General features: G+C 42.8%; 1 protein-coding gene and 1 non-coding gene across 7 annotated transcripts; both read right to left on the bottom strand.

Moving 5' to 3' along the window:
- Nucleotides 1–24,025: 24,025 nt before the first annotated feature.
- On the bottom strand, nucleotides 24,026–204,141 carry POU2F1 (POU class 2 homeobox 1). 6 transcript variants are annotated; one of them, XM_047704232.1, is made up of 17 exons: nucleotides 204,007–204,141; nucleotides 203,607–203,648; nucleotides 97,706–97,771; nucleotides 69,850–69,950; nucleotides 64,810–64,863; nucleotides 62,850–62,969; nucleotides 60,115–60,303; nucleotides 58,530–58,656; nucleotides 57,371–57,465; nucleotides 51,188–51,361; nucleotides 46,189–46,330; nucleotides 45,298–45,443; nucleotides 43,870–44,049; nucleotides 41,943–42,060; nucleotides 28,625–28,967; nucleotides 27,666–27,754; nucleotides 24,026–24,474 (listed from the first exon to the last, which is right to left on the bottom strand). In XM_047704232.1, the coding sequence occupies exons 3-17, from the start codon at nucleotides 97,761–97,763 to the stop codon at nucleotides 24,164–24,166; spliced, it is 2,247 nt and encodes a 748-aa protein (XP_047560188.1). In that variant the 5' UTR covers nucleotides 97,764–97,771; nucleotides 203,607–203,648; nucleotides 204,007–204,141; the 3' UTR covers nucleotides 24,026–24,163. The 6 variants fall into 6 exon arrangements, with proteins under 6 accessions (XP_047560188.1, XP_047560183.1, XP_047560185.1 ...); XM_047704227.1 differs by lacking the exon at nucleotides 204,007–204,141 and adding an exon at nucleotides 118,893–118,901 and having other exon boundaries at nucleotides 203,607–203,682; XM_047704229.1 differs by lacking the exon at nucleotides 204,007–204,141 and having other exon boundaries at nucleotides 203,607–203,726.
- On the bottom strand, nucleotides 73,362–73,468 carry LOC125086506 (U6 spliceosomal RNA). The gene has a single exon (XR_007123230.1). It is a non-coding gene; the product is annotated as a U6 spliceosomal RNA (small nuclear RNA).
- Nucleotides 204,142–288,358: the final 84,217 nt, after the last annotated feature.

Genomic DNA, 288,358 nt, shown 5'->3' on the forward strand with positions numbered 1-288,358 from the left:
CACTTTGAGGTCTTTCATCCATTTTGAGTCTTATTTTTGTGTGCGGAGTAAGGAAATGGTCGTTTCATTCTTCTGCATGTGGCTGTCCAATTTTCCCAGCACCATTTATTGACGAGACTGTCTTTTTTCCATTGGAAAAAAGACATTTCCTGCTTTGTCAAAGATTAGTTGACCATAGAGTTGAGGGACTATTTCTGGGCTCTCTGCTCTGTTCCATTGATCTATGTGTCTGTTTTTGTGCCAGTACCATGCTGTCTTGATGATTACACCTTTGTAAGAGAGCTTGAAGTCTGAAATTCTGATGCCTACTTTTGTTCCTCTGGCTATTTGGGGTCTTTTCTGTTTCCATATAAATTTTAGGATTATTTGTTCCATTTCTTTGAAAAAAAGTGATGGTCTTTTGATAGGGATTGCATTAAATGTGTAGACTGTGTTAGGTAGCATAGACATTTTGACGATATTTGTTCTTCATAAGAATGGAACAATTTTACATTTCTTTGTGTCTTCCTCAGTTTCTTTCATGAGTTCTTTATAGTTTTTTGAGTACAGATTCTTTGCCTCTTTGCTTAGGTTTATTCCTAGGTATCTTATGCTTTTGGATGCAGTTGAAAATGGGGTCAACTCTGTAATTTCTTTCTTCTGTCTTGTTGGCGTATAGAAATGCAACTGATGTCTGTGCATTGAATTTATATCCTGACACTTTACTGAATTCCTGTGTGAGTTCTAGCAGTTTAGGAGTGGAGTCTTGGATTTTCCACATGAAGAATCATATCCTCTGCAAATAGTGATAGTTTGACTTCTTCTTTGCTGATTCAGATGCCTTTTATTTCTTTTTGTTGACTGATTGTTGAGGCTAGGACTTATAGTACTATGTTGAATAGCAGTGGTGATGGTGGACAGCCCTGCTGTGTTCCTGACCTTAGGGGAAAGCTCTCAGTTTTTCCCCATTGAGAATGATATTCGCTGTGTGGGTTTTTCACAGATGGCTTTGATGATATTGAGGTATATATCCTCTATGCCTACATTGTGAAGAGTTTTGATCAAGAAAGGATGCTGTGCTTTGTCAAAAGCTTTTTCACATCTATTGAGAGTATCATATGGTTCTTGTTCTTTCTGTTATTAATGTATTATATCACATTGATTGATTTGCAGATGTTGAACCAACCTTGAAGCCCAGGAATAAATCCCACTTGGTCGTGGTAAATCATCCTTTTAATGGACTATTGGATCCTACTGGCTAGTATTTTGGCGAGTATTTTTGCATCCATGTTCATCAAGGATCTTGGTCTGTAATTCTTCTTCTTTTTGATGGGGTCTTTGTCTGGTTTGGGGATCAAGGTAATGCTGGCCTCATTAAATGAGTTTGGAAGTTTTCCTTCCACTTCTATTTTTTGGAACAGTTTCAGGAGACTAGGTATTACTTCTTTAAATGTTTGGTAGAATTCTCCTGGGAAGCCATCTGGCCCTGGCCTCTTGTTTGTTGGGAGATTTTTGATGATCTCCTTAATGGTTATGCATCTGTTCAGGTTTTCTGTTTCTTCCTGGTTCAGTTTTGGTAGTTTATACGTCTCTAGGAATGCATCCATTTCTTCCAGATTGTCAGATTTGCTGGCGTATAGTTGCTCATAATATGTTCTTATAATTGTATTTCTTTGGTGTTGGTTTTGATATCTCTTCTTTCATTCATAATTTTATTAATTTGGGTTCTCTCTCTCTCTTTTTGATAAGTCTGGCCAGGGGTTTATAAATCTTAGTAATTCTTTCAAAGAACCAGCTCCTAGTTTTGTTGATTTGTTCTACTGTTCTTTTGGTTTCTGTTTCATTGATTTCTGCTCTCATCTTTATGCTTTCTTTTCTGCTGCGTTTAGGCTTTCTTTGCTGTTCTCTCTCAAGCTCCTTCAGGTGTAGGGTTAGGTTGTGTACTTGAGACCTTTCTTATTTCATGTATTGCCATATACTTTTCTCTCAGGACCGCCTTTGCTGTGTTCCAAAGAATTTGAACACCTGTGTTTTCATTTTCATTTGTTTCCATGAATTTTCTTAATTCTTCTTTAATTTCCTGGTTGACCCATTCATTCTTTAGTAGGATGCTCTTTAGCCTCCATGTATTTGATTTCCTCTTTCCTCTTGTGGTTGAGTTCTAGTTTCAAAGCATTGTGGTCTGAAAATATGCAGGGAATGATCCCAGCCTTTGAGGTACTGATTTGTGACCCAGGATGTGAACTCTAGAGAAGAATGTGTGTTCTGTTGCTTTGGGATGGAATGTTCTAAATATATTTGTGATGTCCATCTGGTCCAGTGTGTGTGTCATGTACAGCCTTTTTTTTTTCTTGTTTATCTTTTGCTTATGATTTGTCCATTTCACTGAGGGGAGTGTTAAATCCCCTACTGTTATTGTGTTATTGTCGATGTGTTTCTTGGATTTTTTTAAAATTTAATTTTATTTTTTCAGTGTTCCCAGATTCATGGTTTATGCATCACACCCACTGCACCATGCAAAACCTGCCCCCCTTAATACCTACCACCAGGCTAGCTAATCCCCCCATCCCCTTCCCCTCCAAAACCCCCAGATTTTTTTTGTCAGAGTCACAGGCACTCATGGTTCATCTCCCCCTCTGATTTCCCCCAATTCACTTTTCCTTTCCTTCTCCTAAGGTCCTCCATGTTATTCCTTATGCTCCACAAGTAAGTGAAACCATATGATAATTGACTCTCTCTGCTTGACTTATTTCATTCAGCATAATCTCCTCCAGTCCAGTCCATGTTGCTACAAAAGTTGGGTATTCATCCTTTCTGATGGAGGCATAATATTCCATTGTATATATGGACCATATCTTCTTTACCCATTTGTGTGTTGAAGGGCATCTTGGCTTTTTCCACAGTTTGGCAATTGTGGACATTGCTGCTATGAACGTTGGGGTACAGATAGTACATCTTTTCAATACCTCTGTATCTTTGGGGTAAATACCCAGTAGTGAAATTACAGGGTCATAGGGTAGCTCTATTTTTAATTTTTTGAGGAATCTCCACACTGTTTTCCAAAGTGGCTGCACCAACTTGCATTCCCACCAGCAGTGTAAGAGGATTCCCCTTTCTCCACATCCTCGCCAACACTTGTTTTCTGTCTTGTTAATTTTAGTCATTCTAACTGCTGGAAGGTGTTATCACATTGTTGTTTTGAATTCCCTGATGATAAGTGATGTGCAACATTTTTTCATGGTCTGTTGGCTATTTGAATGTCTTCTTTGGAGAAGTGTCTGTTCATGTCTTCTGCCCATTTTTTGATGTGATTATCTATTTTTAGAGGTTTGAGTTTGAGGTGTTCTTTATAGATCTTGGCTATTAGCCCTTTGTCTATAGTGTCATTTGAGAATATCTTCTTGCATTCCATATGTTGCCTCTGTTTTGTTGACTTTTTACTTTGCTGTGCAGAAGCTTTTTTTTTTTTTATTTTTATTTTTAAAAGATTTTATTTATTTATTTGACAGAGAGATCACAAGCAGGCAGAGAGGCAGGCAGAGAGAGGAGGAAGCAGGCTCCCTGCTGAGCAGAGAGCCCGATGCAGGGCTCGATCCCAGGACTCTGAGATCATGACCTGAGCCAAAGGCAGCGGCTTAACCCACTGAGCCACCCAGGCGCCCCAGAAGCTTTTGATCTTGATGAAGTCCTAAAAGTTCATTTTCACTTTTGTTTCCTTTGCTTTTGGAGACATGTCTTGAAAGAATTGGCCGTGGCCAATGTTGAAGAGGTTACTGCCTATGTTCTCCTCTAGGATTTTGACAGATTCCTACCTCATGTTGAGGTCTTTTATCCATTTCGAGTTTATCTTTGTGTATGGTGTAAGAGAATGGTTCTTCCATACATAGCTGTCCAATTTTCCCAGCACCATTTATTGAAGAGGCTGTCTTTTTTCCACTGGATAATTTTTCCTGCTTTGGCGAAGATTATTTGACCTGCAGGTCCATATCTGGGCTCTCTAACCTGTTCCATTGATCCCTGTGTCTGTTTGTGTGCCAGTACCATGCTGTCTTGGTGATCAGAGCTTTGTAGTAAATCCCTTGAAATCAGGCAATGTGATATTCCAGTTTTGTTTTTCTTTTTCCACATTTTTTAGCAATTCAGGGTCCTTTCTGGTTCCATACAAATTTTAGGATAGTTTGTTCCAGCTCTTTGAAAAATGCTGGTGGAATTTTGGTTGGTATGGCATTGAAAGTATAGATTGCTCTGGGCAGTATAGACATTTTAACAATGTTTATTCTTCCGGTCCATGAGCATGGAATGCTTTTCCATCTTTTTGTGTCTTCTTCAATTTCTTTAATGAGTGTTCTATAGTTCCTTGAGTACAGATCGTTTACCTCTTTGGTTAGGTTTATTGCAAGGGATCTTATGGTTCTTGGTGCCATAGTAAATGGAATTGATTCTCTAATTTCCCTTTTTATATTTTCATTATTAGTGTATAAGGAAGCAGCAGATTTCTGTGCATCGATTTTGTATCCTGCCACATTACTGAATTGCTATATGAGTTGTAGTAGTTTGGGGGTGGAGTCTTTTGGGTTTTCCATATAAAGTATCATGTCATCTGCGAAGAGAGAGTTTGACTTCTTCTTTACCAATTTGAAAACTTTTAATTTCTTTTTGTTGTCTGATTCCTGTTGCTAGGACTTCTAGTGCTATGTTGAACAACAGTGGTGAGAGTGGGCATCCTTGTCATGTTCCTGATCTCAAAGGGAATGCTGTCAGCTTTTCCCCACTGAGAATGATACTCGCTGTGGGTTTTCGTAGATAGACTTTATGAAGTTGAGGAATGTTCCCTCTATCCCTATACTTTGAAGCATTTTAATCAGGAATGGATGCTGTATTTTGTCAAATGCTTCTTCTGAATCAATTGAGAGGACCATGTGGTTCTTCTCTCTCTCCTTATTGATTTGTTCTATCACATTGATTGATTTGCGAATGTTGAACCACCCTTGCATCCCAGGGATAAATCCCACATGGTCATGGTAGATAATCTTTTTAATGTACTGTTGTATCCTTTTAGCTAGGATCTTGTTGAGAATCTTGGCATCCATATTCATCAAGGATATTGGTCTGAAATCCTCCTTTTTGATGGAGTCTTTGCCATGTTTGGAGATCAGGGTAATGCTGGCTTCATAGAAAGAGTCTGGAAGTTTTCCTATTTTTTGAAACAGCTTCAGGAGAATAGGAATTATTTCTTCTTGGTATGTTTGGTAGAATTCCCCAGGGAATCCATCAGGTCCTGGGCTGCTGTTTTTTGGGAGGTTTTTGATCACTGCTTCAATCTTGTTACTAGATATTGGTCCATTCAGGTTGTCAATTTCTTCCTGTTTCAGTCTTGGAAGTTTATAGGATTTCCAGGAATGCATCCATTTCTTCTAGGTTGCTTACCTTATTGGCATATAGCTGTTGATAATAATTTCTGATGATTGTTTCTCTTTCCTTGGTGTTAGTTGTGATCTCTCCCCTTTCGTTCACCATTTTATTAATTTGGGTCCTTCCTCTCTCTCTCTCTTTCTTTTTTCTTTTTTTTTTGATTAGTCTGGCCAGTGGTTTATCCATCTTACTGATTCTTTCAAAGAACCAGCTTCTAGTTTCATTGATGTGTTCTACTCTGTCTCTAGTTTCTAAATAATTGGTCTCTGCTCTAATCTTGATTATTTCCCTTCTTATGTGTGGGGTTGGCTTAATTTGTTGTTGATTTTCCAGTTCTTTTTTTTTTTTTAATTTATTTATTTGACAGAGATCACAAGTAGACAGAGAGGCAGAGAGAGAGAGAGGGAAGCAGGCTCCCTGCTGAGCAGAGAGCCCAATGTGGGACTCCATCCCAGGACGCTGGGATCGTGACCTGAGCTGAAGGCAGAGGCTTTAACCCACTGAGCCACCCAGGCGCCCCTGGTTTTCCAGTTCTTTAAGGTGTAAAGAGAGTTGGTGTATTGGTGATTTTTAGATACACAGAAACATTGATAGAAGAATAAGATAGGAGGGTGGTTATAAATCCTGAATGTGAGCGAAGGTTATTTCCGTTCTTCCTGGGTGTATCTTGTTATTTTTGTTACAGGACTCAACTTTCCAGAGATACAGGGAAATTAAGACTGGTTTATATGTAGGAGTAGTATTGCATAGGAAAAATGGATTACCTTGAAGCTTATATCTATATGTGTATTAAAAAAAAGAAAATAGGTAAAACACAGGTATATCTATGAAACAAGTTCAGGTTAAAAAATTATGGAATATGTTCTATTAAACCTCTAGTCGTAATGATAAGTAGGTTAAAAAACTTAAAAGAACAAGAATTGTGAAAACGAATTTTTTAAAAAGTATGTATGAAATATACAGGTAATAGGGGAATACTGGGAACTTAATATATTGTTTACCCCTCACAATTAGGGTTTTACAGTTTTATAGGGACCCTGTGGTGGCTGTCCCCTAGTTCTTTTAGCTTGTCTTCTGGGGAAGGGGCCTGCTGGCTTGTTCTCCTGTCAGTCTTGCTTGGGTTGAGTGTCCTGCAAGCTGTCAAGGGGCTGGACTCCGTGTAACCGATTTTTCGGGCTTTTGTCCTCTGGAGATTTTTGTTCTTTGGCCGCTTTTTGCGGCTTTTCAGAGGGTCAGAGCAAAGAATCCATCTGCATCCCGATCTCCGCCTCAGAGAGAAGCCTTAGATTGCTCCCCTCTGGATGGTCCAGAGCACACAGACTCCTCCTCTGCAAACTCCTCTGAACAGCACAGCCTCCTGCAAGGGGTGCGCACCCCCAGCCTCCGTCCCATCGCTCACCCGAGGCCCTGGCTTGTCTCCGCGGCCCCGCGCCACTAAAACCACAGGCGATGTGGGTCCGGGGAGCCGCTGCCGGTGGCTGCCTTTGCCAGGTCTGCTGTCTGGAGTCCAGGCCCGCACCAGGTGCGCTCACACCCAGTGGTCGCCCAGGTGGCGGAAGGCTGTTCCTAGAGACTGCCAGCCCGCGCCCGCACCAGCCTCTCTCAGACGGGGGCGGAGTGCACCCAGTCGAGCAGGGGCGCAAGCGGCTTCAGGGACTGGAGGCCCTGCTGGACTCTCCCTGGCATGGGTGGTGCCAGTGGTGACGGTCCTGGGAATGTGGGCTTAGGCCCGTACTCATGACCGCCCATTTCCACCAGTTGCCCCTTAAGATCTTTTGCTCTTTTTTGAGCGCTTTTCACCAGACTCCAAGTTAATGCTGGTCCCCAACCGCAGGGCACTTTCATTTGGGGTATTACATTCCAACGGGTCGCTTCTGGTGGCTCCCTCCCCTTCTGTTTATCTTCCAGTATCAGTCTGAGCATTCCCATTCTACATTACCTCTCCACTGATGTCTTCTGCCCCCGTAGAGATTCAGAAGTGTGTACTTCTACATCTCAGGCTGATTTCCTGGGTGTTCAGTGTTCTGGTAGATATTTAGCTCACTTCAGAGGACCCGTTCACACGGGGTCTCCTGCTTCTCTACCATCTCGCCCCTCCCTCCTGTTTCTTGGATTTTGTTATTGGTTTATATAATTGGCTGTCCCCATGTTAGGGGCATAGATATTTAAAATTGTTAGATCTTCTCGTTGGACAGACCCTTTAACTCATATTTAAGTATGATATAGTGTCCTTCCTCATCTTTTAGTATAGTCTTTGGCTTAAAATCTAATTTATCTGATAAAAGGACTGCCACCCCAGCCTTCTTTTGTTCATTAGCATGGTGAATTGTTTTCATCCCCCTCACTTTAAATCTGGAGGTGTCTTTGGGTCTAAGATGAGTTTCTTGCAGATAGCATATTGATGGGTCTTTTTTTTTTTTTTTTTAAGTCCATTCTGATATCCTGTGTCATTTGATTGGGGCATTTAGCCCATTTACATGCAGGGTAACTATTGAAAGATACAAATTTAGTGCCATTGTATTGTCTGTAAGGTCAGTGTTACTGTATATTGTCTCTGTTTCTTTCTGATCTCTCTTTGCTTACAGGACCCCTTTCAATATGTCCTATAGGGCTGGTTTGATGTTTGCAAATTCTTTTAGTCCTGGAAGCTTTTTCTCTCTCCTTCTATTTTCAATGACAGCCTAGCTGGATATAGTATTCTTGGCTGCATGTTTTTCTCATTAAGTGCTCTGACCGTATCATGCCAGTCCTTTCTGGCCTGCCAGGTCTCTGTGGATTGGTCTGCCACCAATATAATATTTCTACCATTGTATGCTACAGCCCTCTTGTCCCGAGGATTTTCTCTTTGTCACTGAGAGTTGTAAGTTTCACTATTAGATGATGGGGTGTGGACCCATTTTTGTTGATTTTGAGGGTGGGTTCTGTGTCTCCTGGATTTTGATGCTTTTTCCCTTCACCAAATCAGGGCAATTCTCTGCTACAACTTGCTCCAATATACCTTCTGCCCCCTTCTCTCTCTTCTGGGAGCCCAATTATTCGAATATTGTTTTGTCTTTCTCGGGAATTCTCTCCTCATGGTCCATAGTTGTCTCTGTTTTGCTCAGCTTCTTTATTCTCCATCATTTGGTCTTCATCACTCATTCTCTCTTCTGCCTCATTTATCCCAGCAGTAAGAGCCTCCGTGTTTGATTGCACCTCATTAATAGCTTTTTTGATTTCAACTTGGTTTAGATTTTAGTTCTTTTATTTCTCCAGAAAGGGATTCTCTAGTATCTTCCATGCTTCTTTCGAGCCCAGCTAGCACCTTGATAGTGGTCATTCTGAACTCTTATTTCATTTCTGACATCTTATTAATGTCCATATTGATTAGGTCCCTAGTTGTTGGTACTGCCTCTTATTCTTTTTTTTTTTTTTTTTTTTTGAGGTGAATTTTTATACCTTGTCATTTTTATCCAGATAAGACTAGCTGGAAAAGAGAATAAAATACTATAAGGGTAGCAACAACCACAGAAAAGTATGCAGTAACCAAATCAAAAATCAAAAGAGACCAGAAACCCAGGGGAGAAGAAAGGAGGAAGATTAGAAAGGAAAAAAAAGTGTGTGTGTGTGTGTGTGTGTTAGACTGGTGAATAGAAGAGAGCCACACACATTTGATTTTGGTCTCTTAGAAGAAACTACCTCCCAAAATTTTAAAGAAAAAAACATATATATATATATACACACACACACACACACACACACACACACATACATACATACATATGGGTAAACACAATGAAGGGATGGAATATGACTGTAAAGATGAAAGTTAAAAAGTCTAAAAAAGGAATTGTTAAGTTGGCTGAAAAAAGAGGAAAGAATGTGATCAGGCTGGAGACTAGACAAAGCCATGTGCTAGATTTAGAGTATATTTTGATCTATTAGAAAAAACTGCATCCCCCAATTTTTTTTTTTTTTTTTTACAGAGAGAGAGAGAGATCACAAGCAGGCAGAGAGGCAGGCAGAGAGAGGAGGAAGCAGGCTCACCGCTGAGCAGAGAGCCTGATGCAGGGCTCGATCCCAGAACCCTGAGATCATGACCTGAGCCAAAGGCAGAGGCTTAACCCACTGAGCCACTCAGGTGCCCCGCATCCCAAAATTTTAAGGGAAGAAAAAACTATGTGTACACAAAAAGTAAGTTTAAATACAATGAAGGGATAGAATATAACAGTGAAAATTAAAAATGATTTTTTAACCGTTAAAAGATTGTTTTCAGTTATATTCTTTTATTTTTTATACTTATATCTATTTTTTATACTTACATCTACTTTATTTACTTTATATCTATATTTACTTTATTTGCTATTTATTTATATCTCTTTATAGCTATTATATCTTTTTATAGCTTTTATTTTTTATATTTTATTTTTTCAGTGTCCCAGATTCATTGTTTATGCACCACACGCGGTGCTCCATGCAAAAGGTGCCCTCCTTAATACCTACCACCAGGCTCACATAACCCCCTATTCCACTACCCTCCAAACCTTCAGTTTCTCAGAGCCCACAGTCTCTCATGGCACATCTCCCCCTCTGATTTCCCACCATTCACTTTTCCTTTCCTTCTCCTAATGTCTTCCGTGTTATTCCTTATGCTCCACAAGTAAGTGAAACCATAGGGTAATTGACTCTCTGCTTGACTTTTTTCACTCAGCATCATCTCCTCTAGTCCCACCCATGTTGTTACAAAAGTTGGGTATTCATCTTTTCTGATGGAGGCATCATACTCCATTGTATATATGGACCACATCTTCTTTATCCATTCATCCGTTGAAGGGCATCTTGGTTCTTTCCACAGTTTGGCAATTGTGGACATTGCCGCTATGAATGTTGGGGTACAGATGGCACATCTTTTCAATACCTCTGTATCTTTGGGGTAAATACCCAGTAGTGAAATTATAGAGTCATAGGGTAGCTCTATTTTTAATTTTTTGAGGAATCTTCACACTGTTTTCCAAAGTGGCTGCACCAACTTGCATTCCCACCAGTAGTGTAAGAGGGTTCCCCTTTCTCCACATCCACTTGTTGTTTTCTGTCTTCTTAATTTTGTCCATTCTAACTGGTGAAAGATGGTATTTCAGTGTGGTTTTGATTTGAATCTCCCTGATGGCTAATGATGATGAACACTTTTTCATGTGTCTGTTAGCCATTCATATGTCTTCTTTGGAGATGTGTGCATTCATTTGCCCATTTTTTGATGTGATTATCTGTTTTGGGGATGTTGAATTTGAGGAGTTCTTTATAGAGTTTGAATATCAGCCCTTTGTCTGTAGTGTCATTTGCGAATATCTTCTCCCATTCCGTGGTTTGCCTCTTTCTTTTGTTGACTGTTTCCTTTGCTGTGCAGAAGCTTTTGATCTTGATGAAATCCCAAAAGTTCATTTTTGCTTTTGTTTCCTTTGCCTTTGGAGACATGTCTTGAAAGAATTTGCTGTAAGGTATTGATAAGATAAAATAGTTAAAAAGCGTTAAAATAGGAAAGTGGAAAAAATTTTTTAAATAGAATAATAAAGTAAAATTAAATTTTTAATTTTGAAAGACTAAAGAATCAAGGAAAAAAGCCATAAATTGCATGTGTTGCTTCCCTCTAGCTGTGGAGTTCCATAGTTCTCAGTGATCAGTGAACTTGGTCTTGGCCGGATGTTCTTCTGATCTTCTGGGGGAGGGGCCGTGGCCGTGATTCTCAAATGTCTTTGCGGGAGGCGGAACCGCACCGCCCTTGCCAGGGGCGGGGCTAAGCAATCCGCTCGGTTCGCGCTCGGAGCTTTTGTTCCCTGAGCGCTTTCCGTACCGCTTGGGAGGACGGGAATGAAGATGGCGGCCGCCCAGTCTCCGGCCGGAGGAGCCCCGAGCTCAGGGCCCCACTTCTCAGTGCGACCTTGGAGAAAAGCCCTCAGTCCCTCCCGTCTCCCTGGTCTCCAGCCACGCTCCGAGCTCCCCCGGCCTGTGACCAGGCGATTCTGTCTCTGGTGCGTGGCCCGTGTGGAGTCTCCAAACCCAGCGGATTCCTGCCACACACTCCTGTGCCGCTCTTCCCAGAGGAGGAAGGCAGGAGTCTCCCCGTATCCACTGCTTGTGGGGCCCCTGTGGCGGAGCAGTGCCCCGACTGCCTCCGATCGTGGTTTTAGGCAGCCCTGAGCTGAGAGCCCCTCCTCGGCTCTGTCTTGCAGGTGGCGTCCCTGTTCCAATACCTGGGAGCTCTTGCCACTCTCAGACACCCCTGGTCTTTTTGTGTCTCTGCGGGTCCTGAGACCACACTGTGCCCACGAGGGCTTCCCCCCCCCCCCCCCCCCCCCCCCCCACTTAGCCTCTGGAGTGACGTCCCTCCGCGGAGCAGACTTGTGCAAGTTCCGATTTTGTGCCCCGCTGCTCTGCTGCTTGCCAGGAGCCGGCCCTTACCCCACGGTCTCTCGGGTATACGGCATCAGCTTCACTTCTCAGCACGTCCTACCTTCCAGAAAGTGGTTGATTTTCTCTTCATGGAATTGCTGCTGTTCTTCTCTTCCATCTCCTGTTGAGTTTGTAGGTGCTCAGGACAGTTCGCTAACTCGCTGAACTCCTGGGACCTGAAGCTATTTAGTTCTCCTACTCGGCCATCTTGCTCCTCCCTATAACCACATGTTTATGAAAGGACTACAGGGTAATGGTCTAATCAGTACTTACCCCTGTAATTTAGGTTTGACAAATGGCTTTTGCTTCCTGAAGTCTTTCCCAGGCTAGTGAGCACGCCACTGTCTCTACCAAACATAGGATTCTTATTTTAAAAAAAAAGAAAAAAAGCCTCCAAACTTACATGCAAGGTATAAACACAAGAAGGGGTGGATAGTCATGAGGCAGGAGCAGGGGAGAGGAAGAGCCGGGATTCCCTTCCCACCCTGGGCCCTGGGGAGGATGGCCAGGCACGTCTGAGACAATAGCTGTCTCCTTCGAGGAGCACACAGGGCAGGTTCAGTCCAGCATAACCCCCAGTGAGACAGGAATGCCTCCGAAAGTTCTTCAAGGAGCTCAAGTTCGCTCTCCGTGGGAAATTCACTTATTTAAGATTCAAATTTCCAAACAGCAGACTGCATCGAGCCACTAAATGTGAACTAACTAGTCCACACAGGAGGGAGGGAGCTACACTGTGTGCCCTCTGACAGGAGAAGCAGATGCCAAGTCCGGGCCCAGCCTCTTTCAGAGAACCCCAGGGTGGGTGTTCAGAATGTGCCAGGGAAGGTTGGAGGGGGCCCAAGAGCACAAACAGTAAATGTGGAAAAGTCAAGTTCAATACCAGGTCTGCTGTCAAAGACACAAGTGAAACGGGAGCTCGGGAAAGTTCTCTTGCAGGGCCAGTCAGGGGCCCCTGTGTTTGGTCAAACCAAGTCCTGGCGACTACTTCTTCTCGAATGAGTGCTCCCCCCTCACCCCCGGAAAACCCAGACAGTCTGAGGAGGGAGAGGTGTGGTCACAGCACACCCCTGAGGTACAGGAGGAAGCACACAGTAGGACCCAGGGTGGGGGTGGGGCTCCTGTTGGAAAAGACAAACCAGAAGACTTCCGTGACCCTCTGTGCGGGAAGCATCCAGAACAGCAAACAGCAATTTCAAGGAAACTCCAACAATGTGAAAACACTTGGAAAATGGTTTAATGATGTTTTACAACAGAAACGAACTGTACAGTTACAGTAAGTTTTATATATATATAAAAATTACAGCAGACAAATGCATCTACACAAAATCTACCATTTCATTCTGATTCACTGTCACCTACGCAATCTCGCCCAAGCCTACAGCCCCTGCAGGAGGCCCCAGGAGGGGGAATCATATAAAGGGCACTTTTAAAGAGACAGCACCACTCATATTCCCCACCGCCTCCTCAGGCCTCTGGGAGGCACATCAGCTAATTCCCCAAAATGTAAAGTTGCTTGTGTTTTGGGTTTCTGAAATCAAGAAAATGTGTGTTTTCCAGGGGCCCAGATAACAAGGTCCCCCAAACTCCCAAGGTTATCAGCAGATTCTTATAAAACATCCCTAGCAGAGGGAACGTGGCTTAGCAGGCACTCTGGGCCAGTGAGGCTATAGGACAGCCACCCAGACTGCAAAGTCATCTAAGGAGAAATGTAAAAGGACTCTCCCACCCAACTACTCGGAAACTGTCACTGCCTCGTTAAAGCTGCTGGACAATTTTGGAAAGAATCATTTACACCACATCTTAAGTTTCCACAAAAGAGAACTCAAACTCACATTTTAAATTTAAGTACGTAAAACAAAAAGTTTCGGGAGACCAAGGGGCCCGTATGCCTCATGACTCTCCCTTGACAACAGTGGAAAAACACCCCTGAATCAATATTAAAAAAAAAAAAAAAAGAAAAAAGAAGAAAAGAAAAAGGTGAGGAGGGGAGTAAAGATGTAAAGACAGAGAAAACATCTTTAGGTAAAACACGATCAGTTTCTTTAAAACAAAACAAAATCCCAGTTGGGAACAGTAATCAGCAAATATGCAATCCAAATTGAACCTGGTGGAAGTTTATTATGAATATTATGTACACTCAGAACTTTTTCATTTTCTTTTTTATTATGAACACCTAGGCAGTGAAAACTGTTAATACATACATAGACACACCCAAAACATACAAAAATACTATTATTTCAAACTACTAAGAATAGGACAGTTCAGTTATTTTCATGCTATGACTTTAAGAGCATTACACTGAAACAAACAAGTTAAACGACATTTTTTTTTTTAATATCCCAGAAATATACCAAAATATACATCTAAGCTTTGGAATTACTGAGGTTAGACTAATGCAAGTGCTGGGTAATCGTACTTAATACACAAGTCTAAGGTTCTGCAGGAAATAAATCATCTTTGGTATCTGCATCAGGCTAATATTATTAACATTTGGATTTTGCTTTGGGATAGAGCTTGTATGACCCTAGAACCAAATACCCCCCTCCCCCAATCAACTGAGATTAAAAAGATCCATGTAAAAAGTTCCTTCATTTGCAAGCCCCCCACCCCCCAAGTTAAAAAGTCACAGGCGTCTACCTAGCACAAAGGTCGTGAGCTACGATGCATAGTTGCACAGCGGCGCTGCCAAAGGAAACCAACTACGGCAAGGAGAGGTGAAGAGCTTGGGACTCGTTCTGCGCGTCTTCTCGCAAACAGGGCAGCCCCTCCAAGCGGCCCCAGTAAAGGAAGAGAGCGAAGGCTCAGAAGGGCACTCGGCCTGTACTCACTGTCGTGACCCCGGAGGTCCGAGCACCCGGCAGAGCAGCCAGTCCTGCACCGGGGTCTTCAGCTTCCCTCCACCCTGGGTGTCCAGCGGCCGCTGGGCTCAGCCCCCGCGTGACTGTGGTTTGCTGTCCTCAGCTGTCACCTCAGTACAGTGATGGCATTTTGTCTACTGTTTTGGTAAATCTGAAATGCCCGTTGGTTCCACGGCACATTCACAAGTTGGTCAGAGCCGAAGCTACTGAGGGTGCCACCTCCGCGAACCCCAAAACATGGAAGAGCCCCCTGCTTTCCTAGGGGTCAAAGGCCCCCGCCCCCACCCCCACTCCTCTGGACGCCAGGACACCACAGACTGGATTGATGCTGAAGACTTCCCTTTTCTTTGGTTTTTTTGTTTGTTTTGAGTTTATACAATCATTAAGGAATCTTTGGTTTTGGCTGGAAATTTAAAAAACAAAACAAAACAAAGAAACCACCCTCCCCTGGCTTATAGCAGCAGTATTCAGACCTGGCAAAGCTTTCTTTCCACGTTGGGGGGTGGGAATCGAAGGTTGGGAACTACATTCAAAGAAAAGGTGAAAGGGCTGGGGATGCAGCTTCTAGAGAGCCCACTGGATACAAGATTGTCAAATAATAATATTAATAACAATAAAAACTTAAATATTTGGATTTCTTTTTTGGTCATGTCAAAGGAAAAAAAGTGAAATGTGTATGCAGCGGTCAGCTTAAAGGAGCCTTTGGTGTCTTTTCCCTTCCACCCAAAGTCCTGAAAATAAGCAGAACCCTGAAGCCTCAGGGAGGAAGGGGATGGCCTCCACCCGACCAGGGACATCTGACACAGGTGGGGCGGGGCGTGGAGAGCGGGCCAGGCCCCGCAGGCAGGGTGGCCGGGAAAGGAGGTGTTCAGAGACCTGTGAAGACCCCCTGCAACAAAAGGAAAGAGAAGATTGCAATTTGCCCTCGGTTTGCAGTAGCTTTTCAGCAGCGACATTCAGAGGCTCAAGGAGGTCCCACCCTGGGCTGCAGGTCCCGTGATGCTATAGGCCAGAGTTCAACGTTACTTAGAGGAGGGAGGGCGGACTTGGCAACTCTGTAGGGTTTAGCGAAAGTTAAAGCAAGTTACTCAACCATGAGTTAGAAATGAGGTATACGACAGCTCGCGGACTGAGGTGGGCAGAAGCCCCCCACTCGCTCACTAGCCTTTGCTACTACCGCAGGGGAAGGATCCAGGACTCGAGTCTAGTGTGGGAGGGGACGTCTGTTCCTTGCAGAGGGCGCCCTCCCTGCCAGCGTCTGAGTGATGCACATCTGCTCCCTGAGGCAGAGGTGAGAAGCTGAAGGAAGCCTGGCCTCTCCCTTTGTCTCAGGGGCACGCGCCACGGATGCTGCCGAGAACCCATGTCCTGTGACTGCCAAGTCTTGTGCTCCTTCCTCCCCGCGGCCCCTGCCTGCCCCCAGCCCCCCGCCCCCAGGATTCGTGGTTTTCAACGCGCGCAGGCGGGCGTCAGTCCGCTCAACTCTTAGGAAGGTCCGCGCCTGCCGCAGCCCCGGGCACCACTGGAACCAGAGACGTGGCACCCCCACGCGCCTACGACCACAGCCTTTCCTGACCGAACCGCCTACACGTCAGCCTCTGAAAGTGCATTTCCTTTCCTGCTGTATCGTCACACCTGGAGACACCGGGAGGGCTCGGCAGGAGCATCGTCTTTGCTCTCCTGGGCTCTGTCCTTTCTCACTGTCTCATCCCAAGGAGATTCCAACTTGCAAGAAGCATCTGGATGTCTCCTGCTCGCACACGGCGCGCCCTCCGCCGCCTGCCTGCAGACTTCGGGGTCGAACACGAGAGTTCAGTGCTGCTGCGGGTTAGGAAAGAGCCTTAAAAGCTGCTTTTGTAAGCTCGTGGCCGACTTAAAACAAGGATGAACAAGTCAACAAAGAAAACACGGGAACTTTGCAGCAGACCTCAGCTTTTTTTTACGGTAAACTACTTTTGGGGTCTGAACTTTTTGACAGTGTCCTGGGTTTGAACCAGAAGGTGGTGCCAGGTGACGGAGCCCTAGGCAGAGCGGGCAGATGCGGGGACACCTTCCCTCCCCCAGCCTGGGGAGGTTCACTTCAGGCTCAAAGTGGCACTCGGTCACGCACACCTTGTTTTCCTTAATGTCTGCGTGGCGTGCTCTTGCCTCAGTATCCCGATCACCCACTTACAAACCTATCTAGCGCTTTGAAAAGTCACACAAGATTAATACACTTTCATATAATGGCAGAACCACCAGAGTATTAGTAAAGCTTTCATGAAGTCCTGCAACCTGATCATTTCTGGACAGAATATTCAGAGAGGAAGAGATGTCCCATCAAGAGTACAGCGAACTTCGGAACTCTCTAGAACTCATGTATAAAACCATTTTGGAGGGATACAGCTCCCTGGGAGAGTAAAGGAAAGTCTTTTGATTTTCCATGTAATCCTGCTCTTGAAAATGCTTATCCCTTACAAGTGACAGAACAGAGATAGCACATCTAGGTATCAGCTGAACTCAAACCGGCTATACTGGTTCTATTTATAAGTATTAGATAAAGGGAAATAAAAAAATTTCTACCTCCATCTTTTGCCCTCCCCCCAGTTTGCCAGCAATCGTAAGACCATCACGGCTTCGCTGCGCAACTCTCCATCCTCACAGAGCGCACGGAGTGAAGTGAAAGCAGTTTTGTTTTCCAAAGCCAGGATAAGCAACAAGACTTCCTTCAGAAAGGGGTCAGGGAGGAGAGAACAGAGGGGAGAGGAAGAGGAAAGAGACACAGGTGCAACTTTTTCCAAACTTCAGCCTTTGATTCCTATTCTCTGCTGGTTTTGAAAACCTAAGAATAAACAGTGACATAGCAGTGTCTTTGGTGTCCAAACCAAATCCCACTCAAGTTCTGTGAGACGGATGGTTTATTTAAAAATAACCTTTTCGGAGCTGTAGTCTGTATCTGAACGTGGAGAGCCAAGACGGCCTGTCTGGACAGAAAGGGCTCTTCACTTTCTCCCAAACCAGCATCATTTCTCATTCACATTCGCACTGAGAACAACGCGCTCCTCAACCTCACTGACCTGCGGGTCCCCAAAGGTCACGCCTCAAGTCGCACGTGTGAGGCAAGCAAGCTGGCCTCCAACTGCCTGGTCTGGTTTTACTTCTGTTTGCATTTCTGGTCTAGACAGAATTAGCCTTGGTAGGAAAAGAGGAAATAGAGTTTTAAAATGTTGGGCTACCAGCACAACATTCAATAACATGACAGAGGGTGACAAAAAGAACCTGTTTTACTTTCATTGTCCTCGGTTAAGATGCCCCCGCCCTCATCTCTCCTCTCCCAGTCAAAAGGCGCCGTCCTTCTCTGCCTCCCCTTCTACCCCCACCCCCAGACGCCGCACATGCATCTTCCGCCTACGCTCTTGCTACATAGAGAGGTAATGAATCCGTAGGAGAGGATGGCAGGGTCTGGGGGGCAAGGGCAAAGGCGACCATAGGAAGGGATTTCAATGTGTTAGAGGACCCTGAACCTCCAGGACAACCCACGTGTGACCTGCCTGCCACCACCGCACACTGCAGTGCAGGGCTGACCAGAGCGAGGCCAGTGAATCCCAAACCCGTCACAGGGGTAATTAAGTTTCCTTTGGCAAGACAGGTATAAGGAAAAACAAACACACATGAGTAACATTTTCCTTCTAACATAACCAACTTCTCCTCTCCCCACCCAACCCTCCCTAACCCTATAAACCGTAACCTATAAACAGGACCCAAGTACATACAGCATCGATCGTGTCTATCGATCATAACAACATCAGTTCAACTAAATGCTACAGCTAGAATTATTTCCACTATTTATAAAGTTTTCTTCTTTTTTATTTATTTGGTTTTTAGATTAAAACCAGGTCTGCGACAATGCTAAGCTACACTGAGGTATTTTATGAAGGTGCCAGAAGCTAGCTGTTACCCACCAGCATTACCCTCGCAGATTAAGGTATCACCACTCAAAAAGAAAAGGAAGAGAAGGAAGAGGGAAAGGAGCTCCGGGTCACAGAATCAGAGTAAGATTCACTCAAGTTACTGCTTTGAGAGAAGGCTGCGAGTAGAGCGAAGAGCCAGAACAAGGAACTCCGCGCTGCATGGACACGGACGGTCGGAAGAAAGCAACCACTCACGAACCGTACGGAAATCTGGCTGTAAACGGGACAAATCTGAGGAGAAAACACATTCTCTGCCCTCCTCATGAAATCCTTCAAAGATCCTACTGGAAATCTCAGGGGTGTCCCATTTCATCTCTTTGGATTAAGAAAAGAATGAGGCAGAACAGGATTAGTATCCGCTCTCCATGGTCGAAACAGTCTAGTGACCCTAGTCCCGTCCAAGCTCACATCTGTGCTGTGTCCGCCACCACGCGAGCCTGCCTCATGGCGGCCCTTCCTGTCCTTAAATGACGGCAAAAGATTCCTTTTCCTTCTCAAAAATGAAGGTAAATGCTAAGAAAGATTTACCATTTTATAGTGTTGTCGTCAAGATGTTCTAAGCCAGAAAATGACTTCAGAATGGCCAGGGCTGTGACGACACGAACAATGTCACACACACACACACAAATGCACTCGCGACGGTTCTGAGCAGAGTAATCCACCAGTTCTTGCCCGTCTGAGTAACTAGCTCCAAATTTCAGGACTTCAGTCATTTTCTCCGTTAGCATTGATGGTCTCTCAACATTTTCAGCTCCAATAATCATGGTTTGAGGAATAAATAAAGCTTTAAAGTCATCAATTTAAATGCTGCTTTAATAAAAAAGTGGCCAGCGTCTCATACTAAACTGTTGAGGCTCTTCTTTAACGGAGGCTTCTCAAGCTGCAGACTGACCTGCGGGGCGCCCCTAAGGGGTCTGAGCCCCAAGGGTGCGGCCGGCAGGAGGCCAGGCGGGCGCGCCTCCCCGTCACCGCCTGCCACCAGCTGTGGTGCCTGTAGACTTCTCCGCACCAGCACTTCTCCCTTTTCTTCCTCTCAAGGGGTTCTGTTCCCCACCCCCGCCCCCCAGAAGAAAGTTTTGTGACAATGACAAGGGATGGGAACAACTTTAGACTATGAACTACAAAGAGTTTCTTCTGTGAGCCAGGTGTTTGTGACACACTAATTCTATGTTTACTATCAGGATTTATAACTTTAAACATCTGCAGTATTCCTGTATTTGCAAATGTATCCAGCTTTCCCAGCAATTTAAATAGGAAATTTAATGTTAAAGATTGGGCTGACCTTAAGTATCACATCAAGCAATGTCTGTGCTTCTCGGTAATATAGACTAGGGTTCCCCCACCTTCCCATTTACATGAGGGAGAATAGGACAAAATAATATAAAAAAGAGGTATAATTGTGCTTTTTTCCCCCAAGAATGAACGAACTATGTAGAACAAAACAGCATGATAATCTCACTAAAAATCTTTTAATTCTGACCTTATTTTCCCTTAAAAAAACTTAATTTCTAACACCATGAAGTACAGATAGGTATGGTCCTACACAAAATGAAAGTCGGATTACTTTGGTTCCATTTCTTGAGTAATAAGTTGAGTAAATTGGGATGGTACTGGTCGTTCTTATCAAATAAATGGAAGTGTGTACTGCATCAGGTCATGGAGATGAACATTTTTTTAATTCTAAAAAGCTGCCTATGTAATTTCAGAAACAGTTAAACTAATATAGCACTCCACTTATTTCTTAAATTGGGAACAATAATATTGTTCCTACAAAAAGCCCTTTTCTAGGTCTTTCTGCTCTGTCCTTCAGATTCACACAGGGTATATATAAAGTTCATGAGCAAACTGTCTGCTTGTGGTAAGCAGGCTTCAGTTACAGTCACCGCTCCCTAGGGAGCGCCCATTACCATGGGCAAATACAGTATCACTATAAATGCATTCAGAATTAGTCTTTGGTTTAATATGTATTCACCAAATTCAGGGATGAAATAAAATTTGCATAATCATTAGGGGGGATAAAATTAGACTGTACAATGAGTTAATGATGACCTATCTGGCCCATCCGCTGAGAAACATAGAAACTACCAAACACCTCTTTTTGATCAAATGGCCCCCTTAATTTCTAGACTGTCCCATATAAGGGGGTTAAAAGTCAAGTCTGAGTACCTTCGCTTAGGAGAGTCATTCAAAGCAAAAAGCATTTCTTGAGATGATAAAGAAATATAAACTAAAAAAGGACTAAAGGTTGGGTTGTGAAGCAGTATGATCAGGAGCCTGCCTAGGGGTGCTAATGGGGAGGCGATGTTAGCTAAACACCCGTCAACAAAGTGTTAGTGTTCCACGTGTACATGTGCAGATGTGCCTTTCATTTTACAACCTGTCTTTAAGGAAAAAAATGAGAAAATTTTTAAAAGTTACCTTTGTCTAAGGATTTATTTCTTTTAAACACAGATTTTTACGCTGGTTTAAGGTTTATCCTCAAGTGATCTGCACACACCGAAAGGCAGAATCCCCCTATCCCAGGATGACCAGGGAACACACACAGGGCAGGGAACAGAAGGCCATTGTACTGACACTTAAAGCTTAATATCTTTGAAAATATTGAAATCCATTGGCGAATCTTACCTGGGAGAGGGAGCATCTTTTGAACCATACAGGAAAACAAACAAGCAAGACAGCCTTTCCTTGCCCTTCCTTTTCACCCGCTGGGGGTGAGTCCCCGAGGACTCCACACTTCCTTTGGTAGCCGTTTTGGGAAATTAATGCTGGAGCCTCTAATCCAGGACGGTGGGCATCAGCATTTCCCTCCCTGAATCCGTCCTAACTTACCACCCCCAGGGGAGGGATCGCTCCAATGGGCAGCCACAGTCTCACTGAGAGCCCTAAACCATTTGCACAGACTAAAGTCAGAGATGTCAAGTCAGGATAAAAGAGTAAATGTAACTACATCAGAGAAATAGCAAGATGGAGAGGAGAAAAACTAGTAACTGACACTGCCCTTCTATTTACACACCGAACTAAATAAACTAGTTAAAATCAAGTTAATGTCTGCCCAGAGGATATTACGATTTACCAACATAAATGATTAAAACAAGCAGCAACTTTTATATAAAATTAATAAAGACAAATGAGAAAAGAAATTGTCAGTAGCATCTATCTCCTCAATGTGTCTGAAATGCACGTTATAAACTAGTCCATTAGTACAGCAGCTTGCTAAAAATTGACTTTGGTTCAAGCTTCGTTAAAAACAACAACAACATAAAAGACAAAACAACACACACCACACATTAAAAAGGTGGATGGACATTTGTTAGTTTCCCTGCTTGCAGTTCACGGATTTTGGAGGGATTTTAGGGAAGGTGAACGGTGAGAAGAGGAAATTTAAGTTGATAATTAAATACTCTGAAATAAAACAGGAAGACAGAAGCAACAAAAGAAAGACTAACAAAGGGACTACAAATGTTTCGGCCTTTTACTGTTAAGGTGCCTGTCTCCCACCTGGACAACCACGAAGAAACACACACACCGTGTCCCTGTCACCGCCTTTCCCGATGCCTCCCTGTCACCGCCTTTCCCGACACCACGAAGAGACAGATATACAGACCCCAAGCTCCCTCGGGGACGCAAGCAGAACACTCAGAACACAGATGACCTGCACACCCTCTCTGAGACCCCAGCTCGAAAGCAGGGGCGCAAGTGCAGTCTCGGGCCACCGGAGACATAAGCGAGCACCCACGGACAGCACACGGGAACCGTGACCTCCAACACGAAGGGGAGCTCAGACGAGCCCCAGTGCAGCCATCGGTCTTCCGGGAACTGTTCGGGTACAGATACTGTCCTCACAGCATGCGGACAGGAAGGGGAATTGAATGTCCAAGTTACCCTCATTCCTCTGCATCGACTTCCATCAACTCCTCCTTTCCACGGGCTCGTTTACATAGTCTAGAACTCCCTGCCAACAATGCAAGCTAATCACTTTCCCCGTCGCAGAGCCGGACGTGGACCGCCCTCTGACCCGCCTAGCTGGAGCACAGCTGGAGCATCACCAACAAACCAAGGAGACACTTGAGGTGTGTGCAAAGTTCCTGCTCAGAGTCCTTCAAAGGTTCTCAAGACCCCGTGCCCAGCCAGCGGTGCGCTCTCCAGCCGGGGAAGCAAGGAGAGACTCGGGTCAGAGGAATGTACGCGCCGTCCCGTGAAAGAGAGGTCTGTGGCCAGAGGGAAAGGGGGGAGCCTCAGACTCTTCTCATCACTCCTCTTTGGGGTACAGAACTGATGGCAGGCGTCTAGTGGCTTCCTTCGGAAAACAGAGGAAGGGCAGTTTCCCAATCTCAATCAGTCCGCTCTTTGCCAAGTCAGTGAAAGGAAGTTTGGATGAAAAACTTCCACAAAATGGAAACACACAAACCAACACACCAACAGTAGGAGCATTTTTCAGGAGATAAGAAATCAGGAGAACCACCCAGTCAGGGGTCTGCAGTAGTCTTTGCGCTTTGGGCCCAGATCCTGCCCTGCCGCCCACGGCCGTCCCCACGGGAAGTCGCGGAAGCAGCACCGGTGCGCGCAGGACCTGGGCCTCAGGGTCATTCAGTGATCTGGGGTGAGTGAGAGCTACAGTTCAGCAGGAATTCCTTCCTACACAAAAGTGCTCCGAAGGCACCACCTGACGGGGGGAGGGGCGTGTGTGGAGTGGGCGCGTTTGCACACACTGCCTTCAGCTTCTGCACCAAGCCTCTTGCATAAGTGGCAAAAGAAAATAATTTTCTAGCACCTCTGTAAGAGTCATCAAGGATAAGGAAACCAGCAAGAACATTCCCCGCAGTTAAGAACGTAAGTCTCCCCTTACCCCCAAACCCTCCCTCCCCACAGTGTGGGAGCTCACTGAAATAGGATCCAGGAGCAAGAGATAAACATGTCCAAACTATATATATATATAAAAAACAATAACAACAACAACAATAATAATAGAGATACAGTAATACAGGCCTGCCTAAATTGTACCAGTTAAGAAAGGAACCCCCAACACAATTGATACGATTATAAACACCTTGTTATGACTTAATGGCCTGTACAACAGACCCATAAAAATGATTTTTTTTTTTTAAGAAAAGAAATTTAGACAAACAAGAAATCCCCTTCCTATATTGGAATTGGTAACCCACCTTAACTTGTCATCATGACTGCTGGAAATGATAAGTAGTCCTTTCACTTCTTTGTTTGTTTTTGATTTTTTTGTTTCTGTGTTTTTTTTGTTTTGTTTTGTTTTGTTTTTGTTTGTTTTTACTTTTTGGTTAGAAAGTTCTCCAATCCATGAAGCAATCCTGAAAAGACAGTGTTTTATTACAAAATTAGGCAAATGTTGTCCTTTCTCCATCCTTTTTTTCTGGTATGCACTTTTCTCCTCCTCTCCCTTCTTTCCCTTGCTGCTGAAACATGGCAAGAGGAAGCCAATCACATTTTTCAGTCTCAGCCTGGCCCGGCAGCCCATCGTGCCGCGAGTGGACAAGGCTGGTGGCAGCCCCATGCCGCCCAGCCGGCTCACTGTGCCTTGGAGGCGGTGGTGGTGGTGGCAGCGGCCCCGCTGGCGGAGGCCACTGTGAAGAGAGAGTTCTGGATGGATTCGGCGGAGGTGGAGGTGGCGTGAAGGCTGGCTACAGGTCCAGAGTTCCCTGCAGAGGCTGCGGCGGCAGAGACCAAGCTCACGGGGTTGCTGGTGAGCAGAGAGAGGTTCTGAGGGTTCAGGAACAGGGGGGCAGTCACGATGTTGGGGGCTCCGCCTGCATTGGCGAAGACCAGGTTCCCAGTGGCATCCAGTGATGTTATTGGAAGGGAGCCACCAGAGGCAAGAGCTACAGACAAAACCCCCACCAACAGGCAGAAAAGAGAACGTTAACACCATCCGGAGAAGCCGAGTAACACATCAAATGTAGTCTTCCCACAGCCTAGGTGGAAAAGGGCAACCCTTAATTGACTTTTTATCTTAATCCCAGCGCTCTCCTGCCACCAACTGAAGCGCATCTGTAATTCTGGAAGAGCCTGAACGGCCGTAGTTGAACAAACGGGCGCAAGCAGCACAGGTTGGGGGGTGGGGTGGGCAGGAACGAGCAACGCCGAGCTACCCGGCCGTCTCGGGGCCTCAACTTCCTAGAGGACCTCACCCTCCGAGGAGTATTAATATTAAGTCTGATAATTTCATCTTTAATGAAGAGTGCTGATTTTACACTTTGATTCAAAAGACAAACTAGGTACAGTGACTGGGGCATTAAAATGTAATTCGCTTTTAGCCAACTGGCATTATTCATAAATCTGAGCGCTTCAAGAAAAAAAAAAAATGAAAACCATCTTTCCAAATGACTTTAGTGCTAAAATCATTATCTATAACCAAATAAAGTGTAAGGTACAAATAGTGCTTCCCTTGCTGAGGCATCACACCTGACTCCCAGGACTCGTACGGAGGAGGAGGAGGACGACGACGTAGAGAGGGAGGGACGAGGACAGCACAGACGGGGGTGGCCTAAGGGGCTCACTAAGGTTAGGACTTGCTCTCACGAGGGAGAGTCTCTCTGCGATGCTGTCACTTCTGTCCCCACAGAAGGTATCACGGGACTTCTAAATAATTGGGCACTCTCATTTAATACCTTCTTCTGCTATCTGACAACCCCTCCACGGTCCTCCCACCCGTATAACCACATTTTCACATGAAGATCTGAGGGGTTTTCTAACGGCACTAAAAATCCGGTTCATTTCTTACAGAATACATAAAGCAAGCTAGGGGGACTGAAGGGAAGGTCTCTGACTCTGGACATGGCATACAAAGAGCAAGATTAGGGGCACCTGGGTGGCTCCGTGGGTTAAAGCCTCTGCCTTCAGCTCAGGTCATGATCCCAGGGTCCTGGGATTGAGCCCCACATCGGGCTCTCTGCTCAGCAGGGAACCTGCCTCCCGCCCCCCCCCCCCCCCCCCGCCTCTCTGACTACTTGTGATCTCTGTCAAATAAATAAATAAAATCTTTAAAAAAAAACACACAAAAAAACCCCCCAAAAAAACAAAGAGCAAGATTAACAAGACTTGGCATAGCCTGACGTTTTCTGAGGTTCTAGGCTTCGGGTCATGGAACAGTTGCAGAGCTTCCCAGAAAGTACTTGTTCCGATCTCAGCTGGGCCCTGCAGAAGGCATTTGCCTTTGTGGCATCACTAGAGCCCAGAGGTACACCCTCACGCAAGAGGAAAAGTGATTTATCACAAATCTTATGCCAGAAAGAAATCCTCACATCAAAAAGTTTACAGCCCTAACCATCAATTTTACGTATGATTTAGTCAACGAGAAAGCCAATAAAACGTAAGGTAATTATCACGTAACGATTTAGAAGAAATACGGACTTGGTCATTCAGTCACCTGAGTGACCAAATTAATAATTCTCAGGTAGATCGGGTGGACATCCACAGCTCCGGAGAACGCTTCAGAGCCAGCCAGGTGGAATGGGCGTCTTAGTATCAGGGAAGGTGGCTTCTGGACCCCACCCAAAGGCAGGGACTGGCTGCCCCAAGACAGAGACGTGACCAGAGGGCTGGAACCTGCAGCCCACCCCCAGCCTCCGGGGACGGGAGAGGGGATGGAGCCTGACTCCGCCAAGGGCCAGGGACTTCGGTGATCGTGACGGTCGTGAAGCCTCTGTTAAAACCCAAGAGGACAGCTTTGGGTCTTTTTTGGAGAGCTTCCCCTCTGGGAGAACCAGGAAACTTCTACCCGCCACCGAGCCGGGCTCCAAGCTCCCCCGGGACAGAGACTCCTCCGGTTGGTACCCCACCCGCCCTGCCTTCCCCTCCGGCTGCGGACCTGCCCCTTCCTCGGGCCCTTTCACAAGCCGCAGAGCGTAAGCAAGGGCTTCCCCGAGCTCTCCGAGCCGAGCACGAGACGCAGCCTAAGGAGACTGCTGGGCCCTTGGATCTGAGACTGGTCAGAAGGCCGCGGGAAGCGCCTGGGCCTGCGACTGCTGTCTGAAGGGGAAACGGGAGCAGTGTCGTAGGACTGAAACCCGAACCGGGGGGGGGGGTCGGGCGCTGCCTCTAGGGAGACGGTATCGGAGTCCACCTGAACTCTCAGACACCCTGCTTGGTATGCGACAGCTGCCTGCTGCTGGGGGGGGGGGGCACGTTGGCTGGAACTGGGTCTAGGAACCCTAGAAAATAAACTAGGTCACGTCTTAGATGTGTCTGTCACTCCCACTCGCTACCGCAGACTGCAGACCCCATTCGTGAAACACTCGTCGGACTTGAGGTTGGCTAACAGCTTCTGTTTGGCCCCAGGAACTCTCATTTAAGTATAAAACAATTGAATTTTAAGAAAAAATTCTCTGATTAATACACTGATGTCTCAAATTGTCTTCCTGAAGCACATAACCGCATCTTCAGACACAAAGCTCCGAAGCCAAATAAGGGAAACCCTTCCCGTCTGGAAGGAGCGGCTTTCGCCTGGACAGCACGCTGAGGCCGAACGCCACCCGCTGGCCTTGGACCGGAGACCGTCCCAGGGCATGCATGTGCTGTGCCCACGGGGCGGACAAAGGGCAGAACCTAATGGAAAGTGCGCCCGAGTCCGCATAATGTGCTTCAAGGTTAATTCATTCCGGGACCTTCTCATACAGCTGCTCTTAGGAGTGGGGGGGGGGGGGGACTGGAGAATGTCTCTGGGTCAAGTTTGCCTGGGACGGGTCTTGGTTGTCTACTTAGGTAAATCTGTCAGGGGGAAATTCTGCCTCCACCTCTGCTCACCTAAGAAGATAAACAGCAACACGGAGTCCTCGTTTTTTATAACACTTCAAACTAAGCACATTTCCTGTTCTTACACACGAACCCCTATACCGCTTGCAGACAAAAAGTTCTTCCACAAGGACGTTTTCTTGGCCGCAGGGTTAATCGGCATCACCAACCCAACTCTCCCCACCCCCTTCGCCTGGAGCAAAGCAAACTTCCCTGGTTAACAAGCGCGGGAAAGAAGAGCGCAGCGAGGGGGAGGTTCCGAGGGGGAGGTTCCACTGACCTTGAATGGTCGCCAGTGTGCTGTTGCTCATGAGGGCTGGGCTGAGGGCGCCGCCCAGGGTCCCTGGGTTGAGGCTGAGTAAGGCACCTCTGCAAGGCCAAAAGAGGGGTCACTGGTTACAAGGCGCGGCTGTCGGGCTGAGCTCACACGCCCGAAAGGACAGGGAAGGGGAAATGGCTGGGGAGGTCAAGGACGTCTCTGTCACCCTCCTTGCAGGAACAGGGCTTGCCTCGTGCTTTCCCGGCTGCTCCCGGCACGCAGCAAAATAAGGACATGATCCCCCAGAACCTAAAACCCGCGGTTCTGGTGACTCTTCTTTCAATGACTGCTCTCTCCCCTTTTCCAGAACAAAACGCAAAAATGGGGCGCCTGGGTGGCTCAGTGGGTTAAGCCGCTGCCTTGGGCTCAGGTCATGATCTCAGGGTCCTGGGATCGAGTCCCGCATCGGGCTCTCTGCTCAGCAGGGAGCCTGCTTCCCTCTCTCTCTCTCTCTGCCTGCCTCTCCATCTACTTGTGATCTCTCTGTCAAATAAATAAATAAAATCTTAAAAAAAAAAAAACGCAAAAATGCCAGAGAAAGGAACACATGTACAAGTGGTCCTTCCATGCTTGATAATAAACCGGGATCTTGCTGCTCTCTCGTCTGGGTCTGAGCATCAGCCGGCGGACCGCGGAGAGCGCTCCACCCGCACCGAGAGTCCTGACCCCCCACCCCCACCCCGGCCGGGCCCCGGCCCCACGGCGCAGCGGGTCCGCGTCCTCGCGAGGAAGCCACGGCGTAGCCTCCCCCCCCCCCCCCCCCGCCCCGCACGCCGCGCCCCGCCCTCCGCACGAAGGCCCTTCCCAAGCGCCCACGGCTTTAAGGAGAGTCTGGGGGCCCTCAAGGGGGGCGGTGTCTCCCCAAGAGCAGGGAGGGCCCCCAGCGGCTACCAGACGCGACCCAGGCGGGCGCTGCTTACCCAGCTGCGAACTGCGAGGGCGCCATGAGGCCCGGGCTCAGGCCGGCGGCCGCGGCCATGGCGGCGAGGCTGGCGTTGGCCGGCAGCGGGGCGGCCCCCTGGAGGGCGGCGGCCGCCGCCGTCTGCAGCCCGGACGCGGTCACCATCACCTGGCTGGTCCCGAGGGGCGAGGACAACGTGGAGGTGGTCTGCGTCGTGCTGGTCTCGCTGGCGCTGGACGCCTCGGAGGTGGAGGCCGAGGCCGACGGGGAGGGACTCAGCGAGGGGGAGGTGACGGCGGCGGCGGCGGGCGGCGCCGTGGAGATGACGGTGGCGGTGCTGCTGGGCGCGCTGTCCGTGCTGCCTGCGGGCGGAGGCAGAGATCGTGACCCTCCGCGGCCTGCGTTCAGCCGCGCTCCCGACCCCACGGTGACTGGTCATCGGCCGCCCAGTGACCTCTCGCTGGGGTGTCTCTGTCACCCCGTTGGCGATTCTGTGGAAACTAACATTTGAGAACCCAAACCACGATCCCTGCTTTAGGAGGCAAGAGCGACACAGCCGCCACTCGAGCGGCACAGGACAGTCTTCTGGGTCGAAAAATCAAAGAATCCCAGCTGGCCAGTCGGGGGCGGAACCGGTCTGGGGAGGAAACACACGCAAGAGAGTCCTTGCTTCTGAGAGGCGGTTTCCATCAGAAACTGCAGTGGCCTCTCTAGAAAAATCAGAACAAAACAGTGAAGGCAAGAACTAAAACTTGGGTATTCTTCTGAAGTTCAGTGTCAACAATGACATCTGCGGAACAGTAGGGAACAGCTGCGGCGGCGTCTAGATGCCTTCTTCGCGCTGAAATATTTAAGGAGCTGTTCTGTAATGAAAATCAGTTCTCACAAAGCCTGTCGGAAACATGTTCTTATTCATGGAAACAGTAACATGCAAGGATATTATGAATCTCATAAAAGAATGAAAAATGAACATTTTGGGCACCTGGGTGGCTCAGTGGGTTAAGCCGCTGCCTTCGGCTCAGGTCATGATCTCAGGGTCCTAGGATCGAGTCCCGCATGGGGCTCTCTGCTCAGCAGAGAGCCTGCTTCCCTTCCTCTCTCTCTGCCTGCCTCTCTGCCTACTTGTAATCTCTCTGTCAAATAAATAAATAAAATCTTTAAAAAAAAAAACATTTTTTCATGTGTCTGATAGCCACTTGTATGTCTTCATTGGAGAAGTGTCTGTTCATGTCTTCTGCCCATTTTTTTATATGATTGTCTGTTTTGTGTGTGTTGAGTTTGAGGAGTTCATCATCACTAGCCATCAGGGAGATTCAAATTAAAACCACATTGAGATACCACCTTACACCAGTTAGAATGGCCAAAATTAGCAAGACAGGGAACAGCATGTGTTGGAGGGGATGTGGAGAAAGGGGAACCCTCTTACACTGTTGGTAGGAATGCAAGTTGGTGCAGCCACTTTGGAAAACAGTGTGGAGATTCCTCAAGAAATTAAAAATAGAGCTTCCCTATGACCCTGCAATTGCACTACTGGGTATTGACCCCAAAGATACAGATGTAGTGAAAAGAAGAGCCATCTGTACCCCAATGTTTATAGCAGCAATGGCCACAGTCGCCAAACTGTGGAAAGAACCAAGATGCCCTTCAACGGACGAACGGGTAAGGAAGATGTGGTCCACATACACTATGGAGTATTATGCCTCCATCAGAAAGGATGAATACCCAACTTTTGTAGCAACATGGACGGGACTGGAGGAGATTATGCTGAGTGAAATAAGTCAAGCAGAGAGAGTCAGTTATCATATGGTTTCGCTTATTTGTGGAGCATAACAAATAGCATGGAGGACAAGGGGAGATGGAGAGGAGAAGGGAGTTGAGGGAAATTGGAAGGGGAGGTGAACCATGAGAGACTATGGACTCTGAAAAACAATCTGAGGTTTTTGAGGGGCGGGGGGTGGGAGGTTGGGGGAGCCAGGTGGTGGGTATTAGAGAGGGCACATTGCATGGAGCACTGGGTGCGGTGCAAAAACAATGAATACTGTTACGCTGAAAAGAAATAAAGAAATTTTAAAAAATAATAAAAAAATAATTTAAACTTGGGGGAAAAAAAAGAATGAAAAATGAAGCTCGAGGAAACTGTTATTTGAGAGACCATTACAAAAAGAATCAAGATGCCCAAACTTCTTTTTGTTGTAAGGAGAACAACAAACATTTGTATACAAACAACTAACACATTATAAATATCAGTGCTGAAAACTAAAACACATTCACTGGAATTACTTAGTGTTCAAGATCAATGTTGTCCAACAGAAACTTAAATAATAATTACGTAATTTAAAATTTTCTAGTGGTCCTACTGACAATATTAAAAAGGAACAGGTTAAACTATTTCCTCAATATTATCATTTTAACATTAAATCAGTCTCAAAAAAGTATTTTTTTATACTAAGTCTTTGAAAATAGTGTGTGATTTACACTTAATAGCACATCTCAATTAGAACTAGCCCCATTACATGTGCTTAAAAACCACAGGTGGCTAGTGCCTGCCACGCTGGCCAGCAGAGGTCTAAAATATGTCTAGAAGTTAAGCCTGTGGAGCCACAGAGGCAAGTGTTATGAAAAGAATATAGTCTCTCTGCCCAAAGCAGAAATGACTCATAAGGCAGTCATAGGATAGAAAACCTTCCATAAAGCAGATGCCAGCCGTCCCCAGTGAGCTGTAATTCTGATGCTATTTACAGAAGGCACTATAGAAGAGGCCCTCTCTGTCAGTTCTCAGTAAATGCCACATACTCACAAACGCGGGCTGCCTACACCAGCTGGAACCCAATTCACTGAAGCTCACTACGTTCTAGGGTCTCCCCAACCATATATATGTATAAAGCAGAACCCCAGTGGTATTTTCTCAGGACAGAGAGCTCAAGAAGACAAAAAGCACCTATAAATTTTCAGTGTAGTATTTCTGTGAGGTATAAAAGACTTGATACAGGGGCGCCTGGGTGGCTCAGTGGGTTAAGCCGCTGCCTTTGGCTCAGGTCATGATCCCGGGTCCTGGGTTCAAGCCCCACATCGGGCTTTCTGCTCAGCAGGGAGCCTGCTTCCTCCTCTCTCTCTGCCTGCCTCTCTGCCTACTTGTGATTTCTCTCTGTCAAATAAATAAATAAAATCTTAAAAAAAAAAAAAAGACTTGATACAGTATAGAAGAACTAGACCAATCAAAATAAATATTTCAAACCCATAAATACATTGAAACAAAGACCTTATGTAAAAGATAACTTTTTTGGTGATAAAATCTATCACTAAGCTAAAGAAGACTCTCTCTTAAAAAATTCAGTTCTGTCCTCCTAAAATCTATTTTTGAGCCTTCTGGTCTATACTAAGAACATCCAGAATTCGACTCTCCTCATTTTAGCTCTAAGGAAGTGTTTCATTCACACGGCATGGAGCTGGGAGGAAATCAGACATCATCTGTTTCGGTACTGAGTCCGCTCTTCTGGCCCCCACACTGCTGCACAGAAGTGTTATGTGGTCTCAGTGAATCCCATAAACACCTCTTTCTTACTGTTCATCAAAAAGGGACCATGTATTCCTTTTTCCCCCTTCTCAAAAATAGATAAAATTGCCTCTTTATTGCTGTTTTCGCTAAATACAGCTACACCTATATCATTAATCAGGCTCCGTTACTGTTTCAGTTCTAAATCTACCTGATCACTCTCTCCCTCTGAGCCCCTGATGTTGTGCTGGGTCGTACGTTGGGCAGGTTCACACTCTTCCGCTTTTGACACCTGGAAGAACCGCCCCTGTTCTATCTAGAAAGGCAAATGTCTTTTCTCATTTATCTTTGTACTACGAGGAAATTTCAATGAACTTTCAATCTTTTCTTGCTTAATTTCTCACCTTATCTACCCTGATCTACGCTTAACTATGGGCACTACTTCCCTTTCCAAGTGCTGAAACCGTCAATTTCCATAAGACTCCTTATCTTGAGGTCAAAAACTTAAAAGAGGATTTTTTTTCCACTCTCCATTTCCACTGCTTTCAGACAGACCATTCAGCATCACTCTCTTTAAATCCCCTATGTATACAAAGAAGGGCCCAGTCATCCTCAGCAGTAAAGTTAACCTGGGCTAGAAGATGACTCCAGAAACCACTCCCTGGTGTTTTTTTCTGGTTGTCATCCTTGAACCACATTCCAGATGTTTTCAATAAGAGTATGTCATGTGAGGGGCACCTGGGTGGCTCAGTGGGTTAAAGCCTCTGCCTTCAGCTCAGGTCATGATCTCAGGGTCCTGGGATCAGGCCCCGAATCGGGCTCTCTGCTCAGCAGGGAGCCTGCTTCCCCCTCTCTCTCTGCCTGCCTCTCTGCCTACTTGTGATCTGTCAAATAAATAAATAAAATCTTAAAAAAAAAAAAAAGAATATGTCATGTGAGCACTTGTAATTTTCAAATAAATTCTCCTAACTAGTGAATCACATTTTATTTTTTTAATTGGATTTCATTTTATTTTGAAGATTGATTTATTTGAGAGAGAGAGTGTGTACAAGCAGGGGGAGTGGCAGGCAGAGAGGGAGAAGCAGACTCCCTGCTGAGTAGGAAGCCCAGCACGGATCTTGATCCCAGGATGTTGGGATCATGACCTGAGCTGAAGGCAGACACCCAACTGACTAAGTGCCCCAGGTGCCCTAGTGAATCACATTTTAGTCAACATTTTATGACCTTATATTCTTGGCAACACAGTTACTTGGGCTACGTTGACCAGAGAACTGATGTTTGCTCAGCTTCAATGTCCTCCACAACAAAATAAGATGCCATCACCCACCTAGAAGGTCAGTGGGAAGTTACGTGCAAGGATATATAGTGTTAGGCACATCCTCTCACTTCCTGCCTCATCTTTGCTTTTTAGAAAATACTTTTTTGAGATATAATTTAAATGTAAGATTCAATGGTTTCTAATATATTTACAAAGTTGTACAATCACCACCCACTGCACCCGGTTTATGACCAGATCGCCTGTGGCTCTCCGTAGTCACATCCCTCTCCCACAGCCCTCCTCCTCATCTGCTTTTCTCTCTACAGATTTACCTTTTCAGGACACTTGACGTAAATGGACTTGTATGATTTGTGATCATTTTCATCTGGCTTCTGTCAGCACACTGTTTTCAAGGTTCATCCATGTTGTAGTGCAAATCAGTACCTCCTTTTTCTGGCTGGAAAGTACTCCAGTGCATGGGCAGACCACATCATGTTGAGGGAGTCACCAACTGACGGGCACTGGCTTGTTCCCGGTATTTGGTTATTACGAAGAACGCTGCTAGGCTCATCTGTACCAAGGTTTTTGTGTGGCCATGCTTTCATTTCTCTTGCGGACTTACTGGGCCAACCGATAAGTTTACATTTAACTTTTAAAGACACCGCCCAAGTGTTTTCCAAAATGACTACATCACACCTCACACTACCCCAGCGATGCAGGACGGTTCCCGGCCAGCAATGATTATTTTTGGTCTTTTTGATGACAGCGATTATACAGTGAGTATGAAATCTTATCTATGGTTTTAATTTGCAATTCTCTCATGAGTTACAAGGCTGAGGATCTTTTTAAGGTGCTTATTAGTCATTTCCTTATGTTCTTTGGCATTATATATATATTAGAATCTTTTGCCCTTTAAAAAACGAGGTTGTTTATATTTTTACTACTTAACTGTAAGTTATTTACATGCTCTAGACACAGTTCCTTTATCAGATATATGATTTACAATGTTTTCTCCAAGGCTGAGGGTGTCTTTTCATTTTCTTAAAATGTTTCCTGAAGATTCTACTTTTGATAAATTCCAATTTATCATTTTTTTTCTTCTATAGATTGTGTTTGGTGGTGTATCTACAAACTCTTTGCCTAACCCGAGGTCATGAAGATTTTCTCCTGTTTTCTAAAAATTTTATTTCTTACATTTAGGCCTTTGATCCCTTCAGCTTCTTCATTTCTGTGCATGGTATCAGGAAAGGATCTGAATTCATCTTCCTGAATATGGACATCCGGTTTCTCAGAACCATATGGTGAAGAGTATCTTTTTGCTACTGAATTGCTTCAGTACCTCTGTCAAAAGTCAGCAGAGCCTAAATTTAAAGGTTTGTTTCTGGACTCTCAATTCTGTTCCATTAATCTATTGTCTGTCCTCACGCTGGCTGCATACTGTTTTTATGACATAGCTTTACACCATGCTCTGAAATCAGGATATTTAAGTCCTCCAACTTCATTCTTTTTCAAAATTGTTTTGGCTATTCTGGGTCCCTTCCATATATATTTAGAATGAGTTTATCATGATAATTACTGCAAGAAAATTGCTAGAATTTTTACTATAATTCTATTGAATCTATAGATCAATTCAGAGAATACTGTCATCTTAAAAATACTGAGTCTTCTAAACCATGAACATGGAATATCTCCATTATTTAGACGTTCTTTAATTTCTCTCAGCAAACTGTAGTTTTCACTGTATAAGTCTTGCACTTCTTTTGTTAGATTTATTCCCAAGTATTTTATTCTTTTGGAAGCTATTGTGAATAAAATTATTTTGTAAGTTCATTTTCGGACTGCTCACTGATAGCGTGTACAAATGCAACTGACTCTTACATGTTGATCTTGTACCCTGCAACAACATGAAATTCATTTATTCATCCTAATAGTTTTTTTGGTATGTGGACTCCTTTGGACTTTTATATATACAGAATAATGCAAACAGAGAGTTTAACTTTTCCTCTTTCAAACTGGATGTTTTTCATTTTCCCCCTTTGTTAAACTGGCTCTAACCTCTTAGTACAATGTTAATTTGTCGACAAGAGCTCACTTTGTTCCTAGTTTTATGGGGAAAGCATTCAGTCTTTCACCATGAAGTATGCTGTTAGCTGTAGGTTTTTAATAGACACTCTTTATTCTTTATCTGGTGAGGAAGTTCTCTTCTATTCCAGGTTTTTATTATGAATGGGTGTTGGATTTTGTCAAGTGCTTTTCCTGTATCTGCTGAGATGATGCTGTGGTTCTGGTCCTTTCTTCTCCTGCCGTGGTGTAGTACGTTATCTGATGTTCAGTTATTATTAAACCAACCTTACATTCCCGGGATTAGGCCCTCTTGGTGGTGATGAATAATCTTTTCTGCACATTACTGGATTTGGTTTGCTAAAATTTGCTGAGTGTTTTTTTGTATATTTTCATAAGGGATATGGGCCTATAATTTGTGTGTGTGTGTGTGTGTGTGTGTGTGTGTGTGTGTGTGTGTGTGTGGTATCTCTGTCTGGCTTTAGTAACAAGGTAATATTGGCTTCATACAATGAGCTTCCTCTATCTTCTGGAAAAGATAGATAGTGAGTCCAGAAGATTCACTTTATTTCTTCTTTAAATATCTGATAGAATTCATTGCTAAAGCCATCTGGGCCTAAACTTTTCTTTTTGGAAAGCCTTTACATTAATGATTCATTTACTTTGCTTGCTTTAAGTCTATTTAAGTTTTCCTCCTTTTTTTTTTTTTTTTTGAGTGAGTTTGGATAATCTGTGTCTTTCTCAAAATTTATATATTTCATCTAAATTGCCTTATTTTGGGGGGCATAAAGTTGTTCATAATACTCCAGTGTGCCACATAAGGCACTGACTCCATTCCTAAATATCTACCCAAGAGAACTGAAAACATGTCCACATAAAAACCTACATACACATGCTCACAGCAGCAATGTTCAAAATGGCCAAAAACGGAAAGCAACTCAAATGTCCATCAATTCATAAATGATAAATAAAATCTGTTATATCCACACAATTAAATATCACAAAACCATAAAAAAGGAATGAAGTACTGATATTCTGCAAGACAGATAAACCTTGGAAGATGTTATATACTAAACGGAAGAAGCCAGACACAGACCAAATAATACATTATTCTACTTGTATGAAATGTCCTTAACGAGCATATCCGTGGAGACAGAGCAGACCAGCCAGACTAGGGTGAGGAGTCAATGGGGAAGGTCTGCTAATGGGTATGGGGTTGCACAGGATTCATTATGGAACAACGTTTTGGGGAAAAAAATTGGGGCAGAGCATGTTTAGTTGAGATTATTGAAGGCTGTCGAATTTTTGTCCTTGAGACACATCCAAACATGTCTTTCTGGAGTAGTACAGTCATGATCATTCTTCTGTCTCCTCTAGGAAAGCTCATCAGAGAGCCATCATGTGCCAAGCACTATGCTAAATACTGGAAAATAAAAGCAACCATGTCAGTAAGACTAGATTTCTCTTAGAAGATGGTAAACTGAGGATATGGTTCTTTCCTCTTCATTTCTAAAATCCTATTCCAAATGATGGTGAAGAAAAAAGGAAGTAAGAGTTCTGGGGACAGATATCAGAGGACTTGAGATTTTGACAGACTTGCAAATGAGAAAGAGGTTGAAATTTGGTGGTAGGGAAACCAACTTGAGTCCAGAAGGGCACAGGAGATGGCTAGGACAGCAGTGAGAATTCCTCATGTCAGCAGAGCCCTGAGGAGACTTCAGGCTCAGAGTTGTCAGAGAAAGAGAATTTCGATAGAAGGGAATGACTTTATTCTGAAGAGAACTTTCTGTATAATCCTGACTTTTGAAACCCACGTTTCATGATATGCTATTAGCTCATACGCTTATAAAAACCCCGCAAGGATGAGAGGAGAACACAGATGCGGAGTATCAGCGAAACAAACGAAATTTCACATGAATAATGTAGCTACACTGAAGAGGACAGAGAAAGAACCAACCCAAACAGCTACTACACAGTTTCTGGATCACGTGCCTTTAGGCTAAAGGCAAGGACCCTAAACAAATAGGGAACTCGACTCAGGGGCCTCTCCATTTAAAGGCGGGGATTGGCCATTCTGAAACTCTGTTTTCACTACAGGACCCAGCAATCCGGTCATGATACTCCTCTTATCGTGGGAGCCAGGCTGCTCACTCACCGTGAAGGCAGTTAACCTGGAAAACGGACAGAAAGGAGTAAACTATAGGGTGCCGGGCTGGAATTGCAGCTCTCAGTATGAACTCATGGATCTGAATAAAAGGAGATAAAGTGCACACAGATATGTATGGATCTATGTATAAAAATGAATTTACATGTGTCGGTCTAAGCACACATACCAAGGTACGCATATGCACACGTGTACCTATTTCTATCGAGACGCCCTAGCAGCAATGACAACACAGTATCAATGATGCATCTAGATCTTGGCGTCTTTTCCTCACTAAAAAGAACTAGGTATCCTTGAAGAAATGGCTGATTCCAGGCCTGGCGCACAGAACCTTTAAGATGAGGCTGAACATCTTGTGCCAAAAAATTAAGAAAGCAAAGAATGTTAGAGACATGTCGAAAAAGCACAGGAGCTACCACCAAGGGGCTCCCACTGGCAAAATGAAAAGAGTTTGAACATTAAAATAAAAAGTAATAGTAGGATTCTAACCTACTGAATACGGAAAGAATGTCTGAGTCCATACTGATACAGACAGATAAATAGGGGAAAAGGAAAAGTGTATCTTTACAGTTGAAAGGCAACTAATGAATGTAGAAGAAATAACAGAATTACTTGAGAATCACAGTAAAAGATCCATGCAAAAATCATCAATGGACACTAGTGGGCAAAGGTTTGAAGAAATTCCCCACTTACTGCTGTAAAGAGTAAAACAGTAACTACATGATGGAAAACCCTGACAGAAACCACCTTCATCAGACCGTCAAAGTCAGTGCCACCAGGAGTGGGACTGATCAACAGCACGTGCGTCCACACCATGTACCAAGCAGGACTCAACATGACTGCTGCGGTCTTCTTGCCCAAACTGCATAATCTGCATCTAATCACGAGGAAACGTCAGACACAACATTTACAAAATAAATAGCTACATTCTTCAGAAAATCAATTTCCTACAATACAAAGAAAGACTCATACTGCCCCCAGTTTAGGAAGACTAAAGAGACACAGCAACTGAATCAATGCATGATTTAAGATTTTTTGCTCTAAGAGGCATCATTGGCACATCTGGCAAAACATGAACGTGAATTGTTTACTAGATAGAGGACTGAGTCCATGTTAAGTTCCTGATTTTTGATAACTGTATTCTCGCTATATGTGGTAATGTCTTGAAGTAGGGATAAAGTAGCATATCCATTAATTTGATCTTCAAACAGTTCAGAAAAACATCACATACATAGCAAGTGAAAGAGGAAAAGGAAAGAAAAAGCAAATACGGCAAGATTTTTCCCATACAGAGAATCTAAGGGAAGAGATGTGGGATTTCTCTTAACTATTCTTGTAACTTTTCTGTAAACCTGAAATTACATAAAAGTAAAGGTCCTAAATGTCTTTGCCCAGGTTTACGACACAGTATTATAAAACCAGTAAGATTAAAATGTTTTTAAGGGGAAAGTAAATCACCTACAGTTTAAATAACTCAGTTGGTTGGGCAACTGCCTTTAGCTCAGGTCATGAACCTAGAGTCCCGCATCAGGCTCCCTGCTCAGCAGGGAGTTTGCTTCTCCCTCTGACCCTCCCCCTTCTCATGCTCTCTCTCTCTTAAATAAATAAAATCTTTAAAAAAAAAAAAGGGTCCTCATTATAGCATTATTTATAATAGTGAAAACTTCATTCCCTTAATAATTAGTTTAGTTGCTGAGTATCTTACATTAGCATATAAGATACAGAGTATCTTACATTATCTTATATTCTAGGTGGTGCACTAGACACAAAGGATATAATATTGAACAAGCAAGACCAGTTATGTGGTTCGGAGACTGAGGGGTTTCTTGGGACTCAAACTGAAAAAGCTGGTCATTCTAGGTAGAACTCAGCCATGATGGCACTTATATGGAAATGTTTACAAAGTTCTAATACAAACATTTAATAAAATAAGGGCAAATCAAAAGTAGAAATGTAGAAACTATTAACAGGGGATAGCACTTATTGTAAGATCAGAAGTAAAACAAGAGCAGGACACACTGAACACTGTTAGAATTGTACGTATGTACATAAAAGATTTAACGGCAAATATAGATAGCTCATTGTGATGATTTTTCCTATTTGAGCTTCTGATAATGTTCAATTTTTTTAAGAACTGAAGGAAAAATTCATTCCAAAAAAGTTACCAACACTTCGATTTTTATTTTTTATTATTTTTTTTAAGTAGGCTTCACAGGAGGCTTGAACTCACGACTCTGAGATCAAGACCTGAGATCCAGAGTTAATCGCTTAACCGACTGAGCCACCCAGCACCCCAGTTACCAACATTTTAGAAAACAGTTATAATTAAATGCACATAAATGGGCCGAGCAAGTGAGTTCAGGAAAATGTCATTGGTTAACTGGAACCATCAAAAACCGATAGGAAAGTTTTAGCTGTTTTCGGGATGTGTATCTCCTAAAAATTACCTTCTGTTTCAGATTTTTGCCACATTTTTAGAAAATCTGCAAAGCTACCTGTTCTACCAAGTTCTATTGAACTACAAGGAATTGTTCTGCAAAAGATGGGTATCTTTAGTCCTAATAAAATATGACATGATTTGTTGGGAAGGAAAAGTTCAGTTTATAATTTAACAGAAGAAGGCAGGCAGGCGGATGGTGAGTTCCTTAAAGGCCAGAATTCCACATTCCTAGTGCCCCAAACAACAGCGACCAGTCGCCACCGGTTTGCTCACTAAGCCGAAATACTGAACACTGTATACTGTATACTTGCGAACACGGGGTTTCTTACAATCTCCACTCCTAAGGCATCCGAAGATGGCCCCGATGAGGTGGGAATTGATGGGAGTAGTCATTGATGAACCTCCCTGTATTTTACTAAAAATTGAGCTTATATCTATTTTGTGAGGGGAAACTTTAAAGCTTTCATCAAGTTTTCCAGGAGCTCTAAAACCCAAAAAGGTCAAAATGTACTATTCTAGGGTGCCAGGGTGGCTCAGTTTGTCAAGCACCCGACTCTTGATTTCAACTCAGGTCTTGATCTCAGCGTCGTGAGTACGAGCCCTGCACTGGGTTCCGCTTTAAGCCTACTTTTAAAAAAAAGTGCTACTCTAAATAAGTAAACAAAATTATGAGATCTCCTAATGACTTAGAAACTTAATAACTATATAAAAGCCATTCAGTGAGATCATAGAACCAAAGAAGTGTTATAACAAACTTAAAACATGCGTGAAGACAATCAAATTCCTCAACTCTAGGTTAAATTCACGCTTGACTGTGAAATAGCACAAATCCATTTGAGGCTTTACTACTAGCAGTAATCATCCCGGTGAATAACTACAGAATGCCTCATGAATCATATAGCACTAAAAAACTTGTGATGACAACATTGAGTTATATTTTTTTTATTTTTAAACATTTTATTTATTTATTTGACAGACAGAGATCATAAGTAGGCAGAGAGGCAGGCAGAGGGAGGAAAGGAAGCAGGCTCCCCGCTGAGCAGAGAGCCCGATGCAGGGCTCGATCCCAGGACCCTGAGATCATGACCTGAGTTGAAGGCAGAGGCTTTAACCCACTGAGCCACCCAGGTGCCCCAACACTGAGTTATCTTAAAAGTACTTGGGAAATGTACTATTTTAAGGGAGGCCAAAGGAAAAAAATTAATATTTTATAGTCAATGTGTCAGGCACTAAACTAGACACTGAGATTGCAAAAAGAGTATTTAGATCTTCTAGAAGCATAAAGTCTACTGGAAAAGACAAAAGTAGAAAAATATAATCATTTATAATATAAGCGGGTAGAAAAGAACAGTTTGCTGGAAAAGCAAGAGTATTTCTAGAAAGAATTGATACCTGTGCTGGGGTAGTTTCCCTACTATCAGAGAGAAGCACAGGCAGGGCTAACCTTTCGGGCAGTGGGGATGTTTACAAAGGCACAGATGGAATCTTCCTGTGCGCTGAGGTTGGAAGGGAGAAAAGACTAGTGGAAGATAAGATCCAGACTGGAAATAACCTGCCCTGAATTGATGATGAACTTGGATGCTTTCTGGAATACAAAAAGCTGCAGCCACTGAAGGTTTTTAAGGAGTTACTTAAAAAAAAGTTGGGAGTTTTGAAAGGTAAGTCTGGAACAATGTAGAAGATAAGAGTAATGTGGGAAAGAACAAAAGAGATTAAAAAAAAAAAAACCTTTACGAAAGTTATTTTTTCTGACAAAATTAATTATGCCTGTTTTTTGGAGTTCAGGTTTTTATATATGACTTTACAAAAAAAGTGATACATATTTGTAGTTTAGAGCCTTAATTCGCAGTATCATTCACAATTCTCAGACCTGTCACAGGCCTACAGCTGGCGCGCGAGCAGCACAGCCCGGCTGCCTTACCTGTCACGTTACCTGTAACAGAGAGGCTGGTCACCGCAGCGCTGGTCAGCGGGAGGACTGGATTGACCGTGAGCGTTGTCGCCGCGCTGCTCGTCACAAGGCTTGGTGTGGTTGCCACCTAGAGGTCAGAAATGGAAATATGCAAAAGCATTTTAAAAAAATCAAGAAAATGTATACCAATACTGAAGATATTTTGCCTGTAACAATTTTTAAATTCCAGATACCAAAGAATTAAAAGGGCCTAAGACGGAATAATTTTATAATCATCTTTTGATCTTGGAATTGAGAAAATAGACATGTTCAAAGGCTGCTATTAGAAGTTGGTTTTCTTTCTGATAGGAGAAATGGCTCTGCCCAGGTTTTAAAAAGAAATAATTAAAAAATTCCTAAATTTCAATGATGGCGAGTCAGAATTACTCCAAGTAAGTAAAAAAAATTATACTAATTATCAACTTAATCTACACAAGAAAACTATTCAACAGGATCAGAGAATCAGGGAATCTTGGATTGCTTTTACTTTTGGTCAGGTGGAGACAAGACTGTCTTGTTTTTGTTTTTAATGAAATGATATTATGGAAAGAATGTGAAGCAAATTTTTTAAAAGCTTACGGTTTCTTTTTGAAATAACATAAAATACTTCTACAGTTTTGTAAGAAACACTGTCTTCCTTTCAGTAACAAATAAATCCAAAACACAAAATAGCCACCTACATAAAACAGAACTGTATCTAAAGACTGTCTTTTTCATAACTACTATGTCAGGAACTTCATGATTAAAGCCCAACCATTCAACAACCACAGTGTTCCCTTAACAACCAGTACGCGCTCTTAATGATTGACTTTAGTTTAAAAAGCATCCCAGTTTTCGAGTGATATTCAAATATAATAAAAACAAATTAATAAGGGAAGATCAGAAATGCAAACCCAACAATCTACTTCTCATCTGTGGAATCCTAGTTGGAAATATGGAGTCACATTTGCCATCATCCTTAAGATCATGGGAGTACATGACCGCTGCATGTCCCCCCAGTCTAGAATACTCTTCCAAAGCAATGCGTTCAAGTTACTCAATGAAGTCAGCAATGAACAGTCCCACATATGTTTGAGAGTGAAGACGTGAGATGGTTGAATTCATACCAGTTCAGAGCTAAAGGTTATATGGGAATTTACTGTCGCCTCCTCATGTAAGTTTAATAAACTGGGTTTTAAAACCCAACATGAATATAGGGGCACCTGCGTGGCTTAGCCGGTTAAGCATCCCACTCTTGATTTCGGCTCAGGGCAGTGAGACTGAGCCCTGCGTTGGATCCGTGATGAGTGGGGAGTCTGCTTGAGAACCCCCCCCCACCTACCCCCCTCAAAACAAAACAAAGGAACAACAACAAAACCCCAAAATCCAACATGAAGAAAAAGCAACTGAAGAGCAAATCTGCTCCCACAGTTCCAGAGTAACCTAATAAACTACATCAGAGAAGAGAATAATGAAGCAAGCCACCATGAAACAGGAAAGAATTAAAATTGCTCTTTAAAAAAGAAAGATCACTAAGTTCTTGGCTTAATGACAACATGAGATTTAATTACTTTAGTACCATTTAATTTTTTTTAAACCTCAGTTTTGTTTTGTTTTTCCAGATTTTATTTAGTTATTTGTCAGAGAGAGAGAGAGAGAGAGAACACAAGAATGGGGAGAAGCAGGCTCCCCGCTGAGCAGGGAGTCTGATGTGGGACTTGATTATGACCTGAGCCGAAGGCAGAGCCACCCAGGTGTCCCACTTAGTAACATTTAAAATATAAATTTACATACACTTACTCAACATGAACATATATACTCAATAAATTACTGTTAGGAAGTAAGTCAATTTCACAGATCATTTGTAAAACTATAGACATCTGTCCTTGGGCTTGCGTCCTCTACTTTTTATCCTTACCAGTGAGGTCGGACTGGGGAAGATTGCTTTGATAGGTGAACTGCTGGTTCCGCCACTGCTTGGTGGGTTGATTCTTTTTTCTTTCTGGCGGCGGTTACAAAACCAAACACGGATCACTTCCTTTTCCATACTGAGCTGATCAGCAATCATGGTGATCTCTTCCGAGGTAGGCTTTTGATTCTAAAGGGGAAAAAAAAAAATCATCTTTTGGAATACCTTTTTATTATTTTAATTAAAAAATATTTTTTGTGGGGGGGATAGCTTTTTAAACTACTGACACAAATAAACTAAAGGGGAGGGGCAAATCAGAGAATGAAGCTGGGTGCCTATGACCATACTGGCCGGCTTTTAACAAAGAACTTCTACAGATAAACATTCTAATGAAGACATATTTATTAAACTTATTCATATTAACTAAGAGTAAGTTATTCTTTTTTTTTTTTTTTTTAAAGATTTTATTTATCAGAGAGAGAGAAAGAGAGAGAACACAAGCAGGGGAGCGACAGGCCGAGAGAAAAGCAGGCTCCCCACCGAGTAAGGAGTAAGGAGCCCAACACGGGGCTCGATCCTAGGACCGTGGGACCATGACCTGAGCCAAAGGCAGAGGCTTAACCAGTTGAGCCACCCAGGCGCCCCAAGTTATTCTTGAATATTTGGTTTTTTTTTTCTTAAGGGCTATTAATCTTGAATACAATTATCAACTTTCTTCAATTTATCATCAATACAACTTCGTTAACTCGGTAGGAACTGAAGAGCTTCTCAGTGCTCCGTGACGCGCCTTCATCGGGACAGCGAGGCCACAGTAAGCCTCCCGGGCGGGAAGGGCGGGCTTCACAGATGAAGGGACTTCAGCCTAAGAAACCCAGTAACTTGACCAGTCACACGGTTAATAGAAGTGGTCGAATCGATAAAGATTCCTGACTCAGTGTTCCCCCCGCCTTTTCTACATTAGGGAAGTCAAAATTTGCCGGGAAGCTCGGACTGCGATACTCCCCGGGGCAGTAACAAACAAACAAACAAACAGGCCAACCCACTGTTGGCGATCCAAGGCCCGTCGCCTGCCGGTACCAAACGACTATTCCAGGCGCCCAGACACTAGAATTTAGTCACACCAAACCATCCGTGTGTCGCCGGATCTACCTTGAGGTGTTCCCTCCCTGGATGCCTTTGCTCATGTATTTCCTCTGCTTCCAGTGCTTCCCCCTACTCTCCGGGGCAGCTGCTGCCTGTCCCACTGGGGCTCACATGGCTTGAGCCTGGGCTCTTCTGCACCCTGCACGCCGGTTCTGTTTCCCATGTTCAGTAACCAGCTTTGCCCACTGTTCTCCACTGGGTTACGGGACTGAGGCCGGCAAGTCCGTCTTTTGTCACCTACAGCACTGAACATTACACAGACAATCATATGTACGAGAGAAGTAACAACCTAACCTCCAAGAAACTCTTCTCTAAGGCCACACGGATGTTGGTCTCTATGCTGGTGCGTTTCTTCCTCCTGCGGTTCAAGCCTTCCATTCCCAGCCCTGGAGAATTCAGGGCACTTGGGCTGGAGAGACCTGAATCAGATGAGAGGTTCTCTGTAAGAAAGAAGAAAACACAGAAGTCAAGTTAGTGGAGCGTGATTCATGCACGTGATACATATATTAAGGACAACAAAACTGACCAAAATATGTTAAGTTAAAAGCAAGCACGGGAAGGTTTTCAAAACCTACATTAAAACATCATTCTCTACCATAGATCTTTCTAAGTAAAGTTTAAACAAGGTTCGGGCACTTAATAGTCTAATGGCCCTGGTATTGTCACAGACATCTCTGCGTTTCTTTGCACTGGATGGAAAATGAGATGTTCTCACCTGTGGAATTCAGTAAGATTGCTCATGCTGAGGCCTCCCCCAGAGCTATGGAAGCAGACCGTCGTCCCAGGGTGGCTATGACAGGTCTGTCTTTTCCAAAGACCTGACTTCTGTTCATATCTACAGTGAGAACCACAGTCTAGAAGATCTCTGTGGTTCCTTACGGCTCTCAGAGCCTATGATTCTGTGACTCAAAATCCAAATTTTCCAAGAGGAAATCTCAGTACAAAAGACCGAAGTTAAAACCAGCAGTGCAACTTTTTCTCTATGAAATATTACTAACAAAAGCAGAAATATGATCAATAGTAAGTTTACAATGATTCATCAAGGAAGAACCTATACATCTGTTTTTCAAGTGTATCTAAATACACAGGACTTCTTATTCTCTTCCTTCAATTATCCCTAACTCTGGTTCAAATATAAGAAATATTCCAACAATGAACAAATCATTGTCTTATACAGTCACTCACCTGCATCATTTAGCCACTTCTCCAAGAGTGGCTTTAGCTTGCACATGTTCTTAAAGCTGAGGTTCAAGGCTTCAAAGCGAGAAATGGTCGTTTGGCTGAAGTCATTTCCATACAGTTTACCCATAGCAAGCCCAACATCGCCCTGCACGGTAATACAGAGAAGGAGGGGGAGGAAGAGAAGAGATTTGTCTCACTAGTGCCCAACGTCCTCACTCGAGGGTGCTGCCCCAGAAACTGTTCTAAAGACTCAACAATCATTCCATTTACCGAGTCCCACAAACACAGCCAACCTTGAGCCGAGCACAGCATTCAACGAGGACTGTTACCAGGCCTTAATTATGACAAAATTCGTAAGTCCCATTTTCTCTCTGTTTTGAGTCTCTTCTTGCTACCTCATGTAACCATCAAGCCATCAAATATTTCTAAGTTTCAAATGACAGTGCTGATATCCTAACAAGCCCCTTAACTGATGCGACCACAATGATTTAAATAATCCTTAAAACCAGTTACCTGTATGTCCTATAGAGTTAATAGATGTAAATGCTTAACTTCAGGTACTTCTGAACTAGCCAAACTTCCTATAAATCACTTTAAAATTTAAGAAATAAGGCCTCACTCTCCCTGCACCTTCCTCCTGGCCCCCCGTAAAGTATTTCTGGAAGCAGTGAAAAAAAAAAATCTATTTTCCACCCTTAGTTTGGATTTCAAAGTTGGTTACAAAACAGGTATCCTAAAAGACTACTTTTGTAACCATTATAGAGACAGAAATTCACAGTAGAGAGGTTTGACCCACTTAGTTAAACCTTCATGGGCACTGGAAACTTGGTAACCTTATAGCAATAGAACAATGATCCCCTGAATATATTACAAAAGATGTCTTTCTTTATAAGCCTATAACCTTTGAAATGTATACAGTGCTTTTCTTCCAGCTGAATCTCTCTTGTTAGAGCTGAAAAAAGCCGTTATCTTAGTAGTTATTTTATATACAGGTAATAGAAACTCATGGAGTTTAAATGATTCATGCTCTCATTTCAATTAGTTTAGCGGCAGGACAGAAAGGCAACATTTCTAGTCCTGAGTACTACACAGCCATTCCACCGAGCAACAGTCAGCTCCCAACAACTGCAGCAACGCTTATTTTGAACTGAGACTATCCTAGTCCTTGGACACCACCCAGCCCTCCCAATCCAATACTACATCATTTATTAGCACCTGCACCTAGGTGGTAGTTAAGGAAAGGAAAAAAAACTTTTTTCCCCCCAAAGATTTTATTTATTTACTTGACACAGAGAAGGAACACAAGCAGGGGGAGTGGGAGAGGGCGAGCAGCAGACTTCCCACCAAGCAGGGAGCTCGATGCGGGACTCGATCCCAGGACCCTGAGATCATGACCTGAGCTGAAGGCAGACACTTCGCTGACTGCGCCATCCAGGGGACCCCCCAAAAAACAAACATTCTTAAGAAAACTCCATTTTCTTACTGGTACGCAACTTCTGATAAAAAGTTTAACAAAGGTATAGGTTTAAATGTTCAAACTAGGGGTGCCTGGGTGGCTCAGTGGGTTAAAGCCTCTGCCTTCAGCTCAGGTCATGATCCCAGGGTCCTGGGATGGAGCCCCGCATTGGGCTCTCTGCCCAGCAGGGAGCCTGCTCCCTCATCTCTCTCTCTCTGCCTGCTTGTGATCTCTGTCAAATAAATAAAATCTTTTTAAAAATGTTCAACCAAATGATAAAATGAGGTATAGAGAATATCAGAACTTCAACTGATGTGGCTACATACACTTCAATTAATTCAAATCAAATAAATTAAAAACTCAGTTCCTTATTAGCACCACTAGCTATCTTTCAAACGCTCAGTAGCCACATGTGGGTAGTGGCTATTGTACTGAACACACAAATACAGAACATTCCCACCATCACAGAAGGTTTCATTGACAGCTTTGAACATACAATCTCTAAGAGCAGAAATGGACTGCTTGTTGGTTTCCTTCCAATTATAGTAAAACCGAAAGAACCAGGATGGTGTGAGTGGGGTATAACTGGTGTCCATCATATTTATATACAAATGTATCTGTAGATACAGGTTTATCTCTATCGGTATCGTTATACATTTGTTAGATCTTACTTCAGTCAATTAATAAATATTCACTATAAACATGCTTTGTTTGTCACATATATGCATGTCTGGGCCACTTTATTTGTTTAGATTATAGCTTCCTAGAAAGTTGGGCCAACTAAACTTTGCAATTCTCTGAGGAGAAGAGCTGCTGTAGTAGTCAGATGAAAATAAATGTCTTCTGACATCATATCTGCATAATTTGCTAAGAATTTCTCAAAAACTTCTATAATATTTTTCTATGAAAAGTAACACTATTGGTAAGCACACAAAAATAACACGTCAAAAGTCACATCACTATAAAAATAAATGATGTCTTAAATGGTGGCTAGACATAAAGCCATGCCATCAACTCACTATCCATGTGAGATTTATAATACAATTTTAATTCATACTTTTAAAAAATTTTAAAAGATTTATTTATTTATTTGAGAGAGAGCATGTGAGGCGGCAGGGTTGGGGGGTGGTTGTGGAGCAGAGGGAGAGAGAGAGTCCTAAGCCGACTCCACACTGAGTGCAGAGCCTGACACGGGGCTCGGTCTCATGACCCTGAGATCATGACCTGAGCCAAAACCAAGAGCTGGGCATTTAACCGTCTGTGCCATCCAGGTGCCCCTAAATTACTTAAATGAATAAAAAGCAACAGGCCCCTCAGTTAATATACTAATTTTCATTAATTTTATATTTGCTCAGGTCAGTGCTATTACTACCATGTTGGGTTCTTCCTCACAAAAGTAAATGTGTGAAGTAGTGGCCTCATACATGATCTGAATTATATAATATCTCTGATATCTTTTTCTTTGACAAGATTTTATTCACTTATTTGAGAGAAAGAGAGAGAGAGAGGGAGAGAGAAGGGCAGAGGTACAGAGACAAGCAGACGCCCCACCAAGTAAGGGAGCCCGACACGCGGCTTGATGTGCAACACGCTGCCACTGGCATGTCAAGGTCATTCTGAAAAAGCAGGAAGAGTCACGCCAGATAATAGGATAAACCCAAAAAGCACCAAACCGTAAAGAAGCTCCTTTCCGTAAAAAGAAAGAGAAAGTAAGAGAAGGAGAAACAACACTAGCAATGTGTTAGGTCAAATGCCACAGAAAGGCTAAACACTATTTGGGTAAAAGTTAAAAATTTTTTAAAAGCCTTAACAGCTTTGGTGTATCACTGAGTCCACAATCTCCCAGGGAGGCTGAGAGCTCGCTGGGCTAATCGCCGCGCCGCACGGGCCCCAAACACCAACCTGATACTCCAGCTCAACCGACCCCCGTCCCTCAAGTTGCCGCTTCAGCTTTCTTTTTTAAAGATTTTATTTATTTATTTGACAAAGAGAGAGATCACAAGTAGGCAGAGAGGCAGGCAGAGAGAGAGGAGGAAGCAGGCTCCCTGCTGAGCAGAGAGCCCGATGTGGGGCTCGATCCCAGGACCCCAGGATCATGACCTGAGCAGAAGGCAGAGGCTTTAACCCACTGAGCCACCCAGGTGCCCCCAGCTTTCTTTTTTAAAAACAAGCCAGATCGTTGAGATATTTCAAAAGTACTGAACTCTATGAATTGTAATTTGTTTGCTCACAAAGATAACTACATTTTCTCTAAAATTATATCTACTTAAAAAAATCATTTCATGTTCCTAATATGTAATTAATTTCTTTAAGCAAAAATAACTTATGAGAGAAATATAAGGAACAAAAAGTCTGTTCTTAAAAACACAGAGGAAAGGGGCGCCTGGGTGGCTCAGTGGGTTAAGCCTCTGCCTTCAGCTCGGGTCATGATTCCAGGGTCCTGGGATCGAGCCCCAAGTCGGGCTCTCTGCTCAGCAGGGAGCCTGCTTCCTCCTCTCTCTTTCTGCCTTCTTCTCTGCCTACTTGTGATCTCTGTCTGTCAAATAAATAAATAAATAAATCTTTAAAAAAAAAAAAAAAAAACACAGAGGAAAGAGGGGTATCATCCCTGGTTTCTGATCTACCACAGCAGCGCATACTTTACTTTCAACTGAAAATAATTTGGACAGTGTTTAAGTAGTGGCTTAATCTTCACACGGTAATTATATTCTAAGAAAACAGCAGGTTTTTCCTGATTCCATAAAAACACCCAATCCTCTCTACTTCGGCAACTCTTTTCCATCTAATGATCTCATATCATCTTACATAACTGCTACTAGGCTTAATTCTTTCCCTGCTTTCAAAGTATCATTTGTGACCCATTCGTCGGAGGTATCCGTGGTAGCACTTGGAACAAGAATGCCATATACCCAGATGCCTGTTCAGACCATTAAACTTATTCCACATTAAAAGCCTTCTGCTAGGTGACATTAAAAAAAATTAATTTGGATTTTGATTAATTTGGACTTTTCAGATTTAACAGATTTCTATTTGTTTACTTTCAGTTTGGGCTTACTTATTGTGTGTGTGTGTGTGTGTGTGTGTGTGTGTCTGTCTCCACTGGCCCCCTACTCTCTCCCAAAAATCTGCTTTAAACAAGTCTCTCAGACTTTTCCCCTGCAACCTTTACTCAGAGCACTAAGGCCTAGAACCAGATGTCCCACAGATAAAACCCTCACTATAATTACAGTATTCCCAAACATAATCTTTTAAACTCTCACCTTTTATTGGTCTAATTATGACTTCAGAGGCCCGTGTTCTGAGAGACATCTTAAAGATTTTAACCTAACATTAAAGATTAAAGATTTTAACCTAACATTAAATCATGAATTTATACTGACTATATGATTAGCAGTCTAAATCTATAAATGCAGAAAATGGCTAAGAACAAGTTCCAACCTAAAACTAGGCGACAACAAGGCCGGGGAACCTTCTGTACCTCGGAAGCTTATCCGGACCCAGCTGGGGAGATCAGTCCAAGTTTGGGGCGGTGGGGGAGCGTCCTACCTGAGTGAATCCAAGTTTGATTCGTCTTTGTTTGAAGGTCTTGGCAAACTGCTCAAGCTCCTCAAGGTCACTGGGCTCCTCCAGGCTGGGAGTATCGATTCGCTTTGGTGTCGACTGGCTCTGCGGGAGTGTCTGGATCGGGGTGGCCGCTATCGTGCGCGTCGGGGTTGCTGGCTGTTCCGGGGACGGAAGGACACGAGAACAAGCACACACAATGATCCACTGGGATGTGTCACACGTGAACAACTTAAGGAGCAGCAACCTTTATAAGAACTACGTGGACCATGTGACCCGCGGAAGGCACAGCATACTGGCGCCCGGCGAGGAGGGCAGAGTGCCAGACCGTGTGCGCCACGGTTACGCTTACAGTTAGACACGTCCAGTCCAGGAGAAAAAATTAACTACTCAAAAATGAAACCCATTATACTCGGGTTTTCAAATATATGTGTGCATAAGACACTTGTGTTAAGAGCATACATAACAAATCAGACTATTTTAAAGAATCTCTTCGTCAATATGCCACTTAAGGTGTAAGTTTCAAAAGAGCAGGGACCACACCCGTTTTGTTCATCACTAGCACATCTCCAACTTATGACACAGTGTTATAAAAACAGTTTAAGGGGAGACTAAATCATCTACAGTTTCAATGACTTAGCTTCTTTTTTGTATATCTTTTTGTAGACCTACACTTCTTTCCTTTTTTATGCTGCTTTTCATTTGTTGCACTATGTTTATTTAGTCTCTACATGTATCTCACACAAGTTCTAAGTAATTTTCATATCTTCAATAACAAGTCCTGCATCTCACACATCAGGGTAACTTTTATATTATTAAGACACTGGAAGGGTCCACAGGGCACAAAGCCAAACAGTAAACTTTGTTTTTACTCAGGTATGACTGATGTAAAAAAAAAGCTGCATACATTTAATGTGTGCATCTTGAGGAGTCAGAAGATAAGGACACATTCGTGATTGGATACTGTCACCATACACAATGCCCTAAACCTACTCATTACCTCTACCAGGTTCTTCCCTGCCTTGGATCTACTTTCTTAACTTTAGAGATTTTAGAGAGAGAGAGAGAGGGAACACAAGCAGGGAGAGCAGCAGAGGAAGAAGCAGGCTTCCCACTGAGCAGGGAGCCCGATGCAGGACTCGATCCCAGGACCCTGGGATCATGAACTGAGCCGAAGTCAGATGCTTAATGACTGAGCCACCGAGGGGCCCCTACATTCTTAACTTTAACTGTAATTATAATATATATAATTTTATACTCTGCTTCATAATTATCATTTTCAAAGGCTGACTGAGGAGATATTATCTTAACAATTTCTTCATTGCTACTTTTTTCATTTATGTTTTCGTTAAGATAGTTAACACATAATGAAAAACCTTGTACATATGATTCTTTTTCCCACCTTTGTAACTAGTTGAGATAAATTCAGAAGTGATTTTCTATACCTGGATAAAGGGCACACCATAAATAATTCCATGGCTTTTGATACACATCATGTTGGTTCTCACTAAAAAATGCTAGTTTCTTCCACATGATTGTGGTAGCAGTTTTTAAAGATGTATTGCTAATTAAAGGAGTATGTGGTACTTCAATATTGCCTTAATTTGAATTTCTTATTACTCAGAAATTTTCCCATGTGTCAATTATTACCTGTATTTCTTTATCAATCAATTTAGATCCATAGCCAAGTGTCTATTAATGGTCTCTTTATTCTAATCCCTGTGGAGCTCACCAGATGTTAGAGATTAAATCCTTATTTGTTGTATTAGTACAAACAGATTTCACAATCTGTTTTTTTCCTTTTCTTTCTCAGTGTACATAGGTTTTAAACTGTCATTTGGGTGAACTTTTTTTTTGTCTTTCTAATATTTTATTGCTTCAAATCTGAGAAAGCTTTCACTTATTTCTAACTCAGATAAAATTCCTGTAACAGTCTGTTGGCTTCCTCTCTGTTTTTAAATATTTATTTAAATCTATCTAGAGTTTATCTGAAGACATGAAGGTATACTCTTTCTTCTTTTGAAGAAAATACTAGATTTCCTTATTACACAAACATAAGGCTACTCTGTTTGCTCCCAAGCCCTGACTGGCACCTGCCGGTGTGAGTATTCGATGGTGGAAGGAGCTGCCCGGCTGCAGCCAAGCTGCGGACTCGAGCCTTCCTGGGAAGTAGCCCAGCTGAGGGTGTCCAGGGCGGCGTGACAGACAGAGCCTGCGGCTCTGAGTTTTCTTGTAATTTAAATGCGTCCTACACCCCAAACTTCAACCTGGAGAGTGATTTGCTCTTTCCAACCGAACCAGCCAGCCCAGAAACCACGCGGTAGACACGACCCAGGCCTACAACTGGAGTAAGCTCGTCTCTATCGTCCTGTCTCGGTGAGGACAACCAAGCTCCTCTCCCTCAGACGCTGCTGACGCGGAGGGCCGTTCACCCTGACGGTGCAGGAGGAGCCCGACCCCGCACCAACCAAGCTAGAATCCTGCAGCTGCGCACGCCCCAGGGACCCTGGCTGCCGGGCAGAGGTGAGTCTCGGCTATCAAACTGTGACTTCATCTCCAGGCTTGAAGAAGCCCGGTTCTCCAACGAGAAAGGACTAAAAGTAGCGTGGGTACCTTTCGGTGGGGTGGTTACTGATAAGTTACCCCAACTCCAGAAACCTCAGGCTGGACCGGGCCGGAGCTAGCAACGGCAGAGGAGAAGTCAGCGCACAGGGGTCAGGATGAAGCCGCACCAGCCCTGCCCCGTGAGCTGAGCGTGGAGGCCGGGAAGGAACTGCTGGTACAGGCTTTTCTCCAAACTCCAACCTGATTTTTATATGCAGCACAGTCACATTGAAATGCAACTTTAAAAGTGTCAGTTTGATGCTCTGGCAACTGTATATAGACACAGAACTGCTGCGACATTAAGATATAGAACATTCTACCCCCACAAAAGTTCCTTTGTGCTCTTTGCCACCAACCTCCACCCTTAGCCCCCAGCCCCTGGCAAGCACGGACAGGATTTCTGTCCCTACAGTTTTGCCTTCTAAGACACCACGCGCACTGAATCGTACAGTCTGCTGCCCTTCGTGCTGGGCTTCCTCCACGTAACACGACGCTTCCAAAATGTACACACGTTGGTGAGTGTTTCACACGTCTATTTCCTTCTATCGCCGAGCAGCATTCCATCGTATGGTTATGCCAAAAATGATGTTACCTAGTCACCGGCTGCTGGACATTTAGGTTGTTTCCAGGTTGGGATGATGACGAATAAAACTGCTCTGGACATTTATATACAGGTCTTGGCACGGACTTATGCTTTCATTTCTCGGACCAGAATTGCTGGGCCATAAGGCACCCGCATATTTAACTCTGTAAGAAACTGCCACTGTTTCTCCAGAGTGTTTGCTCCAACTTGCAGCCTCACCAACGATACATGAAAGAACCTAGTTGCTTTGCACTTGGTGTTGTCACAGCCTTTCTAATTTTGCCCATTCTAGTGCGTGTGTAGTGATAGTTATCTGCATTTCCCTGATGACTAATGATTTTGAGCATCTCTTTATATGGTTACTGGGCATTCACATACCTTCCTCTTTGGTGAAGTATTTTCAAATATTTTGCACATACCCCCCTTTTTAAATACTACTGAGTTGTATGAATTTGTTTTAAATTCTGAGCACAAGTCTTATCAGATATAAATTTGAAGAATATTTTCTTCCAGTCTGTGCCTTTTTTTATTCATTTAACAAAGAATTTTCATTTTTATAAATTAATCATTTTCTTTTATGATTACTGCTTCTTGTGTCCTGTTATTAAAAAAAAAGATTTATTTATTTTAGAGAGAGAGCACACATGCAAGAGCCAGAGGAGGGGCAGAGAAAGAGGGAAAGGGTAAGAAGCAGACTCCCTACTGAGCATGAAGCCCAAAGTGGGGCTTGACCCACCACCCTGAGAGCATAACCTGAGCTGAAATCAAGAGTCAGATGCTCAACTGACTGAGCTACCCAGATACCCCTTTCTGTGTCCTATTTAAGAAATCATTACCTTGGGGTGCCTGGGGGGCCCAGTTGGTTAAGTATCTGCCTTCCACTCTGGTCAGGATCCCAGGGTCCTAGGACAGAGCCAGGCATCGGACTCTCTGCTCAGCAGAGTCTGTTTCTCCCTTTCCCTCTGCACCCCCCTCATCGTTCTCTCTCTTACTTTCTTTCTTAGGTAAATAAAATCTTAAAAAAGAAGAAGAAGAAGAAGGAGGAGGAGGAGGAGGAGAGGGAGAAGAGAGAAGTCATTTTCTTTCTAAGGACACAAAGATTTTTCCTTAATTTTTTTTTTAAAGATTTTATTTATTTATCAGAGAGAGAGAGGGAGAGCGAGCACAGGCAGACAGAATGACAGGCAGAGGCAGAGGGAGAAGCAGGTTCCCTGCAGAGCAAGGAGCCCGATGTGGGACTTGATTCCAGGACGCTGGGATCATGACCTGAGCCGAAGGCAGCTGCTTAACCAACTGAGCCACCCAGGTGTCCCTTCCTTAAGTTTTCTTCTGGAAGGTTAGGTCCACAACCCATTTCAAATAAATCATTGTAAATTGTGTAAAATAGAATCAAGATTCTTTCGGGGGGGGGGGGTCTATGGATAACCAAAGGCTTTCCTTTTCTCACTGAAATCCTTTGGCATCTTTGTGGAAATCAGTTGGCCACAGATGTGTAGGTCTCCCTACCCTTGTACTGTTTCATTTCTATCCGCGTGCTGTTATCATCCTATCTTTGTTACACAGCTTTATAACATTTCTTGACATCAGGTAGTCTTTCAACTTTTTTACTTTTCAAAATTGTTTGATTACTCTACGTCCTCCACAATTCCATATAAATGGTAGAAACACCATGCCAATTTCTATTTTAAAAAGCCTGTTGGGTACTGATTGGAATTGTGTTGAATCTATAGATCAATTTGGAAAAGAATTCACATTTTAGCAATGTAAGTCTTCTGATTCATGAACATACCATATCTGTCCATTTATTTAGGTCTTCTCTAATTTCACTCAGCAATATTTTGTAGTTTTCAATATGTAAGTCCTACAGATGACTTGTTAAATTTACCCACAAATACTGTAAGTACTTTTCCTCTTAATTTCAACTTCCAAACAATCCTTGCTAATACTGACTGATTACAAGAATCTAGTCCTACATTCTTGTAAACTCACTTATTAATTCCAATAGCCTTTTGTAGATTCCTTAGGATTTCCTATATTGACCATCATGTCATCTACCAATTAAGACGGGTCTACATCTTCCTTTCTAATCTGTATGTCCTTTATTCCTTTTTCGTGTGTTATTGCACTGCTAGGCTCTACAGTACCATGCTAAGTAAGTGCTGACAGTGGACATCCTTGCCTTATTCCTGATTTTAATGGGAAGTATGATGTGAGGTCTGTTTGTTTTCGGTAGATGCTTTTTACTGGGTTTGAAAACTATTCCTAGTTTGCAGGAGTTTTTTTTAAAACATAAACAGATGTTGAATTTTGTCAAATGTGGCAATGTGCTTTGAAGGCTATAGACAAAGAGAATCAGAGCCGGAAGAGAGACTCAAGATCAGTCAGTTCAACCTCAACTACAGAAGAAGAAATGATGGTCCACGGAGTTAATTGACATGCTCAGACGCACAGGTGGTTAAGAAGCAAATGATGTATTAAATCTCAAGATGCTTACACATTAACTCTAGTAAAAATGAGCCAAAGCAACATCTTAGAGCCAAAAGGAGAGAGAACAGAGATCAGAACTTCTTTGCAATTTTTGAGAAAGTGCAAAGGACAATGATGTGTTTTAACTGAGGCACTAGGTTTCTAATGCAAGTGGAAATCTCTACAGCCAACTGAGGGGAGGGGTCAAGGAAGACGAGATGATGCTCGAATAGCCAGAACTCACTGCTCATCTGCCACTAACAAAGTTATTCTTTATAAACATATGAGCAAACAGGAACTCCCTGAAGACGGTCAAAGACGACATCAGTTTGGTGGCATTGCTTTATCAAGCTGGTAAGTTCTGTTTTGAATCTTTGATCACTTTGTGAAAACTATCTGGATTATTTTTATCAGGGTATGACGGGGTTTTGCTGTGGTTTATGATTTAACCAAGTCCAAGCATCCGTCAAAACATCAGGGTAAGAGAAAACAACCATCCCTGGGAGAAAACTGACCTGGGAGGTGAGGGTGATGCTTGGCTGCGACTGTAGGAGGTTGGCTTGGCTTTGCTGAGGTAGTTGCGTTAAAAGATTTTGCGCTTGCAGGAGACCTATAAAACACAAACATGTCGTGTCAGAAACACTACAGATTGCTTTGAACATATGGCAAAACAGAGAGTAAGAAAGTGAAGTTAAAATTTCCAACTGACCTCTTGATAGTTTTATCAGTCTTAAAACTCTTAATGTCTTATTTGCCTAAAATTCAATCTTGTTAAATACAAGTTGGGCAGGAAGACAGGGACCATTAAAGTAAATGTGACGCATGTGTTTGATACTGGCTCTGAGGGGCTCTCTGGTCCGCGAATCCTTTATGTTAGTAAGGAATGGATGAAAATGAACAGTACTTACTCTAAATGGAAGCAGCCTGAAACTCTAAAAAGAGCTCACCTTCTTAACCCAGACTGCATTAGAAACTGCCAGTAGATGCTGGACCAGAGGACTGTCTGGTTCATGGAGGGAGCAGACTGTCTATTAAGTGGGACAGGTATTTACACAATGGAAGATTTTAGAATGAATCACCAAGATGAAGAAGGCTAAAGGACAGAAATAACGAGGCATTGGTAGAGACGCACTCATGTTTCTTGGGGTGAAGACATGATACCCTGAAATCTCTCTACACTGACTCCAGTAACCAATCTTACAAACATGACTGAACTTAACTGCTTGATACAGAAATGACAGAACAACATTTGGTATTAAAAGGCCTCAAACTTTTTTTTATAACTCAAAAACCTGCAACTTCTAATATAATAAATACCCTTGTCCTTCTCAAACTTTAAAACAAATGATTGTTAAAAGCATATGCTTTTAATGCTCAGCCCACATGTTGTGATACATTCTCAAGAAAAACTATCAAAATACTAGAAGTAATTTACGTGAAAGATTTCATTTAGATTTTTGGCCAAGCTCTCGGTACCCCCTCGTGACTAAACAGAGGAAAGGCCGTGAAGGACTTGACCGAAAGATGCGTTTTTCTTAACACGAGCACTGAGTTGGGAGTTAGAGTCAATGCGGTAAAGCGGTTGAGCTGACGGACAGTTCCCGGGCCGGCGACAGCGGCCGGTGTAGCAACCCCCCGCACGACGGCCCAGTGCGCCACTGGAACGCCGCTCACCCTGCTGGCCCTGGGGCGTCTGGGAGATGATGAATTGCGCGGGCTGCAGGTTGGCGGTCGGGTGCACCAGCACGAACTGCTGCAGGTTGAGGTTCTGCTGCTGCAGCTGCTGCAGCTGCTGCAGGTCCTGGAAAACACAGTTAAAGCACAGCTTGGAGATCCCGAAATCGAACTCCTTGAGTCATCAGGTTCCGCAGAGGATGAACCGGGTCATCCAAATAAAAAAGAGTCAATATGTATTTTACAGTCTTCCATCTTCGGAACAGGGTGTGCCTGGGACGTTCGCGAAGAGGAAACAAAGAAGAACCCGGAGCGGCCGGAGGACTCAGGAGCTCTGTGGCAAGCTACTGCATCCTGACTCGGGCCAAACCTAATTTCCAAGAGTTATTACAAATTTCCTCAGAACAAACGGTTACGGTTGAGTTTGTAACATGTAAAGACCAATATGGGTTTTACAAATCGAGTGAGAAAAGAATATGTTGAGTTTTTGAATATTCAATTGATCTTTCTCTTAAATAAAAAATGAGAGCACTATGTCTGAATTTGCATCAATAAATTAAAGTATCTATAACGATTCATTAAACTTGGTACCAGTCTAACTCAACTGCGAAATCAGTGTAAAAATAACTAAAAAGAGCTATCCACATAAAAACCCAATCCACAGCATACTGAACTGCTTATCTCGGCTTAGTGCTTCATAGTTTTCAACGTGCTTCCGTGCACGTGATCTTATTAGAATAATGTCAACACAGGTCTCAAATCTTACACACTTAGCATGTATTTGGTGATGAAGCAAGAGGCCAAAATTAAACATCGTCTGGGTAAAGCTTGTATAGAACAGCCATAAAAATTCGTCTGACATGTATTCTTTACTCAAGAGTTAACTGGCTCCTTTGCAACATCTAGTCCAACCCGAGCTACACTGCAAATCCACTGCTGCACTTCGGAGTCTCCTCTAGGGCCTACGACCATCGTCTCGCACTAGACTCCTAAGAATTCTTGGTAGGACTTACCGATACGACTACCTGTACTTTCTTCCTCTCCTCAAGATAAAGGGTTTCGTTGACCTTTCTGTGCATCGTAAATAACTTTTTATTATCTGTGGATACTCTGCCCTAAAACGTGAACGTGGAAACCAAACACCACTTTCCTCACTCCGGAAAGTGAGCGCCTCGCTCCGCAGCGGAGAGCTGGCGCCATCCCCCCACTCGAGCGGCACCGTCGCCGCCGCACGTTTGAAAGAGCCAGGCCTGCCACGATTAGCTGATTAAAATAAATGCCGTCACCCTCTGCTCCAGAAACATGCCAACTGATTATTCAAGAATTGTCACTTCATATAAACAGTTATTCACATAATCAGTTATGTGTTTATAATATCAACTCAAATTAGCAAACAAACGTGTTACTTCCAGCTCGGTGGCAGCAAGGAAGGCTGCCGTGTACTTTCCTGAGCCGGAGCCTCTCGGGTCTCGACGGGCCCACAGACAACCCGAGCGAGAATGCTGCACTACTGGAAACCGGCCGTTTTCTGCCCGCCCCCCCCCCCCCCCCCCCCCCCGGTGCCCCGGCTACCAGAGACACTCACCTGGGCGATCTGGATGGGCTGCGACAGGGGGATCTGCGTCATGGGCGTGGCGGCAGAGGCGGAGATGGTGGCCCCAGCAGCGCTGTGCTGTTGGCTGGCCGAGTGCTGCTGCACGGCGGCGGCCAGCAGCTGGGCCTGGGCCTGGGCCTGCTGGAGCAGTAACTGTTGCTGCGCCGGCGTCAACGTAAGCTGAGCACAAGCACAACCAACAGTCTGAAAGGTGTGAAGGACAAGGGCCCCCAGGGCAAGCCACCTGCTCTGCAGCAGGTAACACCAGCGGCCCAAGACCTCAGCAGGCCAACCGCACCGGCGAGCCCGAGCCTGCAACGTTCATCGGCAATCAAGCTACGGTTCCCAGCCGAACATTTCAATTAAAGTGGTGGCCCTCACTCTGGACTTAAACAATCATTCAAGCTTGTCCTGGGCCCCAGGGTTCAGGCAAAAAAGTAATTAACTAGTAAGCAAGGAAAAAAAAGAATCAATGCTGACAGGATATGAAAAGAAATTTACACCCAACAGAACAGCAAGTGATTAGTCAGATGAATGAGGAACAAGGATGCCGGGTCTGACCACAGAGAGAACTGATAAGGCCCAGCTGCTTCCCATTAGCATGAATCTCTGCCATATTCCATCATTCCCATTACGTCCTAAGATATGACTAAAGAATATGAGCTCCATTTGTTTCTTTTCCAAGTCTCCCTACAGCCCCTCCCTAACCCAGTCTTTTCTATTATTGAAAGCACTGGGTCTGGGCAACTTTACATCCCTTTTCCAATACATTATCTCAGTGAAACAGGTGGTGAGAGCCGCTCTCTTCACATGCAAATGAATGCTAAAGCCCAGGTTTAACAGAAGCACCAGCCACAGGAATCCTTAGGACTGTGGTGGACACTAGTCTCTCAAAACAAACCCATAGAGTAAAACAAGCAATGTATTTAGAGCAGATCTAAACTGGCTTTCATAATGCAACTTACTTCAAATACAAGGTAGTAAGTGTGTTTTGCCTTCCTTTTGGCGGCATGTTCCCATCAAACAAGAAGGAACCACAGAATCTTTTTCGTATGCTTTTTTTTTTTTTTTTTTTGGTAATCTTGACCCCCAACATGGGGCTTGGGCTCACGACCCTGAGATCAAGATTCGCATGCTCTTCCGACTAAGCCAGCCAGGCACCCCACCTTGGGATATACTCTTAGGTGCATTCACCTGGTGGCACAACCCTCCTTTATTCTAGAAGGGTCCAACAGAACTTCCGCACAAGAGGCGTAAGTATCAAAATCAAACCATCCAAAAACTTAATACCTATCAAGGTATATATTTGCTTATAAATATTTTCTCTAGTATATAAACATATTGATTTTTACTGAGAGGATTTTTATTTTAAATTTTATTGTTTTTTTTTTTAGTATATGTGCTGCCGAAGCGAGCACAAATTTTATTTTGTTTAAATTCAATTAACATATAGTATATTATTAGTTTCAGAGGGAGAGCTCAGTGATTCATCAGTCGCATTTAACACCCAGTGCTCATTCCATCACGTGCCCTCCTTAATACCCATCACCTAGTTACCCCATCTCTACCCCCATCCCCCCACCACCAGCAAGTTAAGTCTCTTATTGTTTGTTTCCATTAAGGGAATTTTGAGAATAGCTTCACAACAATTCTTTTTTTTTTTTTTTTAAAGATTTTATTTATTTATTTGAGAAAGAGACAATGAGAGAGAGCACAAGCAAGGAGAAGGTCAGAGGGAGAAGCAGACTCCCCGTGGAGCTGGGAGCCCGATGCGGGACTCGATCCGGGAACTCCGGGATCATGACCTGAGCCGAAGGCAGTCGTCCAACCAACTGAGCCACCCAGGCATCCCAGTTTCACAACAATTCTTAAAAGAGCCTTTCCACTACCAAGACATACTTAACTAAAATAAATAAAAAATTGTGTGGGCTGATGTGATGTGAATTTAACAATAACAAATAACTCTTCCTTATAATTCTCCTAGCTTTTCCAGCCACAAAAATAACAGACAAGTGTTACCCTGGAAAATATTTTGTGCCTTACAGAAAAGAGAGTTGAAAAGTTAAAAGCTTAATACATCCATAAAGGCCAATTTCTTATCAATAATAGTAAATGACATTTATTGGCTGTAATGTGCCCAGCACCATTCTTTAAGTTTTTCAAGTATTGTTACTCTTAATCTTTGTAATAGTACTGTGAGACAGCACCATGCATGGGTAATACCCCCATTTAACTGAAGGAAAACTGAGGCACAGAGAGATGAGATCATCAGCTCGAACAGCAAACTGCAGAGCCAAGACAGGAGACCAGGCGTTTCATCGGAGAACACTACACAGGATCTTAAAAAGAATGTTTTTCTTTTGTAGGTACTAGCCCTTTCTCTCACTTCTATTCTACAGCAGTAGCAGAACTCTAAACTTATCACTATAATTACACCAATGTCATGGTCTCAGGCACAGGATGACCCCACCACACGATGAAGCAGCAGCTAAAACATGAGTTTAAAGAAGTCTTTAGTTTATTTAGAGCATCTGCAAAAGTCAGAAAAGATACCCTGAAAACTTAGGCCAAATTCCTTTTTCAGAGCTGCCTACGGTCTAGAAAATTCCTGAAAGAAAATGGTGCCAGGCATAGCAAACAGTCCTAATCCGAGTATTGGCCAATGGCAGTTCTGACACAAAGAAAGTTTATGAGAGTTTATTATAATTCTCTCAGTGAAGACTTACCCCAGTTATCTGTCCTCCAGCCAGCATCAGCTGGGTCTGGGGGATGGCCGCCTGCACTGACGGCTGCTGGGAAGGCTGGCTCGGCTGCTGTGGGTCCCCCGACTCTTCGTTAGATTTAGACTGAGGTGGGCGGGGGATGGTGGGAAGGAATAAGAGATTTCAAATAATTGATTAAAAAACTCTGTATTTTAAGAATTATTTACATGGATTTATCTAGTCGTGAGTTTTCTGGTTTCATTCTTTTTCTTTCTTACCAATCTTTGTATTTTCCTAATTTTAACATAATAAGTTTTTAGACTTTTTTTCTTTAAAAGTCACATTTATTATCTGCTGTTTTCCAACTATAAAAGAAGTGATCAAATATGGACCCTAGAAAAGTAGAAAAATAAAATATAAAAATTATCCACATACAAGTTTTTGGTGTAGACTTTTATTCCAATGCTAGCAAAGCTGCAATTACAACTCTGAAGAAGCAAAAATAATTGGGTCCTCCACAAATCAACAGATTGTTTAGAAACCCAAATCCTCAATTTTTGGAAATACGGAGTAAGGGAAGAGCACATTCTCCATCCACCTCTACGCCAGACCGTCCATGCCAACATTCTGAGATGCATTTGGTGGTCAGCCTGAAACTTCCTTATATATCCCCTCAGAGACTGGTTGCTTGAACCACAAAACTTTTCATCTAATATTTAAAATAAACGTAAATTTAGCATCTCCCATCAAGTAATATACAAATTTAGAGGGAAAATGCTGCAGTCAAGAGGGAAAGAGAACACACTCCTAAAAGGGACACTAAGAGGAAATTTTATGGTAATTAAAACTGGTTATGCAGAACATTAAAATTCTGCGTAGATTTGCATATTTCCCACCACCTGTTTTGGGGACCGCAGCAAGGCTAATTAACATAAAGGCTCTGATTAATCCTGCCAGTCACTGAGAGAGAATTACAGTGCAGGACTGTAAACATGCTGCACTGGGACACAGCCTGTTTGCCAACATCTCTCCAAGGGATGGAAGTTCACCATGGCAACCAAGGCAATTTTCCGCCTCCTCTCCCTCAGAAAGGAAGGTCACATTATCTCCTTTTCTTTTCTCTTCTCGCTTCCATGTATTACTAGGTCCGTATTCCACTGGGTTTCATGGAATGCTCAACCCAAGGTCTTCAGTCATTAGCAACACTGGAATCAATCTTCTAGAAAACGGTTTTCCCCTCTTGACTGTCAGTGACCCAAACACTACAATGAAAGGAAGCAGCAGATCGACTGAATTATGGAGTAATGCATGATAACTGAACTTTGCATGTTTTACCATATGGTTTGTATCAGCAAAGTAGCCAGATTTAACTTTGGTTTTTAAAATTTTGACTGTATGAAGCCCATCAAGGACTATCAACAGGTTTAGTTATAAACCTTAGAATCACAGCATTTTAGAGCTGAGAGGAACCCTGCCAAGCTTCTACACTTCCCTACTTAAATAAATGTAAGAGAAAAGGAACCCCAGGAGGTGGAGTGACTTGCCAAAGGTCACACAGCTAGCCAGCGGCAGAGGGAGGCAAACCTAAGACCTCTGTCTCTCAGCCCAGTGTTCCTTCCTCCACACTAGAAAATGATGAGAAAGACATCTGGAAACAAAAGGGCATTAAGACACTATGTGGCTTCGTGTTCAGGTATGTGTTATCACTACATAACTGAGAAACTGTTATTAAACTTACATATCCAACTCTGAAAGTACGCTTTTCTTGCTCGCCTTTTGTCATTCATGGTAGCATAATACGAAGTGAATTTTCACCAATGTCAGTAATTATCATTATTTGGATCTTAATAACATTAGGCAATAAAGAAAGGTAATACTTCTAAATATTTCCTAATTATAATATTATTGCATGCTCATTATAAAAAATATAAAAAGTATGGTAAAAAAGTGTAAAACTGATCCCTAATCCCCTGGCCCAGCTTACCTGTACATTTAAAGACTGAGCAGCAGCCTGTAAACTTGTTCCGGCGAGCTGGACCTACAAGTACAATAATCAGGAAAAGTTCTAGTCTAGTCCTATGGATACTGACTGCATCACTCTAAGTTGACATCGACAAGTATTTCAAGAATCTCTACTAAGTGTATGTCACTGAGTTAGAACTGAGAACACAAAGAGGTCTATCTTACAGGGTTAAAACTTTATGGAAAAGCTCCCACCAGAAAATTATGTTAACATTTCTTTTCTTTCTTCCTTTTGCCAACAGCTTTAACCTTCGTTCTTTTTTTTTTTTTTTTTAAAGATTTTATTTATTTATTTGACAGAGAGAGATCACAAGCAGGCAGAGAGGCAGGTAGAGAGAGAGGAGGAAGCAGGCTCCCTGCTGAGCAGAGAGCCGGATGTGGGGCTTGATCCCAGGACCCTGAGATCATGACCTGAGCCGAAGGCAGCGGCTTAACCCACTGAGCCACCCAGGCGCCCCAACCTTCGTTCTTTTAAAATTTTTATTGTGTTATGATAGTCACCAAAAACACATCTAACATTTTTTTTCTAAAATCTAGAAAATGAGTTTTCTGAACTAGCACCAGCAGGCATGCTGTACTAGTATCAGGGATTCCTCATGTGCCATCCTGTTTATACCCACGGACACTGAGATCCTAAAAGCCCAACTCATCTTCTGTATTAAAGAACACGTGAGAACAAGCTACTCATGTACGTCACTGTCATCATTATAAACAATCAGAATTATCTACTTATTCTAATTTCAAAATTTTCATGTACACACCAGAGTAAAAACCTTACACATATATACACAGTCAAGTCCTTAAAACATTTATAGTCATAACTCAAGAGTGCGGGCTGAAATAAAGACTCTGTCCTATAAGCCACACATCAAAGTGTCATAGTATTTATTTAATACATTTCATGCATTCAGAAAGTTAAAACCATGATTTTCATTAGAATAAGGATCATTATTTGACAACCATGTTGGCAATAACTGATTCTGCAAGTGTCATCCATGGATGCTCTACTGGGTGAAACCGGAGGAGTAACGTGATAGTCATACATTCTCCGTATCTCTTCATAGCTCTCAACTAATTACAAAAGATAAAGTTCCCAGCGATGACACATGTGCCTTCTGGTATGATCCACTGAGAACACAGCATACTTACATCGGATGTAAGTAACATACGACTGAGCAACAGTCTTCAAAAATGTCAGTGGTCGGGGAGCCTGGGTGGCTCAGTGGGTTAAGCCTCTGCCTTTGGCTTAGGTCATGGTCTCAGGGTCCCCGCATTGGGCTCTCTGCTCAGTGGGGAGCCTGTCCCCCTCTCTCTCTGCCTGCCTCTCTGCCTATTTGTGATCTCTCTCTCTCTGTGTCAAATAAATAAATAAAATCCTTAAAAAAAAAAAAAAAAGTCAATGTCTTGAAAACAAAAGCACTATGTTAGGAGAACAAGAAGATAAACTAGGGTAGAATAAGTGGCAGCCTAAAGGACAACGGCAGCAGTCAGCAGGAAAAGCAGTTAATGCAAGAGGCACTGCAGCGTGCTACACAGGATCCTGGCAACCGAATGGATATAGATAAAAAAGTCATGAATTATTCCAGGGCTCAAATCTGAGAGACTGAAAAAAAGGTAACGTCATTGCCAGGGAAGCCAGTAAGTTCCATTTTGGATCATCACATGGCATCAAGGTTTCCTGAAGTTAAATACAAGTGTTAATATGAGCTCAAGACGGAGTTCAGAGTGAAAATGATCCGAGACGCCCTTTATTTACAACTAACAGTCCTGCTAGGAGCTGAGAGCTCTCAGAAGCAAACCCGGACACTTACAGAGAACGTATTCTAGATGCAGTGTAGTCAAAGGAGGATTATCTGAAACGATAATATGTTTAAGACCCAAAGGCTAAGAATTCAGCCAGAGAGCCAGAGGAAAGAGTTTTGGGTACACAGATTTAAAGGAAATAAAGTTTCTGTGGGACTTTATTTAAATCATGTTGTTTCTGGGCAGAAGTCTGTTGAGGAACAGGACAGTTACAGGTCTTCAAGTATCCCCTAACGGATTATTTGCTGAATGGACTACCTGAATCAAATGATCAAATTTAGTATCACAGTAATGGGACAATGTGATACCACAGACTTAATGTATTCCTGTCAAAAACTTGGATCCAATCACGAGGGAAAAATTAAACAAACCCAAATTGAGGGGGTCTTCTCTAAAACAGCTGGTATCTACTTTTTAAAAATGTCAATCTCATGAAAGATGAAGACAGAACTGAGGAATTCTTACAGAATGAAGAAGCCAAACACACAGGAAACCTGAATGCAAGGTGTGGACCGGACTGTAGATCAGAAACACTTACATATGGACTGAACATTAGATAACAAATTTCATCGATGTTAAATTTCTGGAATTTGAAATTTATAGTTGTATAAAAAAATACTGTTTTTAGGAAAAATGTGATGAAGTATTTAGAAGTAGAAGGTCACACTGCCTGCAACTTGATTCTAAAAAAAAAATGTATATACATTTTTTAATGTGTTTGTACACACACACACACACACACACACACACACAGAGCAAAGATTAGAACAGTAATTGTTGGTGATTCCAGGTGAAGGGCTTTTGGTTGAAAACTGTTCTATAGTTATAACTTTTCTACAGATTTGAAAATTTTCAAAATAGAAAGTTGAAAAAAGAGTGAGAGCATCCTTTTACCACTTAATTTAGCTACCTCCCAACATCCTTCAAATTTTAGCTCAAAGGTCATCCTCTCTGATTAATGTCTTAGATTGTACAGGTTGAGCTAATTATTTCTACCTCTCTCTTCCTATACAACCTTACCATTCACTTATTCAATAAATAATTACTGAACATCTATTATATTTTGGGCTCTTTGGAAAATGCTGGGATAAAGATAAATGAGAAAAAGTGCCCATCTCTATGGAACTTACGGGGTAACAGAACTAAAGTCATCTACTTTGTATATGTGTACACATATTTGTAATTATGGTAAGGAAAAGGTCAGAGTGTGAACCTGGTCAATAAGCGGGCTAGAAACAGAAGGTAAGTGTCACACTTATGCTAATTATGTCTCTAATCAGACGGTGAGCAATTCTGAAGGGACTGACATCTCACTGGAGAAGTCAGTGATGTCAAGATTTCATATCAAATTCCTTGGTTTAAAGTCCTTTGGTTTGGGGCATATTGAAGATTCAGTGCTTTTGGTAATCAGCAGCTGGAGGCCTTGGCGCTGATGTAAGAGTTGCACTCTTCTTAGAATTTGGGTCCAGTGAAGAAAAGACTGCATATCATCCATGTATCTTTGGGGACTTTTTAATACATTATGACCATCACAAATTTAAGCCAGATAGAGGCTTAATATGCACCATATCCATTGACTACCAAAAGTTTTATTCCTCTAAGAAACCAGAAAACTTGTTGGAAGCTACAAATGTTTTTACTTTTTACTTTTACTTTTATTTTTTGAAGACTATTTATTTGAGACAGGGAGAGAGCGAGTACACAGAGGGAGAGGAGAGGGGGAAGCAGGCTCCCACTAAGCAGAGAGCCTGATGCGGGGCTCGATCCCAGGACCCTGAGACCATGACCTGAGCCGAAGGCAGACAGTAAACCGAATGAACCACCCACGCGCCCCTACAAATGTTTTCAGAAGAAAGAACTGACACGGGGCGCCTGGGGGGCTCAGCGGGTTCAGCCGCTGCCTTCGGCTCGGGTCATGATCCCAGGTCCTGGGTTCGAGCCCCGCATCGGGCTTTCTGCTCAGCGGGGAGCCTGCTTCCTCCTCTCTCTCTGCCTGCCTCTCTGCCTGCTTGTGATCTCTCTGTCAAATAAATAAATAAAATCTTTAAAAAAAGAAAGAAAGAACTGACATGAAGATAGTATTTTTGGTTTTCTATAATATATTCTTAAATTATTTTAGATGCTAATATATCTTAATATTTTCTCTAGAAGTTCCATATAGAAGTTTCTCTACTTTGGGAAACACAAACAAAGCTATGCACCTGAGCAAAACTGTGTCGCTAGGGCCTCACTCCAACAGAAGATGCTAACTGCCTCCTGCACACTACACCTTTGAATCTGTGAATAAATGGGCTTTTGAGGACCTTTCTAAAATTGCACCTGTTTCAAGTGCAGGAGCTTCTTTTATATAAAATTCAGGTACGGGGCGCCTGAGTGGCTCAGTTGGTGGGGGGACTGCCTTCAGCTTCAGTAGTGTTCCTAGGTTCCTAGGAGCCAGCCCCTCATCTGGCTCCCTGCTCAGCAGGGAGTCTGCTTCTCCCTCTCCCCTCTCCCTGCTTGTGCTCTCTCTCTCTGTGTCAAATAAATAAAAATTCTTAAAAAAAAAATAAAGTTCAGGTAGTCTAAAGACATAATTTATGAGCTCAGAAGACATATGAAGACATAATTTATGAACACATATTCTGAGCGGAGAGCCTTACACAGGTCTTGGGCAATGGTAGCCACGTCCTTCTGGATGAGTCTGTAATTTACTACCTTCAGTGAGCCTCACAGACCCACAGTGACAAAAACAGTAACTCAGTTGTTATGAACATTCCATTCATAACAAAGAATTCTTTTTTTTTTTTCCACAAAGCTGTGAGGTCAATAACAATACAGTCAATTAAACTATGATTCCAGACTAACCATTCAAAAGGACACAATCAGATGTGACTAGCACCAGGCTTTAATCAATTTAAAAAGTCCCACACGCTGGGGCGCCTGGGTGGCTCAGCAGATTAAGCCGCTGCCTTCGGCTCAGGTCATGATCTCAGGGTCCTGGGATTGAGCCCCGCATTGGGCTCTCTGCTCAGCAGGGAGCCTGCTTCCTCCTCTCTCTGCCTGCTTCTCTGCCTGCTTGTGATCTCTCTCTGTCAAATAAATAAATAAAAAATCTTAAAAAAAAAAAAAAGTCCCACATGCTGAAATAACTACCCCAGGCCTTCACATTCCACGCCTCCGGTTTTTACTCTCCCTTATGGTTGAGCAGAGAGCATTCTACCTGATGGAGATGTCCAAGGAAAGCCTGGGCCTGGGCTGTTGAGATGGCTCCTCCAACGGGCACAGGCTGCTTCTGAAAGTCCAGACCATTGGTTTGTGTGCCTAGAAAGCAAGCAAAAGCATGTAACTGTTAAAAACAAACTCAACTGAAACAAGCACTAGACTTCAATCACGAGCATTGATCAGGCATACTATTTTGTAGAAGCACTTTCCTAAGTACCCCAGGGACGAGAAGGGATTTACAGCACAAGGTTTTCTCTTCTGAAGGGAGGACTGTGGGACAAGTAAATGAACACAAAGTTTAAGAAACAGAAACAAAAATATAAATACTGAATTCTAATCATAAGATGGTGTTACAGAATTCAGAAGCGATGCAGGGATTGGGGTCACAATAAGCATGGCACTTACAGGCCTTAAGGAAGAGATTATCATCACTACTACTGTTGTAAAGAATGGTACAGACATGGGGCGCCTAGGTGGCTCAGTGGGTTAAAGCCTCTGCCTTCGGCTCAGGTCGTGGTCCCAGGGTCCTGGGATCGAGCCCCGCATCGGGCTCTCTGCTTGGCAGGGAGCCTGCTTCCTCCTCTCTCTCTCTGCCTGCCTCTCTGCCTACTTGTGATCTCTGTCAAATAAATAAATAAAAAAAAAAACTAAAAAAAAAAAAAAGAAAAGAATGGTACAGACAGACTTCCAAGGAGCGACTGACGCTCTCTTCTGGTCTCCCCCTTCTCAATATTTGGCATGGGCAGAAGAAATTCACTGGTGACTCTGCAAGATGATTGGTTCTTTTTATTTATTTATTTATTTATTTGACAGAGATCACAAGTAGGCAGAGAGGCAGGCGGCGGGTGGGGGGGAGCAGGCTCCCTGCTGAGCAGAGAGCTCAATTTGGGGCTCGATCCCGGGATCCTGAGATCACGACCTGAGCCAAAGGCAGAGGCTTAACCCACTGAGCCACCCAGGCGCCCAAAGGTGATTTATTCTTAACTTACACTTTTAATACATGACAATCTGATGGCAAAAACAACAATTTACATGATAAACAAAATAGTTTTACTGATTTCTTCAATTCTAAAGTATAGATTGCTGCATACATGTAATTAGCAAGAGCCCTGCTATAATTATAATCTTCCAAATGTTATGCCTGTGCATTTTAACCACTTATGCTGCAGTCTGATGCTAGGATAGGACTAATTTATGGAAAGACATACCATCTGAATGTTCAGAAATATTTATTAAGGATATAATACATTGTTTTCGAACTATAATATCCAGATATAATTTAGAAATTACCTAAATTCCTTGTATGCAATAAAATGTAACAGACCACAGGAACCTACAAGAATCACTGAGGCTCACAAATGTGGCTCTGAACTTCTGCTTCCAACCACTCAGACAAACTGCCGCCCCGTCCTCACTCCAGTGTGTGCACATACGGAGAACGCTGGTCAGGACAGGATAAGCCAGAACCTTAAGCAGTATTTCTAAATGGCTACTCACTTCTGCCATTATATATCCTAACTAACATCTGGCAAATTTATCACTTTAATAAGAATAATGAGGTGGATCACATGACTCTAAAGAATTATTAAAGGTTTCCTTGAGATAATTATAAAAGGAGTGTCTATACATTTCACCTGCTTAAAACCTCATAATGGTTGTTCTTTTGTATTTTTTCCCTGGCTTCCCATAAGCAGAAAACGAAAGAATTATCTAGACATACAAAGGGTCACTTTCATTGGCCACATCCAGAAATTACATTATTTTACACATTTGGTCATTAGCTGCTGTCTATATTCCTATGCAGAAAATCATTACTGAGGTTGCTTTTAAGATTATTCACCCTTAGAGAATTATGCTCCATATATATTACACAAATCCACAAGGCTAAAAGAAGATGAGGTTTTGAAAAACGGAGACAAGCACCCGAAGATTAAAACATCACCAATACAGAACTCTTCCAGAACCAAGTATTTCACTCTCATAGAGACCATGAAAATTCTACACACTGCTTCCACTATCAAGTCGCCGCAAAAATGATATACCCCTTGTAAATCACAAAGCACTATATGACAAGACTGGCTAATTTCTACCCCTGGTACAGAGCCTATAGCAGTGGCCTACAGCTAATGCTATTTAAGTACCCTGGCTCTACCAGCTCAGAGGACACATAAAGGCAGGACACCCAAAGCTAGTGAAGTACAAGAACATTCCTAGACAACAGTTCAGATAAACAGAGAGTCAAGATGCAAAAGAAGGTTTGTGGGGGTTTTTTTTTTGTTTTTTTTTGGTTTTCTTTTCAGTAAAATTTGAGGCTCCACGAGGAGGTAAGGGATGGAAGAAAGTAGATATCACATAGAAATCATTCTTGTAAATCATAAAGACCTAAATTGGGCTAAAAGGAAAAGAAAGGGGAACAGACAGACAGACACCCATACATACACACATTTAACATAATTACAAAGACAGTACAGGGAGACAATGATGGTGGGAGCCAAAACCAAATGCATGTCAGAGAAAATAGAACATCCAAATAAAGAAAGGGTGGAATTAACAAGTTGGGAGAGAAGGTGAACAATGTAAGAAGATTAAAATAGCACATACAGAATTTGAGAAACCCCAAAACATGTAAGAAAAGTGATCCAGAAGGCATATAGAAATGACAAAGTCCAAAGCTAAAGATTCTATAAGATTGCCACAAGAAGAGTGTTACTGAGGTGGACCTCAGAGATCTTGAATCCAACCTCCTTATTTTATTGGTGACAGATTAAGGAATCTTAAGTGAACTGTTCAAAATGCCATAGCTACTTAGTGGAAGAGCCAAGACAAGGACAGGGTTCCCTGATTCTGTGTAATTACTCACAGAGAAGTGATAGTTGTAATCTGGAGTAAAAATGTCAATCAACTAAGAGTGGATACAGAGAGAAGAAGCCTGAAGATAAGAGGGCACCTACATTAGGAGATGTAGAGACAAAGAACCAGAGAGGAAGCAGTGAGGAAACAGGGAGAAAAAAAATAAAAAAATCCTTCAGGACTAGGGGTGCTTCAGGAGCCAGGCAAAAGAATCCTACAAGGATGGGGTAGTTTACTACTGTCAAATGGTACAGAACAGGATCAAATACTGAACAAGAAATTAATCCAGACAGACTAAATGAAAGGCAGTAATAAAAGTAAGGCCAAAACTTAATGAAATAGGAAAGAAACACATAACAGAAACACCAAGTTGGTTCTTTCAAAAGAATCATACAGCTTACAAACTTCTGGTAAGATTGAAGAAAAAAGTAAAAGGGAAGGAGCAAATAACTTAAGGATAACAGAAAGAAGGACATAATAAAAAAATGCTGCAAACACTAAAAATAGAATATCATGAACCAATAAAATAGACACCAATAAAATTAAAACTGAGAAATGGCTTACTCTCTAGAAAATATAACTTACCAAGACTGACTCAAGAAGAAATAGGAAATGCCAAGGGTCCTACAGCATTTTTTTTTTATTTTTTTATTTTTTTTTTAAAATATGGAACGCTTCACGAATTTGCGTGTCATCCTTGCACAGGGGCCATGCTAATCTTCTCTGTATCGTTCCAATTTTAGTATATGTGCTGCCGAAGCGAGCACGGGTCCTACAGCATTTGAAGAAATGTCATATGTAAGTAAAAATCTTCCCAAAAGGAAAAATGAAAACCTAAACAATTTTACTCTGCTTGCTTCCAGAAATCAAAGGGACAAGTAATTCTAATCTTAAGTAACTTTTCCAGAGTATGGGGAAAAAAGGGAAACAATTTCTAAGTCATTTTGTGAGGTCAGCATAACCTCACTACCGAAACCTGAAAAAGATGAGTAAAGAAAACAAAACAAACAAACAAAAATACATGCTAGTTTTACTCACAAACATACATAAAAATATCCCAAATAGTATTAGCAAAAATAAGCTAATAAGATAAAATATTTGGAGTTTAAGGGTTAAAAAAATCAATGTGATTCATCACATTAATTAAAGGGGAAAAAATCATTTAATTGACTCAAAAGATTAAAGAAAATCCTTAGATAAAATTCAATATCCACCTATGACAAAAATTCTATGTATAGGAACAGAAATAAACTTCCTTAACTTGATAAAAATTAACAATAAAGCATTCCCGTTAATATTAAGAACAAGATAAGTGTGCCAGCTACTGAAAGCCTCAAGCAACAAACAAGGTAAGAAAAGAAAATACACCAACTGGAAAAAGAAACAAAACTTTCTTTTCAGATGATTTTTATAATGCATATAGAGGCCTAAGAAATCTAATGATCTATTTCTAGAATAAGAGAGTTTAATAAGGGGACCTAATCAGTATGGACACAAAATGTTAGAGCTAGAATTCAGAATAACGATTATAAAGATACTAGCTGAGCTTGAAAAAAGCATAGAAGACACTAGAGAGTCCCTTTCTAGAGAAATAAAAGAACTAAAATCTAACTAATTTTTGAAACCAAAAAGGCTATTACTGAGATGCAATAAAAAATGGAGGCTCTAACTGTTAGGATAACCGAGGCAGAAGAGAGAATTGGTGAAATAGACAACAAAATGACAGAGACTAAAGAAGCTGAGAAAAAGAGAGATAAACAACTCACTGGACCACAAGGGGAGAATTTGAGAGATAAGTGATCCCATGCAGTTAAACAATATTAGAATAATTGGGATTCCAGAAGAAAAGGAAAGAGAAAGAGAGAGAAGCAGAAGGTATACTGGAGCAAATTATAGCAGAGAACATCCCTAATCTGGGTAAGGAAACAGGCATCAAAATCCAAGAAAAAGAAATCCCTCTCAAAATCAATAAAAATAGGTCAATATTCCTAACATAGAACAGTGAAACTTACAAATCTCAGAGACAAAGGGAAAATCCCAAAGGCAGTCAGGACAAGAGATCTGTAACCTATAAGGGTAGAAACATTAGGTTGGCAGCAGACCAATCCGCGGACACCTGGCAGCCAGAAAGGACTGGCATGATATATTCAGGGCTCTACCTGAGAAAAATATGCAGCCAAGAATACTTTACCCACCTAGGATGTCATTCAAAACAGAAGGAATGATAAGAAGTTTCCAGCAAAAACAGAAACTAAATGAATTTGTGAACACCAAACCAGTCCTACAAGAAATATTAAAAGGATCCTCTGAGCAAAGAGAGAGCCCACAAGTAACATACACCAGAAAGGAACAGAGACGATATAAGGTAACAGTCTCTTTACAAGTAATACAATAGAACTAAATTTGTATCTTTCATTAGTTACTCTGAATGTAAATGGGCTAAATGCCCCAATCAAAAGACAGAGGGTATCAGATTGGATAAAAAAGCAAGACCCATCCATATGTTGTCTGCAAGAGACTCATTTTAGACCCAAAGACACCTCCTGATTTAAAGTGAGGGCATGGAAAACCATTTATCAGGCTAATGGAGTGCTAATGGGCCTCAAAAGAAAGCTGGGGTAGCAATTCCTATATCAGACAACTTAGATTTTAAACCAAGTACTGTAATAAGAGATGAAGAAGGACACTGTATTATAATTAAAGGATCCATTCAACACAAAGTTCTAACAATTATTCATATTTATGCCCCTAACATGGGAGCAGCTAATTATATAAGTCAATTAATAACAAAATTAAAGAAACACATTGATAATGATACAATTAATAGTAGGGGACTTTAACAACCCCTCACTGCAATGGAGAGATCATCTAAGCCGAAGGTCAACAGGGAAATAAGGGCTTTGAATGACATACTGGAGAAGATGGACTTCACAGATATATTCAGAACCTTATATCCTAAAGCAACAGAATACATATTCTTCTCCGATGCACATGGAACATTCTCCAGAGTACATCACATCCTGGGTCACAAATCAGGTCTCAACCAATATCAAAAGATGGGGATAATTCCCCGCATACTTTCAGACCACAATACTTTCAAACTGGAACTCAATCACAAGAGGAAATTTGGAAAGAACTCAAATACATGGAGGCTAAAGAGCATCCTACTACAGAATGAACAGATCACCAGGAAATTAAAGAAGAATTTACAAAATTCATGGAAACAAATGAAAATGAAAACACAACTGCTCAAAATCTTTGCAATGTACTGAAGGTGGTCCTAAGACGGAAGTATATAGGAATACAAGCCTTTCTCAAGAAACAAGAAAAGGTCTTAAGCATACAACTTAACCCTATACCTAAAGGAGCTGGAGAAAGAACAGCAAAGAAAGACTAAACCCAGCAGGAGAAGAGAAATCCTTAAGATTAGAGCAGAAATCAATGACATAGAAACCAGAAGAATAGTAGAAACTAGGAGCTGGTTCTTTGAATTATTAATAAGACTGATAAACCCCGGCCAAATTTATCAGAAAGAAAAGAGAAAGGACCCAAATAAATAAAATCATGAATGAAAGAGGAGAGATCACAACCAACACTGAAGAAATACAAACAATTAAAAGAACATATTATAAGCAACTATACGCCAGCAATTCAGGCAATATGGAAGAAACGGATGCATTCCTAGAGATGTATAATCTACCAAAACAGAACCAGGAATAAACAGAAAACCTGAACAGAGCCATAACCAGCAAGGAAATGGAAGCAGTAATTAAAAAAATCTACCAACAAACAAAAGCCCAGGGCCAGATAGCTTCCAAGGGGAATTCTGCCAAACATTTAAAGAAAAATTACCGGGGCGCTTGGGTGGCTCAGTGGGTTAAAGCCTCTGCCTTCAGCTCAGGTCGTGATCCCAGGGTCCTGGGATTGAGCCCCGTGTCGGGCTCCCTGCTCAGCGGGAGCCTGCTTCCCTCTTTCTCTGCCTGCCACTCTGCCTACTTGTGATCTCTCTCTGTCAAATGAATAAATAAAATCTTAAAAAAAAAAAAAACCAATTTAAAGAAAAATTACCAACAATTCTTATGAACCTCTTTCAAAAAACGAAATGGAAGGAAAACTTCCAAATTTCTTCTGTGGCCAGCATTACTTGATCCCAAAATCCCAGCATTGCTTGATCCCAAATCCCAGCATTACTTTATCCCAAAAAGAATTACAGACCAATATCCCTGATGAACATGGATGCCAAAATTATCACTAAAATACTAGCCAATGGGACCCAACGGTACATTAAAAGTATTATTCACCACAACCAAGTGGGATTTATTCCTGGGCTGCAAAGTTGGTTCAACCTTCACAAATCAATCAATGTGATATAATACATAAATAAAAGAAAGGACAAGAACCATATGATTCTCTAAATAGAAAGGATTTTTTTTCTATTTTCAATAGAAAAAAATGCAGAAAAAGCATTTAAAGTATAGCATCTTTCTTGATTGAAACTCTTCAGTGTAGGTAGGGATAGATGGAACATACCTCAGTATGATAAAAGCCATCTACAAAAAGCCCACAGTGAATATCATTCTCAATGGGGGGAAATTAAGAGCTTTCCCCTAAAGTCAGGTACACAGCAGGGATGTCCACTATCACCACTGCTATTCAACACAGTACTAGAAGTTCTAGCCTCAGCAAACAGACAACAAAAAGAAACAAAAGGCATCAGAATTGTCAAAGAAGTCAAACTTTTGCTCTTTGCAGATGACACGACAGTCTGTGGAAAAGTCAAAAGACTCCACCCCAAGGATTTCTGGATGGCTTGGTCAGTTAAGTGTCTGCCTTAGGCTCAGGTCACGATCCCAGGGTCATGGGACTGAGTCCTGCAGACTCCATTGCTCTGCAGGGAGACTGCTTCTCCCTTTGCCTATCCCTCCACCTGTTTGTCCTCTCTCTCCCTCTCCTTGACAAATAAATAAATAAGTCTTAAAAAAAAAAAAGACTTCACCCCAAAATTGCTAGAACTCCTACAGGAATTCAGCAAAGTGGCAGGATATAAAATCAATGCATAGAAATCCATTGCATTTCTAGACAATGACAATGAGACAGAAGAAACAGAAATTAAGGAATCAATCCCATTTACAATTACACCAAAAAATGTAAGATACCTAGGAATAACCTAACCAAAGAGCTAAGGATCTATACTCTCAAAGGTATAGAACACTTACAAAAGAAATGAGGAAGACACAAAGAAATGGAAAAACATTCCATGCTCAAGGATTAGAAGAACAAATATTGTTAAAATGGCTATGCTACCTAGAGCAATCTACGCATTCAATACAATCTCTATCAAAATACCATCAACATTTTTCACAGAGCTGGAATGAATAATCCTAAAATTTGTATGGAACCAGAAAAGACCCTGGATAGCCAAAGGAACGTTGAAAAAGAAAACTGAAACTGGTGGCATCACAATTATGAACTTCAAGCTCTATTACAAAGCTGTCATCGACACTTCAGTATGGTACTGGCACAAAAACAGACACATAGATCAATGGAACAGAGGACAGAGAGCCCAGAAATAGACCCTCAACTCTATGGTCAACGAATCTTCAACAAAGCAGGAAAGAATGTCCAATGGAAAAAGGACGGTCTCTTCAACAAATGGTGTTGGGAAAACTGGACAGCCATATGCAGAAGGAAACTGGACCATTTCCTTACACCACACACAAAAATAGACTCAAAATGGATGAAAGACCTCAATGTAAAACAGGAATCCAACAAAATCCTAGAGGAGAACACAGGCAGCAACCTCTTCGACCCTGATGGCAGCAACTTCTTGCTAGACAAGTCTCCAAACGCAAGGGAAACAAAGGAAAAATGAACTAATGGGACTTTATCAAGATCAAAAGCTTTTGCACAGCAAAGGAAACAGTAGATAAACAAAAGAAGACAACTTACAGAATGGGAGAAGATATTTGCAAATGACATATCATATAAAGGGCAAGTATCCAAAATCTATAAAGAATTTATCAAACTCAACATGCAAAGAACAAATAATCCAATCAAGAAATGGGCAGAAGACATGAAGACATTTCTGTGAAGAAGACATCCAGATGGCCAGCAGACACATGAGAAAGTGCTCAACATCACTCGGCATCAGGGAAATACAAATCAAAATCACAGTGAGATACCACACCTCAAACCAGTCAGAATGGCTAAAATTAACAAGTCAGGAAAGGACAGATGCTGGCAAAGATGCAGAGAAAGGGTAACCCTCCTATATTGTTGGTGGGAATGGAAGGTGGTGCAGCCATTCTGGAAAACAGTGTGGAGATTCCTCAGAAAGTCAAAAATAGAGCTACTTTACGACCCAGAAACTGCACTTCTTGGTATTAATCCGAAAGATACAAATGTAGTGATCCAAAGGGGCACCTGCACCCCAATGTTTATAGCACAATGTCCACAATAGCCAAAGATTTTATGTCCAGATGTCCACCAACAGATCAATGGATAAAAACGATGTGGTATATAAATACGATGGAATATTATGCAGCCATCAAAAAATGAAATCTTACCATTTGCAATGATGTGGATGGAACTAGAGGATATTATGTTAAGGGAAATAAGTCAATCAGAGAAATACAATTGTCATATGAGCTCACTGATGTGTGGAATTTAAGAAACAGAACAGAGGATCACAGGGGAAGAGAGGAAAAATAAAATAAGATGAAACCAGAGAGGGAGATATAAGAGACTCTTCATCATAGGAAACAAGCTGAGAGTTGCTGGAGGGGAGGGATGGGGTAACTGTGTGATAGACACTAATGAGGGCATGTGATGTAATGAGCAGTGAGTATTATATGAGACTGATGAATCACAGACCTGGACCTCTGAAACCAATAATACATTATATGTTAATTATAAAAAGAATTTAATAAGGTTACAGCACACAAAATCCATTTTAAAATTGCTTTTATACACCAAATGAAAACATTTTTTTTTAAAAGATTTTATTTATTTGACAGAGAGAAATCACAAGTAGGCAGAGAAGCAGGCAGAGAGAGAGAGGAGGAAGCAGGCTCCCTGCTGAGCAGAAAGCCCGATGTGGGGCTTGAACCCAGGACCTGGGATCATGACCTGAGCCGAAGGCAGTGGCTTAACCCACTGAGCCACCCAGGCGCCCCGAAAATGAAAACATTTTTGAACAATATTATTTTTAACACTTCGAAAATATAAAATCCTGGGACTAAATCTATGAAACTATAGCAAGTCCTAATCAGTGGAAAACTATAAAACCTTATTTAAAATTGTAAGAAGACATAAATAAATGCTCATTTATTGGAAGACTCAACATTATAAAGATATCAATCAATTCTTTCCAAACTGATCTTTGGATTCAAAGCACTTTCATATCAAAATCTCAACAAGTTATTTTTTCCTTCCTTTCTTTTCAGGGTTGGGGTGTGTGTATAATTGACAGCTTGATTCTAAAATTATTTAAAGTTTTGTTTTTTTTTTCCCCTCCAATAATCTCTGTACCCAACATGGGGCTTGAACTCATGATCCCAAGATGAACAATCACATGCTCTTCCAACCGAGCCAGCCAGATGAACTAGGACTCTAAAATTTATCCAGAAGGGTAAAGAGTGAAAATGCTTTTTTTTTAAAAAGCAAGTTGGGATGCCTGGGTGGCTTAGTTGGTTAAGCCACTGCCTTCAGCTCAGGTCATGATCCCAGGGTCCTGGGATGGAGTCCCACATCGGGCTCCTTGCTCGGCAGGGGGCCGGCTTCTCCCTCCGCCTCTGCCTGCTTGTGCACGTGTATGCTCACTCGCTCTCTGACAAATAATAAATAAAATCTTTAAAAAATTTAAAAAGCAAGTTGAGGGACCCATACTATTAAGATATTATGAGTTATAATAAACCAACAATAATCAGAACAGTGTAGTATTTGTACAGTGACAAACAGATCAGATTAGAGTCTGGAAGCCACACGTATCTTTAGACACTTGCAATGCGATAGGTAGTACTGTGCTTCAGTGAGGAAAGGATGGAGTTTTCGATAAAAGGATAACTGGGTATCCATTTGGGAAAAAAATGAAATTAGATCAATCCATACCATATAAAAGAAAGAGAGGAAAAAAGGGAGGGATGGAGAGAGGGAGGAAGGGGAGGAGCAAGGAAGCAAAGTTTCAGAAGGATTAAATGCCTAAATGTAAAGTACACAATTATTACATTTTCAGAAGACAAACTAAGAATACATCATTACAACCTTGAGAAAAGGATTTCTTTACCAAGACCCAAAAAATGAAAAGATATAAGTTTACTTCAAAATTAAAAGCTTTGTTCATCAAAGTGTTATAAAAAGAGAATGTAAAAGAGAAAATATCTGTAATACATACAAAACAACAAAGGATTGGTATTCAGAACACACAGAGAATGCCTATGAATCAATAAAAAAACTCAAACCAACAGAAAAAAGCCCAAAAGAACAGGAATTTCACAGAAGAAACATAAATTATGCACAAACCCTAGAAAAGACTCAGCCTCCTTGGAAATTAGGGAAATGAAATTAAAATCCTAATACAATACCATTTTATAGCCACTAAATTGGCTAAAATTACAAAGTTGGTTAATATCAAGTTGTGGCCAAATGGTGAAATCCTATCTGCTGTTGGTAGCGATATGAACCAGTACAAATGCTCTGGAAAAGTGGCCGGCAGTCCTGGAATCACACTGGGAGAAGCTCAGGTAGTACCCTCTGGAGACTTTCATGCACATGCATAAGAGATAAGTACAAAACTACTTTATAGCAATAATGTCTGTAGTAACAAAAGCCTAAAAATAACCCAAATGTCTGTCAATAATAGAATGGATAGAAAACTTGTGATATCTTCATATAACGGAATTATTATATCCAGTGAAAGTGAATTATAAACATACGCACTAACTTGGATGAATCTCGAAAATACAAAGTTGAACAAAAGAAACCAGTCAGAATATAGTATGATTGGATTTATGTAACAGCAACAGATGAATCTAAGTATGATTTGAGTATGACAGTAAATATACGGATGAAAAAATTTGGAAAGAAAAGCAACGTGACCATTAACACTGAATTTAGGATGACTGTTACCTCTGTGGCGGAAGAAGAGACGATGACCAGGGTGGACCCTACAGTGGCCTCCTGGGACACGGTAACGTTCTGTTTCATAGAGTGGTAGACATAGGAGTACTTAAACAATACACACATGTTTACATACAGGTTTCTAAGATTATTACATTGACATTAAAACAGTAAAACATCCACAATGACAAAATAATTGCAGTAAAATTTCAAGGACACATCCAAATGGCAAGGAGCAAAGGAAAAAGCATGCAGTCATGAAGCCAAAGCATGAGGGCGCTCCTTCCTTTAGTAGGTCCGGCAGTGGCAGGAGTGAGAAGGGATGGTCACTGAAAGGTGTATAGACTGCGAGCAGGGTGAGGGTCTGTGGGTTGATAAAGCCATGCATACCTCAATATTTTGAGGAAAGATTCTATGGGAAGGCATACACTGAAGATGTTAGAACCAAATGGGGTGAAAAGATGGGACAAGAACTTGAAAGAAATGAGAAGACACATAATTAAGAGTGAAAAGTGGAGGATCATAATAATGAAAAAGGATATTTCTTAAAGGCAAATGAAAAGGAGAAGATGGGTGAAAGAAAAAAATATAAAGCAGAGGGAGGTGGCCGGCTCAAATCAGTACAATTTTCTTGGTAGTCAAAAGGTAGTCATTTTCAGAAAACAAAAACAGCAAGACAGAAAGAAAGTAGAAAAGTTCTGGACAAGGGGGAACAGTTCGCTCATTTTCGCTATTCCTACTGTTTTTCTCCACAACTGAGAATGGAAATCTATACCTTCCGAACACTCATGTTACAATGTATAAATGGGGCAGGAAACATAACATACTAGAGAGGGAAGGACAGAGATAGGAGGAGAAGAATGGGGGGGAAGGAAGGAGGAGACAGAAACCCAAGGTGATACCGTCACGGGAGGGTCTAACTGCAGATGGCCACCGCCATCTTCTCTGTGTCTCAAAGTCCCAGGTAGTGTTCAACATGCAGCCTGGAGTCTACCCTCTTTAAGGGCCAATTGAACTAGAAAAATCTTTCCCAAATCTTTTTTTTTTGGGGGGGGGGGGCAGAGGGAGCGGGAGAGAGAGAATCCTAAGAGGGTCCAAGCCCAGCTTGGAGCCCAACACAGGGCTCAATCTCGCGACCCTGAGATCATGACCTGAGCTGAAATCAAGAATGGAATGCTCAACCAACCGAGCCACCAGGCGTGCCAATCTTGCCAAAATCTTAACGCCTCTACAGCCTAGTTTTTCTTAAGTAAGGACACTTAATCCTTACTAAAGAGATAACATCAGTATTTTTCAACAGATCAACATGTTAAGGCCAGAATTTAAAACTTACCGTAATATATTTTCGTAGTCTCTTCAGGATACAGGTATGTCTGAAGGAAGCCGTATTTTAAAAAGGAAAAAAAAAAAAATCTCTTTTTTTCTAATGTCAGTAGCCTCAGATTCTTTTGCTAAATGCATGGAAATGGATTTGTTACAGTGGTGCTCAGACCAACATTGAGAATCTCTCACATCACCAAACAGAATTAAATCAGAGTAAAGACGTTGGTTATAGAGATGTGAGATTTCTGGAATCCCTGAAAATACTTGTAAATATTCCTGGATTTCAAAGGAGGATCAAAAATTATTAACTCTGAGTGGAGACCTAAACGCTGAATATATAAAAGGGCAACGTACCCTTTTTTCTTCTTGGATCCGGTAAGACCCTACTTGTAAGGAGAGTGTCACAGGCAGCTGCTTACCCCCACCCAATTAAGGATGCTGGGGACAAGGGAGAAGCCACGTTAAATACACTGCGCCTGTGCTGAGGCTTCTTTGCTTCCAGTAACAGTTGGTGTCACTGGCTAATTAAACTGGGAACTTACTCTCATCTGCAGCACACATGGTCTCCCCTTATAAATCTGATCCGCCCGGAACTCTACGCTCCCTTTACTGTTTTTAATCTATCCCGATAGTGACTACTTTGGAATACTGATACAGAGATTATCTGGCTATTTTCTAAATGATTAACTTCTTAACCAACAGCTTTGTCCATCTTTTTTTTTTTTTTTAAAGATTTTATTTATTTATTTGAGAGAGAGACAGTGAGAGAGAGCATGAGCGAGAAGGTCAGAGGGAGAAGCAGACTCCCCGTGGAGCTGGGAGCCTGATGTGGGACTCGATCCCGGGACTCCGGGATCATGAACTGAGCCGAAGGCAGTCGTCCAACCAACTGAGCCACCCAGGCGTCCCAGCTTTGTCCATCTTTACAACTGGAAAAAAATCTCTCCTTTCAAATGAACGGTTTTACCTTTATAGGGACTACCTTTTGAGAAACCTACTGTTATGGCTGTATACGTGAAACTTAGGACTGAATCATCTCCCACGTGCACAGAGACTATTCTTTCTGCTCAGGTGCATTTTCTGCTTTTATATAATTATTTAGGTATAAACAACAACAAAAGAGAACCAAGAATATATTGTGAGGAGGAGAGATCCTCCCGTAAGAATAAATGCTATATTCAACATTTACTGTGCGTTGGTGTGCCAAGTGCTGAGGTTATATAAAGAAGAAAACGACACAGTCCTGTTCTTAAGTAGCTCTCAGGCGTATTAACTCACTCATCAAAGAAAAACTCACCAAATATCTATGTGACAGACGCTGTTCTAGATGCAAGAGGCAGAACAAGAAAAAAGAGAGACAGAAACCATGTCTTCATAGAGCTTACATTTTAGTGTGGGGAAAGAGACAATACAAATGAAAAAATATTGAACATTAGATGAAAATAAGTGCTAAGAAAAAAGTAAAAGGAAAAGGAACAGGGAGTCTGGTGAGGTGCAGAGTAACAACTGTGGCTCTAGTTCCGTAAAAGGTACACACGGCATGGCAAGGGCAACAGCAGATACTCACACGCTGGGACTGGGACCCAGCAAGGGGCCCTTAAGGAAAAAGGGAAAAGGTGATTCCAGGGAAAACTTCTTGGAGGCAACATTTTGATTGAATCTTAAGAGGATGAGATGGAATTAACAGGAACTGTCTATTTGAAGAAGGAAAATGCCAAAATACCAAAAGTAGAGGACATTGTAGCACAAGTTTAACATCCAGGAATCCAAACGAACAATTTTAGACATTCTATTAGGTCCTCGGTTTACAAAGGTAAACAAGTCATACTCCCACACCAAAAGTTGCTCACAGTTAGCTATGGGTGACAGACAAGAACAAAAATAATTATAATGTAAAAGACAAGCACTTTAAAGAAGTTACCTACAAAAAGATGGCAGAAAGTAGAAACCAGAATCAAGTACATTCACCGTCCTCAAACAAAGCAAGGCAGAATATGGTATTTGCTCAAAGAAAGGTACAAAGTGCTTTGTGAGTTCTAGCATGGTTAAGAAAGGGAGATTAGGATATAAAGGTGGTTTAGGGTTACATAGTGAGGCCTGACCCGCCAAGGTATGAAAGGTGAAAATTACTGGTTCAGGTGTAAACACAAGTTGATTACTAGCCACTGCTCACCTCATTCTCCAAGACATCCTGACCATAATGCAGAGGGAGATACACAAAGACACTACTGGAAAAAAGAGCGCAGAGTTGCTACTTTAAAAGTACATTAAAAATAAATAAATAAAAGTAGTTTATTTAACCCATTAGGATACCTATTAACAGGAAAAAAAGGGAAATAACAAGTGTTGGCAGAAACTGGAATCCTTGTACACTGGCTGTGGAAATGCAATATGGTTCAGCTACTGTGGAAAAGAGTTTGATGGTTTTTTAAAAAGTTAAACATAGAATCAGTATATGACCCATCCATTCCACTGCTAGGAATACATCCCAAAGTGAAAACAGGTACTCAAAGAAATCCTTGGGCATGAATGTGCACACCAGCACTATCACAACAGCCAGAAAGCAGATACAATCCAAGTGTCTATCAACAGACGACTGGATAAACAAATCGTACATACAATGTATGCATACACAATGGAATATTACTCAGCCGTTAAAAGGAATGAAGATTTAGACATACGACAACATGGATGAACCTCGAAAACGTTCTGCTGGGTGTAGGAAGCTGGACACAAAAAGGTCACAGAGCCTATGATTCCATTTATATGAAACATCCAGAACGGGTAAATCTATAGGCACAGGAGCTGAGCAGGAGAGGAAAATGGAGGGCAACTGCTTAATGAGGAAAGGTTTCCTTTTGGGGTGATGGGAACATTTCAGAACCAGACAGAGGCAGTGGCTACACAAACTGTGCCTGTACTAAGTGGCACTGAATTGTTCACCTTGAATGGCTCATTTTATGCTATACACATTTCACCTCAATAAAACAAAAACAAAAAGAAACCTGCAGCTCAGGACAAATCTGACTCCCCTATGGGTTTTGCTTGCCTCACGGCCCAACCGGCTACTTACACTATGCCGTAGAGCAAGTGATGCCAGGCTACCCCTGGGGGAATCTGCCTGTCAGTAAATTTAAGGCAGTCAAAGTGAAATCTGCCAAGAGCTTAAACTTCAGATGCCCTGCAAGGAGCAACGACGCCTGTGCCCGTTACTGCACTGCCGTGACAAGCGAGCACAAATTCTAAGCCAAGTTTACGGAAAGTCATGTAACTGTGGGACATAACTAACATAATAACAGCTAAAAGATCTTCAAGGAAAACTTAGCTTATGTTCGTGTGTCTGTGTGTGCTGGTGTGTGTAGGCGGTTTCTTCCTTATGAGTCATCATAAAATGGGAAGAATTTGGGATAACGGAAATCCAGAAAGAAAACCACTTAAAGCTTAGAAAAGTTCTACATCACCACAAAAGCAAGAAGCATAATCAGAAATGATACTACAGATCATCTACAGGACGGGTGACTATTAGGTATCGACTAAAAATGTCCCCTGGTATCGTACTGTCTAGTCTTCATTTCCTAAATAATGTATTTTTTTTTTAAATTGCTTATATATATTACCTTGGAGATGACTGCACATTAGTGATGCAGGACAAGAGTTCCATGAATGGTTAGTCTGTCAAATTGTGTTTTTTTTTTTTTTTTTTTTTTTTTAAGATTTTCTTTATTTATTTGACAGATCACAAGTAGGCAGGCAGGCAGGCAGAGAGAGAGGAGGAAGCAGGCTCCCTGCTGAGCAGAGAGCCGGACGCCGGGCTCAATCCCAGGACCCCAGGATCATGACCTGGGCCAAAGGCAGAGGCTTTAACCCACTGAGCCACCCAGGCACCCCGTCTGTCAAATTATTAAACGTCTATCTGGATGAAAGGTATTACTGAAAAACACCTTTATGCCCAACTGAAGAGAAATGGCTTATGACCTACCAGTTATTCAGACCACGTCATGGTCACCTACAGGGAATGCTTCGAGGACCAAGAAAACCAGAAATAAAGTCCTTGCTCTAAAGTTGTAATACCCTGCCAACAGTCTGTTGACAGAAAAATTTACCAAACATTGACTCTGCTCCGTCTTTCTCCTGCCTCCTAACCTAGTCAAGTGTTCCTTACTCAACTTCAACCTTCGAGATGTGAGTTTGCTAAATGGTGGTAGTTTCCTGCCTTCTTTTCAAACACAAAGTGCCCAAGAAGCTGGAGTTTCCGGAGCCTCTGGTTTTATCTGATGGCAAGTTCCCAGCTTGAATTATGACCCTTTGCTATCAATTCTTCTTATATTGTTTATTTATCTGGATGAAGTATCTACTCCCAGACTTCAGGGCAATTTGTTCCCTGGTTTCATTTTCCCAATATCGAAAGGACATCCCTAATTGCCTTCTTTCCTAGCCCTATCTAGAGGGCTTTCTTACCTTCCCTTCTACCTACAAACTTATCCATAGTCGTTATCTGTATGTATCCCTAACTCCTTCACTCTCCCATTTCCTTACCTTAAATGGAGGGGAGGGGACCTTATTCTGTTCTAAGCTACTTCATCTACCAGCGCTCAGAAACCCAATGCTTCCCTCCTCCTTGGGAACTCTGATTCCTGAAGCATCCCTCCTTTTCGTACCACCTCCTCCTGGCTCCTCTCCTTCACATACAAACATACTCGACTCCCTCTCCTGCTCTTTCCTTCCCTTTATTTAATATAGAATCACTGCCATCATCGTCATATTCAGAATAAACACTGTCCATTACTGAGCACTTCCTGACTCATACGTCTACTGGCTTTCAACGTGTACATCACTTTTAAACAATGATTTGTTATTATTTATCTCCCATTTTACAGCTAAGAAAATTGTGGCACCGAAAGGAGGAATATGCCCAAAGTAACGACTGGTAAGGGAAGGAAGCAGGGACCTGACCCCAGGGGTTTGGCTCCAGGGCCCAAGCTCGAGGCCACCGCGGTGCACGGCCGCTCGCGGTTACAGGAGCTGCCTACGTTTATCATCCCCTTCCCCTCCCCCACCGCTCAATTCTCTTTTAAACCATTTAAAAGCCCCCTCGTAACCATGAACTGTCACAGATCGAGGTCGCAGTTAAGCTTCCAGGGTCCTGGCCTCGCCGCAGACCCCGGCTGCCCTGCACGCTAGCCCCGTGGACGCTGCCTGCTTCGCGGCTCGTGGTTGCTCCGGAGTCAACGAAGCAGCGTCCAGGGGCAGTTTCGGTAGCGCCGGAAAGGTCCGGGGCATGCGGGGTCCAGCACGGCGGCTGCCCGCACACGTGGCCACTGAGCGCCAGCGGCGCGGCGGCGGCGGCGACCTAACCTCGTTCCCGCGACCTAACCTCGTTCCGACGCTGACGACGCCGCGGCCCAGGTCCCCGGCGGGGCGGGCGGGGCGGGCTCGGTGCGGGCCCCGCTTCCTCCCGCGCTTCCTCCGCCAGCCCCTCGCAGCCGTGGGGGAGGTCTGTCTGCCGCTCTTGTCCTGGCTCATTCCACTCCATTCCCAGGGCCACCTCCCCGCTCCGCCCGTCCACTCCCGCACGGACAGCCGGTTTCTGTCCTCCGAACGCGGCTCTGTCTCACCCGCAGGGACCACGTGCCGCCTCCGCGCCGCGGGCCGTCCCAGCTCAGAGCCTGGAGCGCCATCCACTGGCCCGACCCAAATGCAGGCACGTCTGTTCGATCGCGCTCTCCCCTTGTCTGTCTACTCCCTTCGCAATCTTCTCTCTTCTTCCCACGAGTGCGCATTAAATCTGACCCCCGGTGTCCACTGCCACGCTCTAAGCCAGAGCACCACATCATGGGTCTCACTGAAAGAGTAATGAGTCTAGTTCTTTTGCTTCAAGTGAAATGTAAGGTATAACATGGCTAGAAAATTCTTTTACACACACACACACACACACACACACACACAATTAACATGACAGGAAACAAAACTGCCCTCTAAGGGAAAAAGGAAAAATTATAGAAAAGCTCACAATCTGTACTTAAAATGGCCTTTTAGCAATAAATCCTCTTTTAGTAATGTTCCAAATTCTTATTGGTAATGAGTAAAATGAAATAGATACTACTTTAAAAATTCTGTATTTGTTATTGGGTTACTCTGGGCAAACGGATCACTCACTCCTTCATTCATTAAAAATTTAATCTTAATTCCAATGCCACTTAGTGTTCTCACAGGTTCAGTAACGACAGCTCCCTGCCTCCACACCTAAAATCATCATCCTCCTCCCCACATGCACCAGTGGGGCAGGGCCAGGACAAGCTTCTCTGATATGCAGTGGTCAGAAGCTCTTAGAAGTGGTATCTTGTAAATGATATCTACCAAACCGAACACCAGAGGGAGATCCCCCTTTCCTACAGGCATGTGCTTTTTGCTTCTAGACCACCAAGAACACAGAACGCCCGCCACTGTGCTCCCGAGGCTCTCCAGAAGTGCTCCGGACAGTCTCACCCACCCAGGGAACTACTCACTATTTAAAACTCTAGTAACTCCAAGAAAAATCAGTATTGGTATTTCCACCCTCAGGCTTATGTAAGAGCACTCTGGCCAGTAGAGAACATAGTCTACACAGTGAAACATGTAATAAGTTTAAAATGATAATGATAGGGCGCCTGGGTGGCTCAGTGGGTTAAGCCGCTGCCTTCGGCTCGGGTCATGATCTCGGGGTCCTGGGATCGAGTCCCGCATCGGGCTCTCTGCTCGGCAGGGGGCCTGCTTCCCTCTCTCTCTCTCTCTCTGCCTGCCTCTCTGTCTACTTGTGATCTCTGTCAAATAAACAAAGAAAATCTTTCAAAAAAAAAAAAAAAAAGAACTGTAAAACTAAAACTTAAAAAAAAAAATAAATAAAATGATAATGATAACAGCAGTAAGAATATCAGAAATGGCCCTTGGATAAACATAAGTTCAAAGGGAAAACAGCTCTTCCGAGTCTGAAATTTGCAACTGCTCTACTGTTTTGATGAGAACTTTATGTGAGGCCTGTTCCTCAGTGAATTTCTGACTCTTCTCTGAAAACACTGTATTTTATCTGGAAATGTTTTCCAAAACTAGTGCTGGCTGGTTCAAGACTTCAAGATTCTTCAATTACTACGACGACTAGCAGATGTATTCACTGGTGCCCTGGCCCTTCAGGATCCTTTCTCTGTCTTGGAGATAATGAGGTCTGCTCAAGCTCTCTTACTAATATAATTTGTAAAATCAGCCACAGCACTAATAAATTTCACAGAACAAATATCCCTGGTTTCTAGAAACTTCTGATAAAATACTTTTGGAATGCAATCACAGACATATATTGGGTTGCATTAATACATTTATTTGGTCTTTTCAGCTGTGAAAAGATCTTGACATCCTCCCTAGGGAAAAAAAAATCATCTGAATGAAAAATCAAGTGAGTGAGAACAGAATGGGGAGGAGCTTTAGCACTATCATAATTCAGGTAAAAAGAAAAAAGACCTACAGTTAATTGACCCCAAACTCAATGAATCAGCAAGTGAGTCAGTTGCTTTGAAACAGGTTTCATTATTTCAAAACAAATATTACCAGAAAAAAAATAACACTTTATATTTTAAAAATTTAAATCTAACATCATTTTTACCTTAATTATAAAAAATAATTACAATAAGCCAATGGTAAGTTTTCAAAAATAACAATAAGCTGATGGTGACTGTCACGGTTGTAGTGAAGTCTGAAGAGCCGGGTCATCTAACCTGTGAGGACGACAGAACGACAAAGGATCTAGAAATCACAGGGTGCTAGGGAAGACTCAGAAGGGATCAGAGAACTTTAGGATGAGTCTCCTTCTCCCATCTTGGCTTAACTGCTTCTTCAGGCCGAGCATACACACCGCCCCCACCGGCACACGGAAATCCCGCCCGGCCCTCTAGGTCCGGCGGCAGCTCCACCTTCCACAAAGCCTTCCCTCACCCTCCCAGCCAGAAACAACCTGCCCCACGCTGAAATCTCACAGACCTCTGCATACTTCTTATGAATCTGCTACTACATTTTCATCATATTTTCTCTGTAAGATACGTTTACTGAGAACAAAATCAATATTTGACTGAACTTTAGAGATCATACTTAGTATAGTATCTTGCACATGGAAAACAAGACATACTGAACAACATAGCTCAAAGGACAAGAGAACAGCTCTGCTCACTTTTACAGGTATGTGGGACCTTTGAAAAGTGACCAAACATCTCTGAGCCTCAATTCCCTGATCCATAAAAAGAGAAAAACTGTGCCTCATATGGTTGTTACAAGGATTAACTAAGACAATCCACATAAAGTGGTTAGCACACCTAGTAAATACTTAATGACAGCCGCTATTACTATAGTATAAATTATTACTCTACAATAAATTATAACATAACAAATTAATATTTTAAAATAAATATCAAGTACATGTTGAAGACTTAAAATATGGCGACTTCCAAAAGAGCTTTCATTTTTTTAAAAGTTAGGGAAAATTGGGGCGCCTGGGTGGCTCAGTGGGTTAAGCCGCTGCCTTCGGCTCAGGTCATGATCTCAGGGTCCTGGGATCGAGCCCCGCATCGGGCTCTCTGCTCAGCGGGGAGCCTGCTTCCTCCTCTCTCTCTGCCTGCCTCTCTGCCTGCTTGTGATCTCTCTCTGTCAAATAAATAAATAAAATCTTTAAAAAATAAATAAATAAATAAAAGTTAGGGAAAATCATTTTAATGTGTGTTACTTCTAAGGACAGAGTTCAAAAAGAATATAGATAACAGAGCTGTACAACAACAGAAGAAGATGTACCAGAAACTATGATTCCCTGTCAGTGGATAAGCCCAAGCACAGGGGAGGTGACCATTTGTCAGAAGTACTGATGAAAGAAGTCTGCCCTTTGGCTAAAAGTGAGCAAGACTTTAAAATATATCCAATATTTCTAAGATCAAAAAAACCTGCTTTGGTTGTTCTTACTGATGTTTACAAAACTTTACACAACTTTTTTTTAATTCTTCCAAATGTTATCTCTAATACAGTGGATCAGATTTGATTCAGGAAGTGTAGCAGCCAGAACAATGGCCAAAGATGTCTAGGTCCCAACCCCCAGAAGCTGTGAATAGTTACTTTATACGGCAAAAGGAGTCTGCAGATCTGATTACGTTAAGAGTCTTGAGATAGGGAGACTGTATGCTCGGGTAGCTGAGTGGACCCAGGGTAATCACAATGGTGCCTGTAAGAGGAAGAGGGAGGCAAGGAGAGTCAAAGAAGATGGGATGATGGAAGCAGGAGTCAGACAGAATGACCACCCTGAAGACACCTCACTTCTGGCTTTGAAGGTAGAGGAAGAGGCCATAAACCAAAGAATGTAGGTGGCCTATGGAAGCTAGAAAAGGGAAGGAAATGGATTCTCCATCGAGGCTCCAGAAGGAATGAAGCCTTACAACACTCTCATTTTAGACGTTTTAATCTCCAAGCCATAAAGATAATAAATTTATGTTGATTTACCCAGCAACTTCACTACTAGTTATTTAGCCCAAAGAACTGAAAACAGTCACTCTAAGACTTGTGCACCAGTGTTCACAGTAGTTGTAGCTAAAAGGTGAAAACAACCCAGCTGTCCATCAACGGATGAATGGATAAACAAAATGTGGTATATATATAATATATACACATATAACGTGGATGAACCTTGAAAATATGCTAAGTGAAATAAGTCAGACACAAAAGAAAAAATATTGTGTGATTCCCCTTATATACAGTATCTAGAAGAGGCCAGTTCCTAGAGACAGAACATAGATCAGATGTTACCAAGGACTGGGAGGAAGAAGAAATGGAGTTACTGCTTCCCCTACAGGCAATATCCTTGGCAGCATCCTTGTCCAAAAAACTGTAAGAACTATCATTACTATTCTCTTATCTAGATGGTCTGCACCAGGCTCTGAGCTCGGTGTGAAGTCGGCTTCAGGTTTCTCCACCTCCCCCCGCCCCCCACTTGCTCACTCTCTTCCTTTAAAATAAACCAATCAATTTGTTCTTAAAGGATATAGCTGGAGTCATCATACTGCCTGTAATAAACTATATTACAAAGATATAATAATTTAAACAGTATGGTATTGGTATAAAAACAGACACACAGATCAATGGAACAGTACAGAGTCCAGAAATAAACCCATGCACATATAGTCAATTTATGACAAAATATAGAAAGAACTCACACAACGCAATAACGAAAAAACCAATCTGGTAAATAATGGGCAATTTTCCCAAAGAAGACGTACAGATGGCCAACAGGCACATGAAAAGATACTGACATCATTAATCATCAGGGAAATGTGAATGAAAACCACAATGAGATATCATCTCACATCCGTCAGAATGGTGACTATCAAAAAGACAAGAAGTAATAAGTACTGGTAGAAATGGGCAGAAAAGGGAACCTTAGTAACTGTCAGTGGAATGTAAAGTGGTACAGCCACAATGGAAAACAATATGGAGGATCCTGAAAAAAGTAAAAATAGAACTACCAGCAATTCTCCTTCTGCATATTGATCCAAAAAAAAAACAAAACAAAATAAAAACACAAATTAGAAAAGATACACACATGTCCGTGTTCACTGTAGCATCATTCGCAATAGCTAAGATATGGAAACAACCCTAGTGTCCATCCACGAGTGCTGGGATAAAGAAGATGCTGTATATGCACACAATGGAATACCACTCGGCCATAACCAAGAGGGGAGTCTTGCCATTGAGGATGACATGGATGGACCCTGAAGGTATTATGCTCAGTGAAGTAACTCAGAGAATGACAAATACCACAGATCTCAGGACATGTGGCATCTAAAAAGTAACACAAATAAAACAAAATTCATAAATGTAGAGAACAGACTGGTGGTTACCAGAAGGGAAGGGTGACTGGGGGTTGGGCAAAAGGGGAAAAGGAGGTCATGAGGTACAAATTTCCGGTCACAGAATAGTAAGTCAGGGATGTAATTAGAGCACGATGACTGTATTCAATAATACTGTATTGCATATTACGTAACTTCACACAGTGACAGGAAAAACCAGACTTAGTGGTCATTTTACAGTATATACAAATATTCAACCATTATGTTGTCTACCTGAAACTAATATAATTTGCATGTCAATTATATGTCAAGGAAAAAAAATACTCAAAGTTCCTCAAAGAAATACCACTATGATATTTTTCTATGCCTCCTCTTGAATTACAATAATCTACCTGGAATCTCTTCTCTGTGTATCTGTTTTCTTAACGGACTGCTAACTCTTGAAAGGGAATCTCATCTATTTGCACTAGCATCTTATAATAAACACCACACTCAATATTCTACATATAACAGGCACTTAATGAGTCAATACACTGATAAACCTAAACTACAGATTTTCTGGGAACACATCAGGGCTGTTTGACAAAAGCGCAGCATCAGATTTACCTGCTCAACTTACACAGATCGCTCTGGCAGGAGAAAGGCAAAGAAGAAACATCTCAAACATGATCTTAAATAATTCTACAGTATTACTCCCTATAAAATGTCACAAACCAAAGTTATTTTTTCTAGAAATATTTAAAATTTTAGTAATCTACACAAAAGTTCCAAATCCAAGAAAAGGTAAGACTTCCGTTTTCTTACAACAACACATAGCGTTCTTTCTACTGAGAACTTTACTTGTCATTCAAGTAGCAGAAACGAAGAATCCATACATCCTTTACAATTAAACAATCTGTAGGTCTCTTTTATTTTTAAATAAAAATCAATTCATAGGCATGTAATTGTCTGAGCAATCTATCTATATCTGATACACTGAGCATTGTAATTTAATAGGCAAACTGGAACTCCAAGTTATTTTTATATTCCTAAACTAACAAACTGATATCAGTGGGAGATGCTAAGAACAGAGTGAGAGGCTCTTAACGTTTCAGAAATTGACATTCAAGGTTCTAGTTACCTTCAAGTGCATGTAAAGGTCTGTAACATGGAAGTGATTTGTAATTTTACAATAGCAACAAATGCTGAGTTTTAGAGACATTAAAAAGTAAAAATCTATATTGATACTGTCCAGTTCTGAGTCTACCATGCACTGCATATTAAAACAAGTCAAGAAATTCCCAAGACTGCTTTAGCAAGTGCTCCATCTAGAATTTCTCTAATACATAGTTCTGAAAATGGTTTTACCTGAAATCAAGCACGGCTTAAATTTTCTGCTTTATTTTATTGCAATTCATGGGAGAAACCATATGCAGGGTGTAAATCTTCATTTTGCCTTTATTTCCTGGCTGGTTTTGTGCCTTGACTTCTTCTTACTCCTTGAAAGAATAATACCTAACTTACAGGGCTGTCATTAAGAACTCAACTTGAAATCAGGTAATGGGTACAGTGCTTAAGATTTTTTAAAACATGTCTTCGGGGGATTATTAAATAAATGTAGGTGCTCAACAAACGATAGCTATGAAACGTCTGTTACTCGTAGGGGTTTCTCAAGGACACTGGGGTAGACCCATTTTCAGTGCTGGCCCAACCATCGGTCTCTCTTCCCTGAGGAATGCACGCCTGTCCCCTGAAGTGGCTCCTTGGGCGCAAGTGCCCTGTACACTCCCCCAACGTCCTACGGGATCCACCGCCCTGCTCCTCTCTGCAAACAAGTCCCACACCTAAGCTAGCTGGCCAAAACACTGGCAGATGGATCCGTGCTACAAAATGAAGGAAGAGAGCGCCCAAACAGAGGACAGAGAAACAGCAAAAATGAGACTGCCGCCGACAGCCCAGACAGAAGACAACGCTGCCCTTCTCCCCGCCCGCAGGTCCCGCGCCGCCTCCCCGGCTGGCCTCGGCGCACTCCGGGCGCCCCGCTCCGCGCAGCCGGACGTTGCACGGCTCAACTCCCATCAAGAGGCAGGTTCACTTTCGGGACTAAAAGCTTAACAAGTGCCTCCACGTGGAGAACAATTCCGAATGGAAAGATATGTGGGCGGGAACTGCTATACTGGTTCGACTCATCTGCTTCAAATGACAAGATGTCGTGGCCGACAGAGGTGAAAACAAAGGCTGCTTCCAGGGCTGACTCCCAGGCGTACGACCTCCCACAGTCGGGCAGTTTTAAAATGATGGCTCAAAGAGGCAAGCCCCTCTGCCCCTAACTCCCTCTAACACAGCCGAGTACCGAAACTCGTGCCGCCTCCCGGGGCCTCCCCAGAAACCCGCCGGCCGGCGCCCGCTCTGGCGGATGATGAAGACACCGGGCGGGATGTCCTCGGGGCGATGCAGTGAATGAACGGTCCGGCTTGTGGAGACCTTCTACCCTTTACGGATTTGCCTTTCTCTCATGGGGACTCGGTTTTCTCATTCACATGATATTAATTTTCTCCTAATAAAGAGTTAAATCAAGTATAGATTTTTAAAAATTACCAGATGAAAGAACAGATTAGAAATAGGTGTGTGTTTTTAACTATCTACTGACACCATCATAACTTCAATTTATACTGAATGGGGGGGTGGATAATATTTACTATTTTGATTAACACCTGTAACAAGGGCAACGTTTTACTGAACGGTTACTGTGTAGCTACTAGCACTGTGCTTAACCATTTCCTTTAATACTCACAATGACCTATGAAATATATTATCTCCATTTTATAGGTGAATAAAGTCTCAAAAGATTGGGGAAATTGCCTGAAGTCCAAAGCTAGTAACAAATCCCTAATTCACACCCAGAACTACCTGACCCTAAAGGACTCTTCTCTCAACTGCTTCAGAGTTTCTCTGAAAAACAGCAGCGAAGAGATGAGGCAATCTGCAGGAGAAACTAAATAATCTCTTGTTTTTTTAATTAACATACAATGTATTATTTGCTTCAGGGGTATGGGTCTGTGAACCATCAGGCTTACACACTTCACAGCACTCACCATGGCACATACCCTCCCCTACGTCCATCACCCAGCCAACCCATTCCTATCCACCACCCCCCAGCAACCAGCAGTTTGTTTCCTGAGATTGAGTCTCTTGTGGTTTGTCTCCCTCCCTGGTTTCGTCTTGCTTCATTTCCCCTCCCCTCCCCTCTGATCCTCTGTCTTATTTCTCAAATTCCTTATATCAGGGAGATCATATGATAATTGTCTTTCTCTGATTGACTTACTTCGCTCAGCATAATACCCTCCAGTTCCATCCATGTTGCTGTAAATGGCAAGATTTCATTTCTTTTGATGGCTGCATAGTATTCCCCCCCCCCCACACACTCATCTTTATCCATTCATCTCTTGATGTTCATCTAGGCTTTTTCCATAGTTTGGCTATTGTGGACATTGCTGCTATAAACATTGGGGTGCATGTGCCCCTTTGGATCACTGCGTTTGTATTTTGGGGGGAAATAACCAAAACTAAATAATCTTAAGCAAATACAATACCAGTTCCTGCAAGCACTAAATTACATCTGACAACTCAACACTCCAACTGCTCTTCATTTGCCGAACAGAAGTCACAGTTAAATGGAAAGTTCTTCTGTTAACTCCATTAGATCTAGTTAAAAAGCTGGATCTGGGAATCATCTCTTACCTGTGTTGCCATCTCCACTCTCCATAGATGGTTTACTGGTTTCTGACGGATTGTTCATTCTTGAGTCTGCAATGAATGAGAGGTGAATGAGGTTTTTTAAAAATTGGGGATGTGGTTAGGAAGGCAAAATTGTGGCAAAGGAAAGGTCTAAGAATATTGACTAATGTTACATTAATGTTCAAAAACATCAAATGTAACTGTTACATTAATTAATGTTCAAAAACATCAAAGAATATTGTTACATTAATTAATGTTCAAAAACAGATAGTGTCAACACTAAAACATTGGAAATTGTAATAAAAGTTTTATCTGAAAGAAATTCAGGATTCCTTAACCCCGAAGCGATCCACAAATAAACTCTCTTTCCAAAGAATTTTAACTTTCTCCTAACAAAGATAACTGAAATCTAACCGGAAAAAAATTACAATAGAGTCTAACATGTAAATGTAATAAATAAATTATGAAGTATAAAATTCTTCAAAGAAACAAACTAGGGCCAAGCACCTTACAGAGTAAAACATGTTACTCTCAAAGAAAGGTTCTTTTTCTCATTAGCCTTCGCATTTGTTAGTTAAAACCAAAACAATTCACTGCTACTCTTCCTAAAAGACTGTACAGTAACTCAACCTAACAGAATAAAAAGAAAGCATGTCTAAGAAAAAAATCTCCTTATCTACTCCCTACCCAAACTATGCGTCAAAGTGAGAATATGTCAAATTCATACCCCAACCATAAACCAGTCCAAGAAGGTGCACCACAAGGCATGACAGATAGATCTAATAATTTCAAAATTGAACCACACCCACACCCACCTAAAAACACTATGTGATATCCCATATGAACCTCCTGACCTGGGTTTATCTCCTAAAGGGTTATCTCTTTAATGAAGGTTTTCATAGTAAAAAGTTTTCATCAAGCAATATAAAGTATCCCAGAAGATATACAAGAGACGAGAAAAAGTCTGTTTTTCTTCCACCTTTTTAACAGGGTAAAACCTAAATATACATTTAATACATACTTACTGTATTTCTACTATAAACCCAAACTTAGCATATTTGTAATCAAGTTTACTATCAACCAAGTTCCCCCTTTTCCCCTACTGAGTTAAGAACCATTTAACTATAGTTATTAGTTTAGAATAAATAAACTACATATATTTGATTTTTTTCACTCAAGGGTACATTTTGTCATCTGCTTTAATGTTTAACTAGGAAACCAAAACTATCATCAGAAGTCCCAACCACGCTGTCCATAGTTGCTTTATCCAAATGCACAAGTGATGAGAGAGAATCAAGAGTCCTCCTCATAAATTTCATTTCCAACCTGGATGCTGTGTGATAGGGTTCCTAACACAAGTTTTGAAACAGATGCTTGTCTTACAGTCTTAAGCAGTTTTATCATATCTTTAGTTCTTCAGATGTTCAAAGGATTCAAATTCGTTTTTTCTGTGGTCATAAAGGAGAGTAGTTCTACAACTTCCTTGCATCTACTGCACAGAAAAATTTAAATGTCACTGAAAGCATACTAAGGTTTGAAAGGAACAGGTGTACAACTTAGTGAAAACCAGCTTTCTGAATGACTTAACCAAAATCTTACGGAAGTCCACAAAGATCACAACAAATGTTAATATACCATTAAACATACGTTCTGCTCAATGCTTCCTTTAGAATGGTAAAAGAAAGTGGGAGAAGTATGAACCAGTTAATATTCATAAAAAGGGTAACATATCTTTTATACAAAGAAGTAGGAATAATTCTTAACAAGTCATGAGCCTGTGCTTGTGAAACTCATACCCTAATTTCCACACATCTAAATTAAAAATTATGTCACAGGTACTGTGTGACTCTTCTAAGCATTTTCTATTGAATTGTCGAGCTTTAGAGACATTGAACAAAATTACTTCACACATACATACACATGTAAACAAAACATAATTAACTGTACAACAATGTGAAAACAGTTCAAATGACAGTTACTGTTCATTACAAATAGTAGAGATACAATTTCCAATTCTAAAATATAATGCTAAAAATATTTCAAAGGTATTTTTCTTTTCTTTTTTGAGTTCCCAACATAGTAGATGTAAAAGAGTAAATACAAGTAAGTTCTCTTTTGATATTTGAAGTTTGTTTGTTTGTTTTTTTTTCCTCTCTGGGCACACTGAGCTGTGTATGAGTCTAACACACAGTCTACAAACTGTTCTCAGATGGAATTCTTGGTATCAGTTTGTTGTTTTGATTGTGGTTTTTATTGTGCTACACAAATATTACTACTGTCTTGAGTTTAGGTCATTCCTTCTGCCTAACAATGTAAACATTTTCAGAACTATCATTTAATTTTATCCTTAGCAACTGTGAAGGAGATGGGGGTGGTGGGGTTAAGCCTCAAATTTTCAAGCACAAAAAATGACGTACAGGAAAAAAAAAATCACTTGCAAAGGTTTTCAACCTAAAGTACCTCCGTCCTGGGAATTTATGGCATCTGACTCTCCAGGTGACCAGAGTAACCTAAGGAGGTTTCAAGAATTTTGCATACAAACAGACAAATCTCAACACAAAATAGAGCCACCAGGAGTCACAGTGCGTCTCAATCTATTTTAAATCTCAGTTACCAAAGACAGTTTATATAATCAAGCGTCACACCCCCCTCTCCTAACAGGTTTGTTGTTCTACAGACAGAACTCTAAATATAGGCTTTCCAGCACTTAAAATTGTTTTCTGAAGAACAGAAGTTGATTTTTTTTTAAATTAAAAAGGCTAATATCGGCCAAAATTTGAAAAGTTGATAGTTTCTCAAAGCTGGAAACTGATCAACGATCAGTCCTATGGCAGTAACCGCTGCCATGGCCCTCTGCGTCAGTATTCATGGGAGCCATTCTGCATTGGGGCTCCAATTGGGGCTCCGCCTTATTTTTCACTGTCCACTTTTGGTTTTTATATAAGACATTGACATTAGGTATGCAAAACATTTTTATTAATATGTATGCATTTTTTAGGTACACTTTATAATATTGTTTCAGATTTAGAGTGTTTTTAGAACGACATGAAATGCTCCCAATAGATATTTCGAAAAAGCAAAAATGTACTCTGTTTAAGGTGAATTCCAAATCTACACTATGTACTGAAAATGTCTTCTGAACCAGAAGAGCTGGTGGTAGGGAGGGACCTACTGCAAATTCAAGTATGCTCCTGCCTTGCAAATGCTTTCCTACTTCTCTGCTCAATCCACCTCTCCCCTCCCTCCCCGAGCTGGTTGCATATGCGATTAAGCATTTATGCATAGTCAACCCCACACACGCCATTTCCATACTAAAGCTTATAAGAAAGAACGGTGCTGGTACCCACCTAGAACATAGTCACTGCAGTCCAGCATTGCTGTGAGGTCTTCTAGAGGTTCAGACAGTCCAGAGCAAGGAAGAAACAGGTAGCAGTTTGGGGTGGGGGGAAGAAGGTACTACTATTTCTAACAAATCTACACTATGTTCTTAAGAGAACAAGGGTGGGAGGTGGAAAGTGGATTAGGGGGCGAGGCAAAATACAACTTCAGTTACACCATAGCAATCTTCAACTGAATAAGGAAACTTCAGTTGCTCAGAGGAGTTTTAGTCTCTCCTACCAGCTAGGACTGACATTGTCAAGGCAACTGAAGCATGAAAAGTTCCCCTTTTTGTAATAAAATAGAAACAAAGATTGCAGCTGGCAGTTTCCATAATGAAGCTTAATCAGTATGCGTGTGATTAGGGCCTTATGCAAATCTCTCCTCGTTAGCACAGCAGCCAGCACTTTGAAGTCCACGAACAATTCATTTACAGAACACACTGAAAGCACTCCCTGCATAATTTAAATCATTGCATAAATATTTATCAGCCCATTTGCATATTAATTGGCAGTGCATGAAGGGAAAAATTATCTCCTGAGTGCCAGCATAATAATTAGGAGGATAAAATGAGATTTCTTCCAATGGCCTGGCTCCTCGGACCTAACTTGAGATAGTACCGGGGGAGAAGGGAGAGACAGGAGACAGAGTTCTGTTAAAATGGCACTGAAATGACACGTACAAATTAGAAACAACTCTACAGACTTAAGCACCTTTAATCTTATTCCTGCTGGCAACAATGACTTCAGTAATAAGAGGATTTGCAAAAAGCTTTCTACACAATCCAAATAATCCCAAGGAAACAATTAGCAAGGTAGAAGCAGAACATAGGGCTGTCAAGATGGTGCTAGCCTACTGATAGGGAATTTTCCAAATATTAACGTGCACTGTCTGGGGAAAGTCCTACTTTAAAGCAAGGCAACAATATAAACCCAGAAGTAGTGCAAGAGCTGTAAAATTATTTTCAAGAGTATGGAAATTCATCATCTATAAATCTTTTCAGACTACTCAATTAGCAGACCAGATTAGCCGAATGCCAATATCATGCAGCACCCTTCCCCCATCGAAATCAATCTAAAGTAGAAGATGGTTCATTATTTACAATATCAATCACCAAAAAAATGGGTCATACAAATTATGGACTTAGCCTTTTCAAGTAAATTTCACCTCATGTATAGGAAAAATATATATTTATACTCTTTACTAGAGAATATATCTATTCAATTTAAAGTAAATTTACAAGGTAAAACATCAGTCCAAAACTTTTTAGGCATTGGGCGCCTGGGTGGCTCAGTGGGTTAAGCCGCTGCCTTCGGCTCAGGTCATGATCTCAGGGTCCTGGGATCGAGTCCCGCATCGGGCTCTCTGCTCAGCAAGAAGCCTGCTTCCCTCTCTCTCTCTCTCTGCCTGCCTCTCCGTCTACTTGTGATCTCTGTCAAATAAATAAATAAAATCTTTAAAAAAAAAAAAAACTTTTTAGGCATTATGACAGGACATTCCACTGTAATCACCATAAACAACTCAGGAAAAGACTTCTAAAAATCCCATGAAGTAGGTATTACTGACTTCTTTGTGTTTTTTTTTTTTTCTTAAAGAGGAAACTGAGGCAGAGTGAGCTAAAGTACTTTACCCAATGTGACACTAATAATTTGGAGTCAGATTTAAAATCGGATTTTGCTGGTATCAAAACCTGAGCTCTTGCCTATTATTACACATTGCGACCCAGTGGTACACTTATGGAAGTAGCAGGCATGGGGGGCTTAAAAAGGGCAGCAGATTAACACAGCTTGTTTTCAGTGCAGTGAGGACACTAATAACTAGTGACAAAGATTTTGTGTTTAAAAGTGTAGTATGGGGGCGCCTGTGTGGCTCAGTGGGTTAAGCCTCTGCCTTCGGCTCAGGTCATGATCTCAGGGTCCTGGGATCGAGTCCCACATTGGGCTCTCTGCTCAGCAGGGAGCCTGTTTCTTCCTCTCTCTCTGTCTGCCTCTCTGCCTACCTGTGATCTCTCTCTGTCAAATAAATAAATAAAATCTTAAAAAAAAAAAAAAAAGTCCAGTATGTACAGATACACAGAAGAGTGCACTAGAATTGAGGGAGTTCTCCAGGGTATTATCCCGTTAACAACTTTTTATTTAGAACTAGTCATCAAGCATGCCATGTGTCCGATTATTAAAAATATGCATTTTTTAAAAAAGGTTTTATTTATTTATTTGACAGAGAGAGATCACAAGTAGACAGAGAGGCAGAGAGAGGGAAGCAGGCTCCCTGCTGAGCAGAGAGCCTGACGTGGGGCTCAATCCCAGGACCCTGAGATCATGACCTGAGCCGAAGGCAGCGGCTTAACCCACTGAGCCACCCAGGCGCCCCTAAAAATATGCATTTTTAAAAAGATTTTTATTCATTTATTTGTCAGAGGGAGAGGGAGAGAGAGGGCACAAGCAGGGGGAGCAGCAGGCAGAGCGAGAAGCAGGCTCCCCTCTGATCAAGGAGCCTGCTTGTGGGACTGGATCCCAGGACCCCGGGATCACAACCTGAGCCAAAGGCAGATGCCCAATCAACTCAGACACCCAGGTGTCCCCAAAATATGTATGTTTTCCCAACATTGAGGTTGAAATTAAACTCAACGTGCATATGTGGACACAAAAGACAAGACTTCTATAACAGAACTTTATTTTTTTATTTTTTTAAAGATTTTATTTATTTGATAGACAGAGATCACAAGTAGGCAGAGAGGCAGGCAGAGAGAGAGGAAGAAGCAGGCTCCCTGCTGAGCAGAGAGCCCGATGCGGGGCTCGATCCCAGGACCCTGGGATCATGACCTGAGCCGAAAGCAGAGGCTTTAACCCACTGAGCCACCCAGGCGCCCCTATAACAGAACTTTAAAAAGATTTCTTTGCAAGTCTTATAAATTAGGTAGGAAGAGAACCAAAACCCTCTCTCAAGTTCTAGATAAGCACTCTATTTGTACTGCTAGTCCTTCCGTTGTGCAGAATCACAAAATCCCTATGAGGGGAGAGTTTACAGGGGAGAAAGGTAACACTGCCAGGGAGACTAAGTTCCTTCCCTTTTTGAACCCTAATTTTCTCATCTGTAAAATGAGAGATCTTTTCCACGAGGCTGCTGTGAGGATAAAGGGGCCTGTGCCTCTTAGACCCGATCGTGGGACGAGGCATGAGGCAGCTGTGCCAGCGGACAGAGACCAAGACACAGGAAAAGCAAGCTACCACCTTCAAGAGCACCAAGTTTACTCAATAATAATTCCCAACACTTCGTAGTAAAACAATAAAGACTGTATTACACAACAAAATAACAAAATTCAAATAAGTTTTGAACGCCATGGACTATACAAGCTGTACTTGGTGAGAAAATATCAGAAGCAGTGACTGTGACTGGTAAGGAGGGGACATCATGTATGTTTCTTTCCCTCCTCTTTTGCCTTCATAAAACTTTACATTTACTGCCTGTACTTATTATAGACGATCTCTGCAACTCACCATCTACTTTTTATGCTGTTTGCAGTGGCACTTCTAAGCTACCTTTCTTACACCAATTTGGTCTTTCACAAATCAGCTAAGTGGGACTGGAAGCCTCAGCCAGGCCATCACTGCCAACTACGAAGTGTTTGCTGGAAGGTGCCCTTTCAGGGGCAGGGCCTTGGCAGTGTACTAACCACCCACCTCAGGCCAAGAGAGTGGCACAGGGCCTCTGCATAGCAGGGGGTCTAGAGCTCACTGGCTGACAGAGGCTGCTATCCAGAGAGGGACCCCTGTCCCCTCTGCTGCAAGTCGTTCTTTGTCCTCACTCCAGGAACAGGAAGAGGGGCAAGCGGAGGCAGTGCTGACATGCAGCTGTCCAGAGTGACGGGGAGCCTCACCCATGCAGCGGATTCGTTACAATGGGAAGGACAAGAAAACTCCCATTCGCCGCCTCGATGTAGGTGTTCTGCGCATTCTAAAAGGCAGGTCTAAATACTAGAAGACTGCCCAGGCCTCTACAGATGGACTGCAGGAGGCTGGCTACCATCCATCTCTCCCCTGTACTCCCCCAATCATGGCAAAGTTAGACCCAAAAGAAGGGAAGAGACAGCTTTCCCACAAAGCTTGCATTCACTTTATTGGGCCCTCTGTCTGAAATAGCAGATTAAAACTTAATCTAAAAAGAATACCCTTCTAAAAATAGAAATTTCTGGGAAGTTTTGTAGGGCTGTCAGTCATTTCACTTTAGCACAAATTAATCCAATTCAACTGCTTTCCTTTAACACCTCATTGAGGAGTTGTAGGGTGGTAATAATTATTCCTATTGGAAAAAGGCCAGTAAATACTCTTATAAAATAAATGCTATTAGCTGACCTGTACTTGGGGGATGGGGAAAGGGTTCACAGAAAGCAGAAAATAGGAAATAGCATACAGTAGTATAAAAAGGAGCTGAAAGACAAAATTCACATACTTTAAAATCAGGCTTAAAGCTGAGGCTTTTATATTTTTCATTATTATTATTATTATTATTTTAGCAATTTCTACACCCATTGTGGGGCTTGAACTCCTGACCCTGAGATCAAGAGTCGCATGCCCCTCCAGCTGAGCCAACCAGGCACCCCTGAGCCTTTGCTTTAAGAATGGGAAGGGGAAAAAAAAAAAAAAGAAGAATGGGAAGAAATGCTCTTCCAGTGCCAGAATTCATGGCTCACAGCATCTGTATTAGAGTAATTTTTCACTCACGATCCTATGGCTAGTCTCGGTCTCATTAGAAAGGCAACTGAGGACAATAACAACTCAATGACAAACTAGATTTTAAAAACACATCTTTTGAGTATGAGGGAACAGAGGCAGGCCTGTACTCCACCGACCTCACTTATCAAATTCCAACCTGGTCACAGGCCAGATGAACTGACTGTACACCCCTGCACTGGCCATCCAGCTAGTCCGGGGAACAGGAAGGTATAATCGGCAACTGGTCGCCAGCATATCCTGTCTGCCTCTCGGTAGGATTTTTCATCTCCTAGCTCCACTGCTTTCACGCCTAGGCAATCTCAATTGCCTTTTTATTTTTTAAAGATTTTATTCATTTATTTGACAAAGAGAGACACAGGGAGAGCAGGAACACAAGCTGGGGGAGTGGGAGAGGGAGAAGCAGACTCCCCGCTGAGAAGGGAGCCTGACGTGGGGCTCGACCCCAGGCCCCTGAGATCATGACCCGAGCCAAAGGCAGATGCTTAAGGACTGAGCCACCCAGGCTCCTGCAATTGTCTTTTTAATTCTCACCTATTTTCAAAATCTACCACTACTTTAATCTCCTCGCCAGCTTCTTTACAGAAAAAAATGACACTGCTTCAGCAGATGCTCAGTAATACAAAAATGTTTTATGAGCTCAAGAATTATAAACTGTTATCTTACCAAAAACCTCACCCAAAACTCATCACCCATAGAAAGCCTAAAATAATTTACTAAGGCTCAAATATGAAAGAACGTTCAGGATCTGGAAATTTCTTAGATCCAAAATCAAGTGATGGGTATCAGCACTGCCACTATTCCTCTGCACGGAATATCACAGTATATGTGAATGATATCCCCCCCACCCCAAGACTGCAATATGGAATTTCAGAGCTTAAGAGGAACAGATTTAAGAAAACAATGTCTGCTGTATTTACGAAAAATCCTCGATGGGCAAACACCGAAACCGAATCTATTTTTATCATTCTGGCAAATAAGCATTGCCCGATAACAAGAGATCAGAGGGATGATTTTCCTTCCTAAAAACCAAACTGAGGCCTAGAGAATGACTCGCAGGTCACACTACTAAGTGGCAGAGAAAGCAGGGGCTAAAGGACATAACAAGGAGACGTGAGAGGAAAGTTTAAGTAAAATAAAATATGCTGAAATTCTTATTACCCATGACACGGAGATTTGTAGTTGGTCGATTAAAAAGGTCAACTTAAATATTATAAAACCATTATATCATAAACATTTCATGTTAACAGAAAGTACATAAGCATACATTTATTTACTCATCTTTTGATGGTGGACCAAAGCCTTTGCTTTAAAATTGAATCCACTCATTTGAGTTTCCTCTTCTTTTCTGGGTGAATCATATCCTTTAATACTTACTCCAGTATTTTCAGTTTCAATTTCTTGAGCTTTGTTTTTCAAGATTTTCATATTTTACATATATATTAAGACTATAAAAACTATAAAATTCAAGAAGAATTTCATGAAACAATGCTCTTTCTTAGATGTAGTACAATATGATACATATTTTTTAACTGCTGATTTCAATCTACTGAATTGACTTCATGACCCACAGATTGAAAAACTGCATTAAAAGTAAGACAAGGGGCGCCTGGGTGGCTCAGTGGATTAAGGCCTCTGCCTTTGGCTCCAGTCATGATCCTGGGGTCCTGGGATCAAGCCTCGCATTGGGCTTCCTGCTCGGTAGGGAGCCTGCTTCCTCCTCTCTCTCTCTACCTGCCTGTGATCTCTGTCTGTCAAATAAATAAATAAAAATCTTAAAAATATTTTTTAAAAAGGTAAGACAAGAACGCAGGGCGCCTGGGTGGCTCAGGCAGTTAAGCAGCCCACTCCTGGTTCCGGCTCAGGTCATGACCTCAGGACCCTGGAACAGAGCCCGGGCTGGTCCCTGTGCTCAGCGAGGGTCTGCTTGAGGATTCTCTCTCCCTCTCCCTCGCTCCTCTACCCCCTGCATACACACTCTCTCTCTAAAATAAACCTTTAAAAGAAAAAGGCAAGAACTTAAAAGACACATCAAGCACTGAGAGCACAGAATCTTTTTCTTTCTTTTTTAAAGAACAATTTATCCCTAATATTTTACAGCTCTTTTCTCACATCTAATTCAGCAGTATTTTCAGTAATTATCTTTTATCTACTCTTTTCAAAACATTCAACTTAAGTTTTCACAGAGACGTCATCTCCTCCTTTTCTCTTCCTTAGTTGATATGATAACGGTTTAAACCGTGGAACTAAGTGAGAGTCCAACCGGACGGGACAGGCTTGGGAGCCCAGACAAGGACCGGTGCTGCGGGCCGGCCGGCCTCCGAGGGGCGGCAGATGGCACAGACAGACAGACGGCACACAGCACAGACAGACGAACGCGTTCCGCTCCCTGCAGGGCATCAGCGCGTTCGAGGCAGGAACCGTGCAGGCAGCCGTGAGTCCGAGGAGTCCTTCGGCCTGGTTCGCTAGGAAAGCCACCCCACGGGACAGCAGCGAGTTCCAGGGAAGAGGCTGGAGCTTCTGCGTTTTCCCTTAACTTCTGCCAACACACGGACCACCATCGTGCACCGAGCCCACCCGCCGCCCAGTCGAACACTGCGGCCACCTTTAGTAGACGCATCACTGGAGAATTCAATCCTGCATTTCTTGGTTGTGAAGTTTGAATTCCGCACAGCTCTACGGAAGGGTCGCCTTCACACGGCATGCGCCTGTCCAGCTCACCCTGTCATCCAGTTTGATTCTGTAACTGTCTTTTGTTTTTTCTAGTTTACGGAGTTTTGCAAAGTCACTGATTTCATGCACGAGCACATTCAACAAGTACTGACTCGGTGCCACTGGGCAGTGGGACAGGAAGTGGGGGCACAACGCTGCGGCACAGAATGCTTACAACTGATTAGAAAGAAGTACTGGACAATCACCCCAAACACGACCACCAAGTAAGAAGATTCCACGGAGGAGAACAGCAGGTGACGACACGGCTTTAACACAGGCCTACAGCCTGTCTTGACATCTCTGGCTAATATTAGAGTTCTCCTAACAACTGCAATGTGACTTCTCTGATTCCATTTCTTAAATCCATGAAATACAGGCTTTTATTTATTGTGTTTTATTTGAAACCCCATGCTGCTTAATGATTCCCACCCGTCCCTTTGAACTATTAGGTATCATCTACGATATCGGTGATGTGTCCTCTCTGTGTGTCTCTTACTCTCGGTTTCATAAATTTGTGTGAAGAGACATGGGTAATAAGTATCCCAGAGTCTATGTGAAATAAAAATTTAAAGACACATTTCTCTACTCAACTAATGAAGATGTTCTTCTGACTAATCAGATGTTACTAATACATTTTAACAATGTCAACAGATTCCATAAACATGTACTGACTGCCAATCTCTCAACAGTATCTCTCCTCCCTGAACTCATGAGAAGTCTATCCACCTAACGTATAAAGACAGGTTCAAAAGTTATGACCTCAGATCTTCCTTTATTCCCCTCCTTGTCAGGTAACTACTTGTTTCTCCAAAACCATAAAGCAATGACAGTATCTCTTTTTGTTTGAAATAGTTCATCCTACAATATGGTATCAAATCCAAGCAAATGACATTGGTATAAAGGGTATGTGTAGTTCTGTCATCTTATTGTCACATGTGTAGGTAGACCACAACACCACCACTGCAATCACAATACAGGAGAACCATTTCATCACAAAGAATTCCCTCCTGCTACCCTATTATGGCTGTACTCATTCCTCCCCTTCTGGCTATTCTGAATCCTTGACAACCAATCATCTGCCATCCACCTTTACAATTTTGTCATCTTGAGAATATTATAAAAATGGAATCATATATGACAAATTCAGGTTGGCATATTTTATTCAACATAATACCCTTAAGATCTAATCAAGTTGTCCTGTGTGTCAACAGTTCATTCCTTTCTACTGCAGAACAGAATATTCCATAGTATGGATGTACCCTAATCTGTTTAACCATTCACCTATTGAAAGACTTTCAGTCGTTCCCAGTTTGGAGTTATTACCAAAAACGGTGCTACAAACTTTCATGTTCGGGATGTACACGGGGTCACAAGCTCCACACTGGGAGAAAAGGCTGCAAAGGACCTGTCTGGTAAAGGACTCTCGTCTATAATATATAAAGCACTTCGTGTATATGTTTTTACGTGGACAAATTTTTATTTCTCTGGGATAAATGCACAGAAGTGATACTGCTGGGTCACATGGTTAAGTGTATATTTAGTTTTTGAAGAAATTTCCAAATATTTTCCAGAATGGCTGTACCATTTTAGGATTCCACAAAGTATGGGAGATCCGGATTCTCCAAATCTACACCAGCATTTGATATTATTACTTTTCATTGTAGCTGTTCTATTAGGTGTGTAGTGACATCGCACAATGGTCTCAATCTCCATTTCCCTAAAAAACAGCAATACGGAATGGATTTTCATACGCTTATTATTTGTTTATCCTTCTCAGTGACATGTCTATTCAATTCTTTTGGATTTTTCTAAAAATCCCCAAATCTCCCTTTTCTAAAGGACTGTTTCGATTTCTAGAACTGAGTTTCACTGTGTGTGGGAGGGGAGGTCTAAGTACAGCTGACACATGTTATATCAGTTTCAGGTACATAACACAGTGATTCAACAAATTTATATGTCACCTATGCTCATCACAAGTGTAGCTACCACCTGTCACCATCCAACACTACTACAATACCATGACTATTTTCCCTACGCTGTCTTTTACTCCTGTGATTTGTTCATCCCATACCTGGAAGCCCAGATCTCTCAGTCCCCTCCCCCATTTGTGCCTATTCCCCCCAACCCCTTCCCCTCTTGCAACCATCAGTTTTTTTCTATATTTATAGGTCTGATTCTGCTTTTTTTCTATATTTATAGGTCTGATTCTGCTTTCATTTGTTTCTTAGATTCCACATGTAAGTGGAATCATATGGTATCTGTCTTTCTCCGTCTGACTCATCTCACTTAGCATAATGCCTTCTAGGTTTGTCTGTGTTTTCACAAGTGGCAAGATCTCATCCTTTTTATGGCTGAGTAATATTTCATTGTGTGGACAAATACCACAACTTCTTTCTCCATTATCAGTGGCCATTTGCGCTGCTTCCACATCTTCGCTATTATAAATAATGCTGCAATAAACACAGGGATTCATGTATCTTGTTGAATTAGTGTTTTCTTTGGTAAATATACAGTAATGGAATTACCAGCTCATATGGCAATTGTATTTTTAATTTTTGAGGAACATACATACTGGTTTCTGCAGTGGCTGCACCAATTTACATTCCCACCGAGAGTATATGAGGGTTCCTTTTCCTCCATAGGGCTGTGTTTTGTGAGCTCTTTACATATTGTAGTTATCAGCCTTTTATCAGATATGTGCTTTGCAAATATTTTCTCCCACTGTGGAGCTTGCCTTTTCATCCTTTTAATGGACACAGCAAAATATTTTAATTTTGATAATGTCTAATTTATCAATTTTTTCCTTTTGTAGGCTGTATTTCTGCTGTCATGTGTTTTGGGTTTTTGTTCTAAGATTTATATTTAAGTCACCCCTACTCCCAACATGGGGTTTGAACTTATAACCCCAAGGTCAAGAGAAGCATGCTGCACTGCCTGAAGCAGCCAGGTGCCCCTCTGGGGTCATGTTTAAGAACTATTCATCAAGTCCTCTGTTCTACAGGTTTCCTTCTATGTTTTTTTCCTAGTGTGAACAGTAAAGGTGGGTTTTTTTTTTTTTTAATTCTTTTAAAATTGTTTGTCAAAAAGATTTTCCTTCCTCTGTTTGCTCCAAATGTTTTCGTACCTTAGTCACAAATTAGTCATTTATACCTGTGTAGACCTATTTTGGGTTTTGTTTCTGTTCCAATGATTAATGTGTCAATTTCTTCACCAATATCCTCAGGCTTCATTCTTGCAACTATGTAAGAAGTCTTGAAGTTAAAGAAACTGCTTTACTACCAGCATTTGTAGTCTTTGGTACACAAGTCCTAAGTATATTCTGTTGATTTAAAACTACATATTTCATTACTTTAGCCATTCTTTTAGGGTAGGTCTACCAGAGATGAATGCTTTGTTTTCCTTCATCTAAGAATGTCTTGATTTCCCGTTCACTCCTGAAGGATATGTCTGATGAATACAGAAGTTGGTATTTTTAGCTCTTTCTCAATACTTGAAAAATGTGATGCCACTGCCTCTTGGCCTCCATGGTTTCTGAGAAAAAATCCACTATCATTGGAATTGTTTTTCTCCATAGGGAAAGGCATCATTTCTCTCTCACTGTTTTCAGGATCTTTCCTTTGTCTTTAGTTTACCAACACTTTATTATTACTACTTTGGGTTTATATTGTTTAGAACTTGCTCAGACTCTAGAATCTATAGGTTTGTATCTTCTGACAAGTTTGGGAAGTTTTCAGCCAGTCTTTCTACAAGAATTTTTCAGACCACCTCCCTTTCCGTTCTCCTCCTCTGTGGTCTTTCTGTCACAGTCCCATAGGTCCCTGTGGCTCTGTTCATTTATTGTTCTATTTTCTCTTTTTTGTTCAAATTGGATAATTTCTACTGTTCTATGTTCCAGTTCATTCCGTCCCCTCTATTCTGTTGTGAGCCATCCACTGAGTTTTTGTTTCAGTTATTGTTGTTTTCAGTTCTAAAATTTTCATTTAGTTCTTTATATTTTCTGTATGTTTATGGAGGCTTTTTGTTTCTAGGCTGAAACTCTGCATTTTATTTTTCCTTTCCTTCTTTTTACTGTTTTGGTGAAGAAATTAGTAGTGGAGTGCTCTAAGAATAATGGGAATATGCAGAAAAGACACAAAAGCAAGTTTGGAAGAACCTTCTATTGACTAAATTTCAGGCAATATGACAAAATAAATAGAAACAATAAATTGTAACCATTACTGGGGTGCTTGGCTCAGTCAGTTAAGTGTCAGTCAATTAAGCATCTGACTTTGGCTCAGGTCATCTCAGGGTCCTGGGATCAAGCCCCATGTTACACTCCTCACTCAGCAGGGAGTCTGCTTCTCCCTTTGCCCCCTCTGCCACCCCTCCCCCCACCCCGTGCTCACACTCTCTCTCAAGTGAATAAATGAAAGTCTTTTAAAAATTGTAATCATTACTCATAGGAATTCATGTTGATATAAATAAATAAACAGGGAGAAAAGAAGGTTTTTTTCCTTGTAGAATCCCAAATAATAAATATAGAAAGAATAATAGAAAGACAACATTTGGAAACCACCACCATCATCATAAGTTCAGTCGAAATGCTCTATCTAATAAAATATCTAAGGGGCGCCTGGGTGGCTCAGTGGGTTAAGCCGCTGCCTTCGGCTCAGGTCATGATCCCAGGTCCTGGGTTCAAGCCCCACATCGGGCTTTCTGCTCAGCGGGGAGCCTGCTTCCTCCTCTCTCTCTGCCTGCCTCTCTGCCTACTTGTGATTTCTCTCTGTCAAATAAATAAATAAAAATCTTAAAAAAAAAAATTAAAAAAAAAAAATATCTAATATCAAATAAAAATTTGATGATGAAAATGTAGTTTCCCTACAAAATATTAAGCAATTACAAAGGGAAGACGCAGCTTTACCGAGAAGCCTGGTAAGCATCACCGTAATGAAGCTATCAGTTAAGGTCACTTAGTCAAGGGACAAATCAAAATTGTGCACTACCAGAAAAGATGAAGTGAGAACACAATATCACTTCTGTGATATTCCTGCCATAGACGTAGAACCTGAATCTATCATGGGGAACTATCAGATAAACACAAATTCAGGGACGCGTGGGTCGCTCAGTATATTAAGCACCTGCCTTTGGCTCAGGTCATGATCACAGGGTCCTGGGATTGAGTCCCAGCGTCAGGCTCCTTGCTCAACGGGGAGCCTGCTTCTCCCTCTGCCTGCCACCCCCCTGCTTGTGCTCTCTGACAAGCAAATAAAATCTTTAAAGGGGCACCTGGGTGGCTCAGTAGGTTAAAGCCTCTGACTTCCGCTCAGGTCATGATCTCAGGGTCCTGGGATCGAGCCCCGCATTGGGCTCTCTGCTCAGTAGGGAGCCTGCTTCCCCCACGCCTGCCTGCCTCTCTGCCTACTTGTGATCTCTGTCAAATAAATAAATAAAATCTTTTTTAAAAACCCCAAAACCATAAAAAAATCAAAAACCACATAGACAAATTCAAAGATATTCCAGAAAATATATTCTTCCAAAGTATCACAGTCTTAAAAATCAATTAAAGACTAAGAAATATGATTGAAGAACAGTAAAGAGATAGGATAATTACATGCTGTGTAGAATCCTGCAGTAGGTACTTTTACTATGAAGGCATTTTTGGGACAACTTGCCAAATCTGAATCAGGTCTATGGATTAGTTGATAATAAAGTGATACCGCTAATTTCCTGCATTTTATGTCTGTATTGTGGCTCTGCAGCAGAATGTCCTTATTTATAGGATTATTCACTGAAGTACTGGGAGTGTTTTAAAATCAAAATAAAACAATAGCAAAGGAAAAAAAAAAGAAAAAAAGGGGAGGGAGCTCAACAAACTACCAGTGTTTTACTGTAATTCCAGTGGAGCCCTGCTTTCCCTATCCCTCGGAAGTCTCAGATTGCAAGGTGCACATTAACACAGACAGGAGCACAATTCTTACAGAATCACAAAATGCACAGATTATCCACGGTCAGAGCACACTTGAAACAATTTAAATAGTATTCTGATGGACATCTCGAGATATGGAGGAGTCCACACCATAAGGCTCTACACTGCATGAGTGAAAGTTCATGGGAGCACTGAGAACTGAACAACCTTTCCACAACCAGTAACATACCGCATACCCAAAAAAGAGCCTGAAACCTATCACAACCCCAAATTCTATTAACTACTACCTTATTTATTTATGTTCAAAGATTTTATTTACTTGAGAGAGAGTAAGAAAGAGAGAGAGAGCATGAGCAGGGCAGAGGGAGAGAGAAGCAGACTGCCAGCTGAGCAGGGAGCCCGATGAGGGGCTCGATCCCAGCATGACCTGAGCTGAAGGCAGCCGCTTAACTGACTGAGCCACACAGGCATCCCTCTATTAAATATTTTAGAATCTCATATAGTTTTAAATAAAATCTACCCAGACAAAAGGCAGTATCAGCAAATAAATTTTAAATATATTATATGTATCTATTTTTACATGCCTTTAAAACTTATTATTTTATCGGCACAACAATGTGGTATGTCTAACTTTCCTACTTAAGAGATGTTGACTGAAAGACTGTCTGTTATGGGTTGGACTGTGTCCCCCAAAAGAAGAGTGTGACCTTACTTGGAAATAGGGTCTTTGCAAATGATCGGGTTAAGAGGAGGTCAAGGGTGAGCCCCATTCCTATCGTCCTGGTATCCTTAGGGAAGCTTTAGACACAGATAAATAACAGAGGCAAGACAAGAAGGAAGACATGAAACATGCTCCCTCACAGCCTTCAAAAGGAACCAACCCTGCTAATACCTTAATCTTGAAGTTCTAGCTTCAGAACCATGAAGTAAGAAATTTCTGTTGTTTAAGCCACCTGGTTTGTGGTACCTTGCGATGGCATCCCTAAGAAACTTAATGCAACAGCTGAACCTCAACTTCCTCATTTGAGAAATGAAGATTATGCTATCACCCATGTTTGCTCTTAAAATTAAAATGAGAATATAAATTATTTTGAAAATAACCAAGAATTTAAAAAACGATAATGGTATTGTTATGTGCTAGAAAATTTAATAAATACCATTGTCGAGATTTTTCTTCTATTATAATAAAAAATTTAAGTGATACTCTTGAACATTTCTGGGGTTTTTTTCCTTTTTTTTTTTTTTTCCATTTCTGTGTTTTTTAACTGACTTTTAATCCACAGGCCCCAAGATCACCTTTGCTGTACATGGTAAGAAGAGAGTCTTAATAATGTTACAATTAGGGGCGCCTGGGTGGCTCAGTGGGTTAAAGCCTCTGCCTTCGGCTCAGGTCATGATCCCAGGGTCCTGGGATCGAGCCCCGCATCGGGCCCTCTGCTCAGTGGGGAGCCTGCTTCCTCCTCTCTCTCTCTGCCTGCCTCTCTGCCTACTTGTGATCTCTGTCAAATAAATAAATAAAATCTTAAAAAAAAATAAATAAAATAATGTTACAATTATCTGGACATGGCTGATTCCTGCTTTTTTTCTCATGCTTTAATCCTTAAATAACACTTAAGAAGTGTAATTTTTCTTCTTTGCAATCATTTTTGAAAATACATTTTATTGAGTTATATTTGACATACAAAAGCCGTATATATTTAATGTATACAACTTGGTAAGTTCAGCGGTTAGTATATTCCTCTGAGAGTACAAACAAGGCCATAAACTTGGCCATGACCTCCAAAAGTTTCCTCCCCTCCTTTTTCTTCATTAAAAACTGCATGTGTAGCAAGAGCACTTCACCTAAGATCTACCCTCTGTGCAAATTTTTAAGTATTACAGGGAAGTACTGTTAACTACAGTTTTCTGAAAATTTAAAACTTGACCCCCCCCACCAAAACCAAAAAACAAACAAACAAACAAACAAAAACCCCCCAGAAAACCGATGCCCTTCTGATCACATAAGCACCAAAACAGCAACCCCAGGTGGTTGTGATTCAGAGCACTGGAAACAGGAGCATTTGGTGCTGCTGAAAGCAAACGATGAAAGAATATGGTGGATTAACAAGACGATCGTCCAAACAAAAGCAACGTCTAATTCTGTACACAGCACTTCTCTTGGCTCTACTTCCCGTACTTCCACACTTCTGCTAAAACTGTGCCTCGAAGATGCCCCACGGAGTCGGGATTCAACACACACTTGCAGCCCCAGCCCCGCCTCACCTCCTTCCCGTCTACTCTGATGATGAGCAGCTCTAAGAAATATGAAGGCAGGTAAGCAACTCCGGAATCTTCTCAAAACGTCACTGTATCGGTAAGTTTCATACCATCTTTGCAAGCTCCGGTTAGAAAGAATTTAACAAAACAAACAATAAAATCTGCCCGTGTATCTCACCTTTCATCCTGTCTCAACATATGACCGCCCCAAGTAGAAAGATACCAGGCAATGTAATTACGTTTCTCATTTCGACGGTACAGATTAAAATGCACACAAACTACCTTTCTTTGCTGTAAGTTCTCCACACTACCAGAAATAAAACAGTTACCTCACACGATCTGCTAATAAAGTGTATTTTTACTATCTCATCGCCTACATTCTAAGCATTCCCACCCTCCTTGGGCCAGGCAGGTGACGGTGGTAAATGGGAGATTTGTGGGGAAAGGCGAGTCTCAGGGGCTAAGTCAGGTTTTAAGGCAAAGATACACCTGGTTTGGGCAAACTCGGGTACGCTGGGTACTTTAGTAAAGAAGACGGCATTTTCTTTGTACTTTCATCATTACCGTTTCATTTCAGGTAATAACCTTTTACTTATCCCCCAGCCAGTCAGTCAGACACTTGAAATGTATTAATTTTCGAATGATACTCCTTGCTGTAACACTGATTTCTTTCATTAACATTTAACTAATTTTGAAAGGTCTGTCTGAAAAATACTTTAGAAAAATAATAACTGCTCACTGATTGGTTATAATAAGTAAAAACATGGAGACAAATGTTCCATCACAGGAAATACACCTTTCAACTTGCTCTAGTTAGTGTAGTTTAAGCACATGTTTAGAATATACAAATATTTTATAAACACCTTTCTTTTGTAGAGGGGCGTAAGACCTACACATTTAAATGACATTATAAAAAGAGCTAATATGAGTCTTAAGGTTAAAATCATTAGAGAGGAGACATGGTTTCTCTGCATTACCTCAATATGTCCCTACAATGCTCAGATTTTTGGATGGCTGAATTATGAGAGGAAATTATTCTATAATCAGCAATAGTTAACATGGGATAGGCTGGATTTATGATTGAGTTTTAATTCCAAAAGTCAACAGGCTTCACAGCTTAGTAATGCACAGCTTTTAAGTCTGAGAGCACTGGGTTTTAAACTCCACTTCTAAACATCCTAAGCTACAGCACTCTCTTTGAAAGCCTCAGTTTCCTTTTCTGCAAAAAAGGTGCAAAATATGCCCAAGGGTTCACCTCAGGCTTAAATAAAGTGTATCTAAAAGCTTTAATGGTACCTAGTAGCTTATTAATGTTAATACCATTGTTAATAAAGTATTCTATGTGGCATATATATATAGATCCATTTTGTCTTCTCTGTTCCTAAATTAACATTTTAAGTCATACATTAGACCCATATGAAAATGCCGTTATGATTTGTTTACTCTCTTAGGCATGTTAATTTTTACTTAAGGTACTTAAAAAATAAGAATTTTTAAAAGGCACTAGAGTAGGAATCAAAATATGTAGGCTCTGATCTAAAGTTTGACCTCAGCTCTATACCAGCTAGCTCAACTTTCTTAAGCAAGTTACTTGATCTCGCTAATCTTCACTTAGGTCATCCGTAAAATGAAAAAATGTAGGTTTAATATTCTGATTACTAGATTCTGTAAAACTATTATTTACAAAGTACTATTAAACTGCCACATAGGGGTTACTGCTAATGTTATATTATCCAAATAAAGAGAAAACTTAGTATATTTATGTACACTATTTGCACCAACTTCACAACTTTTTCCAAAACCAAACAAAAATGTCCCCAAAACACAAACAAAATGAAACAAAAGAAAGCACCCAGCACAGCCTAATCTAGTACTAGGGCCAATCCTAAACTGTTTTCTGTCGCCGGCTAGGTCATGGGCATTCTAAGGATCACTCCATCACATCAATAAATATCAAACAAATTTCAGAGCTAATATCATATATATATATATATATATATATATATATGGTAAGTTATTTTTATAGTCATTCCACAAAATTAAAGGCACTCATCATAAACACCTGGATTTATCAGAGGCTACTTAATTAATAGCTTTTACGAGCAGAAAATATTTACCAGGTATAGAAAGACTGCATTCTTTCTTTGAATTGATTCATTGAAAACTGAGAGTAGTTTGGTAATTAAAAAGGCAGGAAAGCTCTTCTTACTTTTCCAGTCTATGAATACAAAAAGAGAAAAAGGCAATACTGAGTAAACTGCATAAAATAACCTGACACTTTAAGGGGGAACAATTATACGCAGTGAGGAACACTGGACCACCCGTGGGGGTGTAGTTCGCTGCCTGAGCACGCGCGACTGGAGGCGCGCCCCGCTCTTGTGCTGCGTCCTCATCTGCCAGATGGGGATACTAATACTGTCCTTACTTCAGAACGTGGAGGTGAATTAGAAGATCCTTGGAACATGTATTACAAGGTGCTACTCTCTCATAAAGCCGAATAAAATAGCCTACTTTTTTCTTTAAAGAGTATATTTCACTAATAAAAAAAAGGTCCCCAAATCCAATGTTACCTCCTTCCAAATTTACAAGTACCTACTTGAACTGGCTTTATACACACACACATCCACACACCATATACACACACACATATGTTCACAGGTGACAGATCAACATACACTACCATCATTGCAAAATATTCTGAAAAAAAAAAAAAGGTACAGGATTACATTTTTGTCTCTAGAAAACAAGAAATACTTGGCACACACAAGTATGGAAATTCACCATCACTCGCTGATCACCACACTCTGCCAGAAAACCTTAGAATTCAGACCAGTAGAAAGTTCAAGCAGCCTTAACCAAGGAAGAGGAGTCGGTACATGCGCTGACTCTCATTTACCATACACCTGTACCATGTAGCTATGCCTGAATTAGCATAACTAATTAGTACAACTAGGATAAGTCAGTATAACTGAGTACTGAAACTTATTAGTAAAGAGCACCTAAATTTTATGTATCTGTGCTCTGTAACTCTGTGCTCACGTAACTAGTCCATATAATTTTTTTCTATACATTCAGTGATGGACCTAACCATTTATGAAACTCTGAAACAAGGCTTAAGTTCAATGGCACAAACAAAATCCAATACGTAAATAGTTCCAACTGCCTTCTTTAAAAAAAAGTTATTTTTGTGAGAGAAGGGGTTCACAGTAGCTAACACTTGAAAGTAGAGATCAACACAAAATTCTGCCGTAATTCTGCAACTGTGGTCAAAAACTAAGACATGTGATTACAATGTATAACTGGAAAGAAATTAAATTCTTTCTTTCTTGAAAAAGAGTCTGATCTACATGCACTTTAAATTATTTAAGAAAATTTTAAAATCATAAAGATATTTAATTATGAATATATATTGGAATATTTAAAAGGATATTCCCAGGGGCTGCCTGGGTGGCTCAGTGGGTTAAGCCACTGCCTTCGGCTCAGGTCATGATCTCAGGGTCCTGGGATCGAGTCCCACATCGGGCTCTCTGCTAGGCAGGGAGCCTGCTTCCTCTTCTCTCTCTCTCTCTCTACTTGTGATCTCTCTCTCCATCAAATAAATAAAATCTTTAAAAAAAAAAAAGATATTCCCAAAACAAAAACAAAACACAATGAGACAAATACACAAAACAAATATAAACTTTAGCATATCGACCAACGCCCTCCAGAAACATGAACTATAATGAGTAAGGAAAACCCACCCCACTCTCCCTCTTTACACCAATATGATGGTTACAAATGACAAGCTCTTTCTGGCTGTCCATTGACAAGTCTATAGACCTTTCATTCTTTTGAAATTTCCCCAACTTAAATTGGATGCAAATAAACCAGGTGTGCTCCTTACAATAGTAATCCCGCTAGCCCCTATTGAGTTTCCATAGAAACATGCACAGCTGGCAACAGCAAAGGGTTGTACTGGCCTCAGACCGGTTTAAAGTTTCAATACTCACTGAGTGAAATAACAATTACCGTATCTTACTAAAGAACAAATAGAAAAAAAAAAAAAAATCCTATCTTTGGGATCATTTAGCAAAATAATGCCGGTATTTTCATCTAGGCCAAAAGTGGCTTTCAGCCCAGCAGCCATAATCAATGCATCTGTCAAAAGTTGAGAGATGTCAATCATCAAAAGGTAACTATTCTTTTACTAAAGAAATATAATTTGAGGGAGTATTCCCTGTGGGTCATGTAATGTAATAGCCAACAACCAGAGAGAAAGAAACAATACAGTCGAACCTAAACAGCAGTAAGTACCACGTATCTTCTCCTTAAACAAATTCAGTATGACTGTTCCTTGCTTTCATTAAACATAAATGTTTCACAATAGCGATTCCCAAAGTGCAGTACCGGATCAGCACCATCAGTATCATCTGGAAGTTACTAGAAACGTAAATTCTCAGGCCCCACGCCAGACCTACTGAATCAGAAACGCTGGGGGTTGGAGGCCCAGCAATCGGTTTTTTCAAAAAATGTAAAGGAAAACTCATGGGCCCCTGAACTGAGTCTGTTGGCTAGTAACTCATTGCCTAAAAAATACGATGCAGAGGTCAGCAGTGGTCCTACACATGCCCAGCACAAGAAAACAAGAGTTATACTGTCTGCTCGTGATACCTCAGGGAGAAGAGGGTCCTCGCACATAAGATACTCAACCCACTACCAGTTACAGTCCATTACCGATCACAACCTGTTTCTAATCACTGAGGTCTTCAGACATAGAGTAGCATATCTTATCATTTATTCCTTTATAATAAACAAATAATAATTTTTCCAAGATACCTAACATGTAGGTAGGTATAAGTCTGAAGTTTCTACTTGTAAGAGCTTCCCAAAAAAAAGGGCATACAAGAATGCATTCCTCCTATCTAACTCATTAGACACTTAATACGCTACAAAATACCCATTCATTTTTCCTTTAACTTAAGTTAAAGAAACCCCACTTATAATCCCTTCTCTATTTCCTTTAAGACAATGGGCAGCACTTTCTTCTTTCTTTGAAAGAAACACCGTGCTAGTGACATTAAAGTGACCAGAGACGAAGAGAGAAAACCATTGAGTAAATCAAATATGAAATATGCTGTTAGAACTAATGAAATAAGGCCAAATGAGCAGCTTTTCGTAGCTCATAATTAAAAATACACACAAAATAAATTTAACTAGAAGACTGATTTACACACCCCTCGTTGTAACTGTTAAATGTTGGTGCTGCTCAGGGTCTGTCCTCAGCCCATTCTCACTATACCAATGACTGTCAAAGTATTGTCTTGCTGCTACTAGTGGTCCAGAACTGATCCCAAAATGCTAATTATTGACTTAAAAAATTTTTCATTATTGAAGTGCAGTTGACATACAGTGTTGTCAGGTACAGCACAGCGACCGACAATGCCATACACTACACAGTGCTCTCCGTGAATAGTGTGGTCACCACCCGCCACCGACGACGTTATTACGCTATTACTGACTGTAATCCTTATGCTGTACTTTTCATCCCCATGATTCGTTTATTTCATCACTGAAGTCTGTACCTCTTAGTCCCCCCTTCACCTATTTGCCCCCCCCGTCCCCGCCGTGTCTCCCTCTGCTCTGGCACCACTTTGTTCTGTGTATTTTGAATTTATTTCTGTTTTCCGTTTGCACCTTTGTTTTGTTTTGAAGAGTTCACATATAAGTGAAATCGTAAGGTATTTGTCTTTCTCTGACTTACTTCACTTAGCATAATACCATCCATGTTGTCACAAAGGGAGAGATTTCTTTTAAAGGCTGAATAATCGTGTGTGTGTGTGTGTGTGTGTGTGTGATCACATCTTCTCCATTCATTATGGATAAAGCTGGGACACTTGGGTGACATATTCATCTTGGCCATTGAAAATAATGCTGCAACAAAGGGGTGCATATATCTTTCCTAATTAGTGTTTTCAGTTTCTCTGGGTAAATACCTAGTTGTGGAATTATTGTCTCATACAGTATTTCTGTTTTTAATTTTTTTGAGGAACCTCTATACTGTTTTTTACAGCAGCTGCTAATTCCATTCATTCTGACGTTTCACTCTGGACTACAGTAATAGTACATGCTGATGGCCACCCCAACTCTCCCCATTTGGAAATGGGCAATGCTATTTAGCAAATGACCTCAGCTCAAGGGAAAGATGTGAATGATCAATCCCAGCTACTGACTTGTTCAGGAATAGGTTATAATCCAGAACACGACTCAATTCTAGCCAATGAAATCAAGGACATAGCTCCTGAACCTTTCTGGGACAGTTAGTCTCACTTTTCATAGAAAGTAAGTGGCTACTCCCCATTCTCTAGATTCCAACAAGAAGGCGTACTTCTCTGCCTGCTGCTAGCAGGTGTTTTGCAGCCATCAGGGAAAGAACCCGAGGGCAAAGCAACACAGAGAGCCCAGGCTATTGACCCTGCAGCTCTGGGTCTCTCAATCCTGTGAGCCAAGCCAATTTCCTTGTGTTGAAGCCGGACTGAGTTTTCATTATCTGAGGTTAAAAGCAACCTACCAATAACATATACGTAAGTTATTTAGAGTTACTAATTTGGCGCTCATTGATTATAATTAGATGAGTTACTGGAGTCTGCTAAGAAATGTAGTTACCACTTATGTTAGAGGCAACTCTGCCAACCTCCTAATGTGCATGCACATACGTAATGCACAAACTGGAATTTCCAAAAATCTGGTCTTGTTAATTGTGCCTGGTCAATATTAAGTTATAGGTTTTCAGTCTCAACTATTCTTTCCTATTTCGTATATCAATTTAGTTATGTATTTGCACCAATACTTTTAGCTTATCAGATTTCACAAGAACAGCCTCCATGACAGAAGTCAGTAACGTTCAAATAGTTCCCATATTTCACAGTAAAGTGCTTTGCGTATAAGGAAGACCATGTTAGATGAGTTCTAGGTATGATTCCACTTTTATCGTACCTATAGGCACATGTAGGTACAGATTTACAACAAATGGTTAATTTTTAGCATATGCATCTGTTTTTTGGTTTCAAGAGATACATAGTTTTTGTGAAATTATTCTATTACTAAACGTTTCTTAGTTAAATTATTTATTTTTAATGCATTTGACATCAGTTTCATTTTTTTATTTTTAAAAATTTTATTTATTTATTTGACACAGAGAGAGATCACAAGTAGGCAGAGCAGAAGGCAAAGAAAGATGGGGAAGCAGGCTCCCTGCTGAGCAGAGAGCCCCATGCGGGGCTCCATCCCGCAACCCTGAGATCATGACCTGAGCCAAAGGCAGAGGCTTAACCCACTGAGCCACCCAGGCGCCCCAATACTGGTTTTAAATATAAAGATTTGTTATAATACGAGAAAGTTCTGTAATTAAGAGGAAACAAGCAAATACAAAGGAAGATTTTCCAGATAAAAAGCTCAGGTTGTGGGACGCCTGGGTGGCTCAGTTGGTTAAGCAGCTGCCTTCGGCTCAGGTCGTGATCCCAGCGTCTGGGGATCGAGTCCCACATCGGGCTCCTTGCTTGGCGGGGAGCCTGCTTCTCCCTCTGCCTCTGCCTGCCATTCTGTCTGCCTGTGCTCGCTCGCTCTCCTCTCTCTCTGACAAATAAATAAAATCTTAAAAAAAAAAAAATTTTATATAAAAAAAAAAAAAAAGCTCAGATTGCCCAAAAATAATATAAAACTGGATTTTTTTTTTGCCACCTCTACATTTTGTCTTAGTTTAGGGTCCCATTTTACCTCAAGGCAAAAAAGCTAACTGGAAGAACTTTCAAAATGCTGTCCTTGCTCGAACTTCATATAATAGCTTGTCAACTCATGACTCAACTGTAGAAGTAAATGAAATTTTTTACTTGTACTGTTTGTTTTGAGACAAAGTAATGGTTTTTTAATATGATGGCAGCCACTACAGACCCTTTCTGCACTACCTATAGTAGAAAGCAGCACCTCCAGAACATACCTGATTAAAGTTTTGACTTATTTCATAGTTGAACCATTCATCAGAAAACTACAACAAAAAATTAACAATGACACTCAAGGGGTTCAAAGTGGTAGACAGAAAGGCCTTCTGGTCAACGTGGTAGAGAGACAGACCTTCCACAACACATTCACATCACACTGGTTATGACAACATCAAGCAACCAGTTCCACAGGACACCGTTAAAAAAAAGAACATTTCATTAAAATTTTGGCCCCTGAAGTAAGGTTCATATGCCACAAAAATGAGGGCAGGACTTTCTAAAGCTCTAGATGAAAATCCTAAAGCCATTAACCTAATGGCAGATGATTCTATAACTTTGTATACTCAGTGCTCCCTCCGGAGAGTAAAGCCAAAATATGTTAGAATTGCTAATAATCTTCAAAGTAGAAAGTCAAGATAGCAATTCCAAACAATGAGGAATGGTTAACAATTATTAGAAAATGGATCGATAAATGGGGGCATTTTAGCTAAATTCGATCAAGAACCTATCTTGATTTAGGATTTAGTACATATTGTCATTCCTCCCTCTCCTAGAAAGATTGTTACAAAAGAGACTAAAAAGATAGAAAAACTATAATCTACCTGTAAGAAGGCTCACTAGCTCTTTCTCCCCAGTTCAGAGGTACTGAGAAGAGATAATTAAGGTAATGTAAGTGCATTTCCTAACGTGAATTGGAAAGAAAACAAGTTATGACAGTGTGCCAGGCAAGCTGGATGTGAGGAGCTCCCGGCCAGCGGCCCTTCTCCAGGGCAACCGGACTTCACCCGCCCACCACAAAGGAAGAAACCAGAGCACCCACAGTCATGTCGCTCAAATCATCTCCCACGACCTCACGCTATTTGGGACACAAAATGAGGCTATTAAAATTCTCTCTTCTGGGGTGCCTGGCTGGCTCAGTCGGTAGAGCATGTGACTACTGATCTCGGGGTTCTGTGCTCGAGCCCCGTGTTGGGTTCCAGAGATTACTTAAAAATAAAATCTTAAAAAAAAAATTCTCATGGGGCGCCTCAGTGGCTCAGTGGGTTAAAGCCTCTGCCTTCGGCCCAGGTCATGATCCCAGGGTCCTGGGATCGAGCCCCGCGTCGGGCTGTCTGCTCCGCAGGGAGCCTGCTTCATCTTCTCTCTCTCTCTCTCTGTCTGCCTCTCTGCCTACTTGTGATCTCTGTCTGTCAAAAAAATAAATAAAATCTTTAAAAAAAAAAAATTCTCTATCCTAAACTTGAATATGCTACTAAACAGATTTTATTTTCACTTTAGAAAACTTTGTCAACAATATGCTAACATGGTATAAAAGAGAAAGCTATGCTTCATTTTAAAGAGAGAAGTACCTAGCACCTCCTCCCACCCTGAGAAAATAAAACCTTAAAAAAATGTACTGTATTGTAGAACAGCCCGTACTTAGAAACCATCAACTATCCAGACATCTTTTCTTTTTTTAAACTATCCAGACATCTTACCATACTGGCTGGGCCCTTTTTTACAAACACACTACTTGTTTGTACTAAAATAATCTCAATACTAAGAAAAATTAGATAGGCAGATGAAGAGTACAGGCCACTAAAGAAAACAGAAGTGGCAGTTAATCATAACATAGCACACTGTGTACTCTTACCACCACTAAACCTTTTTCAGCGTTTCTCTACCATTTACAAAAATAGTTTAAGCACCACTGTCCTGTATCATTAGATTTAGAATCAAATCTAACATAAAAGGCAACCTTTATCTCTCCTGGCTCTTGCAAATAGCAAAGGATAAAAATCATAGGGTTTTAGAACAGAGAGAAATGTTAGCAACAATCTAACCCCTTCACTGGACAAACAAGGAAACTACGTGCAAGACAGCATGATTTACTTCAGAACACTTCATGAGTGACGGCACAGCTTCAATTCAGATCCACCTTCTGATTCTGGGTCCATATGAGTGCTCTTCACTCTGGCTACCCCCCCTTCAGAAATGCTTAAATTTTCCAAATATGACAAAGGCACTTTTTTAAAAAGCAGTCAATATCTATCTTTTTAAGTATGCCGACTATTGGTTAATTATTCTCCAAAGACTACCTCCATAGTAAACATTCATATATTCATTCATTTGTTCATTCAGGCACTCAAACAATTTTAAGAGATTATTATGTGTAATGCCCTGTACTCTGCTCCATGGGACCAGACATTAGACAGGATTCTGACCTTGGAAAGCTTCAGTCTGGCAGGCTGAAGAGCTAGAACAGACAGCACAGAACTCAGAGTAATAGCTTAAAAAAAAAAAAGGGGGTACAAATATATGTATATTTCAAAATAAAAGAGAAACATAGTTTTCCTGTGATTTTAAGGGTTTCTTATTTATGTAGAATAACTAAATAACTAGATATTTATGGAATTTAGTTTATTCTAAAGAAGAGACTAGATGCTTAAATTCTATAGCATAATTTAACATTTTGGATACTCCCTTTAAAGTTTCTTCCATGTATAAGAAACAATGATCATTTGTTATTCTCTCTTATCTCCCTCTGTAAAAAACTAGATTTATAATTCGACTAAGTTTAGCAAATATTTTAATGTTTTTATATTACAGTGGGGTCACTACAAACTGCCCAAATGAAAACAGAACACATGCCAGCAAACAAATCAAACATCTCCAACCAAACGTTACTGAGTTCACCGGCTGAAAACTGAACAGAGTAAAAATTACAGCAGCAACATTTGGGCCAGTAACAGATATGAATTGCAGTTATGACACTCTAGTGTGATTCTCACACCATTATAAAATCAAAATCAATTTCTACACAATGTAAGGTCATTTTAAACCACCACATTAATATGCTCCCGTAGCACTTAGAAACACCGGCTCATACGGCCCCACAGCCTTTGCAATTTCTGTTCCGTCAGCCTGGGAAGCTTCCTGCTCGGGAGGCTTCGTCTCTCTTCCAGGCTCTGATGGTCATCTCCTCAAAGAGGCCTTTCCTGACCATTCAACCCAAAACACATGCCCCTCTCCCCAAGTTACTATCATGTCACCCTATTTTAGTCTTTTTATGTGCTTCTGATAATTTTAAAACTCATTTACTTGCCCCACTAGAAGGCAAGCTTCCTGGGCACAGGCACCTTATTAATCTTGTTCTCTACAGCAACCTCAGTGCAGGCGAGAACCTGACAGGTGTGCAAAAAAATACCTGCTTGATAAATAAATGAATGGTGCCCAGAAAGTCCAATAAATGGTGGATCAAGGATATCAACTTAAGTCCACAAAACTCCTTAAAAGAAACTATTTCAGGAGTGCCTGGGTGACTCAGTGGGTTCAGCCTCTGCCTTTGGCTCAGGTCATGGTCTCTGGGTCCTGGGCTCAAGCCCTGCATCAGGCTCTCTGCTCAGTGGGGAGCCTGCTTCCCCCCTCTCTCTGCCTGTCTCTCTGCCTAGTGATCTCTGTCAAATAAGTAAGTAAAATCTTAAAAAAAAAAAAAAAACTTTCAAAAATATATAAAAATATGTGCCGAGAGAATTCATCTATTGACTTTGGCCCTCCTAACAAAATCCTACTGTAAGTATACTACTGATAGCATAGCTGAATTTCAAGATTTAGAAAAAATTCTGTCTAGCAAATACTTTTTTAGAGTCAGGACCATAAGAGAGAGAGTAGTTTCTGGTTGTGATGTTCTTGGCCAGTTAAAGAGTATCAAGTTCTATTTCATTTATTATTTTAAAATTTGCCCTAGATTAGCATGGGTTCTCAGAAACAATAAATCTAGAACTGTCTTTTAAATAATGGATGTAAAATCTGAGAACATTTTGAGTAGAAATTCAAATCTTCAAATAAAAATCAAGAGTGACATTTAAGGGGCACCTGGGTGGCTTAGTGGGTTAAAGCCTCTGCTTTCGGCTAGGTCATGATCCCAGGGTCCTGGGATCGAGCCCCACATCGGGCTCTCTGCTCAGCAGGGAGCCTGCTCCCCCCCCACCCGCCGCCTGCCTCTCTGCCTACTTGTGATCTCTGTCAAATAAATAAATAAAATCTTAAAAAAAAATGACATTTAAGATCTTGGTAAACAGGGGGTAAAGTTTGTTGATACCTAATTTAAAATTTGCTCTGCAACCAATAAATAGAAGTCTTTCAAGAAATTCAGCCATTCTAAATCACATCCAAGAGACTGAATGTGTCTCCTAACTTTGTAAAATAAGACTAACCATGTTGGGGAGTCCTGTTGAAATTCCAGCTTCCCTTGAAAAATTCTAAATTAAGGAGTCAGTGTCCCCCTTTGCCATGGAGGAAGGAGAGAGCACACTATTTCAGGAAAATTGATGGATCAACTATCCGTCAATCAATTTACTAAGTACCAACATCTTAAAACAGGTGTATGGAGGTTACTTAGATTTACCCAAGTGACCAGTATCTGCTTCATTCCCTCTGGAATCTTGGGTCTTTCCATCCAAGTTCAATTTCCTTCTTTAAGTACATCATTTTAAAGTTCCTTCAGTGAAGGGATGACAGCAGTGAATTCAGTTTTTATTTGTTCAAAATGTCAATTCATCTTTATTCTCAAATAAAAGTTTAGCTGGGTAAAAATTTTAAGGCTGATAGTTATTTTCTCTCAGCATTTTATAATTTCATTGTCTTCAGGGTTCCATTACTGCTACTGAGTACTGTGAAATGTGCCTCTGTGTGGGCAATGATCTATTCTTCCTGTCCCCTATTAAAGATTCTTTCTTTATATTGGATTTTTTGCAGTTTCACTATAATATTTCTAGGGACAATTTTTATCTATCCTACTTAGGGTTTCATTGTGCTTCCTAAAGCTGAGAATTCATGCCTTTCATCAATTCTAGAGAATTCTCAACCATTATATAGTATTCGAATTGACAATAGCTGAGAACTACTTCTATTCTCTCTGAACTCCAAAATTAGATTCATTTTAAACCTTCTCATCCCATCCTCCAATTCTCTTACCTCCTCATTCCTGTCTTTCATCTGTAACTACTAGTACTACATCTGGTTAATCTCCTGAGCTCTATTATTAATTCACTCTTTAAGAAGTTTGTAGTCCACTATTGTCCACTGAGTTTCTAATTTTTTTTCCTTTCTAGAAATTGTTCCTTTGCCAAATCTACCTTGTCATTTTTTACTTTGCTTCTTGCCTGGGTTTTCAACCCCCCTCTTTTATTATTAAAACATTTGTATGTTAATTTGAATGATAATCTGACTAATTCCAATAATCTAAGGTCCACGGAGATGGGGAGAGTCTACCTCTATTGTTGGTTGTTTTGCTGCGACTCTGATGTTGGCTTCTTCCTTCCTAGGTTCTATAATCTATACAGGCTCTGGAGGAGGAGTCTGAGAGGCCTGGGTTGAAAGTACGTTCCTTCAAAAAGACCATATATTTGCCTCTACCCCACTGAGGCATTTCTACCCCAATATCACTTTTATTTCTTATTCCTGGTTTCCCAGACCACACAGGTGGCATAAATTCAAACTTGGAATCTGTATTTTAAAAAGAGCTCTGGTATGAATTCTCAGGATGACATCTCCCTAGATCTAAAGTTAAAAAAGACTTCACTGCTATACTTTGCCAGTGGGTGGGTTTTTTCCTTGCCCACCCTTTTGCTACAGATATAGGTATTCAAGAGTTACAACTTCATGAAGGGATCTCAGCTCCATTTCACCATCCTAAAAAGTCTAGTCTTCAGACATTACAACAGAAGGATCTGGAATGTAGCTCGGGCTAAGGCCCCTCCATTAGCTAGAAGATCATACCCTCTCCTATTCACTAGCCCTGGGGAAATCCCCTATATCCTTAATCTTGCAAGAAAACATTAAAGAGATATATCATGGGCATTTGTAGAATTTTACAGAATACTTCAAAATAATCTGGTGTAGTACCAGAAGTCTGAGAGTTTTAAGGGCTTAAAACAAGCAATTTCAATCTTCACAAGCAAACTTTGAGTTTTGTCTGCTCTTCTGTGTTCCCACAGCCCAGAGCACACCCCATGGTAGCTCTTCCTTTACCCCACCTTGTCATGCGGTGGACTCTCTCCTCCCTGCCTGGATTTCAACAGACATTCTGAGTGTTCAGCAACCCAAGGGAACATATGAACAATGACAATACCTCAGCAATTCCTACAAGAAAACAGGAATTAGCGGAGTGTTTCTTCAGCTTCACTATAACTCAGGAGATAAGGATCAGGGGCAGTTGCTCTCTGCAGTTTTTTTGAGAATGAAGGACTACAGAGGTTTTGACAAATGCTCCCAACAGAAGAGCAGGAATGGAAACTTACTGGTTGATTCTGGGCCATGTATGGGAGTAATCTAGGGAAGAAATGAGGGTGGCCTAAGCTCAGATGGTAGCAAAAGGGACCGAGTCTCTATGTGTTTTAGAGGTAAAGCTGGCAGGTGTCTGATCTGATACGAGGGATGAGAAAGGTATTGACTCTGTAAGACTACAGAGAAGAACTAGAATAAAGAGATGAAAGTAACAAAAAGGGAACATATTTCAAGTTAGTAGTAAAGGAGAATTCCAGTTAAAATTCTCTCTGTATCGCATTTGGTGGGTATGAGAAGGCCAGAATGAAACTGTGCGTCGAGGATTCTCCTCTCTGGCCATAACCTGCTCCGGCCCTTCCTTTCACTATCCTTTTACCTTCCCCTAATCTCCTATTAAAGGCAATGACTCAGGTTCATGATTTTCCGTGGCTGCCCTATATCCTTTCCTGTGTTCCACCGATTCCTGCAGTGAGAAGCCCCCGTAAATACACCAGATTCAACCCATCTCCTGAGAGCGCGCTCCAGGGCCGGGTCTTCGGCGAAGCCAGACCCTCAGCAGTCTCAAGTCGGAGCTTCCGGAAAACCTGCCGGGAGTCGAGTCTGAAGACGAAAGCTAGCAGCTGGGAAACGAACACCTGGCAAGGGTACCCGAGAAGGAATTAAGTTCTTACAAGGAAGGCTGGGCTTGAACTCTGACAGCCCTCTAATTCTAAGGTTTTGTGATTCTATAAAACTCCTAGTAAAATAGTCTTAAGACATACCTGAAGCATTGTTTGGTTTTTAATCTGGTAAATATTTATTATCCACTCTTCATGTACCAGGTACTGTGCTAGGTAGGCTTAAATGTGATCCCATTTAATCCTAATAAAACCCTACGAAGCCTTACTCTCTTCTCTCTTCTACAGATGAGGGAATCCACGAAGACTGCCCTAACACAGACGCTATCAAAAGTGCCAGAGTCAAGGCACAGACTTGATCTTTCGATTTCAAGCTTCCTGCTCTTACACTAACATCACAGCCAACAACTGATTTACAGTATCATTTCATTTCCACATCTAAATAATTAAGAAAAAATACACTGAAAGTTTCATAGACAGGAATGAACCCAGTACGGACAGCAAATAGCCACAAGTTCTTCTTTTACACTCGTGAGAGAATCCGTGTTTCAGCAAAGCAAAACAATACATCGACTCAGCAGGTTCAATTCAACAAATATTTACTGTGAAAGGCATTAACAGAATTCTAAAAGAAAAATTCTAAGAAAAATATTAAAGCAGAGAGTCTACCATCGTTAACTATTAAAGCTCATGGCAGCATGGAGGAAAATTTTATAGCTTAACACTAAAGATTAAAAATCAAGTTATTCTCCATTTTTTTGTTTAAAAAAAAATCCCTTTAAGAGGAAAACATAACCTAACAGTGCATAAAGTCTTTTCCACAAAGCAGTGTTCTAGGGCAAAGATTTTCCTCCAAATCAGAATACAGAGGTGGGAACTCCATATATTAAAATGCATCAATCTTAGTTGCACCAAGAACATCCATTCCGCAGGACAGCAGGACCAGCAGACAGTGCAGTCCACCAGGGAGCAACACGTGCGGAAGCCGAAGCACCGGGCTCCCAGCTCTCACTCTACTACCACCTGACTTTGTGATTTACAGCAACTGACCAACCTGTGAAATACATTTTGGCATTTTCAGGTTAGAAATATGCAAATGGTTGCCAATTAACTTAAAAAAATTAATTAATTTGGGCGCCAGGGTGGCTCAGTTGGTTAAGTGACTGCCTTCAGCTCAGGTCATGATCCCAAGGTCCTGGGATCGAGCCCCACATCGGGCTCCCTGCTCAGTGGGAGCCTGCTTCTCCCTCTCCCTCTGCTGTTCTGCCTGCTGTGTTCTCGCTTTGTCAAATAAATAAGTATAAATCTTTTTATAAAAATATTAAAAATCAATATTTATTATAATTGGATATTACCTTTAAGACATATACTATTTAGAGCAAATGGAAAGTTGAATCATTAAGGAAATAAAAAGGAAAAGAAATTGTTTCAATGCCATAAATAGAAAATAAGATAGAGGGTAAACTGCTTTGGCCAAAGTCCCTAAGAATGGCAAAAATAAATATTAAAGAATCTAGTCTAAATTTACTATGACTCAGCCTGCTCTATTTCTACAAATCTACACAAGCAAAATATATGAAGCCAGTTAAACTTAAAGTCAGTATTTACTATTTGTTCACTAGCATGGATGTGCAGGAATGCCTCGTGGAAAACACAAACCCCGCAACTTCTCATCCTTACAACCCGCAGGAGCCAGCAAATGCTTGTCTTCTTTCACAGGCTGATACTGGGAATCTGAACAGCATTCCTATATCCAACTTCTCAAACACAACAGAAAAATGCAGGACCTGAAAATGTCCCTACACACAAAGAACAGACAGTCTAAACCCATGTCACCAAATGAGAAAGCAATTATTCTGGATTCTCCGGGGCAGGCGGGGGGCGGGCGGTGAGAGAGAGGGAGTCTTCAGCGGGCTCCAAGCCCACGCAGAGCCCAACGCAGGGCTCAATCTCGTGAGCTCGTGACCTGAGCCGAAACCAAGTCAGGCACACAACCCACTGAGCCACCGAGGCGTCCTCCTCCACTGACTTTCGTATTTTCACAATGTTGCTGCCATTTCCTCTCACAAATACCCACAACTCTGATCTGTAGGACCTACTCACTATCTACCTACCCAACCATCCCATGCAAGCGCCACTGCTTCTGGGGTGCCGCTCGGACATCAGCAAATGTTTTCTACGAATAAATGTATCAGAGGTAGTAAGTATTTTAGGCTTTGTGGGCTCCTGCTCTCTGCTCACATACTTTTACCTATTTTGGTTGCCCCCCTCCCCCCACCACGAATAACCCTTTTAAAATGTAAAAACCATCCTTTTACCTCAAGGGCCTTACAAAAGCAGGCCACAGTCTGGGCTCGGCCAACTATCCCTGACTTAGTGGGCGCCCCATAAGTATTTCTTAATAAAATTTAAGTTGAGTACAACTTAGTCCCTTCTCTCAAAAAAGCTCAAAACGCACTGGAAAAGGAAACATGTTAAACTGGTGATTCGGTGCCAGTAACATCGGCGACGAGTGAGGGACGCACAAGGTAACAAACTGACGCTCCGTCCGGGTTCCCAGGTGCCAGGCACGCTAGGCCACGTGTCCGACACATGAACTCATTTACTCTCAGAAGAACAAGCCTGTAAGGTACGTTCTAGGATTACTCCCATTTTACACGAGAAAGCTGAATGATACAGACGCTGAGTAAGTTGCCCACGGAGACGAATCAGCAAAGAGCAGGGCTGTTTTGAACCCGGACAGTCTGCCGCCGGCGCAAACCTCGCCTTCAGCGTCTCTGCGAGGGTGGACCTGGGCGGAGAAGAGATGCGACCGCGGGGCGCACAGTCGAAGCTGCAGCGGGCTTCCTTGAGAGCAGAAACAAGGGAAGCAAAGAATACGGAGGCAGACAAGAACCGAAAAAGCAGAACATTTCCAACTGCACTCCAGCTGAAAATAAAGGAATAAATAAAATGTCCAACACAGGAAGGGGGAAAGGTGTGACAGGCACAAGCAGCCCAGGAAATGGCCAATCTACGAGCCACAGTCGGGAGGGGAAGGTGAGCAGGTGTCGGGGGTGAGGGTGGAAAGGTCGGCAAGGACGGTATCATTTCCTCAAGCTGAACTTTGAGCTCAACTTAAAGTTTAAATTTTGTCCTTAAAGCTGTGTGGGTTTTAAGCCTAGTGTAATATAGTAATAATTTTAAAAGCCCATTTTTTTGGTAGTTTACGTGGTAGCTGTATGAATGCAAGGTTACAGGGACTAAATCTGAAAACTGAACCAACACACGTCCCGAGGCGAGAGTGGAAGCCAAACTACGGGAGCAGCTAAGAGAACTGACAGCAAACAGGTAGAGCAATGGTAAGAGGGAAAGTCTGGTAGCGCAGACAGTCAAGTGAAGGAGATGAACGGAGTAACGACCAGGTTCGAGCTGGAGCCCCAGGCAGGGAGGTGGTGGTGCTACGGAGGAAAGTGAGCCGCGAAGGGGGAAACATGGGAGTGGCGGGGAAAGGAGGAGTTTGAATACCGTTAAGTTGATGTGCCCATGGCAGAGTTTTAGCAAACAGCTGGATCTGCAGTTCTGGAATAAAGCACACCCTCATGTTTACTACAGCATTATTAATACAGCCACATTATGGAAGCAACAAAACCCTAGTGTCCATCCATAGATGAATGGATAAAGATGTGATATATACATATATGTGTATACGCGCGCACACACACACACACACACACACACACACACACTGGAATATCACTCAGCCATAAAAAGAACAAAATCTTGCCATTTACAACAACATGGATGGATCTAGAGGGTATACTGCTAAGTGAAATAGGGCAGTCACAGAAAGACAAACACTACATGATTTTTCACTCACATGTGGAATAAGAAACAAAACAAATGAAAAAAGATAAGAAAGAAACAATACACAACTTATGAATTACTAAACTCCGCATCTGAAACTAATGATGTACTATATATTGGCCGATTGAATTAAAAAAAAAAAAAAAGACAAAAACACAGACTCCTAAAAACAGAGAGCAAACTGGTGGTTCCCAGAGGGAAGGTTGGGGGAGGGTGAAATAGGGGAAGGGGATTAAGAACAGTCCCCTTACCATGATGAGCTGAATAATGCGTAGAATTGCTGAATTACTATATTGTACACCTGAAACTAAGATAACACCATATGTTAACTGTACTGTAATTTAAAAAAAAAAAAGTATGTAGAACACTTAGCCAGGCATCTGGCATTATGGAAATTTCAGTAACATTAGCTACTTACTGTTAAAAAGCAAACCAGAGGGGCGCCTGGGTGGCTCAGTGGGTTACAGCTTCTGCAGCTCAGGTTATGATCCCAGGGTCCTGGGATCGAGCCCCACTTCAGGCTCTCTGCTCAGCAGGAAGCCTGCCTCCGATCTCTCTGCCTACTTGTGATCTGTCAAATAAATAAATATTTTTGGGGGCGCCTGGGTGGCTCCATGGATGAAGCCGCTGCCTTCGGCTCAGGTCATGATCTCAAGGTCCTGGGATCGAGCCCCGCATCTGCCTCAGCATCCCTGCTGAGCAGAGAGCCTGCTTCCCCCTCTCTCTCTGCCTGACTCTCTGCCTATTTGTGATCTCTCTCTGTCAAATAAATAAATAAAATCTAAATAAATAAATAAATAAATATTTTTTTAAAAAATTAAAAAAAAAAAAAAAAAGCAAACCAAGAACCTTGAAATCAAGGAAGACGACAGAGCAGGATATATAAGTTTGAGAGTTAAATTGCAGATAGTATTTGCAGCCAGGAACATACCCAGGGAAAGAGAGTGCCAAGAAGAGAGAAAGCTCTGATTGTGAGTTCTGGACACTAACATTTAGAGATCAGGAAGATTAAGGAAGATCCAAGCAACGGAAACAATTTGAAGCTGCAAACTGGCGTTCTTGGGCCTGGTTTGTAAGAGTCCTGTCTAAAGCCCCGCACTGATAAATGGGGTTCTGAACCCGTCGGACTGGAGACTAAATCTTGAACCTCGGCCTATGGGCTAGGATAACAAAACCTGTCTTATGAGGCCTTTTCCAGGGATTCCCCACCATTTGTGGCCAATCTGTTTCTATTTGAGTTTCTGCCCTTGACTCACTGAATCCGTCTATCAACTCTGGATGTAACTATTACTACACTCATTTTATAGGTGAAAAAAATGGGTGGGGGGGTGGACTCAGGAAAGCAAGATAATTTGCTTGATGGCACATGGGAAATGAATGGAAAAGCTGGGATTAGATCCCTGATCTTCTATTGGGAATAAAGTGATCTATTGAAAAAAAGAAAAAAGGTAACACTGAGAGCAGGGTAGTCAGTTTAAAGATGTGTTTGTATGCACCATGGCAAATTAGATTAACCTGAGCTAAATCTGTGTTCATATTTGTTTTATGGAGGAAGGGATAGAGATAAGATTATAAATGTAGGTTTCTATTACCAGGTGGCCATTATTACACTCTTAGCCTCAGCACTACTTACATTCTGGCAACTCTCCGCTAGGGGAGCTATCATGGGCACTGCAGGATGTTTAACTGCACGCCCCACCTCTAACCACTAGATGCCAGCGGCGCCCTTCTGCCCCAGCTCGGGGCAATGCAATTAAAAAAATGTCTCCAGACAGTCAAATGTCTCCTGAGACACAAATGTGCCCACGTTTGAGAACACTGATCTAGACCCATACAAACGGATTTAACATCCTGTTTTCTGTGCTTCCCTTTCCAGCTCTGAACTCTCCTCTTAAACTAATCCTGATTCCTGGAATGCTCTTCCACATTCAGCAGGCCAATCTTTTGTTATTCAAACAACCCTTAAAAACCCCTTTTAATAAATCTCAAGCACCATAATTATATCCCAGGATTCTAAAAACATGAATATTTACATTCTACTGGAAGGCATTCTCCACTGGATCTGATCTTCAGTTTGCCAGTAAATTTGTTTAAGGACATGCTGATTAATTGTGGGGATGCTTTTTATTTTTCATTTGTCCAGTATCTAGTTCTCCAAATCCTTAAGCAGTTCTAGTGTTCTTCAAATTAACAGCTACCATTTATTGAGCCCTTACTGTGGTTCAGTAACTGTTCTAAATTCTTTGCATACATTACCCTCAAAACAGCCCAGTTTATAGATGAGGCAGCCAAGACACACAGAGGCAGGCTCCAAACCCAAGACTCAAATGCAGATAGTCCAGCTCTAGAACCCCATTTCTCAAATCCTACTCAAACCTGTGTCCCAAATGTTGATAAAACAAAACCAAACTCTGCATCTCTTTATTCCACCCATTCAAGATTTAAAACCTGTGATCTTACACAATTTCAAGGTTTTATTTGTGTTGTATTTCTTGATCTTCTGTTTTCCCATAACAGCGTAAGAAAAACAGTGGGACACAGTTCACACAGACCAGTAGTATCCTGTTTGACAAAGGCAACAAAGAACAATGTTTGTGAGCCCAGCACAAGGCCTAGAGCACAGTTGTCCCTCAATAGACAACTGCTTGAATGAAAGCCTACACATCCTACATTTTGTAAAAACCCAGATGGAAGTGTTGCAATTATTTTGTCTTCCTGGTCTTTAATTGTCGCTCTTCTGGACCTTCCTTCTTTGCCAAAGCAATGTGTCCGAATCTATATATAACATACGGAGATCATTTTGGTGTAAGAGTAGAAAAATATTTTCTTTTGTTTCCAATAACCTTTCTTTTACTAGTCTTTTGGCCGCAGCACATCAATCTGCTATTTGTAATAATAATAAACAATAACTTTTCAATTCTCTTTCCCTAGCAATAGCTTGAAAACCATAATCCTACAAGTGTTAACTAGAATATTTTCCCCCAAACGCATTACTTTTAACTTGCACACATGGCTCTTTTGCCACTAGTCCTCATTCAAACAGTTGCAGTCTTGGGCATTCTGCTACTGGGAGAGCATTCCCAAATACTTTATGTACATTTTAAGTAAGACTAGCCTATAAATGGACCTCTGGAGAACTGTATAACTTACATTTCTTCATCTAAACCAGACCCAAATGAAAACTAAACATTCCACTCTCCTCCTATGGGGATGCAATCTTAAAGCATTTAAGGCACTTAGCTTGGTGGGACAGGGGCAGAGGGACACCAGTTATATGAATGCCTTTGATAATGTGATTTGTATTAGTGTTACCTGGCACTTTCAAAGCACTTAATAGACGTGAGTCCCAAGAGTTCCTACTTTATTACTACAACACTTAGCATAGCAGCAAGCACATATGGACACTTAATAAATGCCTTTGGTATGAGGACTGCATGATATCTAAGAAGCTGGTAATTTAGCACAATTAATTTCAGGGAAGGGGTTAGAAGAAAGATCACCCTTTTTATGCTTAGCTGGGGCTGAAAAATAAAGAACATGGGAAGAACATGCAAAGGAAACCATCCTGATGAAAAGGGAAGGAAAGTTAAAGGTTCACAAAAGCCTAAATTAAAATAATTTCAAAGAAAAGCAAAATCGGTTTGTAACCCACTTTGATACTCACCTTCAAAAAAGCGGGGGGGGGGGAAGTCATGTAAAAACCTAATGTTTGTAAAAACCTTTATCTTTGTAAAGGTAACTATCATAGTACTATTCATACTGTAGAGGCCAGAGGCAGGTGGTCCAGGATGGCACACTTTGGCACGAACATTATTTTGAGTTAAAAGTAATCCAAACCCAGAGATTCAGGAAAAGCTCTTTACCTGCCCCCTCAAAACTGTCTTTTTACCAGCACGAAAGGTATTAACAAAGACTCCTCTTTGCAATCTGAGCAGACAGGACAACACCTTTGCTTTCTAAACATCTCCTCAGCTTCCTATTAATGCATTTTCTCCCTGTTGTGCCCTTAGGCCCCTACTCCTCTCCCAAGCTCAAATAAGCCTCATTGTCTTTGTGATTTCATGTCTATGTGGATTCCCCATACATATGCTATTAAGTTTTATCTTCTCCTGTTACTCTGTCTCCTGTCAACTCTTGATTCCTCGTCTAGCTACAAGGACCTGGACAGGCAGGAGAAATTCTTCCTCCCCAACAATACCCTTAAGTGACATTGGCTGATACTGGCACAAAATAAAAGACTGCAGAAATTGTTTTGTTGAGAGCCTAACAACATGTTCACTAATGGGAAGTGTTCACGGTTATTTTTCCAAATTGAATGAACAGACCAGCTATAAAATCTCAAAGACAAAACAAACAAAAACCAAGCTCAAATATAAAACATCTTTGCTGCCTCTCATGTCCACTTTTATTTTCACAAGACCAACAGAGGAAGTTTTCTTACATCACAAATTTGTAGTCTATTTTTAAATACAAATCGTTGTCTTAAGTCAGAATTCTGAGCTTATGTTTCCAATCATAATTCCAACTAATCACCACCTTTTTCTCACTCTACACAAGTGAAGGAGTTCAGAAAGAGCCTCCCCAAAATGTGTCACTTTGACATGTGTATTATCTTAGGCTGAAGATGAAAGGCCCTGAAGGTTCAGGTTTGTTTATGTTTACCTCCCCTGTAACTGCCTCTAGGATTGAGGGGCCTGGTCCGGGAAGAGAGCTATCACTGGGAACAACCATAAAGAACACGGGCTAGGCATGTGGGGTGTCTGCAGGGCTGGCTTGTTCAGCTTCTCCTCTGTGTCCCATTCTACCGGATGACAAACATTTGTTTATCATTTGCTCTCCTCATCTTCCTGCAAAATTGTTTCTTCCTATGCTTTGAGGTCCCAGACCCCTTAGCCCCTTCTCCTTGGGTCAGGATGCATATGAAGCCCCATGGCCTATTTGGAGCCTCTCTCCTGCTAATCTGTCTAAGGTGAATTTAATTAACATACCGTCAAAAGAACCTAGAAGGATAGGGGAAAAATTTTTCCTCCCCTCCTAAGAAACCTGCTTCCTAAGCCTTCTACTTGATCCCATTCATCACTGCCCAACTCCTACAAATATTGGTTTGTTCCCTTTGGACCATCTATGCTGTAGCTCCTTCTACCAAGAACTGCATATCTGCCCCCATTCTGAATCACATCCCTTCTCACCTTTTACATATTTCTCAAGCTCTTCTAAGTAATTTACCAAGTATTTCAATAGTTACTGAGTTGCAAGGGTAGGTCACAGGTTATTCCCTTAACTCTGGTATATACATTCTGTCATGGCTGGGAAGACATCTACGGGGAAACAAATGGTTCCACATAAGCCTATATTTGAAAACTTGTAACAGCTCTCGGTCTGCATCTTTGAGCAGTCGGTGGTTGTATTCCATCTGTAAAAGAGGGGACTGAATTTCTTCCTCAAGATTAAACCTTCCCCCCCCAATTATGTTTGCTAATTCTTGTCCATTAATGACATTTGTCACATACTGCCAACCCCAACCAAGTATCTGGGCAGGATTCTACATGTAATGTGAGGCCGTCCCATACCGGCAGGCTTACGTAGTAAGGGTCGAGAACCATCAGGATCAGGGGAAAGAGAAGAACTTGGGGACACAAACCTTTTTCCAATAGCATTTGAATACCTTTAACACGCATAGTAATGCACAATTAAAGAGCACTTATTTAACTTATCAGCCAAGTGAAAAAATAGCTTTCAAGTGAACATTTTATTTACAAAGTGCATTGTTTAAAGAATCACACTCAAACACCCAAACACATAATCATATGAAACAGAGGTCTTGAAAACCAAATCTAAGGTTAAAATTATTTTAAATTCTATTATCATCGAAAGATAAATGAAGGGGAAATAGCCGATTAAAGTCTGCAAAGTATCTGGTATAATATAGGCCCTCAAATGTTTGTTGAATTAAAGCTAAATCCCTAAGTCAGCATATCTTCTCTTAGGAAGCATGTCAGGGCAGGAAAAAATGGGAGTTCCCAGACAACCTGAATAGATTCAAGTCCAGCTCAGAAATCAGCTGATTTTACTAGAGCATTAGTTTCTAACTTGTGTTGAAAGATAAACATAATATTATCCTTAACTTTGAGGCCTAAAAAGGTTATGCTGTGCCCTAAGATTTCTTGAAAGTAAAATCTATGGACCAGTAATGGATACCTTAAATCTACAGAAAAGACAAACTTTAGCCATTTAACAAATATTTATTAATTACCTACCAGGTGCCAGTTGCTAGAGATACCGGGAGTTCAGCAATGAATAAAACAGACACGGTTCCATCCCTCTTGGGAATTCTTGGTCTCATCGCAGACATAAATGATAAATTATGATAAATGCTATAAATGGAAAACATTACATCAAGAAGCAGTTTTCCTATGAAAACTCTCTTTCTGTTAGATCTGGAGAATGAAATGGAATTGACTGGGCAAAAGGGGATGTGGAAGGTCAGAGCGTGGCACCTGTGAGGACGTGAACAAAGGCCTGGGTGCCTCAAGTGCCAGGAGGGAGGGGAGGAGGGAGGAGGAAGGCTGGAGAAGCGGGCATGTGATATGTTAGTCTTCAGCCTAAGAGCAGCGGAAATCACTCTAAGCAGGAGAATGACATGACTGGATTTGTATTTTCAAATGATCATCCCAGATTCAGTGTGGAGAATCAGTTAAAGGAAGACTGGGGGGACTGGGGGGACTGGGGGGGGCGGCGTTATTCTGCAAGACAGGGGTGCTGCTGGTCTTCAGACTGGGGCGGCAGAGAAGCTGGACAGAGAATTGGGCAGATCTGGGAATTCCTAAGGAATAGAAAATACACAAACTTTGCTATAATAAGGATTTGGGGAGTGAGGGAGGGGCTATTGGGAATGACTCCAGAGACCAGGTCTCTGACCTGGTGTTAAGAAAACATTACTGGTGGGAGTGTGGCTCTCCTCAGCAAGCTGCTCCCAGACAAGAGCGCCTGCCACCCCCGGCCCTGGCCTCCACGGTCTGCACGTCGATGCACTGATTCCACAAGTATCCGAGGACCTCCTGAGCTCGGCTCACTGTTCAGGTGCTGGGGACAGCACAGAGAACATGCCAACACCTGTGCCCGCATGGAACATACATTCCAGTAGGAGAAACCATGATTTTCAAAAAATACGCATAAATATAAATGGTAAGGAGAAAAATTAATTAAAAAGGAAATAAAGCTATTAAATAGTGACACTGGATTTCTTGTGTGGTTTAATCAGTCCTTTTTCTTTATCACAGACATAGCAAGGGAAGTCATGAAACAGTAAAATGAAACTTCTAATAATCTGCAGGGGAAACAAAGACAACCACTGCAAGAATAACAAAATAAAACAAAAATCAAAACATTCCTCTATACTCCTTCCAAAAACACTGTAATTCCTATTGGGCAAATTGATAATGCTCCTTACCACTACCTTCCTTCCTTGCTGCAAAATGCACAAGGACTTCCAAAAAGGCAAAAGAAAGAACGAACGAACGAACAAGCGAGCGAACACTACCGGTCTCGTCACAGTGCTTTCCCCTTCTATAATGATTACAATTATCTGATGAAAGTTAACTTAATCCTGGAATTCAGCAGCAGCAAATCTGGGGGCTAAAACAGCATGTTCCAAACAAGTATCTCAAAAAGATAAGAAAAAAGGCTGAAAACAAGAAAAGACTGCAAAGGAAAGTGGAAGGAGTGCCAACAGTCTTAGACGGAGATGCTGATATTAATGAAAAGTGACAAGAATTCTTACAAAAACTGATTTGTTAAAAAAAAAAGTGACTTTACCAAAATTCATGATTTCTATACACAACTGAACTTATTAACAAATAAGAACCAAACTACTTTAACTCCTCAATCTTTCTGATGGCACGGTTGAGTCTATAGAGAGGTAATCCTAATTACCAAGCATATTAACCGTGCTAGAACTCAGGGCAGTGAGTAAATACTGAAGTTTCTACTGCAGAGCACAGCACCGAACACACACAGCAAACTCTTCAAAAAGCCAATCAAATGACATGAATAGGTAACTTATTTAAAATCACAACGGCCTCTTCAATATTGCCACATCTCCTATACACATTTACCAGAAAAGGTATTATTTTAGGCACTACTTGGAGCTAGAAGGCTAAGAAAAAAAATTGGGGAAAGGAATTATCAAAAATAATCAAACTGGGGTGCCTAGGTGGCTCAGGTCATGATCCTAAGGCTCTAGGATCCAGCCCCATGTCAAGCCCCATGTCGAGCCCCATGTTGGGCTCCCAGCTCAGCAGGGAGTCTGCTTCTCCCACTCCCTCTGTTGCTTCCCCTGCTTGTGCACACTCTGTCAAATAAACAAATAAAATCTTAAAAAAGAAACCAAAATAATCAAACTGAGTACTGTGATTAGTTCTATAGCTATATGGATTTTTGACAGCTTCATTCTATATCCAGGCACATTATTATAAAACTCCTTAAACTTTACCTAAAAGGGTTGGGGAGGATGGGGGTGACTAGAAGACAGAAGCAATGAATTTAACTGCAAAATATTTCCTGCTAGAGATTACAGCTCTAATAAATGAGGAAAAACATGCGTAATAACTTCAAGTATTTTTTAAAATCCTGCATAGAGTAATACAATGTGAACCAAAAGAAGTAAAGAAGAAAATATCAACCTTGTCATTCTTTAGATATGATTAAGAAAAGAGACCTAGTTGGGGGGGAATCACTTAATTTGCAGCTGGTGGTCATTCAGCACAAATCAGGAGTTTGATCTACAATTACTACCTTTGTTTTTTTCACAGAGAAATTAGTCATAAAGTGCTCATGGTTCAGGCTCAATTATTTAAGAGAAGAAATACAAGAAAATTAAATAACTTCTTTTTAACTATGACTTCTATAATTTTGTTAAACCCAATAATTTATTTCATTATGACATTTCAAAATCCCTAATTCTATTCTCCTGAGCATGTGAAGCTTTTAGGAGGGAGGAAGGCAGAAGAATCAGAGAAAATGGACAGGTTCAAACTCTTGCCTGCACTACTCCCTCCACCCAGGCAAATCAGTAGATCATAGCATGGGTCATCCTAGCTTTTCCCAGAGAAGCCCAGGAGAGCTCCCAGTTACTTCCCAACAAGGGCCACCTCCTAGCAGGTGTAATAGGGAAGCACAGAAGTTACTGGTCCAGAGGATAAGAGAAAGGAAAATGTTTTATCTTATTTTTAACTTTATTATTTTTAAATTTTAATTTATTAAGTAAACTCTACCCTGACACTGGGCCCTAAGATCAAGGAGTCACCAGCTCTGCAGACTGAGCTAGCCAGGAACCCCAACAAATCAACTGTTCTGGGGCACCTGGGTGGCTCAGTGGGTTAAGCCGCTGCCTTCGGCTCAGGTCATGATCTCAGAGTCCTGGGATCGAGCCCCGCATCGGGCTCTCTGCTCAGCAGGGAGCCTGTTTCCTCCTCTCTCTCTGCCTGCCTCTCTCCCTGCTTGTGATCTCTCTGTCAAATAAATAAATAAAATCTTTAAAAAAAAAAAAATCGGGCGCCTGGGTAGCTCAGTGGGTTAGGCCGCTGCCTTCGGCTCAGGTCATGATCTCAGGGTCCTGGGATCGAGTCTCGCGTCGGGCTCTCTGCTCGGCGGGGAGCCTGCTTCCCTCTCTCTCTCTCTGCCTGCCTCTCTGTCTACTTGTGATCTCTCTCTGTCAAATAAATAAATAAAATCTTTAAAAAAAAAAAATCAACTGTTCTAATGAGCAAGTCTACAGTGCAATTCTTTAAATGCATTTTAAAATGCTGGATTTACAAATTTTGTAAGGCCTAAAACTCTCAAGAAAGATTCACTGCCCATTTCAATGTAGTTGGCTCAAATGGGGCAAACTTTGGGTACTAATCCTAAGACCTCAAACTTTCACAAACAGCAGTGTGAAGAACGACAGGCCCAAAATGGCAGCACTCAGGCCAAGCCACCAAGTCGAGGCTCAAAACCTAATCTGATTGTTTTCAACCTCCCACAGAAACGTACTCACAGCTGGTCAGTCAGCAGTTTTCTGACTGGTGATGGTGAGGTAATCTGGCACAAGGGTCCTCTCTATCCCCCAAAGGAAAACGACATAGTCTAGAGGATAAGACAACCTGCCCCTTCCCCTAAGGAAAAGTGAGCTTGCCTGGAACAATCCTCTTCTTTTGGGAATAACTTTCTTGCTCCATCCTCCTTCCCATAAAAACCTTCCATTTTTGTACAACTCCTGAGAGTTCCCCTCTACTTGCTACATGGCATGCAATCTAATTCATGAATCCTTTAATACAGCTAATTAGACTTTTGAATTTCCTTGGCTGAATTTTATTTTGTAACAGCAGTAAATAGCTCTCCTGGTGTTCAAACAATGGCATCTCCCATGCTCTCTCTCTCAGAAGAGAGCACAACAAAACTCTGGGCAGACGGGGGAAGTTCAGACTGAGTTCTCAGTATGGCTTGATCTTCTGAAATCTCAATGAGTAGGAACATATTTAATGAACCTGAATAAGGATAGCCCCCCCAATAAAAGCATTACAAGCCCCCCCCGCAAGGGCTTTATTTACTATCTTGGCATTCTGCAGAATTAACAAAACTCACTAAAAAGAGCATTGATTCTTGATGAATATGTACGAGAACACAGAAAACAAACACAAATCAAACATACCTAACCCTAGCAAAGAGTCTAGACTGTTCACTCTGACATTCTGCAGGCAATCCTTTATTACAGCAAACATGTTCTGGAAAAGGCCAGGAGGCAAACATTTATGTCTTTATGAGCCAGTCTCTTCACAATTGCTCACCTGTGTCACTGCAGCACGCATGGTGCAGCCAAACACACTACACAGAGGACACTAAGCGTGAGGGTATGGTTGTGTCCCAGTGAGACTTTATGGATTCAGAAATGTCCATTTCATATAATTTTCATGTGTCATGAAGTATTACACTTTTTATATTTTTCCATTTAAAAATGTAAAAAATGTAAAACTCATTCTTAGCCTGAGGACCATTTTATGCCATCCCTGTGTTATTTTTAACAATATTTGCAGGAAAAAAATTTATGAATGTCTATAAAAATATTTCTCTCTTGATAGTTCTTTAATTTTTTTTTCTCCATTCCCAATTTCAAGCCTTCCACAGTAACTTTCTAAAGTCCTATTTCATCAGATTCCTTCCCTCCTCGCACATCCCTCTCCCCAGGGTACAGCTTGCCAGTCCCTTGGATGTTTTTAAATCAAAATCTACCCATGTCGGGGGGGGGGGGGGGGGGGGGGGGGGGTGGAAGTCACTCATTGTAATTTTTTTATAAATCCTACTTCCTTGAACTCCTGTAAAGCTCCAAATCTTTTCATGCTCAACATTTCAATAAATATAGATTTGGCCAATCTGATCATGCCCCGTCTCTTTCAGCCATCATTTAAGTCTGGTTCTATACAGTGAGAGCCCTGTGAGGTTGTGGCAATCAGGCTGCATTCTTGAGAAGGCAGGCTTAGTCACAAATACATTTAATGTTTAAAATCTCGCCTGTAACTGTTCAGATGGCATCTCAAGAAAAGAGATGATCTACTGCTTTAAAATGCTCTGTCTCCACTTCCTTGGTTAAGTAGGTAGCCTTTTCTATTTTTTAATTATTTAACTTTATTATTTTTCTAGTTACTATTATTATTATCATTACTAGGGCAATGTTTCACAATATGTTAAAAACTTGCATCTCTTTAAATTTAAAGCCACAAAGTCCTAAAATGTTACTTTAATAAGTGAAACATTATAAGTACACATCAAAGTATAATATTTGAAATAAAATCAATACTAATTTGGAAAGGCACAATCATCAACTGGAAAGTGTCAAGAAATCATCAATTTCTAAGTGTCTCTGTGTGGAAAGTGTGTAAATGTGCAGTCCCTGGTCAGGGGGTCTTTCAGATTAGCATAAATATTCAGGCTTTCGTGAAAAGCCATGTGCTAGGGCAGAATTGTGTTCATGAAAGGTGATGGGCAGGAGATGGAGCATTCAGTAAAGAATGAGATTTCACTCTCCACCTCTCCCCATTCATAAATAACAAGTGTTTAAATGCACCTATATTGAAACGGTTCCCAGTGAATTCAGCATAACAGTAACAGCAAAAATGCCACAGTTCAGCAATCTGTGTTTGACTGTGAAGTGATTTCTCCTGAAGACAGATGCCACCCCAAGGAACAAAAGCAGAAAAACAATCCATCCTATGACCAGAGGCAACAGCAAGAAAAGATTAGAACTGCAAGTCTCTCTCCCTCTGGCCTCTGAGGCTCCCTGGCTACATCTTTAGAGCGTCCTGCACAGACAACAGAAATGGTAATTTCCTACACAGCACAAAGCAAGAAGCTCTTTGCCTTTTATTCTGCTGTCAACTACATAAACCAAAGGATTTCTTGCAAACTACTGTACCCCCTCCCCCAAAACAAGAAACCAAGGGATACAGTTCCTGAAAAGCAACATTCAGGGTCCACTAAAGGTCAAAACATTTCCTCAAGTAGTTAACACGTTTAATTTTTGTTTTGTTTTGTTTTACTTCAAGGGCTCTAGCTAGGTTTTAGCATTTAAAAAAAAAAATCCTCAGGACCAAGAAAAGGGAGAATATTGTACTATATATTTTTATTTGAATGCATGTGGAAAAAGAAACAAATACTAAAAATTTCCTCATGGAATTTTCAAATTTCAAATAAAATGGTACTACCGCTCCTACAAATTCCTACAAAGGAATTATTTCTTTAATGTTTTTTTACTACACTGAATGACTTCTATAATCCTAAAAAGACAACACCCTTACTGTATGTTGTCACAACATTAGATAAAACACACTGTCAGAAGCTCTAACCTTGTTCTTCCCTAGATGGCAATTTTTAATTCAAAAATACAAAAAAAGGGAATATTATTCTTTCTTTCCCCATCGACATTCTCCCTCTCCCAAATCTTTTGGACAGCCCCCAAACCCTACCACACAGCACTTACTATCCAATTTCTTTGAAGAATAAAAATAAATCAAACCATAGTCTAAAACTCTAATCATCTGATACGCCATCTTCGCAGTGAATTAAGGCCATTCCTAAAGACTTGCTAACCTGATCATGTTTTTCTCACAGGAGGTAAATATCTAGAACCTCACACTTCTTGTAAGAGCAACCGACCTTTGCCAGCAACATTAAATCAACTTGACCATAAGCAGGCTAAATTTCAAGTATGTAGAACATGAAATAATTTTCTGTGAAATTTTAAGTTTCTTCCACATAGGTTATCCCTTTTGTTATTTCCTATTTAAAGCTTTTTAAAAAATCATTATTTCTCAGCTCCATCCCAGTGAAAAGTACTGCAAAGACAACACACCCGCAGTGAATCCATCTACGTGACACCAAAGAGCAAACACCCGATAAGCAGCGGCCGCAGACTGGCAGGAGTTTCTCATGAGGACAAGAACTATTCTCAGCAATTAAATTTATCCCCATTTGTGTGTTTTGTTACATAGACAAAGAAAGCAGAAACTAACTCACCAACCTATAGGGAGCGTAAATCAAAGTTATTATTTTAAATATACAGGGTATTAAAAGGCCCAGAGCAGAAGAATAATAGCAGGAAAATCTTTGGTTCCGTCCACCTGCCCTGGATTCTTGGGTTGCAGCTTCTCTATCAGCTAATTTTCTCTCAGTGTGGGGTTTTACTTGGTGTGCATTGCTCTCCACTGCCATTTCTACCCCTGTAGTTTTTTAAAGGAGATAAAGCAACTGTATAAGAATGCCTAACGACATCAAAGCCCGAAAGCTTCACTGGTTGTGTGTGGCATAGGAGGAAGAGGAGGAAAACGTGAGGTAATGAGGATCTACTGTATTTACCTTATGTGCAGGGCATGTGGACAACAATAGAAACCATGTAGGGGGCACGTTTGGTCAAAAAAGAACATGGCAGCCTAATGGGAGGCCTTTGTTCTTCAAAAGGGTCTCCTTTCCCCCTTTTGTGTTTCACCTAATTCATGGCATCTGAGCTGCTCTTGAACTTGACAGACTGAGAGAAAGAGAGGGAGAAGAGCTGGGGAGTTGAACACACAAAGGGAATAGAAAGGGGGGACTTCAAAAGGAATTCATTTGAAAAAATTAGTTCTCTTGCCAGTTTTGATGAAGTTTGGGAACTTTAAAGGAGTTAGAGAATATCATTCAGGGTTGAAATAAATTTAATTTTCCCAGAGATTGTAACGAGAAATAACATAGATAAATAAGGAACAAAATGAATTGTGTCCTTAGAATCTGTTACAATTTTTTTCTGCTACACCACAGCTCTTAAAATAACAGTAATAAAACTGTTGATTCTCAACAATTACAAGACAGCATTCTACAAGCAGAACCAGTAATTAAATAATTTTCCAGTTTAGGTGAATTTTACTTGAGTGGTAAACAGCATCGAAAACTCTGCAAAACCACCAGCACCACCTGCAGGATAAACACAGATGAGCATTCTGCAACGTTTCAAAGCCGAATATTTAAAAAGAAAAAAAGTCTCATTAATCTTTGACACTTTCACTTTTTGAAAGAGAGAGAGAGAGAGAGAACACAAGAGCGGGGAGCAGCAGAGGGAGAGAAAGCAGCAGGCTCCCCGCTGAGCAGGGACCTGACTCAGGGCTCCATTCCAGGGTGCCTGGATCATAACCCAAACTGAAGCCAGACGCTTAACCAACTGAGCCACGCTGGTGCCCTGACACTTCCAATTTAAAGTCAAGAACTAAAAAAAATTAGGGGCACTTGGGTGGCTCAGTCGTTAACCGTCTGCTTTCAGCTCAGGTCCTGTACCCCAGGGTCCTGGGATGGAGTCCCACATCAGGCTCCCTGCTCAGTGGGGAGTCTACTTCTCCCTCTCCCGCTGCCCCTGCTTGCGTTCCCTCTCAGAGACTGTGTCTCTGTCAAATAAATAAATAGAATCTTAAAAAAAAAAACTAAACTAAAAAGAATCTTAAAAATCAGCGAAAAACTTCGGATGGAGAAAAAGCCCTAGGAACCTTTGGCCAATTTTAGGTATCCATGAATATAAATACAGGACTCAAAGATCCTTAGCTATGTTATGTATTAATACAAAAGGCTGCTTCAAAACAATAAAAGATCACGGCTTTAAAATTGATATATTTTGCGGTGCCTGGGTGGCTCAGTCAGTTAGGCCTCCGCCTTCGGCTCGGGTCATGATCCCGGAGTGACAGCTGGGCAGGCTCCCTGCTCGGGGCGGAGTCTGCTTCTTCCTCTGCCACTCACCCCACTCGTGCCCTCTCTCTCAAATAAATAAGTAAAAATAAACTATCTTTAGAAACAATTATTTCTTTATGGTCATATTTCAATTTCATCTTACAAAAAAATTACTACACAACATCATTACTCATCAAAGTACCTTCAGAAAGCACTGGGTATTTCCAAATCCACCCTCAGAAGAAAATGTGGTACCAATAAGGAGATTTTTTAAAGACTTTCCTATGGGTTTCGAAAGCATCTGTTAAAAACATAGGCTCGCATAAACAGACAGCCTTGTCAAGGGAACTACTTTGCAGATGTAGCTTTCAACAGGACTTGTGAGCATGCACGCGTCAGTCATGTGTATTTGTTTAGAAGTTAAGACCCACCGTCCTGATCAGAGCCTGCGTGGACAAGAAGCTGTGTCAGATGCGGCTCTAACAGAGTAACTGTAGGTTTGGCTCTGACAGAAAGTGAAGTTTTAATCCCATTGTTCTGGACCAGATAACTCTACCCGGGGAGGAGGACTAATCTGCACATGGTGGGGCGTGTTAGCAACATTCCTGGCCTCCAATGACTAGTGCCATCAGCACCACCCCACAAATTATGAGGCCCAAAAATGTCTCCACACATTGTCAAATGCTCCCCAAAAGGCAAAATCATCCCTCACTGGAGAACCCTAGGCTAACTAAAACAACTACTGCATGCTAATTTTACTTCTGCAAGCATGGTCTCACACGTTCAATTTTATAAAAGTAACAAATATGTTAAGCACTTGAAATATTTATCAAATTCTTAATAACCTGCACACCACATTCTACAGTCACCAGTGAATATGACGGCACCAGTAGACACAGACTTTAAAAAAAAAGAAAAAGACTCATCTGGTTACTAACATATCACCAGCTAACAATTACGTTTCATGTGGTTTAACGGAAAGAACACTGAAGTTGTTAAGCGAACTAGGAACTGTGAACTATCCAAGTATAGATCTTGAACCCAATATATATCCAAAATGTATCTTGAATCCATCATTTCTCTGCAACTTTCACAACCTTCATTTCCACCAACATCATGACTCATCCAAAGAGCCTTCTCAGTTTCTACTCAGCTTTTACTCTAGACCATTCCAACCCCTTCTCCATCCATCCATCCATCCATCCATCCATTCAACTAATATTTACTGAACATCTGCTATATGCCAGTCATTCCATGCACTGAGAATACACTGGTGCACAAAATTTTCTTACAGAATACTTTACCTACAGAAAGTTAAATTCTAATATAACATATGTGGGAGGGCAGTAAGAGGCAGAACGAGCAGGCAGGGAAGGATGGGCAGGAGTGGAGATTGGTGTTACACAGAGTGGCCGGGGATAGACTCACCAGTTGTATGAAGAACTGAAGAAGGTCAGGAAGTGAAGCATATGGATATGGGGGAAAGTATCCCAGGCAAAGAGAAGAGCAAGTACAAAGACCCTGAGGCGGCAGCATGCCTTGGCCTTTTACTGTGCATGAAATGGGAAACCACAAGGAAATTTGGAGCAGAGAACTGTGCTCTAACACTTTAAAGGAAGACACCACGGGACTATGTCAAGAATAGGCTGTAGGGCTCTAAGGGCGGAAGCAGAGACCAGTTAATTTACACGAGATTTAGACCAGAGTGGGGTAGTGAAGATAAGAAATGGTTAGATTTTAAGATATATTATTAATCGCAAATTAATATTTTAAAAAACATAAATGGGGTTGTGCTATTTCTCAACTCAAAAGCCCTTCAGCTGCCACTTTCTTCCCACTGCACTTTATATAAAGTGAAAAATCCTTAATATGACCTAAACAGCTCTGTAAGATCTGGTCTCTGCCTAACTTTTCTAGCGTCATCTGACTTCTCAGTAATCAAAACACACTCTGGCCACACTGCTCTTTCTTTCAGGTTCTCTACTCTCCCGAATTCTTTTCCACGGGGCAGGGCTTCGTGCATACCCTTCTCTCAGCCTGAAAAGCGCTTCTCACTCGCGGCCTGGCTCGCACGATCACCGCAGTGCTCACATTTCAATTCGCAGCTTGGAAAATTCACTTCCACGAAAAGACCTTCCCCAACGTGTCACTCTGAATTTGCTTTGCCCCTGCTTGCCCCATTATATTCTCCCCAAGTACCCCAAAGGACTCTTCCTTGATAGGGCCGCTCATCCTGGTTAGTAATTACAACACTGGTTTAATTATACTTCATGGTTAATGTGTGTCTCTCAAGACTGCGGGCTATCAGGAGCGGAGACTACGTCTGTGTCACTTACCATCACAACCGTAAGGTGTGACACAACGCCTCATACCTAGCAAGTACAAAAAATAATTTTTGAACAAACGATAATGCTTTCATCGCAGCTCTGCCAGACATAATCTAGTCACTTAAGTTCTCAGGGCCTCAACATACTTTTCCCCCTTTTTAATCTTGTGACTATAAGAAAGTCATAGAAAACAGAGTAAATGAGACAAATAGGACACCACAAAAGTTTTAGGAACAGTTTTCCTGAAGCAGTCAGGGAATGGGAGAGAGAAATGAGGGAGGGCCTTGATTGCTGGGTTATTAACTTCAGACTTCATTCAGTGGCCAAATGAAGGGGTGTTGAAGGCTTTTTGAGCTTTACAATGCTACAAGCAGAACAGCATATTTGGAAAATTAAGCTCTCTGTAGTGTATAACTAACTGAAGAAGAATCTGAATGCAAAAACTTAATCAGAATCCAAACGCAACAAGTACTTCTGCTCTTTCTGCCATCTTGGAGCCTGTGGAGGCCTACTGGGAATGGGGCTTCTAAAATGACAATTATTTCTGAAAGGCTATGGTCCAAGGCCATTTCTGCTGGTGGGGTCTCCAGAACAAGAGAGAACACACAGCTCTTCCTAAAATTGAAGGTGTTCATGCTCGAGATGAAACTGAACTCTACCTAGGCAAGAGATGGGCTTATATGTACAAAGCAAAGCACGACACGGTGACTATTGGTGGCAAACTGAACAAAACCAGAATAATCTGGGGAAAAGTAACTCATGCTCATGGAAACAGTGGCATGGTCCCTGCTGAATTCCAAAGCAATCTCCCTCCTAAAGCCATTGGCCACAGAGTCCATGTGATGCTACACCCCTCAAGGATTTAAACTTACTGAAAGGTAAATAAAGGTGTAGATTTGTTCTCTTGTAGTTTTGTTAAAACAAATGCAACAATGACTTCTGACAGTGGGGAAGCCCCCAAAGAAATGCCAGTCATATAAAAAAAAATTTTTTTAATTAGAATCCAACAGGTAAATAGGGCCTCAACTACTTTTAAGAGGTAGTTGAATGTAAAAACGCAAATATATATTCTTTCTTGGGCGCCTGGGTGGCTCAGTGGGTTAAGCCGCTGCCTTCAGCTCAGGTCATGATCTCAGGGTCCTGGGATCGAGGCCCGCATCGGGCTCTCTGCTCAGCAGGGAGCCTGCTTCCCTCTCTCTCTCTCTCTCTGCCTGCCTCTCCATCTACTTGTGATCTCTCTCTGTCAAATAAATAAATAAAATCTTTAAAAAAATATATATATATATATATATTCTTTCTTACATAATAATTAATGAAGATTCTTAGCATTATTTAATGTCCAAATTAAGCTTATGTTTGTTTTAATTATATTTTATACAGAAAACAAAAAGGGACCAACAACAAAAAAACACCTGGATTTTCCTGTTCATTCATTACCTACGATGTAACCAGATTAATCTTCCAAAGCATGGCACAATGTCATGTTACTCAGAAAACTTCAGTGGCCCCCCACCGTTTACGGAATTAAGTCCAAACACCTTGGCCTGATATTTAAGACTCTATACAAACTGACCCCAACTTACTTGCTTTTACTCCCCTATATTCTAGCCAAACTGAACTACTTTTGCTCCAACACAGCCAGCTTTTTCTGTCTCTACTAGACCTTGGTTCATACTGTTCCATCTTTCTGAAACACAATTCCACCCTCCATGCCAAATTCATCTGTCAAAATCCCACCTTCCTATTTCAGGGCCCAGGTCACATGCTACCTCCCGCAGTCTCTCTCCAACCCCCACCAAGTACAAAACAACTTCTACAGACACCCACGGCCCCAGTGCTTTGTAACTTACTTAAGCATGCTTAAGTATGCTTATGTTGAATGACTTTCTCCTTATATGTTTGATCTTCCCAATTAAATCATCAATAATTTCTAGTCCTTTTTGTGAAAGGAAGATGGATACTTATGTACACAAAATTAACAACTGCATTTACAGTTTGTAACTGTTCTAATAGCCTATTCCTTTTGAGGGCAGGAACTGTTTCTGATTCATATTTTTTTTGTTGCAACTCTTTGAACAAAGTGTCTGTTTAAAACTCTTTGTGTAATAAGACTCAAAAATTTTAAGTTAAATATAAATTTCCCCCTTCTCACTCCAGTCTTGTTCACTGAGCCGCATTTAAAGAAAGAACAGGGGCGCCTGGGGGGCTCAGGCAGTTAAGCATCCAACTCTTGATTTCAGCTCAGGTCATGATCTCAGGGTCGTGAGATCAAGCTCTGTGCTGGGCTCCGTGCTCAGCTTGGGATTCTCTCTCTCTCTCTCCCTCTTTCTCTGGCCCTCCCCCACTCCCTCTCTAAACACACACACAATTATTAAGCACCTGCACTGTAGTTAGCTACTGTGCTAAGAGGCAGTACAGACGATTACTAAGAACTATAAACTACCACCCCTGTCCTAAGAAGCTTATCACTATATTGTTAGGAACATAAGACAATTTCCACAGCAATCAGAAAAGTAATAAAAATGTTATCAAACAATTAAATTCTAAACTATGAATTTCAAAAGAGCTGGCATAGATAACAAGTGCCATGGAAGTCTGGAACAAAGCAACCACAGCTTGCTAGCCTGGACGAAGAATGTTTCTGAAAGGCATAGCTAGACAGGCAAGAAGAGGCAAGATTATCCAAAACAATGTGTTCCCTCAGGTTGCTCCAACAGTCATATCCTCCCCACATCTTGGTTTAAAAAATAATGACCTATAAATGTACATGCTCACTGGCCCCATTCACTTTACACAGAAGTCCTCTACTAGCCCTCAAATATAAAATCCCGAAATCTGAAAACACAGCATTTTCCAAAATACAAAAAAAATCATTTTCTACATTTTCCTCAGGAAAAGAGGGAAATCTCAAAGATGACCATTTAGGAAGTCAAATTAAATTTTAAAAACGAACTAAATAAATCTTTATGGTCCCAGCCTGACTCAGTTTAATAATTACCACATTAAGCATCAGTAATTGGACAAATTTTAGATGGGGTATAGTTGACTTGAAGTCAATGTTCAACTGTTTGAGATTAGAAGAGTCACTTTTAACTCATTCAAATGAGAAAGAGCAGAGGGCATGATGGTTTGAAGTTGAGACCCATGGGCCAGCTGGCCTATGTTCATAATCCCAGGTAATCAGGCCTCCTCTGTGCCTTAGTTTACTCATCTCTAAAATGAGAACAAAAACCAGCTCACTCCTAGTATGGTTATGAGACAAATGAACAAATGCATCAAAGCATCAGTAATATGTACAGTAATCTAGCACATAGCGAGCAACCAAAAGACCGATTACTATTATCCAAAGGAATGAAGGACACTAACTCAGTCAGGACGACCTAGGCACTAACACACTCTAACAGTCCCCCGCTTACCCATGGAGGATTCGTTCCACCACCTCCACCGGATGCTGAAATCTCAAATAATACAGAATCCCGACATACGCTGTTTTCTCTTTACACACATACATACATAACTGTGATAAAGTTTCATTTAAAAATTACGCACAGTAATAATGGATTAACAATAACTAATAATGAAACAGAACAACTGTAACGACATGTCACAATCAAAGTTGTAGGAATGGACTCAGTATCTCAGTGTACTGCAGAGAAATGCCCCTGGGATGGGACGTAGGGAGGGAGTGGCGCAGGCGCTGCGGGAGAGCATCGGGCTACTCCTGACCCTCTGCCCAGTCGGAAGGCGCACCCATGTGTGCCTCCGGACCACAGCTGAGGACGGGAAGCTGCAACCACGCAAAGCCAAACCGCAGATACAGAGGGATGACGGTAGTAAACATTAAGTACCAGCTTCAAAAGTAAAAACCAGGCATTTCTACTGTGTCGGGGCCCAGGGTAGGCTGCCCTAAAATCGGCCCCTTTGGCATAAAGATTATTTCGAGTTAAAAGTACCCAGCTTTCGAGTTATTCGATTATTTCGAGTTAAAAGAACCCAGCAGATGCAGGCAAGACTCTCTGCGTCCCCCAACAGCCCTGATTTACACTGGAAGGAAGAGCCTGCAAGGGCACTGAAGCATTTTTTTTTTTTTTAAAGATTTTATTTATTTATTTGACAGAGAGAAATCACAAGTAGGCAGAGAGGCAGGCAGAGAGAGAGGAGGAAGCAGGCTCCACGCCGAGTGGAAAGCCCGATGTGGGGCTCGAACCCAGGACCTGGGATCATGACCCGAGCCGAAGGCAGCGGCTTAACCCACTGAGAAGGGCACTGAAGTATTAAGGAGGAACTCCATCATCTGCATGATAGAATAATCTTGTTTCTCCAAACATATCCATTCACCTTCCTGCAGAGTCTTCTCCCTTTCCTATGCTCAGGCCCCTCGCTTTTCCCTTAGCTCCTAGAAGCTTCCTGTAGCTGGCCTTCAGAATTTCATGTCTTGTGGATTCCCTGTACGTACGTACATCTATTAAATTTAATTTTCTTCTGTTTGTCTCATGTCAATTTGATTCTAAGTTCAGTTGGAAGGACCCAAAGGGAGGTCTTCCTCCCTGACACTATATATGAAATTCACATTAAAGGAAATGCAGAACCTGTGTACACACAGAAACTCAATGTATGACAAAGCTGACATTGCATAAAAGCAGAGGAAAGGAAAAAATTTTTCAACCAATCGCACCGGAAGAACTGTAAGACCATGAAAATGTCCTGACCTCACACCATACACAAAAATAAATTCCAAGGTGATTTATGACCAAAAAGTAAAAAAAATAAACTTTATAACTTCAAGTAAATATAAGGCATAAAAAGTATAAACCATGAAAGAAAAGGCTGTAGATCCAACAGTATTAAAATTAAAAACTTGTTACTCAAGGTCCATTTAAGAAATGCAAAGATGGGGGCTGCCTGGACGGCAGTCAGTTAAGGTTCTGACTCGTTTTCAACTCAGGTCATGATCTCGGGGTCCTGGGACTGAGCCCCACTTCTGGCTCTGCACAGAGTCTGCTTGGCCCTCTCCCTCTCTCTAATAATTCAATAAAATCTTTTAAAAAAAAATGCAAAGACAAACCACAGACTGGGAAAGGATGTTATAACACATAATACCAACAAAGGATTGGAATCCAAAAAATTTCTACAAATCAATGAAAGACAAAACAATCCAATTAAAAATGGGTAAGATATATTAACTGTCAATTCACAGAAGAGACACAATGACCAATAAGCATATGAAAAGGTGCTTATCTCATTAATAAGAAAGAAAATACAAACTAAACCCCCTATGAGATACCACTTCACAGCCACTGGGACTGGCAAAAATGAAAACTCCTTAGCAAAGATGTGGGAGCAGTGAGAACTACACCACGACTAGGAATGCAAACTGATCCAATCACTCCGGTAATACCTAGTCAAACTAACAACAGGCATACCCTACAACACACAATCTCACTTCCGGTTTACCTGTGTACGTACGTACACATGTGAACATGCATACTTTCTCACCCATGCACGCGCACACACATACACACACACACCCCCCCTTAACAAAACTCTTGCAGCACATGTACCCAAGGAGACGCACAGCAGCACTGCATCTAAGCGCCAAGACCTGAAAACAGCAGAAATGTGCATTAATAAAAGAATGTGCCAGTTCCTAGCCTCAGCCTCCAGGCCGGGCACACTTCCTCTTGCTTTCCTATAACCCTGCTCAACTGCCTGGAGAGCAACACTGGGCCAACCTTCCGCAGGATAAAACATGTGAAACAGAAACCACCTCATCTTGACCCACCCAAACCGGAGCCAACTCCAGCACCTGGCGGGGCACAGTGAGCAAGCCCAGCCCTGATGGGCAAGTCACCTGGCTGACCACAGTCTCATGAGCAATGAACCAGTGGTTGCTATTTTAAGTCAGTTAAGTCTGGGGGCTTGTCACAAAGTGACAGATAACAGATACACAAATGGATTAAAGCAATACATATTAATGTGAATAAGCTGGACAAATAATACTACATGTAAAAAACTGCAGAAAAATCTAACTTATCATACACACATATGTTTTATTTTTTCATTTTTTTTAAAAAGATTTTATTTACCTGACAGAGATCACAAGTAGGCAGAGAGGCAGGCAGAGAGAGAGGAGGAAGCAGGCTCCCTGCAGAGCAGAGAGCCCAATATGGGGCTCGATCCCAGGACCCTAGGATCATGACCCAAGCCGAAGGCAGAGGCTTTAACCCACTGAGCCACCCAGGCGCCCCCATACATATGTTTTAAAAGCATTGTGTAGAGTTGTTTGACATACGTATGAAGAATGATGGTTACCTGCAGGTTTGGAGAAAGGAAGATGCCACTGGGGAGAGGCACACAGGGGCTTCAAGCTCCCCAGAGAGACCCTCCCTAAAATCTCAAACCTCCCAATACACCCTGTTCCATATTCCCTTCTCAGCTTTATTTTTCTACTAAGCACTTAACATCAGCTAATTCCATAAAAGCAAGGATTTGTACTGTGTTTGTAGCTCCCAGAATAATGACTGGAGCCTTCTAATTTAAGGCTCCCAGGTAATGATGATCTCCACCCCAGACGGAGAATTGCGGCCTTGGACAGTAAGCGCCATGGCCTCAGTCAGGGACAGGAGCGGGCGACCTGCAGGCTGCAGCCAAATCTGCCCTCTTACCTGTTTCATGTGGTCCGCAGGCTAAGAAGAGTCTTCACAGAAGAACATTTCAATTGATTTGGTAACAGAGAACACTAATTTTGAACCCCAATTAAGTGAAATGTTACCCGCCCCCCCCAATAATTCTATTATTCTCATTAACAGACCTATATCAGAGATGCCTGGGCGGCTCAGATCATGATCCCAGGGTCCTGGGATCGAGTCCCACGTCGGGCTCCCTGCTCAGTGGGGGGCCTGCTTCTCCCTCTGCCTGCTGCGTCCCCTGCTTGTGCTGACAGTTAAATAAATAAAATCTTAAAAAAAAATAGACCTATATCACAAAAATTTTTACTCAGTTATTGTATTTTGAATGTCAGTAACTAGAAATACATGGAAAATGTTTTTTTCTCTTACTATAGAAGTATCTACATTTTTAAAAAAGTATCTATATCATATTCTTAAAATGCCTCAAAGCTTAAAATATTTACCATCTGGCCCTTTACAGATAAGGTTTGCCAGCCTCTAATTAAGAGCACCAGCCATGGTGAATGCTGTGGAAATTTAGGCAGGTTCTTAAACTCCCCATGCTTTAGATTCCTTATCTGTTATCTATCTAAAAGAGTTGTTAGAAATAATAATAGAAGCAAAATATATAGAACAAACCAGACCACTAGGAAAGGCTCAATAAATACAGATTATTATTAGTGAGGAAAAAACAAAAACAAAACAAAAAAGTAAACAAAGAAAACACAATTATACAATGATTTGCAACTTACGGTAAGTGCTATGAAGGAAATAAAGGACAGAGATAGGTAACAGCCAGGATACCAAAAAGTGCCTAAGGATCACATTCAGAAAAGTAATAAATACGAAAGAAACATAATGGGGAGGAGTTGTTGATTCTTGTCCCCAAAGTCACGGCCCCCAAGAGATGGAGACATACCCAAACCATGAGAAATAGCAAAACATGAGGTACATTTTGGGGCACCTGAGTAGTAGCTCAGTCGGTCAAGCGTCTACTTTTGGCTCAGGTCATGATCCCCGAATTCCAGGATCAAGCCCTGCACTGGGCTCCTGGCTTACTGGGGAGCCTGCTTCTCCCTCTAACCCTCTCTGCTCGCGTGCTCGCTCGTTCTTGCTCTCTCTCGCTCTCTCTCTCTCTCTCAAAAAAGAAAATAAAATCTTTTTCAAAATGAGGTGAATTCCTTCTGTGGTCACTTCTGGGGTTACAACACACCTGGAGGCAGCAGAGCCTACTGATTAAAAGTGGAGCATGAGAATCAACGTGCCTGTGTTCAAATCTCAGGTCCAGTATTTATAGCTTAGCTCTGAGACCTTGGGCAAGGTATTTAACCTAAATTTCAGGACTTTTCTTTTGTAAAACGATGGTTAAAAACACCGTCTGCATCCCAAGACTCCTGTGCGCTGAGAGGGTAACACAGCTAGGCCCAGTGAGCAACGCATGATGGTATCATTACGACCAGTCGCCAGAGTCTCGTCTCAACGGATCCCTTAGTATTTCCAGAAAGCCAATCATTTGCAGTCTGCATTTTCCATTTTCTCCAATACTCTTCTGCCTCAGACAGTGCTTAATAAAGCTTTTGTTTTATTTCTCAGCCAATTTCTTCAGATTTGAAGCTACTATATATATATACATATATATTCTTAGCCCTATATATTTCTAACATTTCCAACTGAAAATCAATATTGGGGTTCAAAAGAAAGATATTTTTCTAGAGGAAAGAATTATAGTAACTGACATTGGACCAAACTGCCATCTACTTCTCATCGTTTGGACATAGGTGTATATAATGTTACTGTAGTGCTCTTCCTCGTTTTTATTTTCCATAGAACAAATAAAATAGAGCCAATACCTCAAAAGAGGTTGTTTTTAAGCTATCTTTCTCATGCGCATATGAGCATTTGCTGGTTTTTCTGTTTAAATCAAAGAAAAAGTAGTGCCAATGTCAGATTTTAAAGTGAGAGACCATTTGATGCCCAAAATGAGACATGGTTCCCCAGCACTACCCATTCTTGTACAAAACAATAAATGGCTCCCTGCAGGACACAGTCTCCAGCTCACCTACCCAACTTAATAACAATCTTATCACCAGAAGTACCCTGAGCAATAGATAGCATCAGGAAGTGGCTCTGTTATAAATTTAGGAACAAAATTAAAGGTCCTAGGGAGACATTTTCCACAAGCACATCCGACAGTGAAAAGGCACTGCCACATTCAAACAGGATTTTACTGCTTTATAAGTATCTCTCTCCCTGAAGCGACTCAAAATTATGACTGCCTCAAAATAAAGATTTGTGTAGCTGTAACCAGTGTACCCAGACCCTAATACATCAATAGATATGCACTGAGGTGCTTCGGAGCAGGAAAGTCATTGTACTGCTGTATCCCAAAGAGTTTTTCCAATACCATCACCAAAAGGGGTGGCGGGGAGGGGGGCACATCTCTCCCTTTATCCACAGGCAGCTCATCAAAAGACCATCACTTTTGTTTTTTTAAACTCTCCTATTAGCCTAAGTAAGATAATGTGGTATAAAAACCACTGAGCTGGACGTCCAAGATCTGAATTCTAGTCTCGCTATTACTTGTCAGATGACTGATCTCTAACAAGTCACTTAATTTCAGTTGTTTCCAGCTTAGGAACTCAAAGTTATTGGGTGTGAATACGCTCACCAACTCTTCAGCTAAAACTCATGTTATTTCCACCATTTATTCTCCTGTCTCAACAACAACAAATCACTATCATTTCTCTATCACTTCAGGATCCTATCAATTTCAACGCACAGGAAATCTATCATGAACAGATAAGTTTAAAAAGGGGGCGGGGGGTGGCCCAAGTGACTGGAATTTAGCCAGGAGACCAGACGACCCACCCTCAAGCAGCATCTTCAAGGCCGGATTCCTCCATCCGTCTCCCTCTCCCTCTCTCCCTCCCTCCCCCTCAAGTTGTCTCTCTTCTTACTCCGACCTCACTCTTGGGCGCCACGCGGTACCAGCTGACTGCAGCCGCCCGTGCCCTTCGTGGGCCTGGGTTTAGGCGCAGCAAGGACACTTCCTCCCATTTTGGTCCAGCAACAACAGAAGCTGCAGCTGCCTTCACTTGCACACATTGGGGAGGAGCTGAGAGGGGGAAGGAGTGAGACGCTTCACACCAAACAGATGTTCTTTACACCTTCTCCTACCCAAGGTAAATCCCTCCACTGAGGCCCCGTAGCCGTTTCTCTCCCCCATCAGCTATATCCCCAGCCCACTATCTTCTTCCAAAACTTCATGAACCTTTAAACCTTCCCTTCCATTTCCCGCCCACCACTCACACTCTCCATCTATGGGAGAAATCACCTTCTCCTCATCTCCCAAATCCAGTCAGTCACAAATTCTCCAAGGCTCCACCTCCTCAGCATCTTTTTCAGTCTTCTTCCCCTCCAGCTGCTCGCACCCCCCTCCCTGGGTGCAGGCCTCCCTCCCACCGCTCCCGACGAGGTGTTGAGACTGTATCCGACCCATCGCCTACCTCCGGTCTCCACCACCCCAAAATCCATGTTCCACACTGTCACCTGTATCCCTCCAAAGTTCAACTCCAGTCTTATTCTCCCTTCTTTATACTTTGTTTTTTTTTTTTTCTTTTTTTAAAATACTTTTTAATGTCTCCTTGTTTCTGGCAGTATAAAAACGATCTTGTTTTTTACCATCTTCACCTTATAGTTTAATCATACCAAATACTGCAATTTCCAAAACTTAATCCGTTATTTCTTACCAGTCTTTTTGCTCACCTTGCTCTCCAGGATCAGAATTTGCCTGGGGTACTCTGCGGCTTCAAGGGGTTCCCTTAACTCTAAACCACTTGGGAGAACAAGACTCAGCTAAGGTGTCTCCACTTTTATGAAACCTCTCCCGAGGTACCTGCTAGGACTCCTTTCCTTGCGCCCTCACAACACCCAGTACAGTTCTCACTCACAGCACCCGTAACGATCTAGCGCACTCACCTATTTGCAGGTAAATATAATTCTCGAAAGCAAACAGGCCTTAGCATCATCCGAAAAGCTCTAAAGCACAGACGCCTGAACCTACGCCACACCAGACGCACCAAAGCGGAGTTCGGGCCCAGGCCTGTGCACTGTGCAAAAGCTTCAGGGCAGTTAACATGACCTGACCCTCTCTCCAGGCAAAAACCACTTACAGGTGATAATCTACTGGAGGAAAGCAATTCCTATTAATATATCCAGTCCTTCAAACTGTTCCTGACAGTAGGGAAACAATAAACGTTATGGAATGTTACAGAATGTAAATCTTACGCATCGCTGTGAATTACAGTTACCAAAAATCACCCAATGGAAGAAAATTCATACCATCTTCAGGCATTCTAACTACATAAAAATTTTTATACACTGGGTGAGGGGGATGAGCAAAAAGACAGATGAGAAAACTACCTGAACCATGTTTTTCTCTGATAATCAAAACCAGAACGTTGTCTTGTATGCTCAGTTGCTGAAACCAAGGACCAATGTTTCTAACTTCAGCTTCAAGGTCCTCTATGATCAGGAGTACTTGTTGTTTTTTAACGATGAATAAAACCAATACTGTCTTCTGCATTAGCTTTCTATGCAGCAGGAATCAAGATATATGTGGAACACAGCTCTACTATGAATTATAATTAAATACTCAAAGAAACAATCACTCCCTATGTCAAATCCAATTTAATAAATATTTCCTGCCTACCTTCAGGGCCAAACACTAGTTTCGGTATATTAATAAGGAGAACAAGAGGTTTGGCAGCTGCCCTCAGGAGCTGAGACTCAGGTACACGGCAGCTTAAGAATGTTATGGTGCTCAAATTTTCACTAGCCAGAAGTGAGACTACTAAATGTTTTACTGTATTCCATTATAACCTTTAAGTAAGATCAAGATTCTTATCTTATACAATGTTTTTAAAAGAACACTAAGGTATTTTCCTAGTTCGAAGTGGATTATCCAAATTTTTCCTCTTGAAAAAAAAAGTTGCCTTATTTTTTTTCTAGCTGCATCATAAAAGAAGGGAGCAAATAGGAAAAAATGAAGTGAGACAGCAAAGACATTAAAATTTCCTTCAGCCAGTATTTTCTCTTCTTTTCCACACTGAGACAAACAAACCTAGCATCAAGTTAAAAAGAAAAAAAATCTAAGAGGAACTTTATTTTTTTTTTTAAAGATTTTATTAATTTATTATTTGACAGACAGAGATCACAGGTAGGCAGAGAGGCAGGCAGAGAGAGGAAGGGAAGCAGGCTCCCTGCCGAGGAGAGAGCCTAATGTGGGGCTCGATCCCAGGACCCTGGGATCATGACCTGAGCCGAAGGCAGAGGCTTTAACCCGCTGAGCCACCCAGGCGCCCCGAACTTTTTTTTTAAATAAAATCCTTGGGGTGCCTGGGTGGCTCGTCGTTAAGCATCTGCCTTCGGCTCAGGTCATGATCCGAGGGTCCTGGGATGAAGTCCCACATGCCTCTTCCTCTCCCACTTCCCTGCTTGTGCTCCCTCTCTCACTATGTCTCTCTCTGTCAAATAAATAAATAAAATCTTTTTTAAAAATTTAAATAAAGGGCGCCTGGGTGGCTCAGTGGGTTAAGCCGCTGCCTTCGGCTCAGCTCATGATCCCAGGTCCTGGGTTCGAGCCCCACATCGGGCTTTCTGCTCAGCAGGAAGCCTGCTTCCTCCTCTCTCTCTCTGCCTGCCTCTCTGCCTACTTGTGATTTCTCTCTGTCAAATAAATAAATAAAATCTTTAAAAAAAAAATTTAAATAAAATTTTAAAATCCTTAACATAAAGGCACCTGGGTGGCTCAGTCAGTTAAGCATCAGCCTCTTGATTTTGGCTCAGGTCATGATCTCAGGGCCCTGGATGGAGCCCTACATCTGGCTTCCCTCTCAGTGCAGAGTCGGATCGCCCCCTCCCTCTGCTCACACTCCCGCCCTTGTGCTGGCTCTCACTCATACATGCGCGCTCTCCCTCTCTCTAAAATAAATAAAATACTTTAAAAAAGAAAAAAACCCTTAATATAGTTCCAAGTTTCACTCTGGGGGAAAAAAAAAAAAGAACTAGAAAAATAAAGGATGAAACATGTTAGTGGGGGAAAAAAATGACACCTTGTTGTATAAGAGAGTTAGTAAATTCTGAGAGGCTACAAAATGACACCTTGTTGTACAAGGGAGTAAATTCTCAGAGGCTACAAATTCTCGGGCTCATGAGAAATAAAAGCATAATTCAAACCATTAAAAGTGAGTACTATAGGCTTCCCTTCTGAAGTGAAACTCTTGGCCTCATTTCTCGGGCTGATGAGAAATAAAAGCATAATTCAAACCATTAAAAGTGAGTACTATAGGCTTCCCTTCTGAAGTGAAACTCTTGGCCTCATAAATGATGATCAAGTTTGTCTGAGTTTCAGACATATTTCATTAACAAACTCATCATAACGGGCTCTTTAGGCCAGTCCACTTAAAAATATGCATTGTAATGAACACCGTACTGCAATAAAACAAGGCCATTTCTTAAAAACCCGAAGGCCCAATTAGATTATGTAAATTTGAATTAAATATATACATAAATTAGTCAATACCCAAGGCTCCTGGCAAAATGCCAGCCAACAGTCTTTGGCATAAGAAACATTAGAAATGCCATCTTAGGGCGCCTGGGTGGCTCAGTGGGTTGAGCCGCTGCCTTCGGCTCAGGTCATGATCTCAGGGTCCTGGGATCTAGCCCTGCATCGGGCTCTCTGCTCAGCGGGGAGCCTGCTTCCTCCTCTCTCTCTGCCTGCTTGTGATCTCTCTCTGTCAAGTAAATGGATGAAATCTTTAAAAAAAAAAAAAAAAAAAAAAAAAAAGAAATGCCATCTTAGAGGGATATGTGCCTTTTTTCTCTAGTGCCAAAACACATCAGACTGAAAGCTATAAACTAGTCACCCTGCAGACGCTCCTGTGAGCAAGGAAGCCACCCAATGCAGCTACACTCAGAGGATTGTCTTCACCTTTTCTATCGGCAAGAAATACTACTCATTTGGGCACTTGTGGCTCAGTTATGAACATTCTTGCGTTCAGAGTTTGCAAAAAAAGTAAAAAACCAAATCTAATAAAAGCTGTAACTTAAGAAAGAGAAATTAAGGAGTCAATCCCATTTTCAATTGCATCCAAAACCGTAAGATACCTAGGAATAAACCTAACCAAAGAGGCAAAGAATCTTTACTCAGAAAGTTATAAAGTACTCATGAGGAAATTGAGGAAGACACAAAGAAATGGAAAAATGGTCCATGCTCCTGGATTGCAAGTACAAATATTGTGAAAATGTCTATGCTACCTAAAGCAATCTACACATTTAATGCAATCCCTATCAATCCCTATCATCCTTTTTTTTTTTTTTTCAAAGAAATGGAACAAATAATCCTAAAATTTATATGGAACCAGAAAAGACCTCGATAGCCAAAAGAATATTGAAAAAGAAAGCCAAAGTTGGTGGCATCACAATTCCGGACTTCAAGCTCTATTACAAAGCTGTCATCATCAAGACAGCATGGTACTGGCACAAAAACAGACACATAGATCAATGGAACAGAATAGAGAGCCCAGAAATAGTCCCTCAACTCTATGGTCAACTCATCTTCGACAAAGCAGGAAAGAATGTCCAATGGAAAAAAGACAGCCTCTTCAATAAATGGTGCTGGGAAAATTGGACAGCCACATACAGAAAAATGAAACTGGACCATTTCCTTACACCACACACGAAAACAGACTCAAAATGGATGAAGGACCTCAATGTGAGAAAGGAATCCATCAAAATCCTCGAGGAGAACACAGGCAGCAACCTCTTCGACCTCAGCCGCAGCAACTTCTTCCTAGGAACATTGCCAAAGGCAAGGGAAGCAAGGGCAAAAATGAACTATTGGGATTTCATCAAGATCAAAAGCTTTTGCTTTTGAAAACCAAAAGACAACTTGACAGAATGGGAGAAGATATTTGTAAACGACATATCAGATAAAAGGCTAGTATCCAAAATCTATAAAGAGCTTAGCAAACTCAACACACAAAGAACAAATAATCCAATCAAGAAATGGGCAGAGGACAGGAACAGACATTTCTGCAAAGAAGACATCCAGATGGCCAACAGACACATGAAAAAATGCTCCACGTCACTCGGCATCAGGGAAATACAAATCAAAACCACAATGAGATACCACCTCACACCAGTCAGAATGGCTAAAATTAACAAGTCAGGAAATGACAGATGCTGGCGAGGATGCGGAGAAAGGGGAACCCTTCTACACTGTTGGTGGGAATGCAAGCTGGTGCAGCCACTCTGGAAAACAGCATGGAGGTTCCTCAAAAAGTTGAAAACAGAGCTACCCTATGACCCAGCAATCGCACTACTGGGTATTTACCCTAAAGATACAAACGTGGTGATCCAAAGGGGCACGTACACCCAAATGTTTATAGCAGCAATGTCCACAATAGCTAAACTATGGAAAGAACCTAGATGCCCATCAACAGATGAATGGGTAAAGAAGATGTGGTATAGATATACAATGGAATACTATGCAGCCATCAAAAGAAAATGAAATCTTGCCATTTGCAACGACATGGATGGAACTAGAGGGTATTATGCTTAGCGAAATAAGTCAATCGGAGAAAGACAACTCTATCATATAATATGAAAAAGACAACGATCATATGATCTCTGTGATATGAGGAAGTGGAGATGCAACATGGGGGGCATGGGGGGTAGGAGAAGATAAATGAAACAAGATGGGATCCTGAGGGAGAAAAACCATAAGTGATTCTTAATCTCACAAAACAAACTGAGGGTTGCCGGGGGGACGGGGTTCGGGGGGGGGGGTGGAGTTATGGACATTGGGGAGGGTATGTGCTATGCTTGAGTGCTGTGAAGTGTGTAAACCTGGTGATTCACAGACCTGTACCCCTGGGGCTAATAATACATTATATGTTTATAAAAAAAAAATTTTTTTTTAAAGCTGTGACTTAACTACAAAATTACACAGAGTACAGATAATTATCTGGTTAGTGCTCTCAAATTATCAACAATGGAGTTTATTATGGTGCTAGTTCCCCTTCACAGTGAGAAAAAATTAACACTGGAAACAGATCTGGGGATCTTAGGTCCCCCTACAAAATTTCGTTATTAGCCATTCCTGCATGGGCTTCTTCAATATGGAAAATTATACAGGAATTAAATTTGGATAGCAGTTTGGGAAAGCGCACTTGAATTCCTCAAGTCTTTCAGGGAGGCACTGGTGGGGACTGCTGTTTTGCGGGTATATTCTACGAAGAAACTGCAAACATCTGTGCTTCTCATTTGCAAAGACATAACACATGAAACCTGAACTACTGGTTCTAAATATAGACTCTCTGGAGATCTGTTCAGATAATCCTAATAGCAAAAAGGATGGCCTTTATTTGTAGAAGCATCCAGAGGGATCTTGTTATGACATAAAAAGATAAGAAAACACATTTAAAAAATGGAGAAAATTGCCAACGCTTAGAAAAGAAATACATCTGACTTAAATAATCAGTGTATCCAGAAAAAACAGGAAAAGTTTAATATTATCTTGTGTCATATCTATTTTCCCATCCTTGTCCCTTAATGACAAAATACAGAAAACCATTTTACACTATACATCATGAAGCCTGTCACACCATATATTCAGTGATGACAAACATGGCAGGGGTCTTCACTCACTTTGCAAAGCCCATTATGTCAAGCAGGAAATACCCTATGGTCAGGACACAAGCTCAGGCTGTCAAACCAGGAGAACTTCTAAGGGATATGACCTTTTAATGGAAAAATGCTATTTTCCTAGTACCTGATATGGAGAAAACATGAAAGAAAATCAAAATTAAAATTTCCCGCTAATTATTAGTTAAAGCTCTCTCTCTAAACTCTTTTCTCTCCATACTCAGGAAAATATTGATAAATATTGGCTCTAATTTTCTGAGGGACAAATGAATCCAAGATTAGTTTTAAAGCTAAAAACCTCATAGTCTGCTCATGAGATTTTCTTAAAATAGGTCGCTCTTTCACACACACATCAATCTATTACCTGAAACTGTTGGGTTGGTTATACATCTTTACTGATCTCCTAAGGGACACAGTTCTGAAGCTACTACAATAAAATTAATTATTTGTACAGAATCCTAGCAAAATGAAGTCTGTGTGTGTGTGTGTGTATATTCATTTTTAATCTAATCTAAACATAAGTAGGAAAGGTAACAAAATTTGAAGAAATAAATAAAATAAGAATTTGAAGAAATAAAATAAAATTGAAGAAATAAAATAACAATAAAAGTAGACAGGGTGTTATTAAGATATATTTTTAAAATAATGCCACAGTGCACCAGAAAACTGAAGCACATAATATATTCCAGGCACTTAGATTTCCTCTGTTTATGAGATTACAAGAAACCATGTTTTAGAGTCTGTCTGATCCACTCTGTTGACTTAAATAATGGGGGAGGGCTTCCAGAGTCCACTAAACATATAGTTACGCCCAAAGCTCAGAAAACCAACAGACTGTACTACTACCTTTGTTGCTTGCGTACGTCAATGTTCAGCCCCAAAGTAGTATTCTTTCGGGGGGAGGCTGAGAATGAACTAATTCTCTCAAACAGAAGATTATATTTTTTCCCCTGATGTTCCTGTGGTGACATCAAATACAAAAGTACTATTAAGCATCATTTTCCATTTTTACTAAAATTTAAACACCATAATTTAAATTCTGATAAGAACCTATAAACAAGAACAAAAAGAAAACAACGGTATTTCCCAAGCCATGATTATTGCCTTCTTTCTACCCGACCCAGGTGAACATTCCCCAAAACTATCAGCATAATTCAAACACTCTGAACTAGTAAAGATGAGTGTCCATCCACATCTTCATATCCTTTTCTCTTCTTTGATTTTGGAAAGAAAATGCCAGAACAGATCACCCAGAATGATAGTTAAGGTCAAAATACTGCTATGCTAGGAAATATACCAAAAAGAAGACACAACAATCTGATCATACAAATAATGTTCCTTGTCACTGAAGCCTTTGCATTAGTCTATGCAAACAAAAATAATATGTCAATTACAAAAGTAAACACACCCCCATTAATAAAATGAGTATCTTCATCTAACAGCTAGCAAGGGGCAGAGATCTTAAAAAGCATTTTTGCAAATTCTGCATTCATTCTCATCACAGTGCTCACTGCACACACAAGGCCTCTCTGCACCCCAGGGGATGAGTATCTTCCACTTAAATAACTGTTCCTTTAGTTAGGAGGTCCTTTACTTATGATACTATAGTTAGGAGTAGCTTCCACTGAAATAACTGTTCACACCTATGGCCAGATCCTGAGCTCCCACCCCCACCCCCGAGCTCTTCTTTCTCTAACACCTTAAAGTCCCTCAATGCAACCCCACTCCTCTTGGATCTGTCACTCCCTCAGTCCCACTACAGACCTAGTAGCCCCCAACTCAACAAGTTATTTAGGCAAACCTCCTGCCCTCCATGTTTCCTGAGACCATTAACTGGCTCCTTTCTTCAGTTCCATATCAATTCCACCAGAGACCATAAGGTCCATTAATGGCTTTCTTATTCTATTTTCCACTCCCTTGCTTCTTTGTCATTCTGCTGTACATCCCAACAAAGCTCCCAGGCCTGGCAGATTCCATCTGACTGTCTTCTCCACTCATACGCTTTGGGCTTCCAAGCACTATTAGCAAAATTAAAAATAGAAGGCACAGCCCTACAGGCCGGACCTCCACAATCCAGAAGGTGTCCCCATGCAGTCAAATGCTCTACCACTGAGCTATACCCCCGAAGGTGTCCCCATGAACCTCTCTTTAGAACCCAGATTTCAATGGGTGGAGGAAGGAATTAAAGGTGTAGAGCAGATGAAGGGAGTTGATGAGTTTACAATATGTTCAAAGAAGCTTGGAGAAAAGGAAAGAAGAGATGGAAAAGGCTGGTTATGCAAGGGAGCCGAAACAAAGTGGGATCCCGCTGAGGTTTAAAAGGGTTGGTAACTGGGGCAAGTTTGGAGGCAAGGAGAAGATAAAGATGTCCAGGATTCCTCCCAAAGTGGAAAGAAATGGACAGGATCCATTGCTTCACATTTTATGAAAATAATATACTTGCTTCAGTAATACGAGTTAATTAAAAAGGGTTTATTTCCAGTGCAACCCATGGTTTAACTTCTTGCATAGTAAAAGCCCAAACTCTGAAATCAGACAGCCTGGCTTTGACTTCCAGCTCTACAGCTTCCTACCCATGTTATTTCCTAGACATGTTATCACATCTTTCTGTGCCTCAGTTTCCTCATAAAATGGGGATATAATTATAATACCTATGTAATAAGGTGGTGTGAAAATGAAAGGCATTAATACACAGAACATACTTGGAATGGTGACCAGCGCATAATAAACACTATATGGAATGTTAGCTATTCTTCTGGCTAAAAACTTAAAATGCTAGTTAGATGTTCTCATTTTTAGTCCACATATAATAGTGGACTTCCCTGACCCCCATATTCCCAACCTAATTTCTATTAGCCTTCTGGATCCTCATGGACACATCTCCCCTGGCTCTTCCTCTCCCTCCTCCCTGTTAAACACCTGGGTTAAGTGAGTCTCTTCTACTTGCAAGCTTGGGTTTATATTCTCACAATATTTATCACGAGGTATTATAATTTTCATTGATACATCTGTCTTCCCCCTCCCCCAAACTGAATTGTGAGTTCTTCCAGGATGGAAGCCATCTTTTCTAATTTAAGTTCAGAGGGTTTAAGAGTAAGTGATGTATGTAAATCAGTAGAACATTATACTAGATGGGTAACAATGAATGTCAAAATAAATGAATAAATCAGCTATTCTCGTCTAGAAGATTGTTTTATGCAAGAGAGCAAATAAGTTCATCTACTAACTTAATGTCTATCATTTATAAAATGTGCTACAGTCAAACTCTTAAGTTAAAAAATATAACTACCCCAAGTCCTTGAAGAGCACTGTGCTCCAAAGAATTACCACACACAAATTTCTGCAATGCTTCTAAATTCAGAATATACAAGCACATTACTCAAACAGCTTAAACACGTATTACTCAAACAACTAAGTCTTTCCAAAATAAATCTGATAATGGTTTAAAAGAAGTAAAGCTGTTACATACTTTGTAAAGTAAAACATACAACTCCCAACCACACAACTTTTCATAAACCATAGTTCATTCTATTACCAGAAATTGATACTTCACCCATACTGGTGATCAGAAACTGACTAGTGTCCATTGTTTTCTCTCTCTACATAAAGCTCGAAAAACCCCTAGAGGCAGCAAAATTCAGAACGGTTTGATTGTGTGCTGTAATTATCATACCCGAACTTTTTGTTTTTTTTTTTTTTTTTTTTTAAGATTTTATTTATTTGACAGAGAGAGATCACAAGTAGACGGAGAGGCAGGCAGAGAGAGAGAGAGAGAGAGAGAGAGGGAAGCCGGCTCCCTGCTGAGCAGAGAGTCCGACGCGGGACTCGATCCCAGGACCCTGAGATCATGACCTGAGCCGAAGGCAGCGGCTTAACCCACTGAGCCACCCAGGCGCCCCCCGAACTTTTTGTTTAAGCTAACTTTTTAAGCACATCTTTTCAACATATATATGTAAAAAAAAGTACCGAAGCCAAGCTACCTTTTTTTTCCCAGTAAGTCAGAAAGATTTATTATACTTACATTACTGACCAACAACAGAATCCCTACTGACAAGTTAACTGTATGGTAGAGTATATATCCTAGATCATCATACTAGGGACAGGAAAAAAAGAGAACTTACAAAAATCCCATGTTCCAACTACTAAGAAAATAGAAGCCTCACAAGTACTATATAGCTCAAAACTGAAATTCAATTGGGGATGTAATATTTTCAGAAAATTTTGAAACAATAAACAAAAAGAGGGAAAGAGGAAGAGATCTGCAAGAGGGAAAAGTTGGGAGGAGAAAATGAATTTATGTACAGATTAAAATTTAGGCACTGTTTTATAAGGGTCCTTTATAAATTCAAATTCTTTCTAAAAATTGGGAGATACAAAAATTAAATAATGCATATGTAACCTGATTTACTTACAAAGTTACATTTAGCATTAAATTTAAAGCACCGTTTGTTCACAGTTAACAACAGACTTATGGTTTGTTGCTGTTTTTAAGTAGGCTCCGTGCCCAGCTTGAACTCACCACCCTGAGATCAAGCCTGGAGCTGAGATCAGGAGTCAAAAACTTAACCAACTGAGCCCAGGCACGCCTCGCATCATTTTTTTGTTGTTTTTTTTTTTTAAAGTATCGGGGCACCTGGGTGGCTCAGTGGGTTAAGCCTCTGCCTTTGGCTCAGGTCATGATCTCAGGGTCCTGGGATCGAGCCCCACATCGGGTTCTCTGCTCAGCAGGGAACCTGCTTCTCCTTCTCTCCCTGCCTGTCTCTCTGCCTACTTGCAATCTCTCTCTAATAAATAAATATAATCTTTAAAAAAATTTTTTTAAAAAGGAGCAATACCTGATTTTTATTAGCCCATGAAAAATAGACAAAACTCTTGACAGAAGAAACTATCAACAGGAAAGCAAAAGGGAAATTAAAAATTGGGTCTTCTTGTTTTCCACATAGTGCTAGGAGATACAGAAATCACTAAATTTCAATATTTTTAAAAAGTCACTAAATAAAAGCAAACACATTTTACTTGGAAATCTAAAATCTGGAGTCTTCTTTTAACTATAAGACCTTGGGTCAAGTAATTTAACTCCTCTCTAAACGAGGGAGGAGAGTCTTAGATCTTTTCCAGATCTAAAAAGTCTAGACATTTTCTTCTATTTATTCTTTATTAAACAAATTTTAGGCGCTGCTTCCCCCAACAACTCCTCTCATTAGGGTGGTGCCATGGTTACGTGGATCCACGTGCAGCTAGAGATCCAAGTCAAGGGTCTGTACCCTGGCTCTGCCTCCTAGTGGCTGGATGACCCCAGCTCCCCAAGCCCATTTCCTCGTCTATAAAACACAGCAGTGATAACAGTACCTATCTTCTTAAGGTTACTTTAATTCAAATTTTGGTCCACTGAGCAGGGAGCCTGATGCCAGGCTTGATCCCAGGACCCTGAGATCATGACCTGAGCTGAAGGCAGGCACTCAACCCACTGAGCCACCCAGGGGCCAAGAAATACCTTTTAGATTCTAAATGTCTGAAAAAAGTTTTGCTTTTCTTGAGGAATAGAACGCTACTGTAGCCTGATCCCCAACCTCCCCAAGCAAAGTTCAGAACTTCGAACATTTTTTTCTTTGCTCTAGCCAGTAGGATTCTTAGTAGCAAATTATGTGTTAGTTTAATAACTATATACTTACATTCTAACTTATGCTTGTTTTAATCTTCTTCTATTTCTTTTTTTTTTAATATTTTATTTATTTATTTAAGAGAGAGAGAGAGAGAGAGACCACAATGAGGCAGAGAGGCAGGCAGAGAGAAGAGGAAGCAGACTCCCCGCTGAGCAGAGAGCCCGATGTGGGGCTTGATCCCAGGACCCTGAGATCATGACCTGAGCTGAAGGCAGAGGTTTAACCCACTGAGCCACCCAGGCGCCCCAATCTTCTTCTATTTCTTTTTTTTTTTTTTTTTTAAAGATTTTATTTATTTATTTGACAGAGAGAGATCACAAGTAGATGGAGAGGCAGGCAGAGAGAGAGAGAGGGAAGCAGGATCTCTGCCGAGCAGAGAACCCGATGCGGGACTCGATCCCAGGACCCTGAGATCATGACCTGAGCCGAAGGCAGCGGCTTAACCCACTGAGCCACCCAGGCGCCCCTCTTCTTCTATTTCTTGCATATACTCTAGAAAGGATACATGAACCGGGTAGTAAGCCCGAGAAAAACAAACAAAGTTCTGTCCTTTGCTGTAACTGAGGTACATTAGTTACATTAGAGGGCTTTCCCAAACCAAAAATCTAACTATATTTCATATTCTGAAATGAAAAACATTTTTTAAAGATTTTATTTTTCAGTAATCACTACACTCATTGGGGGGCTCAAACTTACCATCTCCAGACCAAGAGTCATAAACATTTTAAAGATCTTTCCAGGGGTTCCTAGCAGGCTCCCTCAGTCAGAAGAGCGTGCAACTCTTGTACTCAATTCTCAAAGAGAAGGAATTTGGGGTAATAATTTTTAAATGGTTGCTAAAATGTTCCAGACAAATTCCAATATGGCTAAAATTCATTATAGGACCCAAATAATTTCTAAAAATTGTGGTAAGATTTTATTGTGAAACTGCGTGTATCCGTCACTTAGACTGAGCAAGATCATTCACATCCATCCCTTTTTAATGGCAAGATGCATCACAGCTTTGCTAACTCATTCTCTCTCTACCCCAGTGCAGGGCATCTTAAGACATTGTGAAGACAGACAGAACCTTCTTCTTCATGGCCCCATTTACCAGATAACGAATTTTTGCCCCTAGAGATTAAGACCACTGAAGTAACAGTGGCAAATGGGGAGTGGAACCTCTTCAAAATCTGGCTGAGAAGGCAAGCACTGTGGTTTCTCAGCTCCCGCAGGATAATGCAAATGTTGGTTAGATGCTATTTCTCCTCTGTCGGTCAGGTACCCTAATTACCTGCATTCTCTCCTCCTACCAATGACATGAAGTTTCAGTGACTGGGACAAAATTGCACTTTGTGTTCTCAAATTTCAGAGATGTTCCAGCTTTTACAACATCTGCTATTCTTCCTGTTATGTCTGTGTCCTTTCCTAAAAGATGTTGCTAGAAAACCGCTATGTAAGAAATATGTAATTCTTATTTATCCCTCTCTTCAGAAAATGACATACATAAAAATCAGAGGCTTTCCTCATTTCATTTTCACTCGGCAAGCCCAAGATCGGACTCCCAAAAAATACCTTTTTAAGGAAGGGATTATTTCCCAGACATAGTCTACCAATTTAGTATGTCTAGATTAGCAGTACTCTAACTTTTTTTTAATTTTAGGGCCCCTTTACACCCTTAAAAATTATTGAAGCCTCCATGGTAGGCAGCTTTCTAAGCTGGCCCCAAATGAGCCCAAATTCTGCTGCTGATGCCTTTGTGTATCCCCCACCCCTTGGAGTATGGGCTGCACTAAGTGATCTGCTTCTAACAGAACACTGCAAAAAAGATGGGATGGGGCACCCGGGTGGCTCAGTGGGTTAAAGCCTCTGCCTTTGGCTCGGGTCATGATCCCAGAGTCCTGGGATCAAGCCCCGCATCGGGCTCTGTGCTCGGCGGGAATCCTGCTTCTCCCTCTCTCTCTCTCTGCCTGCGTCTCTGCCTACTTGTGATCTCTGTCTGTCAAATAAATAAATAAAATCTTTAAAAAAAAAAAAAAAAAGATGGGATAGCACTTCTGTAATTAGGTTACAACAGCTGTGACTTCTGTCCAACACTCCTTTCTTGACCTTTGAACAACATGGCTTTGAACTGAGTGGATCCACTTACACAAGGATTTTTGTTTGTTGTGAAGAGTTGACAGCAAAAACACATGGCATTTGTTTACAAGTGCCCACTCGTCTCCACAGGACTGACTCTTAGGTACCTGGTACAGGGATCACACCTGCTGCCCTTTAAGTACTGGGAGGCCATCAGCAGCTCCTGGGAGCCCCCATGTGCTAAGTGGCTGGTGGGCAGGATGCTGGGCTGACGCAGAGGAATGTGCCCAGGGGAAGGGTTTGCACTGAGCAGGGGAGCCCCACTCCCCACCCCAGTCCTCCCTGCTGTGGAACAGTGTGGCTGTGGACCTGGGGCCCCTTCCGGTGAGTACGGTGGGTACGGTGGGTACGGTGAGGTACCCCAGTCTGGAGGTCTCCCAGAAGCCAGCACGTTAATGGGCAGCTGAAGCTACCAATGGCCATGGGCTAGTGGTATCCCTGCAGGCAGACGGGGCTGTCTGGGAGCCCTTGTCGCATCAGGCTGCCCTGCAGCTGCCCCTGCTGAGCCAAGGCCATCAGTGGCTGCAGAACATTGCTATTCCCCAGCCGAGGCCCCTCACTCCTGTCCAGGCCTGGCCCACATATATGCAGAGTTTTTCTCAATAAATAAGCGTATGGTACTGTAAATGTGTTTTCTCTTCCCTATAATTTTCTTTTCTCTAGCTTATTTTATTCTGAAAATACAGCATATAATACACATAACATATAAAATACACGTCAATCAACTGTTTATATTTTCAGTGAGGCTTCCAGTCAACAGGTAGGCTACTAGTCGTTAAGTTTTGGGGGAGGCAAAATTATTAGGGGGAGGGGCAGGGCTAGGCACCTAGCCCACAGGGTTTTCAAAGGTCCACAGTACACTCTCTAGCTTTTTTTTTTTTTTTCCTTAAGATTTTATTTTTTCGTTTGAGAGAGAAGCAGATCCCCTTGTGGGCCCAGAAGGGAATCTGCTACTCTCCCTCTGCCCTTCCTCCCAATCACGCATGCACACTTGCTGTCTCTCTCTGGAATAAATCTTTTTTTTTTTTTTAAAGATCTTATTTATTTATTTGAGAGAAAGAGAGAGAGTGTGCATGAACAGGAGGCTGGGGGCAGAGGGAGAGGGAGAAGCAGGCTCTCCGCTGAGCTAGCCGGGGCCAACGAGGGGCTCAATCCCAGGAAGGACCCTAGGATCATAGCCTGAGCTGAGCTGACGGCAGATGCCCAACTGACTGAACCACCCAGGTGCCCCTGGAATAAATCTTTTTAAAAAAATAAAATGGAAAATAAAAAATAAAACCCACTTTGCAAAGAATGAAAATTATGTAACACTAAACATGTTGTTGACTTTGTTTTGCTATTGAAAAATTTTGTCTTCCACAGTTTACAACATTATATAATCAAAGGAGCCTTTTTTTTTTAATATGGATAATCATTTGCTTTGTATGTTTGTAACTTTGTATGACACATTAAAAATTATAGCACTTGTTTACACTTGCGTTTTTATCAGGAGGTTCCAAGTCATCATAAGATCTGAAAATAGTAAGAAGAAAGAGCTTATATAAATGAATAGGTTCTGGGGTAGGAAAAATTTTTGGATTCCAATTACTAGGCAATGTGCTCAGCAATTTATGTACATTATTACATTTAATCCTTTTTTTTTTTAAAGATTTTATTTATTTATTTGACAGAGAGAGATCACAAGTAAACAGAGAGGCAGGCAGAGAGAGAGAGGGAAGCAGGCTTCTTGCTGAGCAGAGAGCCCGATGTGGGACTCGATCCCAGGACCCTGAGATCATGACCTGAGCCGAAGGCAGTGGCTTACCCCACTGAGCCACCCAGGCGCCCCTACATTTAATCCTAAACATAGGTATGCAAGGAAGGATTTTTACAGGTAAATTCTCAGAGCCTAGTTTCTTTCTTTCTTTCTGCCTAAAATAATGTCTGACACATAATAAGCATGAAATATCCGCTGAAGAAAGAAAGTTACTGGTGAGGTATTCAAACATCAATTTGTCAGATTCTGGGGCCAGTATTCTTAATTACCACACAATAACGCCTCACGTTAAAATACAAAGTAGAGACGAAAGCAGAAGCAGGTGATCGTAAGCTACATAGAGGCAGTCAAGAATAACGGGATCTGGGGCACCTGGGTGGCTCAGTGGGTTAAAGCCTCTGCCTTCGGCTCAGGTCATGATCCCAGGGTCCTAGGATCGAGCCCCGTATCGGGTTCTCTGCTCAGCGGGGAGTCTGCTTCCTCCTCTCTCTCTGCCTCTCTACCTACTTGTGATCTCTCTCTGTCAAATGAATAAATTAAAAAAATCTTTAAAAAAAAAAAAGAATAACGGGATCTGTCTCAACTCAGAGAATTCCTCAAGATTCAGCTCAAAGAAAAAAAAGCACTCATTCTGGGAGACTAAAGAATGAGAGAGAAAGAGAGAGAAGATACTCATTATATTTGCATATTAATAAGCAGGACTGATATACCATTTTCTGAATGGTTTACTCATGTAGAGATATATTTATCCTATCCAAAGCAGGAATCATAAATATATTACTTCATCTGAGTTTCATTTCACAGCAAAACAATTAGTACAAACTCATGAAGATCTTCCATTTTTTTGGTTACTCTGCTAATGAAAACAAGTAACAATTCCAAATATGAAAAGTTGGGTCCACATAAATCAGTTAAGTTGTGGCTCCTGATCTGGATTAATTTTACATAAAGGTACATAAGTAAAAGTTAAGCTACAGGAAAAAAGCATCCATTTGCTTTTCTCATCTACCTCAGGACAAAATCGAGTCAGTTCCAGAGCACAGACCATCCTGTGGGATAGACTTAAGCATTTACTGTTTCAACATAACTCCAGTGTAAGAAAGTTCTGTGATTTGGGTTCTTACACCATGAGCTTTTCATTCTGTTTCTCAAATACGAACATTAACCATCTTTCAGAATCATCAAGGGCAAACAGCTCTTCCAAGAGGTCCAGACCACAAAGTCGGCACACACATACTTTTCAAAGGCGTCCGTGTCCTGTTGTTTCTATCACTGTGCGTAGTGCTGAAAGCTGCATTCATGGCACGTACTCTGACAGTCACCAGATAGACTGAACAGCTCCGAACTGATACCTCAATGCCCCAAACTAAAAGTATTAAAGCTGGTTCTTACTTTCCAGCCACAATTAATGTCCACAATACTTTACACAAGTGCAAGAGTAAGCAGCCCTTCAATGTACGACTGTCCCTAAAAACATTTTACCACTCAACAGATTTCCAAATCTTGAAAAGCAATCGACAGTAACAGATTTTCTGCTGTTAATATCTTCCTTAACCAATCAAATAAGGAAGTCAAGCAAAGTTAGCTGAAAACTGGAAGTAATACTCTTAAATTATTTTAAACTTAAGTTCATCAATTCCCAGTTAACACTGGAAAATTACGTAACTTCCCTGTGCTTCAGTTTCCACATCTCTGAAACAGAGATAACAGTATACACGTCGTAGTGCTGGGGTAGGATTACATGAGGCAATAAACAGAAAACAGTGGCTGGCACGTGAGCTAAAAACAACCCTGATAAATTATTTTATATAACACAGAACCATTCCATCTGAAGCTAATACCACCAGTTGAGATTGTTAATTAGTTTTTCAGCTCAAGCAAAAAAAACTTGCTGTTAACTTATTTACCTAAAGCAAATCTTGCTTTAAAATCCTTGTAACAGCATCACTGCATCCGCTCAATTAACTTTGCTGATACCACTATGTCTACAAGCCAGCTGTACTTAGAAACAGGAGATTTCTTACTCCTTTTTAAAAGAGTTATTTCGGGGCGCCTGGGTGGCTCAGTCATTAAGTGTCTGCCTTCAGCTCAGGTCAGGATCCCAGGGTCCTGGAATCAAGCCCCGCATCAGGCTCCCTGCTCTGTGGGAAGCCTGCTTCTCCCTCTCCCATTCCCTCTGCTGTGTTCCCTCTCTCGCTGTGTCTCTGTCAAATAAATAAAATCTTTATAAATAAATATCTAGACAGACAGATAGATAGATAGACAGGGGAGTTATTTCACCCGGCACTAGAGAAAAGATTCTGTAGACCATCCGCAGTCATGCCTGGAGAAGACAAGGAAGTCGGAAGAGAGGAGAGGGCCGGGTCAAGGTCATTGCTTTCTGCCGGCCATGAGAAACAGGACAGAAGGAGACTGCTGGCTAACTCCTATCTCCTGGGTGACAACTTCATTACAAAACAAGGAGTCCCCGAACTCACAAGTTCCAGAGTTGAGTTCTGAATCAGAATGGAAGTTCCCATAACGCTGAAAAATTCGGGTGGGGCTTCAAACCACCACAAAACGGTACCTTCATCAGGACCCTGGACGCGTTTATTCACGTCTGTGCGGGAGCACAAGGAAAAGTGAGTTAACACAACAGATGACTTTCAATCACCTGTAAGACGCTTGTCTTGGAACAAACTAACGATCACCGCACAAGCCGGGCCGGGCACAACAAATCACCTGCCTGCCGTCCCACACAGTAGGGCAGGAGTGGCAGGAATCCCCTCACTACTGAACTACTTCCTGATTTTAAATATTTTTTCCTCCTTTAAAGTAATGAAGTTACCAAGTATATAAAAGACACTCATAAATTACCTCCACATAACTGCCAAATTCGTTTCGACTCTCTTCTCCCAGCTATCACGTTAACTTCCCCACTACCCCACCGAAAGCATCTTCCGTTTCAGTTTTTATCTTCCTAACTTGAAGGAGGTTCTGTCTCTGCAGCGGAGAATCTTCACCAGGGCTCAAACATTTGTTCACAGCCCTAAGCGACTGCCTATTCATACTTTTGACCATTCTTCTACTGAGATACTTGTCATTTGTTTTGGATGTCTAAGAGTGTTTAACATATTAAGAAAAAATTAAACTCTATCATACAGGCTGCTAGTATTTTCTCCACATGTTACATAGTTTATTTATATCTGCAGATTCTTTTGGCAGGTAGAACCTTACATATTTTTACACAATTAAATCTATCAAATCTTACTATGAGTTGTGTGTCATGTCAGAAAGGCTTTCCATTTCTAAAACTAAAGTAAAATTATTCTTACTTTCGTCCCAGTACTTTTCTGAGTTTTTCTTTAAACATTTAAATCTTTAATCGCTCCAGAGCTCATTTTTTGTGTATGGCATAAGGAATGATCCTGACACACAATCTCTTTTTTCAAATAGCCAACTGTCCTAAATACCACCGGGCCCTCCACCTAATGAATCTCAATCATTCCAGGCCCCTAAACCCTGGTTTCATACTGACAGGTAACGTTCATGTCTGCATTAAAGTGATCACTTTTCAAAGCATCTTGTTGTTCAAGGGGCTATGTATTCCGCTTCCAGCATCCCCAACACCTGCTAGAATGAACATAAAAAGAAAGGTGGGCTAGGAGTATCAAATGTGACTACAATGCCAAAATATAACCACTAAGCCACCAGAGCAATTTAATAGGCATGTTTACACCTGTCATATGCATTAAAATTACCATCTGAACTGCTGTCTATGGGCAGCCCTTCAAGATATGCTCTTTTACTCTGGCAAGGCAGTGAAAACTGTGCAAGACAGCCATATTTATTAACTGAGAGCTAACTACACCTTAACAGGTTGGCAAACAAGAACAACATGAGGAGTTGAAATTCACACATGATCCAAGTATCAAATATCAAACCCTTCCCTTATTTATAACACCTTTTAAGTAGACTACTTAACCAAGTTTTCTCTGTCAGTGGCAAACAGTGTTTTTAGAGGACAGTGCCTAGATTAAGAATAGGAAAGGGAAGCCTAGAAAACAATAATTTTCAGGAGGTGCCCAGGGCTGTTCAGGGGAAAATACACTTTAGCCAGCAGAAAAGGTATGTCCTGACCATTAGCATAATTAACTCATTTTCTTGGCCTTGACCAAGGAAGAGTCATTAAGCAACTCTTCTGATTATAATTTGGCTTCTCCTAAAGCACGATTGCATACTGCTGAACGGCCAAGTAGTCTTGTCTACCATGCAAGTACATTTCTTATGACAGGTTCACACAAACAAGCATTGTTTCTATTTCTGTCCGATCCTGTATTTGGTTAGCAACAGTCAGTTCCCTTGAACTCAGTTATCTGCAAGTATGGTAATCCGAGGCAGGCCTGCCAATGAGCCTGCCAACGTAGTAACACCCTTTGAGGGGCCACCTGAGTAGCCCCCTAGTCTTCCTGAGCAAGACCACCTTCTCTCTCTCCACCTCCGATAGGATGTACCAACAAACAGAATTTCAAACCCAGTGAAGCCTCATATTTATTCTGAAAAAACTTCTTACTGCCAATTCTCCCTCACTAACGTGAACACAGATATACTTTGTTCCTCAACCAAAAGTTCAGAGAAGGAATATTGACAGAAGATTGACTAAAGGATATGCACTACCTCTACCCTTCTGAATAGTCTAAAATCTCTTCCTCTTTTAGCTCAGACTCAGTTTCGAGTGGTCCTCACCTCTCCACCCAGAAGGGCCTTTACTTGAGGTCCCCTGGGTGCTCCTTTTGGCCTACAGAGAGAGGCGCTATGAAATCCGCTGGTGCGCCCACAGCGCACTGCAGTGCGGCCGGTGCTCATTCCACACGGTGCGAGCCTGTTCGTAGAGCCTCTGAGGAGAAACTTCCTTCTAATCTTAGTGTCAAGGAATTGCGCTTTCCTTAAAACAAAAGTGTGTTTGCTTTTAAATGTTATGGGCATAAACTTATTTGCACCATCTAATATGAAGTTTAGAGAAGTATTTATGCTCCACTGAAAGCAAATATTTGATTTTTATATTGGGCCTCTGATTTTATTTTACATCTTTTTTTGTATTTCTTGCTAGTTTATGAATCTTTAAAAACCACCTTAAATTTGGTGGGGACAGGACAAAATGAAACAAATGGACAGTCTGCATAATGCATCATAAGAACAATTTTCTTTTTAAATTTAAGGGGTCAGGAAAAAAGTGTCACATGAGAAGTCAAAGGAGAGGAAGGATTTGGAGAATAGGATGTATGGATTGAAAAATCAAATCCAGCCAACTCTCAATTAACTGGGAAAAGAAGGAAGGGAAATTAAGAAAAGGGATACAGAGAAAAGATGAGGAAATACCCAAATAATTGATTTATGTAAATTAGACAAATGAAATCAGACAAATTTAAAAAATGACTGTGTAAACTTAACCAAACTTACTGTATAGTTAATGTTATGTATGATACTTAGAAATGTTTATTGTTCCACAGGCATCACTCAACACTGTAAAAATGACAAAGAAAACATAAAAACTATTTGATAAAAATGGCCAAAAGGATACTACCTGGAAAAACCAACAGACTGTTAACGTGAGTTGTGTCTTATCTGAGCCCTTCCCCGCCCCTCAAGTATTAGGAAAATCCCTACTCATTGCAAAAATCTGAGGCTCCTGACCTCTCTGCTTTCTAAACAACCCAGCGTCATCTACATAGATGTTTAAACGCCACAACAAGCATGATCATGTTCTTGCTGGGTAGCCTCTCTCCTTCAAGGCCGCTGTCATCACTCCTAGGCACCAAGAGACTACAATGTTGTCACTGCTGTATGTCAACTTCGGTTCACACAAAACACTACTGAGCCATCTCCACTCAGAAGTTAAGTTATATTCCTTATGGTCAGCTTCTTTATATTTCTTTTTCCCCATGTCTCAGAGAACCCTGTGTTTGCTCACAAGTTAGACCTCAGTTCAATCCAGCACTGGAAAGATTTTAGGTTGAGTTCCATCAAGTATGTTACGTCTAAATAAATTCCTATACTGTCCAAACAGCATTATCTTTCCATTCCTCCCTTACTTTCCCCTCCCAAATATCTGATCAAAAAAATTAAACTAAGAGCATACAGAGTAAAAATTTACGCTCACTCTACTTTCTCTGTGCTAAAAGGAACATTCTGTACAAGGGTAAGGTATGACTGTGCTAAGATCACAGTGCCACTGACCAGTCCCTACCCAGATTGCAACTGTCCCCTCTCTCTGACGGAACAGCTAATAGATGGCTAGAAAAACGTAGCATCTGATACCAAGATGATAAATACAGCTAGCATTTACAGACGACCATACAGGGATCAAGGAGAGATCACTTAAAACAGGTAGATGTTCCTGCTGATCATTTTTTACTCTTTCAAAAAAGCACTATTTCTTTTAAACAATGTGTTAGTCTGCATACAAGCTGGTTCCAGATTAGTAAGATTTAGCTGTCACCGAAGCCCTGCTAAGTGCAAGGGAAGTTAGCTACAGACCCAGGGAAAGAGGGCAAATGTGTAACAGTCACAGACAAGAGAACCTTGGCACATGGGATACCCCATAAAAAGCAAGCACCACGGCCATTATCACAAACTCAGAAGACTGCCTTACAAAAAGTAAACATTCAGAAAATATATGCTACGAATAAAGTTGCTAAATGAAATAAATTATTCTTTAAGATTTTATTCATTCATTTGAGAGAGAGAGACAGAGCACAAGCAGGGGGAGCAGGAGAGGGAGAAGCCGACTCCCCACCGAGCCGGGAGCCCGATGCGGACTCGGGCCGAAGGCACATGCTTAATCATCTGAGCCACCCAGGCGCGCCACGAAATAAATTATTCTGCAGAATACTACAAAGAGGCGAAGTAACTAGCCCACTGGCCCACAGCCAGGAAACGGCAAAGCCAAGACTCCAACGCGGATCTGGCCGGTCCAGAGACAGAGCTCTGCTCCCTTCCCTCGTGCTTCCCACGGTGGGAAATCTGCCAAGGACTGCGGAGAGAGCAGATACACCTGCTGGATCCCCCTGGAGAGTCAATCTTACTCAAAGTTTCATAATTTTAAATATTTGATCTATAAAACGACACCAATGCATTAGGAAAGAGAATAAATAATTCATAATTACTAATTTTAGATTAAATGGGCCATGACTTTTTTTCATTTAGTGATAAGCCCGGGCTCTCTCAGGGATACAAATTCACTCTCGTCTTGCACTAGACGTGCGCTAACAGAAGAAAACGGGAAAATCAAATTCCCGTCCGTCAGCACTTGCTGAGCGCCCCCGCAGCGGGCCATGGCCGTCCGCTGAAACGGAGGCCAAGACGGGCTCCCAAGCACGCAGGAGCTGCGGGGGAGGCAGCAGCGGAGGCCGGGGCGGCCCGGGCGCTGGGGAGGCGGGGGGCGCCTGCTCCGGCATTCCGGTCCCGCCCGCCGGGCACCGTCCGAGGGCTCGCGGGCACCGCGGCCGCAGAAGCCCAGTCCCTAAGGACCGCCCCCGGCAGGCCCGGCCAGCACCCCGTGAACCAGCCAAATCGGCCCCAAGCCTTCGGGGTGCCCAGGAGCGGGCTGGACCTCGCCACGCGGCTCGGAGGGCCCCCAGTTCTTCCCGGGTGGCTGAGGACTCCACATACAAGCTCTCGGGGCTGTCCTGACTGGTCCGCTCCATTAAGCCGTGGGAAGAAACGCTGCCACCCCCGCGCACCAGCAGACCCGGCCCCCGCCGCGGGGGGACGCGAGGGCTGGCACGTGCGCGTCCCCGGACACGCGCGGGTCCCCGGACACGCGCAGCCCGGGGACGCCCGGCGCTCGTCAGCTCCGCGGCGACCCGCGTCGGGTCGGCGGAAAGCTCCGCTAAGGACGCGGTGGGATCTGCCCGCTTGCTCCGCCGCCTCCACCGCCAAACTGCGAAGACCCTTAAGCGCTGGTGCGGCTTCTCGGGCGATGCTTTGTCTTTGCTTTATCTTATTAGGGAGCTGACACAGGCCAGTGTTTAAGATGCTGTCTGGTCTAAGAGACGTAAAATTAATTCTGTAAAAGCAGGAAACAAGTAATAAACACATCCTTGTTAAGCGCCAAAAACACAGGAAGCATGTGTTAAACGTCATGGATAAAATGCAATCCTTAACCTCACAGAGCTCAGGCTATTCCGAAAAAAGGAAACAAGTTCACCAATAATTCAAGGTGCTACCTTAGATGGCTGAATAGGATGTACAGAAACAGAGAAAAAGGACTCTGACTTGGACTCTGAAAGTCTGGGGAAACCGGAAGGCGATAAGGAAGCTGAAGAGTTCCCGGCCCGTGACCCAATCGCTTCTCTCATCCCTAAACTACTTCTCAATAGACAGGTAAGAATTATTAGAAGGAATAAGGGGAAGGTATTCATGGAAAGAGTATTTAAATTATAAATTTTCAGGAAAATCACAAATATTCTGAAAGGCTAGAACCAGTGAATACAGCAAAAAAAAAAAAAAAAAAGAACTCATTGTTTTACATCTGAAAAATATACAGAAAAAAAAATTTTAGAAGATGCCCAACTTACAGTGAAAGTATGAAAATGAAAATATGTTGATAAATATTTTTAAACTATCAACATAGCAAAAATTTAAAAGCTTGTGGGGAAACTGACACTATTAAATACTACAGATAAAATACATACTGTAGGTAAAAATATACAATGGCAACATATCCAAAATTTTTAAAGCTGTAATTTTTTTAATCCTACAATTCTATTCCTAAGAATTTATATTTAAAAAGAAAATTACAGGGATGCCTGGCTGGCTCAGTGAGTGGAACACGCACCTCAAACTTGAGGCTGTGAGTTTGAGCACCATGTTGGGTATAGAGAATATTTAAAATCTTTTAAAAAAAAAATCACTATAGATGGATGCTTATAACTATGGGAAAAAACCCAACATCAAAAGGAATCAAGTAAATTAGCTGGTCCACCTATACAATAAAATACTGTGTAACCACTGAAAAAGGATGAGGTAGGATGTGGAAGGCTATTTATTAACAACTGTTAGATTAAAAAAAAAAAGGCTGGGGCACCTGGGTGGCTCAGTCGGTTGACCATTCAACTCTTGGTTTAGGCTCAGGTTGTGATCTGAGATCGTGGGATCGAGCCCCAAGTGTCGGGGCTCCCTATTCAGCGGGGAGTCTTCTGTGTCTTCCTCTAACAACCTACCCCCACCCCTGCCCCCAGTCTCTCTCAAATAAATAAACTCTTCGGGGGAAAAAAAAAAAAAAAGGGCAGGTTATGTTAGTTTTGAAGAACTGAAACCTGCAGCCATGTCAGTATTTTCCAGTTTTATAAGACAAGGGAGAAATTGCCCCTCTGCTGACTTCACTGGGCCTCCCTGTTCAACTTAAGAATCACCCTTTGAGGGGCGCCTAGGTGGCTCAGTGGGTTGAGCCTCTGCCTTCGGCTCAGGTCATGATCTCAGGGTCCTGGGATCCAGCCACCAGGGAGCCTGCTTCCCCCTCCTTCTCTCTGCCTGCCTCTCTGCCTACTTGTGATCTCTCTCTGTCAAATAAATAAATAAAATAAAATAAAAGAATCACCCTTGATCAGCTATGGCCACACTGAGTCATAATTCAACAATTAATTTATCATTTGTTATTTATGTCCCTAGAAATTATTCAACTAAATACACCTTAAAAAAAAAAAAGTAAAGAAAAAAAAAGTTAGCCTTCATATCACCCAAAGGTTAGACCTAGCAAACAAAAACAAAAAAACCTGTTTATTTCACTGACCTGAACAAATCCTAAATAGGGGGGAGGCTTGCAAAAATGTAAGAAAAGAGGAAGGGGTGGATTACGCCACAGATGTACACTAGGATTTCTTTTCAAATCATGTGCACATACGTGAGGGGTAAGGCACATCCAGGAGGGCGCTCTGTGCACCGGGGGTATGTGCACATACTCACAAGCACATTCCCGAAAGGGTTCAATAAGTGACCCAATATCACACCGGTCCTTGTAGCATCACATCACTGATAAGACAAGATTCCAGCGTCATGAGCCAGCGACAGTGCCTGACGCCACAGTCTAAGTCCCTGAACTCACAATATGATTTCTTACAGCAATACTCGTTAAATTATTAATTCGTCCTCCCAGGCTGTAGTGATGTTTACACTGTCTCTCATAACATCAAAGGATTTTCACTAATTCCTTTCTAACTGACTGGCATGGTATATGAGTGTATATGTATCAGTCTCCCTGAACAGCATTCTTGGCTGACTGCGTGAGAGAGCACCAGGAGAATGGGGGGAGTGGCTCTCAGCAAGGCAGTGGAAAGAAAAATGCTTCAGACACAATAGCATAACAACTACTCAGCGTGACACTGGGCAAGACTAAACAAGGTATATGCGACTGAGAACACCAATACTATGAAATGACTGATTTATCAGAAACAATAATCAACGGCCACGTTTCCTCAACTGAAAGCTACACCCCTAGTTCAACAGCAGTTTGGTACGGGGTAAAGGGATGGTAGATAAATGCATGGAACTTACCTGTACATCAATTTTAAGTCACAACTCATTAAACATTAAAATATTTTATTTATTTACTTATTTACATTTTCTTCCAAGATTTTATTTAAATTCAAGTTAGTTAACATGTAATGTAGTTTTACTTTCAGGAGTAGAATTTAGTGGTTCACCACTTACCTACAACACCCAGCGCTCATCACAAGTGCCCTCCCTGAAAGGGGAACCCTCCTACACTGTTGGTGGGAATGCAAGCTGGTGCAGCCACTCTGGAAAACAGTGTGGAGGTTCCTCAAAACGTTGAAAATAGAGCTACCCTACAACCCAGCAACCGCACTACTGGGTATTTACCCTAAAGATACAAATGTAGTGATCTGAAGGGACACGTGCACCCGAATGTTTACAGCAGCAATGTCCACAATAGCCAAATTATGGAAAGAACCTAGATGTCCATCCACAGATGAACGGATAAAGAAGACGTGGTGTAGATATACAATGGAATACCATGCAGCCATCAAAAAACCCGGAAATCTTGCCATTTGCAACTATGTGGATGGAACTAGAGGGTATTATGCTGAGCAAAATAAGTCAATCAAAGAAAGACAATTATCATATGATCTCTCTGATATGAGGAATTTGAGTGGCAGGGCGTGGGGGGTCGTGGGGGTAGGGACGGAAAATATGAAACAAGATGGGACCGGGAGGGAGACCAACCATGAGACTCTTAATCTCAGGAAACAAACTAAGGGTTGCTGGGGGGTGAGGGAAGAGATAGGCTTGCTGGGTTATGGATATTGGGTTATGTTATGGTGAGTGCTGTGAAGTGTATAAGCCTGATGATTCACAGACCCATACCCCTGAGGCTAATAATATATTTTATGTTAACTTAAAAAAAAAGTGCCCTCCTTAATGCCAATCACTCATTTAGCCCACTCCCCCCACTTATCTCCACTCCAGCAACCCTGTTTGTTCTCTAAAGTCAAGAGTTTCTTATGGTTCACTTCCCTCTCTGTAAAATATTTTAAAGATATGCTAATCAAGATAATATGTAACAATATAAGTCCTAATTTCCTATGTAGAAAACTGGGTCATGAAAAAATATAAAATAAACGATGCCCCAAATACAATTTATCTGAATATTAACATCTGCAAATAGTTTGTTTTAATTTCTTAACAGAAATCCAAAATGTTCAGGATTTATGGGATACCAGATTCAGCAATCTGTACAGTTTCAAAATTTTTTTTTTTAATATTTCATTTATTATTTTAGAGAGAGAGAGCAGGGATAGGAGCTGAGGGAGAGGGACAAGCAGACTCAGCACTGGGCACAGAACATGATGTTCAACTGACTGAGCCACCCAGGCACCCAGATACTTTAGGCATATTTTAGATACTTTAGAAATATTTTTAATAATCAACATCTGGAGATAACCTGAAAGTTAGTAACAGATGCAGTAATCGGTTGTCCATCTCTCCAAACAGCAAGACAGAGATGAATATACAGTTGGCGCTAGACCACACAACTGTGTAAGTGCGCTAAGGATAAACTCGGAAATAACAGTTGCTACATACTTCGTCATCCAAGTGACTTGAGACAGAATTTAATGGTTAAGAGCATGATAATTCTCTTAATTGCCTACCGCCCCATCAAAACCAGTCAGAGACCTAGTGCGCCACTGGGCTCAGTGTGCTCACTTTCGAGCACAGTTTTCTCACATGGAAGAGGAGCAGGACAAGTGCACACACCTCGTGGGTCACCGGGAAGAGGAATGTGAAAACGCACACAAAGCATTCTGTAACCGGCACAAACACTCGGTAAATGTTCTTTGTTACTGTCACTGGAATTAATACACTTGGTGGAGGGTGTGAAAATCTCTTCCACAGATTGTGCCTGTGTATCTGGCCATTAAAAAGGACAAAGATCATAAAAAACAGCCTTATAATAAAATCATCTTCAGGGCGCCTGGGTGGCTCAGTGGGTTAAAGCCTCTGCCTTCGGCTCAGGTCATGGTCCCAGGGTCCTGGGATCGAGGCCCGCATCGGGCTCTCTGCTCAGCGGGGAGCCTGCTTCCTCCTCTCTCTCTCTGACTGCCTCACTGCCTACTTGTGATCTCTCTCTCTGTCAAATAAATAAATAAAAATCTTTAAAAAAAAAAAAAAATCATCTTCAGCTAAATCTTACTCTCCGCACCAGACAGACCAAACTTGCATTCCTTGACAGTGCGGTGTTTTCACTAGTTTCAAGGGTAACGTATGAACATTTGCAGTCCAACTTCCTACTTGGCCTTGGACTGATTAACTTTCATTCATCCCTCATGTCTCAGTGTAAACATCACTTCCTTAAGGAGCCCTTCCCAAATCCTCTTGTCCAGATGAGGTGTCCCATAAGCTATCTTTTGCTTATGGCCGCATCTTCCTCAGAGCACTCTGGATTTCCCATGTTTTACTCAGTTAAGTAAGAACAGCGTTATTTAATGTAGGACTTACCCAACAGATTGTAAGCTTTGAAGGCTAAAGCTGTATCCATCTTACTCACTATTTTATTTCCAGTCGTTGGGTACATGGCAAGGAATAAAAGACACTCTATAAATATTTACTGAATTAAGTGAATGCAGAAGGACCAGTCGGGTTGGTTAATAAGAATCCAATTCATGCTCACATTGAAAAACTACTGCAGTTCCTGATAAGCACTGTCCTTGTTCATTCACATTCTAATAATATGTTTCAAGTTTAAAATCTAAATACCACCTTTCTGGACTACCTACCGCAAATTATTTAGCTCTATTGCGAAGACAGGATCAAGTCTATCATGCTCTGTAATCTTTTTTTGTTTGGGGGTTTTTTGTTTGTTGTTTGTTTTCTAATATAAATTCAATTAGCCAACTTACACTAGATCATTAGTTTCAGATGTGATATTCAATAATTTATCGTCTTTTTTTTTTTAAGATTTTATTATTTGAGAGACAGAAAGAACACAAGCCAGAGAGAGAGGTTGAGGGAGAAGCAGACCCCTGCCAAGCAGGGAGCCCAATGAGGGGTGGAATCCCAGGACCCTAGGACCATGACCTGAGCTGAAGGTAGAAGAATCTTAACGACTGAGCCAGTCGTTAAGGCATCCCTATCAGTCTATATTCTTAATATACTTATTAAAATGGTATTTAGATGAAAGCCAAACTACTTAAAGTATCTGTGTTTACTGGCCTTCACCCAAAACATAGTACTGAAGAATTCCATAGCTTAAAAGGAAAGAAGTATGAAAACAACCCACAGTTTATCAATGAGAATCCTATGGGCCCGAAAAGTCAAGCATCAGAAAGCTACACAGTCCAGGGCACCTGGGTGGCTCAGTGGGTTAAGCCTCTGCCTTCAGCTCAGGTCATGATCTCAGGGTCCTGGAATCAAGCCCCGCATGGGGCTCTCTGCTCAGCAGGGAGCCTGCTTCCCCCTCTCTCTCTGCCTGCCTCTCTGCCTACTTGGTGATATCTCTCTGTCAAATAAATAAATAAAATCTTAAAAAAAGGAAAGAAAAGAAAGCTACATAGTGCTACAAGCAGAATAAGGACCTGGGTGTTTTGTTAATGGTTTTAATTTTGGTATTGAAAGAGGACTTCAACTTCCTCCATTTTTTTTTAAAGATCTTATTTATTTGAGAGAGACACAGAGAGAGCGTGCGCAAGCAGGGAGGAGAGGGAGAGGGAGAGGGGCTGATGTGGGGCTTGATCCCAGGACCCTGGGATCATGACCTGAGCCCAAGGCAGCAGCTTAACGGACTGAGCCACCCAGGGTCCCCAGACCTAGGCTTCCTAGTTCTGTGTGTCTTTCCATTATAGACCCTTTTTGGTACATTAAGATCCACTGTTCAAAACAGTTTAAGCAAGTCTTGAAATGCAACTACCCTAATTTAAATTATCCTACTCATTCAATGCTCCTGAATCATTTGTAAAGCTTTTTGAACTAGGGATGGCCAGATCGCTACTGCGTTAGAAACTCTGGAGTAAGGCCTGGGCCTTCGCATGTTGAGAAAGTTCCAATGGTGATTCTTAATCCCAGCACAGACCGAGAACCCCTAATTTAATCCACCAAGCATTATCTGCTAACTGTCTTCTCTGTCCCTCGCAATGTATTCTTGCTTTCAAGGCTCTTAGAGGAGACAAGATTTACTTATATAACTCAATTAGAGAAGAAACTAAGACTGTGTATAATGAAGTCCTGAATTAGCTAAACGAACACAAATTAAGTGTTAAAGTCAGAGAAACTAGGACAGTAGCACAGGCTTGAGAGATCAGCTATTTTTGGAGACAGAATAACAGACAGGTCCTTTATGATAAACAAGGACAACAGCTTTCAGACAGTGTGCTCAGCAGGAGTCCTTAAGGATCCCGACGAAGTGTCTTAAGGGCCACAACGGGAAACAGGGAGGGTGCTTCTCCCAGCCCAACGGCTGTTTCAGTCACAACTGTTTACACAATAAGCATCTGCCTAAAATTCATTTTAAAAAGAACTCAAAAAAACTCCAATGACTTTTAAAAGTGTGAAAACTTTCACTTACAAATATGAAGAAAAGGGAAAAAAAATACCAGTGAAGTAACTTGTCTGGAAGTCACAAAGCTGATTAGTGATCTAGAACCAGGTCTCTCAACCCAGACACCACATCACACACGACATTCCGCAGGAGGCTGTGTGCGCAGAGGTGCTCACAGAGCACCCAGATGCCAGCGTGACCGAAACAGCAGGTTTACTTCTTCTTCTTTTTTAAGATTTTATTTATTTATTTGAAAGAGAGAGAAAGAGAACAAGTGGCGGGGGGGGGGGGGGGTAGGCAGAGGGAGAGGGAGAAGCAGCCTCCCCTGACGTGGGGCTCATCCTGGGATCAGGACCTGAGCCGGAGGCAGATGCTAAACCGACTGGGCCACCCCGAAGCCCTGGTGCGTTTACTTTCAAGCAGGGATGGGGCTGTGGAGCAGGATGGGGGGGGAGGGAGGATGAAAAAGAGCCCAGACAAGCATCAGAATAAAATACTGCCACCCTCCCTGAACAGCTCTTTGACCTCAAGTTTTAGGTAGATTTTTTTTTTTTAAGATTTTATTTATTCATTTGACAGAGAGAGATCACAAGTAGGCAGAGAGGCAGACAGAGAGAGAGAGGAGGAAGCAGGCTCCCCGCTGAGCAGAGAGCCCGACGAGGGGCTCGATCCCAGGACTCCGAGACCATGACCTGAGCCGAAGGCAGAGGCTTTAACCCTCTGAGCCACCCAGGCGCCCCTTAGGTAGATTTTTTAAAAAATTGAAACCTGCCACAGAAACGGTGTTTGTGGTGGGCCTACGGGGACTTCCTGGGTGGAACTGTTGAGTCACGCTCTGTAAGGAAGTAGCCAAAGACAGGAATGGACAGGCAGGGACGGGGCTAGACAACAGACACCTCGAGAGTTCACGTCCCGCTGCAAGGGCAGCGCCTCCGCTGGTCAAACCCGCGCAGGGCCCCGGGCAGCGTCCTCCTCTCCCGAGGCGCGGCCGCCCACGGACGACCCACAGGAAGGGCCCACAGAATCGCTCTGAAGCTAAAGCTTCTCCTTCTCTACAGCAGCACAAGTAATAAAATTGCTGATTTTACCCGTGTGCTCCTGTAAGAAAAACTATGACAGTATTTACAAATGCTTCTACCATCACTTTGTTACTCCCCACAGCATCACTCTGGCACTGGTGTCATCACCATCTTGCTGTCAGGAGAAACCAGCACAGAGTCAGTGGCAAAGTCAGAACGAGAGGTCTGGAATTTACGAGGCTCAGACTCCGTGCTCAGTCCGGAGTGGCCTAAGCACGGATCTCAATCCTAATATTTGTATGTTTATCACACACTGAGTTCAGCAGAACGGTTTTGATCTTCACAATGAATCTGTAACCTAATACTGTCCACCCAATCATGTCTCAAATAACATTTCCCAAACTGAATTCATTGCCTTCTCCAAACGGCTCCCTCTTCCCACCTCCCCACTTCTGTTTATTTGGCACTGCTCTTGGTAATCTTAAGTTCAAAACCTTAGCATCCCCCCTGACTCCAATTAGCTGCTAAACACTTAAAATTAAGGGCTTTGATCATGGCCAGTCCAGAACAACCAAAAAAACCTCAATGGCTCCCTACTGCACAGCAAAAGAAATCCAGACTCCCACACCACCAACGCCAAGCCCTCGGAGCTCTCCTGCACTGAGTCCCAAACCAGCTCCCACCACTCTGCACTGTACAGGCTCAGCAGAAAATGACCTGGAAGTCCTGCTGTTCCCCAAACACTTCGTGCTTACCCAGCACATGACCTTGTGAAAGCTACTTAATCTACACTTTATTTTACTCAACTATAAAATGGGCATAATAATACTTGCCTGAAAGGACCAACTGAGGGAATGAAAATGAGAGTGCTGCTATAAACTTTAAAGTACTATAAAAATACAGACATCATCATTATGTCATGGTGATGGTAATTTCATTTTATTTACACCTGACTTGCTCCAGAAAGGATATAAAGGCAGCCCACATGAAACACAAAATAACAAGCATTTAAGGATGGAAGCAATAAAAGAAATTTAAAACAAAAGCTAACGACACAAAATGGAACTGGGAATGAGGAGGCTAAGAAAAACGCATTCCATAATTACCCATCTCACCCTTCAGGTTAATAACTTGGTCTAAACACTGTAGTTGATTAAAAGGAAACACTGTAGTTGATTAAAAGGAAACTAAGTCAATTAGATAATCCACTGTCCAGAAGACTAAAAACAAAACCACTGCTCAGAAATAAAACAGTTCCTCATATAAAGACCTGGCAGAATTTCTTCCCAAGGTCCTTATTCTGTGTGATCACCTGGACAACATCCTCAACATATTTATCGTGGATTCTCTATTTTATAATATCATTATTCGACTGAAAGCCTGTCGAGGTCGGGTAACGTCCTGTTTGTACCTCTAACAGTGCTGAAAGCAATTATTAGTCAACCAACCACATGCCTCAATTTTTAAATACTGGTTTCCACGGATGGTCTCTGCTTCCTATTTCCAACCATCTTGCACACCACCATATTACTCCTAAAAAAATCACTTCTATCACAGGACTCCTTACTCCTACAACCTCCAAAGGCCTCCCTGCACATAGAACAAATGCCCCATTCTTCATCTACAGTCCTGCTTCCCCAGCAATGCTCTTCCCTGTCTTCTCATTCCTCCAAATTCTTTTTGCCTTTCTTAAGCTCAGCTTTAAGACTCATCTGCTCCTTCAAGTCTCCTGACTGGCAGCAGTGTGGCAGAGGGAGGACTGGGGGTGTGGGGAGGAGGAGTCTGGTGTTCTGATGCCTAACAGGTAAGACTGAGGACAAGACACTAACCCACGGTGAGAGGACTTCCTCATCTGCAAAGGCTTTAGGACAGATGGTATCTACATTACCTTCCAGCCATAACGGCTCTAGGATGCTTTGGTTCCTACAAATTTGGACACACCCTGATCTCTACTCTGATCATTATTATCTGCTACATATTTTAATATGTAATTACACACCTGTTTTTTAACTTTCACTGCAAAGAAAACATACCAACTCCTCCACAACAGAGTCTTCCATTTCCCTGATTATCCCCAAAGACAACTGGCATAAGACCAAGCACACAGCAGATACATGTCGTAAGCAATGAAATAACTGTTTTAAAAGACTGATTATAATACACTTTCTTGCTGCAGTATGAATCAGCAAAACAAACAAACAAAAAAAAAACACTTTTTTTTTCATTAAGCACACCATTAAAATAAGCGTACTAAAACAAGAAAACAGGTAAGTCACTTTTCTATAAAAAAGTATATTCAGTCCATAAGTTACAAAGCCAGTCAGTACAACTCCATTATTTGAGGTGACCACGTTAAACAAAAAACATAATGTTCATTTCCCGGCCATTCATGTTTATATCTTGTATTGCAAACTTCTACTGCAAAGAGAAAGCTGACTAGTCAAAAAAACCAAAAAAACAAAAAAACAAAAAAAAAACCACCCATAATTTTTATTTTACTGATTGAACTTTATATACTATTGTTATGATTCCAACATAAAAACCAATAAAGTTACGGAGAATTATGAAATAAATCATGTGACAAATTAAACTGTACTTGCAATGACTTTCAAGGTTGCAGACTAAGTAAAGCTACTACCTGTACTCACACTCAGCTTAGTGTACTGCTTCTCACGTTGTCTTTTTTTTTTTTTCCTTTTAATAAATATTATGTACCCTTTTCTGGATATATACCTAGTTTTATGGACAGTACTTAAAAAAAAATCTGATAAATCTAAAGGTTTACTGATTCTTCTTTTGTTCATTAATAGTCTTGTCAGCAAATCTAGGCAACAGTGAAAACTTGAGTATTTGCTTAATTGGAAAACAAAAAACAAGGAAGCTCTATCATCCACGGAGCACGAACAAGATAACCTATCAAATGCTCAGTAACACCCTCTAGTAAAGACACACCGAACTGTATAAACTACATGCACACCATGTAAAGAGCTTCTTTAAATCAGAGTACCTGAAACTTAAGATAATTCTCAAATTCCAAATTCTAAATATATTGTAAATGGATCAGAAAGTCACTCATACTATTTTTTTCCCACTGTTATTGCTGAAAGAGTTTATAAGGGTTCACAGCTAGTTTAGAACGTAGAAATATTTCAGTACCAAAAAAAAAAAAAAGGAGGGGCGCCTGGGTGGCTCAGTGGGTTAAGCCGCTGCCTTCGGCTCAGGTCATGATCCCAGGTCCTGAGTTCGAGCCCCACATCGGGCTTTCTGCTCAGCAGGGAGCCTGCTTCCTCCTCTCTCTCTGCCTGCCTCTCTGCTTACTTGTGATTTCTCTCTGTCAAATAAATAAATAAAATCTTTAAAAAAAAAAAAAAAAAAGGAAATATAGGAGGGAGGCTGGGAAGATGGCGGAATAGAAGCACCCTAAGCTCGCCTCTTTCCATGGACACAATTAGCTAACACTTCCGTCAGTGTAAATAACCTAAGAAGAAACGTAACTCCAGTTATTATCTTTATTCACAAAATGTGCAAAAATGTTGAGCAAAGATGGATAAGGAAACTGCTTTTCTCTGCGATCTGTAATCATTACTTCTTTCAACCCTGATCCCCCCCAAAGGATACTTATCTTATGTAAGCAATACAATAAAAGAATTAAGCAAAATCCCTGCCCAAAGAGTTTCCTAAAAGAGAGGAGGAAGAGGACGAAAGAATTCATTCAGAAGGGATACAGAAACTCGAGGAAGAGAGATGTATGATAACCAAATCCATACTCTTAACACCGAACACTGGATTTCCTTTACGAAATAAGTAATAAGCATGTCGCTCAGGCATTTAACATTAAAAGAAGAAACAGAAACAAGAACATCAGTGACCTAAAAGGAGCATGTTTTGCCCATGACTTGCTCCATTCAGGAAACAATTATTAAATAGTTCTAAACATAATCACTTCCATTGGGAAAACACATCCTGCTTAAAATTGTGCTTTCATAGTATTCACTAATCACAAAAACTGTGTGATTGAAGAAATAATGTTGTATAAAAGCAAGTTAATGACAGCCATATACCAGTATTTTAAAAGAAAATTAATTTTAATAGTGCTTGAAAGACATATGCAAAGACTAGAGTGGTGGCTTTTCAACATAAAAACAAAACAAAACAACCATTAATAATAAGGCAGCATTCACTACTACGTAATATTAGTCTTCCTAAGTACAAGGCAAACACATTTCACCAAAGTGAGTGACCAGTTTTAAAAACTTAAACATACACACAGACACACACAAATAAATCCAAAAAACATATGAAATTTTAATGCAAAATACCTATGAAAGATAACATTCAAATTTCTAGTTCTGTCATGTTAGAAGCACTGACCTAAGATATTCAAGGCTCCTTTAAACCTCTTTGATGGTTTGATAAGAGCAATTTAATATTCTGAGTCCTAAACTTATTCCAAAATCCAATAACCAGATGAATAACAGATTAACAATTACTTCAATCTAGGCAGCAATAAAACACGCTTATTTTCTTCTCCTTTATGCTGCTTATTGATGCAGAGAATAGAAAATAAAAAATATGGCAGAATAATACTATACAATTCAAACCTGAATAATAGTCACTGTTTGCTTCTCCTTGACTACTGGGATTTTTGACAGTGACAAAATGAAAGGAATTCAAAATTAGTTTGGGAAAGATGTTAAAAATTACAGTTAACAGCTTAGAAACAGAATGGTCCTTTCAGATATTAAAAACATTTGGTCAGCTGTCACATTAAATTTCAAGACCTAACCTCAAAAGTACCACTATAATTAATAGGTGGGGCAAGTTAAGAAGGAAGTGGCAGCGGATCTTCTGAAAACTTTTAAGAAACTGCCTGACAGATGCATAAGGGGACAGAAAGATTATAAACTAAAGCTTAACAGTAATCTAAAATTCTATATCAAGCCTGGAAGACTTAGGAATAAAGCACAGCATCCTACAACATTCCCAGAGCATTTGAATCAGTACTTTAAAACAAACTGGTAGAAACTATGATGAAAAAGGTCTAAAAGGAAAGTATTCTGTCAGAAATCACAGGTGGAATCATGACCTCACAGCATAACGATTTTAAAAATCACCAGTCATTCAAAATAAATACACAACTTTATCCAAAAAGAAGTTCGATTTATTTTTAAAAAACTGTTTGCAAAGCACATGCTTTCTTACAAGTATCTACCTTACTGTAAACACTATAATTCAACCTAAAAGATATATAGCCTTCATTCTCATCAACTTCGCTTTACTCCCTGAAATAGGTTCGAGGGCAAATGATCTCTCCTCCTGTAGCCTGGCAGCTTCTTACCTGAGTTTGGGAGATCACAAAGAACCTCTCTAAAATAAGCACTTATATTGATCTCTTCCATGATTATACTTCCTTAAAACCCATAGTCTCCTTCTGAGAATTTGAGGAAATGAATTTTTACAATAACATGGAATGCCAACCAAAATATAAGGCCAGTTAACAATACTGATCCTTTCCTCTATTACAAAAATTCCAACAGTGTAATTTTGTTTACAAAATGCAGCATATATTTTATCATCTTGGATAAAATATCTACAGCCTCAGTAGTGGTTAAATTGCAGCTATAAAGGAAATGGTCCTGAGATAAATGGTTTCCCTATGAGAAGGTTTCACTGCTACACTTCACCCCTGGACAATAAATCAAATTAACTGCACCTTGTCCTCTGTCCAATGACATCATCAGTTTGACCACATCTTGGGAATCGGGTGCAAAAACATATGCTATTTAAGGCATGAAATCATATTACTGCTTTCTGTCCATTCGACCTCATGCTTCAGGTCTCCGAGACAGTCATTCACCTGAACATTCACATGAAAGCTACAGATTTTTTTTTTCCTGCTACATTCAGGGCCTGCCTACTGAAGGTGAAAGAGGAAAAATGATGAGAACTGGTCATGTGAAATTGGCTTGCTGTTAGCCCATCAAATCTACAATTTTGTTACAAATTAAACTGAAGACTAATGTCTCCAAAAATATGTACCTAGCAACTGACCATAAAGTGCCTCATAATTTCAAAGGCTTAACACATCAGTGCTAAATAACACTTCTCTGGTACTTTATCAGCAGGGGTTAAAAAAAACCACCAATGAGAAGCAACACTGTTTTTAAGAAACACACGAAAACTGTATAAAATAAAAAGGAAAGAAAACTTTACCAAGGGAAAGACTGAAAAATGGAAATTACTGTTTCTTCTAAATAACAAAAGTCAGCCTGACTTTCACAGACCAACTGTCCTAATTCTACATAAAACATAAAATCAATTTTGACAACTTAAAGAGGGGTGGGTGTGCTGAGAGGAGAAGTTCCAAGATCAGGGGAGACACAATGCCTATGTTTATTCTTCTATGTTCCCTCATTTAACTGAGACACAAACACTCAAAGAAAACATAAGCCTGCTTCTGTCTTTAGGGAGTGCTACTTTAAAACAAGCAGGCCTTGACAGGGATAGCACAAAATTAATATCAGCCCTATTTTAAATCAGATTGAAGAAGCTGAAAGGGAAATGCAGCACTGAGACATTCTGAAACTGCTGTTAATTGGAATTTCTAAAACACTTTACAACTCCTAGGGAGAAGAAAAAGAAAGAAAGAAAGAAAGAAAGAAAGAAAGAAAGAAAGAAAGAGAGAGAGAGAGAGAGAAAGAAAACCACTGGTTTTACAAATACTGCAGACCTTTACAAAGCCTGAAAGTGTTTAACTTGGAGGTAGAAGCCAAGGGGCAGGGGAGAACTATCACTAAAGTGATTTTATTTGTATTAAATCAGAATAGGTTCATTCGTCTCTGAGAATGAGAAATTTTTTTTCCTTAGGCCTAATATTGCTGCAAACTCTAAGAAAGTCTTTTTAAGAGAAAACAAAACACGAAAGAGTTGAAGCCGAGCTAGGAGCTGCTTCAGTGCCGGTGAAGGCCCCAGGAGGGCTGGTTCTGCCGGCGGAGGACGGGTCTGTGCATGGAAGTTGGAGGGGGAAAGTCATTTTGGTTATTAGTAAATAAATCAGGCGGCAGAGAACGAGGCCTAGGCAACTGCTAGAGGAGCCAGGGCCTAGCTCCCCCCTGCTCTCCCAGCACAGCCTGGGTTTGATCTCAGAGCCCCGTGGATTGCCAAGGAAAAAAAAAAAAAGAAGAATCATATCGAACCACAAAAGCACATGGGGCGAATGTAAAATATAAACACGGCGTTGGGCTGTGAGTGGCTGTTATTAAAGGTCTGAATTACTAAACATGAGAGGCGGGGAAAGCCAGGCGGCCATTTCAATAATATAAACCTCCCCGAATTAGACATTATTCAAATGAGCGAGGTTCGGCTCCGCAGAGCGAGGAGGACCCGGCACCCAGCAGGGAAGCAACCCCGCGGCCCCGGGGAGGGGGCTCCCTGCCCCCCGGCCCCCGAGCGGGACAGGGGCGATCTGGAACGCTCTCAACTTGTCAGGCCGGCTCGGGGGCGGGCGCCGGAGGGCAGCCCTCCACACCCGAGTTCTCGAGAGGCCTCCGGGCGCTTCTGGGGCCTGGGAGCGAGGGCCCCCAGCCCCGTCGGTCGGGGTGCGGGGCGGGGGCGCGGGACGGGCGGGGGGGGGGGGGGCAGATGAAGACCAGACCACGCCAGGGACCTGCCACCCAGCTCCCCGGAGAAGGCACGACCCACGAGGGAGCGGGGGCTTCTCCAGGACTTGCGGGCACCGCGGACCGACGGTCCGGAGCACATGGGGCTGCCACGGAGGACAACCCCCTCCGACGGGAACTTTCCACGAGGGCCGCCTTTCAGCCCTGTCCGCCGCGGAGGGGGCGAAGCGGACCTCGCACGGGCTCCCCACCCCCGCCGCTCCCGAGGCCACCTCACGGCGCCCACGACCGCTCACCCCTACCCACCTAGAGCGCAGGCCTGGCTCTGGTCAGGCCGCCACACAGGGGACCAGCGGGGCGCGGCCGAGGTGCCCTGGGCCGTGACCCCCGGGCGCAGCCCCGCTCGGCCCCCCGTGCGGCGGCGGGGCGCGGGCGCCGGCAGGGCGCTCTCCCCGGGCGCACCCCCAGGCCGCCCCCCCGCCCCTCCCGGGCCCTCTCCCGGGGCGGGGGGTGGGGGGGCGGGACGCGTGCGGCTGTCCGGCCGCCGGGGTCCGCTCCGGCCCCGCCGCCTCCCCGGCATTGTGCTCTCCACCACCTCCATCCCCCTCCACGCCCCCCCCCACCCCGCGCCCGCCCGGCCCGGGTCGCCCGCCCGCGCCCCGCCGGCCCACGGCTATGAATATGTAAAATGTCTTTATTGTCCTCTCCCTGTGCCCCGGCCCCGCGGCCCCGCCGCGGACCCGCTCGGGTTCGGGCACCGCGGCGAGGAGGCGGCGGCGGCCGGCGGAGGAGGAGGGCCGGTGCCGGCGGGCGGGCGGGCGAGCCGCGGCGGCGGGGTGGGCCGGGGGCAGGAGGAGGGCGGTGGATCGCAGCCCCCTTTGCCCCTTGTCTTTCCCCTCCGCCTGGCCGCTCCGAGCCTCTTTCCCCCTCCACTCGGCGCCCGGCGGGGGCTCCGTGCTCCCCGGCCCCCCATCTCCCCGCCGTTAATTATAATAATCCTGAGTACTAATAAATTATGCTAAGTCGCGGGGGGGGGCAGCGGGAGCCGGGGTTGAGTATGAATATGAATATGTAAAATGCTGTAATGATTACCTGCTGCTGCTGCCGCCGCGGCTGAACTCTCATCTTGACTCGCTGCTCCTCCGTCCGCCATTTTGAATATTTTAACCAAAATCGCCCGGTCGATAAGCCCTCCCTCGCTCCGGCTCCCCTCCCCCCTCCCGCCCTCCGTGCCTCCTCCCTCCTCTCCGCCCCCTCCCGCTCCTTCCTCTCCCCGGGCGCGCGCCAGGGGGCGCGCGAGGCCGTCCCCTTGGAGGAGCCCCACCCCTTCGGGCGCTCTGCGCACGCGCCTCTTGGCCGCTGTGGTTCTCCAGTAGCGAAAGCGCCCTCAACCTGCCAGTCACCCCTTCGCTGCATTTTTTTTTTTGACTCTGGGCTCTGCACATGCGCAACTTTCTCCACGCGCCTGGAACGCAGGCGGCGCATGCGTTACCTCTCCTGGGCTCCTTCTCGAAACTAACCTGTGTAGGACGTGGAGCGCTCGTCACTTCTCACAGTCCTCCCTCTCCTCCCGCCTCTCCGCCCTCCTAGCTCTACTCCGCCGTCCCCCAGTGGACAGTGGCATTTTTAAAGGAAGGGCAGGGGACACGGCGGCTGAGAGCGTGGAGGTGCGTGGAGTGCTCGCGGGCGGACCACCCCCGCGTCCCCTTCGCGGCGCACTTTTTAAGGCTCCGGGCGCTGGAAAGCCGCGGACAACAAAGGAGGGGCCGCTCCCCCGCTAGGTAATTTCCGGCCCGCCGGGCAGGTAGGGGCGGAAGCGCCCGCCGCGGGGAGCGGGCCAGAGGCACCTGCTGAGTGCGGCGCGGGCGTCCCGCTTCAAATTTGAAACCTAACTAGTCCCCGCCCCCAAGTCGGCGAAGCTAGAAACGCGGCCGCGCCACCGCGAGGGGGCGTGTCTCGTGCGGGTCCGGATGAGCCCCAGGGTCTCCCGCTCCCCTCGGCGGTCGCCGGCGTTCCGGGCGCCGAGTTCCGGCCCTGCGGCTCCTGCGGGGTTCGCGCCCGGGTGGCCGCCCGCCGGGTCCCTGCCCGAGGGTGCGCGTTCTCCCCCTCTCGGGGGGCGGGGGACGTGTGTGAGCAAAGCCGGCCGGGAACGGGAGCGGAGGACCCGGCAGCGCGGCGGAACTCGGGAGCTCGCCCGGAGCTCGGCTCTGCGGTGCTGCCCCGAGCGGACCGGACGGGCGCTCCCGCGGGGGGTGTCTTTGTCGCAGTCCCGTTCTACGAGTCCTTCGTGGAGTCTCTCCCGGGGCGCGACCCGGCCTAACTACGAAGTCTTTGAAAAGTCCTAGATTTTTCCGGCTTTTTTCCTCCCCCTTTGTAAGGAGTGAGAAGAAAAGCGCATCCCGGGAGCGAGGTTGGAGAAGCGCGTCGCGAGGCGCCCGCGTGGCTCAGGGGTAGCGCGGGAGGCGCCGGGCGTCAGGCTCCCTGAGTTCAAGCCCCACCTCGGGTTGTGCGTAGAGATTGTTTAAATATAAATTTTTAATAAAAAGAAATCAGACCTAATTTGTCTGTTTTTAAAAGAGAACTAAAGTTTACGCCGAGTGGAATTGCAGATTCTGCACTGAAGATAAACGGATCCCGAAGAGAGCGGTTACCCCAACGGCTGGGGTTTCGCTCACGGGTCCCGGCCTCTGGGATTCCATCGCGTGCGAGCGCGGCTGAGGCTCCGGTCCGGACCGCCGGGGAACCCGGGGTGGGACGGACGGGTTCACGGTAATGAAGCCACAGGGTGCCTGCAGGACTGTTCAAACCAAGTAATTGGGCCACCGGATAATTAGTTGTTTCCAGCCACACCACCCAACACAGTTAAGGAAATGCAAATTTCAATCATGTTGCAATTAATCCGGAAATACAACCTAAATTAGATTCACCTGCAGTACCGTGGGGGACGGTCTCAAAAATCATCGACCTATTTGAAACACAGTCCATTACCTACCCCTGCTCTGAGGGCAGGGAATTTGAAACTACCTCCCGTAAGAAAAAGAGCCTAAATAACTTTACTTAAAGTTCTATTTTCTATTTGATCTTTGTTTTGCTCTTTAGTTTTAAAAGTGAATTAATATGAATTTCAGAAACTAACTGAAGCTAGTGCATGTGCTATTCATTCTTTATCTCCTTTCCATAAAAAGAAATTTTCGTGGAATGAATTTTTATTTAAGGAAGGATAGCTTTGTGAGAAAAAAAGTAAGTTTAAAATAGACTGTATCAATGATTCATTTTCCTCTTAATGAAAATATTTATGCCTCGGCTTAGTAGGTATTCATAAATATTTACTGAATAAAAAATAATGAATAATACAGTGATATGTTAGGATTATTTTAAAAATTGATAAAGTCATTTACTCAACAAATATTTATGAACATCTGCATTCTGCCATAAGCTTTACTAGGTGATAAAAATATGAAAATGTATAAAACACTGCTTTGACCTCAGCAAACTCAGTCTATCAAAATTTTTTTTTTTAATCCTTACAACTCTGGGAGGTAAAAAGTGTTTTTCCCAATTTTCCAGGATGAAGAAATTGAGACAAGAGATGTTACATAACTTGCCTATAATAGGGTTCTCCAGAGAAACAAAACCAATAGGAGATATATATGTGACTTTCATTATGTAGTTGATAGTTCAACAAGCCACAGTTAGGATTGCTGACAGCCCCTACCCAGGCGAAAGCCCGCCCAAGCATAGCTTTTAATTCCCCAAAAATGTAACTGCCAACAGACTACCTTTAACTGGGGGAGCCTTACCAATAACATTAATAGTTGAACAGTTGATTAACACTATTTTGTACGTTACATATATTATAAAAAATGTAAAATAACACATTTTGTATATGTATGTTATATATTATGTTACTGTATTCTTACAATAAAGTAAGCTAGAGAAAAGAAAATGCTATTAAAATCATAAGAGAAAATACATTTACAGTACTATACGGTAAAAAACCCATGTGTAAGTGGACCTGCGCACTTCAAACCCGTTATTCAAGGATTAGTGGTATATGTGAAAGAGATTTGTTATAAGGAATTGGCTTACACAGTTTTGGAGGTTGAGGAGTCACTTTGTGTTCCTTCCACCATAATCCCATACCCTTAATACCCATTCCCACACATGTTCCCTAGATTTCTGTCTGTATAAATTAGTTAACTCACACAGTTCTTTCAGAGTGTAGTGTCCCTCCTCGTGAGTCAGATGATGAGCAGCTCAGGTCTCATGGTAATTTGGTGGCCCGTGGTTAAGCTTTAGGTCTCTACTAAGGTCTAGTAGCAGGCCAAGAGCTAGTTCTCAAATGAAGAATAGTTATCCATAGAGGATAGATGTCGGGCTTTGTTCTAAAATCCTGAGTCTGAGCTGCAAGTCACCTGTTGGGACCTGCCATTGACGCCTAGTAGCATCCTTACCTGCCACTGACCCTTCGAGCACCCTTGGATCTGCTGGGTCATATGGCCCAAACGGCAGAGCACCTTGTCTGGCACTCTGGACACATTACAGAGTTTTCTCAGTCAACAACTTTTTGGAGTCACTTGGAAAATGGGTTGGAATAATACCCCCAAATGGAATATGTTGCCTCCAAAATCCAAAGGGGCCCACTCAGCATTGTGCCTCTTTTTTTATTGTAAGAGAGGCCAAATGCAACAACTTATGCATTACCTTAGAAGGGCTATGTTGACATGCCCCACACTACTGGACCCCTAAAAATTTAACTGAGATAGAAGGCCCCTGAATTTGTGCCAGATTTATTTCCCATCCTTTGATACACCAAGGCCTTACCAATAAGTCTAAAGTGGTCACTGGGTCCAATCAGTATGATATCGTCAGTGTACTGGGTTAGTGTGATAGCCTGTGGAAGGGAAAGGAGATCAAGATTCCTATGAATTCAATTATGACATACAGCTGGGAAGTTGATACAGCTCTGAGAGGGGACAGAGAAGGTGTAATGCTGGCCTGCCAGCTGAAACCAAATTGCTTCTGGTGGTTCTTACAGATGGGGATGGAGAAAAAGGCATCTGCCAGCCCAGTAGCTGCATATCAGTTTCCAGGAGTTTTTCTTCCAGTTTCCAGTTCCCAGTGAATTTGCTGAAGCAGCGAAACCACATTTGGTACAGCAGCTGCAAGCAGAATCACCACGGCTCGGCTTGACAATAATCCACTGTTATTCTCCGAGATCCACCTGTCTTCTGTACAAGGCACATGGGAGAGTTACGTGGGGATGTGCTAGGAACAGCCATCCCTACATTTCCCAAATCCTTGATGGTGGCACTGATGTCTCCAATCCCTCCAATAAGCAGTGTTGCTTTGGATATATTATTTTCCTAGATCGTGGCTGATCTAGTGGCTTTCATGTGGCCTTACCACTCTAATAGCCCTCACTCCACAGGTCAGGGAATCAGTGTGGGAACACTGCCAGCTGCTTCAGTTTTACAGGATGGGGAAAACTGAGGCATAGAGATGTTAAGAAAAGCCTGGGCTTGGGCCTGGCACTGCCTTCCTTGTACGGAAGTTAACTCTTGGCGCTGCTAGGTTAGTTTTGTTAAAGACTGAGGATCCAGGCTCTGGGGGATGTTTTAATGATTGTAATGACCCTAAGTGACTAAATTTTTAAAAATTGTCATTTTTTCATGAACATCTCCAACATTTTGCCTGTTCATAAAGACTATCATTCTAATAGAGCAAATTAACGTGCTTAATGACCTGGGGGTGCATTTCGTAACTAATTAATCTTATAGCAGAGGCTTCCAAGCCCCTTAAAGTGGGATGAAAACCAATCCTCCATCTCCTCTTTAATCAGAAAGGCTCTGCTTTGCCTGTATTGGAGTTCAAGACAAGGTTTCATTGGAAAACATGGTATCGCTGTTTTTTTAAATTATATATATATATAATATATATATGTATGTATATATAATATACACACATACACACATACATACACACACACGAAATTTACTGTTTCATTGCTTAAAGATGCATAGGCTATGGATACTTCATTGCAGTAAAGCAAGCTTGGTAGTAGTAGCTTTTAAAAGTTCTCAAAATAAAATGATCTATGGCCATTGTATATGAAGCAACAGGAGCTTATCTCCATTTCCTTCATGTCTCACTTCGTACCCAGAGTCTGGCCAGGGAACATTTTGATCTTGCCTTCAGATTTCCATGGTCCTCTACCTTGAACAGGTAGAGAGGGCTTCTGTTATGAATGAATATATTCCAATCATATGTATTAATATTCACAAAAGGAGGTCAAACCCTTGGCTGTAGCTGACGGCTGCAATTTATGTTTCTACTCTGAAGGTAGAAACTAGAGTATTTGTACTCCTCAGAGAATGGACACTGACGTTTTTAACAAGTCAATACTTATCAAAAAGCTCAATACCATTGATGGAAAACTACCTGATGGATACACAGCCCGTTCTCCGCCTCTGGTTCAGGGTCAGCAAATTCACTGTGTTATTCTTACCACCATCGCTTCCAAGCCTCTGGACAACTTCTTTCATCCAGAGCCCTTTCTTATGCTGAGCCTAGACTCTTACTCAAACATGATTCTGCCCAGCCAGTGCTTCGGGCAGTCATTGGCATCTCATCAGCCCTGGCATGCAGGTTGAAATCCATTTGTAACTCCAACCCTAGATACTCTTAAAAGCTGAGCTGTCAGAAAGCTGTGCACTTGAAATACATCATTTAGTCCCCTTGTAGCCTTCTTTCCTAGAATAATGCTTTGGACTTATGTCATCAGCCTACATTAAAATCATAAGAAGAAAAAAAAAACTCTGAGAAATGTATCATATTTACTGTAGGAGTGTTTTTGGAGTATCTGTCTTCTTTCTGCGTATTCTTTCTTAATATCTGAAGGGCAGCGTTTGTAACTTGCCCAAATTCTTACAGTAAGGGACAGAGCTAGGAGTTGGACCAAAGATTGCCTGATCCCTTGTCCTTTCTGCCTTTCCTCCACATTTACTCCCTGCCCTGGCGGCCATCTGCCTCCCCATCCTGACATTTTGACTACATCTAGACATCCAGCCCTTTGCTTTGTTTCCATGAGTTTTGGTGTCTATTTTTTTTCCTGCATTCATTGATTCCATTTCTGCCCTTCCTGTTTTTTCCAGCCTCTTCCTATCCCTTCTCATAAGCTTTTCAAGATAAACTCTTCCTGCATTTACTCATCAACTCATTATGGTCTGACATCTGCTCCAATCATTTTCCTGAAATTACTTTATTGGAAGTCACTGATGACCTCCTAACTGCCAGTTCTGATAACATCTTCACTCCTCATCCTGCTCCATCTCTCGGCAATTTGACGATGGTGATTGTTCCTTCCTTCTTAACCCATCTCTCTAACTCTGGCTTCAGTGGCAAATTGCTCTCCAATTTCTCCTCTTATCTCTATAACCATGTCTTGGTTTCCCTCATTGGATCCTCTTTTTCTTCCCATCTAATATAAGTACTCTACAAGGATTTGTCCCTGTCCTTCCCCTCATAGCTGCAAACCTGTTTGATGTCATTATCTATCCCCACAATTTCAGCTGTTATCTCTCTGAAGACAACCCCCAAATCTACACCTTCCATCCCACTTTCTCCTCCAGTGTGGGACTATGTTAGTTACATTTGTTTCCATTTGTCTCTTTCACTAGAGTATAAAGCATTCAAGGGGCAGTTCATCTTGTCCTCATTATTTTTTATCTTCTTATGCTTAAGGTCATAGCTCAGGGGCTGGACATAGTCTATGCTTAACAATTTTTTTAAAAACAATTTTTTTCGTACCTCTCTCTGTATTTTAGTGATCGTCCAATGTCTGTGTGAAGGCTTTATTCTCTCACAAGCATTCTTAATTTTCTGCCAGGTACTCAGCATTGCTCTAGGCAAAATATTTCCTTTTGGTTTCTGGAACATCTTGAGATGAGTACACATTTAATTCAACCTTTTTATGTTTCAGGTCTATATCTATAACTATGTTTTATCTACCCTGAGATGCACATTTATTTTTTCACATTTTAATATCTTTGAAATCAAAACGCATCTTACAAAGGATATGCAACAAAACATTGCATCATAGTTTAATTGGCAGCCTTTTAAAATGGTACATAAAATAATGGTATATCCTATAATCAATGGCATTTTAAATTCTATGAAATATGGCTTTTACATTAACGTTTATGGTTTAAAAACTTCATTCTAACATGGTTTATCAGCCAAGAAATACTTAACTATACTGAGTATACTAGACTTTCTAAGGCAGGAAAAGAAATATTTTATTTTTTTTTTATTTAAATATTTTATTTATTTATATGACAGCACAAGTAGGCAGAGAGGCAGGCAGAGAGAGAGAGAGGGAGAAATAGGGGAGCCCAATTTGGGGCTTGATCCCAGGAGCCTAGGATCATGACCTGAACTGAAGACAGAGGCTTTAGCCCACTGAGCCACCCAGGTGCCCCAGGAAAAGAAATATTTTAAAGGGTTTTCAATCGTAAGGGTTAAAACCAGAGGAAAAAGATTTCCATGGCTTGAGAAGCTTCACACATCCAAGCATTTCCTCTGCTATAAATATACAGCAATGGTAGATAAAGTATAAAGACTGAAAACTGAAAAAAAAATGCACTCAAAGGCAGTTACCATTTCCATGAATCAGGAAGAGCACATGAGGGAGTGTGTCCTGGGCCCATCAGAGTCCAAGCCCGGGAGGCAGTAAGTGCTGTCGGGAGTTTTAGTGCCACAGAGAAGAGTCAGAACACATGCACGCGCGCACGCACACACACACACACACTCACACACACCCCTCTCTTTTGTATCTGGTGGGGCTTTGTTATAATTCTATCTTACATAAATCATCTTCTATAGACACATCTTAGAAAAATCACAACTCAACTACAGCATATTATGATACAGAGAATTCCCTTGTTCACCCCAGTCCCCACTTCTCCTCCTCTTTAGGAAACCATTTATAGTAATTTGTTGCTTATCCTTAACCATCTCTTCTTGCAACTATATAAATTCTTATTTCTCTCCTTTTCTTTCACAAAAGATAGCATACCATCTACACTGTTCCATGCCAAGCTTTTCTCACTTACCTGCATCATCCCTATCAGGACATGGAGATTTTACTCATCTTTTTTTATACCTGCGTGCTTCAACGTGTGTGTGAACCGTGGTTTACTCAACCAGCCCTCCTCTCTGGCGGGACAAGCCATTTACAAATTTCCCTGGGATTCGTAACCAGCAACCTTCTCACCTGTGCCGTCTCACACTCTCACAGGCCTTTGTGAACGGAAGCTGAACAGAATTGCTTCCTGACTGCTGCCTGAGGCTACGGCTTTTTAGGAAGCTGAGGATTAGCCAAATAGGAAGACCAAGACACAGCGTGGCAACCAGGAAGTGAACAGACCTGCTCCCTGGATTTCTCTAATATGGCAGGTGCCCTAACCACCACCAGAAGACCCAGATGTGGACTAGAGACCTGGCAGGTAGGGTGAAGTTAACCGCAAAACTATTAAACTCAAAAAAAGAGAGAGGGAGAGAGACTTTGTAACAGTATGTATGTATGGATTTGTACAGATATATACATATTTCAAAAACAAAATACATGTGTGTATGCATTGATACATATTACATATAAAATTGGGTCTGTATCTCAGACCTAGACCAGGATCAATTCCCAATGGGTCAAAGCTTTAAATGTAAAAAATAAAAATAAAAATTCTAGAAGAAAACATGAATGGAGTCCTTAATAAGAAAGCTATTTAGCAACATAATTATCACAAAAATTGGAATTTAAGGAAAAAGGAATAAAAATATGTGATAAAAGAAGGTTAATCCATCAAGAAGCCATCACAATTATGAATTTGTATGCGATTAGCGACCTACCTTGAAATACACAAAATAAAAACTAAATGACAAAGACTGACAAGATCATAAGCATAGAAGATTTTAATATAAAAGGAGTTTCTCTCTGTTATTACTTAACCAGAAATGGAAAGTAACCATGATGCTCATTCCCCTCACATTACAATCAGGTGAGTTGGACCCTTCTAACTGAGCCCCAACTGCACAGCATTCATGTTTGTTGGTGTCTGGACATACCTGGCAGAGGGCGATGGATCAGCAGACACCTGTTTGCTTAAAGGTCTAGGAAACTTCTGGGAGAAAAACTCTCCTAAATGACTCTGGTACTGAGGGCTTGACTCTACATCCCAGTCCATCTTGGTCTCTCAAGGGGAAGGGCAGCAAGGTTTGGTTAAACTCTGGTTGAACTTCTGGCTCAGACGCCCATGAGCCCTCATCTGTGGATTCCTATGGAGAGGCAGCTCTGGAATTGGAGGGGATATTCAAAATATTTCACACACGGTTTGGTACAAGCATTGACCAAACTGAACAGAGAAGCAACCCATCAGAGTAGATGCCCGCTGTGCCCCATGCCTTACTAGGGCATATCTGATGAATTTCAGCCCTTTTCATAAAGACAATTCTATGAAACCTTCTGTAGGATGTTGAGACACGAGAAGCTCTAGCACGTATCTGATCAAGTTTAATGCAGGGGAGAGAGAGAACTCTCCCCAACTCCGGCAAATCAAAAACCGAAGTGACTAGTAGCACCAACCCAACACGACAGCAATGCTCGGAGAGGGAAGCTCAAGTAAATGAAAGGGTACAAAATGGGGGATGCCATGCGTAACCAATCAGATGTATTTTTTTTAAGTTTGTATTTATTTATTTGAGACAGAAGGAAAGAGCACAAGGGGCGGGGGGTGGGTTGCAGAGGAAGAGGGAGAAGCAGACTCCCCTCTGAGCAGGAAGCCGGGGATGCAGGGCTCAATCCCAGGACCTGGGATCATGACCTGAGCCAAAACCAAGAGTCAGATGCTCACCTGACTGAGCTCCCCAAGCACCCTCTGATCAGATGTATTGAAGGAGAAAATAGAGTGAGAAGATGAGGTGAGTTCCGGCATTGGCTAGATCTGAGATCTGTCCCATTCTGCCTCTCCCCTCACCATTTGACGGCAGGCAAGAGACTTGAAGGCCCTGGGGATCACAGTGGTCCCCCAGTGCTGCTGCCATCGCAGGTGGTAGGAGGAATGTGGGACATACCCACAAGGCTCCCAGAAATCCCCTTGGAGACCAGACGTGCCTGGCTTGGCAGGGCAAGGCCAGTGACACCAGAGCCACACAAGCCAGCATCGTGAGCCTAAGCAGGAACAGGGAGAGAACCAACCAGGATTTTTTTTAGCTATTTCTCTTTTATTTTACTTCAGTTCCATAGATATCATCTCCAGAGATAAAAACTATAATTCCTCCCCTCAAGAAAATTCCAGGTTATAGAGTATTCACCAGTGAGGGTTAAACATACTTTGTAGCATACGTAGGTGAGGTAATCTCAAAGTAGATACATCTGACTCCTAACTCAAGAATTGGGAGCAGGGAGTCATTCAGAACTAGTGGGAGGAAGGGGAGGGAAGGGACAACCATGAGCTTCCCAGGTGGGTGCCTGGAGGACCCTACAAAGATATTAGATACAAGAGGGATTGGAGGTGAGGACCAGTACACCAATGGTATAAGACTACAGATTCCTAACAGAGGGATGTAGGGTGAAGTGCTACACGTATACTATCTCATTTAAATATTATCCATCCTTGTGAAGGAAAGATTATTTCCATTGCACGATGCTCAGAGGGACAAAAGTTGAGAGAAATTGAGAAACTTGCCCAAAGTCACATAGGCATTGGGATTTGAACCCAAGACCGCCTTCCATCAGCTTTTCTTATTAAGCCAAGCGGCCCCGACTCAGGAGAGAGAAAAACCTAGTATTTCCATTGCCAGATAGTTCTGATTGCTATTTACTTTCTCATCTATTTCATATTATGATAATGTTTTCCTGGAATTGGATGATATAATACTAGAAATTGAAGATGTTTATTCGCTACAAAGATTACATATGCGGGCTTCCTGTCATAATCAAGGGAAGTTGCTCACATCATTTATGATTTCCAGTCTTCTCTGTATATGATAATGCTTCTTTTAAAAAATCCGTTTTTACTAAGCCTGCCGATCTTAAAAAAAAAACAAAACACAGGCAGAGACAGGACAGTGATATACCCTTTTGATATTTATCAAGTCTAGAGTCTATCTTAAATTAGTTTGCTGGGAAGCACTGCGTGTGATGAATATAGTATTTAAATGATGCCGTGGCTATTCTCCCTTGTAATAAAGCAAATTACTCTAACAAAACTATTTTGCTTCATTTCTTCATACAAAATTCATGTTTGAATTTCATCTAGGCCCTAAAATTTTAAATTTCCATAACAAGTTTTATGCATTATTAAATTTTATACACCACTGCATTATGCTTTTGAAACTGATTGTACAATCTAATTAATTCCAAATATTAACTACAATTTCCATAAAACAAATAGGATAATGTTGCTCGGGGTAAGATGGGGGGGCTACCATCATCTGTTCCCATCTCCCCAGGATCTCAATTATATGTACACTAAAACCACTTCCCTGGAAGTCCCTTATCCGGTAACTGCAATTTGGGGCAACACAGCCAAGACCAAAAGTTAAATCAAAATGTCTCCAAAGAGACAAAATGACTATCTTAAAGATTTGCACTTCATTCCTGGGCAAACCTTTCGGACCCTGTGTCAGAATGCGATTTTTTTTTTTTTTTTTTGCTTTTTTAAGAGAGAACATGCGTAAGAGTCGTGACTTCTAGATCCAAAGCAGATTAAATATCGAATTAAAAGGATGATGAGTTTAAAGTAGATTCCTAGACACTGTCCCCTCCAGAGAAGCAAGACATGTCTACTGACAGCCAATGACCTCGCAAGAGGGAAAAGCCAGCAGAGTGGACACAGGAACCAACAAAGTAGAGAAGACCAGGCCCGACTTATCTCAAGAGGGCTCTTATGTCACAGCCCAAGGGCCTTGTCATACCATGGTACAAAGAGTCATCAGTGCTCATGATGACTTGAAGATACCAGGGAAGGGTTAAATTCATTCTTTTTCTCTGTTTGAGAAAATACCAAAGTGTAGTGTATTTTGGCAGTCTTTCCATCAGAAAGATTAAAATGGTGCGATCTTAGAGGGCTATTCCAATAGTTTGGAAAACTGACTTACTTGGAATATCACATTTCCTAATAATATAAAATAAGTGACAGTCTTACTATACAATGTAAGTTGAATCCTCCTTCCTCTGTTTAAAAGAATAAATAAATAAAGCAGAGGCACCTGGGTGGCTCAGTTGGTTGAGCGTCTGCCTTCCGTGGGGTCAAAATCCCTGGGGGTCCTCCCATTGAGTCCTGTGTGGGGCTCCCCGCTCAGCGGAGGGTCTGCTTCTCCCTCTCCCTCTGCTCCTCACCCACCCATGTGCACATGCGCACTCTCTCTTTCCTCTCAAATAAATAAATAAAATCTTAAAATAAATAAATAAATAAACCATGCAAACCACATTGATATCATACACCCCAGATGTCCCAAGACCCTACCTGGCCTGTGGGTACAAATGAAGTCACGTTATCATTGATTGTCCCAAAGTTCCTGTTCGCAGCACCAGCCCCGTCACCGCAGGACATGGGCACATCCCACAGAAGCTGTCCTTCCGTGTCCTCTCTGCGCAGAGCCACCCGCCGTGCCTGCCACAGAAGGTGGCCTCCCGGGGCGGCCGCAGGGGCCGGGTGTTTGGCTCCCGTGGAGAGGCGTCTCACTCCACCACCGTTTTGCGGTCTTGTGCCTCAGGCCCCATCAAGTACCCTGAGAAAACGGTGCCTTCGGTTTGGGGTCACCTTCCTCCTCCCAGTCAGCCTGCGGAACGCGCGCCCTTCTCGACGCCTTTTCCCGGTCTTGAGTGTTTACCGCGAACCTCCCTCCCTCCACGCGCGCCGCGGGGAGCACAGATTCCTGGGGCGGCCCCTGCGGGTTCCACAGCCGCGCTCGGGGGGGAGCGGGGTCGGGGCTCGGGCGGAGGGTCACGCCCCAGGATGTGTTTGCAACCCTTGAATTCTTTTGTTTTTCTAAATACGTATTTATTTGAGGGAGAGAGAGCGCGCATGCGTGCGCATGATGGGGGAAGGGGCGGGGAGGGAGAGGGAGAGAGAATCTAACCCCCGACGCCGAGCTGGGCGTGGAGCCGACGCGGGGCTCGATCCCAGGACCCTGAGGTCCTGGTCCGAGCTGAAATCCAGGCCCGGCCACCCAGCGGACTGAGCCACCGTGGTGCTCCTGAAATTCTTAAATTGTTGAAGAAGGATCAGGAGGAGGAGGAGGAGAGGAGGAAGAAGAAGCCATTATATCGAGTCCTAATTTTTTTTTTTTTTTTAATCATGGAAACGCTCCCTTTAAACCCAGTCTTAACTCGGAAGCTCAGCTCCCTTACCCCGTGCGCGTCCCAGGAGCCGCCGCATCTCCTCAGCAGCGCAGCGACATCTTTGGGCTGAAGGCAGGATCCGTACCCTCCGGCCGTGCCTCCTCCCCGGCATCGTCTCATTCCCTAACTGGATGCTGAGCTCGTCCTTCCCTGTTTCACGGCGCATCGCCTCACCAGAGTTTCTGGTCACTCCTAAAAAGTAAAGTGCTGCGTTTTTCTCTAAAAGAGCCCGTCCTGGGGCTCCGGCAGCCCCCACTGGATCCCCACCTGACAGGACTCGGTGCTCGTTGAGGAGCGCGGGCGACCCAGGAACAGAGATTCCCGGACGCGGTTCTGTGGGCGCAGCCGCGCGGCGACAGGCTCCGGGCCGGCGGGAGACGCCTGCGCTACCTGTGGAGAAGCCGTCGTGCCCGAGCGCCTCGGCCGAAGCGCCTCCTCTGCCTGCCTCGGCTTCGGGACTCCACAGAGACAACCCAGTGGGGTCGCTGAGAAGAACAAAACTCTCCTTGTGGCCCGAACAGCGCAGTTTTCCAAACGACTTAAAAATAATGAAAAATAGGGGCGCCTGGGTGGCTCAGTGGGTTGAGCCGCTGCCTTCGGCTCGGGTCATGACCTCAGGGTCCTGGGATCGAGCCCCGCATCGGGATCTCTGCTCAGCGGGGAGCCTGCTTCTCCCTCTCTCTCTGCCTGCCTCTCTGCCTGCTTGTGATCTCTCTCTCTCTCTCTGTCAAATAAATAAATAAGTAAAAATAAAAAATAAAAAAAATGAAAAATAATGATGAAAAATGAAATGAAAAATAACGTTCTGATGAAAAATAATGTTCGATAATTACTGGAAAACAGTTCCGTTGTTCACTCTTCGGCACTCACTCTTAGGGTGTGACTGAAGAGGAGACTTTCTCCTGAGTCTGTCCGGGTCCTCCCGCCCGGGCGACGGGCCCGCGGGACCCTCGGAGAGCAGGAGAGCTTCTCCCGGGGCGGTGGGTCCGCGTCCCCCTCAGGACTTGCAGAGCTGAGTCACCTCTAGTACGCTTGTGAGCTCTTGTGTGAAATGCCTTTCCCCAGGTTTTTGCTCATTTTCCTACCGTGTTGTCTGCAGCAGGACGGCCGGATGCACTAACCCCTGCTGGCTGGAGGGAACCTAATATTCCTCCCCGCCTGACATTCGCCTTTTCACTCTCTCCGTGAATTTTTCTCATTTTCTCATTAGCGGCTTTGAGTTTTCGTCCCCTTGAAACTTGCTAATTTTTTTTTTAAGATTTTCTTTATTTATTCGACAGATCACCAGTAGGCAGAGAGGCAGGCAGAGAGAGAGGAGGAAGCAGGCTCCCCGCCGAGCAGAGAGCCCGATGTGGGACTCGATCCCAGGACCCTGAGATCATGACCGGAGCCGAAGGCAGAGGCTTAACCCACTGAGCCACCCAGGCGCCCCAATCTTCCAATTCAGAGTCTCCTTGTGCTCTGTGGCAGAATCCCATCCAGCTTCTTAAAGAACTTCCCTGCTGGGGCGCCTGGGTGGCTCAGTCGGTGAAGCCACTGACTCTCGGCTTCGGCTCAGGTCTCGGGGTCGTGAGATCGAGCCCCACGTCGGGCTCCACGCCCAGTGCGGACTCTGCTTGAGATTGTCCCCCTCTCCCTCCCGCTCTGCCCCTCCCCCGTCCACTCACACTCTCTCTCTAAAATAAAGAAATAAATAAAAATCTTTAAGAGAAGGAATTTTTACCAGTGCCGTGTTCATGCGACTCAGCACAGACAGGCAAGAGAAGAGGAGGAGCTAGGCAGGTGCGGGCGGTGGCGCACAGACGACCTTTGGGAACGACGGCGAGGTCCGCAGGTGGCTGGCGCTCGTTCGAGCCGAGGCGGGAGAGCGGTAAAGCCGCCGCAGGACGCGGAGCGCAGCGGACCAGCAGACGGCCCCGACCGCCCCCGAGTGGGCCACGGGTTCCAGCGCTGTGGCCGCGCTGCCCTCCGTCCGCAGCTCGTCGCTGAACACCGGAGACAAGGACGTCCGTGTTCCGCAGTCGGCTGCGGCCATCAAAGGCCAAACAGCCTTTTCTTCCCGCGGGAGCAGCCCCGACCTCACAATACCCGAGACCCGGGGCCGGGGGCGGCGGAACCCCCACCCCTGCACTTAGCGCAGCGGCCCCTGGGACAGCCCACGGGTCCTCAGAGCTCTGCGCTCCGCCTTTGTTGGCTGTTTCCAAGGTGACAAAGCTTCTGTCCTTTGCTGTAAATAAAGACGGGAGCAGAGGGATCCAGGCCTTTCCTCCTCCTCGATTAGCTTCTGTCAGCTCGGTCGTCGGGCGGGTGTGTGTGGGCGCCGCTTCCCAGAGCCAGGCCTTCCCCGGCGCTGGGTGTGTGTGTGTGTGTGTGTGTGTGTGCGCGGTGTGTGTGTGTGTGTGTCTGTCTGATGTGCGCGTGTGTGTGCGGTTTGTGTGTGTGTCTGATGTGTGTGTGTGTGTGTCTGATGTGTGTGTGTCTGATGTGCGTGTGTGCGTGTCCGATGTGTGTGTGTGTCTGTCTGATGTGTGTGTGTGTCTGATGTGCGTGTGTGTGTGTGTCTGTCTGATGTGTGTGTGTGTGTCTGATGTGTGTGTGTGTCTGATGTGCGTGTGTGTGTGCGTATCCGATGTGTGTGTGTGTCTGTCTGATGTGTGTGTGTGTCTGATGTGCGTGTGTGCGTGTCCGATGTATGTGTGTGTGTCTGTCTGATGTGCGTGTGTGTGTGCGTGTGTCCGATGTGTGTGTGTGTCTGTCTGTCTGATGTGCGTGTGTGTGCGGTTTGTGTGTCTGTCTGATGTGTGTGTGTGCGTGTGTGCGTGTCCGATGTGTGTGTGTGTGTCTGTCTGATGTGCGTGTGTGTGCGGTTTGTGTGTCTGTCTGATTTGCGTGTGTGCGTGTCCGATGTGTGTGTGTGTGTCTGTCTGATGTGCGTGTGTGTGTGCGTGTGTCCGATGTGTGTGTCCGTGTCCGGGGTGTGTGTGTGTCTGTCTGTCTGATGTGCGTGTGTGTGCGGTTTGTGTGTCTGTCTGATGTGTGTGTGTGCGTGTCCGATGTGTGTGTGTATGTGTGTCTGTCTGATGTGCGTGTGTGTGTGCGTGTGTCCGATGTGTGTGTCCGTGTCCGGGGTGTGTGTGTGTCTGTCTGTCTGATGTGCGTGTGTGTGCGGTTTGTGTGTCTGTCTGATGTGTGTGTGTGCGTGTCCGATGTGTGTGTGTATGTGTGTCTGTCTGATGTGCGTGTGTGTGTGCGTGTGTCCGATGTGTGTGTGTCTGTCTGATGTGCGTGTGTGTGCGGTTTGTGTGTCTGTCTGATGTGCGTGTGTGCGTGTCCGATGTGTGTGTGTGTGTCTGTCTGATGTGCGTGTGTGTGTGCGTGTGTCCGATGTGTGTGTGTGTGTCCGGGGTGCGTGTGTCTGTCTGTCTGATGTGCGTGTGTGTGCGGTTTGTGTGTCTGTCTGATGTGTGTGTGTGCGTGTGTGCGTGTCCGATGTGTGTGTGTGTCTGTCTGATGTGTGTGTGTGCGTGTCCGATGTGTGTGTGTGTGTGCGTGTGTCCGATGTGTGTGTGTGTGTCCGGGGTGTGTGTGTGTGTCTGTCTGTCTGATGTGCGTGTGTGTGTGGTTTGTGTGTCTGTCTGATGTGTGTGTGTGTGTGTGTCCGATGTGTGTGTGTGTGTGTCTGTCTGATGTGCGTGTGTGTGCGGTTTGTGTGTCTGTCTGATGTGTGTGTGTGCGTGTCCGATGTGTGTGTGTGTGTCTGTCTGTCTGATGTGCGTGTGTGTGTGCGTGTGTCCGATGTGTGTGTGTGTGTCCGGGGTGTGTGTGTGTCTGTCTGTCTGATGTGCGTGTGTGTGTGTCCGATGTGTGTGTGTCGGATTGTGTGTGTGTGTGTGTGTGTGTGTGTGTGTGTGTGTGTGTGTTCGATGTGCCGTCAGTCAGCAGCCTGGTTGCCGGCTGCCCCTCGCTCTGCTCCTCGCTCCCACGCCGCCGCCCTCCGACACGTGTCCTCACGGGGGTGGGGCGGGGGAACAAGTAAACTCAGCCGCCGTTGGGGACGTGTCGCAGGTTCCCGGTCAGTCCCTGAAGCTCCGGGAAAGGCTTCTGTCTTCCCAAAGCCCCGCGCGGGCTTCGCGTGTGACCTGCCTGCACCTTAGGCTCTCTCGGAAGCAGTGACACGTGCCAGGTCGAAGCACAGGTTTTAAGAGGCGACTCCGGTCTCTTACCTGCCCCCCCCCCGCACCCGGAGGACAGTAAATCCCGGGCAGGTGTCGTTTCTTCAGAGCCCAGAGGGCAGGGGAGACGCGCAGAGCACGGCCGCAGCCAACTGTAGCGACGCGTGCTAAGCGTGAGAGATGAACTTGGTGGCTGTGAGTCACCGAGGTCGTGGGGAGTGTCGGTCACCACAGCACAACCCCCGCAGAAGGGCGCTACCTGAATGCTGCTGAGCACGAGCGGGGCAAGGAACGCAAATGGGCCGGGCGGGGACCTCCTCGAAGGAGCCCGGCTCTGCTCTGCGGGGCTGGCAGCCTTGCAGCCTCCAGGATGTGCGCCCTCCAGGGACACAGACCCAGGGCTACCAGACTTGCCAGGTTTTCAGAGAACACCGCCGTCCGCCTGTTGATGCGACCTCCGCCGTTTTCTCAATACCCAAACTACGTCCAGGCCGCATGATACACACGCCACACACGCACAGCCCCAAACCGGGCATCAGACTCCAGCTAATAAACTGGTCGATGCTAAACCTTGCACTGGGACAAAACGGGCCTGAGGGTTGCCCTCCCGCAGCCCTGCCACCCCATTCCCTGCTCCCTGTCAGGCCCTCCCATTCGCCCACCCTACAATCCTAATTCCCCTCTTTCAAGGCCTTCGTCAAGTTCTCCTTCCCCTAGTTCCCCACCAAGACGCTCCGGCCTGGATCTTACTGCAGTCTCTACAGGCTGTACGGACCTACCGTCTATTTCACAGCAAGCACCTGGCATGTTTCTCCAATTTTTAAAATCTTCTTATACATATGTTCTTCCCTTTGAGAGTCTAAAAGCCCAGTGAAGACAGAGACCATAGCTTATACTCTTGGCATAACAGGTACAAAATTACTGTTTTTACATGATAGTTTATTGGTTCAGATGAACACCCACATTCAATTATCTGATTCTGAAGGTTTGAATTTTTTTTTTAAGATTTTATTTATTTATTTGACAGAGATCACAAGCAGGCAGAGAGGCAGGCAGAGAGAGGGAGGCAGGCTCCCCACTGAGCAGAGAGCCTGATGTGACGCTCGATCCCAGGACCCTGGAACCATGACCTGAGCCGAAGGCAGAGGCTTTAACCCACTGAGCCACCCAGGCACCCCGATTCTGAGGTTCTTGAAAACAAAGGATGAAGCCCAGAAGAAGCCAGATTCTAGACACTCAATTGCCTATTTTTCTCATACTGAAGGGTAGAGCTCATTAACAAACAAACAAATAAGCAATAACTCACGGTTGAACTGTGTGCACACAAACCCTGCTAACACCAGTGCTTCTTTGTAGATTAAGTCCTGTCTGCAGAAATATACGATTAAGGACACAATATCAGGGTTAATCCAATTCAGATGAGATTGAGTCCGGCTTTATGTTGACCATCCTTCTAAGACCCCAATTATAACTTGTTTTATGCTTCAGCAGCCAAAATAAGTTAGGACATTCAGCTGAGTTATTAGAGAAGGATGTTTAATTTGTCAAGCTTCTGGGACATTCTTTCCAGCACTTTTTGGAAGATCCCATTGTATGCCATGGCCATAGCCATGCTGTTTGGGAGCCTCAATGTAAGTTTGTTGAATGAACAAATGAATTAATGCAAGGCTTTAATACAGCCAGTCTTATTTCTCCAGTCTAGAAAGATTAAATTCCCACCCCTCTCCCCTATTCTTTCATAATCCAATGGGTTTAACCCCAATAGTTTTCACTGCTTGTAAAGTAACTCTGTACTAATAGTCCTCCTAATTTCCCTGAGAACCGAACTTAACAGTGGGAGAATCTAGCTCTTTAATCGGCAAGTTCTTAAAATAAGTGCTTTCTTATATCTTGTAAGTGAGTTGTTCAGTGCGTATGTGAAAAAGGGCCAAATAACACCCTATGGTATTAAACCAATTACTAGAAGATGTAAGACCAGATCCGTGCTAGGAAAATAATATCAGAGTCAAAACAAATCACTTGGAAGTGAATCACTTCCCTTTGGCAACTGAAATTAATTGAAACGACTCCCTCTCCCCCTCCCCACCTCCACCCTCCATCCCTATGGTGTTGTCTGACATTTCTTTCAAATGCCAATGAGCACCTCACTTTGTCAGATCAACTAAGTCCAAGCTGGTGATGTTATGCGACTTGAAAGCCGCACGGCCATGTGTCGAGGATGTTCCAGGACACTGATTTCATGTAATTTTAATCTTAATAAAGGCAATTTGTTAAGCATATAACTAAACATGGGATCATTTAATAGAATGATGAGATTTCGTATGATTACATTTACAAATAAGGAAACATTTTTATTACCATTCAATTCAATTCAACCAACATTTACCGACCGCTCTAAGGTACGCCAGTTCCTAAATTAGGGAACCTACATGTAAATAGGGCATTATCCCTGCCCTCAAGGCTCTGACAAAGTAAACAATAAGGTACAATTGGGTGATTCCTATACCATCCGAAGATGTTCCAACCACACAGGAGCAGAGAACTTCACGTAGTCGGGAGGTGGGACAACGGCAGGGGAGGCCTCCCAGAAAGGGTGACTACGTGGTTGGGTTTTGAAGGTAGGTCAGGGGATGGACCCTAGTAATCAAGGCAGAGGAATAGCCTGTATGTGTCCTGATTTTTTTTTTTTTTTTAAGGAAATTAGGATCATTTCACAGAGATAACAGAACCAACAGAGATGGGAGCTGTGGCGTAATGATAGTTGCTGCACCTCAGAAAAGTCTCTGGAACTTCAATTCTTGCTTCAAGTACTCTCTTGGTAGCCTCAGTTGGGAAGAAAATTGATTGGGTAAACTTGTGTTTGTTTAAAAACTATGTAAAAGGGGCACCTGGGTGGCTTAGTCAGTTAAGCTCCTACCCTGGGCTCAGGTCATGATCCCCACTCAGCAGGGAGTCTGCTGCTCTCTCTGCCCCCACCCGGCTCTTGCGCATGCGCTCTCTCTCCCAAATAAATTCGTAAAATTAAAAAAAAAAACCAAAAAAACAAATAAAAACTCCGTAAAAATCACTCCTTGGAGTTTGGTCCGTTGGCTATGAACAAGAAAATAAAAAGATAAATAAAAGAAAATATGTCCTGGATAAGAATAATAATCACTTTTCTTACATTTCAGTATGGTTGACATACAGCGTTCTACTAGTTTCAGGTGCACAACATAGTCATTGGGCACTTCCATACAACACCCAGGGCTCACCAGGACAAGCACATGCCTTAATCCCCCTTACCAGTTTCACCCACCCCTCCCCTCACTCCCCTCTGGCAGTCATCAGTTTGTTCTCTATAGTTAAGAGTCTATTTCTTGGTTTGTCTCTCTCTCTCTTTTTATCTTTACTCATTTGCTTCATTTCTCAAATGCCATATATGAGTGAAATCATACGGTATTTGTCTTTCTCTGATTTATTTTGCTAAGTTTTATACTCTAGCTCCAATTTATTTTGCTAAGTTTTATACTCTAGCTCCAACCATGTCATTGCAAATGGCAATTTCATTCTTTTTTATGGCTGAATAGTATTCCACTGTGTATCTACACCACTTCCTTGTATCCATTCATCTGTCAGTGGAAACATAGGCTGCTTCCATAATTTGGCTATTGTAGGTAATACTGCTATAATCATAGGAGTGCGTGTATCCCTTTGAATTAAGTAATGACTTTTTAAATTTTTTAAAGATTTTACTTTTTGACAGAGAGAGAGACAGCAAGAGTGGGAACACAAGCAGGGGGAGTGGGAGAAGGAGAAGCAGACTTCCCTCCGAGCAGGAGCCCGAAGTGAGGCTCAATCCCAGGACTCTAGGATAATGACCTGAGCCAGACAGATGCTTAACGACCAAGCCACCCAGGCACCCCAATAACTTTTTTTAAAGTAGGTTCTACACTCAGCATACAGCCCAGTGTGGGACTTGAACTCATGACCTTGAGATCAAGACCTTAGCTGAGACCTAGAAGTGGACCTTAACCAACTGACCTCCAGGTGCCCCTTAAATAATCTTTTTTTTTTTTTTTGAAGATTTTATTTATTTATTTGACAGAGAGAGAGGGAACACAAGCAGGGAGAGTAGGACAGGGAGAAGCAGGGGACTCTGAGCAGGGAGCCTGATGTGGGACTCGATCTCAGGACCCTGGGATCATGACCTGAGCTGAAGGCAGATGCTTAATGACTGAGCCACCCAGACACCATAAATATCATTTTTAAACATCCAAAGGAGAAGATGTGTCTCTAGGCATCTTCAGTTCCTCATTGACCATGCATCCATGGTCATGCATCCTTTGTCCTGCCATGGACAAGACCTTCATTGGGTTTCGTGTCTGATGCCAAATTGTACGTGAACTTCTTCTGTCCTTGAGGTACTTGTGATCCAGGAAAGCAGGAGGATCCCCTTGGGGAGGTGGTCTGGATCTCTGCTCTTGGAGGTGGAGACTTTCGAAGTTCACAAAATGGGTAGAGGAGCACTTCTAGATAGCTTTTTGGAGATCTCAGAAGATCATGAAAAGCCTCTCAGCTCTGTTCTCCCTGACATGATTAAAGGGCAAGGCGGACCCGTGCCTGGCAGGTGCTCATCCGCACTGTAGGGAGGATGATGAACCTTTCCCTGCCTCACTGTGGAAGTCTTCTAAAGAGCTGTCCTAATGCAACTCTGGCTGCAAAAGAACTCGAGAAAGTAGAGCCAAATTACTCTCCGTACTTCCTTCTTCTGCCCTTCCATCTTCTGGCGGTCCACATGACACTCCCCACTGTTCTGCTCACCACCGCACCTCTTAGCGGGGGTATTTTTAGAATCTGAACACTAGGCAAGCTTAGGCCACTTCCGTGCCACACAGTGAATGCCATGAGTGGCCCCTGAACCGAAACTTACCTGTTGGTGGGACCAGCGTAAACTGGAAGGGAGAACTTGGTTTGCTGGAAATCACATAACACTGTTTCTCTGACATCTGACACACATGAGATTTCCTCTCGTGCTTTCTTATAAAAAGAACAGCCTGTCCATGCTGGTGATGATGATGGTTTCAGGGCAGGGGGAAAGAGAATCATTCAAACATAATCTGGAGTCTGCAATAGCCCAGTAGTCCACTGGCTGGCCGTGATCCCGGATGCAAAGAAGAATCCAAAAACCTGAGGAAAGACAGTTTCTCCCCAACTGGAAGCACACAACAAACCCCACGGAATGAAAGGAGAGCCTCCTGCTGTACAAACCCAAAGTGATTAATATTTACAAGGGCCTCTATGCAGTAAAATGCACCAGGGGAATGGGTCTTTGAGAACCGAGAAAAAGAAAATGAAATGTCTTTCATTGAAGAGGAAAATCAAGATGATCTGCTTACTTTAGGCAAGCGCCTTAGACGTTCACACACCCTATTTCCACACCCTCACGTAAAGTATTTCTAAGAATCTGCCTGGAAAGTAGACATAAAATAGTGGGTAAATGTATTTATGTTTCATTTTTGGAATCTTAAAAAGATCACAAAGACCATAATTTCACCGTGCCTTTAAGACAGAATCTTTACTCTGTTTCAAAGATTTTATTTTGATGTGCCTTTATAATTTAAAATTCAACGCATTGAATTGGGGTGTGGAGTTTTGTTTTGTTTTTTCTTTGACAACATTAAGCCTGATGAACATGTGTTTTAGCCTAAAGACAGACCACTTTAGCACAATGATTTTCATTTTTGCCTTAAGTCCATTAAATTAATGGGAACTTTGCCTCCTATCACTAAAAAAGCACTTTCATTTCCTATTCTCCTGTCATTAAATCTTTTTAAGTATATCAAACTAAAACATATATATATATATTCAAAACATATATATATATATATTCAATAGCCCTATAACTTCTAGAATTTACAAATGTACCCATGTACCCAATCTCTCTCCCCATTCTACTGCCTGCTCCTAGGGGCAACCATATAAAAATCTTCTAGCTATTTCCTCTGTTTTTTACTCTTGTATTTCTAAATATGCTTATATTGCTAATTTTTTCCCAAAATTTTCTGTTTTGGACATTGCTTACTTACTTCTGATTATAGAAGACAAGGATTTATTTCCTTATACCACCCCACCACCACCATACCCGTACTTCCTCCCTTTCTGTCTACTGAAGGAGCTATGTTATTATTATTTTTAGTAAATCAACATTTAAAATTACACTAAACAGGGGCGCCTGAGTGGTTCAGTGGGTTGAGCCTCTGCCTTTGGCTCAGGTCATGATCCCAGGGTCCTGGGATCGAGGCCCACATCGGGCTCTCTGCTCAGCTGGGAGCCTGCTTCCCCTTTTCTCTCTGCCTGCCTCTCTGCCTACTTGTGATCTCTCTCTCTCTATCAAATAAATGAATAAGTAAAAATAATAAATAAAATTACACTAAACAATATAAAAATCATATGTGACATTTTATTGCTTGGCAGACATAGGTCCATTTCAACCACTGAGTCTTCTTTGATTCTCTTTACTGTCAGGGACTACTTTTTCCTCCTAAAATAAATAATCGGCTTATTTTTTGTTTGCTTAGGTTTCCATGTAATAATTATGAATTCATTTCCAAACTTTCTGGGAATAGGCTACTCTTCTCAATATGATCAACATAAATTGATCAGTTTTATGCTTATGTTTTTCTTGAAGCGATCTCTCCAGGGCCCTCCTCCCCTTTCTTTCCGGCCTGTACTGGGTACCTCCCAAGCCTGCTGATCCTGGACTTGTCTTTGCCAACCACCCAAGAATCCCCTTCACTGTGCCCCCTGTGGTATCCCCACCTTCTTGGAGCCCACATTTTCCTTTTCCTTGATTTGTCTCCTCACTCTTTTGAAACAAACCCATCAATAGCTTCTGGAGAAAGGTGGCACAGAAATACTTTATTTTAATCTATTTTTTCGAGGTCTTAAACAACCTTAATCCTACTTTCTACTTAATTAAATATTTAGCTGGGACTAGAAATGCAGGTTGGAAATAATGCTCTGTCACAATTTTAAAGGCATTACTGCAATGCCTTCTACCTTCTAATTCCTTTGAATCTTTCTTATTTTTTTTGGGCCCAGAAACTTTTCAAATCTCTTTCTCCCTATAGTATGGGAAGTTTGCTATTGTTACTACTTTATTGATAATTTCCTCTCCTTTGTTTCTTCTCTCTTTTTCTGGTTTTTTTGTACTTTGCAGGTTAATCTAAAGTTCTGTCTTTTTTTTTTTTTTTCTGTTTTCTATTTGTTTGTCTCTATTGTTCCATTCTCTAGTATATCTTCTCAACTTGATCTCCCAACCTGTTTAATGGACTTTTAATTTTTGATATTATATGTCAGTTGTTTTACTACAAAGAGCTCTTTCTCATTTTCTAAATGTTCCTTTTCCATAACACTATATTCTTACTTAATAGATGCAATATCTTTTTATCTGTCTGCCCCTATTACTCATCCCTTTTGTGAATTTGACTCTGCTCCCTGCACTGTCAGTCTTCTAAAATACTTTTTCTGTTTCTTTAGTTATTTTGTCTGCAAAGTTATAGGATTTCCTCCCATGTCTAGTAGTCCATTCATATTTAAGAACAAGGCACCACAAATCTGACTGGAAGTTCTGTGGGTGTGGGCAACGGTTGTCAACTAATGAGCTAACCACAGGGAACTGTTCTTCATGAGGAGAACCCAAATGTTAGGATCTATGGGTCTTTTGCTTGGGATGTGAAATTTCCCCAGAGGGAAATCTTCTCAACTTTTTCTGGAGCAGTAGTTATGTCCAAGAGGTATATTTAGCTGAGAGCATTCTGGAAATCAAGCCAAGAATCTGGGGGTTCTTACCACTCAGTTGGCTATCTTTCAGTACGGTGTCTCCCTCCCACCTCTAGCACTGCTAGGGGTCCCTAAGCTCGAGATACTCTCCTTCTACTTCTAGGCACTAACCACTTCTCTGCTGTTGGGGTGAGGAAGAGATACCCCACAGCTGCTTAGGCTGAGGGGAGGAGACCTAGGGGTTATGGAGATTTTTGCCAATACATTTAAGCCTCTGTTTTTTTTTGTTTTTTGAATTTTATTTTTTATTATTTTTTAAGGATTTTATTTACTGAGAGAGAGAGAGAGCAAAAGCAGGGAGCCCAGAGCGGCAGAGGGAAAGGGAGGGGGAGGGGCAAAAGGGAAAGGAGGGGGAGGGGCAGAGGGAGGATCCTAGGGCCACATATGAAAGGCTGCCTGTGTGACTATGCCACTGTATGAAAGCCACCACAAAGTAAGGTCCCAGTGAGCACATGATGCCCAAGTCACAATTTTAAATGAATTTGTGATTTAGTATTCATTATAGCCTTCAGATACGTTTTAAAAGCAGAAACACACATATGCATGACACATTATTTACAAACATCTACAAACAATGAGAGATACCCAGAAACCTAGGGATAACTCCTTGCCCACACATCCTTCTTCCCAAACCCCCCAAATTCATGACCCGCTGGTTTGGAATTAGCGGGTAGAGTGTGTTAGATGGTATCCAGTTGGTCTGAAGCCAATGAAAGTGTATAGTGTTAAGGACAGTCCTGCAGAACTTAATTCTAGCCATCTATTATCTTCATCAACAATTTAGATGATGGACTTTTAGTATGACCATTACTTTTTCAGAAGACAAGATGAATAGGATTACTTGTGAAGGTTTGGCTAGAAGGCAACATTACCTTCTAAAAAATGGGGAGGAAAATGTTGATTGAACAAAGAAGCATCCTCCCCTTTATAGAAAGCAGACATGGCTTAAGAGAAAGGCCTCATGGTTTTAGTCGGCCACAAACTGGAGGAGAGCTGCTCTTTTTGAGATCATCGCGGTAACAGTATCTAGTAACAAGAGAAAGACACTCAAGGCCAAGCTGTAATCCAACCAGTCTATTTCCAGTGCCCAACACACTCTAGTGCCATGAATTGCTACTCTCTCCTCTCTGGGGACTTTGGACAGTAAAGGGCAAGATGTCATTGACTCATTCATTCATACACTTGTCCATTCATTCAACAAACACTGTACCCAGCACTCCCATGGGCCAGGCAGTGTGCTGGGGCTGGGATCAAATGATGAACGGGTCTTGTCCCTGCCTTCTAGGAGTGAGGTTGCCAGCGGCGGGGGTGGGCAGGGGCAGGACAGAGACTCCCTGGGCTGTGGAGCCCACCCCAAGAGGCTGGTGGACCAGTCAGGTTGCACGCACTGAAGGGATGGGACGGGTGACCACTGGCCTGTGCTCCCGGTGACACACTCTCTCTCTTCCCCTCCTATCAGACCTGGGGGACAGGGATGCTGGCATTAGGTTCTGGTCTGGTAGGGCCAGTATGCTGAACCCGAGGAAGGCTCTGCCCCCAGGTCAGAGTGCAGGGCCCACAGTGCTTCGCATCAACTCTGAGTTCCAGGCCACATCAGGTACATTCTCTCCCTGGGTACAATGTTTAACTGTCACACAGCTTGTTGAATAGGTGAAATAATTGTTTGATAGAACACGCGAGCGTCACACCAGGAGAGAGAAGAAATCTCGCAGCTACCCAGTCTCCTTCCCCGGAAGCAACTTTCGCCACCTACTTCTTGCGTGTCTTTCCGGAGGCTCCGTTATGCATCAGGAAACAAACAGAAACACATAGAAACGCGGGGGCTTTTCTTTAAACACAAACGCTGGGTGTGTTTCCAGCCAGCTCACACACACCACATGAGAAAGAGGATGGTAAGCTCATTCCCTGAGTTCTTGGGTCCCTGGTTTTCATCCTTTAGAGAATCCTCTTTGCACTGCTATCCCCCCCTTCACTTCCCCCTGCCGGCGCCCACCCTCTCCCCTGCTCTCTCCCACCCGCCGACTTGCTGCTGCTGTCAGGCTCCTGCTCAAAACCTCTGGGCTCGACCTGGGACCCGGACTCCCGTTCTCTGTGTCCCATGAACTTCTGCCGAGCCCCAGGTCACCAGTGTTCTGGGATGCAGGGGGGAAGCTCACCACCAGGGACGCAGAGCCCTCCCCACGCCCAGCGCGGCCTGCCCGCACGTGATTGTTGTGAAGAAAGTGACGCTGACCGGCTCCACCGCGCCTGGAAACGCCAGGGACCGTGGGGCAGCCGCGTGCGGGGCTCACAGGAGCGCCACGGGGTCCGCGGTGGATCCGGCCCCCTCACTCGCCGACACACTCGGCCACGAGGACAGCAGTGCTGACGCCAGCGTCTGTGTCTTGGCGCCTCGGGCCAGGCCCCAGCAGGCCAACCTCGCCCAGAGGAGTTCTCAGGCTCCGTGCCCGCTCGGGCTTCCTTAGCGCCCTCCGGCCTCTAACACTCAGAACAAAACCCATTCCTCGGAGAGAAGACTCAGCGCAACCCTGTGGGCCATTTAGACGTTCTCGGCAGGGAAGGTGACAATGCAATCGCTGAAATTCAACCTTTTACAAAGTGCGAAGGGGCCGCTTGCTTTTTCACGAGGAAAATAGGGGCAGTTGCTTCCAGGGAGCTTTATGTCTTTATTTATTTTTCAAGTTTCCATTTCCATTCCAGTTAGAGAACATACCGTGTATGAGGGGTTTCAGGCGTAAAAGACAGTGATTCAATACCTCCTTGCAACACCCGGTGGCCGTCCCAGGTGTACTCCTTAATCCCCAATACCTATTTACTTTTTTAAGGTTTTTATTTAAATTCTAGTTACTTAACATACAGCGTATTTTCAGAAAGATTTAAGATCCAGTCTGCGCTCATTTAGCTTGTGTTAAGTAAACACTGATACGTAGAAATGCTTGCTGGAAAAGGCTAAAAAATCTGTTTTGTCTGTCTCACTGGGTTTCGATTTTTCTGTTTATCCATATTCCTTCTACTCATCCCCCTTCCTCGGCTTTTTTAGTTATTTTATGGAATTTGAGAAAAGAATCTGCGACCTTGGAAAAGATCTTGGAGTTTTTCTGTATTTTTAAAAATAACCTCTGCTCATCAGTACCCCCGGGGATGCTTTTTTAATAATGCAGAGCCCGTACCCTGTCCCTGGAAGGGTTACTTCGGCAGGTCTAAGATGTGGCCGGGGAGCCTCCATTGTTGAAGGCTTTCCAGGTAATTGCAAGGGCATGTCCAGCTGAGGAGCGCAGCGCACCACCGGGCTTGGCTCGATGATTTCCTCGGTCACACTGTGTACAGCGCATGTCTATGGCTCAGTCACTAGGCTAGGTGTGTGGAATTTTTTTTTTAAGATTTTATTTATTTATTTATTTGAGAGAGCAAGAGAGCAAGCGAGCACACAAGTAGGGGGAGCAGCAGAGGGAGAGGGAGAACCAGGCTCCCTGCTGAGCAGGGACCCCCCCCCGCCCCCCTCCCCATGCGAGGCTCTATCCTAGGACCCCCAGTTCATGACCTGAGCTGAAGGCAGACGCTTAACCTACTGAGCCACCCAGGTGCCCCTAGGTGTGTGGAATTAATCAGAAAACCAAGTGGAAAAAATGCCCACCCTTTGGAGCTTATTCTGCAGCATTTATTAAAACAAAACATCTTCACCCAGAGCTCTGCACTGTCTCCCAACTCACTCGCGCCCAGGAACTCTGCTGACCTTCTTGCAAATGCCCGTGCTCTGGTCATAAGGGTAGGGAGATAAAATACGGAAGATCAGTGCACAAATCCTGCTTCAAGAATCACTAACGGGGTGCCTGGGGGGCTCAGCCAGCGAAGCATCTGACTCCTGATTTTAGCTCAGGTCGTGATCTCAGGGTTGTGAGATCAAGCCCCAAATCGGGCTCCACGCTGAGTAGGGAGCCTGCTTAACATTCTCCTTCTGCCCTTCCCCCGAGCCCCCCAGAAGAAAAAAATTAAAGACAATTACTAACCTTTTTTTCTCTGACCCCTTGCTGTCTTCTTGCCGAACTTGCGCACAACCTCTCAGCCCTGCTGTTCCCTCGGGCCCTGCTGAGCGGGGCCTGCGTCCCATGACTCCTGTGGCCAAGCTGCTTGGACCAGAGGCCGGTCCGAGGTCACGGCTGGGTGACCTCGTCTAGACCAGTCTAGCTCTTCTTCTGGGACTTCAGAATATGCACTTAGAAAAGTCACAGGGTTGCAAATTCAAATGCCTACAAGAGTCAAAGACGTAACATGATGGATGATGGCGGCCAGGTGTCAGGAAGCCAATTCTCCTGGCCTGTGATCTTGGCGTCAGGGACCCTGCTCTGAATTAAATGTCTGTGTCCCCCAAATTCTTATGTTGGAACTCCAACTTGCAGTGTGGTAGTATTTGGAGATGAGACCTTTGGGAAGTAGCTGGGTGGCGAGGGTGGCGTCCTCGTGGACGGATTGGTGCCCTCGTCAGAAGGAACGAGAGGGAACTTGCTTCTCTCTTCCTCCCCTCACCATGTGAGACAACCAGGAAGACGGCTCTCAGCAGAGCGCAACCAGGCTGGCATGCTCATCGCAGACATTCCAGAACGTCTCCAGAATCGTGAGAAGTAAGTGTGCAGTGTGGAACCCGCCGATCTTCTGCATTCTTGCGACAGCAGCCAGGACTGGGGAGGACAGGCGAGGGACCCAGCTGGAGCTGGGCAGGCTGGAGGGCGTGTGCTCCGTGCAAAGGGCTGGCGGTTAGTTCCCTCGGGCCAGAGGCTGCCACGTGTGAGCCCTGTTGGCCAGGTTTTCTGAGGCTTGTAGACGTTCTCAAGTCACAATTTGACAATGTTGAGTTTATCTTACATTAAACGAAGGGTGTTGTCCATCTCTGCCAGGGAGCATGAGTTTGCACCATGGGCTTGCTCGGGCCGGTGTGTGGGAAGCAGGACAGGGAAGCGGGTGAAGCGGGGCCCGCGGCTGCTGGGTGTGGTCTGTGCATCTGGAGTAGGGCGAGCCAGATGCAGAGGAAGAAGGGTAACGATCACAGAACCAGGGGTGGTTTATGTTTATTTGTTTTTTAATGTGGTAGAAAGACACACTGGCTCTTGACGGGCTTCTAGTTTTTTATTCCAGTCCGTTGCTTCTCAACCTGGGGCTCTGTTAAGGTCCCGTTTCTTTATAATAAACCGCCTTTTGCTGACGCCTCTGTTAAATCCGCACAATTACTGATGACGTGGCAGGTGTCTGTTGTCGTTTTCCCCAGAGGCAGCATTCAGACTCAGCGCTCGTGTGACTGATGCTGGCTGGTCTGTGGCCGTTGGCTCCGGACATGTCCGGCTCATCCTGAGTTGCTGAATTAAACTGATGTTCCTCTAGTGGCCGCCGACCCTGGCTGTGCGTCAGTGTCAGCTGGGAGCTTTGGGGAAAAGACACATTCTTTCATAATCAAACCCAAGTTTGCACGCCTGGTGCACAGCAAAGGAAATCAGAGACCCCTGGTCCGCAGCAAGGGAAGCGTTGGTTGGAGAGGCGGCTAAACGAGGAAATGGGAAGACAAGCTTCAAGTCGGCCTTTCCAAAGGACACTTGGAGAAATTTAAAGGCAAAAGAAAGAAGTTTGGGGAAAAGTTGCAGCTCTGCTCATTAGCTTGTAGCTGCAAGTTTGTCCCATGAACCCTTTGGTTTCCCTCTGACCCCACACCAGATCTACAGACTCCGTCACCAGAGGGAGAGCCTCGAGACTGCACTACAAGCTCCTGGGCGAGTCTGAGGCAGCCAGTCCAGCACTGGTCTGGGGACCACCATGAGACCATCGTCAGGTGTGGGCCACACCTGAGCCAGAGTGGCCTGCAGGTGCTTAGCTGTTTAGAAAGGATCTCAAGGGGATGTGGGCCTCCCAGTTACCCCATGTTGTAGTTGCAGAGTTTAGTGTCTTGCCACTTTATTGTTCGTGAACTGGAGAGCAGCTTCGTGAAATACTGCGGGGACAGAATGTCCAAGTAGCTTCTCTGTAATGGGATTTGTGGGTGCATCTTGGGGCTGGTAACGGTAAGGACACTTGGCAGCGCAGGCCTCTTGCTGAAAGTGCTCCAAGTGCTTTGTAAAAGGGAAGAGCTTGAGACGTGACTGTCACTTCCAATATGTAAATAAGCGTGTGTTTTCTCATCTGCTCACCTGGAGTCTGTGGCTCAGTCGAAACGGGGGGCTGGCAATGTGTTTGCGAGGCATGTGGTTGAAGAAGTTCACTTGGTAGGACCCAGGTGACATGTGGGCTCTTCTGTAGGTTACAAGACTGCTTTGTTATCCCCTGGCCATTTGGTGAGGACAGCTGGGAGGCTGGGCTCAATCGGGCCTCCTCTTCTTCATGTCCTTTCCACAGCGTTTATCCAGTAGGGTAGCCAGACACAGTAGCTCAGGGCCCCAAAAGCCCAGGCAGAAGTGTCTGTCCTCACAGCGGCCAGGCCCAGTCTGCCACACTGTCACTCTCACTGTGCTCCGTTGATCAAAGCAACCAGGCCTCCCCGGTTCAGAGGGACGGGGAAATGAGCCCCATCGCTCAAGAGGAGTGTAAAAAATTTGCAGCCAACTCCCTTTTGTTGGTGAGATCATTCATCTAGGTTGCTGAGGGAAAACTCAAAATTCAGGACCTAGACCCCGATCATGTTGAACTACTCTATTTTCTGACATATTTTGTGTTGAAACTTATGGCAATTATTAATAGTCAAGAGGCATTTACGGAGCACCCACGAGAGACTGAGCCTTGTACCGTAATAACAATCCCAGAGCTCAATATCATAATAACTGTAGGAATCACAATCTTGGTTTGATAAAATAGGGCTATAGTCATGTAAATAGAACATGTCTAGAAGATAAGGTCAAGGGCACCATTGTTCTAAGATCCGAGAAAGGAATTTATCTCAGAACTGAGGTCTCTTTGGTGCTGTGATGCTGGTCCTTGACCCCACCCCAACCCCTGACTTCCTGCTGATACATGAGCATTGCCCTTGCCATGGTCTTCAAGGTCTACATCCTCCTGGTGCCACTGCTCTATTCCTCTTGTGTTTGGTTTGCTTTTTCTTGCCCTGGACCCTGAGAGCCCCGCCTCATTGCTTTTGGCCAGTACATTAGAGTCTGACGCGAGCCTCTGTCTATCTCCCTGGGCTCTACCTCAAGACTTTGCTATCATTTCCCACTGTTCTGTGCAGACCTAGCAGACATTAGCACACCTCTCCAAAGCCTTGACTTAGAATAAGAGATGTAAGAGTCATCACACCAGTGACCTCTAGCCTTCTTCATCTCACTGAGGGCTTTTGGTTTGACATTTCCAAGGTTTTCCTGAAAGTGGTCCCTAAGCCCAGTGAAGAAAATCGAGCAGGATTAGGCTGTGCTGTTGGAAGAGGCAAGAACTTTGAGCAGCAGTAGCAGGAAAAGGATTGCGCCACTGGATTAGTGATATGTTAGAGAGAAAGAGAGACTCAGTCTGTGAGCCACCATGGTAGCCGGTATTCTAGCTTACTCAAAATTACAGCTCCCTCCATATGGGGGCTGGGCACTGCCATCTCACTGATGGCACCGGGGCCTCAAGACAACATTTGACGAAAGAAATGTGAGCAAGGTAGCCATATGAGCCCTCGTGATCTCTGCCTTCTGGTACCCATGGCCTTGTGGAACCCCTTCTACACCGAGTCAGGGCTGGCCCTTGTGGTCCACAGAATATGGCAAAATGCATGATTTCAAAGACGAGGCTATAAAAGGCCTGGCAGCTTCTGCCTTCCTCTGTGGGGTCACTTGGTCCAGAAAAGGTCACCTGCTGCACTGGGAGGACACAGAAGCAGCCCCAGGAAGAGATGCATGTGGAGAAGACTCAGGCCCCAGACAACAGCCTTGGGAGTGAGCCACCTTGGGAGACAGTCTTCCAGCCCCAGACAAGCCTTTGGACGATGCAGCCTCAGTTGGACTCTCATGAGAGACGTTAAGAGAACCACCCTGCCCGAACTCCCGACCCACAGAAACTGAGATAGTAAATGCTCATTGTTTTAAACCACTATTTTTTGAAGTGGTTTGTTACACATGTAGTTAATACCAGTATGAGCAATATGGGTTGTTTGGCACAGTCTGGAAGCATTCAAAGCCAGCCTGTGTTTGCCATGTTCCCTTTTCTCTCTATCGTGATGCCAGCTCCCTTCCGCAAAAAGGCTACTTCATCGATTCAGGTCCTAGAGTGAAAGCAGCACGGAGCTCAATGCAGCTGATCCAAGACGGATGTGAGGCATGAGCAAGAAATAAATCTTTGTGGCTGTCAGCCTCGAGATTTTAGAGTTGTTTATCATCACAGCATAATCTAGCCTGTCCTGGCTGAAACAGCTACAGATTGTCCATATTCCAAGCTAATTCAAACTGCTTTCCATTGCTGTAGATTCTGGGAGGATTACTGAGGCTAAAAGAGATCTGATGTATTTTGGGGATCATAAATGCAGGGAAGAGAGCTAGAGCTGCCACAGCCCTGCCCCAGGGTGTGCAGACAGATCGAGAAGCACCAACCTGCCTCGTCATCAGCCAGCCCGAGGTCCTGCACGTGGCTGCTCACGGGATCAGATGAGAACGGGTGGTTCTGTGCCCAGAGGTTCTGCCTTTAAACTCGGGACGGCTAGCCGGCTGCCAAAGCCATCCTTCCTGCGCTGAGGAGGTGAGACAAAGCCATCCTTCCTGCGCTGAGGAGGTGAGACAAAGCCATCCTTCCTGCGATGAGGAGGTGAGAAAATGAAGGGCAGGTGCTTTCCACACTGCAGTGGGCATTCTCAGTGAACGCGAACAGCCGTCCAACACCACCGCGTAACAGTTCAGGGAAGAGTTTGCAAAAGTCCAGACTTTATTGACTTTCCTGCTAATTATATTCTCTTAAGCAAGGAACCAGCTGGAGGAAGCAGAGAGAAGAGTTCAAACTCATTTGCAAGGTTATGTGAGTTTTCCCAGCTTAGAAATCATTGCTTACATAATCTCCCAAGAGAGTAGCCTGGAGCATGGTGTGTGTGTGTGTGTGTGTGTGTGTGTGTAGGGTTTCCTAATTGAGAGATACCAAATATTGGGCAGGCCTCTAACGCAGGAGTATTACTGCTGTGTTAGTCTCAAGTGGATTTGTGAGGTGCACCAGGCATCGCCAGATCCAGGCTCCCAGTGTCTAGAACCTTAAGAACAGACCGGACGATATTGTTCTGAGGGGCAGAGACAGCAGCAGGAAGCCATTCACCCACTGATACAATGAATCCAGTTCCTGTGGTTTCTTCTCCCAGTTCCTAGGCCTTCCCAATCCCGGGACTCCATCTCTCAGGTGAGGAGAGAGATTGTATGCCCCTGTGTCATGACCGTCTGCCCCACTCTCCCTGCCACCCAGCCCTTGCCCCAAAGCCATGCATTTTCACTGCAGCCAGACCTCTGGGAAGATCACAGTTGGCATCCTCTCTTGCCTGAGGGCCAGTGTTAACCCCCTGAGCCACACTCCTTGCCACAGTACACACTTGCTTTCTGTTTAGTCTCTTTCCACCTCTTCTTCCTTCCCCAGTCCCCTTAACCAGCAGAGGATTGGAGACAGACAAAAACAAGAATGTTTAAGCTTGTCACCTCTGGTCTATTTCTTCCATCTCCTAAGCCAAATTCCAAGAGGGTAATTGCATTAGTTAGTCCCAAACCCGGCCTTCCTGTGGTGCCAGCCCCCTGCTCCCTCCTCCTCCTTCTTTCATGGAGCTGGAGCCCAGTTTGCAGAAACCCCCTCACCTTGGGGGCGCCTGGGTGGCTCAGTCCTTAAGTGTCTGCCTCCAGCTCAGGTCATGATCCCAGGGTTCGAGCCCCCATCGGGCCCCCTGATCAGTGGGGAGTCTCCTTCTGTTTCTCCTCCCCTGCTTGTGTTTTCTCTCTCACTGTCTCTCTCTCTGTCAAATAAATAAATACAATCTTTAAAAAAAAGCAAAAAATCTCCTCACCTTTCCAATCTGTACCCTGTCTGGAACCATTTCCCTTTCTGGAGACCGGCCACCCTAGTCCCAGATGAAGCTCCAAGGGCTTCCAGAATAGAACCCTTCTTGTCACACCCTCCACCTTGCAGCCAATAAAAGGTGCAGAAAACCTGCTGCTGCTCCTGCCAGCTCCAAGGAGGGAAGGAGGTGGGGAGGACAAGGAGCAGGAATTAAGGGGAGGCTGGTGGGAGGCCCCGCTGAGAATGCAGCCAGGCCCTGGACAAAGATGGGTGGAGTGTGCAGAAGGATTCTTGGAAGCTGGGGCTGGATGGGAAACTGTGCACGACCACGTTGAATCTCAGCCCTGGAGATGAAAGACTGACTGAGAGGTTCGTCGGTTTTCCTTACGAATTTGGCACTTTCTCCGGGGTAGGTACGAGTGTCTGTCCTGTGGACGGGGCGCAGGTGATTTTCCTGGGGCTGTTCGTGGCACCTTCTTACCTACATCCGGCACCTAAATGCACATCGAGATCTTAGACATAGACACCACCCGCCCCTGAGGAGCTTCTGTCTCATTAAACGAACACCTTTGAACCTCCGCTTTGCATTTTATCCCATGCGCCCATGAGTGCCCCACAATCCACAACCCTTTTTGGAGGAGGGCTATGTTTTTCTGTGGGGCTCATGGTCACAAATAAGAAATTTACTTGGTACGTATAGCCTTGTTATTTAAATATAGACAGATGATCGATAATAGGTGATAGATAATTTTTTTTTAAATGAGAAGTTATAGGAAATTCACTCTTCCGTCATTAGTTCTCTATTCTGGGCTGATGACTCTCAAAAATTGATTCTCACCAAAAAATGTATTTTTTGTATATAGAACAACCCACTGCTCTTCTAACATTTGCTGAGTACTTGCTGCGGGCCAGGGATGATTCTAGGTGCGGGGACAGATGGGAGCAGGACACAGCCCTGTCTTCCAGGAGCCTAGACGGGAGGGGAAGCAGACTTCTTAACAGAAAAGTTGTGTTTGTGCCAAAATTAGGCAGGTGCTATAATAGAGACATCAACAGATCGTTATGAAAAGACAAGAGACAGAGCCCTGAATGGTGGGCTAGTCAAGGAAGGTTTCACCATGGAGTTGACACTTATGCAGAGTTGAGTAAATAGGCTAGTCTGACACCCAGTAGCTTGTTGCTGTTCAGTTCTGGTGCTAAGTTCCCAGAGCTAGCACAGTCCCCACAAGGCCGCCCCCACTTCATATACCAGCCACAAGTTCAGGGGTTCCCAGGCCACATGCTCTTCTTCTGGATGACTGTCTATAAATTTAGGGGCTCTCATGACCACCGGAGTTTTGACAATTTGCTAGGACAACTGACAACTCAGGAGAGAGCTATATTACGAGTAGTTTTGTTATAAAAAAGACATACAGATCAGGAACAGCCCAATGAAGAGACACATAGGGTGAGGTCTGGGAGTGTCCTGGGCCCTCTGCTCATGGAAGGAGGGTGCGTCATGCTCCCAGAAGATCAAAGGCCTCACCAGCCAGGAAGCTCTGCTGAGCTCTGGCGGCCAAGTTTTATTACCTAGGCACAGTTGATTAAACCACTGGCCCCATGATTAAACTCCATCACCAGTCTTTCTTCCCTCCCTGGAGCCAGAGCATCAACGACCCCGCTAAAGACCCTCTCATCCAATGGTCCGTCTTCCTGGGGACCTGCTCCCATTCTGAAGCCATCTAGGGGCCCACAATGAGTTACCTGGCTAACGTAATGATAGCACAGTGATCCGTGGGACTCAGGCATAGCAAAGGTACTTCGATCACTCAGGAAATCCCAAGGATGTGAGAAGATCCATGCTAGGAGCCTGGTGGGGAAAATCACACAGATTCTCTACAACGGAACAAATTTGTTGTAACAACTAAGACACACTGGGTAGAAAACTTTACCGAATGATTAAGAGTTGCTGCAAGTGTAGATTTTTGGCCTACACTGACCAAAAACGAAGTTGAAGATTTCCCTCGGTCCCTGTCCACAGGGTAGCAGGGGAGCTTAGCCTGGGTTAAAGGCAGCACAAGTCACCTCTGTTTATCTTCTCCCTTGTCCACAGCCTTGCATCTCCCCCCACTTCTGCCTGCCGTCCCTTTTCATCAGTCCTTCAAACTTTCCTGCCTGCACGTTCTGGCACAGAGCCCCAGACTCCACTGACAGCAGCATCCCCCAGAGCCCTCCTTTCCATCCGCGCTCCTCCCCAAGGCCGCAAGCCGGGTGTCATGCCCCCAACCCCAGAGCCCAGTGCTATGTCTCATACCGGCAGTCACATGGCAGTCATCACATGGCAGTCACCTAGCTCGCGTTTTGCAGTCTTCCAAGGGGTCACAATGAAGAAACAAAAATATGGAGCTTTTTACAGAGACTTTAGAAGGAAGAGAAAAAATAACATCCCCTAGGATCTCTGTGATGTGAGTCCAGTGTCTCGTCATGCTCTTCCCTTTGTCACCGGCTTCTCCCTGTCCTCTTCTGGGGGTTGGTAAGGGATCATCATTGTCCTCACCTTGCAGGCATGAGGTTGGTCCCAAAGGATGGCCATGAAAGAAAGGATTCCTTCAATCGTGTGAGCACATCCACGAATTTTCTCTCTCTTTCTCTCTTTCTGTTGGGGTTTGGGGTGCTTTTAGGAAAAAATTATGAAAGGGAGGGTAAGGTTCAAACTATAAGCAAATAAAACAAAGTCTCTCCAGGAGATAAAGATTCTACATCAAAATTCCCATTCTTCCCAGAGACACTGGGATTGGGTGGGGAAGGAGGAAGGCTTAGTTTTATTTTCTTGAGGAGTCCCTGGACCTTTCATTTATCCACTGAACAAATACTTACTGAACAACTATGTGCGAGACACTGTTCCAGATGCCTCAAATACAGCAAGAAATGAAATAAGAAACTTCCCTGTGTGGACAGTCTCTTCAATAAATGATGTTGGGAAAAGTGGACAGCTGCATGCAAAAGAATGAGACTGGACCGCTATCTTACACCACACATAAAAATTTACTCAAAATGGATTGAAGACTTGAATGCAAGACCCCAAACTATAATACTCCTAGATGAAAACAGGCAGTAAGCTCCTTGACATCAGTCAGTTTGCAATTTTTGAATCTGATACCAAAAATAAAGGCAATAAAAGCGAAAATAAACAAGTGAGACTACATCAAACTAAAAAGCCTCCACACAGTAAAGGAAATCATCAGCAAAACTACAAGGCAACCTACTGAAAAACCTACAGGAAAAACTTCTGTGTTGGTGAAGTTTACATTCCTTTGAGGGAAGAAAAACAAAACAAAAAACATACAATATGGCAGGTGATGGTAATTGCTCTGAAGAAAAACAGAACCAGTTAAGCGATTAGATTGTGATGACAAGGAGTGGATTACAGGGAGATCAAGACAGCCTCCCTGTGAGCTGCCATTTGAAGTGAGTTGAGAAAGTGACAACATTGAAAGGAGGGAGTTCCTGGTAGAGGCAATAAGTGCAAAGGCCCTGAGGGAGGCCCTCACAGCAATGCTGGAAAGTCAATACTATTGTTATCTACCCCCCTTTTTTTTTTAATTCTTTCCTTCTCCAGTTTCCTCATCCTCTTCTCCCTTCCCTTCCTCTAATCTCTCCCACAACTTCTCCTCTTCCCTTTCCTTCCCTGATTTTCTCCTTCTTCACTTAACATCAGCTGTATCTAGCACTACCTTAGAGTAAGTAAGCCCAATCTTGTCCACGAAATGCTGAAAATTTTAAGAGGTGGGTGAGAAGAATAGAAAGAACAATCCATCTCACTGAGTGGCACTCAGTCCACACATAGCCCTTTTCTGGCTCTGGGCTGCCTGGAGAGCCGTCTTCAGTTCTTCAAACATGCACTATGCGCTGCCTTCTGTCAACTGTCCACAACGTCTCCTGTCAGCTCGGGGGAGTCTGGGAAGCAGGACGTGGACGGAAAGGAAGGGACTGCAGAGAACACATTTCTCTACCTGTCAGCAGCCAAACTGGAAACTCACCAGGACCTGCCATCGCAGATGTCCTGGTTAAGGCATTGAAATCAGAATGTTACCTGCTCAGCTCCTTCTGTGATAGAGGGAACAGAGGTTGTCTCGCTTGTACACAGTTCCAGAAAATGCATTACATTCTATAAGAGAAGGAAAAATCCCTCTTAACAATGGCATAATTTCCACATCCTCTTCTCTTTGAACTTATGCCAGAAGATATGCCATCATTGGTTCTCCTTAAGAGAGACTCCCATCTGTATGTGCAAAGATCAATGCTGCCTTGAATGCATCCCTCGGAGCCTCTCCCTCTCAGGAGGGAAGGGCCTGGTGGAGGTGTGCTCGCCTCAGACGGGATGAAGGACGACTGAGACACACACTGTTTCATTTGTTTGCTTTTCTCCATCCTCCTGTTCCGGCCCCTCCGGACCTCATCTTCACGCCACCAAACCCACCCCATCCTGTGTCCCTCCCACTGAGAATCCCGCCAGCATCCCTCTGTGTCGCCTGGGCTTTGTGTCTCTGCCGGACCCTCCTCACATGTTCGGGTGACAACCCTTTCCCATGTGGTGTGCCCCTCCCCCCACTAGCCTGCAGGCCCCCACGTGTCAGCCTCCTGGTCTCTCTTATCCCTTGAGAGTCCAGTCTGCTGTCCAGGCCCAGAAATGGTACAAGACGGGCTGAGGGCTGCGCAGGCCTCACTTCGGAGGGGCCTTTGTAGACTTGCCTGGGTTTTGGTTTTGAAGTTCTCATGCCAACGGCAGTAGCTTTACTTGAGACACTTCTTGGCCTCGAAGACTGTGCTTGGTGCTAGTGACCTCCGTCGTGATCCTCTCCTCAGCTTTGTGTCTTGTCTGACGTACAGGGAAGTACACTGGTTTGCGTTCGTAGAACACTTGATGCAAAGCCCAATTCCGCCCAACTCCAAGTTAACGGTCAGTGGCAAGGGGTTCATTCCCAGTGTGTGTGGAATCATCTGCCAGAGTTAGAAGAGCGCCTGGAAATCCTAGATTATTCATATATCATGGGGAAAAGGGGAAGGGATGAAGGAAGAAGAGGAAAGAATGGAGATGATTTAAAAAGGAAAGAGCTAGAAAATGACTTCATTTCTTCTTTCACACATTCATGGATTAGTTGAATAAAACATGTCCTGAGCAGAGATGTGAGCTCTTCACTGGGCCTCCGTGATACCAGACCCTGCCCTGGATCTAAGGAATGTAAGAGGGAACATGGTGGATGTGGTTGTGGGCCTCAGTGTCTGTGGTCCAGCACCCCTTGCGAGCCCGGGGGATATGCCTGGCCCAGGTCACATAGCTGGAATACCTAGCAGCTTCCCCCTCAGTTTCCATGGAGACCCCAGGGCCACGAGGAGGGAGGTCCTCTCTGGTATCATCCAGCAGCTTCCAACCTTCTTTCATCTTGGCCTAAGCTGTGGCCCTTCTTCCAGCTGCAAATCCCACCCACACTGGGTCTCTGGCGGAGGGAGAAGGAGCAGCTGACCTTGGGGAGGGCTTCAGGCTGAAGGTCATGTATACCCCCGAGGAGGAGGAGGAAGTTGGCTCTGCCTCACGGCTGGCCAAGCAGAACTGCCACGAAGAAAATTATGAGGTGAATTAAACTTTAATTTGATTTTTATTTGGTTTCAGCAACCAATAAAGGGACAGCAATTTTCCAAGTCCTGTCAGCGGTTGGAGGAATGTTTTGAGGACATCTGTTTTATTAACAGCAGCAACAATAAACGCCAATCCCATATTTGTAGAGGAGCTGCCTTCCAAGGCGCTCTGAGCCTCTGAGCACTTTCACTGATCTTATCTGCTGCCTCTCCCCGCCCTCCCGGAGAAATTGTATTTACTTGTAATTAAGCTTAAGTCAGAGCTCTCCCACAGCCCTTCTGCTGTTGCCTCCTCAACCCAGGGCACCTTTTCCTGGTTAGAGTTAGAGAGGGAGGCAGGGAGACAGGGAAACAGGGAGTGGGAAGGGCCAGGTGTCAGCTCTCATTCCTTCATCAGCCTTTATGCGACACTTGCTGGGGACTCAGCACCCAGCGGCCCTAGTACTGTGTGCTGAGTTTTCTGGGCTTAAGAAAGTATAGAGTGATGTGTGGCCGTAGGGAACAAGTGGGAAAGCATTTCTGGTTTGCATAAAATTCCATTTATCTGAAAGAACAGAAAAGCACAGAGATTTCCTATTTTCCCCAAGCCTTTTCTATTTTCCCCTTCACCTTGCCAAAATGCCTAAATTGCTTTAAAAATAGACAACTTTGGGATGCCTGAGTGGCTCAATTGGTTAAGCTCAGTTCATGATCCCAGCGTCCTGGGATCGAGTCCCACATCAGGCTCCTTGCTCAGCAGGGAGCCTGCTTCTCCCTTTGCCTCTGCCTGCCACACTGTCTGCCTGTGCTCACTCTCTCTGACAAATAAATAAATAAAATCTTAAAAAAAATAGACAACGTTAATTCTAAGTACTCGACAATAAGTATGTAATTACAGCAATTTCCAAACTGACTGTAGTTTAAGCACAGGAAGTGATGTGTTTTACTTGTAGAAGCCAAACGGGATACACGAAATATCAGATCGTGGAATATTGTTTGGGTGGTAAAAGGAACATAAGACATGCTTCATCGCGAATGAACCTTGAAAACACTCTGCTAAGTGAAAAGCAGTCACAAATGACAACACATTAACTGTTCAAGATAGGAAACAAGAAATGTTTGGTGATGGGATCAATCACCAAAACACTGCATTGGCTGAGCAAAGTCATCGAAACTTCCTAGACCTGGGGCCGACATGGGCATGCGGGGCTGGGCTGGGATGATGGTCAGGGATGAGGGGAAGGGTCTTAAATGGGTTTGATGATGGTAACAATGTACCACAACTGAGGGGTTTGATTACCTTCTAAGGTTATTAAAATTGCAGAAAAGATTCCTAGAAAAGAAGCTGGGCAGATAATCTATCTAAAGAACACTATAAGGCAAAGTGTAACCAAGAATAATGTGTTGGTCAAGTTATAAGTCATTTGGGAAATTCACTTTTTTAAAAAAATAAAATTCTTTTTTCTATTAAAGAGCAGTATATACATTAAAAATATCAATTCATGTATTTATTTCTATTGTCTTTTTTCCTAGCCTTTTTTGGATTGTTTTTAAAGTTATCCTCACAGTGCTACCTCATATTAAAACACTCATTTTTCAGTTCAACTTATAAGAAGGATTTATTCCTGTTATTACAAATTCTTACTAAACAGCACATTAACCAGGCAACTTTCTGATTATGTGTATTGTTAGAAGGGAACAGTTTCAAAATGACTGGTAATAAAATTCATCTACACCAAGAGCTAGGCAAACTTCGATTAATCTGAATACTTAGAGAATTAATTCTCGTTTATAGAATAAGTATCTCCCTTAAGAGCAATGCAGTGTTCTAAGGAGGGAAACAGGAAATACAATTTAAAAGCTAAAGAGCACAAAGGCATCAATATCAGCTTTTCTTTGCCCGTCTCTTGGCCATGGTTTTCTCAAAACTGTTCCCGGGATGACGGTAGATACAGAATGGAACAAGGAAGTCAACCGGGTTGTTGAATGAGGTTGTTTTAAAGTCGCAGCTGAAACAAAATGGTCTTGAAAGGCAAGGTACCAGAGAGTGGAAAGGCTTTTTAAATTCCGGAAGCTGGCTTTGAACATCAGGAGCCAGACGGGAAGGAAGCTGGGCATAACATTTATCCACAAACCACAGGATAGGTCGGAATGCATGACAGGATAGGCTGCCTCCCGAGGACTGGTTATTCCTGAGATAAAGAGCTCATAATACAATGTAAATCAGCGTCATCACCACGAGCACTCTTCAGTTCAGTTGGCACTTTCTTTTTTGGTAGCCAGACTTCCTTGAGGAAGGGAACAGCGTGTGATTCACATGCTGCCGTAGCGGCCTTCTCTTGTGCAATCCTGCACTTTGAGGAGCAGGACGGAAGAGACGGTTTTCCATCCCAGAGCAGGAGGTGAGAGAGAGAACAAGAGAAGACGCCATTGTGTCGCTTCCCGGTGAGAGGGTGTGGAGTCCTGACCACCATCTCCACACTCCTCTCCTTGGGCTTGATCCCAGCAACAAATCCGACAGTCAGCCCTGATAGGTCAGGGCCTGCGAGGAGCAGATGCTCATGCCTTGCTCCCCAAGGTGTAGCCTCGGGAGGGGGTGAGGCTCTTTGAGAAAGACATCTCCCACCACACCACCTGTGATGTGGAATGGTGCCGAGCGGTGGTCACTACCTCACAGCATCTTAAAGAACTTGAGGTCCATGGCGGGAGGAGAATGTTGTGAGAGGGCTAATAGATACCAGAGGCCTTGGGTTGGCATGAAAGGGGCCAGAGTGGTGCCTCTGGTCTTCGGAGGCCGTGGCAGAGCCGGCCATCCACAGCAAAGGTTGAGAGGAAAGACGCTGGGCCATGATGGCCTGCAGAATGGAAGGCAGCTGTGGGGCAAAGGCGTCCCCCTGAGCCTCTCCTGCACTGGGGTCCACTTACCTACTCTTCTTACTCCCTCCAGTACCCAAAACTTAGATATACCCTCCCCGTTCCCCACTGGACAAGGAGGGGAGAAGGACCTTGACTTTACCACGTATCCGTCCCTCAAAAAAATGGCCGACCATTACACTGAATGTGAGCAGAATGGGTAAGACCAGATTTTCTACATTGGTAAAAGTGACGGCTTGATCATAAAGTTCAGTTAAGAGGAAATAAAGGCACATTTCTGTACTTTCTAGCCTGTTTCAGTCAAGGTAGGCGGGACCACGCTACAATATCAAATAACCCCCAAATTCCAGGCACACAACACATCTACCTTGGGTCAGCCGGGGCTTGGCTCAGTGTCGTTCTCACTTCAGGACCTGTGCTGACTGGGCCATTCACAGGGAAGAGACACGCATCATCGTCTAGTATTTCTGCTCACAACTCATCAGCCCAAATGGGTCTCAGGCCCTCGTGCAACCTGGTGAGGTCAGGAAATCCGTATCCAACAGATGGCGATCTGAAAATATTTCGTGAACAGCACTAATAACTACCCCTGTAGGTGTAAAATCCTTATCCACTGCATGATTTAGGGCTCAAATACAAAAACCAAACAACGACAACAACAACAATAACAAAACAAGATAAACACAGCATAGCTGTTTAGAGCACAGGACCTGGGGTTGAATTTTGACTCCGCCACTTGCAAACAGTAGTAGGATCTTGTCTTAGTGACTTGAACCTCTGTGACCCTTAAGGTTTCCCTCAGGGGGGAATATTATATAAATTTTATATATTGTATATAATACTGTATATTATATAAAATTATTATATAAACTAACTACCTGGCACGTAGAAGTGACACAACAAATAGCTATTATTTTTTATCTTTTTTGTTATCATTTCGCTTCTGTCTTTTCTTTGTAGTTTATAATCCCAATAAAGCAAGGGTTCTAGTTAGTTGGCATTTAGCCAGTCGAAGTGTGTATGTTTTTTGTTTTGTTTTTTTAGGTTCACTGTCTTTTAAAAACACAGTCCGATACATATATGGGCAGCAGTCGCCTTTGGGTCGCTCTGAATGATGAATGATGAGCCCCCAACCCGGAATGGTTGGGTAGAACCAGTGGTCAGGGACTCAGAGTGGTCTGCCTTCAGTTTTGTGGGCTTCGTGCCTGGTTGTAATTGGGAATGTCCAGCTGCCCTCACCTGTCCTGACAAATGTGAAACTAAGTAGAAAGAGAGAGAGAAAGAGAGAGAGAGAGACTTAAAGGAAATATAGCCACGTGCTGGCACACACCCATCGCCACTTTGTTCACCTTCAACCAGTATCAACATGGTCCACAGTTAGCCCTGGGAGGGTTTCCACCAACAAATGGTCCTACCACTTCTTTAGAACAAACTCAGAGAGTCTGGGTGCTACATTTTGGTTTCTTATACATTTTTTAAAAGATTTTATTTTATTTATTTGACAGAGAGAGCAAGCGAGCACACAAGCAGGGGGAGCAGCCGGCAGAAGGAGAAGCAGGCTCCCCACTGAGCGAGGAGTCTGATGTGGGACTTGATCCCAGGACTCGGGATTGTGACGTGAGCCAAAGGCAGGTGCTTAACCGACGGAGCCACCCAGGTGCTCCTATATTTTGTTTTTGAGTATGAAAATGTCCCCAAATGGAAACGTCTCCACTTCTCACCTGTGTGGGCCGCGGTGTCAGCCCGGGCCACGGAACAGGGGAAAGTGAAGAGCTTCCCCTGCGGCAGCTGCGGTCCACCTGCTGGGGCCGCTTCCCTCTCCCACTCCCCCTGCAGCCCACCATGGAGGTGTGGAGACACAGTCCCCAGCTTACACAGCACTTGACACCCTCCCTCCTTTCACCCTTCCCTTCTTAGGGAAGAGGTTCAGGTTTGGGCAGCAATAAAAGGAACACTTCTGGAAGACACATTTCCCCCAGAATATGTGTGTGTGTGTGTGTGTGTGTGTGTGTGTGTGTAGAACAAGCCCTGTGTATTCTTTTTAATCACTGGGGGACCAGGAATGGTAGCTGAGAGCAAGATGCTAGACACTGACTAAGAGTAACCATAAGCGTGAATAGGTTTGGCCTGGGGCAGAACGATGTTTTCTGTAGAGAGCGTTGCCCGCATTTCAGGATATCCACCGCTATAGCCCTGATTATGTCGTAAACTAAGCTCAGACAGAGAGTGAGGACACTCCCTTCCTGTTCCTTGTGTCACCGGGTCACCCATCCCCCAAACTACACCAGGAATAAGACAAAACAGAGGTCCAGAAACGATTTCTTCTATAGACCAATCACCTGTGCACATTCAGCAGAGAGGATAAAAAATGCCCTTCAAGGAAGGACGGGCTCAGAAACCGCATTCTCTTTCAAAATTAATTTTAAAACCCCGTGGCAGGGGTGGGGGAAAAATCCTTTAGCATACCTTATAAAACACAGGATAAGGTCAACCGTAAATAGCAGAGTATCTCTCCTAACTTGGTTTGAAAAAAAGAGTGAGACTGAGAGAGAGACCCATGGAATAAAAGACTCCGCAAGAAAGGGAACGCCGAAACTAATTAGAGGAACCCGCCGAATGACAATTTAGATCCCCCCAGAGGACACAAATGTCCTCCGTGAATTCTGTCTGGAAATGACTTTGGAAAGGAGGGATTCCAGGCTGCTCAGAGGGTCTCTGCTTTCTCGGAGCAACAGAGCAGAACCGGGAATATTCTTCAGGTTTACAAGGTGAAGACTGGCGTGAGCAACTATTAACAGGAAACCAGTACCAGGGTTGACCAGCAGCCGGGAATCACCTGGTTCAAGAGCAAAATGTGTGGACGTGCGTGCACATGTGTGTGCATGTGATCTTTCACGGATACAGAACGAGGGAGGGGCTTGAAAAGTCCTTGACACCAGAAACGGAACCTGAGCAGGCCAGACCAAACCCCATGGAGGTCCCATTCCAATGGTGCAGGAGGAGGGCGGGGTGGGAAACTCTTCAGCTGGCCTGTCCACTCAGAGTCATAGGACCTGGGACGCAGCCGCTCCTTGGGTCCTGTGAGGTCAGGTGTCTTTCGACACCACCTGAAGGGTTTTGCTCACTTGTGACTTTCCGGGGACAGCAAGATGATTCATCAAGAGTGACGGCCCCCATACTCTTGGGACTTCCGGTGGCCCCAGGCACACCCAGCTGGAAGCATGAACCAAAGGAATGTATTCTTGTATGACAATGGCAGTTTGAAACGCTACCTTTTTTTCGTGATTGTAAAAGTGACCCATGTTCTTTAGGGTGTTTTGATGGTCATCCTCCCTTCCATCTCTCTCCAGGGTGGTCGGACAGGTCAGGGGTAGCCAAGGGCCCCCCTTTACCCTGACGCTGATGATACCTGTCTTCTGGGGTTGGGTGAGTCTGCATGGCTTCCCGACCCTCTGATGCGCGTACCTCGTTTACCTTCCCGTTCTGCAGAGCGGGGGTCCCTCTCTCTTCTGGGGGCCTAGGTTGAGCCTTAGTGGCAGTCGCTGCAGGCACTTGTGACAACTCTTTGGAGACATGCGGAAGCACCACAGGACAGGGGAAGAGGGAGACATTCCTCACTCACCCTTCCGTGCGTGTGTGCCAAGAGGAGGGCAGCGGCAAGCAAAGCCCAGGTTTGCACCGAGGACCTGGCAGAGCTGGCGCGGCTCCCGATCCTGCCGGAGAAGCAGTGGGCGGAGGCCCCCAGCCCAGGGCGGCCCTCTCGGGCCCACCTGGCTGCGAGCGTCGCCAGGAGCTCCCTGGGCAGGGGGCGCGGCAGATGCCAGCGAAGCAGAGCGGGGCAGCGGGCGGGGTCGCCGAGGGGTCCCCTCACCCGTGTAAGAACTCTGTGGAAACGCCCTGAAGGCATGGGTGGGCGGAGGAGGGGCGCAAGGGACAAGGCCCCAGTAGCAGACCGAAGAAAAATCCCATTTCTTTCTGCTCCTGTGACCCTGCCGGAACCCCCAGGCCCACGTGGCTTTGGACGCAAGCGAGCACAGGGCTTCTAGATGAAATCTCTAATAAAGATACCTTCTTCTTTAGGTAATTATGGTAGGTCCCCTCCTGAAATGCAGAGTCTTCCTCAACCACATTTCCAGTGACTGTAAAAATACAAAGTAAGGCCTCAGAGCCACCTGGGGGTGGGCCCAGAGCAGACCTGGGTCCTGCCGTGACTCGCGGCCACTGCGAGAAATTAATCTTACCAAGGTCCTCGGGGTGATCAGACCCGGTGGCTTTGACCCACACTTTACAGAGCTCATAAAGGGCAGATGGCAAAACAGAGACGGCCTTTTATTAATGCACGTTTAGATTTATGTCCGCCAAGGCGACTAGGTACCCCCAGCCCCTGACCTACAAATTCACTCCCTGAGGGAAAACTGTGGGGAAGCTCATGTGTCATCGGAAGCGTTCCAGGTGAGAACGGAGTCAGAAGGATGGGCTCTGAGGGCCACCCGTTCCTGGCAGGGCCCGAGCTAGCCCAAGGGGGATCCATGCACAGGTCAGAATGAAAATGGGACAGCGTCGTCAACCTGCTGCTGACAGGGGCCCCCACGCTCGCTTTGTCGCTCTTGTTTCCAACTCCCGTTCTGCCTATCACATCACTTACGGGAGGCAAACCAACTTCCCAACAGCCAGTACCCCAGTCTGCTAAAGGCCAAGCGAACAACTTACCAAATTACTGACTCCCCAACACCTTGCTCCTGTTGCCTACTTCTGGGACTTGTTGCCGACCGCCGACCGCCGTAGGGTGTTGCTTCCATCGTCGTGGAGGCTTTGTTTCCAGGGTCTGTCTGGCGTGGCCCCTGGGAACCCAGCAATCCCACTAGCCGTCTGTCAGGTCCGCCCGGTTGAAGGCAGGTTGTATGTTTTCTGCTGTTTGATCTCTACCACGCAGCATTTTGTATGCTCACAGCCGAGCTCACTCTTCAGCACAGCCGCCTGCCTTCTCTAGTTTTGAGGCCTCACGCACGACTTGGATTTTACAGGCCACACATCTAAAATGATAGAGAGAACGCATTTCATGAAAAGGATTTTGCTAGTTTCCGCATTTGTCATGGGTAAGCAAAATTAACAAGTAGACAAAAGTCTTTGTCCAAAAGACTGATAAAGTCAGCAAAAATAGGGAAGGGCAAATTAGCATAAAACTGTGTTTAAAAGCAAACCATTCGGGGCGCCTGGGTGGCTCAGCGGGTTAAGCCGCTGCCTTCGGCTCAGGTCATGATCTCAGGGTCCTGGGATCGAGTCCCGCATCGGGCTCTCTGCTCAGCAGGGAGCCTGCTTCCCTCTCTCTCTCTCTCTGCCTGCCTCTCCGTCTACTTGTGATCTCTCTCTGTCAAATAAATAAATAAAATCTTTAAAAAAAAAATAAAAAAAATAAAAGCAAACCATTCTTTCACGTATGTAACATTCAAGCGAAAGGAGTCTGAGATTTGAAACAGGCACACGATATCTGATTGAGCTCATTCACAAGGCCATGATTAAGGATAATACAAAAGACAATGGGCGAATTGTACTTGCAGAGAGAAAACTACCTTATTATTTATCAAATCTTTGACATTGGAGAGGTGCACACTCCGTGAAATTTGAAATGTACAAGATCCTCTCGTGACTTAATGACATAGACCCAAAGGGCCAAACTCACTAGCAGTTGGCCTGTCTCGGTGACACAGCTGTAGCAAACTGACTTCCACTGCAATCACTCTGGTGAGCAGTTCCAGCAGTCTAAGGTTTCAGGTACCAGATTTGGCAGTTTGGGGTAAGTTACTCATTCAGTAAAATAGTTTTCATCATGTTGACTTTTTTTTTTTTAAGATTTTATTTATTTATTTGACAGAGAGAAATCACAAGTAAACAGAGAGGCAGACAGAGAGGAGGAAGCAGGCTCCCTGCTGAGCAGAAACCCGATGCGGGGCTCGAACCCAGGACCTGGGATCATGACCTGAGCCGAAGGCAGCGGCTTAACCCACTGAGCCACCCAGGCGCCCCTCATGTTGACTTTTGATGATTGATCACTGAGTGACTTATCTTTTGGTGAATTGATGTTTGATCAATTGGTTTTCATCAAATTTGCCCAAAGTTCTTTGAATTTATTACCGCCATCATTTAGGTTAGCATTAAATCTCTGGACTTAGGCACTTCTAGCTCTTAGAGAGTCATCTTAAATGACTTAGCAAACCCCTAATTGAATCCTACTGTGCTGACTGTGTAGTTTAGTCTGAGGACAAGCATAGTGTTAGTTTCATAGTGTTAGGAAACAATGTCACTAACACATGCCTGTACTGTTTATCAGAATTTGGGTATCTGTTTTTAGGATTCTACCGAATTATTCACAGCACACACATGGTTAGGACATGCAATCTTCTTGTAAATAGTTTCCTGGGGTCTCCCCAGGCATTGATTCTCAAGGAGGGTCACACCACTGGGAGTATTTTGGAAATTTATGGGGGCAGTTTTGTTTGTCACAATGACTGAAGGGTACCACTTGATGTAGGAAAGACATTAGGGTTTGAAGCTGACAACCAAGAAAGAATTCTTGAGGTGTCTTTGGTGCAAAAAGGTAATTTTATTAAAGCATGGGGACAGGACCCATGGGGAGAAAGAGCTGCGCTGGGGTCATGAGGAGTGGCCCAGTATATACTTTCAAGTTGGGAGAGGGTTAGGGATAGTGTAAGTCTCTAAGGAATTTTGGAAGTAAGGTTTCCAGGACCTTGAGGGGGCTGGCTGTTGTTGGGAAAGGGTCATTTATTACCATCTAATAAATCTGAGTCATGAAACACTTCAGATATATATCAGTGTGTCACATGCTTGAGGGCTGATTGCCAACACGTATCTTGTGGGGAGGTCAGAGAGAAAGGAAGTTTCTAAAGGAATTTTTAATTTTTTTTTAAAGATTTTATTTATTTATTTGACAGAGAGAAATCACAAGTAAGCAGAGAGGCAGGCAGAGAGAGAGGAGGAAGCAGGCTCCCTGCTGAGCAGAAAGCCCGATGTGGGGCTCGAACCCAGGACCTGGGATCATGACCTGAGCCGAAGGCAGCGGCTTAACCCACTGAGCCACCCAGGCGCCCCTAAAGGAATTTTTATATGTTAAAGTAGACTTACAGGAGCCCAAGGGTCAGGCTAGGATTGTCTTTTGCCCTTACCAAAGTATTAACATCAAGGCAGCAGCTGAGTTCCTAAACAATGTCCCTCTGCCTGTTTCAAGGACTTGTCAATGGGCTGTAGGTAGTAAGGAAATTTAATAATTTTTCTTTTGCTTTTGTTTCCTACATCACCACTGATGTCTTAGGGAGGGGGTCAAGAATGAAGCAGTTCCTGAAATGCACAAGATCTTCCCTACTAACAGCACCTGTTCTGGGTCTCATACGATTTTGGGAAATTGCACTAGACATTAGTGTAGTTGAAAATCCTACAGATAATTATCTAAGCCTAGAATGTAACTGTGAATCAAAGGGAGATGATATTAGGTTTTGCTTGGAACTTTATTTACCAGAAGTTGTTCACAGTTTTGGAAATGAATGTTTCTGATAGCTATAGTTCTCGTGATACTAAATCACCAATTTAACCACAACAATATCAAACCGTCTTTGCAACTCCTGTGCTCATGATGATTTTCAGTAAAGGTGCGAGCATCGGGCTCTTTGCTGTGTCTTCTGGTGTAGTCCTGTGCTAGGATCACATTTTTTTTTTTAAAAGATTTTATTTATTTATTTATTTATTTGACAGGTAGAGATCACAAGTAGGCAGAGAGGCAGGCAGAGAGAGAGAGAGAGGGAAGCAGGCTCCCCACTGAGCAGAGAACCCGATGCGGGACTCGATCCCCAGACCCCAAGATCATGACCTGAGTTGAAGGCAGCGGCTTAACCCACTGAGCCACCCAGGCGCCCCTAGGATCACATTTTTAAACACACTTTATTTCTGATTCTTTTCCTTTTATTTTTACCTTATAGTACAGTATAGTACTTTACAGTACAGTAAAATCCTCTTGATTTTTAAAAAAATATATATGTGTAGGTAGGTTGTATTATTTAAGAATTTCATTTGCAGAGAGTAAAAGGGATATTAGGAAATATTTCTTATAAACAGGAAGCATGGTGTCCAAGAGGGCTGTCGTCAACTTTCTCTCTCCTTGCTCTGCTCCATTGTCAGGCCCTGGCACTCGGCTTCTGTCCCTCTAATTGTGCTCTGGGGGCAGAAGGAACCTTGTAGTCAGCCTAGGCTTTGAGGCCGGAGAGAATGACCTCCAAGATGAACGGACCTCACTAGAGTACTCAGGGGCTCCCAGCTCGGTGACTGCCTGTGTTGCAGTAGAAGCACCTCCCCCGTACCCTCCACTTGCCTACGCTCCTCATCACAGCTCCCCCCACTGGAGGTCTTACTGTGAAAGTCCTTCTGTCCCACTGGTAAGCCTCAAAGGAGGGACGGCATGCTTGAAGAGAATACCAAAAGTCTGGCCGAGCCCAGTGTATCTCTACACTGCACTTTCAGCTAAAAACTGTCTTTGAAAGATTCCTTTCTCTTTAGAAATGTGTCACCTGAGAGGATTCCCCAACAAACACTTCAGCATTATTACCTGCGATTATTAGGTTAGCCGTGGATGCAAGAGAGGGCAGTCCTCTGCAGAGACCAGGCCCTGGTGTGGGAAAGGAGAACTGGTGAGGCCTTGGGTCTGGTCAAGAAATCCCATTGGTGTGGGCCCAGCAGGGGTCAGGTGGAGGGGGCGGCAGGCACAGACTTTACCAAGGCAAGTCTCAAGATACGCCCCTGACCGGGAAGATGAGACATAATTTCCCACGGGAACATGTCTGAAAAGCTGAAATTACTGCGGGGCTGGTGATAAGGACCACAGATAGGAAATAAAACCAACAGTCATCTCTGTTGGTGAAATCAGCGGTGATTTTCTTCTCTTCCTTTCCCTCTTCTGTATTTTATAGAAAACAGTGACTCAAGAGTGCCCTGACTGGGTGGGAGTTCCAGGACTAGCGCTCAGGAACCGTGATCTGACACAAATGAGGACTCGCCCTGTCTAGGTTTGTTCCCTCAAGTGCAGAGCAGGCTCCTGCCAGAACAGACTCCGTGGAGGAAGGAGGAGTCGGGGAACTAGCCATGGTGTCGCAGTGCTCCGCAGCTGAAATTACTCCAGGGGCTGTGACTTTGAAAGAGCGGGTTTCTCCGGGGTTGTTCTGGACCAGCCGTCCTCATGGGGAGCCTTCAGAGGTGGTCATCGCCTGTGTTCCTGGGGCCCAGCTCCCCTGCTTTTGGGAGACACGGGCATCCTGGGCAGGTCCTTCTGTGCGCTGAATAAGCAAATAAATGGACTGGCCACCACAGAGAGCAGAAGCCAAGCAGGACCCAGTGGGCCGCTAGCCTGGAGAGGGGTCATCCAGAGAGAGAAATGATCACCATGGTGACCAGGGCTGGCCCTGCCCAGGGAGGCTGGTCATCAGTGTCCTCTCCTCGCTTCCTCTTCAGCACTGTCCCCCACCACCAACCTTGTTTCTTGGAAAGTAACGATATCGTGGGCCAGACCCCGAGTATTCTTACATGCGACTTTCCCGTATCATCCATTAACTGCCAGGACAAATCTTAACTATTAATTGCCTGAATTTATTTTTAAATACCATTCACCACTTTAACTTTGGTTAATTCCAGCAACTTTTAACTTCGGTGATTTTTTCTTTCTCCATTAACCAACCAGTATTTAGCACGCATGGGTTACGTAGGAGACAACGATCAAATCCTAAGATGGGCAAGTATGCTGCAAACATGCCAAATGTTGATTCGGGGCAGCAAGAGAGGAAACTTGCTTCCCACTGGGAAAGTCAGTGGTGTCTGTGCTAACGATCCCTGAAGCTTGGGACCTTGCCTGGGCTCTGGGCTCCCAGGGCTCTGTGAATATGGCAGTGGTGGGATGGGTGGATGGCAGCTTGGATTTGCAAGAATACTGACGTGCCTCCTGCCTTAGTTGTCTAGAACCCTCCTACCTCTCTGAGTTAATACTGTTTTATCTCCAAACTTCTCAGAGAACCTTCTCACTACCACGTTCCCTTGATCCCAATCCAAGGACTTGTTTCCTTCACTGTTGTCCTAAGTAGAATCATATTATCTTATTATCTCATACTCTGACGTTGCAGGACCCAGAAATTCAACTCTGTAGTTCACTGGGAGTACAGAAGTCCTTAGGAGCTTGTTTCCTATTAACCAGATTTACAGGAGATTGGTGTATGTATCTGGAGTACCACCTTTTCCTTTGCACAGGGAGATATCTCTAACCAGCAAGCCCTAGGCATTCTGCTTGGCCTATAGGGTATTAGGAATTTTGTGCCACTGTTGGCAACAGAGCTCTGGGATAATGGTGGTTTAAGGAAGATAGAAGTTTTATTTTTCTCTCATGTAAATGAAGTTTAGATGTGGGTGATGAAGGGCTGATATGTGGGCTTTGTAGAGTCATCAGCACTCCTGACTCCTTCAATAAGCATCCTTACTGCATGGGTTCCATTCACAAGGTCACTCAATGTCACAAGTTGGACATTGCCTCTCCAACCATTGAATCCACAGTTCTGGCAGGAAGAAAAGGAACGGCAAGGCCAATGGGGACTCCAAACTGACTCAAATATCCTCTTTATGGGGCTCTCCCCAAAGGTTTCCAACATCTTAGAAGCCAGAACTTAGTCACAGAGTTACCTAATTTAAGAGGAACTGGGGATTTCACGACTCTCACTCTTTCCAAAATCATGATTATGTCATAAAGAAGGGGACAGAATGAATACCAGGCAGACAACTCCACCATTATTGGGGAAACAGGATCAGATTCTTTCTTTCTTTCTTTTCTTTCTTTCTTTCTTTCTTTCTTTCTTTCTTTCTTTCTTTCTTTCTTTCTCTTTCCTTTTTAAAGATTTTATTTATTTGAGAGAGAGAAAGAACATGGCAGGGGAGGGGCATAGGGAGAGGGAGAAGCAGGCTCTCCACTGAGCAGGGAGCCCCATGCAAGGCTCGATCCCAGGACCCTGAGATCATGACCTGAGCTGAAGGCAGAGGCTTAACCAACTGAGCCACCCAGTGGAACTGATAGAGTGCTCACAACATTCTTCCACCATACAATCGTGCAGACCACACTATGGTGGGCCTGATCAGCTACTTATATTTCCACTGAGACACCAATTCCGGTTATGAATAGAATGTTGAATACTGAACAAGATCCTGACATTTCCTCTCTGGCTGATAATTTCACTCTAGAAAGGGGAGAAAAAAGCAGAGGCTTATGAATCTTCCCTCAGAGAGGAAGAGTCTTCCTCTATGCCCTTTAACTATGAGGCCAGAAAGGAGGGAACAAAGGGAAACCAATGACATAGCAGGGGGTCCTGGGAAGAGAAGGTGCTAGAGAATTCTGGCTTCCTGGATATGCTGACAGGAGGAACACTCCTTCGCATCCTTTGGATGGAAATTGGGAAGCTGCTCAAAGCTTGTGCTCATTCAGTTGAGGTTGGTATAACGTACCTGGTGGCTAGAAGCCCAGGCTGTATGAACCAGAAGTCTGCATCCAGGATGGGGGTCCTCTCATTCCCATTGTCCTGTGTGGGCATTCAGATGCCTTTTCCACATTAGGCATCTGAATTCTGCCTTGACCTACAGTTTTGATGTAGTATTAGATCAAGTTTTCTTTGGCTGGTATCCACATTGCCAATTTCTGCTTCAATTTCAGAATGTTTTAAGCTTAATGCCTTCTGGGCCAGCCTCTTAGTCATCGAACGGAGGTGAATTGGGAACTTGGCACAGCCACATAAACACACACTGATAATTACCACAAAGAACATCTTACTCTTACATTATTCCACAGCAACTTCCCACCACAAAGTAAATAAAAGGGTCTAGGGTGAAGCTTAATTAACTGACTGCAATCAAGGGTAATGTCTTTTAGTAATTTGTTTTGTCTTAAAAAATGGATACAAGTCCTACATTTTACTCCTTGGCATTGTTGAATTTATAGTAATATATTTTTTAAAGATTTATTTATTTGAGAGAGAGAGAGCACACACATGCATGGGTGCAGGGGAAGGGACAGAGGGAGAGGGGGACAGAGAGAGAGAAGCACACACCCAGCTAAGCACAAAGCCCAGTGTGGGGTTCGTGGGGCTCGATCTCACAACCTGAAATCACGACCTGAGCCAAAACCAAGAGTCAGATGCTTAACCAACTGTGCCACCCAGGCGTCTCTACAGTAATATTTTTAACTCAGTAATCATGTGGTAATATTGATATCCCAGGAAGTAGGAATGATACCCCAGGACTGACTTTTCCATAATATTTATGTATTTCCAGATAGAATGATCCAATTTGAGCTTTTTTTTTTTTAAGATTTATTTATTTATTTGAGAAAGAGAGAGTGCACTAGCAGGGGGAGGGGCAGAGAGAGAGAGAAGGAGAGAAGCAGACTCCCCACTGAGCTCAGAGCACCATGCTGGGCTCCAACGGAAGACCCTGAGATCATGACCCAAGCTGGAATCAAGAGTCCAGCTCTTAACCAATGGAGCCACCCAGGTGCCCCCCAATTTGGGTTTTCTTTGGTTTCCTTTGGTATTGAGTTATGATCACTTTGACTGGTTTAGGACACTTCCCAGTATTTCTTGCAGGAACATAGTCACTTCTGGTAACAGTAAATCCTTTCATTGTGTTCTATTTATTTATGAAATTATATTGTATAGTGGTAATTTATACTTATTTACAAAAATAGATGTTCTGTTTAAGGGCGGTCTTGTTCATTTTTGTACCCTACATAATTTATTCCTATGGAGTGACTGGCAAAGTTTTTCTATGAAAGGCCAAATTGCAAACATTTGGCTTTCTGGGCCATACAGTCAGTATCAAAACTACTCAGCCCTGTGGGGTCCCTGGATGGCTCAGCTGATTAAGTGTCTGACTGTTGTTTTAGGCTCAGGTCATGATCTCATGGGTCATGGGATCCAGCCCCCATGGGGTTCCATGCTCGGTATGGACTCTGCTCAAGGATTCTCTCTCTCTGCCCCTCCCTCCTCTTGTGTGCACTGCACACACACTCTCTCAAATTAAAAATAAATAAATAAATAAATAAATCTTTAAAAAAGCCTAGAACTACTCAACTCTTTAATTGTGATGTGAAAGCAGCCATAGACAATGAAAAATGGGCGGGATATGGATATATTTCAATAAAATTTTATTTGCAAAAACAGGCAGTACTCTGAATAGTGCTTATTCAGTACTAGAGGGACCTAGTTTATTGACTCCTGCTCTATACCCTATAGAATTGAATACTGACAAATATTGATGCACATCTTCAGCCACAAATTTGAAAAAAATAAACATCCAAAGGATTGGAGATTCTTAAATGGTCTCTTCAGTAATTACTGGATCAAAGAAAAAAATCAAAATTATAATTGTAAAATATTTAGAAAATCATAGTAAAAATAACAAATAACACATAGCAAAACTTATGAGGAATAGCCAAAGCTATATTCAGAGTCAACTTTGTGGCCTTTAAGAATTTAATAAAAATATAAGTAAATATACATTTATATTAAATATATCATATTTTTATTTAAAAATAGATGTAAATAGGGGAGCCTATGTGGCTTAGTGAGTTGAGCATCCAACTCTTGATTTCTGCTCAGGTTATGATCTCAGGATTGTGGGATCAAGCCCAGCATAGGGCTCCATATGCAGCAGGGAGTCTGCTTGAGAGTCTTTCCCTCAGCCCCTCCCCTGCTCATGCTCTCTCTCTCTCTCAAATAAATGAATAAGTCTTAAACATAAATAAAAAATAAGTGCATCAAATGTTCTATTCCAGACATTAGCAAAAAAAAAAAAAAAAACCCAACAATAGAACAAACACAAGGAAAGTAAGGATATCAAATTAATAAAAATAAGAGCAGACATTCTCTAATTAGAAAACAAATAGCAAAATGCAATTTCTTTTGTCAAAATACAAGGAGGTAGGTAAACTACTATCTAATCTGAAACAAAAATGAATAGATAAATGTAAAACATTAAGGAATGAGGAAGAATAGAGTCATAAATAAAGCAGAAATGTTTAAGATTCATAATATAAGATGCTTCATATAATACATTTGAAAATTTGCATTAAACAAACAATTTTCTAGGAAAATATAGACAATTAAAATTTCCTCAAAAAGAGGAATAATAAAAATAATTTAAAAATAATAAAAATATAAAATAAAAATAAATATATAAAATAAAAATATATAGCAAAAAATAATAAACCAAAGCCCATGGAAGAACCACTTCCAATGCTGTATAGAATAACTAGATGGAAGATCACCACAGAAAAAGAAAACTTGAATATCACTATAAGCCCACAAACCTAATGGCCATCTACAAGACTTTATAGCCCACAAAGGCACAACATACACATTCTTCTCAAAAGCACTTTGTCTAGCTAGACCATACACTAGCTCATAAAACAAAAGTGAGTACATTTAAAAAGATCAAAATCATACAAGTATGCTCTCTGATGAAATAGAATTAAATTAGACATCAGTAAAAAATCCGCATAGGAAGAAATTAAACAATACACTCCTCAGTAAGTAATCCATGGGTCAATGACAAAATCACAAGAAATTAGAAAATACTTTGAGATGAATGAAAATGAAAAAATATAACATACCAAAATTTATGAGATGCAGGTAAAGCAGGGCTTAGAGGAAAACTTATAACTGTAAACATCTATATTTTAAAAAAGAATGGCTTCAGGTCAATAACCTTACCTTCTGGGGAGACGAGCAACTTGGTAGAGGAGTAGGAGACCTAAATATCGTGGGGTCCCAGGAGTTTGGCTAGATAGTTATCAAACCATTCTGAACACCTACAAACTCAACAGGAGATGAAGATAATAGAAGCAATTCTAGGAATAGAAAAACCACCACTTTCTGGAAGGTAGGATGTGTGGAGAAGTGAAGCTGAGGTGATATATGCAAAGATTGATTGGTGTGGGGGCTCCCAGCAAGCGGTAGAGCAGCAGAACACAAAATCAGAGCTTTTTTTTTTTTTTAACTTTTATTTATTTATTTGACAGAGAGAGAGAGATCACAGGTAGGCAGAGAGGCAAGCAGAGAGAGAGAGAGGGGGAGAAGCAGGCTCCCCGCTGAGCAGAGAGCCTGATGTGGGGCTTGATCCCAGGACCCTGAGATCATGACCTGAGTCGAAGGCAGAGGTTTAACCCACTGAGCCACCCAGGCACCCCTAAAATCAGAGCTTTCAGAAGTCTGCTCTGCTGAGGGATATCACTCCAGGGGCTAAGTGGGGGGTGGAGCCCCCGCGGGGACAGTGTGGTCTCAGGACCCTTGGGGTCACAGGAAGACCCGGTGTGTCTGAGTGTGGCAGAGCTCCAAGGCACAAGAGCAGGGAAACCGGGGGCAGAGACAGAGCCGAGGAGGGGGCTCTCAGCTCGGGGTTGTCATAAACTATGATCTGAGGCACAGTCTGGCCACTGTTCTTTGAGCAGGGACCCCACAAGTGGCAGATCTGGAGAGACTTACCTTTCTCGATGGGAGGAGTGGCGAGGGAGCATCCTGCAGGAATCACCTGGGTTTGGAGACTCCAAACAGGGAAACGTGCCAGAGATAGAAACAATCGGTCACAGGCTCAGGAGGGAGCTCGGAGCACGGCCAGAGACCAGGGTCTCTGAGGGTGCACTGAGGAGGGGGACCCTGAGATCTCGGCTCCTCTGGCCGGAGACTGGGAGGCCACCATCTTCATTTCCATCCTCCAAAGCCATAGGGAAAGTGCTCAGGGAACAAAAGCTCCGAGAGCAAACCAGAGATTACTTAGCACGGCCCCTGGCAAGGGTGATGCAATTCCGCCTCAGGAAAAGACATTTGAGAACCATTGCAACAGGCCCCTCCTACAGAAGATCAGCAAGAACATCCAGCCAGATCAAGCTCACTGATCAATGAGAACTGCAGAACTCCAGATTAGGAGAAAGCAACACAGAAAATTCATGGCTTTTCTCCCATGATTCTTTAGTCTTTCAAAGTTAAAATATTTCTTAATTTTATTTTTTTCTTATTAAATTAAAAAAAATTTCCTCTTTCCTATTCTAACCTTTTAAAATTATTTTATCATTATCTTTTTAAAAAATCTTTTTAATTTTCATTGTCATAGTCATAGTCTATCCCTTCATTGTAATCAACCGCATTTTTTGTATACATATAGGTTTTTCTTTCTTTAAAATTTTGGAATTCAGTTTCTTCTAATAGATCAAAATATACCTTAAATCTAGCACATGGCTTTGTTTGAGTCTCCAGTCTGATCACATTCCTTCCTCCTTTTTATTCCTTCTTTTTTTCAACCCACTTCTTATCTTATCAATTCCTTTTTAAGAATATTTTTAAATTTTCATCTTTACAGTCATATTCCATCCCTTCATCATGTTTACCCTTATTTTTGTATATATATGTTTTTCTTTCCTTTTTTAAAACTTTTTAAAAAAGATTTTTATATATTTGACAGAAAGAGAGAGATCACAAATAGGCAGAGAGGCAGGCAGGGGGAAGGGGGAGTAGGCTTCCTACTGAGCAGAGAGCCTGATGCGGGGCTCGATCCCAGGACCCTGAGATCATGACCTGACACAAAGGCAGAGGCTTAACACACTGAGCCACCCATTTGCCCCTGTTTTTCTTTCTTTAAAATTTTGGGAGGCAGTCTCTTCTAACAGACCAAAATATACCCAAAATCAAGTGTGTGGCTCTGTTCTACTCACCAGTCTAATATGTATATATTTCCCCCCCTCCTCTCTTCTTCACCCAGTTTTTGGTGTCTTCTGATTTGGTTAGTATATATTTTTTGTGGTCATTGCTACCTTTTAGTATTTTGTTCTCTCATTCATCTAGTCTTATCTGGATAAAAAGACAAGGTGGAAAAACTTCACCTCAAAAGAAAAGAGCAAGACACACTACCGACGACTAGGGGCCTAATCAATATGGACATTAGTAAGATGTCAGAAATAGAGTTCAGGGGGCGCCTGGGTGGCTCAGTGGGTTAAAGCCTCTGCCTTCAGCTCAGGTCGTGATCCCAGGGTCCTGGGATCGAGCCCCGCATCGGGCTCTCTGCTCGGTGGGGTGCCTGCTTCCCTTCCTCTCTCTCTGCCTGCCTCTCTGCCTAAATGTGATCTGTCAAATAAATAAATAAAAATCTTAAAAAAAAAATAGAGTTCAGAATGACCACTATCAAGGTGCTAGCTGTGCTTGAAAAAGGCATGGAAAATACTAGAGAATCCCTTTCTGGAGAAAAAAAAATTAAATCTAACCAAATTGAAATAAAAAAGGCTACTAATGAAACAGCTTCAGGAGAATAGGTATTATTTCTTCTTTGAAAGTTTGGTAGAATTCCCCAGGGAATCTGTCACATCCTGAGCTTTGTTTTTTTGGGAGTTTTTTGATCACTGCTTCAATCTCATTACTAGATATCAGTCTATTCAGGTTGTCAATTTCTTCCTGGCTCAATTTTGGAAGTTTATAGATTTCCAGGAATGCATCCATTTCATCTAGGTTGCTTAACTTATTGGCATATAACTGTTGATAATAATTTCTGATGATTGTTTCTATTTCCTTGGTGTTATTTGTGATTTCTTCCTTTTCATTCATAATTTTATTAATTTGGGCCTTCTCTCTTTTCTTTTGGATTAGTTTGGCCAATGGTTTATCGATCTTATTGATTCTTTCAAAAAACCAGCTTCTAGTTTCATTGATGCATTCTACTGTATCTCTAGTTTCTATCTCATTGATATCTGCTCTAATTTTGATTATTTCCCTTCTTGTGTGTGGAGTTGGCTTAATTTGTTGTTGATTCTCCAGTTCTTTAAGGCATAAAGACAGCTGGTGTATTCTGGATTTTTCAGTTTTTTTGAGGGAGGCTTGGATAGCTATGTATTTCTCCCTTAGGACCGCCTTTGCTGTATCCTATAGGTTTTGGATTGAAGTGTCTTTGTTCTCACTGGTTTCCATGAATTGTATAAGTTCTTCTTTGATTTCCTGGTTGATCCAAGCAGGGTGATATCCAGGATCTATAAAGAACTCCTCAAACTCAACACACACAAAACAGATAATCATGTCAAAAAATGGGCAGAAGACATGAACAGACACTTCTCCAATGAAGACATACAAATGGCTATCAGACACATGAAAAAGTGTTCATCATCACTAGCCATCAGGGAGATTCAAATCAAAACCACATTGAGATACCACCTTTCACCAGTGAGAATGGACAAAATTAACAAGACAGTAAATAAGGTGGTTGGAAAGGATGTGGAAAAAGGGGAACCCTCTTACACTGTTGGTGGGAATGCAAGTTGGTACAGCCACTTTAGAAAACAGTGTGGAGATTCCTTAAGAAATTAAAAATAGAGCTTCCCTATGACCCTGAAATTGCACTACTGTGTATTTAATCCAAATATACAGATGTAGTGAAAAGATGGGCCATTTGTACCCTAATGTTCATAGCAGCAATGGCCACACTCGCCAAACCTTGGAAAGAACCAAGATGCCCTTCAATGGACGAATGGATAAGGAAGATGTGGCCCGTGTACACTATGGAGTATTATGCCTCCATCAGAAAGGATGAATACCCAACTTTTGTATCAACATGGATGGGAGTGGAAGAGAGTATGCTGAGTAAAATAAGTCAAGCAGAGAGAGCCAATTATTATATGGTTTCACTTATTTGTGGAGCATAAGAAATAACATGGAGGACATGGGGAGATGTAGAGGAGAAGGAAGTTGGGGGAAATTGGAGGGGGAGACGAACCATGAGAGACTATGGACTCTGAAAAACAATCGTTTTGAAGGGGCAGGGTGGGAGGTTGGGTGAACCTGGTGGTGGGTATTATAGAGGGCATGTATTGCATGGAGCACTGGGTGTGGTACATAAACAATGAATTCTGGTACACTGAAAAGAAATTTTTAAAAATACAAATAATTAAAAAAAAAGCTATTAATGAGGTGCAATAAAAAATAGCCCTTACTGCTAGGATAAATGAGGCAGAAGAGAAAATGAATGATACAGAAGACCAAATGATGGAGAATAAAGAAACTGACAAAAAGAGAGACAAACGACTACTGGACCATGAGGAGAGAATTCAAGAGATAAGTGATATCATAAGATGAAACAATATTAGAATAATTGGGATCCCAGAAGAAGAAAGACTGGGCGGGGGTGGGGGAGGTGGGCAGAAGGTATATTGGAGTAAGTTATAGCAGAGAATTTCCCTAATTTGGCAAAGGGAACAAGCATCAAAATCCAGGAGACACAGAGAACCCCCCTCAAAATCATTAAAAATAGGTCCACACCCCATCATCTAATACTAAAACTTATAAGTCTCAGTGACAAAGAGAAAATCCTGAAAGCAGCTCAGGACAAGTGGTCTATAACATACACAGGTATAAATATTAGATTGGCAGCAGACCTATCCACAGAGACTTGGCAGACCAGAAAGGACTGGCATGATATATTCAGAGCACTAAACAAGAAAAATATGCAGCCAAGAATACTATAACCAGCTAGGCTGTCATTGAAAATAGAGAGATAAAAAGCTTCCAAGACAAACAAAAACTAAAAGAATTTGCAAACACAAAACCAGCCCTATAGGAAGCATTGGAAGGGGTCCTGTAAGCAAAGAGAGAGCCTAAAAGTAACAGACTAGAAAGGAACAGAGACAGTATACAGTAACAGTAATCTTACAGGCAATACAATGGCACTAAATCTGTATCTTTCAATAGTTACCCTGAATGTAAATGGGCTAAATGCCCTAATCAAAAGACACAGGGTATAAGAATGGATAAAAAAAAATGACCCATCAATATGCTGTCTGCAAGAAACTCATTATAGAACTAAAGACACCACCAGATTGAAAGTGAGGGGGGTGGAAAACCATTTACCATGCCAATGGACATCAAAAGAAAGCTGGGGTGGCAATCCTTACATCAGATCAATTAGATTTTAAGCCAAAGGCTATAATAAGAGATGAGAAAGGACACTATATCATACTCAAAGGGTCTGTCCAACAAGAAGATCTAACAATTTAAAATATCTATGCCCCTAACATGGGAGCAGCCAATTATATAAACCAATTAATAACAAAATCCAAGAAACACATCGACAAATAATACAGTAATAGTAGGGGACTTTGACAACCCCCCTCCACCGAAATGGACAGATCATCTCAGCAAAAGATCAACAAGGAAACAAAGGCTTTAAAGGATACACTGGACCAAATGGGCATCACAAGTGTATTCAGAACATCCATCCCAAAGCAACAGAATACACATTCTTTTCTAGTGTACATGGAACATTGTCCAGAATAGATCACATCCTGGGTCACAAATCAGGTCTCAACTGGTACCTAAAGACTGGAATCATTCCTTGCATATTTTCAGACCATAATGCTTTGAAACTAGAACCCAACCACAAGAGGAAAGTTGGAAAGAACTCAAATACATGGAGGCTGAAGAGCATCCTACTAAGGAATGGGTCAACCAGGAAATTAAAGAAGAATTACAAAAATTCATGGAAACAAATGAAAATGAAAACACAACTGTTCAAAATCTTTGGGACACAGCAAAGGCGGTTCTGAGAGAAAAGTATATAGCAATATAAGAAATAAGAAAGGTCTTGGGGCGCCTGGGTGGCTCAGTGGGTTAAGCCACTGCCTTCAGCTCAGGTCATGATCTCAGGGTCCTGGGATCGAGCCCCGCATCGGGCTCTCTGCTCAGCAAGGAGCCTGCTTCCTCCTCTCTCTCTGCCTGCCTCTCTGCCTGCTTGTGATCTCTGTCTGTCAAATAAATAAACAAAATCTTAAAAAAAAAAAAAAAAGAAATAAGAAAGGTCTCAAGTACACAACCTAACCTACACCTAAAGGAGCTGGAGAAAGAGCAGCAAAGATAGCCTAAACCCAGCAGGAGAAAAGAAATCATAAAGATGAGAGCAGAAATCAATGAAATAGAAACCAAAGAACAGTAGAACAAATCAACGAAACCAGGAGCTGGTTCCTTGAAAGAATTAATAAAATTGATAAACCCCTGGCCAGACTTATCCAAAAGAGAGAGAGAGAGAGAAAGGACCCAAATTAATAAAATCATGAATGAAAGAGGCGAGATCACAACCAACACCAAAGAAATGCAATTATAAGAACATATTATGAACAACTATACACCAGCAAATTTGACAATCTGGAAGAAATGGATGCATTCCTGGAAACATATAAACTACCAAAACTGAACCAGGAAGAAATAGAAAACCTGTACAGACCCATACCCAGTAAGGAGATTGAAGCAGTCATCAAAAATCTCCCAACAAACAAGAGCCCAGGGCCAGATGGCTTCCCAGGGGAATTCTACCAAACATTTAAACAAGAATTAATACCTATTCTCCTGAAACTGTTCAAAAACAATAGAAATGGAAGGAAAACTTCCAAACTCATTTTATGAGGCCAGCATTACCTTGATCCCAAAACCAAAGACCCCATCAAAAAGGAGAATTACAGACCAATATCCTTGATGAACACGGATGCAAAACTTCTCACCAAAATACTAGCCAATAGGATCCAACAGTCCATTAAAAGGATTATTCACCACGACCAACTGATATGTATTCCTGGGCTGCAAGGTTGGTTCAACATCCACAAATCAATCAATGGATATAATACATTAATAACAGAAAGAACAAGAACCACATGATACTCTCAATAGATGCTGAAAAAGCATCTGACAAAGTACAGAATCCTTTCATGATCAAAACTCTTCACAGTGTAGGAATAGAGAGTACATACCACAATATCATCAAAGCCATCTATGAAAAACCCACAGCAAATATCATTCTCAATAGGGAAAAACTGAGAGCTTTTTCCCTAAGGTCAGGAACACGACAGGCTACGCACTATCACCACTGCTATTCAACATAGTACTAGAAGTTCTAGCCTCAGGAATCAGACAACAAAAGGACATAAAAGGCATCCAAATCAGCAAAGAAGTCAAACTCTCACTCTTTGCAGATGATATGATACTTCATGTGGCAAACCCAAAAGACTCCACCCCAAAAGTGCTAGAGCTCATAGAGGAATTCAGTAAAGTGTCAGGATATAAAATCAATGCACAGAAATAAGTTGCATTTCTATACACTAACAGCAGGACAGAAGAAAGAAAAATTAAGGAGTCAATCCCATTTACAACTGCACCCAAAAACAACAGATACCTAGGAATAAACCTTACTAAAGAGGTAAAAAATCTGTACTCAGATAACTATAAAGTACTCATGAAAGAAATTAAGGAAGACACAAAGAAATGCAAAAACGTTCCATTCTTATGGATTGGAAGAATAAATATGAAAATGTCTATGCTACCTAAAGCAATCTACACATTTAATGCAATCCATATCAAAATACCATCAATTTTTTGCAAATTAATGGAACAAATAATCCTAAAATTTATATGGAACCAGATAAGACTGCCAATAGGCAGAGGAATGTTGAAAAAGAAAATCAGAGTTGACAGCATCACAATTCCAGACTTCAAGCTCTATTATAAAGCTGTGATCAAGATAGTATGGTCCTGGCACAAAAACAGACACATAGATCAATGAAACAGAATAGAGAGCCCAGAAATGGACCCTCAACTCTATGGTCAACTAGTTTTTGAAAATGATGGAAAGAATGTCCAATAGAAAAAAAGACAGTGTCTTCAACAAATGGTGTTGGGAAAATTGGACAGCCACATGCAGAAGAATGAAACTGGACCATTTCCTTACACCACACACAAAAATAGACTCCAAATGGATGAAAGACCTTAATGTGGGAAAGGAATCCATCAACATCCTTGAGAAGAACACAGGCAGCAACCACTTTGACCTCATCTGCAGTAACTTCTTCCTAGAAACTTCGCCAAAGGCAAGGGAAGCAAGGGCAAAAATGAGCTATTGGGACTTCATCAAGATCAAAAACTTTTGCATAGCAATGGAAACAGTCAACAAAACCAAAAGACAACCAACAGGGTGGGAGAAGATATTTGTAAATGATGTATCAGATAAAGGGCTAGTATCCAAAATCTATAAAGAGCTTAGCAAACTCAACACCCAAAGAACAAATAATCCAATCAAGAAATGGGCAGAAGACATGAACAGACATTTTGGCAAAGAAGACATTGAAATGGATAAGACTCATGAAAAAGGGCTCAACATCTCTCGGCATCAGGGAGATACAAATCAAAACCACAGTCAGATACCATCTCACACTAGTCAGAATGGCTAAAAGTAAGAAGTCAGGAAACGACAGATGTTGGTGAGGATGTGGAGAAAGGGGAACCCTCCTACACTGTTGGTGGGAATGCAAGCTGGTGCTGCCACTCTGGAAACCAGTATGGAAGTTCCTCAAAAATTTGAAAATAGAGCTACCCTACGACCCAGCAATCGCAGTACTGGGTATTTACCATAAAGATACAAATGTAGTGATCCAAAGGGGCACGTGCACCCCAATGTTTATAGCAGCAATGTCCACATAGCCAAACTATGGAAAGAGCCTTGATGTCCATCAATAAATGAGTGGATAAAGAAGAAGTGGTATATATCTACAGTGGAATACTATGCAGCCATCAAAAGAAAGGAAATCTTGCCATTTGCAATGATGTGGATGGAACTAGAGGGTATTATGCTAAGCAAAATAAGTCAACCAGAGAAAGACAATTATCATATGATCTCTCTGATATGAGGAATTTGAGAGGCAGGGTGGGGGGGGTTGTGAGGAGAATGGAGGGAAAAAATGAAACAAGATGGAACTGGGGAGGGACAGAAACCATAAGAGACTCTTAATCTCAGGGAACAAACTGAGGGTTGCTTGAGTGGAGGGGGATGCGAGGGATGCGGTGGCTGGATTATGGGCATTGGGAGGGTGTGTGCTATTGTGAGTGCTGTGAACTGCGTAAGACTGATGAGTCACAGACCTGTGTCCCTGAAGCAAATAATACATTATATGTTAATAAATAATAAAAAAAAATCTTACCTTTTAACATAAGAAACTAGAAGAGCAAAGTAAACACAAAGCAAATAGAGGAAGTAAATAACTCTTAGTAGAGCATAAATAATTAAAATAGGATAGAAAATATTAATCAGTTGATTATTAAAAAAATTGACTTGAGTAATAAATATATATTTTTTTAATTTGATAGAGAGACTAAGCAGCAGGCAGAGGGAGAAGCAGGCTCCCTGCTGAACAAGGAGCCCAATGCAGGACTTGATCCCAGGCCCCTGGGATCATGACCTGAGTCAAAGGCAGATGCTTAACTGATTGAACCACCCAGGGGCCCCTTGAATAACAAATCTTTAGGTAGACTAAGCAGGAAGAAAAAGAGAGAAGACAAAATTTGACTGAAGGCAAAGATGTAGAAGGAAATGTCATTACCACCCTTACAGACATAAAAAGGATTGTAAGGGAATAGTATGAACATCTGTGCATATAAATATATCGTTATATACACAAACGATTTGCAAGAATCATTGAATAGGAAAGGATTTTCAGAGCAGAAACCACCAAGAAAAAGACTGAAATTTTGTCTATCTGAAAGCATAAAATATCTGTATATCTGAAAAATAACGTTAATAAAAACTACCAGAAAATCAACTGAGGAAATGATTTGCAATGTATAGGATGGAGTCAAACAGTATCATAACTATGGACTATACATAAATTAGAAGGTCAATACCCAAAGTGCAAAGGGGAGTGCAGGTGCAAGTGAAGCAACTTACAAATTACAAAACATCAAAAGTCAGAAGATAGCAAAAAGTCAAATTCAGCAGCAATATTTTTTAAAAAAGGCAGAATGATGAGGTGGAATTTTATTATGTGATTTGGGGCAAGCTACTTATAGTTTCTACAATTCTTTGAAATTCAATTTTAATTTTTATCAAAGTAGTACATGTGTGTTGCTTTACATGGACATGATTTCCAACATTAAATAAAATTACAAAGGTAATCACAAAAATCAGCAGACTCCGGTATCTGCTCTCCTCTCTGCTGATTTCTGCCTTCTGTGGGCAGCCCTCTTCAGCTTGTTCATCTAGCAAGTGTGACATGCGGCTGCGGCCGCGGCCCCGGCACATGGGATGAGTAAAGGCAAAAACAGTGATTGCTTAAGAAGGCTTCAACTGATGTTGTGTCCTGAATGAAACGCCAGATTTCTTTTAAGGCTAGGAGAGGATGAGGGCACTCAGAGAAGACGGTGGGTCTGCAGGGAGTGCATAGGGAAAACTAGAAAACATCATTGTTCTGTAATAAAGATCTATAAAATGAAAAAGGCAGCTCCAAGACAGAATGCTATGAAGTTGTTAAAAATCGTGTTTTAGTGGCGTCTGGGTGGCTCAGTGAGTTAAGCCTCTGCCTTCGGCTCAGGTCATGGTCTTGGGGTCCTGGAATCAAGTCCCACGTTGGGCTCTCTGTTCAGTGGGGAGCCTGCTTCTCTCTCTCTCTCTGCCTACATCTCTGCCTACTTGTGATCGCTCTCTATCAAATAAATAAATAAAATCTTTTTAAAAAATAAATACAATAAAATAAAAATCGTGTTTTAGGGAAATATATTGAATGAAAACATAGTAAGTGAAAGTTAAGTTTAAAAACGTATAATATGATCTCAAATATGTGAAAAAATATGTATTTATATACATGTAAAAGTATCAACAGTGAGCGGTCCCTGATTGGCTCAGTCAGTTCATCTCTGCCTTCTGCTCAGGTCAGGATCCTGGGGTCTTGGGAGCAAGTCCTGCTTTGGGCTCCTTGCTCAGTAGGGAGCCTACGTCTTCCTCTGCCTGCTGTTCTGCCTGCTTGTGATCTCTCTCTCTGACAAGTAAATACATAAAATCTTTAAAAAGATATACCAACAGTGAACTATGACTACAGACATGTTTTCTTTTCTTTGTGTGTTTCTGTGTGTTCCAAATTTGCTCCCGTGAAATTTTCCTATTTGTAAGTATTTAAAAAATGTTTTTGGCAATGGAGGGAAAAACTCAAGAACGTTACTGGGAAAAGAGTAAAGAATTATATTGCCCAAGTTCATGCTTCATTATCTTTTTTTTTTTTTTTAACATTCTTTAATTTATTCTCTAATTCATCAGTGGGCATTGGGTTTGTCTTTTCTGAACTGGAAATTGTAGTCTTATTTACAGGAAACTGTTTTGGCATGGAGGGGTTTCTTATCCTCAATGTCTCTGTCAGACCAGAGCAATGAATGCCCCTATGAACCTCAACTCTACTCACAATGACCGCAGAAGTCTGCAGAAGTTACTAATCTTACCAACCCTTTAGCTGCAGTTCCCGGTGATTCGTGATGGAATCACTGTGTGATGGAATCTCTTACTGGTCCTGTGCTGAGGTGCTTGGTGGCAGAACATCATGAGCAGGGCTAATCTCCCTTCTCTCCTAGCACACCCAGTAGCCGCAATGTAATTGCGTTTAAGCTGAGAGAGGCATCACTAACAGAGGTCATTCTCGCTTTATGCAAACCTGCTCAAGCAACAGGTACTAACGATGTTTGTGGTGTGCACCAACAAATCTGGAGATACCTACAGCAAGCTTAAAGCCAAACAAGAAAATTGTTCCAGAAAATAACATGCTTTCAAATCAACATACCTCCCCGAAGGAAAAAGAAACCAATAGAAAACAACCCCCGGCATTATCAGGATGTCCAGCTGGGGAGACATCTGTATTATAAACCACTCAATTAAAATTTATGTGCCCAGGGTTGATTTATGATATTAGTTCCTGATTTGGGGGCCTGGGAATGGTAGATAAAATGATGTAGGAGTATCAGAAAAATCTGTGGACTTTCTCAAGATCCCCTGTCCTATCTGCTCAGGCATTTTGCAGCTGGGAGGCCAAGTAGGGTGTGACAGGGTTTTAGCTCCAGAGTCAGGCAGAAATGTGTTTTAAGGTCAGTCCCACCAGTGTGACGTGGAGCCAAGGGTTAAACTTCTTTGAATATATTTCCTTAACTGTCAAAAAGGTATAGAAATGCCTGTCTCTTAGGATTGTTGTGAATACGAAATAAAAGAATGCATAGTGCCTGTGGACATCCCACCAGAGGTGACATTGAACATTATTGGTAACATTAAGGGACCAGGGTACAGTATACCACCGAGCAGCAAAAGAGACTTTGATAAACAAACAAACAAACAAACCCAAATGATTACATGCTAAGGCATCCAGTTCCTTATTGGAGAAAATAACACTTTTGTTTAAGAGTACTCCTGGGGTTAAGCCAACCAATCTTGAGTTCAACTCTTCCACACTCAAAATGTGGCAAAAAGATATCACTATTCCAGAAAAATCTTGGGAGGGGGAGAAATGTTGTCTAGAAATTTAAAGGTATTCTTGAGAAAAATCAGAATTTCATTTAAAGAGAAAATTTTAAAAATCACCCCAAGGAAACTGATAATTTTCTAGAAAGTTCTTATGGTTAGAGGGTGGGCATTGAAGTAAAAAATGTGAAAAATTACTGATCCTTTATACTAAAAAAAAAGAGAGAGAGAGAGAGAGAGAGAAAAGTCTGCTATGTAGTAGTTACATTTTAATTATGAACTAGTTATTTTTTAAGTAAAATAATCAAAATTCTGTCACATATTGCTTTGGATCTAGAACTAAAATCAATCAAAGCACAGTGAAGAAATTTGGGATCTAGGCTCAAAGTTACATGTTGGATTCCCTACTCAGTCTTTCCCAATTGATTGACCTTGAATAATTTCTTTAACTCCCAAACCTATTTTTCCATCTACAAAATGGTGATTAGAATGCCTTTTTGTAGGGGGGTGCCTGGGTGGCTCAGGGGTTAAAGCCTCTGCCTTCGGCTTGGGTCATGATCCCAAGGTCCTGGGATCAAGCCCCACATCGGGCTCTCTGCTCAGCAGGGAGCCTGCTTCCCCCCTCTCTCTGCCTGCCTCTGCCTACTTGTGATCTCTATCTGTCAAATAAATAAATAAAATAAATAAAAAATACCTTTTTGTGGTTGTTGTTAGATCACTGAGATGATGTTGAGTCACAAAAGCTGAGATATGCTGACCCTGATTTACAGGAACATCTTGGGGAGTCAAGTTGAGAGATTTCATGGAGACTTATGGGATGGGGTAGCTTTAGCTTCAACTATGCAGCTAAGATGCAGAGGGGAGATTCTCTGAAAGTTGACTTACAGCTTCAGACTTGAAGAAACATAATATTTAACAAGAAAAAAGATGGATGTATAATGTATGAAGTCATTTTATTCTATAATTTGATGGTTTCTTAGTTTTATCTTAATGAAATAAACACAGCATGTTAGTCTTCCTGCATAAATGACTGCACAAGTTAATGAAATGACATTTTATGGGCTAAGGGAAGGAAAATTTGAATGCTGTCCATGGAACTAAATTGTCTGCTCACTTGTCTTCCATAGTAAATAGCATTGGCTTTGCCACACAAGTGGTGATAATGAAGGTACTGTGGGGACCTGAAGGCCAACTTTCACAGTTGTGTGGCATTCATCCGGACAGAACTTCGTCTCAAAGCTGAGACTTCACTGAGGGTCAGTCTTGCAAGGCCGGAGTTTAGAAGGCCTAGTTCATATTGCTTATTATTGTGGTTGTGGTGAAAATATTTTATGATAGTAAAGAGTTTTTAAAAACCATCCAGTATATTATCAGAGCAGAAACAATATTTTTGTGTCAAGTAAACATTATGACCTAAAACTCCGCAATCAAATAAAAAGTTTGATTGGCTGGGCACCTGGGTGGCTCAGTCAGTTAAGCCTCTGTGTTTTGCTAAGGTCATGATCCCAGGGTTCTGGGATCAAGTCCCACATCGGGCTCCTTGCTCAGTGGGGAGTCTGCTTCTCCTTCTGCCCCTCCCCCTGGTTGTGCTCTCTCTCTCAAATAAATAAATAAAATCTTAAAAAAAAATTTTTAATTGGCTTGGGATGCCTGGTTGAAGCAGTTGGTTAAGCGTCCAACTCTTGATTCAGGCTCAGATGGTGATCAAGGATCACCCTGATCAGGATCAGATCAGGATCAAGTCCTGAGTCTGGCTCTGCACTCAGTGGGGTCTGCTTCAGGATTCTCTCTCTCCCTCTGTACCTCCCCTCACTTGCTCGCTCTCTCTCAAATACATAATTGAATCTTAAAAAACAAACAAAACCCCAACAACTTTGATTGGCTTGGCTGAACCGCTGACACACAGATTTTAAAAAAAGAGAAAATTTTGGTGGAAGTCAAAGAGGTTGCTGCCTGTGTTCTCCTCTAGGATTTTGATGGTTTCCTATCTCACATTTAGGTCTTTCATCCATTTGGAACTTATTTTTGTGTAAGGTGTTGAGAAAGTGGCCCAGTTTCATTCTTCTGCATGTGGCTGTCCAGTTTTCCCAACACCATTTTTTGAAGAAACTGCCTTTTTTCCATGGGATATTCTTTCCTACTTTGTCAGAGATTAGTTGACTAGATAACTATGGGTCCATTTCTGGGTTCTCTAATCTCTTCCATTGATCTATGCATCTGTTTTTGTGCTGGTGCCATACTGTCTTGGTGACTACAGCTTTGCTGTAGCAACTTTTTACCAGACACATCGCCAGAGGCAAGGAAAACAAAAGCAAAAATAAATTGTTGGGACTTCATCAAGGTAAAGAGCTTCTGCACAGCGAAGGAAACAACCAACAAAATTAAAAGGCAGCCTATGGAATGGGAGAAGATATTTGCAAATGATATATCTGCTAAAGAGTTAGAAAAAAAAAGAGTTAGTATCCAAAATCTATATAAAAATAAAATCCCCCCCCCCAAATAATCCAGTTAAGGGGCACCTGAGTGGCTCAGTGGGTTAAAGCCTCTGCCTTCAGCTCAGGTCATGATCTCAGGGTTCTGGGATCGAGCCCTGCATCGGGCTCCATGCTGAGCAGGGAGCCTGCTTCCCCCACAACCCCCACTCTGTCTGCCTCTCTGCCTACTTGTGATCTGTCAAATAAATAAATAAAATTAAAAAAAAAATAATCCAGTTAAGGAATGGGCAGAAGACATGAACAACACTTCTCTAAAGAAGACATGCAACTGGCTAACAGACACATGAGAAGATGCTCAACATCAATTATCATCAGGGAAATACAAATGAAAACCATGATGAGATCCTGCCTCACAGCTGTAAGATTGGTTGAAATTGACTACACAAGAAACAGTAAGTGTTGGCGAGGACGCAGAGAAAGGGGAACCCTCTTGCACTGTTGGTGGGAATGCAAACTGGTGCAGCCACAATGAAAAACAGTATGGAGGTTCTCAGAAAGTGGAAGATAGAACTACCCTCTGATCCAGCAATTGCACTACTAGGTATTTACATAAAGGATACAAACATATAGATTCAAAGGGGTACATGCACCCCGATGTTTATAGTGGCATTATTAACAGTAGCCAAACTATGGAAAGAACCCCAGTGTCCATGAATGGATGAGTGGAAAAAGAAGATGTGGTATGTAGATATAATGGAATATTACCCAGCCGTCAAGAAGAACATGGGCGGAACTAGAGTATTATCCTATGTGAAACAAGTCAGTCAGAGAAAGACAAATACCATATGATTTCACTCGTTTGTAGAAGTTAAGAAACAGGGGGAGGAGTCAAGATGGCGGAGAAGTAGCAGCTGAGACTACTTCAGGTAGCAGGAGATCAGCTAGATAGCTCATCTAAAGATTGCAAACACCTACAAATCCAACGGGAGATCGAAGAGAAGAAGAACAGCAACTCTAGAAACAGAAAATCGACCACTCTCTGCAAGGTAGGACTGGCGGAGAAGTGAATCCAAAGCGACGGGAAGATAGACCGCGGCGGGGAGGGGCCGGCTCCCGGCCAGTGGCGGAGCAGCTGAGCACAAAATCGGGACTTTTAAAAGTCTGTTCCGCTGAGGGACATCGCTCCAGAGGCTTAACTGGGGTGAAGCCCGGGCGGGGTCAGCACGGCCTCAGGTCCCGCAGGGTCGCAGAAGGATCAGGGGTGTCTGAGTGTCGCAGAGCTTACCGGTATTGGAGCGGGGAAGCCGGTTACAGAGACAGAGCCGAGGAGTGACTCTCAGCTCGGGGTTGCCTTGAACCGGTCGCAGGCTCGGTCAGCTCGGAGCGCGGCCGGAGGCCAGGGTGACGGGAGTCATTGGGCGCTGTTCTCTGAGGGCGCACTGAGGAGTGGGGCCCCGGGCTCTCGGCTCCTCCGGGCCGGAGACCAGGAGGCCGCCATCTTCACTCCCGCCCTCCGGACTCTACGGAAAGCGCTCAGGGAACAAAAGCTCCCGAAAGCGAACCCGAGCGGATGACTCAGCGCGGCCCCGGGTAAGGGCGGTGCAACTCCGCCTGGGGCAAAGACGCTTGAGAATCACTACAACAGGCCCCTCCCCCAGAAGATCAACGGGAAACCCAGCCAGGACCAAGTTCACTACCCAGGAGTGCAGTTTCAATACCAAGGAGAGCGGCAGAATTCCAGAGAAGGAGAAAGCAAAGCACGGGACTCATGGCTTTCTCCCCATGATTCTTTAGTCTTGCAGTTAATTTTTTTTTCTTTTGTTTTTCAATTTTTTTTTTCTTCTTCTGCTAAATTTTTTTAACTTTTACCCTTTCTTTTTTAACGTTTTCTAACTAGTTTATCTAATATATATATATATATATATTTTTTTTTCCTTTTCATATTTTTTCTTTATTGGTTTTCTTTTTTTAATTGTTTCTTTTTTTTTTCTTTTTTTTTTCTTTCTGAACCTCTTTTTATCCCCTTTCTCCCCCCTCACGATTTGGGATCTCTTCTGATTTGGCTAAAGCATATTTTCCTGGGGTTGTTGCCACCCTTTTAGTATTTTACTTGCTCCTTCATATACTCTTATCTGGACAAAATGACAAGGCGGAAAAATTCACCACAAAAAAAAGAACAAGAGGCAGTACCAAAGGCTAGGAACCTAATCAATACAGACATTGGTAATATGTCAGATCTAGAGTTCAGAATGACGATTCTCAAGGTTCTAGCCGGGCTCGAAAAAGGCATGGAAGATATTAGAGAAACCCTCTTGGGAGATATAAAAGCCCTTTCTGGAGAAATAAAAGAACTAAAATCGAACCAAGTTGAAATCAAAAAAGCTATTAATGAGGTGCAATAAAAAATGGAGGCTCTCCCTGCTAGGATAAATGAGGCAGAAGAAAGAATTAGCGATATAGAAGACCAAATGACAGAGAATAAAGAAGCTGAGCAAAAGAGGGACAAACAGCTACTGGACCACGAGGGGAGAATTCGAGAGATAAGTGACACCGTAAGACGAAACATTAGAATAATTGGGATTCCAGAAGAAGAGGAAACAGAGAGGGGAGCAGAAGGTATATTGGAGAGAATTATTGGAGAGAATTTCCCCAATATGGCAAAGGGAACAAGCATCAAAATCCAGGAGGTTCAGAGAAGCCCCCTCAAGATCAATAAGAATAGGTCCACACCCCGTCACCTAATAGTAAAATTTATAAGTCTTAGTGACAAAGAGAAGATCCTGAAAGCAGCCCGGGAAAAGAAGTCTGTAACATACAATGGTAAAAATATTCGATTGGCAGCAGACTTATCCACAGAGACCTGGCAGGCCAGAAAGAGCTGGCATGATATATTCAGAGTACTAAATGAGAAAAACATGCAGCCAAGAATACTATATCCAGCTAGGCTATCATTGAAAATAGAAGGAGAGATTAAAAGCTTCCAGGACAAACAAAAACTGAAAGAATTTGCAAATACCAAACCAGCTCTACAGGAAATATTGAAAGGGGTCCTCTAAGCAAAGAGAGACCCTCAAAGTAGTAGATCAGAAAGAAACAGAGACAATATACAATAACAGTCACCTTACAGGCAATACAATGGCACTAAATTCATATCTCTCAATACTTATCCTGAATGTTAATGGGCTAAATGCCCCAATCAAAAGACACAGGGTATAAGAATGGATAAAAAAACAAAACCCACCTATATGTTGCCTACAAGAAACTCATCTTAAACCCGAAGACACCTCCAGGTTTAAAGTGAGGGGGTGGAAAAGAATTTACCATGCTAATGGACATCAGAAGAAAGCAGGAGTGGCAATCCTTATATCAGATCAATTAGATTTTAAGCCAAAGAGTATAATAAGAGATGAGGAAGGACACTATATCATACTCAAAGGAACTGTCCAACAAGAAGATCTAACAATTTTAAATATCTATGCCCCTAACGTGGGAGCAGCCAACTATATAAACCAATTAATAACAAAATCAAAGAAACACATCGACAATAATACAATAATAGTAAGGGACTTTAACACTCCCCTCACTGAAATGGACAGATCATCCAAGCAAAAGATCAACAAGGAAATAAAGGCCTTAAATGACACACTGGACCAGATGGACATCACAGATATATTCAGAACATTTCATCCCAAAGCAACAGAATACACATTCTTCTCTAGTGCACATGGAACATTCTCCAGAATAGATCACATTCTCGGTCCTAAATCAGGTCTCAACCGTTATCAAAAGATTGGAATCATTCCCTGCATATTTTCAGACCACAATGCTCTGAAGCTAGAACTCAATCACAAGAGGAAATTTGGAAAGAACCCAAATACATGGAGGCTAAACAGCATCCTTCTAAAGAATGAATGGGTCAACCAGGAAATTAAAGAAGAATTGAAAAAAATCATGGAAACAAATGATAATGAAAACACAACGGTTCAAAATCTGTGGGACACAACAAAGGCAGTCCTGAGAGGAAAATATATAGCGGTACAAGCCTTTCTCAAGAAACAAGAAAGGTCTCAGGTACACAACCTAACCCTAGACCTAAAAGAGCTGGAGAGAGAACAGCAAAGAAAGCCTAAGCCCAGCAGGAGAAGAGAAATCATAAAGATCAGAGCAGAAATCAATGAAATAGAAACCAAAAAAACAATAGAACAAATCAACGAAACTAGGACCTGGTTCTTTGAAAGAATTAATAAGATCGATAAACCCCTGGTCAGACTTATCAAAAAGAAAAGAGAAAGGACCCAAATAAATAAAATCATGAATGAAAGAGGAGAGATCACAACTAACACCAAAGAAATACAGACAATTATAAGAACATACTATGAGCAACTCTACGCCAACAAATTTGACAATCTGGAAGAAATGGATGCATTCCTAGAGACATATAAACTACCACAACTGAACCAGGAAGAAATAGAAAGCCTCAACAGACCCATAACCAGTAAGGAGATTGAAACAGTCATCAAAAATCTCCAAACAAACACCAGCCCGGGGCCAGATGGCTTCCCAGGGGAATTCTACCAAACGTTTAAAGAAGAACTAATTCCTATTCTCCTGAAACTGTTCCAAAAATAGAAACGGAAGGAAAACTTCCACACTCATCTTATGAGGCCAGCATCACCTTGATCCCAAAACCAGACAAGGATCCCATCAAAAAAGAGAACTATAGACCAATATCCTTGATGAACACAGATGCAAAAATTCTCACCAAAATACTAGCCAAGAGGATTCAACAGCACATTAAAAGGATTATTCACCACGACCAAGTGGGATTTATTCCAGGGCTGCAAGGTTGGTTCAACATCCGCAAATCAATCAATGTGACACATTAATAAAAGAAAGAACAAGAACCATAGGATACTCTCCATAGATGCTGAAAAAGCATTTGACAAAGTACAGCATCCCTTCCTGATCAAAACTCTTCAAAGTGTAGGGATAGACGGCACATACCTCAATATTATCAAAACCATCTATGAAAAACCCACGGCAAATATCATTCTCAATGGAGAAAAACTGAAAGCTTTTCTGCTAAGGTCAGGAACACGACAGGGATGTCCGTTATCACCACTGCTATTCAACATAGTACTAGAAGTCCTAGCCTCAGCAATCAGACAACAAAAGGAAATTAAAGGCATCCAAATCGGCAAAGAAGTCGTCAAACTATCAACTCTTTGCAGATGATATGATACTATATGTGGAAAACCCAAAAGACTCCACTCCAAAACTGCTAGAACTTGTACAGGAATTCAGTAAAGTGTCAGGATATGAAATCAATGCACAGAAATCAATTGCATTTCTCTACACCAACAACAAGACAGAAGAAAGAGAAATTAAGGAGTCAATCCCTTTTACAATTGCACCCAAAACTATAAGATACCTAGGAATAAACCTAACCAAAGAGACTAAGAATCTATACACAGAAAACTATAAAGTACTCATGAAAGAAATTGAGGAAGACACAAAGAAATGGAAAAATGTTCCATGCTCCTGGATTGGAAGAATAAATATTGTGAAAATGTCTATGCTACCTAAAGCAATCTACACATTTAATGCAATTCCTATCAAAGTACCATCCATTTTTTTCAAAGAAATGGAACAAATAATCCTAAAATTTATATGGAACCAGAAAAGACCTCGAATAGCCAAAGGAATATTGAAAAAGAAAGCCAAAGTTGGTGGCATCACAATTCCGGACTTCAAGCTCTATTACAAAGCTGTCATCATCAAGACAGCATGGTACTGGCACAAAAACAGACACATAGATCAATGGAACAGAATAGAGAGCCCAGAAATAGTCCCTCAACTCTATGGTCAACTCATCTTCGACAAAGCAGGAAAGAATGTCCAATGGAAAAAAGACAGCCTCTTCAATAAATGGTGTTGGGAAAATTGGACAGCCACATGCAGAAAAATGAAATTGGATCATTTCCTTACACCACACACGAAAATAGACTCAAAATGGATGAAGGATCTCAATGTGAGAAAGGAATCCATCAAAATCCTTGAGGAGAACACAGGCAGCAACCTCTTCGACCTCAGCCGCAGCAACATCTTCCTAGGAACTTCGCCAAAGGCAAGGGAAGCAAGGGCAAAAATGAACTATTGGGATTTTATCAAGATCAAAAGCTTTTGCACAGCAAAGGAAACAGTTAATAAAACCAAAAGACACCTGACAGAATGGGAGAAGATATTTGCAAATGACATATCAGATAAAGGGCTAGTGTCCAAAATCTATAAAGAACTTAGCAAACTCAACACCCAAAGAACAAATAATCCAATCAAGAAATGGGCAGAGGACAGGAACAGACATTTCTGCAAAGAAGACATCCAGATGGCCAACAGACACATGAAAAAGTGCTCCACATCACTTGGCATCAGGGAAATACAAATCAAAACCACAATGAGATATCACCTCACACCAGTCAGAATGGCTAAAATTAACAAGTCAGGAAATGACAGATGCTGGCGAGGATGCGGAGAAAGGGGAACCCTCCTACACTGTTGGTGGGAATGCAAGCTGGTGCAACCACTCTGGAAAACAGCATGGAGGTTCCTCAAAATGTTGAAAATAGAACTACCCTATGAGCCAGCAATTGCACTGCTGGGTATTTACCCTAAAGATACAAACGTAGTGATCCGAAGGGGCACGTGCACCCGAATGTTTATAGCAGCAATGTCTACAATAGCCAAACTATGGAAAGAACCTAGATGTCCATCAACAGACGAATGGATAAAGAAGATGTGGTATATATACACAATGGAATACTATGCAGCCGTCAAAAGAAATGAAATCTTGCCATTTGCGACGACGTGGATGGAACTAGAGGGTATCATGCTTAGCGAAATAAGTCTATCGGAGAAAGACAACTATCATATGATCTCCCTGATATGAAGGAGAGGAGATGCAACATGGGGGGGTTAAGGGGGTAGGAGAAGAGTAAATGAAACAAGATGGGATTGGGAGGGAGACAAACCATAAGTGACTCTTAATCTCACAAAACAAACTGAGGGTTGATGGGGGGAGGGAGGTTGGGAGAGGGGGGTGGGATTATGGATATTAGGGAGGGTATGTGCTATGGTGAGTGCTGTGAAGTGTGTAAACCTGGCGATTCACAGACCTGTACCCCTGGGGATAAAAATATATGTTTATAAAAAATAAAATTTAATTAAAAAAAAGAAGTTAAGAAACAAAACAGAGGGATATAGAGGAAGGGGTAAAAAAAGAGATAGATGAAATAAAAAACCGTAAGAGACTCTTAACAATAGAGAAAAACTGAGGGGTGATGGAGGGACGTGGGTGCGGGAAGGGCCAGACGGATCGTGGGTAGCAAGGAGGACACTTGTTATGATGGGCACTGGGTGTTACATGTAAGTGATGAAGCACTGAACTATACTGAAAACAATCTATTGTACTGTATTTGAATAAGAATTTAAATAAAATTTTTTCAAAAAAATAATTTCTTGGGGTGGAGAGCCAGCAGGTTTAAAGTGAGCGGTGTTTTAAAAATGAGTTAAAAAAAGTGGGGGGGCACCTGGGTGGCTCAGTGGGTCAAGCCTCTGCCTTTAGCTCAGGTCATGATCTCAGGGTCCTGGGATCGAGCTCCACATCAGGCTCTCTGCTCAGCAGGGAGCCTGCTTCCCCCCCCCTCTCTCTGCCTGCCTCTCTGCCTACTTGTGATCTCTCTCTGCCAAATAAATAAAATCTTTAAAAAGATCAGTTTAAAGTGAGCTGTGTTGTCTGTCTTATGATTCCCTGCAGCATACACTGAGCTGTATATTTTAAGAAACTTACAGTGAGGGGCGCCTGGGTGGCTCAGTGGGTTAAAGCCTCTGCCTTCGGCTCAGGTCATGATCCCAGAGTCCTGGGATTGAGCCCTGCATCGGGCTCTCTGCTCAGCGGGGAGCCTGCTTCCTTCTCTCTCTCTCTCTCTGCCTGCCTCTCTGCTTACTTGTAATCTCTGTCTGTCAAATAAATAAATAAAATCTTAAAAAAAAAAAAACTTACAGTGATAGAGGAGAAAGGAAGGAAGAGGGTCTTTCTTGATTTGCAAATGGCCTCACGGTGCCCTTGTTATGCTTCTGCCACAATTTATAGGCTCCTGGACCTTTTGATATTCCTCATAGAAACTTACTTTCTCAGGGTCTGTTTCATTTCAAAGGGACCAGCTAATCCATGCCACTGAGTTACCCCCAATTCACAGACACGTTAACTGCAGCTGGGCCTTAATTCAAAGGAATGAGTCTAACGCTGGGATTTCAAGCCAGAATCGCCCCTGGGCTCCCAAGTGTCGTTCTTTGTCAGAGAACCCACCAGACTGCATTTACTCTTCAGAGAAAGACACTCTGTTTCATTCTTTGCATTTCCAGCACCCAGAATAATTCTTGTCCTCTAGCAGGTACTCCCCGAATGCTGGTTGAGCGAAAGGAGGAAAGGATGGATGAAACCAGTGAAGATCTTTTACGGCAGGTCCCAACTATTGTTGTGTAATATAATACAAGTCAACTGAATGGGTCTAGTGTTAACGAGGGTCTAAACGTCGGCTGTATGTGAAGCCCTCCTTCCTCCTGACCCCACTGTAATCAAGGAGGGGCCATTTTCCTTCCGTTGGAGGGACTGTGGGAATGAGTGATTTGCTCTGTCTCTGTCTCACACGCGCTCGCACACACACACAGGCACACGTGCACACGGGCCCTCCAGCTCTCTCCCCAGCAGCCCTTGTGATAAATCGAGAGCTACGTAACTAATTACCTGTGCTGTGCAGCTTTCAAAAGAGAAAAGCTGCCTGCAATACACGCAAATATTGTGACTCCCTTCAATGACAGCTTCTCTCCCAGGAGTCGGAAGGAGAGCGCACGCTGAAAACTGAACCTCTTTGAACATCGCATCCTTTAGATAAGGCTCCGTTTAAGAGCAGTCCCCCCGGGGCTCCATCCTTGTCATCCCCCCACACTTCTTTGCACTGGGCTGTCTATTAGCGAGAGAGCCAACACCGAGAATGGAGGGAGGCCGGCTGGAGCGCCGGCTTTGTTCGCAGACTGCTTCTTCTGGATGGTGGTAGCCCTCCAGTCAGATTTCAGATTTCTCTGCAATTTGGGTTTTAATCCCTCCCTGGGCACAGATCCCTCTTAAAGGCAAAATGGTGTGGGAGAAAGAGTGGCTTTAAAATCAGACATACCTACGCCCAATTTTTGTTCCCCTACTTCCATTGTGATTTGGGGCACATCACCCCATTACGTTTGACTTTTCACATCTGTGAAAGGGGGATAGTCACAGTGATTTTGGCTAAACGGGACCTGGCAGAGAAGTGGTCAGCTGCCTGTTAAAATGCAATTCCAAAAGAAGAGTGGGCGGGGGGGGGGGGCAGTGTTCTGTCTTTGGGGCCACCGGGGCCAGGAACAGGAATTGTCTTCCTGTCTGAGGGCTTCTTTGTACTTTTGTCGTGTTCCAGTAACTTGAACAAGGCAAAGATCCACTTAAGTCACATCTTCTCAAAGTCCTGCAAAGGGCTGTGAGTCACGCCTGCCATCTGCCCTTTTGCCCGCTGCAGGGAACCTTTGTGGCTCTGTGTTCCTCTGAGGAATGCCTACTTCTCCGAAAACAGCTCTTAGCAGACTTCTGTGAGTGAGGTCAGAGCCAGCTGGCTGTGGCTGGCCCACAGCGGGGCCAGGACCAGTCACAACTGTGATGGTTTTTGGATTGGCTTTCCTTTCCCCTCCCAGCTCTCCGTACCAGCCTCTGTTCCACCTTTGAAAACATGGACATTGGTCAAAACTGGCCTCTCTTGAAGCAACTTCCGTGTCACTGTGACTTGGAGCAAAGTTTCAGCAACTCTGGCCCAGTAGTGTCAGTAAAATGGGGGCTGCTCTCCCAAGTGGGGGGCTGATCTGCTGTGCCTCCCATAGACCTCTGGGAGTCTCTCCAACCTCGAGTACCTGGGACATTCTCTCTCCTATCACCCCCTAGCCCTCTTGCTCACTCATCAGGGGGGAAAAAGATTGCTCTGAAACTAACCAGAAACACCCTGACTTCTTTGGGTCCTAAAAAGATCCAGGCTGAATCATTAATTATGTAGCTGATCGATAATCTTATGCTTTTAAAACAAGACTGATTTAAAAACTTACCATCTAGTCGTGGATGTATAAAATGCTTACTGAGCATTTATTATGGACCAAGCATTGTCCTAAGCAGTTCACAGACGTCACGTACTCTGTGCTGTGTGTAGTCTCTGAAGTCAGATGGTCTCAATTTGTATTTTGCCTTCAACTTGTAGTTGCCATATGGCCTTGGGTCCTTCTTGGTTTCACCCTCTAAACCCAGTGTCTCTGTCAGTTTCTTCGCAGGGGATTCCTCGAGGTCCTAACCAGGCTGGCTCCGTCTCATTGTTTCGGTTTCAGCTCCTCAGAGAAGGTGTCTCCTGATCACCATATGGCGGCAGCACTCCCCACACACCATTGTTTCACTGTTACCTGGCTGGCCTCTCTCCAGCCACAACACAAGGTTGTGAAGAGCACCTTTTGTCCTAGATTTGATTTCTACGTGTGGGGCTACATCCATGAACTGCAGGCGTGCATTTTGTCATTTTATTTTATTTTTTAGTGAGCTCTATGCCCTATTGGGGCTCAAACCCACAACCCCATATGATCAAGAGTCACATGCTCCACTGACTGAGCCCGCCAGGCGTCCCAGGGCTTGCATTTTAGTAGGGAGAGAGACAGACAGGCAAGTGGATAATAAATAAATAATCTTCTAAATATTCAAAATTCCTCTTTACTGCCGGTCTCCCTTCATAAAATTATTAGCTCCTGGAGGACAAGTTCTCATCTCTCTTGATTTCTCCTGATTCTCCAGTGCCTCTTGCTGTGTTTAGGACACCATAGACTTTAAAAAAATAAAAGGGTAAAAAAGTGAAGGGTAAGATTTTGAAGAGAAGACGTAGGTAATCCAAGCTCAGAGCATCGTGCCTGGAGCATGGTAAACACTTGATACAGCGTTGGCTGTTTTTCCATTGGATTCCAAAGCTGTGCTCTTAACCACTTTACTGCACTGTGTCTATAATAATTTTAACGGTAATCACATTGTTATTATAGAATTACTCCTAACAATGTACAACTTGCTAAATTCTACGGTATGCCATCACCTGTCTAGGTATGTTAAAATTATATCTTATT

Source organism: Lutra lutra, chromosome 15 (assembly GCF_902655055.1).
Source record: "Lutra lutra chromosome 15, mLutLut1.2, whole genome shotgun sequence".
NCBI lineage: Eukaryota > Metazoa > Chordata > Mammalia > Carnivora > Mustelidae > Lutra > Lutra lutra.

Excerpts from the sequence above, each read along its gene's own strand:
- POU2F1 (XM_047704227.1), bottom strand. The coding sequence starts at position 203,667 with ATGGCGGACGGAGGAGCAGCGAGTCAAGATGAGAGTTCAGCCGCGGCG. Across the intron at positions 51,362-57,370 it reads GCATCACCCTCACCTCCCAG|CCAGCAACCCCGACGCGCAC; the intron begins GTCAGTTTTCTC and ends TCCCCGGAACAG. Across the intron at positions 28,968-41,942 it reads TGTTACAGGTAACGTGACAG|GCAGCACGGACAGCGCGCCC; the intron begins GTAAGGCAGCCG and ends CTCCGCCCGCAG.